Here is a 241889-nt window from a genome sequence, read left to right on the forward strand (position 1 = left end):
CAAAAGAATTTAAATTGCATGAAAACATCAACTTTAATTAAAACATACTTGTTTGTTTGTCGAATTAACAACGTAATAGTTGTTCTTACTTAATTCCATATTCATCTTAATCCACAAATATACGTCTCGAAATAACTTTTGTCATACGATTTTGTATCATCATGTGATAAATTTCACCAAAATAAAAACATACGGTTAGTTTAAATTCATCACATAGAGAATGAGTAAAATAAAAATCAAATTAAATACACTTTTAACTTGGACACAAAATTTATTATGCCTCTGTTTTTACCAATTACCCGAGAGGTAAAATCTTCTCAAACTGGGTCAGGTTAGACCTAAAGATCCGAGTCGGATCTGAAATTAGGGTTGCGCTAAGTTGGTTTACAGCGCTGGGTCAGAATGTGTCGTCAAGATCTTCGTGCGGCCAGAGAGCAAATGTGCAAGGCATGCAGCTAGAAGAGATTCTGGGCATCGGCGCTGGGCTGCGAAGGCGTCGGAGCTCCCGGATGCTTGTACTCCAATCGGAATTGAGACAACGACAACGAGTTTCTATGGTTTCTTAGGCACGCAGGTATGCAACACCCAATGTTATGTTTTCTTCGACGGCGTCCTGCTTTGCCCTTGCTACGATGAGAAAGAAACAAATGGTCGACCTTTGCAGGTTGGAGGAGAAAGGGGACCCAGAAAAGATTGTTGGGTGCCCATAGGGCAAACCGATTTTTTTCGTCTTTTCGGCTAATTTTTTCAGCATAAGGTTTTTTTTTTTGTTAGTCATCTTTTGCCGAATTTTTCATTGCACTAGGATTTTTTTTCAATATTGTCTGATTTTTTAGAATTTAGGGTTCTATCAAGCACATGGCTAGAACTATGTGCTGATAATATATTAAAGGAGAATGTAATACACGTCATAATAGGAAAAAACATCATATTTGATCATTGATAATGAAGCCTTTATATGTGCATTACATCAAGTATCCTGGAGAATCATGGATTATATATCATTTCTTATCTAAACTAACATATACTAATTAAGACAAAATACACCGGATTATGGAGAGTAATTCTCCCAAAACATTTATCGACTTTATATAAGTCCTGCCAACAAATCTCTTTCTTTTTGGAATAGGTTTTATGTGAAACCTAATTTGATAGCAATGTACAAAACCTCAAGGAATTGAAGCGTTAAAGTTTTCAATAAGATTAATTTGATTTGAAACATACCGAACCCAAATTAGGGGCAGTCCAATGATCGATATGTAACCCTAGCTAGTTACGAGAAACAAACCTTGCATATTCCCCGTCTAGTAGATTTTGTCATGAAGAAGAAATTGCCCTCGAGCATCAGCTAGTGCATGCAATAGTTGTGTGTTGGTCTGATGTTTCATTTGACCTGTCAAGATTAGTGGCTAAACAACCGTTTTTTTTAAGAAAAGAACGCTATATTGCACCAGAAAAGATATTACAATTACACCAATAGAGGATCACTCGGTGGTGGAACTAGATTTCCCACACTTATCCCTACCAACAGTGTTAGTCACATGACTATTGCAAAAAACAATAGACATGAGCCAAGAAGACCCAATTCCGAACCAATCTAGTAGTCGATACCAACTCGCCGCCAATCTCAAGAAGAAAACGCTCCAGTAGCATCACATATCAAAATCCTCTGATGCCTAAGTCAGTATATTTTTTAACTCGCCGCCAATCTCAAGAAGAAAACGCTCAAGTAGCATCACATATCAAAATCCTCTGATGCCTAAGTCAATATATTTTTTAACTCGCCGCCAATCTCAAGAAGAAAACGCTCCAGTAGCATCACATATCAAAATCCTTCGATGCCTAAGTCAGTATATTTTTGAACTGTTTAGATTTCTTGTGATCAGATTAGATGATCTTATCTCTTACACAATCGTCTCTTTATATAGTGGAATTTCTCATTCCTCATTAAAGTATATTTACATTCGTTATCATGACGGCATTCATGTGTCCTTATGTCTGTTTTCCATCAATGCTCATTCATTCTGACGGTAGGTTACAACATTCATATCTCTTTCATTGCTATCTTCATTGCCATAACCAATTTACCGTAACAACTTCCTCTATTCAATGTGTCTTTCTTCATTCTCATTATTGGGTAATAATATTTTCTTTCTCCCACAAAACTCGAAAGCATTAAGGATTTGAATTCCTTAAAAAAAAGGATCGATTTTAATTTACGTCTTTCTCTTCTTTGTTGCTACCAAACCCTAATTGAAACTTTTTTTTTTTAAAGGACGGAAGAGCTCCAAACTAGCTGGAGCCTCCATCGCTTAATTGAAACCTATAAATACAAACAGGTGAACAGATAAAGTCATTGATCGACGTACATAAAAACGGCCGGTAGATTTTCTCTTTTCTGCTCATCCAATAAACTCGAGTCGATCCTATCATTCATATTGAATCATCAATAATGGAGAAAAGTTCTAATAGAAGGAACAACTCGTGTGTTCAAACTCGAGCAGATCCTACCATTCGAAGTTGGTCTGATATTCCAGTTGACCTGTCAAGATCGGTGGCTGAACATCTCATATACCCTGATTTTGTTCGCTTTCGTGCCGTATGCAAGAACTGGCAGCGAGCTTTTACCGACGACGCGCAGTATTGCCTTTACTACGGGTCGAATGTTCTTGTCACTACCAATATTGCACCGGAACCCTTACCGTTTGTGCATCACGCTTCTTTGATTTGCTGCCCTCATTACAAGTCTTCCCTATCAGAAACGTGATACAAGTACAAGGGTCCAGAGAGAAGCTCGTTTATCCAAGCTTTTGTTGTTCATACTCCGGTTGGTTGCTGTTGTCAAATTATCCTTCAACTTCTACTAGGGGCCATCAACCGAAAAAATATACATTCTTTGTTCATAGTCCTTTTCGAAACGAGACTCATGAATTGGATCTGCCTACATTGGAACCAGAATGGCGATACCAATACAGAGAGGTAGAGGTAGCAGGCTTCTCGACAACTCCATCTTCTTGGGATTGTGTTATCTTTGTTCTGTGGAAATATCGTAGATACACATATCAGGTCGAGTGGGATGTGTTCTTTATAACTACATACAACAGAAAACATCAAAACCAAAAGCATGGAAGCTGGATGAGAAAAGCCTTTGAACTTCCTCGTTACAATCCTGAAAAGAAGGGGTGGGAGTTCATCAAGGACGTAGCCTATGTGGACGGAAATTTCTATTGTGCTGTGGATATGGAATCGAAGGTTGTATACGGAAGTTTCAATGTAGAACATCAAAAGTGGGATATGATGGACAGATCCTTGAAGCTACCATCTCACCCAGAACAGATGAACTTTGTTAAATCTGATGAAATGCTCCTATTGGCAATTAGTTATCTGGAGCAGGGTGGTGATGGATTTTTCTACCATATTCACCAGTTTGATTTGTCACGAAAAGAATGGACAAGAGTGAAAACTTTGGTAAACCGAGTATTAATGTTGTGTAGCTGTTCGTCGGTTGCGACTGCGGCAATGGGGGTGATCAGTAAATTGGCAAACATGATATTTGTTCGTAACTTATATTCGGACAGGTATCTTGGTTTTACTTGGGAAATGGAAATTGAAGGCGTATGCAGATATCGGGCCAACAATAGGGGATATCGTTTGGTACGTTCAACTAAGAACAGCTCAATGAGAAGAGAGTAACAAGTCAAGTTTTTTTTTTTTTTGAGAAGGTTATAGTATTAAGTTTTTATTTCGTTAACATTAAAAATCTTGCGTGTGCTATCTAGCGATCTCATTGGACTCTTACGATATATTGTATAACACCAATAACATGGTTGATCACTTCTTCTGTATAGGGTCTTTTTCGTTTTTCAATACTGTAAAGTGCTTACTGCTCAGATAAATTATGCTTCCAGCTAATATCAACATCAAATAATAAGAGTGGTATAGAAAAGCAAAGAAAAGTTGGCACCTCTAAATAGATAAACCTGATTGTTCTTGTTTTCCATTCAACTGAATTTTTTTTTCTTTGGTTACAAAAGAGGTCTAAAAGAACCAAAACAAGCAAAAAGACTAAGAACAAGCATGAGCTTCAGAAAACAGCTGCACTGAATTTCCGTTAAACCTGATTTAATTAGTTCTGAATTTCACTCAAATGTTTGTATGGATGGAGAGACCGACAGAGATCAACACAACAGATAATTATTCCAATTCAGTTGGAACTGAGGGTGGAAGCGATGTCATCTCATGATGACAATCTTAACAGACTAAATCCCAGCCTTAAATCCTTAATTTTTTTTTTCATATTGGTGAAATTCGCGTGATGCCACAACAGGAAATGCCAACCAAGAACCATAACATTCTTCTAGTACACTTTCATTGCAAACTCTGGACCCTAGACGTGCTATAAGATTACATAACTAGGCTTGGATGGGTCACGGAGTATTATAAGTTTATAACTCTACTCTACAATTCCGTCATTCCTCTGTTATCTCTATTCTGAATAACACAAAATACAAAACCACAAATGAAAAGATGCTGACCGGAATTAGACTCCGCTAAGCAGTTTGATCAATTCATGCACATGGATGGGCCAGGTTCAAGAATTTTCAATGACATCCCAACGCCAAATAGTCCCATCTTCACAGCAGCTGAGAATGGTGCTGCAATATAAAAAGAGGAAACATTTGCACAATATCAATTGTAATTGTGGTAAAATCATGATATAGATATGGGCAGAATGATTGAATCATGCAAGAATCACCTTCCATCAAAGGACATGGCAGTTTGTCTAATTGGAGATTTTGATTGAGGATGAGACAACCTGCAAAAGGCGCAGGGGATTACTGATGAACATTCAAATTGCAACTCAATTAAGCATGGACTTTTGATAACAGCAAGTCAAACTAACTTTGCAATAAGGACTGGGGGGCTGGATTGTAGTTCCCAAATGAATATCTTTCCTTCTCTATTCCCTGCTCATCAAAATATATCAGACGTTAAGTAGTCTTCCTATAATTTTCCTACAGTTCACCCATGGTTGTTGTTTCAATTATACGACGAACAAACGTGAACTAATATTTGAACATAAATTTAAAATGCACTATTCAGTACCTATAGCAGCTGCATAATAATGAAAATCACAGGAGAACTTGATGAACCAAATATCACACCCTGGAACAGGGTACTTTTGAAGGATGTCAACAGTGCCCTATTGAGAAAGCAGCCAATAATATTTTAGGCCAACAAGATGAGAATTACTGGACTTATACACAAATAAACTAAATGAGATAGATGATAGTGGTGAAGCTGGAAGGGACGATGAATTATTATTATTATTATTATTATTATTATTATTATCAATGAATCTTATAGAATTGTTGTTAAAATTTACGTTTCCTCTCCAACATATTTTCTCTCATCTCTTAAATAAAAGAAGAATAACAATATGAAAAGGGGCCCTTAACACTAAAAAAGAGGGCAGGCATTGCTAACCTCCCCGGGAGACTGCTCCTTCATTTTTGGCTCCCATAGCACTATTTCACTGTCAACACTCTGGAAGATCACAGTATATCATTAGCATGATCATTAGAATTGAAGCAATTCAAGCACTCACACTTGCAACAGATTTTATATCTGGATAAACACCACGGCAAATAATTCAAATAGCGTTCAATTTTTTATTTTTTCCTAGTTTTGGTAAGCTATACAAATGTTGGTACCAACATTATCAGACAGATTTTTTTTTGAAGTCTAAATCCATGCTGATTCAAGTTCACAAATTAGAAAACCAACATATAACTTATCATAAGGTCCAGACTTTCCATCCTAACAATGTGACTTGTCTAAATTCATTATGGATGAAGTCTCAGTTCACCTTTGAGAGCATGAAATCTCCAAGCCACCTATTGCAGTCAACATAATTTGTATGAATGGCGGCTAGGAAAACCTGAAAGATTTGAGCATTCTCAGTTAACAATAAGTACTTACAGGAAAAAGGGCGGAAGAAAACCTAATTCGCAATACATATAACAATAAGTACTTACAGGAAATTGTACGTATTTTGTAGGGAATTTTGATGGAAGATCTGTCCATGTGAAAGATTTCTCTACATATGTCCAGAACTCTGAAAAATAATAATCAATTGTTAGGAAAAAGCAATGCAGATATATTTGAATATAAACACGTGATACCATCCCAACATGTATAGAAAGCAGAACTTTGGAAAAAGAGAGTATTTTGTAGCAGCCTTAGTTGTGCATATAAGTAATAGCATGTCATTAAAAGGTCAATTTTGCACCAGGTATACCCAAGGCGCCACATATAAATGGTAAGATTTGGCTGACACTTGGTGCCAGACAAATGTCTATTGCTCATACAATTGACTTGTTTTACCTCAATTCTTTCATCTTTGTCTATTGTATCAAGTCTAAAACTAGTTAAAAATTACAAGCAAGGAACTAAATTTGATTATTTTTATCGACATAATAAAAATCTGAAAGATGTATACAAAGCTGCAGATAATTATTGCAAAAGTATCCATAAAGGGCTCAAGTGGCTCTGTGTGCTGGTCTGCACTGGATTTCCAGTCTGATGGGTTCATTTTGCCAAATTACTTTGCTAGCAAAATAAAGCAAACTGAAAAAGTGACAATCAAAAATAATTTAGACATTTACTTCCAATCTAGTACAACAAAGAGAGCAGCTTCCAATGTTGTGTCATTAATATTACTCTCCCGTTCTTAAAGATTATAAACATCCACACCCTATTAACACTTTTGCCTGCATTTTTTGTTCAATCTCAAAAATCCAGTCTGGCAGACAGTATATCTTGAAAGGCTAACATAAAATTGCCACTTTTGTATCACATATCATATCAAATAGCAGAACCATGTCTTAACATCAAATATATCGAAACAGTCATGTGGTCAGCACCATAACATCTTACCTTTCATTGACCATATCTTAACTGTGTTGTCCATGCCACAACTTGCAATGCGATAAATGTCAGATGGATGGAAGTCCTATAACAGTGAGCATAGGATCAGTAAAATGAACTTCCAGGACGATTTTTTAATAATGAAACGATGGGATTGTCTTTTGTAAATGAATGGCAGCAGGACATAACTCCTCTAATATACATACCACACTCAAGACTTCATTTCTATGACCACCTGCTCCAGCAAATATCAAAATACATATCCCAGTATGAACATTCCATAGCCGAACCGACTCATCCTGGTTACATGTGGGATTAATCATGCAGTAGATATAACTAATACGAAACCAAAAACAAGAAAAAGTGGTCCTAATACTCACTTTACTTGCTGACACTACAAGTGATGACTTCAACGGCTGAGTCCTGATTTCATTTATCGAATCACCATGGCCAACAAAACTCTGCACAAAGACACGTAATTAGTCCACTACTACTCCACCACCACAAATTCCACGAAACCCCTCAAACCCCAGTACCGAAAAAAGTACCTTATCTATCTTCTCACTCCCACAATCAATGACACGCATCGTGCCATTGAACCCTCCGGCCACAAGCAACGGGGTCCCATCGGCATTACACGCCCAGCTCACCGTGTAGAAAGACTCATCCTTCTGATCTACATTAAAAACACACGAAAAAAAAATCACACATTGACAAACATTTATCCGAAACAGCATTTTCGATACACAACCAGTATACAACAACCAATCCATTGAATCAAAAATAACCGAAAAAAGCCGGGGCTTGGTCTTGACTTACATCTTCATCAATGTAAGACTGCAAAACAGCTATCACTCCTCCTTCGAGACATTCATACACAGTCACCTGCAAGGATCACTAGGGTTTTCAATGACGGTAATAATTTCAATCCTGGTAAATTAAAACCCTACATTACAGATATGAAGGAGCATAATTAATTATACCGTAGAGCAACAGTAAAAAGCGATGAGAGAGAGGGAGACGAACCCGGTTGCCGCCGACAGTAGCGAAGACGTTGAAGTAGCGAGAGTCGATGAAGTTGAAAACGACGGCGTAAATGGGTTTCTTGCCCTCTTGGAGGCGGTTGGTGACTCTGTACTCTCTCTTCTTCGAGGAAGAGAGGGAGCCCACCACCGGTTCCGATCCTAAAGCGAACTTGGCCATCGTCCCCAACCCCCCAAACTATCACACTAATGGCAACTACTAAGCAATAGAGATACACAAACAGACCAATATACTTTCGTTATTTTGACTTCTCGAAATTACCCACAATTTTGGGGTAATTATACACCCAAATTTTTTGTTTGTTTGTAGAAGCCTAGAAGGTATATGATAGGATCGTAATCCATCAGGAATTGAAACAAGAGAATTAAAGGAACATAGAACAAATTAAAACAGGAATTTAAACAAGATTGAAAGAGAAGATAAATGAGCAAGTTTGATATTCATTTCATAGCTTTCTTCTTATAATAGAAGTTGGTTATATAACTCAAGCTCAAAACATACTCTAGAGACCCGACACTAAGAGAACCCGACCCGAGTCCAGTTACCACATAAATGTAAGGCCCAAAATAGGTAACATTAGTAATTACTACTAAAAGATCTTAACATTCCTCCCCCCTTAATTTAAGGCATGTCCTCAGGCCTTCAGCGTAATAGGGAAACGAGACCAGCAGAAGACTTCAATACACTCAACTCTCTTAGATTGAACTTGGAAAGATAGAAATGCAGGCACATGATCCGCTGGAGATAGACAGAGGCATCCTGGAGTATCTGATGCACTAACGTCAGTAACTGGATTGCTGGTATGGCCATAACACACTGCTCTGGCCAAAAGAGCAAGTCAACATCTAGTGGAGTCCCGCCGGATTCCCCATCATGCGTAGCAGTCTTCGTATTTGCTGGAGGAGTATCAAAATCACATTGCAGAAGTAAATCTTGAGCTCTGTCGAGGTATACGGGATTCTTCCTGAAAGCAGTCTCAAAATCAGAAGTACGACCGATGATCATCAGTCGAGTAGCTAGAACAGTGCAAGACCAAGGAAGACAATATAATGAAGTTTTGTCCCATTTAGCACCCAACGACAATGTTAGGCATCCAAAATATGATGTCAAGAGTAGTGGAAAGTCAACCGATAGAATAATAGTGCCACCTGTGTTAACCAACAGAGAGCAGAGTATCTGTGCAACATCACTTAATTTGCAATACAGAACAATCGCAAGGTTAGACAACCAACCGTGAGCAAAAGCAGGTAGCAGCTTCTTCTCATCTCTTGCAGCAACAACTGTAGCAGCCTTGAGGAGCAGATCGTGGCAATAAAACCCCAAGCCAACTTCCCAGGGTCCTTTTGCAAGAGTGTTCTTGCAACTACACATAACTTGAACAAGTCTTGTAGTATCCTCAAACTTTTTCAGGTGATTAGTAACATGTAGGTAACTGGAGAGAAGCGCAAGAATAATTGCAGCAGACCACTTCTCGTGTTCATGTTGAGGCTGGACCAACCATATGGATAGAAATGTGGACAATTGAGCTATTAAAGTGGTGGTGATTCCCTTGGACAAGGCCGTGGTGTCATTGAAGTGCGATAGAATAAAAATACTTGCAACAATGGCCTTGGTCCAACCAAACAGCACGTCAATCTGACAAACATGCTGCACCAACTCCAAACTCAAAATATGAACATGTACACCTAATGTTGGGCCTCCTTTTAAGGTAAGTACATATGATGCAGTAGGTATGAGGAAAAGAACTTCAGCACGGAGCAGAGAGGATGCAAAGAACCTCTTGTCTGCAGTAAAAACTTCACTATTAGGAATAAGCATTGTCGTCGGCGCTTTTCTGACATTTGTGGCCGCTTGAAAATGTGTATTCCCATTAAGTGCACAACTGATATGTTGAATGAGGCACTTAACAACTTTCGGGACGCCAAAATTTGTACCACCACAGATAAGTTCAGGGCCTTGTTTCTGAGACAAAGGCAGCAGCACATTGACAGAAATAATCAGCAAAATTCTACAGTGGGCGTCTTTGCTCAGAATGGTAACCCAAAGAGGTCTGAATAAATAGATACCAGCCATATGTGATAACAAATTCAGGTTCGGAACAAGTGCATGGGATGGTGAACTAAGTGAAGAGGTCATTGCTAAGGAATGTATATCTGCATGAACATGTCTGACCACATATTGAAAAAACGTGTTCATAGTAGTCTGAGATAGTACACCATTATATGATGAAAGTGGGCCATAAGAGTATCTCATAAAGACCAAGTCTGAATTTCTTTTGTCAAAGTCAACAACTTCATCAACTAAAACCCTCCTTGGCTGACATATAGCTGCAGTATGGGAGAGATGAAAGTTACCTGCAGTATCATCTGTGATAAATAATGTTGACTTGTGATCATCACTGTCAGATGTAGATGGTAGGAGAAAGGAAGACATCCAATCACAGTCAAGGCATTGCATAATACTCGTAGTACCAACAATTAAAATTGTAGGAACAAGGCTGGCACAATGCAGTCCATAAGAGAAGCTAGAAATCTTGTGGATAATGACAGAGACTAATCCAAAATAAGAAAACCCCTTCTGAAAATTGAGTTTTTGATCAAGGATAGGAGTTTCATTACTGCCCAACGAAGAGGGAACCCGCTGAGGTGACACTGAAGATGTGGTTTCCATCAGAACAAATAAGTACCAAGGAACCTGAGTCAAGAGAACCGTAAAATACCGATGATACAAGTATCGTTTTCGACTTGAAGCCGAAATTTCCAATCCAATCAACTGGTATAGCAACCTTGATGATAAACTTGTGACTCCTAGAGTTGTCACAAATGTGCTACCAACAAAACAACAAGACATGAACATATCAAATTCGTTCATCATGTGTCTACTGGCAGACGTAGAAGGGTGAAGTAATAATAATTGGAACACTGGTGAGGTAACCAAACTTAGACTGAACAAAGAAGCTATAATTCCAGAACTGAAAACCAGTACCTGAGACCAATTGTCCTCATCTAGCAAAATTTTGTGAAAGTGAAGCATGTCGTCTTCATCATTACGCAACTCAAAGTATCCAAGCACCAATAACATAATGCCATTATCCACCCATGCTTCTACTGAGGAAGCAACTTTGCTTTGATCATGAAAGGGAGAGCAACCTCCATTGTGACAATCCAGGAAGTCTCCAAGAATCGTTGTTTCACAATGACATAATTGGAAGCAATGAAATAGCCATTGCCACATCCTAGCTGCATGCCTACCTCTTAAAAAAATATCACTAGCCTTCATGCAAGTGCAAAAAGAAAAAGAAAGAAACGCGTTTTCAATATAATTTTTAACTACAAAATATATAGAAATATCACTATAGTCATTAAAATATGTTTCGATCGACACTTTGGTTATTTAAATTTTAAAAACTTTACTTTGATCATCAAATTATACCTATGTGTATGTCACATTGGTCATATTTGTCATTCCGATTAGAAAACAATTAAGCTATTGTGTTATAGAAGAAGAAAAAATTGTTGTTTGATTGCTTTAATCTCCGAACTACATTTTGAATTAATAAAGAAAAACGATGAAAATAAACGGAATAACCAATGTGATATACATGTAGTATAGTTGGATGATCAAAATGAAGTTTTAAAAAAATTCAATGACTAAAGTAATATTTCTTCCTAAAAAAAAAGCATGTATCTACTTCTTATACCAGCTAATCCAATTAGAACACGGGAGACACAAAGAGAAGAAAACAATGAAATTATACAGTCGTGTATCCATGACAATGAGCGAAATCCGCTAATAGATCTGTCACAAAATTCAATTCACGGTAAATCTATATGAAAATAATGAAATCAAATCGGGATATCAATAAACGAATATTGTCAACCAATGTCCTGATTTTCCCAGGTCTCCTCTAGCCAAGGAATCAATCAAGAGTTTCGAACCCCCTTCAATAATCACATGTTTAAAAATTTCCAAAGGAGTTGTAGGGTTGTGGGTAAGTCCTTACGTAATGTTCTATCTTCTGTCACAAGAACTCCACAATTCCCTAACAACACATCTAGATTATGTTTCAATTTTACTATCCTGGTCATAATCAAATCTCGATGTAGTTTTTGGTATTTTTAATGCCATGTCACATACCATGAAAGGTTCAATATGCTAGACAACCCCAAAAACATCAGTGTGCATATCTATCTCACCATATGCGTGTTTTTATCATGGCTCCATACACTAGACACATGTAAAAAAGTTGAATCACCCACATTTTCTGTTCTTAATTACTTCATAGCAACTACCCACCCTAGTAGAGAAGGTGAATGGCATCCCAACTATTAGCTAAGTTAGTTTGATCAAATCAAATCAGTGTCAGATTCAACTCAATTAGCCTAACCTCGCTCCCAAACTAGTTTTACACCCAAAATATGTACAAAGGCAAAGTAAGTGACACAACTGAGTTTCAATTTAAAATCGAAGGACAAGTGCATAAGAGGGAAAGGGCGCAGTAGCCAACCCCCAGAATGATATGATCCTCAAGAAGTTCTTCAGCAAAATTTCCCAATATGTTCCTGCTTCCTTCAAACACCCACCCTCCTCCGCCTCCGCCTCCGCCTCCGCCGCCGGATACCTGGTCGTCGCCCCCCGTTCCGGTAATCCTCGCTCTGAACTCTTTCTCTTCGTTTTCGTCACTATTAGTAAGCAATTGAAACCCTAGATAATCGGCTCAGGCTTGTCGACTTCTTCAAATTGAGATGAAATAATGCTTTAGGCTTCTTCTTCTTTTTTTTTACCGTTGGTTGATTCAGTGGCTTTTGTTGTTTCTTATCGTGTGAATTTCATCTTTGAATGCAGAAGATTCGTTTGGGGACATAAGTTCAATACTGCAGCAGGGTAAGTTTGTTTTAGGGAGTGTCGGCATTGGTACTCATAGCGTGCCTATTTGTTTTGTTTACAAAAGCATGGTCACTTTTATCTATGTGCTTCGAAATGTATGTGCCATGAGTCTTTGTATCTTTGTATCAGGTGCTGGTGATCGGCATCCCCATAGAATCGATGAATCTTCGCAGAGAGAAGTGGAGGTACCATGGACTCCAAATCTACCAACGAGTGTGGATGCATCAAATCGCAAAAAGGAAATTGCTCTCTATAGGAGGCAGAGGTTTAATTCCAGCACCCACCAGAATGGTCGCTTTAGTAATCTGATGGAGATGTGTACCAGTAAGCTAGGGGGTGGAACCACTGTGGAAGTGTTTAAAAGATTGGGAAATAAATCTAGTCTCCAAGAGTGTAATGCATTGATACAAAAATGCGTAGATGAGGCTAGGGTGGCTTCTGATGAAGTAGTTGCAGGAAAACATATGCAGATTGCTTTCCAAGTATTTGAGTCACTTAAGGAACGGGGTTTCCCACTCGAAGAGCAGACTTATGGTCCGTATCTTGAATATCTTATCGACATGGGCATGACAGAAGAATTTTCCTCATTCTGCAGGGATATTAAAAAAGAAAACCCTTCATTACTTCCGGCATTAGGTTACTATGAGATGAGGTTATGGATCAGAGTCAATGATAAGGAAAAGATACAAGAGCTATGTAACGGCATTGAGAGTCATGTTGGAGAAAACAAGTCGATGTTACGAGGTAAGTGTGTAGTGTGTACACTTATCCCGCTGTCGATAACTTTTAGCCTAGTTTTATATTCTTAACTTTTGATTGCTTATATGGATCGTCGGTCAGTCATATTAACTATTTTCTCTAGTAATTGCAGTTGTCTCTAACATTCCTTGCCATTTGGTTCACTTAGTCATGCCAAATTCTATAATGCTAGATTGCTCACTGATACAAAGAATATAAATTAAATATCTATTGAATTTAAATGGAGTGAGTGACACTATTGTTTTGGAATAGCTATCTATCCAGCTATATATGGATGCCAATATCAATTTTGATTGATTATTCAGATAACAACTCTTATGTATGTCATGGTTGCAATTTACTATATATCTTGAGTGATGTGTCAAGCATCTAGGTTATCAAATGTATCCACCCTTGTTACGTAGTGCATCTGTAATCTGGATTTGAGAAATGGATAATGGTCTTTTCTAAACCTTACCAAGGTGTTTATCATAACTACACAGCTCTTGCATTTGACATCAATGCAAAGTTAACTGGATTTTAACTTGTGTTGTAGTGAAATATCTGTTAGCACTTTTTGAAAATGACCGGGCGGAGGAGATTGAACAGCTGTTACAAACGATGGACATCACAAAGTTCTCATCAAAAGATTTGGTACGTATCTTTAAATGCCTGGGAAGGCCGCAATTGGAGTCTTTTGCAGAGAAATTCCTTCTGGAAATTAAAGAACGTGGTATGTTCATTATTGATGGTGTTCATTAATTCCATAGTATTTGACATTTACGACCTGAAAGTGCTCAGAGATACCTCTCTCTATTTTCCTTGATGCAGACTGTGCAGCAGAGGAGAAATCGAACTTGATCTATATTTATGTTGTTGGCATTCCAAATTTAGCGGTGAGGATCTTCTCATGAATGATGCTGGTAATGTTCTAAAGTCCACAATTACAGGAGGCTCTTCTGCTTTTCATGCAGTTTGCTTCTTGGTAAAAATTGGGCAGAATTGTCTTATATGAACTGCTGTTAGTAGTAGTATAATCATACATTTTTCTTTGCTATAACCATGATAAAGCCATGGCCAGACCACTGTTTTGACCCAGCCGCTTTTGGAAAACTCTACCAACGAGGTGAACTCCTAATATGTTTTTTTTTTTGAAAACGAACTCCTAATATGTTAATGTGCTAGAGTCATACCCTTTTAGAAAATGGGTGTAAAATTTCATGAATGAGGCATACACCACGATTGTGGCAAAATCCTTTTCCAAACTCTGTGCTGCAGAGATGCCCTGAGCACTCTGTACTGATGTGGACATCTCTTTGAACATGTGAAAGGACTGACTGACTGCACTAGATCTTTCCATGTTTCTGTACTTAAACGTTAAACTTCTCCGGATTCTCAAAAAAGGAAAAAAAATCCATGTGGTTTGAAGGTCATTAATCTAGCTTTATGGGATTTTGGTAAGAAAAGGGGATGTGATTGAGGGCTACTTTTTTTCCTCTAGAGGTAGGAGTTGATGAATAAACGACTTAGGTTAAGATTGATTTTATCAAACTTTGCATTCCTTATGAAGTTCAGAGCGCGAGGAAATTTAAACCAAATATATGTGGAAACAAATGTCTTTTGTGGAAAAATGAATCATAAGTTTCTAAGTTCATGTGTCTCATAATTGAATTAGAGATTGTGTGCTTTTGTTAACATTATGTCTAGCTCCATTCTCATTTGGGTTTATTGTTGTCAGCATGTTATTTTTCTGAGTTTGTCTTGATTAAGTTCATTTCTTCTCAATAAAACAAAAACTAAAAAATGTCGTTGCCTCACTATGAGAAATAAAATACTTGTTCGGACCCTCTAGATCTTGAAGATCTAACCTCTGGAGAAGTATTTTTTTTCCCAACTAGTCAAAGGCCATTTCTTATTTTTTGAATGATACGTATTCTTGGTTATAGATATATAGTATAAAGTTTTACTGTCTGCAAACAGCTGCATGACATACTTTCCACATTAAGTCTGTAATTAAGAATTATAGAGTTAGTAGATGCCTTGATTTGCTTATGTTAATTCAGAATTGGCTTTTATGTATATGATGTATCTCAGAAGAGTTGGGCTTATACAAATCCTGGGTGTTTCAGGTTGAGGATGTCATTTCAAAATTTAGAAACTTGCACACAAAACTTGAGATGATACCTTCATCTGAGTCTTATAAAGAGCTTATCATCCACAGTTGCAATTCACTTAAGGTAAAAAATTAGTTTTTAATATAAAATAATAAGAACAGTAAATTCTATAATTTTTCTCTTTGTTTTCACTTAAAAAAAATTGGCAATCCTGTATATTCTCAAGAAAATTTGTTTAAAGATTTTCTAACATTTTTTCCTTTCCTTTTTTGTTTCCCTCATTTTCATAACCCAGGTGCATGTGGCTCTTGAGCTTGTGGATGAGATGTCTGAATTGGGTTTGGAATTTAAACTGGATGCATTACACCCCATTTTACAAGCTAGTATTACGAGCTGTGACTTTAACCTGGTTAGTTGCAGTATTTGACTTATATATACTGTCCATGATATAGTATGACTTTTGCCAATGTAAAACGTTGCGACAATTTGGTGTAGAACTATACAATGTTGGTGCTATCTACGATGGTTATGGGCACCAGAACTTGGAAATTTTTACAGTAACAGGACCCTCAGATGAATACCTTTTATAGTTATTTGACTCACAGACAAAACCAAGACCCTTGCTTTATTCAGACAGAAAAAGAATATTTTCCATACTGGATTAACATCTTCAACCTTTAGCTTCATTGCCCCTCGTCTCATATAAGTTTCATTAAAAAAATAATTACCCCGAACCTACGCCTTATGTGGCTGTTTTATAATTTTAAGAGTGTAAAACAATCTGGTGTACTCTTTTTTTTGTTTGCTGGTAAACAGCATGGTGTCAGTTTAAAAGTTAGGTTGAGCTGCTAGTTTCACCCTTCATAACCTAACACAATTAATCCAGCCTGTTGATAATCAAGTTTTACATCATGATAATAATTGATTATACCAAATTGCGTACTTGAGTCGTGGTGTTGTTGGAACTCGGAAGAAGGGCAATACTGTGGATAAATTTGATTGGTGGGTTGAGTCTGAGCCTGTAGTGGATGTAGAACATCCTTTTTATGTACTTATCCCCAATTCAGACATACATCTCCCATGTAGGGTACCCAATTCATATACTACAGAGCTCCTAATACTTGTGTTCAACCACCAAGTTTCACCAAAGCTGTAAATTCTTTTCTTCTGTTCAACCCGAAAGGTGGAATGCGCATTTTGATGTAATAATTTGTCACAATATAATTGTTGATTGTTCTCCGAGCTCCAAACTTATTTTAATCATCTTAAATAGAGCTCTTCTACTCCATTAGAGGTCAATTTGAGTAACTTTCGTGGTGTTTTAACACAGGAATGTAATCTCTACCATATTAACTTGATGTTCCATAGCATGCAAACAAATTCAGTGTTTTGTTAAAATTTAAATTCAAAGTTGGAAGAGTTTACTCTTGTTGGTGGATGAATTGGCCTTGAAGGTTAAGATGAAAGACCTCATGATAACATTTTCAGCATCTAAAAGTTTGAAGGTTAATAGGGCCAGACTGGCAGAGTATTAATGCTGTTAGCCTAATGGTATGATTTGGACCATGTGACATATGATGCTTAACAGTCGCTGTATGTTGGACGAGTACTTTAAATGACTTCTAAATGTTGATCGGCTCTAAAATCATAATAGTGACATAAAGATATCCATACCTCTTCTGGCTGTCTTCTGTCTAGTTATTGTGATGTGACTTTTGCCCTTCTTATTTTCAGGTTCACCAAATCTATTTGATAATTAACCGACGCAATTTGTCGCCAACTATTGAAACTTTCAGGATTATGATAAACCTTTGTGTGAGGATGAAGGATGTAAGTCTCTCTTCCTTGTTGCCTTCAGTGAAATATAACTCGACAATTTTGTAATGTGGAAGTTGAACAGTACCATACCTCAGCTTATCATATTTATTTTCTACTGCAGTATGAGGGTGCCTATCGCATGCTGAGTGATTCGAAGGAAATGAATTTGAATCCTACAGCTGCCATGTACAATGCTATAATGGTTGGATATTTCCGAGAGGTAACTGGTTCTTGGTCTAAACTAATGAGATCCATTCTATGCTAATTTATTTGGCTCACATGTTTTTCATATTCTCTCTTTTCTCCAGTTATATAAATATTCTTACTATTTTTAATTTCTTAATTTAGCTGGGCATAATTGACATGATTTAGTTATTATTTAGCATGTTTTCTTATGCTGTTTCCAGTTTCCATGATTATTGTGGTTGACACTTGACACTTCCTTTTTTCCTTCTTTTTCTCGCAATATTTATAGAAGAACATGTCCCGTGTGTCAATGGTTCTTAAACAAATGAAAGAAGCTAAAGTAGAACCGGATTCTCAGACTTTCAGCCTTCTAATAACCAACTGCAACTCTGAAGATGACATAAACATGGTAATCTGAAATTCATATTCAGGCAAAAGTTCCATATCTGATTTTCTGTTGTATCATGCAAAGTTCAACTTAAAATATTGCATTTGACACAAGTGGTTGGTCCAATTAACTTTACGATTGTGATGTCAAAATATACTCATGTGATTGTAGTATTACAAAGAAATGACGCAATCTCGAATTCAAGTTACCAAGCAAGTTTTCATGGCTCTTGTAAATGCATATGCAGCTTGTGGACAGTTTGAAAAAGCAAAACAGGTATACTGCTTCTGGACACTTTGATATACTTTCTGTATTAATCAAGAGTAGCCTGAGTAGGTAACTTAGTGTAATGTAATTTTGATTGGACCTTTGTTCAATAAAAGTACATGTTGCAGATTATATTCTCACATTATTAAATATGACTTTAGATTAGTTTGTGTTCATATATTTTGCTGGCTCCATTTTGGATTGATTCTAAAATTGCTTTTGGACTATGAAAAGCTATTCTGTCTTTCTGACAGTGGTTATTGTGAAAAAAAAAGTAGACTTGTTTTAGGAGACGGAGCACTTTTTGGTGGATTTTTATAAAGCAGTTGATATGTGTTTTGTGTATACTAAAGTGATTTGACACAAAACACTTTTTTTTTTGTGTAGAAAATCTTTATGTGCTGCTAAAAACACCACTTTGTGTGGAAGCTTTGCAACACATGCACATCTAGAGAAATCATCCCAGACGGTTGCTTTCCCTGTGTACTATATGAAAACTCTTTACAAGCTGTATCTATTATTTTATTTTGTTCTTTTATCTTTTTAACTCTCTAAAAGCCATCCCAAACAGTGTTTCCTTCACTGTGTTAAATGTTGGCAGTATGCAGCCATTCATCAAACCTTTTACAGAAATTTGACATAAATCTCATTTCCTGCCAGAGTTGAACAAAACAATATAGTACTCCTCCAAACTTCTTTTTTATATTTTTCCAGTGAAGTAAATTCTTTCCTTCTCCATAATATTCACTAAAGAACTTTTTGTTGGAGGGCAGGAGAGCAAGTAATTTTATATCGTCTCTTTTCTCTTTCGGTAATAATTCTTTAATTCATGTGCTTTAGCATTGTTACCCTTTTTGTAGTGTTATCAGTGCATCCTTCTTATGATTTCGTATTTGCCTATATACGAGGATTTAGTGTTCTCCTCAATCCTTACTAATTATTGATTTTTAACCATAACTTTACGAGATTATTAATTCTGTATAATGTATGGTACATATTCTTACTGATTCTTTCACATGTAGGTACTTTTAGACGGAGGGATTCCAATAAAGAGCTCCAATGAAATTAAAAGCGTGCTCGTCCAAGCACTTGCGTCACATGGGCAGTTGTTTGATGCATTTAGTATATTTGAAGAGATCAAGCAAGATGGATACCGTTTGGAGCCGAAAGCTGTTATAAGTCTCATTGTAAGTCTTTAATGCTTAAAATTTGTGATCTTTTTTTTTTTGCGAAGTTATGCATGAGATTATTGTTGTGGTAAAAAAAAATTTTAATTATACGTCAATTTTCTCTTAGGAGCACCTTCAAGCGGATGAAGATGCATTAAGCAAATTACTCCTTCTACTTGATACAGTAGAAGATCCAAACTATTGGTGCGATGGTTGCTTGAGAACTATCTCATATTGTGTTCGCTACAAACATTTAAGGTCAGTAGTTGTTAATAATTTAACATTTCACACACACTATATATATATAGGGCTCTTCAGGTGCGGACGATTCCGGCGACGGCAGGCCGCAACGGTGCGGCGGACCAGCACAGTTGCACTGCCCACCTCCCGGCGACGGTAGGCCGCAACGGCGCGGCGGACCAGCACAACTGCAGTACCCACCTCTCGGCGATCCCGTCTGTGCCGGTCGGAGCTCCATCGGCAATCTACGGCGGCCGTAATTTGCAAAAATCAAGTTTCTAAGCAGATTCCGGCGATTTTGCGATTACGGCCGCCGTGGGTTGCCGATGGAGCTCCGATCGGCACAGACGGGACCGCTGAGAGGTGGGGAGTGCGGCTGTTGCAGTCTTCCCCGCCGTTGCAGTCTGCCATCGCCGAAATCGGCGAATCCGTACCTTACGTAAGGTACGGACGTCCGCACCTGAAAATTCTCTTATATATATATTATATATGTATAGAGAAATTCTCAGCTGCGGACATCCGCATGGTGTGGATTCGGCGATTTTGGTGCCCGCAACGACGGCGCAGATGGTGACAGCTGTGCTCCCCCCTCCCGACGCTCCTATCTGTGTTGGCCGAAGCTGCAACGCCGGCCCACGGTGGCTGGAATCTCGAAATCTCCGCACGCTGCCTAGAAACTTGAAATTTCGAGATTTCGGCCGGCGTTGTAGCTCCAGCCGGCACAGTCAGGAGCGCTAGGAGGAGAGGAGCACGGCCGGCACCATCCACGCCGTCGTTGCCCATCGCCGGTCCCCGAATCTGCACCGTGCAGACGTCCGCAGCAGAGACGGACTGTATATATATATGTACATTTTTCTCATTTTCTTCCCAACTTAAAAACTGGCCTTTTCATGTTCCATATAGATTTGAATTAAAAAATATTGCAATTTCTGAAATTATGGGCCTTCTGGGTCTCCACCCAAACATTTGGTTTCCTTTTAATGCTCCAAATTCAGTCATTTCAATTCATTTTATTAATTTTTCCTCACCAAATTTTAATGTCTCTCTCTCTCTCTCTCTCTCTGTTATTGATTTAGACCTGCCATCAATTTGATTGAGCAACTCAGGGATCAAGTCTGCACTGACGAATTAACTCTGGAAGTAATTTTTGATAAGGTTTGTTTCTATTTGCTCAGAATTGATGTGTAGATCTTATTGTGGAAGCAATTTTCCGTGATTTAATTAGATTATTCTCTACTTTTGGATGATCACATTTTCAAATTTTGGGTACCTATTTGAGAATCTATATTAATTTCTTATCTATGACCTCTATTTGAACCTTCCGCTTTGATATTCATCAGACACCAACTTTTTTTTTATGATTATGTATCATGTATCTGGCAAATTGTTCTATGTTTACCCCCAAAAGCCCAAGATTCATCAGTCTAGTCATATTGTCTTATTCCAACCCCATTCACCCACAGTGGCCGATCACCTTAATCAGCATCACCAGCTGTCAACAGGCACTAGGAGTCCCCATCAGACGGATGGCAGAAGAAAATAGTCACAATGATGATGAGGATTAGGTGGTAGTCACTGAATCATACTTTTGCATTATTTTCAGTAGCAAATAGGAAGTCATTTGTGAAGTTTGTGGTCTAAAATAACCAAGTAGGAGGTAGAAAAAAAAATGTTTTTGTGCCAACTGAGTGGCTGGACAGACTTTTGAGGCTTTACTGATAGCTAACTGTATGTCAGTATATTTATACATTCAGATGTCCATTTTATGAACGTCTGCATATTTTATACTGACTCTTGACCGTACACGGCTTATGACCATTTTGTAGGTGTTCTACTTCATCGCAGAATCCGAGTCTACATCTTTGCAGTTTGGCCTAGATTTGCTTCATGCTATGAAGAGTGAACTTGACCTCACCCCTTCACGAAAATGTCTTGATTTTCTTCTCCACGCTTGTGTCAGTGCCAAAGATCTGCAGAGTTCCCTATTTGTTTGGAAAGAGTATCAAGCCGCTGGCCTGCCTTATAACATTATAAGTTTCTTGAGGTAATTTTAGATTTGCTTTTGCTCTGGGTTGAAATTTCTGTCCTTGGAGGAAAAATGATTATATACCTTTTGGTCCAATCTTGAACTTTTGCAGGATGTATCAAGCCCTTTTGGCCACAGGCGAGCTAAAGGCTGCTAAGATTTTGGAACGTAAAATACCTAAAGATGATCTTCATGTTCGGTCTATCATTGAAGCATGTCAATCGACTTATTTAAAGAAGACGGACGGAAACAGAGTGACAAAGAAAAAGAAAAAGAAAGAGAAAAACAACATTATGTAGGAATGTATAAATCATCATCTTTTGTATCAGAACCTGAACAAATAAGTCAGATAAGGACCTTCATGTGGGATTAGTCCCATTCATCTAATTTAAATTCTACAAATGCTGGTTCTAGTATCTATATTATTAGTGCCCATTGTTTCAGAGCAAGCTGTATAATTCACTTCTTCCCGGCTTTAAGAATACTCGCTATGACTGTCCTTTTCTAAAATGAACATTGCAGATCACTTTTCAGACAGAAGATTTGAAGCTGCATTCTTCTCCTGTAACTACCATCTGATTTCAGTTTACACATCAGATAAAGTTACTCAACTCTAAGTGAGTGAATATATTTCTCATTCGCAAAATCTGACGAAGTCGGTAAGAGATCGATTTGCGAAAATCTAATGTACAAATCTAAGCTTTTTTCTCTGATTCTTTTCATCATAGGACCAAAACAATTTAATGAAGAAGATTGTTCTTGATTTAGGCTTTAAAACGATAAAGCAACAAGTATAGCTTGCCTGCACCTAGCCTTGGCCTGCTCAAGCCTCTCACTCAATGTCTCATCCTTCACTGCAGCCTTCACCATAACCATGTCCATCTCCATCAGCTTCAGCACCCTAAACAATTCAGTCACCATTCTATCTTCCACCTTGCCTTCATCTCTCAACACTTCTGCTTCCTCTCTTGCTCTCTCAGCCACAATCTCTGCAGCCTTCACCAGCAACTCTCTGGACCCGAATTCTCGCCCCATTAAGCCCTCCAACTTCTCCAGGAAGTCAGCTATGACATACCCTACTGGCTTCTCTAGTGGAATCTTCTTGGTTCTCTTCCAACCAATCTCAAAGTTGGGTGGCTCCGGCATCACCAGGCCAGTTGAGGACTTCCTGTCTCGGGTGATTTCCGATTTTCGACGCTTTTCAATTGGAAATTTATCTGCACTGGTGGTGGTTTCAGAGTTTGGACTTGGGAAGTCAGGTTGAGTAGTGTCTGGTTCAGTGCATTTGGTGATGAACAAGTAGTGTTTTCTGGGTGGTACATGGATGTATTGCTGTGATGGGATTTTGGAGGTTCGGGAGGTGAAGAAATGATTCAGAGAATGAGGGTTGGGATTGGAGAGGAATTGTGGGAATAATGAAGCCATGCCTGGAGCTCAGAAGTGGGAACCAAACTCACGAGGGATTGAAGATAATAGTACGTCACTCCCATTATGTACGGTTGATATATTACCTTTACGTAATTTTTACTAGTGAATTTGACACCTAATTTTAACATTTAACCACTCTACTTCTATGAGTAATTTTTCCATATGAACATAGAATATACACATTACTATTATGTATTTATGATGCAAAGATGGGATTCAGAAAAATGAAACCGTTACGGAAAAAGAAGATAAACATAGACAATCTGCAATGCTCAAAATTAAAACCCAAATTTATTTAACACTGCTCAAAATCTGTAATAGATGATACTTTCATTCATGCCAGCTAGTTATGATATTCTAGATATTACTTAGGCAACTCAAGGTTCCTTGAATTTTTGAATTACATTCAACGGAGTCCCTGCAAGTGCTTGGCAAGTTTGTAGCTGAAATATGCATCAATAGTTGCACACTCATCTGTTCCAGTGTAAGATCTGATCCCATATCACCCCAATTCGTCAATATCAGTCCATAAGGCCTCTGACCATTATTAAAAGCACGATATAAACTCAAATTTGAACCATAACGTGCAAAATCTCCTGCTCCATGCGAAGCAAGTAAGGACACACTGTATGTGCGACAATCACTTAGCTCCACCGCATTTCTAACTTCAAGTCCAAAGTCTTCTTTGAGTTTAATAAGATCCTCTTTGATATGAACTCCGACAAACATGATATCCTTCATAAGCAGAAATGTCCCGAGCGATGGAGAAACCGAAGCAGAGTTAAGGTCTAATCGAATAAGGACGCAGCCAATACACGAGTAGAGTTTGATGAGTACCACCCGAGCTACAACTACGCCAGTAGTAGGCCTGTAAAATGGGCAGGGCAGAACCGGTCCGACCCTAAGATATGAAGACCCACATACTACCCGGTTCATGTCTTTTTCAGCTCTAGGTGTAAAATGGATAGGACAGGGTCGGCTCTATCAAAATATGTGAAACTCGAGCCCGTCCTTTGGGCGGATAAAGTTTGAGCTTAAAAAGCTCGCCCATGGCCCGATTTACATTTGACCCGTGATTTTTAGATAATAAAATATTTTAACTTTCATTTGAACATTTTAATTGAGATAAGAGTTGAACTCATGAACCTATTCTTATAAGAATAATACATTTGCCGATTAAACCAACACAATTTGCTGGTTATATCAATCACTCATAAATTAATAATAAAATTTGACATTGAAAATAGGTCGAGCTACAGGCCGCCTTATGATATACCATATGGGCAGGGCTTTGGGTCGGCCCAGGGCTTTAAAAGTATTATCCATACCTTACTCATTCTAAAACGGGTCGAGTAAAGCCCGCCCATTAGTTTGGACCGAGACAGCCCGCAGCTCAATTTTTTGGCTAAATTTGGGTATACCCGTCAACTCTGAGCTTAATTTATAAGCCTAGCCAGTAGGGTTACGAGAACCATTGCATATGTCCACCATAGACCATTCTATGTCGAAACCGACAACCATGTCTTTCTTCTCACGGATTTTCTTGGTAACGAGATGCAGGCAACGGTTGATTGAGTGGTGATCCGATACAACCTCGGTCACCACCTTGGTTTTATCCTTCATCACATAACTGAATCCTTGCAATGCTTCTTCACTTGGTGCCTCCATTGGTTTGAGAGTGGCTCACTGGCTCACTGGCTCTGTGAGTTTCATAACCATGCAAAAGCCTTCTCTATTTATATGATCAGGGTAACGTTGTATATTAATGACTGCAACTACGTTTATGACCATTTGATTAATCGTTTTGGCTGTACGTTCTTATTCCCTTGGCTTCTGCCTCACCATATATTGTGACTCCTCATTTCACTTGAATTTAATCTCTACACGGGGATGAATCTACTAATAGCTCATAATTAATCAGAATTATATATTCCTATTCAAACTTCTGCATCCGAAATCGATTGCAGTCAACTGAGTCATATATATATATATATATATATATATATATATATATATATATATATATATATATATATATTTCTCAAATAAGAAGGTCAGCACCCATGGTTTTGGTGCACATTTCTATTTTTAAACCATTTTTCGATCGAAATTCTTCATTTCCATCGTCTAGTATCTAGATAATATTGTGTATATCATCTCTGCAAAATTTCTGCCAATTTGGTGATCGCTAAGATCCTCAAAATCGAAAAACAAATGAATTAACTGAATTCTGTCAAACATGAACCGTTCATGTTTTTAACAGAACAACACAATTTTGAGAGTCTTAACAATCACCAAATTGGCTGAAATTTTGCAGAGGTGATCTACACAATATTATCTAGATACTAGAAGAATGGCTATATATATATATATATATATTTACAATGATTTAATGCATATAAGAGAATTACATCCAAGCCACTTTCTGAGGCCTCTGCTCAAGCCCTAGCTTCAACACATCTCTTGCCAGATCCCTTACTTCATAAGCGAAAGCCTCGGCCTTTGAAGCCCATATGCCTGCAACTCACTCAGCTCCACCACATTCATGACCACAACCCCATAATTCTCCTTCAGCAGCCACACGTCCTCCCTGACATGCATACCAACAAACACAATGTCCTTCATCATGAAGAAGTTAACCAGCGAATTGAAGGGCACACACACTACTACACGGAAGCACATCAATGACGTTTGAAAAACGCCATGAAAACCATTCCATGATGTTTTTAGACGCCATCCCTAGACGTCGTAGAAACTGACGCCGTGCTTTTGGAGATTGATCCATAGCGTTTGAAAAACGCCATAGAAAGAATTCAATGACGTTTGTAAAACGCCATAGAAAAAAAATTCAATGACGTTTGTCAAACGCCATGAGTTGTTTTCATGTTTAAAAAAAATATATTATATATAAAATTTCTGATAAATTTCAGAAAATCAATTATCTTATTAGGTACTAATATGTACAATTGAATTACAAAAGCTGAAGACATCCAATATACAGTATTCCATTATAGAAACAAAATTCAACTTAACCTAAGCATTGAGAGACTATCTAAAGCGGTCCTTATCTAAATCAGTAATGTAATGGAGCAAAAGACTTCACTTGTTCGAACTTTCAACCTTTCAAAACTTTCATCTCATCGATCTAAAAACCTGTACAAAAAGCTCATATTAGAAAATTAAAGCATTTGACACAAATTGGGAAGTTTACATAGAAAAGCATGAGAAGATAAATGCCATACCTTTGCCAGTGCATTGAGAAGAGTTGCACTAACTCCAGGATTACTTGCCAGTTTTTGGCCAACTGTTGCCAATACACTACAATAATTCAGAATCAATTTCATTACTAATATGCATTTACACTATAAATAAGTGTATGCACAAACACATTAAAATACACACACATCAACCACACAACAGTTATAAAGTAACTCAGTGCTGCATTATTCCCCTTTTTGCCACCTACATAAGTAATCAAGCAATTAAGGTATCGAGTCAACTATTATTAGTATTATGTAAGCAACAGAGAAATGCAAGCTAACTCTAATTTAGCAGGAGGCCAAAGCCACCTCAATAAGTAGATGCTGACCTCTTTTTAGCAACAAAGCCTTGCGAGATTCTAAGAGCCGTCTCAGGTGTTTATTAGCCACATACGCCTCTTCAGTCTTTCGATGCAAAACCTGATGCATAAGGCCCCAAATGTCAGATTTAAGCTGTAGGTGGTGAATCTCAGGTACAAAACATTTCCTCCAGTACATTATATTTAGCATCTCAATCTCGAAGAACATAATTTCGATTACGTTTGTACCTAAACATTATACACAACAAATGTTACCAGACTTACCACAAAAGAACAAAACTTAACTACATGTTACTATGTTAAAATAATAAGCACCATCGACTAGATAAGTGGACCTTCTGAGCCTTCAATCTTTGCATCTCAAACTGGAATGGCTTTGTTGGCTCATCCCCTCTTCTCCTCTGGACTGAAAGTTGAGATTCTGAGTAATAAATTGCTTTTTCACTCTACTATAACTATCAATTAAAAGTGACATATGAGAATTGCATGTTCTTTTGATTGTTTGACATATCCCACCGATGTTAACCTTAAATAAGAGATAAATAGGTCAATACATTTTAGTGACTTTCGAAGCTTAGCTCTAGTAGTTTCCTCTTCCCTAATTCAAACACATCATAATTCAATTAGAAACAAACATCATCAAACAAGCATAGAAAAATTTCTAGTCCTTACTAGCAAATGTGCATCCTCCTCCTCCATTAATTTCCCAAAATGCTGAAAACAATATCAAACCAAATAAGCTCAAAATCAAATAAAAAATAAATTTCAATTCGTATGGACCAAACCAAAACTAAACGAAGATGAATAATGGTTACCGACGATGCGAGAAGTAGATCTACTCCTCCATAGGGCGGCGCCTGTAGATCTAAACTCTCTGCCACCAGCCTCGTCTTCTCACGACCAGTAGATGTCCAATTAAAGTCGCAAAACCAGATGCCCGATTGGAATTTGATTTGAGTCTCTGAGAATTTGACTCCTACTCCTTCAAACTTGAGCTGTTGCACCAATTTTAACTCTTCTAGTCTACCGTCGCACTCAAGCACTCCCTCACCAAGTCACCTAGGCTTGAAGATGAGGGACGTCAGGGTCGAGGTTTCCAAGACAAGAGAGGGACATAGGAAGAGGGGAGATGATGAGGCTTCAAGAATCGAATAGGATTTTGAGTTTTGAGGAAAGGGAAGAGAGGTCTGCGTTTTAGGTTTTTTGGTTTTGGGTTTTAGTTTTCTGAGTAAAGGGAAGAAATGACCAGCGTATAGGATTTTCTAACTTCTAAGGGAATTAGGTTTTGCTTGGGAGTTGGGAACTTGGGATCGTTTGAAAACGCCATGGATCTTTAAAAATATTTACGGCGTCTAGAAACGCCATAGAAAAAGATACATCCCTATTTTATGGCGTTTTTAAAATGTCATTAGTGTTTCAACAATTTCACCGCATTTCTAAACGCCATCTTCATTTCACATGTACTCAAATTGAAATAATTAATGACGTTTTTTCTTTATAACGCCATTAAAGAAGGTCCTATATAAGAAGGCTGCTTGATCCCCAAACCCTCCATCATTCAGAAATCAAAATTCAGAGGCAAATTCTTCTTCGAAGCTCGTCCAAAGTTGTCTCTCGCTCTCTCTCTCTCTCTCAAGGTTCGTTTATTCTTTTCTTCAAGTCTGATATCTCAATTTCTTGTTTAATTCGTTTAGATCTATCAATATTACTTGTTTGTTTCGCTTAGGTCTATCAATTTTTTTTGTGCGTATTCGTTTAGATCTGTGATGATTCGAATGATACTGATGTTTTATTTTGCCATAGGAATTATTGGATGGGGTTCTTATTTTGCTTTTTGATTTGTGTTTCGATTAAGCCGATTGTGTATGACCATTTTGGTTTGTTCTTGTTTGTAATCTGTGTTCAATAATTTAATTTTTGTTTTGTTTTGATTGAATCGATTTACTGTTTGGATTAAATATTAGGGTTTGGAGATTTATAAAATCGTTGACGCTGAAGATTTAGGTTTTTTTTTTGTTATTGAAAATTCTATGGTGACGTGAGATTGGTTTCGAATAATCTCAAGCTTTTTCATATAGGAGCAAATATTATGTGTATTTGTAAAATCCTAAGTAAGCGTCACAAATTAAGCGTAGTAACGTTGAAGGTGCTTTTACCAGCATCTCCGTGAAGGATGGTCTCATATTCCATTGCCTTGTGTAGCGGCGTTGCTGTCTTTACCATTTGGGACTGGCCATGAGACATACATACATTCATACTCTTTTGTTGTTCACACCCTTAATACCGATTATGTATGTTAATTTTTTCTATTTAATTGTTGATGGATATGTATTCAAGTCCTCACATAGATGATATGTACTGGTCTACTTTGTTTTGCTTCTTGTAGAAAGAACTTTGTTTTTTTTTATTAGTAACTCTGTGCCGTCGTGAATTGTGTATGATTCTGTTTATCCTTCTCAAGTTGAACTGCTTGGAGTGATATTTTGGTTGAATTGATTAAGGTGACTGATATAATTGCTTTTGTCAACAGATGCAGATCTTTGTGAAAACCCTCACAGGCAAGACTATCACCCTCGAGGTGGAAAGCTCTGATACAATTGACAATGTCAAGGCAAAAATCCAAGATAAGGAGGGCATTCCCCCAGATCAGCAGAGGCTGATCTTTGCTGGCAAGCAGCTTGAGGACGGCCGAACACTTGCTGATTACAACATTCAAAAAGAGTCCACTCTCCACCTGGTGCTTCGACTCCGCGGTGGCATGCAAATCTTTGTCAAGACTCTGACAGGGAAGACCATCACCTTGGAGGTTGAGAGCTCTGATACAATTGATAATGTCAAGGCAAAGATCCAGGACAAGGAAGGAATTCCCCCAGATCAGCAGAGGCTCATCTTTGCTGGAAAACAGCTAGAGGATGGCCGCACCCTTGCAGATTACAATATTCAAAAGGAGTCTACTCTTCACCTGGTGCTTCGTCTTCGTGGTGGAATGCAAATCTTTGTGAAGACCCTTACCGGGAAGACAATCACCTTGGAGGTGGAAAGCTCTGATACAATTGATAATGTCAAGGCAAAGATCCAGGACAAAGAAGGTATTCCCCCAGATCAACAGAGGCTCATCTTTGCTGGTAAACAGTTGGAGGATGGAAGAACTCTTGCAGACTACAACATTCAAAAGGAATCGACATTGCATTTGGTTCTCCGTCTGCGTGGTGGAATGCAAATTTTTGTGAAGACTTTGACAGGGAAAACAATTACTTTGGAGGTTGAAAGCTCAGACACAATTGATAATGTCAAAGCGAAGATTCAGGACAAAGAAGGAATTCCCCCAGACCAGCAGAGGCTCATCTTTGCAGGAAAGCAGCTTGAGGACGGTAGGACACTAGCTGATTACAACATTCAAAAGGAGTCAACTCTGCATTTGGTGCTCCGGCTGCGTGGTGGGATGCAGATCTTTGTTAAGACCCTCACTGGAAAGACCATAACCTTGGAGGTGGAGAGTTCTGATACAATTGATAATGTGAAGGCAAAGATCCAGGACAAGGAGGGCATTCCTCCAGACCAGCAGAGGCTTATTTTTGCTGGTAAGCAGCTTGAAGATGGTCGGACTCTAGCGGATTACAACATTCAGAAGGAGTCAACCCTTCACCTTGTCCTTCGCCTCCGTGGTGGTTTCTGAATTTCTGAGTGATCGTGGTGTGCCATCCTGTATGAGCAGTGTGCAGTGTGTTGCTTTAATTCCAGTTTCATTTGGTTATGTGCTTTTTATTCGAACTCTTTAGTTTGTTTGGTCATGTGCCATAATAATCGTACTCTTGAATATTGCCATGGGATGGCTCATCTTATGACTATATTCTATGTTAGTTGTTTTATAAAATAAAAAGGCAAAGACATTTTGTCCATATGTTTTCTCTTTGCATTTGTATAATTTCTATGGGTTTGCATTGCTGTCTGTATTTCGTTTTGTTTGATTCTCATGATTTTAAGAGTGGAGTTATAATATTTAGCCTCCCTGTGTATATTTTTGAGCTGTGTGGCTTCTCTGTGTTTTCGAGCAAGTCTCTGGCCATCTACTCATGCGTCTGTGTTCTGTCGAGGTTCTTTTCTGTTGGTTTTTTGTGGCATAATTAGCAGGAGAATTTTTCAACACGTTTGCATGTGTTCTCCTCAATTAAAACACGCTGGTTTATCAGATTTGTCTTCAGAGGTGTAGTTGTTCTTGCAGCTCGTCGTTATTGTTCTTGTCCCAGGATGCTTGCAGGTTGCTTTGTTTCCATGAGTAAAAATTCACAAAAGAAAATGTGGCTTGACCTAGTTGATTATAATATCACATTACGATTGATATTTTCTTTCGCAATGTATCCTTAAATCTGTGTTGGAGTGGCTTCCTTTTCGAATTGGGATTCGGGGGAAAGCTAATGTTTCTGGTAAAACATTCGATATGCAGGCTTTCTCAATGGATGATCTTAAAAGAGGCCGGCTGGCCAAGGTTTATGAAGCATGTATGCAACGAACCTCACAACCAATTAGCCACAGCATATTTCAACCTCAACATTTGAATTTTGAAGTATGTACAGCAGAATCTCGTTAAATTAATATCTGATTAATTAATAACCTCATTAAAAGTATACGTTCTGATTTCGTTAAAAGTATACGTTCTGATTTCGTTAAAAGTATACGTTCTGATTTCGTTAAAAGTATACGTTCTGATTCATTAATAACCTCGTTAAAAGTATAATTTTTGCCGGTCCTAATTCCGGACTAACGTATTAAATTAATAATTCGTTAAATTTGTAAAATAATAGAAATTTGAAAACATATATAAACCCCATCGAATATATAAATTAATAATTACATAATTTATATAATAAATTTAATATTTTTGAGGTAATCATTGAAGAATTATGTTGATCAATTATTATCAAATAAAAGTAATATAATACCGAACAATATAATATTTTAAATAATGGTATCCGTGATAAGTCAAACAATGTGGTGCATGAACGAAGTAAATTTTTTTTCTTCAAAAAAGTGAGAAAATATTTACTATACATTCATAAATTAATAAGTTATTAATTAATCGATAAATTAATAAATTATTAATTTTTATTGATATATTAATATCTTACTGGACTAATAAATTTTGTCAGTCATATACCTATTAATTTATAGAGGTTAGAATGCATGCATTATTCACTTCCATGTATATGCAATCAATATCTGTATATACACAAATTGCAACATATGGTAATCAAGCTAGCACATTTACACGCATTAATTGTCACAATTATACACGGAAACATTCTGCCTATATATATAGCCTTCTTTTGCCAATATAATCACATATCATACACTATATCAAATCAAATCCCCTCTTCACCATAGTCATAAGAAAATGTCTGGATCAATGTTCTTCTTCATTGTTGGGCTCATACTGTGTGTACCAATGACCACAAGATCAGACTCATCAGAGTCTATTGATTTGTCTCCGGAGATATCTCCAGCTCCGGGAACAGATATATGGGTGCTTGAACCTTTCAAGAAGTATTTTGTGAGAATAGTAAACATACTTCCATCTCATACTCTTCATGTTCGTTGCCGGTCTAAAGACAACACCATTGTTCGTGATGTTCGTTCTGGTTTGTATTTTGAATTCGGATTTAGGGTAAACTTTAGTGGTAGCACGCTATTCTCTTGCGACTTGACGTATTTGACCCACCGTGCTAGTTTTGTTGCATTTGAAACCGAAGTGAAGTTTATTCCACATTGCAGCGGGGTTCATTGCATATGGCAAGCGATGGAAGATGGAATATACTTATTGGATTCCGACCATATTGCTCGGAGGAGATTAGGGTGGGACGCCAAAGCCATTTGAAGGTTGAATTTGGATTTTCGAGATTCTAGCTCCTCAGATTTAATATTTCATATTAATAGATGAAACGAAAATAAATGTATTTCCTTTCGTAGTGCCAAAATAAAGATGATGAATGTTTAGTTTTGCTGGATCAACTCTCTTCTTGTTGATTAAGTTTTGCAAACGTTTATTTTTTGAGAGTTCAATGATAGAACCAAAAGCTATTCATTTTGTGTAGGTTAGAGGTTTGCGACCTTGAGAAATGTCTTGATATTGGATTTAATATGATCAGTTCTCCATCGTTCTAAGTGATCCATCAACACTTTTCATATATTTGATGTTGTGTAGTTCTCCCTCCTTTCACTTATATTTAAGAGAAGCTTAGCGAATCGTGACAATGAATTTTGCTTGGATTTTCATGGAGTATAAGCAAAGGTCTTGTTTTATGTTTTTGGAATGTTTTTATGCTCTGCGGCGGAGCAAAATGGGCTGCCAACAACGTTGTTAACCGAAGGGCGAAGGGCGAGGCAATTCCCGTTTCACTTTGTATATACGGTTCGAATCGTAATCGGAGATTCTAACTACATTATTTTATGACCACTAAATGATTCATTTAAAAAAAAGTAGATTTGTTGTTTAGATGTCGCGTTTAGTGTAGAGTACTATAAACAAATCAAAGATAATGTTTTGTTTGTTTCAGGATGAAATAATTGTGTATTATTGAATGATATGAGGGCCTATATATAGGCATTACAAACCCACAATCCCGTAGGATTCGGAATCCTAATCTATTATGGAGATGTTAATCTATCTCCTAACAGGAAACCTATTAGGCTAAGCCACACACAAGGATGGAATAGTAATTCTCTCGGAACACTCCCCCTTGTGTCGCATGCCTAGGTTGCATGGTGCACACATCGTTGCCTCAGTAAAAACATTGTCAAGCAAAATAAAAACCTCTTGGGTAAAAACAAAATCTTGGTCGAAGGGAAAAAGAGCACAACGCACCGTCTACATTTGATAGCATCATGTGAGGTAGACTCCCCCTGAAGTCTATGAAACAACTCCCCCTGATTAGTGCCATAATCATAGAGTACAAAGAACAACGTATACAACGTTCATTACATGCTTCTCAAACGTAGTTTTGGGCTAATGATTAATCATTAATCTAGCCACACATCCTTATATCATACATGTTATACTTAGCCAAACTTAGATCTTAGGAAACAAGATTGCATAACAACTCATAACAAGAGTTTGTAATGAAAATCAGATTCTCGGATAGAATGACATTCATTCACTTAAACAGCCATAACTTCTTCGTAAAAATAGGTATCAGTGAACCGTAAAATGTTCTTGAAAGTAGACACTCGTGGCTTTCCAATGACATAAAGTTGACAACCTAATCCGATCGGAGCAGTTCACAATGCTCTGTCGAATTTGACTGACTTGCAAATTTCCGGACAGAACTGTCCTACTTTGCTAAAACGGCCATAACTCACTCAATATAATAGCTATAAATAAGTGGTTGGTATCCTGGAAAGTAGACACATAGACCTTTCCAACGGTACCAATTTCACCATATTTCATCGAGCGAGCTGTCTTGTAAGTCTCGTTGAAGTTGACCTACGAAACTGGACAGATTCTGATTTGTCATATTAATTGTGTCTTTCGCAAAAAGAATGGGGAAATGGACCAATGAATGACTGATTTTGGTCCGAAGCGAAACCGTACGTATCCTTTACGCTACCAGTGTCAACTGCTACACCAAGGCGTACGTTGATGTTGCTGAAGCTGCTGGCGGCGTTGGTGTGGATAGGATTTGTGTTGGTTCACTAAGTGTAGAACTAAACCCATGTCAATGGAGCAATGCAAGTCCAACGACAATGCATAGACGCATAGTTAATTACATCATAATGAAAGCAATAGTGTCCCAACAATACTTACATATATGAATCTATAGCTCATTGAATCTCTTCATCATCTTTACTTAGACGGAATAGAGAATCAAGAATTAGCTTTCATATGAACACATATGGGTATGAGTTCTTGCAATCGATTGTACTACGTTCTCTCGAACGTCACAATCTGATTACATAAGCTCTTCGTGGTCTGGAGGCATTTAAAGTCCATCGGGCACTCTCATATCTACGTCAATATCCCTTTACATATATTCTATGACCACTATCATATGCTGCAAATCAGTTTTCATGGACACTACTACTGATCAAGTAGCGGAAAACAATTATGTCCATAACGAGAGAATATAACTCATCGTAGTCAATACTAGGATAATGAGACAATCTTTGCGCCATAAGTTCTGCAAATATTGCATGACTTCATCTTTCTCATTACATTTACGAACAACGACCAACATAACAAGTCTAGTTCAGCATGTATTGATTCTTTCCACTTCGGTCAAGTTGCTCATCGTTGATGCTTTACAACGGAATAAGAACATAAGCGAATACATCATCAATCATGGGAGGTCAATCTATTAAACATGCGTGCGCACTGTATACAATCAATTTGTGAGAATTCTATTCTTCTCTAACATCAACAAAAGGAGTCTGTAGCGTCCCACAGAAACTTAGTTGATACACATGTTTAGAGAATATCTCTTGATGATGGGCGAAATACTTGTGCTTATGCACATCGCTTCTTTCTAGTTTTGATTCCAGAGAATAATGGTCTCCCCCTCATCTAGGTAGGAGCCAAGACCGAAGCTATGACCCTTACTAGTCCATCTTTGTGTTTGCCGCCCTTGTTTTGTGGTGCAATACCACGGGCGCCGACAACACCACAGCGTACGATGGTGCCATCGCCGGCTTCCTTCCCACTGGCAGGGATGGTGCCAACGGTGCTAGGACCAGGTCATATGAAATTCTCTCATATTCTGAGAGTTCCAACCTTACCGGCACATCACATCATTTATGTGCGATCTCGTCACTTTCGCAATATCGGTAAAGTCATTGAGCATCGAATCTTTGACTTTCTGGAGGTCGATAATGCGTTGCACATTTGCTCAATTTGAGTAGTGCGAGATCTTAATGAGACATAGTACCACACCACGTCAATTCCTGGCGTTAAAATCGGAATGGGAGCATTCCATATCTCCCCCTAACGACGGGAAGTATGTCTCATCAAAGTGACCGTCTACTAAAATCGCAGGATAGAGATCAACGGTTGTAGATTGGAAATAGCGGACAAGTGTTGGTGATTCAGAAATCATAACCAACCAAAATACTTAATCGTTTCAAGTAGACCCATTGAGATAACTACAATAGAGGCACATGAACAACTTTAACCAAATAAGCGTTTAGTGAAAAGAACGTTGGGATCGTATCAAGTAACCATATGGTACGCACTAAACGCTTGGCAAGTTGTGGGTCTAAAACGAATAAGTGTCGCTACATGCAACATCATTACATATCTCCATGTAAAAATCGGCAGGTTAGTACCCATAACCAAGTCCGAGCTCTGCTAGATCGTACAGTGAATGAACATAAGGAATACTATGTTCAACGACGATCCCAGTAGACATGCAAAACAAAATCATCAAAGTCGTGGAGGTGAACTCTCCAATGATATCCAATCGAAAAAATTTTAGAGGGTGGGAAAGGTGGTGAGCCATTAGTATGATGATCATAGCTAAAAACTTATCAAATGCAGCATTCCTTGTGGAAAGCAAAGCGACGTGTGACCAACGCGTCGATGCTCTTAACCTATTTCATAAAAATACCGAAAAATGTCCGCATTCGGTTGGATAAGGTTCACTAATGTCACCTTAAATACTTTACAATAATGGAATGTTCTCGGTTGGAGCCTTAGCAAATAAAGACTTCCTTGAAATCTAACAAAAGAACAAGCTTTGCAAAATGAGCGATGGGCATCAGAGATTGCCATGGAGGCATTAGAAAACACGGGAGGCATCACAAGCTCCTGTGAAGGATGGTATGCCGCCACCGATGGCCTAAATGCCATGGAGCCGCTGAGAGGGGCAGGCTCAGCCTCATCGTGCATGGCACGGATAGGCACGGCCTCACCGTGTGGAGCACGGGTGAGCTGGTCCTCCAATCGCTTCGAGGACATGAAAAATAATTGATCATGTAAATTGCAAAGAACTCGAATCATCATATTTCGTTCAAAATGACAAAAAAATGATCATGTCAAAACCGAGAAGACAACAAAACTGAACCCATGATTCAAAGAATCTTAAGTTACATAAAACTACTGCTGTAGGCAAGCAAAGCTATGTCTACAGGCTAACAAAGCTACTGTCTAAGCTTGAAAAAGCTACTGTCAATGAAATCTGACAGATTTATTCCTCTCCATTCTTAACACAAATATCAAGATGAAAATGTATCATTGGCATATATGGCCTTTTAAAACTTAGCAAGACACGAAGATATAAAACACAATCTCCGCACAAGAACCGTAAAATAACTACATGTGTCGTAGGACAGTGTGGGTGGCTACGCAATTAGCAAGACACTCGATTTCACGGCGGGACATTCTCAAAATGAAGATTAAGAGAGTCAACAACGCGGTGAACTTCTCTAGACAATACGCCGTAGGATATTGTAAGAGGGGGGGGATTGAAACAAATGTGCAATCCCATCGAGTGTATCACATGGCAATAGAACTACATTCTTCAACTTAAGAGTTAGAAAAACATGGTATTGGAGCAGTTGAATACCAAACAATTTGGGTGGTAAAAACCATCCAATTGGTGCGGGTGGTCACCAATAATAATAAAATCATTTGAGCTATGAAACGACTTGAAGAAAACCGGAAAATAACCGGAAAACCATGTCAAAATAACTCAAAACCGGGTGAAATTTGGACTAGGAAAACGTGGCAGCAAAGACTGCTGGAAATATGACGAGAAATGACGAATAAATCGTCTGAAAAACTTGCCGGAAAACGGCGGGACCGATCGCTGGAAAACCGGCCGGCGGCGGCCGGAGCTGGCCGGTATGGAGGACGGAACTTTAGGTCCGATAGGGGACGCCGGCAGGAACCGGAGGGCGGTTCTGGAAACGCCGGAAAGTGGCCGGAAGGCGGCGAATACGCCGGCAAAATGTCGGAAATCGTTCCGGAAACGCCGGAACAGTAACCGGGGAAAACGACGTCAATTTTGACGTTCCGAGGTCCGTTTTCCAAATTTTAATGTCCAAATTCACAATGTAGTACTATTGGGGTCCCATGTAACCCAAAAACGGCCAATTTAAAAACCACGTGAGTTGCAAACGTTGACCATGTATGCTAAGCCAAGGCAAATAAAATTCTCACGAGTCCATCTTGTAAACAAGAAATTTTATTGAATATGTTAATATTTAATACAACACAACCAAACTTCTAATTCCAATAGACGACTTAAGCTAAAGTCGAGCAAGAAACATGGCAATGCCAACGTCATACTTGAAAAATAGTAAGCAGAAAACATAGTCAAAATAGATTGACTAATCAAAAGTCTGTAGCAACAAAATCTTGCATATCGGATCGGGCGGAGCCTTAGCCTGAGGCTCAAAATGTTTGCTTACATGAGAATGAAAGAATGTTACTTTTCCATCTCCAAAATTCCCTCAAGAAATAGATACAGGTGCCAAAAATGGCATGCGTTTCTTGGATGTGGAGTATGCATCAAGGTCAACTCTGATAATATAACGTCATAGACGTTCATTAAATCACTTGAAGTATGTCTCATAGAATTCGTTATTTTTTAGATCTTTTGTCAGCAAATAGTGATGGTTCAGAGTAATGAATTTCAACTCAAATAAATGAGTAAGTAGACCTTGAGATTATCGTTTATAGACATGAGTTTAAGAAAATTCAAACATTCAAATAACAGTCGTGATGGCGACGCATCCATAGGAAACGAGGGTTGTATAAGTTTTGAATAATCAAAACTATTCAAGTATGTAACAGGAATTAGAAGGGTTGTGATGTATATGATCACAAAATATTCGATGCATATCGGCGATTCTCATGATCGCACCCAAAACAGCGGTGCACTCAGGCGACCACATGAAATCTATTTCTTCCCTTTAAATAATAACGTGACTCCCCCAGGACTGTCACACGAAAAACGTCGACCAAGAGGGGAATCATATCCCTCTTTGGTCTCATCAGCGTTATAAGAAGGCCGGAAAAGAGACATGAAGAAGGCTAATAGCGCCCGATAATATATATATATATATATATATATATATGTTCAAAAGCAGCAACTTTAAGAAAAACATACTTGTTGGTCTGCCAAATAGACTGCATATAATTAAATTGATCTGCAAATCGATTGTCATGCATGAAGTTGCTTGATGAATTCATTTTCGATCTTCGTCCGATGGCATAAAAATCTTGGGAGGATACGATCGAAATCGTATGTAGATGACAAAAGTATCATCCATCTCGGCATGAATGTCATCACCATAGTACGACGAGCAATGATTTTACCTATACGAGCACGTGAAATATCGTTATAAATAAAAACGTGCCAATGAACATTTAAATAATGAAATAGGAAAAAGGAAAAGAAAATATAGTATGAAGCCCAAAGGGCTATTGTGCTCAACAGGCCATAGGCCCAAAAAGGGTAGAGAAGACGGGAGTAGCTTCTCTTGAGTGAAGAGTTTGCTTGTGCAGTTCGCATTTCTTGCGTAGATATGCGGGAGGAGCAATTTTGAATCCTTTGATGCAGGGTCTTGCAGGGCAAAAAGATGTTTTTGCGGAGCGAATGCGGAAGAGACCCTGCGGGGCTACGGGGCTGCGTGCAGGGGCAGCAGGGGCTACACGGCAGGATCTGCGTGCGGGGCTGGCTGCGTGCAGGGCTGTTGCGGGACTGCGATGCGGGGGCTGCAAGGGTGCGTGCAGGGGCAGCGTGCGGGGGTAGCAGCGGGGGGGGGGGGGGGGGGCTGCAGCGACGACGTGCAGGGGCTACGCCGACGGGAAGATGCCGGAGGCCGAAGACGACGCCGGCCGGTGGAGAAGGGAAAAAATTCTAGGGCTCTAAAAATTCAGGGTTTTAGGGAAAAGTGCGTGATAATGTGTTTCAGGATGAAATAATTGTGTATTATTGAATGATATGTGAGCCTATATATAGGCATTACAAAACCACAATCCCGTAGGATTCGAAATCCTAATCTATTACGGAGATGTTAATCTATCTGCTAACAGGAAACCTATCAGGCTAAGACACACAAAAGGTAGAATAGTAATTCTCCCGAAACATTGTTTATATTTTTGTGACCGTTTAAAATCAAATATTTTAAATAACACCTACTAATGAACTTTTATCGTCTTTGGTTGCTGGATGTATTTATAGATTGAAGGCCTCATCGTATATTAAAGTGACGTGCGTCAATTCAAGAGTCAAGACCAAAATTCTGAAGAATCACCTTATGTTTTCCAAAAAGATTGAAGAAAATCTCTTTTACGTATAGAAAAACAAATTTATTTCTCTAGCAACAAGTACTGTACGAGGATTAAATTTGAGCCCAACAACTCCCGAAAAGTGTAGACTTCGATTTGGTTCTTCTCTCTCTCTCTCTCTCTCTCGTCTTCTCCAACGAAGCCTTCAACCTCTCAACTTCTCCATCTTCTTCTTCAACATAAGAGTGATGAGCATCCTTCATTCCTCCTCCTCCTATCTCTCTCTGGGCTATGGACTCGCTTCTGGTCCTTCTCTCCCTGCTTCTCTGCATGGAAGCATACACATTCTCTCAGGTACAGTTTTCTTTCTCAGCATTATGTTTACCATTTTTAGCTTCCATTGTTTGAGTTGGTGTATCAACCCTTATAGAGTTACTTAGCTATGAATCACTATCTGATTGTTGGTTTTGTATTGCCTAATATGATCATGTCATAAAGTTTGGGAATTTAATCAAACGTTTTGGTATTTATATTCAGATGAATACAATTGGATTCAACTGTTATTATGTTATGGTTGGGGTTTTTTTTTGTTCCTATATTTTGATGGGTAAAAGGAGTTGTATGTACCCTTTGTGTTCAATTGAAGGAGTTTCAGTTCTTGGGGTGAATTGTTGTCTTAAAATTGCTAAAATGTATGAGCTGTTTTATTAAGGAAACAAATAATCTAGTGCAATGCAAACGAAGTTGATTTGTTACCTGGGGGAGCTATTTTAGCCATATCGTAATTATTCAGTATTTTGTTCTGGCTACTGAAACTGACAATAGTAGTCAGTAGGCTTCGGCATTCATGGGTTAAAGCTAGCATGAATCTTGAATAGGAAGGGTGAGAAAAAAAGTATCTCACCCATAACAATGTTATATATGAAATACACAATAGATGCTTTATGGAACTAATACTGAAGAGGATTATATGGCGACAAATGCTACTTGAAATCCCATTAAAGATTATAAACTGCTATACACCATTCCTTTTTTATCTAGATTGTATATCAGCCTACACATTACTGAAACTGTTTTGAGGTAGCTGTTTTAGGCAGTAGAACTAACTTGCATTGTTTTGACGGAGTTCAATGAATTGCAATTTTGATTCGGTAAATACCCAAATAGTAAATATTTAGTATGTCATTAAATATATCAAATTTAATTGGTAAATTTACAACCAGTTGCTGAAAAATCCTCAAAAGTTATGTCATTTCAAGAGTGCGATAAATGTCTAACAAGGCAGCCACTTGTTCCAGTGCATGGAACGCTGCCTGCCAGGTTGCAAAATTGTGCAGATTGATGAGTGTTATAAGTTTCCCATTCATGATTCTTCCTCACACATTCAACTGATTCAAGAAGCATTTTCGAGTCTCCTTCTGTACGCCGACCTCTTGGGTAAAGCATCGGTGAGTTTGGTACTTCTGTATTTCGTTAAATTATCTTTTCAATTGTTAACTGTGTCATGATTTACCCATTTTTTGACTTGATGCGCTAAACATTAACATTAGACAACATGAAGATTGCATCTTGAAAGAGGAAAAAATCAGTAGGGATCTCATTATATGAGATTGCTTAATAGTAATTGGCAAGATGCACTCTCTCACATAACATGAAGATTGCATCTTGAAGGAGGAAATTATCAGTAGGGATCTCATTATATGGCACATAACATGAAGATTGCATTTTGAAAGAGGAAAAAATCAGTAGAAATCTCATTTATGAGATTGCTTTATAGTAATTAGCAAGGTGTACTCCCTCACATAGTTGTTAGAATGAATATTCTTAATCAGTTTTCAGACATTGACCTTTGCAAAACTTGTTGCCCTCGACCCTTCCATGAGAGGGTTGCAATTTGCAAGTATATATGCATTTTTAGCCCAACATGGACATAGACTAATTTTCGAGGTTGCCTTTTCTTGATGTGTACCTGGTCAATTTGATTGGAATTAATAATGTTGGTTTATAACGTTTAAGTGAGACACGAAATGCTTCATCCAAGATGAATATAGTTTCGTAAAGACAAACTCACAGGACATTATTATGTGAACTTTTGATCATATGGACAGGGAACTGTAGTTTTATTTACTAACGAATTTTGAGATTACGCGCTGCATCAAATATATCTTGCGTTTACAAAGTGTATTAATAAGGTTTTGAAAATATAGGGATTAAGTTGAATCATCTCCTTTCCTTTCGATTTTTATACTCTTGAATGCGGTTATCGATACTTTCTTATTCCATAAAGTTGAAACAAACTTTTTTATCCTTTCATAATGCAGTCAGATTTCATTTTCACAGTCCAAGTGGGGCATACTGTGAATTTCTCTTGAAGCAAAACTAGAAAGACAAGTTAAAAATGGTTAATGCTGTCAGTAAATGTACCCGAAGGAAGAATGTTGAGTGGCTGGATTTGGAATCCGAAGGTGTGGTTGATAATATACTTTCAGGGCTTCCTGTGAAGTTCCTTCTAAATGTCAAGGCTGTTTCTAGATTCTTGCGTGATTTAATTCGGAGTCAAGCTTTCATTAGATTGCATTTAAGTCGGTCAAGAGAAAATGCCCAGTACATACTTTTCCCTTTTATGCCAATTGACAGAAACATATATTTCATTGATGCTGATGCGGAAGTCACTGAAACAGTCTCTCTTCCTACTGATGAGTCTCTATCAACTCTTAGTATGGTTTGTTCCTATAATGGTTTGATATGTCTTACAAATTTTCCTGTGACTCTTGACTCAAATAGCTTTGAAGGAGAGACAAGGGAAGACTTGTTAATTCTAATCTGCAATCCCGCCACTCACGAATTTGATCTACTTCCAAAATGCAGCCCATCAAAAGAGGACCTAGGCATTGGTGTTGCCTTTGGGCCAGATATCTGTGAGTATAGAGTATTTCGGTTTTTCCATTCCAAATTGAATCCTGAAATAGTCCGGCCTGTCCAAGAGGTTGTGCAATTTAGGATTTTGGACCCCAATACTAGACCTGAAACAGTCCTTCCTCCAGAATGTGAGATATATTCATCCAGAACAGGAGCCTGGAGTTACATAGGTCATGTTCAGCATCGTCCTATGGGTGCGCATCACATATTCGTTAATGGAAAGGTTTATTGGTTTATTCCTTCAGAAGAAAAACCTGATATCCCTGGTTCCATTCTTTCAGTTGATATGGGGGAGCATTTTGAAGTTATTGGGCTTCCAGAGACACTCACAGAACTCTCCTTCTTAATTGATATTCAAGGTTGCTTATCAGTTGTCACAGTTTCGGATAAAGATGAGCCTGTGGCTATTTGGATTTTAAAGAATGAAAATGAATCTGTTTGGGAGAAGAAATGTGGTGCTGATATTCCTTATGCAGGAATGATGGAGGAACTTCACTCCGTAGCTTCTAGAGAAAGTGAAATTTTTTTCATAACTGCACGCTATTATACTATCTTAGACACAAATGACAGTTCCTGGGACCTTGTTGAGTTCGAAGAGTTTGAATTCAATGCTCACTCTGTTTTTCCATACACAGCAAGCCTCCTCCCTTGTAAGTATTATCATTTCATTTGATAATATATATGTTATTTTCCTAGCAGTTTCATAATTATATCTTCTGTTTTAAGTGAGAAACTCCCATCTTAATCTGAAACGAGTAGGAAAATCTTGACTTATAGAACAGCCATTCTGGTATTGGGTATGAGATGAACCAAGCAGATCCTAAGCATGTGTTTACTTGTGATGAACTTAATCATCTTCTGATATATCCTTGAACATCTCATACAGGTACTGGAGGCTTTAAAGGGGAGGTGAACAATAAAAGAGCAGTGTGATTCTGGTTGTAATTATTTTATTGTCTTCTCTTCCAGGTTCCTGTCCCTTGGATAAGCTTGGTTTTTGTTTGTTCTTACTTGTTAAATCTCAGAAGCTCCATGTTCAGATTTTTCCAAAGGGACCACCACCCTTCGTTTGGACTTAAGAGAAATCGGGAACACTGTTATGATGCCGCCCTAGAAGTCAATTAATCTGAATATTAAACATCTTAAGCAATGAGACTTATTATTTAAAATTCCTGGGAAATTCAGCTTTGGTCATTTCTGTATCTATTTACTTTTACAGTTTGAAGTGGTTTGAAATTGGAGTTATTTATGAGATTTTGTTGAATGTTATATTGATGAGTTCTGGAAAAACTGTTGGCATGTTTTGCTAATCTGCATAGTCTTGGATCATTTGGCCATCAAACTCATTCCATCAGGTATATGTATTTGTTGCTTTTCATCTTGCGCTATATGTTTGATAGGTGCTTATTATTGGCCATATAGCCTGATGGCTCTGCTACATCTTTCAGCTTTTTACTCCTTTCATCTTAGGATGAAAGAGACAGCATTTTATGCTGCAAACTGCCAACAGTAGCACAGCTTGATTCTCAGTTGGGCTGAGAGTTGCATTGCTTATATCCGCAATATCAGGTGAACTGTAATGCGGCTTCTTATAATAAGTCACGTAAATATCACACACAAATTCTGTACCACTGGCATACTATAGAGTTCACAAGCATCTTTACTTTAGTTTGGAGTTTGGACAAAGTGATGAAGACAGGAATCATTTTTATCTAACAGGGTAGTAACAGTCGTATTTAACACTAATTTAGTGGGTTTGACCATTATTTTACATGAACATGAATTAAGCAGCTGTTTAACAATTCTCATATGTTGTCTTGTTTCATTTAGCATTTTGCCACTTACAAACCCATGTGCTAACTACGAAAACTCATGTAAGCATATTGGAGTAAACTAGGTTCTCGTTTGAGTGGTTAAGTCTAAGGGGTGGTAATTGCATTCAAGGATTAATTGCTACAGGATCACATCCAACAATGCCTTAATTGTCTAATTCTATCATCTAAAATCACATTAGTATGGATACAATCTAAGCTTGTTAACTTCGAAACATTGGATTTAGTCTTTTAGCAGAACAGACTAGATTTATGTGCTTTTAAATTACCAACTTTTTCTTTCAAAAATAAAAATAAAAATAAAAATACCAACTTTCTGGTGTAATTGCTGGGGTTACACTAGCAGACAGTGACACATACAGATTCAATATGAACAATGGAGACTAGTTTGACAGAATCAATAGAAACAGTGAATGCTCATTTCCAGCTACATGTGTCCTGAAGAGAGAGCTTATAGTTGGCAACACTCAATGGTCCTAAGAGAATTACACGAGAGAAAAACAATGAAGAAAATGGGATCTGTCTATTTTTTTTTTAATTTTATGCTCTTTGGACTGCACAAACTGAACTATCAACATAACTAAGTATATTTTAGGGCTTGCTTTGCTTTCACCTTATAATAATAGGGGGATTTTTCAATTGAAAACACGTTGAACTGGACTTGGCTTTATATTTGGGAATTAGTGGAAGATTTTTGCAGGCTTCGGCATCTACTGTCGGAGATGAAAACAAGCACATAAATCCTAACGGAGAATGAGACTCCCAAATACAAATTTGGCAGAAAACTACGACTAATGAAAACAAAAGGCCTCTAAATCCTCTCAAATCAGTCCATTTTCAGCTAGTTGTAGTTTGCTACGACATTGCATATGATGCAGATTCTTATTCTCTAAAGATTTTGCGTCCAATGGCAAATACTCCTCTCTTAAATTACGTCAACTTAGTCATCCAATTGTGAAAAACAGCAATGAAGCAAAACATTGTTTCTGCGTAATTGTGAAAATGATTAATAATTATCATAGGCTATACATAATTTCGAACAATGAAGCAATTGGAGAATAATCATGGTCAAGTAGTAGAAAAGCAAGAAGACATAGTTAACAGTAACCAAGTGTTATTGCCTAATTATTAGTTGGAATCATGGTAACAAACATGCATTGCTTGCCAAGGTACAAGATGGGGCAGCCGGCTTATATTATGAATAACTTATGCAAACACTTTCCATTTGCAATAGCCATGGCATCAGCAGAGTGAATATAAAACACAATATAAGATAACAAGCTGCCGATATTCTTTCTTGTTAAATAATGCAGTATCAATCTAAGTTCTGTCTTGTTAAATAGGTGATGAAGTAAGTACTTGTATAAAAGCTTAAACCCCTGAACTAAGTTGTTAATAGACCCGTCCTCCTGGGAGAAATGGGGCTCAGAAACAGTATGTTTCGCTATGCAGACGGCACAGACAAGTTGCTGATGTTTTTTGGGACTCTAGGTAGCATTGGTGATGGGTTACAGAACCCTCTCATGATGTTTGTTCTTAGTCAGGTGATCAACTCCTATGGAGGTTCTGGCCCTTTGAAATATGCTGATGTGGACAAGGTACAGATTGCGGACTCTATTGAAAACATGGCATTGCTTTAGTACAAAGCATCTTTAGTATCATAGCTATTTGTAATTGAATTTGCTGATTCTTCTTTTCATTTTTGCAGTTTGCACTCAGGCTATTCTATGTTGCAATTGGAGTTGGGCTTGCTGCATTTGTTGGTATATATCACCTGTTCTGTATATTTTGGAACTGAATAAATGATGAATACATTAGAACTTGAACTGATACGTTTTCGTGACAACTGCCTCTGCAGAAGGATTATGTTGGACAAGGACCGCAGAGAGGCAGACGTCCAGAATGAGAATGAAGTACCTTAGTTCCGTTCTCAAACAAGAAGTTTCCTACTTTGACACCCAGACTGCTGGTTCTTCAACAACATTCCAAGTTATATCAATAATCACCTCTGATGCCAATGCAGTCCAAGTTGCTTTATGTGAGAAGGTTAGATTTCGTAGTCAGTAATACAAAGATTAAAATCATGCTTAGAAGAACATGACAGATTTGCCAAACTGTACGGATATCATTACCAAAATTATTTATCCATGCATCCATATTCAAATAAGCAGTGTTGATTGTAGCCTGACATTATAAGTTTATATCATACCTTGTTTTTATCTTCTACATAACCTATTCATCTCGTAAGGTATTATATGGCAAGGCATATATGTAGAGGCCAGAAATTTCTCAGGACTTGTCAATAATTTCTTAGATAAAATTTCTTTCATGTATATTACATTATGTTATGTATGTAGGAGCATTAGGCACTCTCCTTATAGAGGATATCTAGGAATCAATGGACATTCCCATCTATTTGGAGGATAACAAATTGCTACCAGTAACTTCTGCAGCACTCTGCACAGGCCACAGCTATTCAGCTAAATGAAGCATATAATAGCATGTGCAGTTTTAGCATGAAACAATTATCATTCGAATTATGAAGCACATAACCTATACTTGACATGTTTGCATTGTCATCTATATGTTCATAACTTTTACACTAAATGAGATTTTTTTTTTCTGAATGTAGATACCTGATTGTTTAGCGTACATGTCAACATTCTTCTTCTGCCATATATTTGCCTTCACACTTTCATGGCGGCTGACGTTGGCTGCGATGCCACTTTCAATAATGTTCATAGCTCCAGGACTTTTCTTTGGCAGTATTATGATGGGCCTTGTAATGAAGGGGATTGGAGCTTATGGAATTGCAGGAGGGATTGCTGAACAAGCAATTTCTTCAATAAGAACTGTATATTCGTATGTCGGAGAAAATCAAACACTAAAGAGGTTTAGCACTGCACTTCAGACTGTCACAAATATTGGAATTAAGGTGGGTCTCGTGAAAGGAATTCTGATGGGGAGCATGGGCATAATTTATGTTGGTTGGGGTTTCCAGGCATGGGTTGGGACTTATTTGGTCACTCAAAAAGGAGAAGATGGAGGAAATGTCTTTGTAGCCGGTTTCAATGTTCTAATGGGAGGCCTGTGAGTTGCTTTTAAAAAAACACTGATCCTTGTTTATTATTTGCCTTCAAACTTGGACTCATAATTTTGCTTTGCAATTGCAGGAGTATTTTAAGTGCACTTCCTAATTTAACTGGCATCACAGAGGCATTAGCAGCTACAACACGAATTCTTGAAATGATTGATCGTGTTCCTAGTATTGAAACTGAAGACAGAAAAGGGAAGGCTTTGTCACATGTGAGAGGAGAAATAGAATTCCAAGACATTCACTTCAGTTACCCATCAAGACCTGATAGCCAAGTCTTACAAGGCTTGAATCTTAAGATTCCAGCTGGTAAGAGTGTAGGTCTAGTAGGAGGCAGTGGCTCTGGAAAGTCGACAATCATTTCATTAATCGAAAGATTTTATGACCCGGTTGAAGGAGAAATACTCTTGGATGGACATGCAATCAGAAGACTTCAGCCGAAATGGTTGAGATCACAAATGGGTTTAGTTAATCAGGAACCTGTTCTGTTTGCAACTTCCATTAGAGAGAACATACTTTTTGGAAAGGAAGGTGCTTCAATGGAAGATATAACAAATGCAGCTAAAGCTGCAAATGCACATGACTTCATTGTCAAGTTACCAGAGGGATATGAAACACAAGTATGTTCTCTTTCAGTGTTCAATTTTGTGTTGGCTTTCTAACTTCTCTTCACCTCAAATATTTGTTTAATGTTTATTCCTAACATGACTTCTTTGGTTTTCCCTACAGGCTGGTCAATTTGGCTTCCAACTGTCTGGTGGGCAAAAGCAGCGAATAGCTATAGCTAGAGCTCTGCTCAGGGATCCCAAAATCTTACTTCTGGATGAAGCAACAAGTGCACTGGATGCACAGTCTGAAAGAGTAGTTCAGGAGGCAATTGATCAAGCATCAAAAGGGAGGACAACGATCATTATAGCTCATCGCCTGTCAACAATCCGGACAGCAAACTTGATTGTGGTTCTTCAAGCGGGGAAGGTAATCGAATCAGGCTCACACAATGAGCTAATGCGAAAGAATGGGGAGCAGGGAGGTGAATACTTTAAGATGGTCCAGTTGCAGCAGATGGCAGTACAAAATGAAGTTCCTGAGGATAGTCAAGTATATGATAAACCTCGTCGTAGGAGAAGTGTTGCACCAAGCCCCATCAGTGCCCGATCCAGTGTTCATAACACTCCAATATACTCTTTCAGTGGTACTGGAATGTCAATCTCTATGGGCACCCCCAGGTCCACCATGGGCACACCTTATTCGTTCTCTGTCCAATATGATCCTGATGATGGAAGTTATGATGAAGACGTAAAGAACTCAACTTATCCTCCTCCTTCTCAGTGGCGCTTGCTGAAAATGAATGCACCAGAATGGGGACAAGCTTTACTTGGATGCTTGGGTGCATTAGGTTCTGGGGCAGTTCAACCTATCAATGCGTTTTGTGTAGGCTCACTTATACAAGTCTACTTCCTCAAGGATAAATCGGAAATGAAGTCTCAATCAAGAGTCTTGTCCTTTGTTTTCATAGCCATTGGTGTTTTCAACTTCTTCAGCAATCTCATCCAACACTATAACTTTGCAGTTATGGGAGAAAAGCTAACCACAAGGGTAAGAGAGCAACTGCTTGCAAAGCTTATGACATTTGAAATCGGGTGGTTTGATGAAGATGAGAACACAAGTGCAGCTATCTGTGCAAGGCTAGCCACTGAAGTAAACATGGTTCGATCTCTTGTTGGTGACAGAATGTCATTGCTAGTCCAAGCAGTTTTTGGGGCTATCTTTGCTTACACAGTAGGACTTGTGCTGACATGGAGACTATCCCTGGTGATGATAGCAGTGCAACCATTAGTCATTGGGAGCTTTTATGCTAGGAGTATCTTGATGAAGAGTATGGGTGTGAAGGCGAGAAAAGCTCAAAAAGAAGGAAGCCAATTGGCAAGTGAAGCTGTTATTAACCACAGAACTATAACAGCCTTCTCTTCACAGAAAAAGATTATGGGACTGTTTGGTGCAACCTTAGCTGGTCCTAAGAAGGAGAGTATCAAGCAATCCTATGTTTCTGGTGCCGGCTTGTTTAGCTCCCAATTCTTTAACACAGCAGCTTCAGCTTTAGCGTACTGGTATGGTGGGAGACTACTGGTGCAAGGATTGATAACCTCCAAGGAACTTTTTCAGGCCTTCTTGATATTGTTGTTTACTGCTTATATCATTGCAGAAGCTGGGAGCATGACTTCTGATATTTCTAAAGGGGCAAGTGCCATTCAAGCAGTTTTTGCAATCTTAGATAGGAAAACTGAGATTGATCCGGATCACAAATGGGGACAGGAGATTAAGAGGAGAATAAAGGGGCGTGTGGAGTTCAAAAATGTTTTCTTTGCGTATCCAACAAGACCTGAGCAGATGATTCTCAAGGGACTGAGCCTCAGAATTGATGCAGGCAAAACAGTGGCACTGGTTGGGCAGAGTGGCTCAGGAAAATCCACCATTATTGGGCTGATTGAGAGATTCTATGATCCCATGAAGGGATCAGTATTTGTAGATGAGCAGGATATTAAGAACTACAACTTGAGAATGCTGAGGGCACATGTAGCCTTGGTTAGTCAGGAGCCAACTTTGTTTGCTGGAACTATCCGTGAAAATATAGCCTATGGTAAAGAAAATTCAAAGGAATCCGAGATAAAGAGGGCTGCAGTACTGGCGAACGCTCATGAATTTATAAGGTATGACATTACAACTTAAATGTTTTATTAAAGCATTACTGTGTTAGCTTCATAGAATCATAGTAAGTAGACGTACTGACAATAAGTTTCTTTTTTCTATTATATTTTCAGTGGAATGAATGATGGTTATAACACATACTGTGGAGAGCGAGGAGTTCAGCTTTCAGGTGGCCAGAAACAAAGAATTGCAATTGCTCGAGCTATTCTGAAGAATCCATCGATCCTCCTCCTGGATGAGGCCACAAGTGCACTTGACAGCGTATCGGAGAAAGCTGTTCAAGAGGCTCTTGAGAAGATGATGGTCAACAGAACATGTATAGTCATTGCTCATCGGCTGTCAACAATTCAGAAGGCTGACTCCATTGCTGTGATCAAGAATGGAAAGGTTGCAGAACAGGGTTCACATAATGATCTGATTTCATTGGGGCGCAATGGAGCATACTACTCGCTGATAAAGCTTCAAACTGGTAGTTCACCTCCAAGGTAGAGATAGTGATCGACTAGAATATAAGATTTGTTGCATAAACTATGGAGATTGTAGTCTTTGAATTGGTTGGATGAAATTTTGTCAATATGAAAAGGAAATTGTATTTAAGTGAAATTTAAGTTGCAGGTGGAAATTGTTAGGTTTGATATAAGATTTCCATATATATACAAATGTCAAAATCATCTTGCTGTGTACATGTCAGTATTTCTCAAATTTTGCCTACCATGGCTTGCAGCATAATAACTCAATAATTTGCAATTCCTTGGGAAACTATTAACTACATTGTGTATCGATATTTTCTCGATCACAATGCTTAAATGCAACAGTAGACGACCCAGTACATCGTTATGTAACTTCCATACACAGTACCGTATGAACTTGGTGTACACAATACATTAATGTGGTAATACACAATGTAAATGCATTCAAGAGTCATGTTGTACAATATGGGAGAAAAAAGTATTATTCAGACTTTGCTTAAATTTCAGCCAATATTAACATAACGAATTTGGTTTCAACTTGAATCATGGAAGTATCTTAAACCTGGCCAGAGTAAGAATCTTGTATTTTAGCTAAGCTGGAAATCAGAAGAACTATGAATGCCCAGATTCTCACAATTCCTACTTGCCGGCAAAGTGGCACTGCCTTCTATCTTCAATTTAGTATAATTCCACTTGCCCAAAAACCAAAAGAGTGGCCGGCTCCACCCTAAGCCTTTATAGTATACAAATGATTCCCAGAACATTGCCAGCTTCATGCGGGATCCACTATACCTCTTGGCAATTATCAACAAAGTTGTGGGCATTTCTTATATTGTGAATATGACCCTTGTCTAAGGATGTGCAAATCACACCCTAACAACTAATTACCTAACCGAAAGTCGCCTGATGAAGTTTTGGACTTTTGGTTAAGTACCGGCTATTATGTCAAAAACTTATCATTTGAAATGAAAACCTCCTTTATTTGAGTGAGTGTCTGTGGTTGTGTTTGTGGTTGTGTGCGTCTATATATATATAGTTAAGAACTGCATCAAAAATTCTTCTAAAGTCGTTCATGCTTAAATGAGATATTGATCCATTAGTTCATACTGAATTCGAGATAAAAAAAATCAAAACTATAAACCAATTACGGACGTGGCATGGGTCGTGGTCTCTCGCTGATGGGTTAGCTAAATATTAAAACCAAATATTGAAGACACCCTATTAATATTTAACACACATGAGTGACATGACTGGGTTTTTTAAATCTGCAATGACGTTTAAATTAAATTAGAAGCATGAGAACTGATGCAATAATACATGCAAAAGATAATACTTGCCAATTTCCATTTCAAGAATCTGCTATTTCACCGGGGAAATTTCGCTGCCTAAAAACAATTAGCAACAGTGTCCTACTGAACTAAAAAGGCAGACAATAACCTCTTCTTCTTCTTTTTTGAATTGAAACAGTAAAAATCGAAGTCGAATATTAATTTATGTTTTTCTTAAAAGAAAAAGTTCACCAAGGATTGAGCAAAACGAAGACCAAGAAATTGAGCAAAACCCAGAGCTGCCGAGAATAAGAAGCAAGCTGGTAATCTGCAGCAGAAAGCTTGATATCCTTCTTGTAGTCTTTGGTCCCAGAAGCGTTGACCACAAAATCCGCCCCAACCTTCAAATTATGCCTCTTGGTCCTCCAGAATATGATCTTGAACCTCACCCTCGTCACCAAATCCACCCGGAAATGACTCCACCCGGTGGCGTTAACGGACCCGGAAACCGCCGTCCAGTTGAGCTTGTCGGATCCCAGATCCACCTTCTTGGTAGCCTTCTTCTTGTGGCCCTGGTAGAACTTGGTCACATTTGCGTTGCCAACTGGCTTAGTGTTGTTGGGGACGCTGAAGGTGAGGTTGACGGTGTCGTAGTAAATCCCCTTGTCCTTGTTGCCGTTATTTAAAATGAGAGAAACGTAGAGAGTTCTGTTTGCGGTGTCGTTTAGGGTTTTGTTGAGAGCAGGGAGGTAGAAGTACTTGATGGAGCAGCTGGGTTTGGAGGTACGGAGGCTGAGCCACATGAAGAGGGCGGTGAGGCCGACGGTGAAGATGAAGCTGAAGCAGCACTGGCAGCAGCCGCCGGAGGATCCGGACATGTTTGGTTTGGACGGTGAGGAGTTTCAGAGAGATCGATGAAGAAGAAGGAGATAAGAGTAGGATAGAGAGAGTGAAAGGGACATCTTGGAGAACTGCCGGGAAATAGTAATAATGGAAATGATGAATATAATAATTGGTCGTGTAGTGATGAGTAATGAGTTGGTGGCTTTTATAAAGAAAAGTCTGGGTAGGGGGTGTTCTGTGTTCTTGCGAGTATTTTGCTTTTAACTGGCAATCTGGGGCCTGCAGAGTGCAGACTGGGGCGTGTTACTCATTGGTGTTTCGCGCGTATTGACTTGACTCTCGATCTGCAGTCTTCTAAGTCATCCATGGTAGATCGGTACAAATTAACACTAAACCAAGGACCGCTATATCAAAACTTTCCCCGATATTTCGGGGAGAAATTCTGCTGCGCGCGGAGGTATAACATGCAACAGCCTAATTTACCACACAAACTCTACGTGCATTTAATGACAGCCCCTCTATCTACCGTCCAATACTTATGTATAGCATGTAGCTACTGCACAGCAGCCGAACCCTGAAATATCCAGATATTTCCAAAATATTACCACATGTCAGCATCTTAGATAAATCGAACTTTTGATCCATACTTCGCAAGCACAAAGGTGTAGCCAACTCTTGTACGCCAATTTTGTTATACTATCTGGCTCTTTTTAATATATATTACACTTCATGTCTCAATATTATCTAAAATTCAAATAAAATCTGACTAATTGTTGAATGGAATCGAACCACATTCACATTCACATCATTACAAACTTAATGACTTAACCAACTCTACTAAGTCAATTTAGTGTTTTATTATTCACTTTATAATATATATTTACTTGCTAATAAATCTTATAAACAAAAAAATTGGTTGTATGTTCAATTCTAACTAATATATATATTTAAAGTAGATTTTTAATAATTATCCACAATTGTTTCACCTCAAATTACTACAATTCATTATAGACTAATTGTTATATAATAATAATTTCTTATGAAATATAGTAGATAATTGATCAAATAAACATCTCTCAAAATTTCATTTATAATTTCCATGTTTTTATATCAATTTCTATAAATTTACTTAATTATTTTTTTAAATCAATATTTTCCCAAAATTTTAGTCAAAATTTTTAATTTTTAGACCCTCGATATTTCTATTCCTGCCGAAATTTTAGTCCTTCCTCTACACTAACTTGATGGGGGAGACTGGGAGAGTGAATTTTACTGGGAAAAAATGACCTAGAGTGACACTAATATAAGAAGACATGACCTAATGGCTGGTTGTATTGTACTTAAGAAATTTCTCCTTTAACATCCTCATTTGAATTTGTAAATTCAGAGCTGAGTGACATGAAATTGTGTTGGCATGTCCATCGATCATCTAATATCTCATAGAGACAAGTATGTGCATCGCGTATTTACCATATCACAAAAAATTTACCATACGAAAAATCATGGTACAATGATACTAACATAATTGAGAATATATATATCTCATGGGTAACATACCTTATTATTTCATGGGTAACATACCTTATTGGTAGATTTAAAAAACTTAAACGAACGAATGATACAGGTAAACACAACAACCTTGAAATTCTCTCGTATGATCTTCAAAAGTCAGAGTTGTGTTTGTATTATAAAAATTTGATAGTAGTTATACATATAATAGAAGTTTTTCTCAAGGAAAATTTGAAATCAAATATTTCAGCAATTTAAAATAATGAAAAATCAATTGAATGATTAAATTAGACATGACTTTAAATGGAAGCGAATATTAAGAAAATGAAAATAACCAAAAGGGTCAAATAAACTTGTTGGAAAAGAATTTAAATGTAGATTGAAAAAATATTTGAGTGTGGATTTTTTTTTAAAATGGGTTATATCGGTTGTCTTCAGATCGTATCTATTAATGAAACCGTAGATAGAATACAAAGGAGGACATTGAGCCTAAACCCCATACTGTAAGAACATCTCTAAATGATATCAAGCGTCTCTACATAACCTATGCATTCTAGGAATCACCATATAGCAAGGAGTGCATTATTGGCAACTTCGTACTCCGTTTGCGCACTTTACAATTTTAGCGACACACCAGAAAAATAATGCTCGTGTAGAGTCATAAATTATAATGTCTATCAACTTTCCCACTATATTACCACTGGAAAATAATATCAGTGATATCAAATTTCATCCTACCACTAAGAGACTGTGACCATTTGATTAAGTAACGAACTCGCATCTTCATTAGGGTTAAAATGGCACACTAAGTGCAACACCTAGGACATTGACCACCTATCCCTGTCAAACTATAACAGGGAATTATTTTAGCAATTATTGAAATACAAAGAACTAACTGTTCCAGAAGAATTATTATTCTACATTTGTGTGTGTCTTAGCCTTATTAGGTTTCATGTTAGAGATAGATTCACATCTCTGTAATAGATTAGGACTCCGAATCCTGCGGGATTCAGGTGATGTAATGCCTATATATAGGCCCCCATATCATTCAATAATACAAAATTATTTCATCATGCATCACGTTATCAGCATGAAGTTCTGACCCTGCGTTCCTATGTCTAGAACCCTAACCCTGAAATTATTTTTCTCCTACAACCTCTTTTCCTTGAATCATAAAAATATTTAGGAATGCCGACAACAAGTTGTCGATAGATAGGAGATAAATTCATCTTCTACTAAGGGCACCCAAAATATTGATCTGGGCACCATGCCATCTTCTCCAATCAACCAATGTCAGCGCTATTGTCTCAGCAATAGAATCTCTAATGGACTTGCTCGATTGTCTCAGACCTACTCCGCCGCCACCGCACACGCAAGAAAGCCCAACGCGCAAGTGTGGTTGACCTTGCCCCCCCCCCCCCCAGACGTGTTTTGACAAAAGTTCGGCGTTCTTCATTCCAAATCGGCAGCAAACCTATCGTTCTGGCTTGCTCGGCCTGGCGGAAAACTATCATGCATGATGCTCTGATTAAAGCTTCGCATGCGGCATGCCCGACTTCGAGCTTCCCAGATCAGAGCCTCGACGCAACCGAGCGCTTTGAACGCCGACGTCCTTCTTCAGAGCCGACGTCAGCTTTTTGCTACCTAGGCCGCCCCGAAGCCCAGAGCTGCGACGTCCTTCCAGCCTAGCATCCCGTCCGGCGCCTCGGTCCGCCGACCACGTGCTGCAGACCAGCCTACGGCGACCCCCACTGCAGCAAGCGTAGTGTTCTCCTCTACCCGGATTTGGATCCGAACCGGTTGCAATAATCAACCCGACCCGACTCGATCAAAGAGGTTTTACCTCTCGGTAAATCGGTAAATAAGGGCATGGTAATTTTACCTTAGGTAAAAAAAAGGTTTTTTTACCCGTCACAGTAATTTTCATTTCAATTTTACTGATTTTCTAATGTGATGAATTAAACTAACCATATGTTTTCATTTTGGTGAAATTTATTACATTACGATACAAAATGCAATGGTTAGTCTCACTTCGTCGTATATTCGTGGAAGTATGGAATCAAGCATGATCGTGGAAATCAAGCAAGAGCAACACATATACATTGTTTATTTGGCAAACAACCAAGAAAAGTGATCACTCGTCGTATTATGGTGATGACATTCATGCCGAGATGGACGATATTTTTGTAATCCACATACGATTTCGATCGTATCCTCACAAGATTTTTATGTCATCAGACGAAGATCGAAAAGGATTTCATCAAGCAACTTCCTGCATGATGATCAATTTGCAGAACAATTTAATTATATGCGGTCTATTTGGCAGATCAACAAGTATGTTTTTCTTAAAATTGCTGCTTTTGAACATATATATATATATATATAAATTATCGGGCGCTATTAGCCTTCTTCATGTCTATTTTCTGGCCTTTCTTATAACGCCGATGTGACCAAAGAGGGATATGATTCCCCTCTTGGTCGACGTTTTTCATGTGACGGTCTTGAGGGAGTCACGTTATTATTTAAAGGGAAGAAATCGATTTCGTGTGGTTGTCTGAGTACACTGCTGTTTTGGGTGCGATCATGAGAATCGCCGATATGCAATGTTCTAAAAATCCCTGCCCGGAGACCCTTGGCCGCCTCAATTTTGGGCCGATTAATCCCCGATTAATCCTCTGGACGCTGGTTTTTAGCTGTCCGCCCGATTAACGCCTAGCGTTTTTTAGAACCTTGCTGATATGTATCGATTATTTTGTGGCCATATATATCACAACCCTTCTAATTCCGATTACATACTTGAATAATTTTGATTATTCGAAACCTATACAACCCTTGTTTCTTATGGATGCGTCATCATCGCGACTGTTAGTTGAATGTTTGAGTTTTCTTAAACTCATGTCTATAAACGATAATCTCAAGGTCTACGTACTCGTTTATTTGAGTTGAAATATATTACTCTGAAGCAGCACTATTTGCTGACAAAAAGATCCCAAAAATAACACATTCTATGGGACAAACTTAAAGTGATTCAATAAACGTCTATGACATTGTAGTACCAGAGTTGACCGTGAAGCATGGTCCACATCCAAGAAACACATGCCATTTTTGGCACTTGTATCTATTTCTTGAGGGAATTTTGGAGATGGAAATGTAACATTCTTTCATTCTCATGTAAGCAAATTTTTGAGCCTCAGACTAAGGCTCTGTCCGATCTGATATGCAAGATTTTGTTGCCCGGACCTTTGATTAGTCAATCTATTTTGACTATGTTTTTTGCTTACTATTTTTCAAGTATGACGTTTGCATTGTCATGTTTCTTGCTCGACTTTAGCTTAAGTCGTCTATTGGAATTGGAAGCTTGTTTATGTTGTATTAAATATTGGCATATTCAATAAAATTTCTCGTATTTCTTGTTTACAAGATGAACTCGTGAGAATTTTATTTGCTTTAAACCTAGCATGAATGATCAACGTTTGTAACTCATGTGGTTTTTAAATTGGCCGCTTTTAGGTTACATGGGACCCCAATAGCACTACATTGTGAATTTGGAACTTGAAATTTGGAAAATGGACCTCGGAACGTCAAAATTGACGTCGTTTTTCCCTGTTACTGTTCCGGCGTTTCCGGAACGTTTTCTGGCATTTTACCGGCATATTGGCCGCCTTCCGGCCACTTGCCGGTGTTTCCGACGCCACCATCCGGTTCCTACCAGTTTCCCTTGTCGGACATGCAGCCCCGGCCTCCGACCGCCGCCGGCCGATTTTCCGGCAATCGTCGTTTCTCGTCATTTTTCCGACATATTACCAGTAGTTTTTACTCCCACATTTTCCCAGTCCAAATTTCACCCGGTTTTGAGTTCTTTTGACATGGTTTTCCGGTTAATTTTCTAGTTTTCTCCAAGTCATTTCATAACTCAAACGATTTTATTATTATTGGTGACAATCCGCACCAATTGGATGGTTTTTACCACCCAAATCGTTTGGTATTCAACTGCTCTAATACTATATTTTTCCAACTTTTAAGTTAAAAAATATAGTTCTATTGCCATGTGATACATTCGATGGGATTGCAAGTTGTTTCAATCCCCCCTCTTACAATATCCTACGGCGTATTGTCTGGAGAAGTTCACTGCGTCGTTGACTCTCTTAATTTTATTTTGAGCATGTCTCGCCGTGAAATCGAGTGTCTTGCTAATTGCGTAACCACCCACACTGTCCTACGGCGCATGTAGTTATTTTACGGATCTCGTGCGGAGATTGTGTTTTATATCTTCGTGCCTTGCAAAGTTTAAAAGGCCATAGTAGTCAATGATACATTTTCATCTTGATATTTGTGTTAAGAATGGAGAGGAATAAATCTGTCAGATTTCATTGACAGTAGCTTTTTCAAGCTTAGATAGTAGCTTTGTTAGTCTGTAGACATAGTTTTGCTTGCCTGCACCAGTAGCTTTATGTAACTCAAGATTCTTTGAATCATGGGTATTTTTCATGTTCACGAAGCGATTGGAGGACCACCTCACCCGTGCTCCACACGGTGAGGCCATTCATATCTGTGCCAAGCACGGTGAGGCCGAGCTTATCCCTCTCGGCGGCTCCATGGCATTTAGGCCGTCAGTGGCGGCACCCCTCTTTCACAGAAGCTTGTGATGCCTCCCGTGTTTTCTAATGCCTCCATGGCAATCTCTGATGCCCATCGCTCATTTTGCAAACCTTGTTATCTTGCTAGATTTCAAGGAAGTCCTTATTTGCTAAGGCTCTAACCGAGAACATTTCATTCTTACAAAGTATTTAAGGTGACATTAGTGGACCCTATCCAACCGAATGCAGAAATTTTTCGGTATTTTTATGGTATAAGTTAAGAGCATCGACGTGTTGGTCACACGTCGCTTTGCTTTCCACATTGAACGTTGCATTTGCTAAATTTTTTAGCCATGATCATCATACTAAGGGCTCACCACCCTTCCTATCCTCTCAAATCTATTTGATTGGATACCGTTGGAGAGTTCACCTCCATGATTTTTGATGATTTCGTTTTTCATGTCTACTGGGATCGTCGTTGAACATATTATTTCTCATGTTCATTCACTACACGATCTAGCAGGGCTCGGACTTGGTTATGGGTACTAACCTGCTGATTTTTGCATGGGGATATGTAATGTTATTGCATGAAGCGACACTTATTCATTTCAGACCTATAACTTGCCAAGCGTTTAGTGCATACCAGATGGTTACTGGATACGATCTCAACGTTATTTTCATTAAACGCCTATTTTGTTAAAGTTGTTTATGTGTCTCTATTGTAGTAATCTCAATGGGAATACTTGAAACGATTAAGTATTTTGGTTGGTTATGATTTATGAATCACCAACACTTGTCCGCTATTTCCAATCTACAACCATGAATCTCTATCTTGCGATTTTAGTAGACGGTCACTTTGTTGAGACATACTTCCCGTCGTTAGGGGGAGATATGGAATGATCTCATTCCGGTTTTAACGCCAGGAATTGACGTGGTATGGTACTATGTCTCATTAAGATTCCGCACTACTCAAAGTGAGCAAAAGTGCAATGCATTATCAACCTCTAGAAAGTCAAAGATTCGATGCTTAATGACTTTACTGATATTGCGAAAGTGACGAGATCGCACATAAATGCTGTGATGTGCCGGTAAGGTTGGAACTCTCATAATATAGGAGAATTTCATATGACCTGGTCCTAGCACCGTTGGCACCATCCCTGATAGTGGGAAGGAAGCCGCCGATGGCACCATCGTACGTTGTGGTGTTGTCAGCGCTCGTGGTATTGCACCAAAAAACAAGGGCGGATAACGCAAAGATGGACTAGTAAGGCTCATAGCTTCAGTCTTGACTCCTGCCTAGATGAGAGGGAAACCATTATTTTCTAGAATCAAAACCAGAAAGAAGCGATGTGCGTAGGCACAAGTATTTCGCCCATCATTAAGAGATATTGTCTAAACATGTGTATCAACTAAATTTTTGTGGGACGCTACAAACTCCTTTTGTTGTTGTTAGAGAAGAAAAGAAATCTCTCAATTGATCGTATAACCGCACGCATGTGTGTAATGGATTGATCTCCCATGATTGATGTTGTATTTGCTTATCCTCTTATTCCATTGTAAAGTATCAACGATGAGCAACTTGACCGAAGTGGAAAGAATCAATATAGGCTGAACTATACTTGTTATGTTGGTCGTTGTTCGTAAGTGTAATAAGAAAGATGAAGTCATGCAATATTTGCAAAACTTTTTACACAAAGACACTACAACACATATGCCTTTTTCCAACAGGCATTTTCTAACAACATCAATATTTTGTCGGAAATAACACTATTTCCAACAAAATAAACATGGTCGTCGAAATTTCGTCAGAAATAGTATATTAGACATACATCATTTCCAACAGTCTTCCAACGAGGTATGTCTCCGTTGGAAACAAACTTGTTATTTCTGACAAGTTACTATTTCGTTGGGAAGTTGTTGGAAAATATGAAGTCATTTCTGATCAGAATTAGTTTCATGGTTAAGTCATCGGAAAATATAGAGCTTAATTCCAATCATACTAACACAGTCGAAAATTAAACATTGTATTCTTGGTAGTTCTCTATCTTTCATAGAATGTTCGGGCTCAAATAATATAAATAATATGAGTGCATTATCATTGACGTATAGCTGATGTCAAAAAGTTGATGTAATATAGAAAATGTTTTCCATTTAAGAGGTTAAAAAAGGGCAAACTCATCGCCCTTATTCAAAATTTTATTTTTAAAAATTAAAGAATAAAATACATAAGCAAATGAGGTTAGACCAAAACTAGTTCCAAGGAATATAAAATAATAAAAATACAACTCAAATTTGTGTCCACACGATTCCTTTAAGGGTTTAGAACCCAGCCTAACTGTGAGACTCAACCTCACGCCCGATTCCATTTATTAAAAAAAAATATAGACCGATAATGCACCCACATTAGAATGCAAAATATAGATCGATCAACCTTTTGTTATCCTATCAGCTACTACCAGGTTTGCCTACTTCAACTCGAATGATCAATACTGCACACAAAACAGTTCATTATTTCATTGACTTACATGTTAAAAATACACACACGACACACATATATATAAATCATCAATAGAGACTTAAAGCAAAATACCTCACTAATCATCATTTTCTTCCTCGTTACGGTTTGCATATGTGTGGCTTGTCTGAGATTCTTCTTGTTGGTACGGTTCCTCATTTTCAGTTGGCATTTTAAAGACGTTTCGGGGTTTAGTCTCCATCACAAAACTCCAAGTATTATTCTTTATGCATTCAATATAATAAACTTGGGTTGCTTGAGATGCTAACACAAATGGCTCCTGGGTATTCAGCTTACCCTTATTGTTAACACTTCGTATGCCGTAACAATCTTCCTTATAACCTTTACCTTTAGTAGCTGTGTCAAACCAATCACACTGAAACAACACAACTTTATTCTGGTTTGTATACCATAGCTCAACAATATCTGTAAGAGTTCCATACCAAGACACACAATCAATGTGGTTCTCTCATTTGACCATAACTCCACTGTTTTGTGTTTGCATAGTTACATCACGTTGTAGGGTATGAAACCTAAATCCATGTATATTATAACTACTATAGTAGACAGCCTGCTTTAGAGGTCCGTCGGCCAAAGAACGCATTTGAGCACCCACAACTCCATCTGCATACAATTGGTCGATCTACATGTGGAAAATAAAGATACATAAAAAATTATATATAATTATTTATATTTTTCTAAAATATAAATGGTTTATACCTTTTTAGAAAACCAGCTCACAAAATATTGTTTGTGTAAATCATCCACCTGATCATCACCATGTTGTGCACGAAGAATGTCCTTATGTTCAATGTACGAAAACAACTTAAATATTAATTATTGTCATATACTATTAGAAAATTAATTACTCATGATATATAAAATTCCTTACTCAATATAAGGCAAACACTCATCACAATTTGTTAGGACATAATGGGCTGCAACATGGTGAAGATTTGTAGTCATTACTTTCAAAACTCCCTTGCCAATAGTTTTACCCGGTAACGAGAAGATAGATATCATAGACTTGCCTTGCAACGGTTGTCCTCCATCATAGTTCCTCTCTACTCGATTAAATTTTGTCTCAACTTGACGTAAATATCTAGAACAAAATGTGACACACTCGTCTGCCAGATATCCTTCTGCAATAGAACCTCTTTTGTCTCACGGTTTATTATTTGTCAAGTTACACTCTTATCCCTCATGAGAATATACCTTCATATAGTGGTGATTAATAAACTCTTGGCAAATTAGGCAACTTAAAAATTTAACCATTTGATTTTTTTTACTTCTCTTCTGGCTTTATTAATATAAGATTTAAATCCAACCACCTTTCAACTAGAAACATCCATCTATATTGTACAGGACCGGCCACTTTTGCTTCCCACGCCAAGTGAATTGACAAATGAACCATGATATCAAAAAATGCAGGAGGGAATATCATTTCTAACTTGCATAGAGTTATGGCAATTTGATCTCCAAGAAGTTCTAAATCAGGGACACTCAGTACTTTAGCACACAACTCTCTAAAGAAGTAAGACAATTCAATCAGTGTTTCACAAGGTTTTTTGGGTAGCAATTCTCACACCACAAGCGGAAGTAGTCTCTCCATGAAAATGTGGCAATCATGGCTTTTCATTCCAGAAATACTGCGCTTTTTACCATTCACCCAACGAGAAACATTTGAACAATAGCCATCAAGAACTTTCAACTTTAATAACCATTCACATATAACTTTGATATCATCGGGTGACAATGCATAAGGTGCTGGATCATAAACTAGCTTCCCATCCTCCTCTCTAGGCCAATACTTTTTCCTTATGCCCATAGCTTTGAGATCAAGTCGAGCATTTAAAGAATCTTTTGATTTTTCTTCAATGTTCATCATTGTGCCCATCACTGCCTTGAAAATATTGGTTTCGATATGCATCACATCATAGATATTGCGCAACATGTTTGTTTTCCAATAAGGCAGTCTGTAAAATATGCTTACTTTTTTCCAATTGTGAGTCTTTCCAAATCCAGGGATTATATGTTTTTTTCCTTCTTTCTGAATTTTCCCGTCTTCAAACCCTGAAGTTCATCCACAATTTCCTGACTAGATCGTCTATTTGGTGAGCATTTATGCTCCCTTGTGTTATCAAAAAGTTTTTTTTTGTACGCCATGGATGACCCACTGCTAAAAACCGACGGTGTCTCATATAACACTGTTTTGAGCCATGTCGCAATCTACGATGCGGAGTCTCTGACCACAACTTGGACATGCCAATTTTCCGGAAGTATTCCAACCCGACATATAACCGTATGCAGGAAAATCATTAATTGTCCACATGACTGCAACTCTCTTCTGAAAGTTTTGCTTTGTAGAAATGTCGTATGTCTCTTTTCCATGGTCCCACATCGATCAAGGGCTCTAGGTAAACATCAATATCTTGACCAGGACTTGTCGGTCCTGGAATGAGTAAGGACAAGAAGGTGTATGGCTCTTTCATGCACATCCATGGAGGAAGGTTGTACGGAAATAGCAAAACTGGCCAAGTACTATGGCTTAAACTCAAATTTCCAAAAGGGTTGAATCCGTCGGTTGCCAAGCCAAGCCTAACGTTCCAGGGCTCGTCCCCGAATGATGGATGAATTTGATCAAATGATTTCCAAGCCTCTGCATCTGATGGATGCCGTAAAACACCATCTTTCACACGATATTCGAAAATGCCACCTCATATCTGGAGATGTCTTACATGACATAAATAGTCGTTGAAGCCTTGGTGTGATAGGAAAATAACGCAAAACTTTCCACGGAATCTTTTTTTGACTTTTCCCCCTTTTTCTTTGTGGTGGTGCTTGGTGTCTTCCACCTTGAAAGTTTGCATGTAGGACATGATTTTGCATCTACAAGATCCCCGTAATATATTACACAATCATTTTTGCATGCGTCAATCCTCTCATAATGAAGTCTGAGCTCTTCAACAATCTTCTTCGCTCTATAGTTTGAAGTCGGTAGTTTGTCACACATTGGGAATGCTTCTTTCAACAACTTCAATAGTTGGTCAAATGCTTTGTTACTCATGTTGCCAGTACTCTTAATGTGCATCAAGTTAATAGTCAAGGATAAGTTGGAATATTTTTCACACCCGGGATATAACGGCACCTCCGACTCGTCCAACAGTTTATAGCACTTTTGTGCATCTATGTTGGGATCTTGTTGGATACACTCTTCTATAAGCTCTTACACATCATCACACTGATCAAAACCCGCAGAAATATCACTGTCATTGTAGTTCTCGCTATCACTTGTTACACTGCTATCACTATCTTCCTTCTCCCCATGTTTGTCCCATACTATATAGTCCTCCATAAAACCTCTGTACAGAAGATGTCGTTGTACTGTTGTTAGAATAAATCTATATGTGTTTTTATCATCTCTACAAGGACACCTTACTTTTCCATCTGAGTCTAGAGCATGACTAATAGCGAATTCCATGAAACTTGCGACTCCATTGAAGTATTTTGGATCTGATAATTTCAATTGCATCCATGATTTATCAATTGACATTTTCTGTAGAAGAAAGAGATTTAAATGTATGAATACATATAGTTGGAAAATGTATTAGGAATTATATTGATCACACAAGTAATTCTAAGTGGTGAACAAAAGTGGAAGTTCGGCCTAAGTATGGTCGTCTAGACCCGAACGCTTCCTTTGTTTCAGAAGGCTGGATAGCCAGATCGAGAAATAAGTGAGAGGCATGACTCATTTTAGTGGTACTACGGAGGCTAGACCCTTATCGGCTATTCCCACACACTAAAATATAAGTGAGTAATCATGCATATATGTTACACACTAAAATATTTACTATATGGAACCAAAAGTACAATGAGATTAATACGTTTAATAATATATATTAATAATATTGGTATTAATTAAAGTGATAGGTCTTCTAAAACTGTCTAACGTATTTTTTTCTTATTTAGCCTCTCCTATATATATTACATTTTTTAAGGTAACCTTTTTTATTTTGAGAAATTGATAAATATTTATAAAAAAATCTTTTGAGAAACTGATAAATATTAAGCTAAACATAATTGAATACTAAAAAGGATAAGACAATAAAAAGTAGTGAGGATAGAGAATTACTTTTCAAAGCACAAATACTTCTCCCAGCCCCCGTTCCTTCACGTCTCCTTCCCCCGTATGAAGTCTCCTTTTATCTTCCTTCTCTCTGATTTTAATAATATTCAGTTAGTCAACATATATGTATATATATGTAATATATCTACCATTTAATACGTATAGTGAGATTATAATACCTTAAATCCTTGGCACGTTAGAAAAAGTTATTCCAGATGGTTACTTAGCCTCAACAAGGTACACAAACCAAATCCTATTGCTTCACTAATCTGAACCAAACATAACATAGATAATTTTAATGCTCAATCTATTTGAAGTCATGCATAGCATCACACTCTAACAGGTACCAACGGATGAAATTATTAAAATTTCAAAGGATAATAAGTAACTAAACCAAAGAACTTCATATAAAGGCTGACACGAAAGAAAATTTTGAGAAACCACTCAATTAATAGACCTATATATGTAGGTAAAGTCATAATCGGGTTTGTTGAACCTGATTTACAGATATAGCTGTTTGATTGGGTTGATGAGCTTCTATGGCATGAACACGGTGATAGAAGGATGATTGTAGCGTGTGTCTCTCGGTAGCGTGGTCCAGGATGGATTTCGATGTCGATGACAATGGTGAGGTTGGACCAAACTTGGCTAGCGGCTAGCAATCTCCTCTGCTCTGGTGGTGAGGCTTGGGCTTGGACCTTTTTGGGTCACGCTTGGGCTAGTTTTTTATTTTTTGTTTGTTTTATGGTTAGTGATGCAAGATGAAATAATTGTGTATTATTGAATTATATGGGGCCTATATATATATGCATTACATCATCTGAATCCCGCATAATTCAGAGTCGTAATTTATTACAGAGATGCGAATCTATCTCTAACAGGAAACCTAATAAGGCTAAGAAACACACAAAGGTAGAATAATATTTCTCCTGGAACACTCCCACTTGTGTCGCATGCCTAGGTTGCGTGGTGCACACATCGTTGCCTCGGTAAAAACCTTGTCAAGCAAAATAAAAACCTCTTGGGTAAAAACAAAAGCTTGATCGAAGGGAAAAAGAGCACAACGCACCGTCTACATTTGATAGCATCATGTGAGGTAGACTCCCCCTGAAGTCTACGAAATAACTCCTCCTGATTAGTGACATAATCATGGAGTACAAAGAACAACGTATACAACGTTCATTACATGCTTCTCAAACATAGTCTTTGGCTAATGATTAATCATTAATCTAGCCACACATCCTTAGATGATAGATACTATACTTAGCCAAACTTAGATCTTAGGAAACAAGATTGCATAACAACTCAAAACAAGAGTTTTCAATGAAAATCAGATTCTCGGGTAGAATGACCTTCACTCACTTAAACGGCCATAACGTCTTCGTCACAATAGGTATCAGCGAACCGTAAAATGTTATGGAAAGTAGACACCCGTGGCTTTCCAATGACATAAAGCTCACAACCTAATTCGATCGGAGCAGTTCACAGTGCTCTGTCGAAGTTGACTTACTTGCAAATTTCCGGATAGAACTGTCCTACATTACTAAAACGGCCATAACTCACTCAATATGATAGCTATGAACAAATGGTTAGTGTCCCTGGAAAGTAGACACATAGACCTTTCCAACGGTACTAATTGCACCATATTTCATTGAGTGAGCTGTCCTATAGGTCTCGTTGAAGTTGACTTACAAAACTGGACAGATTCTTAATTGTCACATTTAATGTGTCTTTCACAAAGGAATGGGGGAATGGACCAATGAAGGACTGATTTTGGTCCGAGATAGAACCGTACGCATCTTTTACGCTATCAGTGTCGACTGCTACACTAAAGCGTACGTTAATGTTGCGGGAGCTGCTGGCGGCGTTGGTGTGGATATGATTTGTATTGGTTCACTAAGTGTAGAACTAAACTCATGTCAAATGAGCAATGTAAGTCCAATAACAATGCATAGGCGCATAGTTAATCACATCATAATGAAAGCAATAGTGTCCTAACAACACTTACATATATGAATCTATTGCTCATTGAATCTCTTCATCATCTTTACTTAGACGGAATAGAGAATCAAGAATTAGCTTTCATATGAACACATATAGGTATGAGTTCTTGCAATCGATTGTACTACGTTCTCTCGAACGTAGCAATCTAATTACATAATCTCTTCGTGGCCTGGAGGCATTTAAAGTCCATCGGGTCCTCTCATATCTGCGTTAAGATCCCTTTACAGATATGCAATGACCATTATCATATGCTGCAAATCAGTTTTCATGGACACTACTACTGATCAAATAGGGGAAAACAATTATGTCCATAACGAGATAATATAACTCATCGTAGTCAATACTAGGATAATGAGACAATCTCAGTACAACACAAAGTTTAATTTTGACAGCGGAATTGGTTGGAAATGATGCCATCTTTGTTGGAAAAAACATTTCCGACGAGAAGTCGTTCGTTGGAAGCCGTCGGAAATACCCCCGTCAGAAATAGTGTATTTCCCACCACCCGTAGTTTTTCATTTCCAACAAGAAAGTTCGTCGTTTTTTTGTTGAAATTAATTATATGTTCCCTCAAATGAACTTGTTGGAACTTCGTGGGAATAGTTTCAATTCCAACGAGGTATTTTCGACCATATTTCGGTCAGAAGTAACATTTTCGACGACTTATTATCGACCAATTGCTTTGTCGGCATACTTTTTACGACAATGCATTCCCGACGACCATTGTTGTTGGAAATATTTTCCGACCACATATTTCTGTCCAAACTAGTCGTTGAAATCAATTTTTGAATAATTTATATTATTTAGAGTGCCTGAAATGCCTTATTTAGATAGGCAAAGCAGCGCGACTGAAAGGAGATATTCCTTATCGACGGAAATGGGGTAACTAGACTAAAAGGAGAGGTCACTCCTCCGTCGGCCTAAGGACTGGTACAGTGGTTTGAAAGCTGCAATTCCAATAGACTTATTGGTGTGGGATACGAACGATATTTCAAGTCTTCTTAACACCCAAGAGTTTTGAATTACCTTCTTACAGTACAACCACTCTTTCTATCACTTAATGAAAAATTACTATTGGGAACCACTATTTAGTACAATGTTGAATTCTAATTTTCTTAGAAATTCACTACTTTTCCAAAACAAAAACTTAACAAATACACAGTGACCGTTCAAACTGAATTCAACTACATAGTCTTAAGGCAAGTAAGAAAGTAATAACATCATCCGTACCTAATAGTAGACTTAATACAAGACAACATTCTAAACAAGAACAAATAGTCTAATTATTTAGAGACTATATTGCTTCAAATAGAAAAGATAAATAGATAGATAGAATATATAGATAAAAGTTTCTTCAAATCTTCATAAGTAGCAGTCACCAACAATAGATCAAGGTGCACGTGCTTCGGTATCTCCATTAGTATCTTTTGTGATCAGTGCAGCTGCAGTTGCAGATAAGATTGGAGAAGTAGACTGTAACACAAAAGTTCATGCTAAGTATTCATACCAAAGACAAATAAGACAATAAGGGATGGACAAAGAATTAACTGTAAACCATGGACAAAGACTTCTCCTTGCATCTGAGATGTACTAGCTAAATAAGGCATACATGTTGAATTAATTGAATAATAGACAAGCTTTTTTATTTCCTTTATCATTATGATAGGCAATATGAAAATTGATGTGTTTAAAAAGTAATCACTTATCAACTAATAAGAAAATTATTATAAAAGCTAGGTGCTAAGCAAGGACCTAAAGGGGAATAAAACAGAAAGATCATATATGCCTAAAGGGGGTCAAGTGCTAAGTATATATGATAGTTTTGTTTGGCCATTGAAATTCCCAGCAAACAATTATCAGTCCAAGATTAAGTTTTACTCAATCATAAGTAACTTCACAAGATCAAACATATTCAAATGAAAAAAAAGATAAAGCAAAGAGCTCAACTCTCTCTTTAATATTAAACTAAATAAACCGGACAATATGAAAGCACTAACGAAAAAGGGGCATAATATGCATTTACTTACCAAAGATGGTGCCACATTAGCAATAAGAGCTTGAACAAGTTGTTTCATATCAGCCAACCCATCCTTAAGAGTTCCGACTTCTTGTTTCAGTTCTCCAATCTCTTTTTCACGTTCCAAGCATGAACCATTAGTGCAAGACTTACTGCTGCTCGAAGCACATAACTCATTCGGTGGTTCCATTGCATCACCTAAGCCACGAATTTTGCCATGTTTAGGCTTTGCAACTATCTCCTTGTATATTCCCCAATCATCCAGCGGTTCTTCTCCATCATCTCTGATCATCTCCTCCAAAAGTCTTTGATCTTCCATTTCTAGCTTCAATTGAAACATATATATTAACCAACATAAACACAGACTATCATGTAGATAGAAATTAGAAAACGAAATACTAGTCTTACATAGAGTTCCTTTGCCTTCCCAGTCGACCATTCTTCGGGCTGATCAGCTTTGGTCTTTGAAACATGAAACATTCTAAACATTTCAATTGGACTTGGTTCAACTCTAGTCCTATCAATCTAGAAGATTAAATGAATAAGGTTACTCATACAAAAAAAAACAGAATAAGCTTAGAGCATAGCAATATGTAATAAGCAAAAACAAAACAGTAGTATGTACCAGCCACCACCTTCTTTCTCAAACATTATGTTTACCTCATCATTTATATATTTGGCCATAGGAACTGAGCCGGCTGTATGAAGCTGTTGCAATTTGTCACGATTGGCTGCATTTCGCCTACTTATGTCCTTTATATTTCATTCCAAAGAAACACACAACGAGAAACACAAGAAATATTAATGAAAAGTCACAAACTAGCTGTAATTACTCTACTGGATAGTGATCAATGGATAACTATTTAGGTAACCTATACTTGATGAATTTTTTTGATAATTTTATGGAAGGTCGTAGACACATTAAACTACATGTACGCAAAACTTCAAGTGAATTAGAGTTGTTTCTATATAGGAATAAAATATCACAAAATAGAGAACAGATTCTTAAGAAAACATGATAAGCTTTTGTGGCTTGAATACATAAAGTTAAATTGAAATGAGGGACACATTCATTAGCATGAAATACACTTAATATATAAAATTAGAAAGCTAAAATGTCTAAATTCAGTTTGTGATCAAATTAAAGACACTTGAATGAAGGAAGCTACTAGAATCTAAAGAAAAAAATTTGCATGAAGTTAATGATCAAATCACCTGCCAATCTCCTTTGAGCCACTCATCAACCATAAGAGTCCATATCTCTGGCTTCAAGAATGAAGGATTGTTGGAGTATCGAGCTGCAGCACTCTTGTGTTTCCGAAAAACACTGTTTCGAATTGCCAACATCCAACCGCCATAGTTTCTCTTGATATGCCCGGTGAACGCATCTTTCAATTTTTCCTCGGAGCAATTAAACTTGAATTTTTTTGTCCTCAACTTTTTGAATAACTTATCCAAATCGTTTTGTGGATATGCTGCCCATGTTGTGTATGGCCAGCTCAACTCTGCCCTGAAGAGGGGCCAAATGCTCCGCAATGCTGTGGGACTTACGAACCTGACCACAACATAAGTTTAGAGAATGTAAAAAAAAAAAGCCTAAGAAAAATCAAATAATGAAAGATGTAGCACAATCTTATAAAGATCATTACCTCTTTCGAAAAACCCGTGCATTCGTACCATAGCCTTTATCTCCTTTTGCAGGGCCTATACCATTCTTTTTTATACCATCAGTATTCAGCTCTTCGACCTCTTCTTCATCATTTGTTTCTTCATTTGGAATGTCTTCAGGTGGAGAAAGTGAAGGAGACTCAGGATGTGAAGTGTCCACTGCCTTATTTTGTTCTTTTCGTTTCCTTGTCATGACTACAATATAATACAATGAAATCAATTGCATTTTCAAAAAACTTAATAATTATAGCTTTCCCCCTAAAGTACCACAACCTTAGACATGAATGACAGACCGAGCTAGCATAATAACTACAGTTCTAGTACTTGCTTGGGGTTTCTTTGCATTCCTCAATTAATTCTGAAGCCATGCCTTCTCATTTTCCCCAACCTACTGAAGCTAGTGTTGTAGTGGTAATTATATATGAAGTTAATACTTAAAGATAATGCTAATGTTTTACATAGTTCATCATACGGATTTATCAATGTGTATATATTTAGTGATTAAGTTTCAATCTGAAAATGTTATTGTGCATGAGTACATTAATTGATGATTAAAAAGTTAAATTAGAAACACTGATCAGTTATCAACTCTTCACCCAAGTCATTGACAAAAAACAAAAAGACTCTTTACTCAAGTATTGTGATAACCAAAATTAAATTCAATCTACATAGGCAACACCAAATAGCTATTACATACTACAATAAATTTTGTAATAAAAGAGTAGAAAATTGAAACCTGTTCTTGGTTGGTTGGCTTCAACGGGAACACATCTGCAAAGATAAGTTGGAATATGATTACAACAAGATACATAATCAGTTGATGAATAACAGAGACGGTGAGAGTGTTTTGATGATCACTTACTTTGGCCGTTTGGTTTTGGGTTGGGCGATCAAGGGTGTGATGTTCAGAGCAACTAATCTTTCCTCGTTTCGACGAATGGTTTCAAGCCTTTTGAGCTCGTAAGGGTTCGCCATGAGAGATCGATTCAAAGTGAAGCCACTTTGAGGGTGAAGCAGTTTACTAGTGAGGTGCGCATGATCTAGCGGAAATCTAGTGAATTGGGCAAAGTAGAGCGGGAATATAAAATTGAGTGGGAATGAAACTTAGCGGGCATAAGAAAATTTTGAGGTAGAGATGGCGCCATTGCAGAAAGAGGATTTAGGGTTAATTGAAAACCCCAAAGTTTTTGCAGAAAAAGGAAGGTGTGAGCATCTCCACCAATTCGTAAGGTATAATTATAGTTTTAGCTTTTTTTTGTTCTCGTAGAGAAACCCATGCTTATATATATAATTATACTATGTCATTATTAGATACTCTGTCATTACCTCCTACCAAATATTCCATATTGTTGTTTTGTACACTACATCAATGACTGATTAAGATGTTAATTATTTTGGATCTCTTGAAAATGCTAGCTCTAGACACCGATGACAAAGATGTTGCTAATATATAGTTAACAGATCCACGATTTTATTGTCTCTAAGTCTCTTCATGATCTTGAGACTAATATATAGAACACATCCCCGTTTAAAAGGGCACCTTATCAATTGAAGCTAAATTGTAATATTCTGTAACATATAACACTAGTCCATTTTTTTTAAAACACTAGTCCATTGACTCAAAAAGCTATGGAACGTATCTCATTATAATGTCATAGAAATATCCAAACTATACTAGTATCAATTATACTAAAGACATGATTACAATCAATTGAAGAAAGTCCAAATAAAAGACTAGCTATAAGATAAGCAAAATTAACTCATACAATTATCGTTACATTCAATAAGACATACCTACGTATATACCTACAATACTGATTACATAAAAATTTACAATAAATATGTTCATTTTTTAGCCAAAATGAAATGAAATAAATCCATGTATATTGCTCTGGTAAATTTGAATGAGCTTATCCTAAACTATTGCACTACATCTAAATTACCAAAAGATAGATTTTGACCAATTCATGAGCAAAATCCCTAGAGAATAGGAAATCTCATACCATCAATCAGTTAGGTGAAATTGATCGTTGGATTTTGTGCTACTATATAAGATCCTCTCACTAAGATCATCTCATATCAGTCATATGTAGTTCTTGTTTTCATCTCAATTCTATTATTCTGTCCTTATTCATGGTTTGCTCCATTCTTAGGAAAAAGACATATTCTCAAGCACGTAGAAGTTCACTGACAAAAAACAATTAAGGTAAAAGCCACGCTCCGCCACCACTACCACGACCACCCCTAATAGCCTCCAACCTAGCGTCACCCAAGAGGCACACCAGCAAGGAACGACCCAAAGCTAGATGGTTGCCGCTCCCCCCCCCCCCCCCCCCCCGCCCCCCTCCTTCCTCTACAAACCGGTCACCGATCTAAACAATATTGTCAATTGAAAAGTCCTCCTCACTCCCAAGCCACATAGGACCAACAAAGCTCATCCGACGACGAGGAGGAGGCACGCCGCCGGACAAGCTAGAAACCTCACTTATTTTCTCCCTAGGGTTTTTTTGCCTTCTCAACAGAAGTCCCACTTGTATCTGACTATTAGGGAAACATACTCTTAGCATAAGTTGAGTGTGAATTTAATTCCAAATGGGGCTCCAATATTGGATCTATGTCTAATTTTCTACTTTTTGTAAGAATATTACGCTCATGCTTAGCTCACTCTTTTTGGCAAATTTTCAATAAGGTCCTCCATAATTTAGTTAGAAAATTCTACCGTACTAGAAAAGTTACACTCCTTATTGTGTTGATGACCAAAAAAAAAATTTCAATAGCTATGATTAATTAAATTATGGAAGATCGAGAAGAAGATCATGAGAGATGGGTGTTTGCGATCACCAAATCGATCTAAAGCATAGTATAAGTTGAGAATTAATTTTGAGTCTATCAGTATCTATACATGTACGGTTAAAGAAGTGGTCGAAGTTGGTTCCAAAAGATTAATTATTTTTCATTTTCAAAACATGTACCTAATCATTTGCAATGTATGTTAAATTTATATTTCCTCCTTCAATCTCCAACTTGTATACCAACCAAAATTGTAGTGATGTAGTGTCTAATTCTTCTTTATAAGAGGATCTTGTTAAACCACTTTATCTCCCATAGACCTAGAACAATTTGGGATTTAAGTGCAATAGTGTGTGCGTGATTTGAACCTTTGATATGGAGGTTCTTGGATCAAGGCTTTTACTAACTCAACCACCCGTGCGCTTGGCAGTTAGATGACAGTAGTTAAATCTGGTGAAATAGGAATTAAATATATTCTACAAAAAATTGGGTGTGTATTGATAAAATAGCTAGGTGTACGTATGTTCAAATTTAGTCTCTACTTTCTGAATTGTCACCAACTCTTTCTGAACTAAAATAAGAAAGGAAGGCCCATACTGCAAAGCCAAGGGTCAAAACCAAACTACCAAAGAAATGAAATATATAAAAATTCAGCCCAAGTAGGCGAGTATAGACTGGTGCGAACATGCTTTGGTTATCAGAACCCAGAAGAAACTTCATCAAAGGAGAAATCTGGAGAGCCCTACTTTTTCCCCAAGTTCGCGAACATCCTTTTCAGTTTGTTGTTTATATTCCCGCAAAGTGAAGCTCTTAAACACAGCTGGTTCAGTAGTACTGCGACTCTGTATCACGGTATCCAGGGAGGGGCAGTAGAAGTATGCCACAGAAAACCTTTCAACTTTTTGATTGGTGATCACCCTGTGCCTGATGCTCTTGTAAACACCGTTGCTCATGGCCTGCTTAGATCAAATAACACACAAGAACACAATTGCACTTGTGAGAAATATAGAATATAAGACGACCGAAGTCCTAGGGACTCATGACGGGTTTAATATATATATAAGATTCCATTTCTACCTCAAAAAGATCACCAATGTTGACAACCAAAGCTTCAGGATTAGGTTTTACTCCGATCCATCTTCCATCTTTAAACAATTGCAAACCTCCAACTTGGTCTTGCTGAACTATTGTTAGAAAAGCGGTATCTGTGTGAGCCAAGAGACCAAAGACTTCGGAAGAAAATGGACAGGGAGCATATCTATTTAGTCGAAGAAAATTAGTTCCTGGTGGACAATGATCTTTAACATAACTGGATTCAACACCCAAACGCTGAGCTAATATTTCAGCTAAGCATTCAGCTAGATGAGACACATTCTTCACGTATGCTTTAATCGTCGACCTGATGAAACGTAGAACGTAGAGGATATTAAATTAATAAAAGGTTAAGAAACTAAAAGGTTAAATATATATGATGAAATATTCTCTTCTTCTTCTTCTTCTTTTTGAATAAAATGATGATATATTACTATGAACATATAGTACGTAGCTAGAAAGATGCCGTTAATTAATCTGGTATATAACTTATATTACATGCATGTTGAGCTTTGAAGCTGGTTATGTAGCTATCAACTAGTAAAATGGATTTAGTGAGCGAGTATCCTGTATTCCTATAGCACATTATAGATGCAGATATCATCAAGTATCAAACCATTTAAACCAATTTTATCTTGAAATTAAATATGCAAAGGATCGAGGAATAAAGGAATTGATCGGGCATTATTGCATGTTGTTGTTACTTTTGTAGATACCACAGGCACAGGATATATATATAGGTACCACGAGTCTGTCGGGCAAGAACATCATCCATTTGCACACGTGATGAAAGAGTCTTGAGCACGTGGTACACCATGCAAAGCCACGAGTTCATCTGTGCCCTATGGCCAGAAGTTCTCTGGTGAGTGATCTTCTTGGCCCTCGCATGACCGAGCTTGTATGCGCAGTACGACATACGCAGGGAGCTAATTAAGGCAGATAGGCTCACAGGACACAGGGCTCCATGTAATGACAATTGCCAAGCAAGATAGCTGTGTTTAATTACTCAAAGGCATATATATATATATATATATCAATGCATTCCAATATCTATATGTGGACATATCCTCCTTCCTGAAAAGGCTCTATTTAGGAACAATGGCTACATGATTCCTACCCTCGACAAGACTTCGACTCAAATCACTGTCTGGCTTTTCTATAGAGAGCAAGACTGTAATGAATCAAACAATTAACAAGTCTTATTGACTAAAACGTTTTGAATCACACATGTCAACAAACGAGTGATTACATCAGCCAATATCATAATATTTATACAGAATTAACCGGATAGTGTCGGTGTAACTGTACGTAATTTTTAACTAATAAATTAAGAATGTCGGTTAAAAAATTAATTAGATAGCTAACTGTAACATATAAGTGAATCAGTTACAGTGTTGGTCAAAATATTAATTATGTCAGTAGAACTATGATATTTTAAAAGATAAATTAGAGAATATCGGTTAAAGAATTAATCCAGAATTATAACATCCTATATATAGAATTAACTAAATAGTACGTGTACATACATATATAGAACTATATATATATATATATTATTTGAAGTTAACGATATAGTATTAGTGTATCACATATGATATTTGAATTTTTTTAGAGTAATAACAGTATGCCTACCCAGCTCGATCCCAACAACTTAGAAAACAAATAAGTGCGCCATTTTCCCTTGAAAAATTAGTATTCCGTACCCGTATTAAAATGTCTGAAAAGTACATACCAGAAATTACACACAGACGACCTAATTAAATATGATGATGATGATCTGTACATTGTTTATGATTCTACTATTAATTTGCAGCTTGTTAATATCACACCCTGATGTAGAATATTATGTAATAATTGTTTGGTTTCTTTATTTTGTTTGTTAAACTATATTCACCGACGAATTGTTTGGTTGTCTTTATAAGCACAAAAATGGAAGTGCAAATTGCATTGTCAGAGTTCATACCTAAGTCTCTTGTGCTGTTCATTCATGCTTGGAATGTCCGCCATAGAAATATGAAAGGCTTCCGACCATGAAAATTGCTGGACACAAGTGGCTTTTGGATTCCCCCAACGATAACTAAGGGGAGATAGATTCAAATATGTTTGTTCTATCTTTTTATCGAAAGGCTGATGAAACAGCTTCTTTTGCTCATCTCGTATGCTGTTCAGAACTTCTGGTGAAATCCCATGATTCACAACAAGGAAGAAACCCCACTGCCTTGCAGCTTCAGCAATCTTGTTCGTACACTTGTCTCTGTTTATGTCATCATAACCCAGATGGCTAAGATCGATCACAGGTAGCTCACATTCCTCAACCTCTGGAAATTTGTTAATTATGGGGGAATTTTGTAAGAAGTTCTTGCAGGCTCCTTGAAATGGAGGTTCGAAATCCATGAGAGATGTGGAGACAAATTTGAAAGGTAGAAGTAATATTCAAGATCTGTACCTACATATATATATGAATATAAAAAATCCGGAATTAATGCAGATCGAAACTGTTGAAATTAAAGCCAGATCAATTCATTTATTTGATTTCTTAAATTTGAGCTTAATTGTTGGAATTTCCATCTGACGACCAATAAATTTAGCAACGAATTGTATAAGCTTTGTATATACCCTTCACGGAAGGGGCGAATGTATCGCCTCTACAACCTTTCTTTCCCTTTCTTCGATTCTTGGAACAATGAATTAGGAATTTTTTGTTTACACTCTACAGTGATATATGAAAGAACAAATTTTATGGAGTCTTTCCATCCAATTATGATGCTAAAAAGGGACATGCAGATGGAGTATAGAATCACTTCTACTTCTCTTGTTGAGCTTAGTTAAATCTTGAATTAGTTATATACACGCAATTGATTGATGATGTAGAAATACCAATTGAAAAAGATAGAATATTAGTAATCATGAACCCTATATATATGCCTAGAATTGCAAAAAATGATTGCACAAAAAAGAAACCTAAAAAGATGCAAAATTAATTTCTTCCCAGAACAATTTGGCTGTTTCGATTCCTCTCTATTAGTACATACCTTGTGTTTTTACACTAATGGTAACAATTCATTACCTAAGAGTTACCCAGAACAACAGATATATAGTTAGACAGCTAGCACAGGGCTTAAAAAGTAAAACACTTCAGTAGCTAATCATTTCTCTACATAATGAAGTCTGATTCTTATGCAAACTGCTAGGTCATATTCACATACTACATTCGATGAATGGTGGTGGATATCAATGAACGAAGTGTCCCATATATGCCAGTTTACCTGTGAAATACCTTTGATATAATAGTGTTCCTCAGAGCTTCAATTGAAAGGTGGATATCAATTAAGTGCCCCATGCCTGTTCTGATCGATCATATTTGTTCCCCGGAGCTTCAGATTATGCCATAAGCTTCCTGATCATCTCCAGCACGTGTGCATGTGGTACATATATGTGTGGTGTAAATACCTTCACAGTAATGTTTAAATTGGTTGAAAATAGTGGGAAGTATATGAAGAGCGATTCGACCTATCTAGCCAGTTAGGGTTACTGGAAATCTGGAAGAAACAATATGAGATCCACGATATATAAAGGGTGAATTCAACAAACAATATTCTAATTATTGGTTATTCTAACTTTTAATACCTCATATTTAGAAACTATCACATTGGTATCTCAATTCTCTATTTCAGTATAATTTTAGTTCATTTCGTTAATTAATATCATTAGTGGTTTCATTTCCCACCAATTTTCAAAAGTATTTTTGTCACTTTATTTTCCTCCGATTTCATCTTTCGTTTCTCTCTAATTTCAATTGAGGCTTAGTGTTATTTTTGGGCTATTGGTTTTTTAATATGTTGCATATTATGTTTAAAGGCAGCTTAAGATTCAAATCCTAATTACGCTATTGATCATAATCACTATGAATTGACTGAGTATGACAATTAACTGATAGGAGAGTATGATGTAAACAAACGCTTAGATGTCAGTTCATTTTGATTAACAAAATGATGCTATCATTCTTTTTTCTCTATATCAGTTATCACTATAAATATGACCCTAAATATGAATTGACAAAGAATATTACAACTGTGAAGACCACATGTCCAAGGATCGACTTGCATCATCACCATTTCTCCAAACAACACCAAAAAGAATATTGCAACTGTGTCAGCCGCCGTAGCATCTTTAACATGCAGAGAGAGAGAGAGAGAGTGTGTGTGTACTTAAGGCTATCCTTCAGTGGTGGCATCAACAGTATATCTGCAGACATCCCTTGTAGATAAGTGTTAGGTCTCCCCCAAAAGTAGAAAGTAGAAACTTTTTAAACTTACTATTTTAAATTGGGTTTATCTGGATTCCATATAGAAGTCGGCAAGCGAGTACATATAGAAGAAGCCGGAATCAGAAATAACTACTTAATTGGAGCACGTGCTTTATTTGCCATTGGTCCGTTTTGATTCTTTTGAAGGTGATGGATGCATAGATGGTCTTTTTGATAGATAAAAATATTTTTGTGATAACGTTACCGGAACAAGTCAGTAAGATATTTTTGATAGATAAAGATAATACGAGTTGATGTGAGGATCGTAAGACATTGTTGTGATAACATTACCGGAACTTTCTTTGAGATTACTTTGGATACAATGTATTTCCATATGTATCATTGCAACACATCAACCAGTGATTTCAAAGAAGTGAGAGCTCAACTGCAAGAATTAATGGGTTGATAACTTAGTTAAGTACGATTGTGACCACCAGAATTTGATTCTGGCCGATACTAAAATTATCCAAGTGTTGGAGAGATTGGGTTGGTACTTGGTAGGACAATCGTGAAATGAATTGTAAGAACAAGATTTATATCAACTAGAAAGAAGATAAACAATAGAAGAAAAATTGAACCAAAAGCAAATGAGGATTGATATGGTTTTGGTTTCAGTTGGCTTAAAACCGATCCGATCTAGATGTATGCGACCATGTTTTAAATGAATAAAGCACGACAATCTTACATGAGGGCATCCACAATAAGATCTAAAGCATTAGCAACCATTCTACATGCTACCATACTATCTTGCCTTGGAGAAAACTTGATACTAACACCATTGTCAAACTGGAAGCAGTTAGAGCTTCGACATGTTTTTAGAGAAGTTAACTTTGTTGCTGATGTTCTAACTTATCTAGGTCATTCCTCGCCGGCTTGTTGAATTGAGAAAGTTCCTAAGGAGGCCTCTAGAACTTTGCTATTTGATATTGTAAACTCTAGTTGCTCTAGGAGTTTCAAGTTTTAATTCAATTTCCTCTTTAAAAAAAAAACTGGAAGCAGTTAGGTATGGTATCAGCATGTGAAGTCTCTGAGGCTCACAATGTCACCATGGAGAGTGATTATTTGGTAATGACAATGATCTTACTTTATGATTCTGAGACTCATAATATCCCCTCTGCACTGCACCTTCAATACCACATCTGCTTACGGTTCCGAGTGCAATGCAGAGGTGACAAAATTCAACCTCCTACCCCTCCGTGCTGAATAGATGGTAGGAGCGCACCATTTGTAGTAGCGACCTGCTGTTAATGACTGTTAGTTGAGTTTCCCACAGTTTATCATTGTTGTCTCTGTCTAACATATAGAGCAAGTCGCTAAGAAATGGGATTTAAACGTACCCACAATATTGATGCAGTTATTTGGGCCAACACAAGTAGATACCGTCTTTTCTAATTACCAACCATAGACAAGAAGGAAAGGCTCAGAATGGATAAATGGAAGGTGTAGTGACTAACAAAATTAAGTTATCTATCTAACGTCGAGCACAAATGTGTACGAAAAAGAGGGAAAAGCTGTAACAATTCAGGGAATTAAGAGGGTGAAAGATCACAACAGTGTACATATGACATGATTTACTCGTCATCTTTGTAGGGGTACTCCTCTGGAACTTGCTTCAGGAGTTTAACTTGCAACTCAAATGCATCATCACCTCTAAGCATATCCCGGATCCAGGTGATTTCAGTTTTCATTGATACCTGAAAATGGACATACGTAGCAGAACAAAATTATAAGAAAAAAAGAAAAAGCAAGATGTGTACTCCCCACCATAACATAACATTTAGCCGTCCACCAGACTCTTAACTTTTTTCTTTTCCAGTTTTCAAAGAACCCCCCATCAGAATTTACCTTCACCATATGTAAATTCCCCCTCAAGCTACAGTTTTAAAGAAAAGGTCCTTTTGAATGCTACAAGGGTTGATAAGAGAATAGAAAGTAGATATTATTCCTCAGCAAATAGGAAAAACTTTCAATCCTTCCAAGTATAAGAAATACTTATTTCTATTATTTGAGACTGGATACCAATTATATGATTCGCAAGTTGAGGCATTGAAGAGTCAGGTGATCTGAATTACAAGATACTACACGTGATAAGAACCCTATTATTTTTTTAATTGGTTTTTGCTTGAAGGAGAAAGTACTCATAGTGGCATCAAAGGCTTGATGGAGAGTTCGGAAAAAAATAATTGAAAATGCCATTGACAAAGACCACAGGTAGATGTCAAGTTCTACGGATGTTAGGTTGGAATTTTACGGAGGTGGTGGATTGAACACGAACTAATAATTCTGGCTGGTGATTACACACCCAATAGTATGCATGACCAGTAGGACATCTGGTGCTCCTGCAATTTACTGAAAACTATTTGCTGAAGCTAAATGATCAATGTGATCAATTTGTGTAAGCAAGAAAACTACTGCAAGATTTTGCTATGTGAGCTAGCTGCTAGTTTCCTTATGCTTGCTACGGACCTATATATATTCATATGATACCAATTGAAACCCAAAGTGATGTCCAATTAACCAATGAGCTACTTACTAGTACAAGGACAGTTTCCTTTGATATAGACATATAACCACTGATTAATAAGCTCAAGGAAGAAATTGATATACAGTGAACATGTGGAAAGTTCAAGCAGTAAATAGGGTTATCAGTACAACTCACCATTTCTAAGGCACCTCTTACAACTCCACTTAAGATGTTGCAATAGTACAATCCTTGACAAGTATCTGGAAGCTCAACAAAGTCAACCAGAGGATTGTCTTCCAGAACAATACTGCAGCATGTTCCATCAGTATCCCAATTTGTAACAGATGCTGTGACCCCCAAGAACATTTTGAAGCCAATCTGAACCAAAGGGTTGAAGGAGTTAAAATGTAATACAGAGGCCTACCCCAAAATATGCATGTAGGCAGTAAAAACATATGACATTAATAAATAATCAAATAAATATGAAGATAATGTATTGGATCTATGAAAGCGATACGGCAAAGACAATGTATTTACTAACACAGGAGATCCAAAATACAGTGAAATTGGAACCAGACACTGCTGCCCATCATAGAAACAAGGAAAGAAAAACTCTGCCATGATCTTATATCAATTTTCCCATCACAACGGAGTATCAAACCTGAACTCCTTCATCAGCACACAGCATTTATCTGTCACTCCGTCAGGTACTAGCATCTTGTAATTGTCAACTCTCCAGGAACTTTCAATCCAACCAAATATCTTTACGTATGATATGTCTAAGAAAGACCTTTCTCACGATATGTAAAGGAATTTGAAGATGGAAAAATATGATACAAACTTTGTAATCAAGCAGTATATTTCAACTTCAGCATCACCTTAGCTTACACATACTACGGCGTGAGAGTTTGTAATATGTAATTAATTATATAGATGAGTGAGCCACAACTCTTTTGGTTAACACGCAAGTGCGAGACCCAAAAGGGTCCTAGAGATCACCATTGGAAGTTGTGCACATCACCTATCACTCTATCAGGAAGTAGGAATCCAAGTGGTCATTCTCATAAAATTTAACCTAGCCCCTAGAGGGCTGATGTGCAGGTTTGTTTCTTCATAAACTTACCAATCTACCTTAACACCATGCTGAAACACTGGATAGAGCAGTTATCAGGAAGGAAAACTGCCAATTATATACTCAAATCAAGACTTCCTCACACAGATTAAATAATGGATTTGGTTCAGATCATAAGGATGTTCTTTCAGAAGTGCTCAGTTCTGAAACATTGTTTTCTGCAACATCTATGCGAGACTCAAAACATGGGGTTAGAAATGAACCCACTTTCCCACCCAGAAAAGATGGTACCAAAAGAGGGTGAGGTAAGAAGAGTATCTGCCAACCATACTTGGTCAGCAAGCTCTTTTCTTATGCCCACTAATATACTTTTATCATTTCACCCCCTAAAATGAGTTCAAAACCCCAATAATTTGCTTTCTTTCACGATTGGTTGACAAAACTGCAGCCCGGTAGCTTGACATGAAAACTAAACTAGCTACGAGGGGAATCGCAAAGCATAACCATTTATTCACTATATCCACACTAGCCCCACTATTCACTAATATCACGGCTGGCAATCTCAAGCAGAGGAACAACACAATGGGTAGTCTAAATAGTGATTAATGTTTAGGGGAAAATGGTGATATCAATTGGTTGACATAACTATGCTTGGCATCTTAGAAATGAAACAGAAGGCACAGGTGATAGACTGGACTTAATGGAGTTAGACTTCTTGTAACAAAAGACAAAGCACAAACAAAAATAGTGACCAATTGAGCATCAGGATATTTTTGCTATCGAAAAAAAACCAGATAGATAGTAAAAGACAAACCTTTGCAATCACTTCAGCAGTCTCTTTGAAGTCGACGCACCTGGAGAGATTAGACTTTGCTAGAAACTCATCGATCAGCCGAATCCCAATGTTATATCCCCTGAAACAATAACTTCATCAGCTGAACAGAACAACAGGCAAAGCTACTTCAACATCAGACAACATTGTACACACAAATCAATCAAGTATCATCAACATAACGGCATTTTCGATTCTAATCAAGCAAATGCAAAAACCAAGCAGCCACTCAAAAAGGGAAATTACATCTGATCAAGCTGCTTGTTAACCTCCTCAACCTCCTCGAGATCAGTGAGCAGCTGCCGCACAACGGCGCCATAGGTCAACGTAAATAGCTCCGCATTCTGCAACCGATTCCAATTTTCAAAGGTCAAAAATGGCGAAAACAAACCCTAAATTCAGCGACGAGAGCAGTCGGCTTACCACGCGCTCGATGTTGGCGAAGATTGCATCGCCGGATCGGGGGCCAACAGGAGGCATGGCGATCCGAGCTCGACGGTGAGAGCTTCACTGGTTTCTGCGTGGAGTGAACAGAATTATCAGTCGTCAATTTTACAGTATTTGAGCTTCAACGGTTTGAAATTAAAGAATTGGTGATCTGAATGAGGGAAGAGATAGTGTTGAGAGAAGAGACATGAAAGGAGTGAGCTCACCGGAGATGGAGGGATCGGAGTTGAGAGGGATCAGTCGGAGAAAGAATGAAAGACTGGGGAGAGAAGCAGTTTAGAGCGAAAGACCTTGTGTGAGAATTGGGATAGGCTGTGTTTTTGCTGCTACCTTGTATTTACTTTGATCCAATCATGTACATCCGTTACAAATCAATACCACTTTTTTCAAAATTATATATATATATTTTTTTTTTTAAAAAAAATAACACCACATTTCGATAACGGAACTAAATTTGTCGTCAACCTCTATCATGCACATCTCTATCATGTCCACCACATACCCACCACTCTAAGTAAATGTCAAGTGTTTTTTTTTTCTCAACAAATTTATAACTATCGTATTATAAAAAACATTTAGCATCTATTTAAAGTTATGGGTATGATAGGGTATGCGACAAATTTATTTACTTCAAGAACTCAGTTGAAACATTAAACCCCCAACACATCCTAATTAATCAAAGCGGGATAGACTTGAGGAAAGCTTTAAAACTTTAACACATCCCAATCTAAGCGAGATATAGTTGAAAGCTTTAAGAGCTGCTGTAGGTAGAGAGTCCAGCCAACATCCTAATCTAAGTCGTTCTTCCTTTCAATCTGGTAGTGATAGTTTAGTAGCTTTATGATAAAAAAATCTTTCCTCAATTAAAAAAAAGGGTAAAAAATATAATAGATGACAGCATAATGAAAATATATAGTTCGAAGTGCGAAACTATAGTGTGGATCAAATGATCGATTCCAAGATTTCTGTAAATTGTTGACACCAATTGTGCTTTTGAAATTTTGATGCGCTCCGAAGTAGTTTGAGTCGTCTGAAGATAGTGCACTGTATCGATAGACCCTGAATTTGACATGAACAAATATATTGATAGACCACTTGAACAGATAAACCCCCGACAAAAAATGACCAACAAAACCGAGAACTCTGTCCTCTTGCTACATGAAGCTGTAACAGAACATATAAAGAGATAGCCCATTAAACCTTCCACCCTCCATTCAAACAAGCACAGAGACAAATAGATCATATGATGTAAACACATCTTTATTAATAATAAAGAGTTAAGCAAAAGCAACTACGTCCAAGCCATCCATAGGCATTTTAAAAAGTGCCAAATCAGAAAAGAGTACATAACCAAATTTAGTTGATATCAGACAAGGATGGTAATAATAGGCATCGTTCAGAATTCAGAAACCGAGAATTCAGAGACCACCACGGAGGCGAAGGACAAGGTGAAGAGTGGACTCCTTCTGAATGTTGTAATCTGCAAGAGTCCTCCCATCCTCTAGCTGCTTTCCTGCGAATATGAGCCTCTGCTGGTCCGGAGGGATTCCCTCCTTGTCCTGAATCTTCGCTTTCACATTGTCAATCGTATCTGAACTCTCAACCTCCAACGTTATGGTCTTCCCTGTAAGAGTTTTGACAAAGATCTGCATACCACCCCGCAGACGAAGCACCAAGTGCAGAGTGGACTCCTTTTGAATATTGTAGTCGGCAAGTGTTCTTCCATCCTCTAGCTGCTTTCCTGCGAATATGAGCCTCTGCTGGTCCGGAGGGATTCCCTCCTTGTCCTGAATCTTCGCTTTCACATTGTCAATCGTATCTGAACTCTCAACCTCCAACGTTATGGTCTTCCCTGTAAGAGTTTTGACAAAGATCTGCATACCACCCCGCAGACGAAGCACCAAGTGCAGAGTGGACTCCTTTTGAATATTGTAGTCGGCAAGTGTTCTTCCATCCTCTAGCTGCTTACCTGCAAAGATGAGCCTCTGCTGGTCTGGAGGAATGCCCTCCTTGTCCTGAATCTTTGCCTTAACATTATCAATTGTATCTGAACTTTCAACCTCCAAGGTGATAGTCTTTCCAGTGAGGGTTTTGACAAAGATTTGCATGCCACCACGCAGACGAAGCACTAAATGAAGGGTGGACTCCTTTTGAATATTGTAATCAGCTAGGGTGCGGCCATCCTCAAGCTGCTTACCAGCAAATATGAGTCTCTGCTGGTCTGGTGGAATACCCTCTTTGTCTTGGATCTTTGCCTTTACGTTATCAATGGTGTCAGAACTCTCAACCTCCAAGGTTATGGTTTTCCCAGTGAGAGTCTTCACAAAGATTTGCATGCCACCGCGGAGTCTGAGCACCAAGTGAAGAGTGGATTCCTTTTGGATATTGTAATCAGCAAGGGTGCGTCCATCCTCAAGCTGTTTGCCAGCAAAAATCAACCTTTGCTGGTCCGGAGGGATGCCTTCCTTGTCTTGGATTTTGGCTTTGACATTGTCAATGGTGTCAGAGCTTTCAACCTCAAGGGTTATGGTCTTGCCAGTAAGAGTCTTAACGAAGATCTGCATCTGTTCTCACAGATAACAAAGAGAGAGAAAAATCAAATGATATTCCAACTAACAAGCTGGAGAACAAAAAAGAGAATTGACAGAATCAAATTTTGTTTCATGCAAGATTGGCAATTCTATATAAAGACAAACCAAACACCAATTCTATACATGAAACACATCTCAGAAACAAAATCACACATAAATTTGAGGACAATAAGCTCAAAGTTCAAAATAGAGAGCGAAATTGACTGTTACTTCTTGGAATTAATGCAAAACATAGAACAAGTGCTAACATCAGCCAAGATCTCAGTGTTTAATCAGATAAATTATCTCAGAACATATATTCACTAACAACCGTAAGGACCTGAATCAGAAAAGACATAAAAGCCAACTGGAGTTGCACATGCATAACACACCCGTACATCAAATTTGTTAGGATGTATTCCAAGCTATAAGACACAACAAAATGGACCGAATAAATCAAAAGCAGCCATTGATAGCTATTATGCTCATACATATAAAAAGATTTGAGTTCCAAAACCCTAATAGGATTAGTAATTTCATACACAATCGATCTATCAAACAAAAACAATTGCAAACTACTTTATACGAACCCTAGATTAAATTTCGGAATTTAATTTCAGAATCAAGCACGAGCAGTCTTGGTGCCCAATCGGAGTATTAAACTAGTTAAATCAGAAAAGTATTCGTATTCATACAGATCGGAAACTATTAACAAACACAATCTAAATACAAAACGAAAAGATCAGAGAGACGAACCTTGATGATCGGAGAGTGTCGTTCTTCCAAGTTGAAGAGCTGCTTTCTATCTGAATTCTGAACGACGAGGCGTCGATTGAGAAGAGGGGAACCTTCATATATATGGCCAGTGGTCCGCTTAATCACGGAACATTAAAGAATGATACCACTGGGCGTTCGCCAAGTGTTATTATTTATTGTTTTTCTTCTTTGTTTTTGAGAATGAAACTAACTAATTGTATTAGATTAGGATTTTATTTATTTATTTGGAAAACAAAAGGAAGAAGATGATAATCAGGATTTATACAATGCAATTTCTAGGGCAAAAGGAGATTCTTGGTAACCAATTAAAGGAAACAATCTCAAGAGAGGACCCTTTGTGGCAAATTGGCAATGCCAATCATGGCATCCATAACCATAATTAAACCCTATCATCACGATTGCAAACACCAAAATTGCGACCTTTTTTTTTGCAAATAAACGGGTGTAAAGTTCCTTCTTTTCTAAATTTATGGTTATACCTTATATATTCACAATATGTGACTACTAATTGAGTTGAGTCGCTACGAAATAGAAAATAGATCAGTGATGATGTAGTTGATAAGGATCTTGAAGTCACATTGACACATTCTTCTGAAAATTTGTTGAAATTATTTCATAAGCATTAGAAAGTCACGGTTCATGAAGACCGAGACTTCACCAAATATTTTGAGCTTGTCAATAAATAACATAGTACAATTGAAGAATATGAACATACGATGACCATTTTGTATTGGATCCATTTTGGTATTTGTGCAAGTTACAAGTAATGACAGTATTTTTAACATTTTGATAAAAGAAATAAAACTGTGGACTGATACATTACCTAGAATTACAATATATGGTCCGTCAAGAACACGACAATGAGCTATTAGTCTATTACTGATGCAAATGATTGAATGACGCGTAAATTAAGTAACAGAATCCTAAATATCGAGATTAGCTTCGTCCTAGACGTATTATTATGGATTCACTTGAGACGAAATTACCACTATTTCCTCGTAAGTTTCTCAAATCATTCATCATCATTACTAATTGTTATGATAAAAGTATATATAAGCGTAAATATTACTCTTGTGTGAGGTGTATAGTTTTTCCTCAGGGCCCGCCCTGAGGGAGGGCAGGTGCACATGTACTGGGCCCATGAAAATTAATTAAAATGTTTGGTGTAAAAATGTCCATTTTTTATAAGAATTTAGTGTAAAATTGCCTATTTTTTTCAGAATCTGGACAATTTACAGGCCCATTTTTTTTCCCGCATTAGGCCTTGAATCTCTCGGAGCCGGCCCTGTTTTTCCTTAATACCGTTTTACAATATCAAAATATTCCAAGCTGACAGAACAACTGGACTGATGGTGCTAGACACCTTCCTCATCCTCAAAGCCATGGATGGTGCTAGTCACTGTTGGAGCATCCTTTCATTTTCAGATTGAGATTGAAACCTTTTTTTCTCCGTGTTATTAGATTCTTCTCCTTTCCATTTTATTCTGACCAAAAATATCTTTGCTCTGGTGTTCTCGGATCCGGGCCCAATTGCGGGTCGGGCAAGTCATACCATACGTATCCGACCCCTGACCTATCCCAAGTATGAAATAATTATTTAATACCCATATAATATCCTTCTCTGGCTAAGTTCCAATTCACTTTCTCTCTTCCAACCTTCCGAAGCGCAGAGACAGACACAGAGAGAAGGTCCTTAGAGTTCACAATCTGATCTTTGGGGTTTGCAAACTCAACTCCGACTCGTCAATTACAAAACCCTTATTATCCGATCAGGTACTTTCAAACCCCCTATCTGATTTCCTCGATCTTCTCTGTTTTATGGCTGGTTTTTTTTGCTCTGAATTTTAGTAGCTTTTTGAATCTTGAATCGTAGTTTCGTTTTTATGAATTTTGATTTATGTGATATTGTATTTTATATCTTCTTGTTTGTTATTTTTAATCTAATAAATCAGTAAAAGAATTATGTTTGATTTGATATGAATTTGACAATTGATGCCTTTTCTTTTGTGTTCTTGGCTGATCTGCGGTTTGGTTAATTATGGCTGTAAATTCATGGCTAGATATCGGATTGAGCTATGAATTTGTGTTTATTTGATCAAAAGTTATCCTCTTGAATTTTCATTTGCTGATTTGAATCTTCTTGATTAATTTGTTCCAGGTCTTGAGCTCTCTGGTTAGCAGTCCCGAACAGCAGCCAATTTTCATGTCTGAGCTCGACGTCCAGATTCCTACTGCCTTTGGTATGTTTTGTGTTGCTCTTGAGTCGCTTTTGTGGTTACGGTCTTGCGAGGATAGTTGCGGTTTTGTATGTGAATTTATTGTTGGATGTTTGCTTCATAGCTTTGGTCGTAGTGTTCTAGTTTAGTCTGAACAATTGGATGGCTAGATGCTTGATGGGGATCAATTTTAGGTGCCATTATATAAGTCTTGCACGAGTCGGTAGATCTCAATTTTGGTCATTTGGGCTTTGAAGACTATCAATGGACACAAATGATATAGAAGATGTACCAACTCGTTCTTGAAAAATGTGATAATTTTGATTGGTTTATTATTGTCATGGATGGCTGCGGCCTCATTTGTTGGAGCATGCAAAAAATGAAATGAATTCAACCTTGAACTAGTATATGGACTTCTTACTGGTCGACCATTTGGTGTCTCAAAATTTAGGCATTTAGGGTATATCTCACCTGGCTATGTTATTGCTCAGCCACTCTGTTACTAGTTTATTAGCGTCACATTATAATTATTAGGCCCATTAGGCTTGGAGCGAATACATAACTTTACCATGTCATAAAATTTGGTAATTACCTGTTTAAATCAGTGGTCGTCATGCTTCCTTTGTTTTTAACCAGGCTCTGTATTTTTCAATCTTAAATTGGCCATGAGGGTTAAAGTAGTCTTCATCTAAACAACTAATTCAAACCTACTGAGGCCAGGACCGGGGTTTGGTTGGTTCACTTGCAACCCCCTTATTCGGTTGGTGTTGGGTACTCTCATATAGGCAAACATAATTAAACCTCTTTAGAGTGTAGACCATACTATCTACTTTCAAATCCTGTTTAATTCATTTGGATTCTTGAGCTGGTTTTAATTGATCTGTTCTCTGAAGTGTACCTGATGTAGGAGCACAGGATGATAGGAACTAGATGTTAGGATAGAAGGAAACTAGATAGAAGATAGAGGATTTAGGAGAGAGGATCTCTTAAGAAGAGAGACCAGAAAGAGAATAGGGAGATGGGAGAACAAGAGAAGAACATAACTCAGAGGCTAAGGAATCAATATTCTCAATATTCAAATCTAGCCTTTAACTCAATACAAAGCTCCTACTTATAAGAACTATAACTAGTGCTAAATCAGATAGGAAAATAACTCCTAATACTACTAAATAACCTATTTAATCAAAGTGAACATTAAATCCTGGAACATAAAACATTCCTAGAATTATCTAGGAATTCTGCATCAGTACCTCTTGGCTTTTGTGTATAACTATTAATCTCTTTTGAACACAAATTGTTAGCATCTATTATTTTTGCCCTTATTTTTGTTCATTGTTTCATGTTCTTCCCCATCAGTGACCGCATGTTTAAAGAAATATTGCAAATGCTACAAGGAATTTTAATGCTACTGGTTCCGGTTACGCTCTAAGAGTGATGGACTTGTTTGTCTCTTATATTGAGAACCTCACATCATTTTCTTTTTCTACATGGGGTTAAATTTCTGGACAACTGAGTTTTAAATGCATAAACTTGTGAAATTTCAGCAGCATCTATTTTGATTTTTAGATTTCTTGATAAATGCAATTATATAGCTGTGCTGGTCTCTTCCATTTTCTTTCGTGGCTTTTATAAATCTAATGGACATCTATATTATGTTCAGATCCCTTTGCTGAGGCAAATGCTGAGGACTCAGGTGCTGGGACAAAAGAGTATGTGCACATCCGTGTACAGCAACGGAACGGAAGAAAAAGCCTGACAACTGTGCAGGGACTGAAGAAGGATTTCAGCTACAACAAGATACTCAAGGACCTCAAGAAGGAGTTTTGCTGCAATGGTACTGTAGTCCAGGACCCCGAACTAGGGCAGGTGTGTGTTCAATGTTAAAAGTTAACAATTTTTTTTTCTTTTATTATTCTCTAGTATTTATGTATATTGTGTTTTCTGTCTACAGGTCATTCAACTTCAAGGTGATCAGCGAAAGAACGTATCTGCCTTCCTAGTCACGGTATGGATGCACTTTCTTTGAATGTGTCAAGGATTTTATATTATTTTTTGGACAAGAAAATGTTTCAAGGAGTTGAACATCTGAGCTCTATCAGGTTGTGTTACATTGCTAATAATTTGGAGGAGTCTTGATTTTTATTCTTAATCTCTTTTTCTACAGGCCGGCATTGTAAAGAAAGACAACATCAAAATTCATGGTTTCTGAGGTCTGCACCAGCAACTGAAGTATCGGAATATTACATCTCCCTGTACCCTCCGGTGCAGGTCATGTTATGTGCTTAGTTATCCGAATAGTATATCATCTGTGAGTCTGCTATGTGTATTGGGTGTGTGGCGATTTGAACTTTGAAGCAACTCTGTTATGTGGACGCATGGAAACAACTTATGTATCTTCATTTCAGCTGCAATTTCAATTACAATAAAGATGTTCTTCTGAGGGTTTGTTGTATTATCATCTCTTATTTCTTTTACTTTTATTTGCATTTTCCTTAATAAAAGTATAAGAGAGGATTGATAGGGGCAGTCAAACTTGTAGTCTGGGCCGAACATGTCGCGTGACTTTCTGCATTGTGCTAGTTCCTGACTTCCCGCTGAGTTCAGTCCTCGCCTGTTTATATTGGCTCTCCGGCTAGCTCATGCCGAGCTCCGTTCTCCCTCGGGCTCTGCTGTGAACGATAAATGTTGACGTCTGAAATTCCTGGATTTGGAATTTTCACTTTTTCGGGTCCGAGCAGAATCGTCGACGCCGATCCTCCCTAGGCGGCGAAGATATTATTTTAAAGTCTGACGGTTTGAGTGATAGTGACAAAAAAGGGGTCTGTAGAAGACGTTATTGCGTGTGGGGCCCTAAGTATGAAAAGATCGGGAACTCGTGACAGTGAAGTACACTCTGTACTGCTTCATGTGTGCCACTTGCTTGCACTTGCAGTAGAGATGGATAACTATTCAAGAAGGCCATCTTATGAAGTCACGTGACCGAGGGCCGTATATACTCCTGGTATATATATTACTTGCGATTTGAAAAAGACTTCAATGACATAACGCTTTAACAAATATTATTCAATTATTGATTGGTGTCATGATATAAGTATTATAACATTATATATAAATATTAAGTAAAAAATGCTTACAAACTAGAAAGTGAAATGCAAATAATTATCGTTGAATTTGAGGCGATAATAGAGCATTGTCTCTCGTGTTTTGAAAGACTTCTTCACCATCGTTATGACACTATTAGACGTGACCACAAATCCAAATCTCCTGTCCCTGATTAAAAGGTACTACTTTCAAATAGTGCTTGAAACCCTTATATATTCTAATCTTGATATGATGTACACCACCTATTTTCATCAAAGATTGATGAAAATATCACTAGTATGATGAAGATGAACACCTAATGAATTCCTTTGATATAGTGCTGCCATACTCACAAAATCAAATGTGGTTCATTTATCTTTTGCCAATAAAATCTACTACACTTGTTGAGATATGAATTTACTCGTATTATTTAAAGTGAGAAAAAGAAAAATATTCCCAAATTTTGCACTCGTCACATAAACCCTATACGGATACACGAAAAGTTTTAATTTTTTATTTTTGTTCATTTTGAGAAAGAAATACGCAGCAACAAATTCTAGATCCTTCATATCCTATCCCCTTCCATTTTACACCTCTCCCCTCCACCATAAATAACACTCCACCTCTCCACTCTCTCCCTCACTCTCATCTCCAAATCCCCTCAAATCTCTCTCTTCTCTACCAAAAATGGCATCCATGGCTTCCACACTCGCCGCCTCCTCCCTCTCCGCCAAGCTCCAGAAGCCATCTCTCCTCGACTCCTCCTCCTCCTTCCACGGCACCCCCCTCGCCCGCGTCCAGCCCCTCAAGGCCGCGTCCTCATCCAACGGCCACCATGCTCTCTCCATCTCCGCCTCCTCCACCAGCGCCTACGATCTCTCCAACTTCAAATTCGAGCCCATCAAGGAGTCCATCGTCTCCCGCGAGATGACCCGCCGTTACATGACTGACATGATCACCTACGCCGAGACCGACGTCGTCGTCGTCGGCGCCGGCTCCGCCGGACTCTCGTGCGCGTACGAGCTCAGCAAGAACCCTGATGTGCAGGTGGCGATCATTGAGCAGTCCGTCAGCCCCGGCGGCGGCGCGTGGCTCGGTGGCCAGCTCTTCTCCGCCATGGTATTGTGACGTTCTCCCTTTTAATATGGAAATCTGGACCTGACACGTGTTTGCATGCCCGTTATTAGTAAATTTCCTTTGAATTTAATTATGCTGATGACATTTTCTGTTTTCTCACACATATTTTTGGATATATTATAAATTAAATTTACATGAATAGCTGGAGAAATAAATGATCGATACGTATTTTTATCAGTATGGAGTAAGTCGTTTGTTTATCTGGAAATTTTGGCCTGACATGCATGCCCGTTATTAATAGTTCAATTATGTCGATGATATTTCCTGTTTTCTTCCTGAAATATATATATATATATATATATAATTAACTTAAGATTAGTAGCTGAGAATTCATGTGATAGATATGTATTTTGATCAGCATGGAGTACAAAAAATCCCCTGCAGATCCATATTCAGAATGTATCCATGCAAAAATCAATCAGCTTGATCGTAAGCTCAAAGTGATTACTTTAATTCTTTGTTTTCCACCAAGAAATGATTAAATGAAGTTGAAAAAAAAAACAAGTTCTTAGTTTGTAATAAAAAAAAGTTCTTAATTTTTGTTTTGACACTATTTCTATACTCCAGAATAACTAGTTGTTTTGCTAGCCGAAAGAATTTGATTTTTATAGATTCATTTTAGACTGAATTAGAGGTTCACTGATGTGTTTTAAACAGGTTGTGAGGAAACCAGCACACCACTTCCTCAACGAGTTGGGCATTGACTACGATGAGAAGGATGACTACGTCGTAATCAAGCATGCTGCCCTATTCACCTCGACTATCATGAGCAAGCTCCTTGCACGCCCCAATGTGAAGCTCTTCAACGCTGTAGCTGCTGAGGATTTGATCATCAAGGGTGGGAGAGTTGGCGGTGTTGTCACCAACTGGGCCTTGGTCTCCATGAACCATGATACACAGTCGTGCATGGACCCTAATGTTATGGAAGCCAAGGTGGTGGTTAGCTCATGCGGTCACGATGGCCCCATGGGAGCCACCGGTGTGAAGAGGTTGAGGAGTGTTGGGATGATTAAAAGTGTGCCTGGGATGACGGCCTTGGACATGAATGCAGCTGAGGATGCCATTGTGAAGCTAACCAGGGAAATCGTGCCTGGGATGATTGTTACTGGCATGGAAGTTGCTGAGATTGATGGATCTCCAAGAATGGTAAACTTCTTTTCATGGTTTTGTTTATCTTACTAATACTCTATATGTTGCACAATGGTGGTTAGTACTAAGCTTATTTGTTACTTTCCCGGATATCCTATAATTGATTTCTGGACTGTTTTTTTTTGCTAAACAAAGTACCATCGTCTTTGATGACTTAGATAACTCTACCAGATTGACTATTTTGGTTATATTCTTTTCCTGTTTTCCTCTTTTACCAAACCATTGGTTCTCCAAGAAACAAATTAGAAGCCAAATTGGAAATGATGAGAGATTTGCATGATTTGTTAGTTTAGGGTCATCGAGGAAGTTGCTAAGCTTAAAAATTTGTTACAAGTTCATATATTTTGGGTTATAGGTGGTTTCAGCAATGCGAAAGGTTCTTTTTGTATGCTACAAGTGTCATACAACTTCCATAGTGTATAATCTTAACTATGTGCACTAATCAAATAAGTGTAAATTCACTAATCAATCAGAGTTAAGCTCCCTGACTGTAGTAAGTACTGTTGTGAGTGCTTTGAGAAAGTGGCAATAATGCTCCATCTTTTTTAGTGGTACGGTGACATTTTATGTCTTTCCAATCACATCCTCAATAATTGAAGCTACAGTCCTAAAACCATTGATATGTTTAGCTATTCTAATCAATTTTATTGTAATCTCTTTGTTGAAGAGAGGACATTTCCCACTTGGTTTTGTTTCCCTTTATGTATTATCACTTAGTTATACTTGATTACAAGACATAGACACAGGAGGCCGGCAATTTCTTTCAGGTCTATTCAAATTTTAGCTTAATGGAATAGTGGTCCAAAAGCTTCGTTTTGGCTTTGCCCTGTTTGTTTTTGAAAGGGTTCCATTACTTTTACTTGATTATGATTGTGGTCCTTTGGTGGGGGTGGGGAGTCACTATGACTGGTACTAATTGCATTTCGGGTATTATTGGTATTGCAGGGACCTACTTTTGGCGCTATGATGATCTCAGGGCAAAAGGCAGCCCACTTGGCACTCAAGGCACTCGGACACCCCAACGCTCTTGATGGATCATACGTTGGAGGTATGCACCCAGAGCTGATCTTAGCTGCTGCAGAATCTGCTTCTGAGATTGCAGATGCTTAATTGTGTCGTTGTAGATGATGATGATGCTTCAATAAAACTGGGGAAACAAATCAAGCAGGAACTAGTAGCGATTAGGAGCTAGTAAATGGTGGCCGGTGATGTTGGTGTGTGGATGTGACTGGTAAATTTTGTTAATAATGTTGCGCTTGACCCGACTCCGTTGGAAATGAAAAATCATGAATCCGTAGCATAGCTTGTATTCTATGCTTCTATCCTGTTTGTTTCTTCTTTGGAGATTTCATTTGCTTACTATTTCCTTTGGTTTAAGATGATGTGATGATATTATTTACCTATGGAGTTACATAGTACGAATATATTCACATCTTGGGGGCAGCTGGTGTTCTATTTTATGTGTGCATTTTGGTGCCCATCATTGTTGCAATGAGTAAGTAGAGTAGGCAACCAAAGCTACAGTGGCTTTGTAATCAACAAATAACTCATGGATTTATGGTTGTCGTTGGTTAAGAAAGATACAAACAAATAAGAAGTGTTGTCACTCGTTAAGTGTGAAGTTAGCTTTTTAAGGATTTGAGTTGATGTGAGGTTAGTATTAACTTGAACACAAAGAAGTATTATAGTTTTGACCCTAAAACTTATGTGTAGATGCAAGGAGCGGGATCAAGATTTTGATGCGTTTGATTCAACTATATCCCCAACTCCGTTATTTTAATGTAAATACATATGAACACTAAGATGTCAGTTTTCCACCCTAAGCATTACTTTTTTTCCGATGTGCTATTTTATGCTTATTTAGTAAGCCAATTTGGTAACACTACTTCCTATAATTTTTTTTTAATTCACTAGTAGTAATTTACCAACTTGAGATTTCAAAAATATAAATGAGTTCATCTTAACTAAAACTCAAAAAGGTTGGCGAAATGACCAACACAAAGAATAGGGTAGAGAATTGGCAAAGAATGAAAAAGGAGGGTATAAATTTGTAAAATAAAATAAAAAATTAATGGAGATGCAAGGAGTCGAACCAAGATCGTTCACAAGAAAGCAAATGCTCTACCAATTGAGCTACATCCCCAATGTAATATTATATACTCGTATTATTTATCTAAATTGCACCAATTTTTTGTTTTCAGAATGGTCTATGGCTCTCCAACCTCTCTTACATATAGGGGGGTACATCTATTCACTAGACCTCCTTTGAAATTTTCAAAATAACGTTAGTTATATTATTCTCATATAATTTGATAAATTACTTATTACACCTCTTATTCACTCACTATACCTCTATTCCTTGACTTTTTTTATTTTCTTTTTTTATACTATGTAAACTTATATTCTTCAATCTTTTATGCTACCAAAATCACTAAACCTTCATTATTTGGTCTATTTATTTAAAATAAAGATTATTTGAATCATATTAATCAACTCATGATCAATTATTTGTCAAAAAATTATATGCAGTAAAATACACCTTCATTCTCTATATTTATTCGTTTTTAAAATACGTTTTGCATCTATATATATATATATATTATTTTAATAGTTAGTAGTTGTAATTATATATTTATACCATGTTATATGCTCTCAAACATGTATATTAATTGTAATTTGTGTCACATAAATGATCTTAGATATAGTTTTAGTTTGAATTCTTATTGAATATATAAATTTAATTATGTAGACATATTAGGAAATAAATATTGATAAAGAAACTTATAAATATGACAATATGTTATTTATTGAATTTAATAAAACCTATAAAACTATATTTTTTATACACATATTGTCCTTAATCGTCATTATGTAAAATGATATATATGTAATTTAATAATTCAAAATACATATGAGAAAATTTGGAGATTTATTTAGTAAGAGCCCATATAAATCAAAAAGAAAAAAGAAAAAGAAGACGACGCCGTTTGATCTCAGTTGTCCCCAGTAGTTAAAATTTTCCTGGAAAGATCAAACCCCTTCCAAGACGATCCTCTGCTCTCTCTCTCTCTGCCCGCTTTTAAGGTACGTTCTTAACCCTAATCCTCCGCCTTTCGATTCTCCCTTCTCTTTCCGCCAAGATTCTCATTTTCACGGCAGGACCTGAGATACCAAACCGATGGAGGAAATGCTCGCCGTCATCATCTCCATGCTCCTCGTCCTGTCCTTAATTCCACTCTACCTCTGGAAACGCCGTCACGATTCCCCCAAAGATCACGACGACGAACCTCAGGTCTGATTTTCTTTTCGAAGACCTAGTTTCTATTGCAAATGCGGTTCGTTTTAGTGTTTATGAATGATTTAGTCGGATTTGAATTCTGATTGTAATTTTTGGCGGTTGTTGAGATTAGGTAGCTCAGAGGGAGGCTGTGGTGCGTCCGGCCGGTGGTAATCGGGGGCGGATGCGTAGGCGGCCGGCTGCTGGAGCTAGCACGTCTGCTGCTGCGGCGGCCGCGCCTGTGGAAGGTTTGTGCCTTTCAGTGTGCCTGTGTACTTTTGTTTTGATTGTTGAGTGGTGAAGAGTGAATGTGTGATGTGAATAACGGACCTTGGACTTGTTTTGACTTAGTATGAAGCTCGGTGTTTCCATAGATATCGTTTTGGAATTCATTGTTTGGTGTTGTTTAAAGTCTGTAGTAGATGAATCCTTGTGTAATAAATGTAAAAAGAGGAGTGACTGGCTTGGCCATTCACAAAGAGACTACAAAACTGAGGCAGTGGGACAATAAAGAGGAAGAAGTTGAGTTGCTAGGTGTTTATTTTGAGAATGTGCGTAGTAGAGGTTCATCTCTATTGCACTGGCAAGTTTTCACTTTAAGGAAAGATCTTTCCTTGTGTACTCTGCAATTGTTGAGTATGTGGTATGTATAATTATCTGCGATTCTAAATACAGAGTTTGCTGATGGAAGTGATGAGGATGGTGCCGAGGATGAGACTTATGAGGCCAGGGCTTCAAGGAAAAAGGAAAAGAAGCGTCAAGAGCGGGAAGCACAGCGCCAAGTATTGTTCATTCTTTTACTTCTTTGTTTAAAATATTACTTTCTCTTCCCTGTCCTGATTATTCTTTGTAGTAATTGTATCTGTGCCATGGAAGCCAATATGAAGATGTGATCATAAAATAGAAAACTAATCATGTACAGTTACTTAGTTGTATACAATTCAGAACAAGTCTGGTTACAACGCCCTTTTGTAATCAGATATAAGTTACTGAAACATGCAACATAATATGTGTGATGATCTCCTTTGGTCCTTGATGTACTATGCATTTTGATTTCTATTTTAATTTTTTAACGAGTATGCTTCTTTTGTTTAAAGGCTGAACAAGCTGCACGGGACTCGAGGCAAACAAAACAAGATCGCTATGCTGAAATGAGGAGAAGGAAAGATGAGGAACGTGAGGCACAAGAACGTCAGCTGGTGTGTTGATTTTTCCTGTGCTGCAAATATGATGTGCCTTTGTTTTGTTGGGCTGCTAGTTGAATATATGGTCATTAATTATAGGAAGAAGAAGCCAAGGCTCAGAAGGCCAGGGAGGAGGAAGCTGCTGCATTAGAGTTTGAGAAGTGGAAAGGAGAATTTTCCATAGATGCTGAAGGTACTACGGAGAATGAAGTGCAAGATGGACACCAAGATTTGCTTTCTGATTTTGTGGATTACATAAAGGTAGATTTTGATACTGTATATGCTAACTCTTTTCAAAATTTCTGATCTCTATAATTGTAGCTAGCTCATGGCATCTCTATTGGGTTCACATGAAAACTAGGGGACAAAATTAGTTAACGAGCTGGAATTGTAGTTCGTCTCAATTGTCCGAGATGGTTGAGACAGGGTCAACCCCGTCTAAAGCTTGATTGCTGATCTTTTGTAGTCCTAGCTCAAATTAGGAGAGCCAAGCTCAGATGAGCCTGCTCATTTTTTTTTATTAAACTCGATTGGAGCATAAGCTGATTATGAATAATGAATTAAGCTAAAGAACATGCATAACCGTAATCGACCGATATTTTCCCCTCATGATAGCTCCACTGTTTGTTGATTGTTCACACTTTCAAATTTTCTTTTGTCATTAAAATGATTAAATTACTATTACGTGACATCCTAATCACATGAAGTGATTAGTTGACAAAGTGAGGCTTTTGGGTGGTTATGATTTCTTAATTGTGGAGAACTCTGTCATCTGCAGAAACATAAATGTGTTCCCTTGGAAGATCTTGCTGCTGAATTTAAGTTACGGACACAGGTAATCTCCCTACTTGTTTTTCTTGAATATCATCCAAAATGAACAGTAGATTACATCAGTAAATTGATTCCTAGGGCTGGTGACACTGTAGTCTCGAAATATAAATTACTAAAAAAAGTCTTATTTTCATAATAAATGTCATGGCGATTAATCTCATTGCTTAAGTTGGAACACTCTGTTCAACTTTATGTACAACACCAATTACCCTCATTTCGGTCTGTGTAAATTATGTTGACATCAAAATGGTCTTTCTCTACATTCCATGTCCTACATCCTGCAGTTGCGGTTGAATTTCACTTTTAGTTTGCATGCTTATAAAATCCCTGAATAAATATGTTCATTAAGAGAAACAGCAATTACTTAGAGGTGGAAAGTGTACTGTTGAACTTTTATCTATGAAATAATTAGTCAAGTAATATTGATTCTCATTTTTTAATCAATTAATCAACTGAGTGTCTCTTCAAAGCAACAAGTTATATAACATGCTCTATTGCACATAAAAATTGCCCTATGTTTTCTGAGTCCCCACTATCATTATTTTTGTCTGGTTTGGCTTCCTAATTTTGCAATATATATGCTTTGTGCAGGAATGCATTAACCGAATTAACTCTCTGGAAAGTATGGGTATGTGCAAACATTTCCTCAGAATAGTTTAACACGATTAAAAGTGATCTCCTTCAGAACTGAAAATTGATTCTTTCTCTCTCATTGGAAAAACTTGTGTATTTGTTTGTATTAGGGCGACTTTCTGGTGTCATGGATGATAGAGGGAAATATATATACATCTCCCAAGAAGAGATGCAAGCCGTGGCAGACTATATTAAGCGTCAAGGGAGGGTTAGCATTGCACATCTTGCTAGCAAGTCTAATCAGTTCATCGACTTAGAGCCAAAAGCCCAGTTCGTCGAAGAAATCAGTATTGTGGAAGAGATTGTGGCCACCTGATCTGTTTGATGTACCGTGTACATGTAAAGTACAATTACAATGTAGTGTAATGGTCATTATGTTCACATGGTTAACGTAACATATAGCACAAAGAGGGCCATGAACGTGAGGAGGTAAGTTTTTAGAAGGGCGTATCTTAGAATTCCTATACTGCAGATTTACTGATCGAAAGGGATAATACTGTTTATGTTTAGAAAACCAGATAGCTGACCGTGATTTCTACATCCGGTTTTCTAGGCCTCAGAATGAACATTAGACATTTGACCATCGTGTTAACGTCATGTAATGCCTTCAGTAGCTGTTCCAATCTAGTGTAATGCAGATAATTTATGGGCGGAAATATTTTCTTTCAAACCTGATTGAAACACTGAGTTTAGTTAGCTGAGGTTCGCTCCTGAGTCCTAACTCTTTGACATCCTTGAACCGGTAGCTTTGTTTTACGACGTTTGCAAAACCGGAAAGATGGTACTCTCCTAGGGCCACATCCTTAATTGGCCTGCTATCCGGAACAATTCCCCAGCCTAATTAAGCCACGTAACCCTCAACTGGAGCCTATAACTGAACAACATCGTTTTTCTTAAAGACGTTTAATATAATGTAATTAAACGAACTCCTAAACCGAGTTTGGAGAAAAAAGTTCTAGCTTGACACAAGTTATCGTTAGGTACACACGAGGCAAAACTAATGACTAGCATTCTTCTTCAGTCATCAATATCTACAGAAACGAATATATTAACCCGATTCCGACAGAATAACCTATAACCTATAAATCAAACCTCATACTTCTCATTTAACAGATATATTGCATGAAATCTTGTCCGATTTCAGGCGGAGTTCAAATTGCATTGAGCTAACAGAATCTAGAAATGACATAACATATGGTAATTACAAGCATGACTTCACTCTTTGTGTTGCTTTTTCGGCTGCTATATGTAGTGAAATGGTTTCTTTATTTTATGATATGCACCATAGCAAAGCGAGGTAGCAGTGGCACCAATGGTTAGAAGCAGCAAGATTTCGTCGTTTTTACTAATTTGCTATGAACAGATTTGCCAGCTCAGACCAGCTGAAGGTGTAACAAAAAAAATCCTTATTTTGTACTCAGCAACAAACTCGTTAACAAACAGTGCAACTCACACACGAATAAGGGTCATCGTTTGATAACAGTCTTTTTCGTCCATGCTATTTACGTCTTGGTATTTCTTACAATGTCTACCATTAATTCACCAACACTGGCTTTAAAACATGGCTCCCAAAATTGCAAGCAAACCGAAGCTCGCGCTAAAACTAGAGGAAGAGAATTGTGCTTGACCCAATCTTCCATTGTCTTTCTCCCTTCAAAAATTTATACCATCCCATCTCTCTCTCCTGTGGGGTTTTACACAGACCTCCCCGGCATACTCACTCGCCGCGTCCTTGCGCGGCTTGTGCTCGCTCCTTGTTTCATTTTCTGATATCAAATTAGCCACAACCCTGAATCAGACTGTTCTTCCAGACACAAAGAAACATCGAGTCGACTTTCCATTACATCTAAAAACAATGGAAACGAGTTCGAGCATGAGGATCCCTTGGAGCTTGTTGTTTCTATTGTTTTTATCGATGTTTGCCACTAGGGTTGAAGTTAGTCACGGACAAAAGGACGACGGCGGCGGCGGTGATGACGGAGGGGACAGCGACAAGCCTGCTGCTCCGCCGGAGCAAGAAGACTGCGATGGCATCTTCTTGACCTACACGTTCATCTCGCGAGAGAAGGAATATCCACGCAAGAAGAACGTGTCGGCGCAGGCCTGGGCGTTCAAGTCTGAGGCGAGCATACTGAACGCTGGGACCGCGACACTAAAGGACTGGAAGATGTACGTAGGGTTTCAGCATCGGGAGATATTGGTGGCGGCCGAGGGAGCTGTGATGGTAGATGGTTCTGATTTTCCTGCTTCCGTGGGGAAAAACGGGACTTACTTTTCGGGGAACCCACAATCGGACTTGAAGAACTCCGTCGATACGGCTGGGGATGTAGAACAGATTCAGGCAAAGATTGCTTTTAAGGGAACCCAGTTCGGCCTCCCGGCTAAGCAAGCACCCATGCCCAAGACCATCCGCCTCGTCAACGATGGATACAAGTGCCCCGCACCTAAAATACGAGGTACATGTGCATGCATGCATACATACATAATAAAACAACTAACACACGATGGATTGAGTTCTATTGCATTTTGATTTTGTATTTCATGATTTATATCATACGTACGTTGATCGAGAGTATTGATGATTAATTAATTTGTATGTTGTGTTTGATGATGATCTGAGCAGGGAAGACAAACATGTTCGTATGTTGTGTACCAGACCCAAAGTTCAAAGTGAAGAAAGACGATAAGGACACCAAATTCTTGCCTAAACGAAATGGTGATCTCTCAATCACATACGATGTATTGGATTCCTATTCAAACAATTACTTGGCTCAGGTCACCATCGATAACCTGCACCCACTTGGCCGTCTAGACCACTGGAACTTGACCTGGGAATGGCAGAAGAATGAGTTCATTCAGACAATGAGAGGGGCCTATACTCACAAGAAGGACCAATCCGACTGCCTCTACGGCCCTGCCGGAAAAATATACAAGGACATGGACTTCTCTAAGGTCATGAACTGTGAAAAGAAGCCAATCATCACAGACCTCCCACCAACTATGAAAGATGACGAGAAGGTCGGAAAGCTGCCCAAGTGCTGTAGAAATGGAACCATCTTACCGATGATCATGAATGAGACCCAATCACAGGCACAGTTCCAGCTCCAAGTCTTCAAGCTTCCCCCTGATGACAACAGAACCGCTCTCACACCACCACAGAAGTGGAGTATCTACGGGCCGGTGAACCCTAATTACGAATGTGGACCTCCAATCAGAGTCGAACCAACTCAGTTTCCCGACCCGAGCGGACTACAGTCTACAACTGCTGCAATTGCAACTTGGCAAGTGGTACGTACGCATATTGAATATATATCACCGAATTTGTTTACAAAAAAACATTATCGTCACACTAATATATGAACTACGAAGCACTTCTAGTTAGGTGATCAGTATGACATGAATTGCAGCATCAGTACATGCATGTCAATTGTCGTTGAAACTTAATGGTGTTTCCAATATTAGGTATGCAACATAACCAAGCCAAAGGTGCCTGCCTGCTGCGTGTCATTTTCTGCCTACTTCAGCGAGTCAGTGGTGCCGTGCAACACTTGCGCTTGTGGCTGTAAAGAAAGTGAGAACCCTCACTGCGACGTAAGAGCCAAAGCAATGCTTCTACCAGCAGAAGCACTCCTTGTGCCTTTTGTCAACAGAACTGAAAAGGCGAAAGCTTGGGCCAAAATCAAACACTATGACATACCCAAAAAGCTTCCATGCGGAGACAACTGTGGAGTTAGTCTCAATTGGCACATAGACTCGGACTACCAGAGTGGATGGACTGCTCGTCTAACTCTCTTCAACTGGGGGAAGGAGCCATTTCAGGATTGGTTCACGGCAGTAGAAATGAACAAGGCTTTTGAAGACTACGAAAATGTGTACTCATTCAATGGAACAAGAATGGAAAATAAGGTCAAAAACACCATCTTGTTTCAGGGTCTGAAAGATTTGAACTACTTGATAGAAATGAAAAATGCCTCCAACACAAGAGACCCTATGGTACCCGGAAAGCAGCAGTCGGTGGTTTCTTTCAAGAAGCACCACTATCATGATATTAATATAAAGGGTGGTGAAGGTTTCCCATCAAGAGTCCTGTTCAACGGAGAAGAGTGCTCACTTCCTAAGCAATTCCCCAATAACGGCGCAGATCATCAGGCCAGTAGTAATATCCTCCTCATCTTGTTTGTTGCAATTGCGAGTTTTGTGTTCATGACAGACCGGTTCCACTGATCGATGGTCGGCAGACGTTCTTGATTCCGGTAATACAATGATAGACATACTCAGCTTATTTGCCAAATTTTGTGATAATGTGTTGTGTCTGTGTGTAAAGCAGCATCTAACTTGTTAGAAATATATGATCGAGGTCCATAATGGATCTAAATTTGAGTAAACACTCCCGCATCGATCATATCATTTGGTAAAAAATATAGTATGTAGCGAGTGCAACAGTGCTCTTAATTTAATTTTGTTGTATATGTATCAATGTATGTAGCTAGCTAGGTAGAAAAATAAATTTTAATTGCACTTAATTGATCATTTTCCTTATACATATGATTTTATCATTTTTATCTCAGTTGCAAGAGGAGAGATGTTTATGCAGTCAGGCAGGAAAAGAATCATATGTGAGTGATGCTTGCTAGCTACCGAGTCGAGTCCCATAAGCCGTTGAGGAGATTGTAATTAGTGTAAACAGACGCTATGAAAAATTGTAAAAACTCTTAGCTACTTGCAGTTACTATATACAAATGAGAGGATTCACTTGGTCCTTTTGTTTTTAGCATTTTCTGGATTTTCGCAGTCTACCTTAATGTTTGTATTTTCAGTTTTAAGTGTGAAGTATCAAGTTAGAGAAAACATTTGGCAAACCAATATCACACTTAAGACAATTTGTTGCTTAGAATTGCCTTTACCATGAATTGTCCCTATTGACATCTCCTAACTGCCTAGTACTGTAGTCTGTAGAAGGCTTATTCAAAGCAATATATATCCTAACAACGCCATTCTAGTCCTACAATCTTGTCGTGAAATTGTTCAAAGAAAAACAAAGTTGGAATAGTGTGATTCTCTTCTTCTTCTTCTTCTTTCTTGTCATCGGAATCTTCGTTTTGAGTTATGTACATGTTGAATCTTCAGCTGGTCTATGAGTAAAGAAACCTCCATATCCCTTTCTTGGACGGTCTTCTGCCTCGGTCATTTAGGCCGTTCTTTGATCATAGCGACTTAACATACTCATCGCAAAAGAAGCATCGCCGTTTGGTCATTAAGTGATGAATCTGGTGACAGACTTCAGCTCGTGCAGTCGTGCTTGAGGTAATGAATAAAATACTGTCTCCTTCAGTTTGGTAAGCGTTTCCTCTTGGAGAAACAAGCTTGTTTGCCCTCAGTGATATCAAAGTGAAGATCGAGGATGCTACTAGTGCAGTTGAAGCACCTCATGTATTGCGTGCCGGTTCTTCAACATTTTGAATGATTCGACCATTTGCCTTTATCTTTGAAATAGTTGCCTTGTTTCTATTATTGACCAATGGTAGATTGAATAGTCTTTTAAAGGATGTTCAGCATTGAGGTTAGTGATGGAGGAGATGAGGCAGAGATGTAAGCATTATCATTTTTCCCTCATAATATCATTTCATACAACATAGTTACACAAAACATAGGGCCTCGTTATGATGTACAAATGATAGGCCTACAAAGAATGTTATAAATTTACAAATAATTCAGATCAATTTAACAAACACTAGCTGTTTTGTGGCAATATTCTGAGGTTGGACCAACATCGCAGCTCTCTAATATCTTATAGCCAACACTGGCACGATATTAATGACCTCTTGACAAAGAATGTAAGGAACATTCCTTCTTGACTAGCCAAATTTTCATGTGGATGCTGATGCTATGTTTTCTGAGCCTGCTGTTTCCAAAAAAAATGATCAGTTTAAGTACTATCACATCGGCTCGTGCTGTCTCGTGCATAACAAATACAGAGATGAAGACATGCATGGACTGTAATGGCATCACTACCACATACAAGTGTTTAAAACAATTCAGTACCTTTTTAAGATATTTCTTGTGAAGTTTCATTGCGCCACTGCAAGCTTTCTTGGCATCTAAATTTCCAGTTATGTCATTTAATATCTGCAAGGGGCCAAAAGACAGGAAAAAGTAAATAAGATAAAGTTAAATTCCAGAATTGACAACTCTAGTTAATTTGATTGGACTAAAACTCTAAAAGCATCAAAATGCTTCACAACTGCTCTGAGAAATTTTGATTGTCTGGCCTTTCTTTATAGGGCTTTAGGAGCATATACATGATCATTCAAAGATGAAACGATAGCATTAAATTATCAGTCATGTTTTTACTACTGCTAATGATATTACTCATACTAGATAGAAGAATGGCTGATTAAGTGACTGCTTAAGAATAGGCTTTTAGCCTGCAACTCCCAGTTGGATAGCAGGACTGAAGGCTATGGGGCTTTCTTACTCATATGCCTCATGTTCTTTGTTCTTTTCAAGATGACTTTAGGATCTGCCATTCAATCTCTAGATTAAGATGGATCCTTAAATGGTGGGTTCACCAGGATGTGACTTGCTGGCCCCTATTTTTCAACTTCATTATCTAATGTCAGTCATATTGAAGGTTCCTAAAGCATTGCAGTTCATCAATTCTGTAATCTAACCTTAACAACATCATCGAGACCCCGAGCTTCTGTCAGTAGTTTTGAGCTCTTATCTTTTAAGACACTGGCAACCAGGAAAACAGATATTGGGAGAGGTGCTTCTGGACCTTTTACTTTCATATTTTCCCTCTCATACTTCCCATAATGACGTTTCGATTGTGATTTCCCTTTCGAAGATCCAGATCCCTCGGTTCTTTCTGCATCAGTGTCAGAATCTTCATACACACTGTACAAGTCAGGGTCAAACTCAAGAGCCCACATCATCTGTCAAAAGTTCAATTGAGATCACTTGTTACTAAAGGAAGTAGAGACACGGGGTTTAAGATGCAGGAAACAGATGCCCACTAGCTCCATAATCATGTATCAACCACGTGCGCATATATATACACATACATATGCATAAATATTACATGTATATAGATAACATGGATATATGATGACAAACACTTTTTTTCTTTTGTATATAATGTAATATTTAAAATGAAGTTTAGCCTCCATTCAAACTTCAACCTGATCCAGTTACTCTTTGATGAAAAAGATAATTTGATCCAGTTATTTCCCATGTTATTGGATTCAACATAAAATCCCAGCAATAACTTGTAGTCTTATATTCTACGCACTTGCCTGTTGAAGTACTAATTTTGTATCTTCAACTTAGGAAAGATTGCCCAATACAAATGATTATCCTGATATTTGAAGTTAATGGAATCTAGAAGTGGAGGGACATCTTGACAATTTGACATCCCTAAATTGCTTCAAGGATTTCCTAAAACCACCTCAAACATATAATAGAAAAATTAATATATTCAAAGACCATCAAAAACAAAAGCTGCTTTTTTAGAATTCCTAGAAAAATATTCTGCATTCCAAAATTAATTTTTATGTTATTCACGCTAAACCATAAGCACAAGTGAAGAGGAGAGAGAGAGTGCTATTAACATGAAAATTGCATTAATATACCATTCAAATGCATTCTCACCTCCCAAAGGTATAACGAATCACAAAAGGAGAATTCCCGACGGAACAAAACCATAAGCATCCGAAAAGCAAATAAATAATCACCTCCACCTAGTGTCTCTGTAATAAAAATTGAGCATTTCTGTTACTATCTTTACTCAAATGCACATAAAAACATATGGTATACACACAAACAAACGATTTTAATAAACATTAGCTTGGGAAGGAAATTAGCTTTATATGCTGAACTATAACAAGGCACAGTACAAAATGTGGAGCAATTTTCAAACAATACCTAAGTGCTGATGAAGTTTTGGATCAATGACTTGAGTGACTGAAGCCAAATTACTTAGTTGTGCCTCCACCCCAACAGAGTTATCAGTACATCTGAAATTTCCTCGCTTTAAATTTAAAATAACACAAGTCATAAGAAACTGGAATCCAGGTGGATGAACAAAAGCAACAGGAAATAGCTTGGAAGGTTGATGGAAAATTATGTAATGTTCAAATTTATAGTTAGTTCTAATCAAACATATTGATTGATTATACCAAACCAGTACCATGGCATCTGATGATTGCCTAACATACTTTCTAATTGAACATTAGATCAAACCATGTAACTTCAAGAAACAATAACCTAGCAGACCCTTTATCACGAGACAAATAGAAAAACAGCATGTGGTACACTTTTACACCCAGGCACATGCCTCCTTAAGTAAAGAGCAGGCCATACTTAATTGACTGAAAGCATGTTAGTAATCACCAGATGCTATGGCAATGGTTTAATATGATACCAAAATGAATGCAAAATCCACATAATCAGCTCAACTATTTACCAGTCTGCGCATCAAACGTTCAAAACACCAAAATGCATCTGCTTCATCATCAAGAAGGATAATCATGGGGGAGCAAAGATCACTCATTCCTGTTCAGCATGGAAATTAAATTCAGCAATTACAACCATTGTTTGGTGGCAAAAATGAAATGAAACTGTTTTCAACTCCAACTGTGCAAGGAGGAGAACAAAAATCAAAACAACCGATATTCTGATCATGATACAGGAGATCCAGTAGCAAGCTAATAATTCATAAGCATTACCTTGACAGTAGCCAACATCTGTATCTATCCAAGCATAAACAGCTAGAATATCCCAAAGCTTTGATAAGTTTTCTTGCTTCTCATAAAACACTAGCGTCCTGTCAGTCCGAACCACGTCAAGCCCTGCGATATATACACAGCCAAATAAGAACTTGTTTAGCAGCTCTGGAAACTGAATTTTGAGAGATCTATAATTCATCAGGTATCACCAGTATGTCACATGTAGGGCGTACATGTAACAACTTGTAAACCAATGCCACAAGTTAAATTAGAAAGCATGTGAAGAAATGTCGAAAACAGCAAATCCAATCAAAGAAAAGTACATTAAATAAATTTTGTAGAAATGGAAGATATAAATAATGTATATATCACTAACCTATTTGATGTAAAGTAAGCAGCCACTGGATTATTTTCTTATCATTCACCGGTTCCAGAGCACTAGCAGGATTCATGGCAAGACCATTGGCTTTACCATTTTCCTGTGAAGATAAATCCTGTCCCTTATTTGGATTTATTTGCATAAGCACTATTGGATCCTGAATGGGCTGACCATCATCAGTAATCACAGGAGCAGTGATGAACCTACCACTTCCAACAACAGGAAACATTTGGCGGCAATCTTCTTTCCACCTAGCATATTCTATCCTGAAAGCAAGACATGCAGAGCACAATGCACATCAAATTATAGCTAATTACTCGAGAGGTGAACAATGCAAATTTTGTATCATAAAAGTTTATCCACATAGGATGCTTAGAAAAGATTCCAAACGTTTGTGAATATCCTAGTGAATGCCACACCGCCATATGAGCCTGTTATATAGTTTAATATTCGGAAACACATACAAATTTTCTGGATCATTGTCAACTGGAAACATTTCTACATCCCCAAAAAGTAATCTAAACGTAGCAAACTGGGTATGATATATGTTGTTTCAATAAAAAAAAACCTGTATCTTTTCAGAAAAAAAAAATCGATAATTTGCGTCTTAAAAAATTACCATACAATCACAAGGCTCTGGATCAGAAAATTTGTAACTATAACTTAAAACAAAAATAACAGGAAATATGTATCTCATTAGTCCTTCCTTACCATTTCCCGTTGTGCTACCCACAAGGTAACTTTACCCGGATTTAAATAAGTATAATATAATTTTATGTAACCCCAAGCATAACAGCCAAGTAGAATATGTAAACATAACTTTACCTTCGGCGTAGACGGAGCTGCTCTCTTTCTTCAAATGTGCTATTTGGGTCATAACAGCCAAGTAGAAATTCCCAAACTTCTCCTCTAATTGATGGATGGATACCCTGTTGGTTGAAATAGTAAGGAAATATTAGCCTCTCAATTGTACATCTTTCAAGAAAACTATACGAAATAAAAATGTATATATCAATTCAAAGGAGAAAGAGAAACTACTACTAGAAAAAGGATTGGGAGGTCAAAAAGGAAGCATTTATGTCATTATGTGCCAAATTTTTGATAAAAAAGTACATAGTTGAACTCACTTATTACTAAAGAATGGTTCAGTCTCAGTTAATTATTACCATTTCTACATATCTGCTTTCATACATGCAGACTAAGAGCTAAACACGGCAGTAAGTAAAGCATATAACAGCTACGTACAAGAATCTATTACAAAAATAAAATAAAAGGATTATTTAATGGCTACATTGGCAAATGTGAATCCTCCCGAGAACAAAAACAAAACATAAGTAGTAGTACTCACCCCGCGATGGATTCGACTCAAAGTCTTGCCTATATCCAGACGACCTTCTGGAGAAAATGCCGCATGCCATTTCCTTGAACTTAGAGTTTTACCTGCCTGCATAAGAAAATATAAGGGCTGAAATTAAAGAAACATATAATGGCATATCGAAATCCAAATTATGAAAAGTAGCTGTTTTTTTAATAGAAAACGTAAGGCATAAGGAGCTGTTTTTAAAGGAAAAAGTAGCTGTTATGATTTCACACATTTCTTCTTATAGCAGTGTAAGCAATGAATAACTAAAATCAATTCAAACTTCCCTCAGAGATACAAGAAAACCTAACTGGGATATAAAATAATTAAACACCCAACACAGTCTATCTCAAGTCATTCAGTCTGTATACTGGTAATAAATTGCTATATTCTGCCAGTTCTAAGAGCTGGTACAAATTATTTGCGTTCATATTTTTCTGACTTTGATGTCCGCTCTAAATTAATAAATAAAAATTGAAGAAAAGCTGGATATGTGTTTTCGAGACGGAATAAGAGATCTAGATCCCCATGTGAGAGAAACAAAAGATATAATATTCTAAATTAGCAACCCATTATATATGAGTGTATACATTTCTGCCCAGGAAGCAGAAGCTCGTACCCATTATTAAAGTTGTCCCCATTGCCTTGAATATATCTCTAGGCATACTGATTCGTAGGAGCGGTTAAGAGTAAATTTGCTCAAATTTGAGGATACTACCGAAGCTACTTCAATATACAACTCAAAAACCATGCTTGCCTAAATCTATAATCAGTCTTCATGCCATACACAAAGGCTGGCAACAAGCAAACCAAGTACTTTTGGTAGTCCGATTCTCTAAATCTTGGAGAATAAAAAAAGGATTAATTTCAGTTTACTACCCTGAACTTTAGGTCTTTTATCAGGTGTGCCCCTTTTCTTTTATTTCAATCACGTGTGCCCCTTAAGTTTTAAAAAACCTTCACAACGGGATAAAATTTTAATGTGTGCCTACAAAAACGTCAAGATCCAAATATGGATGAGAGAATGATGATCCATCGTTCAGTTTATGACATTTATGAAGCACAAAAACATCTTATAGATATCTATCTCATATATTGATACCATAAGTTTGAAGGCAATTTGAAGATTTCTCCAAGTCCGATTGAATTTCAAAAGTACAAGGGCACACATGTTTGAAATAAAAGAAAAGTGACACACTCGATAAATGACCTAAAGTTCAGGGTAGTAAACTGAGATTAATCCATAAAAAAACTACCAAACTTGCCTAAAACCAAATCATCAATATGACGTAAATGTCTCTGCAACTTAGCTGTGATTGTTGATCAAGCAAATAATCACATCACTCCTTCCATTATTCAGCAATGTGCATCAAACATCAATTAACAAGGTCAAAAGCACAATCAGGTTTCAAGCGCATTGTGCAATGCAGATCACTATGTGATCCATACCAACACTAAAGTCATGATCTTTATTTGATCCCACTATCAAATCTCAGGCATTAAGCAATATCCTGGACCCAAATTGGAAACTGATCTATATTAGGATACTAAGCATTAAATAAAAAGAGCCATCTTTTACAGAAATGAATTACTAAAACTCCAAAACACAATATTAAAGAAGAGAAAAAGGAGACACCTTGATCTTAAACCGGCTTTTGGGTACATCAGTACACTCAGAGCGAACCTCATAGAAAGAATCCCCAGGAGTTCCTGAGCTCCCCCACATTCCAATGCCCCAAAGTTTCTATCTTTTTCACCTCTTTTGTGATTCACCCCAAACCCTTTTGGGTTCTGAACCCACCACCCAAAGCAAGATCACCAGAAACCCAGAAAAGCCAAACCTCCTCTGAGCCTTGTGAGCAAGATTCCAATGGCACCCAGATGAGGTGGATGGCCAGACCAAAAGAAACCCAAAATATACAAATAGGAAAGACTCTTCCTTTTTCACTGTGTTTTTGGGTTTCTTTTGTTTTGTTTTTTGTTTTTTTGGATTGGGGGGTTTGATGATGGTGATGTTTAAGACCTTGTTGTTGTCATGAGACGACGACGATCACCAAGGGCACCACACCTGAAAACAACTCCACACAAATATTGGTTTTTTTACTTTTTACTTTCTTTTGAACGTCGTCTTCTCTATTTTTCACTCACTTCAGTGCCTAAATTTTTCTCTCTTCTATTTATTACAGAAAATAAATCACCCTACATTTCCTTAATCCACTCTAATTGTACGGCGAGGGAAACCAAAGCCATTACTTTGGGTTTCCTTTTTTCCCCCATTGTCCTTGGTTTTTTACTGTGTCAGGTAAATTTACTATTTTCTTTTTAGTTTTTGCATTTTGCGTTTTGTTTTAATTCGGCTTGGTTTTGCAGAAAAATTGACTTGAATGGTGGAGATGTTTTGTAGGTGGAACAGAGAAGTAATGGACGTTGGGACTTGGTCAAAGTCAATGCTTTGGGGTGAGGAAGTGTACCTTGGATTTGGTCGCTTTTGGTGGATTTAGAGTTGGTCCAAGTCATCATACAAGAATAAACGTCTTTCCTATCATATTTAGCATTTGAGATACTTTTTATGCAATTGAGCAACTGTCTTCGCAGTATTACTATTCTTTAGGTGAGTCTGACTACTTCAGACATCGGAATAAAAGCTCATACATAAGGACTCGTTTTAGGAAAGGATAGAATGCGGAAATATCATTTCCGAAGATTATTCAGATTAGAGAAGTAAGAAAAACAATCTCGAAAAGTTTTTAGAAAATCTTAATTGATACAAGAAAATGATATACTATGAGTAACAAATGCATATGATACTTAGTTTGTCTTAAGATGGCTAAAAAAACTTTTCAAATTGAGTAGATGTATCTCTTTGAACCTATATTTTGCAAGGCCCACGTGGCATAGTAGGATAGATGGGCTGCGTCTGTGATGATCCCTAGAGTTACCGCAACCATAATATGTTACTGCGGTCATAGCTATTCTGCAATCACATGTACAGAAAGACGATTTGCATTGTCAACTTTGACAATTTGGCCACCTTTATGTTGGATCAATTAGTGCTACCGTTTGTTTTTCTTATTCATTTGTAATTAATCTCAACAATTATTTCTAAGATTTCATTATCTTTCATTTTCTTAGTTTCCGTATAAATAAGGCCTTAGGTTTCATTGTTAAAGGTCCTCGACCAAACGCTCAACGCGGCTACACTATTTTCTTATCAATACAATTCTACAATTCACAACACATCAGTCTCCTTTCAATTTCCAAGTTTACTTCATCATTTTCTTTACCGGTATTTATATTTCTGCACTTTTCTATATTGTCCTTTACTATATTGTTTTTTACATTCTTTCTTTATATTTTCCTGTCTTTTCTTTATATTGCTTACATTAAGTATTAAGAAAATCACAAAGAACCACAATCACCATCACATTCACAACATTCACCCGTACCACACAACACTAAGATCGCGGCTAGCTAGCCGATCCGTGTTAAAGTCCTTGTATCAAGGCATTGAGAACCCCGCGCCCAATAGTGATCATTCATCGGCCCACAGTCGTTTGATTACAAGTTAGATCCGCGCAAACAACAACTTTGAAACCTCGTTTGGCCCCTTGGCAGTGAGTTGGCACGCCTTAGCACACGTCACAAGCCAGAAGAACATGTGGAAGCCAAAGAGGACCCCGGCCTATTGACACGCGGCCGGAACGATTTTTGAGCCAACAATATCTTCATAATTTGAAGAAATGGGACGATAAAACGATGAAAGTAGAAAATTGTACTGTGATAGGCTGATAGCTAAAATCATTACATAACTTAATGATAACTTTTGGGTGAATAAAATATAGTAGCCTTCTCATGATATGAGAATATAGTGTTATCGCGGTATCCCTATTACATTCTCAATCTTTAAAGATTAGTCCATCAAAGTCTGATGAAGAATCGTTCTCTGGAGATGATTCCTTCTTTGGTATTTGAGGGAGAGTGACCACGTCACCCTTGCACTTTGATGTTTCCATATTCATCCCTTGTATTTATGGTGCTGACACTCCTGTCTCACCCTTGTTCTCTAGTGACCAGTATTTGAATTCCCATGTACTTGCTTTTTTTTTTGTTCTTTCTTCATAAGTAGCTTCATGTTGTAAAATTCTTCAAAGCATCCCCAAAAAAAATCTTCTCATAACCAATGACATCATGCCATAGTGCTCCAAGCATAGTCACACCAACAAATTTTAATTTGAGTTTGGTTGAAGGAAGATGAGGTGAGAGTTGTCGCGACTAAGAGACCGGAATCCACGGCCACAACTAAAAACGTTCAACAACCCTTGCCACCCCAAATCACACCCTTTCAATACTCTTACTCCAATTGACCTTCCCTGGACAACGTCACTCCCGAACTGCATATCCTCTCTCTCTCTCTCTCTCCTCAATTCGTTCTCTCCACTTCGTCCCCACACTATGAGTATGACTTCTCTTTAGATGGTTGATGGTTACTTGAAACATCGCAATTGAGCATGTAAGTGATATCCATCGTCATTCCTAATTACTTTTATACTCTTTGAAAGTCGACCATAAGTTTTAATGTTTAAGGGATTTTAGCTCAGTTGTGCTCATAAATAAGTGAGCTGATTGTTATCATGTACTAATACTATAATCTACCTTTTAGGTTAAAAGAACCAGTATCTCATATCCGGTAGCTCTGATTTTATCAGAGAAGATAAGGAAGATGAAACCTACGTTTTGAGTAGAACAAGAGACACCCCCAAGTTTCGGTATGCTTTAGAATGTGCATGATTTCCATTGCATTAGTACCTTGCTCTACTATGGCGAATTTCACCAAAGTAAGGTTGATCCTCTTTTGTTCACTTTTCATTATGGGTCTCACATCATCTTCCACCTTCTTTACGTCGGTGATATTGTTGTCACTCGTAGTAATGACCATCTTGTTCGGAGTTTTATTGACGCTTTCACCATAGTTTTGACATAAATGATCTTGATCTTATATGTAATTTTTTTGGCTTGCAAGTGTCTTTTTCTTATGATAGTTTGATCAACTTAAATATGCTCATGATAATATGATTTTCTTCGTAGTTAACACGTGAACACGCCTTTATTTGCTAATACTTCACTCATGACTACTATTGTGATCTTCTTCCTAATCCTACTTAATTTAGAGAACTTGTTGGCTCTCTATTATATCTCACTATCACTCTGTCTGATATCTCAACATTGACAAAAAGAAGTCTCAATATCCTTATATTTACAAATAATTAAAACAATCTACCACATCAAAAATTATTAAAATATTTTAGAGCTCTGACTCCTCGCTTCACAATTTTGCTTTACGTACTCTAGTGCTTTACTTACAAGATGGGTGCTACAGAAAAGATCTCTCAAGCAATTTAGGAGGTGGTGACACCGTTTATTCAGTCAGGAAAAGCAAAGGACTATGTTTTACTGATCACCAATCTTGGCACATATAAGAGGTGATTTCCTTAAGATTATATATTTGATAGGAGCACTTTGTGCGACGTTTTTAACATGTTTTTACCTCAATTTGTACTTTGCTTAGCCCTTATTGTTGTACTATTGAGTCATTGAGTCGTAGTAAGAGTCTTGAGCGGTATTAGATGCATTTTTGTGCTTACATGAGTTAAAACCCATAATTGGTTTAGAGTTCTAGTTTGACTAGGAATCATTGTTAGGTTTTGAAACTAATTATCTCTTACTTATGATTTTATTTTCTTATTTTCAGATTGGATTGAAGAGATAATTAAAGAAAAAAAGATGGAGCCAAGTCATGCAACAATTAAATAGAAGATGATCATTAAAGGCATAAAACATGGCATGTTTTAGGGATTAAAGCATGGCATGTTTTAGGGAATAAAATTTTCCATGTTTTAGGGATTAAAGCATGGCATTATTATAGGAAGAAAGAAGCAATTTCAAACCCTCCATCTTTTCTCTATATATACATGGCTTCACCTCTCAAATAAAATCACTTCTCATTAGCATTCAAGAGCCAAAACTCTACCAAAACACCACCATAAACTTCCCTCACAAATTAGCCAAGCCGTCCACCCTAAAACCATCATCATCTCCACCGAGTTTCACCATTGAAGACACATCTCAAAGGTTCCTACAACGTGTGATTCTCGCAACTCATCTCCATGGCTTCGTCTATTTGTGTTAATCTACAATTCTTTGTCTATGAAGATTGTAAGTTGTTGTTTATGTGGAAATATTGGTTTTGTATTTGTTTTAAAATTTTCAGATTGTATTTGATATTTTTTTGAGACTATGCCGAATCTATGTTCTTATAATTAATGAGTTTGTATTTCTATTGTTGTGTTCTAATCATCTTTCTCATACTTTTAGATAATTTTCAGATATGTGCATATGAATTTAGTGGTTGGATGCAATCCCTAAGATTGTGTTTGAGTGCTAGATTCATCAACCATATTGACACAAATCGAATCATGCCCTAAGTAGGTTCGGTTTGTGTTGATTAAAAGTGGTAAAAATTCTGGAAATTTGCATGTGAAACCATGGTGGGTGACGCCACACATGAAACATGTCTCCAACAAAGATTTGGTGTTTAAATGTAATCTTGTTTGATATCTACTCTAAGTGTTATTGAATTCGATTGCATGCAAATTTAGATTAGGCCCTAAGTCAATCTAAATGTTAATTGAAATCTTGCATGATTAGATGATCCCCTAAGGCTCTAATTGTATTGGTGTCTAAAAAGTATGTAATTGGTCGAATTAGAATGCATGATAGGTTCGAACTTGTAATTATGTGGTGTAATGGTAAATTTGGTTTAAGTTTGTTAAAGAGAAGTCGATCATGTAAATAGTAATTTAGGTTTTATTTTAGTAGTTAATAATCAATCTCAAAACCCCCCATTATTTGTTAACACTAAAAGTTTAGAGTTCTCTTCAATTCCCCGGAAAGAACGATCCCTGCTTATTCTATACTAACGATGATGTTTTACAGGGTTTATTATAAACGTTTTAACAAAACGCTCTATCATTTTGGCGCCGTTGCCGGGGAATTGAGAAAATCTCAATTCTTTAAAGTGTTAATTTTGTACTATATTGTATATTTGTAAAAATAAATTCATGTGAATAGTACGGTGAATAGTAACATTCAGTAAAAACAATTAGAAGTTTTTTTACATCTAAAAAAAAGTAAATCTCTGTAAAAACATTTTTACTTTTTTTTGTAAAGTGTAAAAATGTAAAAATACTTATAAATTGTAAAAAAAAAAGTAAAAAAAAAATTTATCTTTGTAACAATAAATTTTGTGTACAGTAAATAGTAAATCGAAAAAAATTAAAAAATAAACGTTTGTGAACGAACAGTAATAAATAAAAGTAAAATACGCACAGTAAAAAAATTAAACTTTTTTTTAATATATTTTTTGTGATAAATGTTTTAATTTTTTTGTAGTATGCATATAGGATACTTGTTACACTTAGATAATTTTTAAGGAAACTAAATGTTTATTTATGCTTAGTTTATCGTAAGTTATAAAGTGAACGGAATAGGTAAAGTCCATTTTGTTAATATTAGCTTTAACCCTCCATTTGTACCTTGTTAAGGTCACTTGGAGTTGAGGGCGGCTTTTATTAACACTTTGCGAGCAGTCTAACACACAAATTTATTCCGAGCTGAGTAAGGGGCATGCTATTTTCATTACCCTGGTTCAAGGTTTACAAAATTAGATCTCAGAGGCCCATAGACTGACATACATCTCGGTGATGGAGTCGATAGTGGAAACATCCTTTTGAGGGTGTAGCCTCCGTGGTGTCCAACAAATGAGTCCTGCCTTGCGACTATCTCTGAATCTAGCTATCCAGCCTTCTGAAACAAAAGAATGAGTTTGTGTCTAGACAACATACTTAGGCCGCACGTCCACCTCGCTTTATAACTTAGAAAATAAATTTGTATAAATAGATGTATATATTTTCAAAAGAAAATGATATTCTAACTTTTAAGGTATATCAGATAAAGCATGACCCTTACTTGTGGTTGTTTCAGTCTATTGCACAGTTAGCTCCTCTGCTCCACGTACATTAAATGTTAGGATTGTGTGTGAATAAAATCAGTTAGACTTAGTAATACTTTCACTTATAGATTTCGTAACAATAAAAAAAAAGACTAAAAAATAATGAAGAATAAAAGAAAATAGAAAAAAAAATAAACAAAATGATTAGAGGAAGGAAGTTCCAAGTGGGCCAAAAAGTTCTGTTATTCCATTCGAGGCTTATGTTGTTTCCAGGGAAACTTCGTTCGCGTTGGGTTGACCCATTTGTTGTTACTAACGTGTTTGCTCATGGTGCAGTTGAGATTAAAAGTGATACAACAGGGAAGACATTCAAGGTGAATGGGCATCGACTTAAGCGCCATTTGAGGAGCACACGTATGAGGAGACAATTGTGAGAGATGCGTCTAACGGATAATGAACATGAGAAAGTCTAGGCTGAGAGACTATAAAACTCAAGCGCTGCATGGGAGGCAACCCATTTCAACCGTATCTGTGGAGGTGTCGTCTACGGGAGTTTGAATTTTCTAATCCCTTCACTCTTATAGTTGGTATATGTGTTGATATGTGATCTTATTCTATGCTTGTGAATTACATTCTTACTATTGAGCTTACATTGAGGACAATGTAATTTTCTAAGTGTGGGGTAGGGTTGCACGTTCATTGATTATTTGTGTCATGATATAAAAAAATCTAAAAAAAATAAAAAAATAAAAAAATTATTGCTTTATTGAGTCTTAGGATGCCCCTAAAGTCTAGGATGATTATGTCTCTAAAATACATAGATGATGGTTTTGCATTTCATACGAATTGAATTGTAAGTTTCATTGATGATGTGGATTTGGTATGAACATGTGAGATTTGGATTGATTGATTATGACATACATGTTTTGGTCAGTTTAAAGTCCATAACAACCTGTGAGTTTTTGAGCCTATATGTACTTTTTTTTTCATGAGATGTAATTTGAAATTTCGTGGTTATTCATGAACCTCACTATTCTTTACATATTCAATAACTATGTGTCATACCTTTTAATGGACTCTAGAATTTACTAGAACTCACTTTTGTGATTATTGAAACTTTTAAGTCATAAAATGCTCTGATTTTGAAAATGATTTATGGATCATTTCTAGGAATACCACAACTTTAGCCAAACAATCATATATCCATATATGTGCCATGTTTGAGAACCCTTAGTTGAACCACATTTGAGCCTACATTGAGCATTTTCTTCATCACCTATGTTATCTCCATGCTTAGTATAGTTACCTCTACCTTGTCCTATAGACTGGGCAGAATTCTTATTGAGATGATGTTGTGACGATGCACGAAATAAGTGTAGGGTGGGAGACATTTGAAAAAAAAAATCAATAAGCTTTTAAGTAAGCATTGCCGAAAAAAAAACAAGAAAAAGAAAAAAAAATGATGAACTCGGCAAGAAAAGAAAAAATGTTATGTTGTCTTTCATTTGTGATTTGAAGTTGAGTTGTAATTGAAGGTCTAAAAATTTTTACTTGACCTTTGTCCATGTTCACTTTGTCGTTAGAATGATGATTGTGCCCAACTTGTTATATTCGGCCCCTGATGGTGTGTGGTGTCATAAGGATGATGTTTACTCTGCTAAGTCTATAGGATTACCTTTGTGATTCTTTGATATTCCATGTCTTTAGCTACGCCTAAACATTTACCTTATCTAATGATCCTAATGATTCTTAAAATGAGCAAATCTTGGTTTGTGGAGATGATCACAAGAGTTGAGCATATGGTTTTGGTCCATTTGTGCACTTAGTTGTTAAATGAGGTTTTCCTATGTTATTCACAAAATGCTTTCATTTGTTGAAATATGCAAGTTATTTGATGCCTTAATATCCTTTCTCTTGCATATACTTATGTGTGAATGATAACCATGAATCTGAGTGAAAAGAAGAGAGTATGTCTTGTGAGGAGGATTTGATTGACTAAACAAGTTAAATGCTTATTGTCTCGTATCTGACTAATTCATACTATGAAGCATGTTTATGAAACTTGGAATTTATATGCTTACATTCAAATGCTTAAACTTGAAAACTATGTGTTTTGAGATTCTGAGACAATCATTTAGGGGCAATAGTGTCTCATTTAGTTTTGTTTTGCTAAGGGACTAGCAAAAGCCAAGTGTGGGGTAGTTGATAGGAGCACTTTGTGCGACGTTCTTAACATGTTTTTACCTCAATTTGTACTTTGCTTAGCCCTTATTGTTGTACTATTGAGTCATTGAGTTGTAGTAAGAGTCTTGAGCGGTATTGGATGCATTTTTGTGCTTACATGAGTTAAAATGCATAATTGGTTTAGAGTCCTAGTTTGACTAGGAATCATTGTTAGGTTTTGAAACTAATTATCTCTTACTTATGATTTTATTTTCTTATTTTCAGATTAGATTGAAGAGATAATTAAAGAAAAAAAGATGGAGCCAAGTCATGCAACAATTAAATAGAAGATGATCATTAAAGGCATAAAACATGGCATGTTTTAGGGATTAAAGCATGGCATGTTTTAGGGAATAAAATTTTCCATGTTTTAGGGATTAAAGCATGGCATGTTTTAGGGAATAAAACTTTCCATGATTTAAGGGATTAAAGCATGGCATTATTATAGGAAGAAAGAAGCAATTTCAAACCCTCCATCTTTTCTCTATATATACATGGCTTCACCTCTCAAATAAAATCACTTCTCATTAGCATTCAAGAGCCAAAACTCTACCAAAACACCACCATGAACTTCCCTCACAAATTAGCCAAGCCGTCCACCCTAAAACCATCATCATCTCCACCGAGTTTCACCATTGAAGACACATCTCAAAGGTTCCTACAACGTGTGATTCTCGCAACTCATCTCCATGGCTTCGTCTATTTGTGTTAATCTACAATTCTTTGTCTATGAAGATTGTAAGTTGTTGTTTATGTGGAAATATTGGTTTTGTATTTGTTTTAAAATTTTCAGATTGTATTTGATATTTTTTTGAGACTATGCCGAATCTATGTTCTTATAATTAATGAGTTTGTATTTCTATTGTTGTGTTCTAATCATCTTTCTCATACTTTTAGATAATTTTCAGATATGTGCATATGAATTTAGTGGTTGGATGCAATCCCTAAGATTGTGTTTGAGTGCTAGATTCATCAACCATATTGACACAAATCGAATCATGCCCTAAGTAGGTTCGGTTTGTGTTGATTAAAAGTGGTAAAAATTCTGGAAATTTGCATGTGAAACCATGGTGGGTGACGCCACACATGAAACATGTCTCCAACTAAGATTTGGTGCTTAAATGTAATCTTGTTTGATTTTTACTCTAAGTGTTATTGAATTTGATTGCATGCAAATTTAGATTAGGCCCTAAGTCAATCTAAATGTTAATTGAAATCTTGCATGATTAGATGATCCCCTAAGGCTCTAATTGTATTGGTGTCTAAAAAGTATGTAATTGGTCGAATTAGAATGCATGATAGGTTCGAACTTGTAATTATGTGGTGTAATGGTAAATTTGGTTTAAGTTTGTTAAAGAGAAGTCGATCATGTAAATAGTAATTTAGGTTTTATTTTAGTAGTTAATAATCAATCTCAAAACCCCCCATTATTTGTTAACACTAAAAGTTTAGAGTTCCCTTTAATTCCCCGGAAAGAACGATTCCTGCTTATTCTATACTAACGATGATGTTTTACAGGGTTTATTATAGACGTTTTAACAAAACGCTCTATCAATATTGTACTGAAGAGATGATTACTGGTTCACTTTGGGATGCAATGAATACAATCCAACACAATTTTGAGGTAGTAAATGTCAGTTTTTCTTCTTACTAATGAGTAATCCATGCTCAAACCATTTTGATATAGAACGAATATGATTTATGTTGTAGGTAATGTGGTCCTCGCTATGCTCATCACACATGTTCTAGTTGTTAGACCAATGCTGATAACTTGATATGGATTTGATTCATATGAACTAAGCGATTCCAACTATCTAAAAGTAATATAGATTTTACAACTATTAATCCAATCTTTTCTTATTGCTAAGAGAGTTTTCAAAAACATTATTTTATGCAACCTTCTAACAATGTTAGTTTTGTGCAAAAGTGACCAACATAAAATGCAGTTGTATACTTGTAGTTTTTCAATTAAGTTGACTTAAAGCGAAAATTCCTAGGCGTAACCATGAATATGTGTCTGATTTGGTCTCAGTAGGGAAGAGATGATGTTGATTGATGATTTTGTAGAACGAGAATCTGAAAACAAATAAGAATGCCGACACGTGTACAAATAAAATGTGATTTATTAATAATCAAGCGTGAGGTTACAATCTTTGTGAACTCCTCTTATTCTATCTCCGTATGTAACTTGGCTCAATGGTGACATGCACTTGATCTTGAGAATTTGAGTTTGGATTCGGATTTGATGAAGAATGAGCGATTTGATAGCTCGATGATTCTTCGTGGACTTGAGTTGGAATTTGGACTTGATGAAGAACGAGTGATTTGGTAGCTTAATGATTTTTCGTGGACTTGAGTTTGGATTTGGATTTGATGAAGAACGCGCAATTTGGTAGCTTGATGATTCTTCGTAGACTTAGGAGACTTGGGATTTCTCAAGAGTGATCTTGCTCTCTCTTGTGTTGAAGTCGAAGTAGGGGTCCTTCTCTTGAGCTCTAGTACCTCTTCTCTTGTTCAAGTGATTTTTTCTCTTTTTCTTAAGTCTGTCCCATTCTTTTCATGTTGGAAGGGGTATTTATAGTGTAAATGCTTCTATTTTATAGAATATTTTAATGACACTAAAATAATAATATTTCTTTAATTGTATAATTAAATCAATATGTATTTTCTGATTAATTTAACATTAGTTATTCTCATAACTAAATTAAGCAGAAAATAATTGATTTAATTATAACCGTTAAGGAACTTATTAATTTAATCAAATGTCAAATTACCATTTCGAATCGTCAATGACATTCAATTTTCCGATTTAAGTCAGAATCACGTAGCTTCATTTACGATAATCCATTTATGTGCTGACACGAGTTTTATTCGGATCCGCACTAACTTTGTTAACCTTTGGGCCACGTGTGCAATTTTGTCGGGTTCTTGGTCGATTTAATTATTTAATGAAGATGATTTACTTCATTAAATTTCATGTGTCTACAAATGCCCCAACTTCACATCGTGCTGTAGACATGTCGTCGTCATGTGCCGAAATCGCAACTTGAAGTATGCACTTTGATCTAAAGAATTTGTGGAGCTAGCTTCCGAGGCTCCGCAAATTTTGTAGTAATCTTTCCATCATATAGTTGTCTGATGCTTAAAAGCATACAATATCTTGCTTTGTTTAATTGCATAGAGATTCCACCACCGAAAACATGTTTTGCTTTAAATTGCTTTATGCTTTCTCTTTACTTTCAATTGCGATGCATAACCCGGCTGTGATTCTGCTGATTTCATGTTGGTACATGGTTGGAATCTTTGAGTGGAGGACTGCCAGCTCCTTCTAATCTACCCATTTTGTTGTCTACCATTATATCAACAATCCACTGCATGTTGTGATTTCATGTTGGTACATGGTTAGAATCTTTGAGTGGAGGACTGCCAGCTCCTCATAAATAGCACACAGCCATATAATAGTAACATATTATTGGTATGACAAGCTATACAAGGGCAACCAAGCTTTCTGTAAATAATTACGTTATTGTCATTTTCTACAAGACTAATTACAATGGACCATAAAGATTATTGTCAAGGATGTCCCCCCCCCCCCAAATCTGTCGACTGAAGTATATTCACCATTAGCTATACCGAAATCAATTCAATGATTCTCGAGCTATACTACACATCTCTTTACAACTCCGCTACGACTACTGAAAGATAACACCAACATTTAAAATTTTTTTTGCTCTATTTTCTTTTTTTAGTATCTTTTAATGCTATATGACGGTGATGAAATATATATATATATATTGAAATTAATAATATGAATTAAAAACAATAAAATAATTATGGATGAAATATATTAATTCTGCATTCAAATAGATGTAAAAACCTAAGATTAAGAAAACAATCAAATCTAACTTTTTATATATCAGAAGCGCATATCAGACATTTCTAAAAGGAAGAAAAATTGATAATAAAATATTTTAGGTATAGAATAAAAGAAGAATTGGGTGTGGATGTATCTTAAAGAGGGGGCTTCAATACTGGGCTTATATCTAATTTTCTCCAAAAGGAATTATGAGGTGCACATGCAATTGTATCTCCACTTCTATAATTAGAAGAGTGAGTTTGGTGTCAACAGCTTCACTAATTTTTTGAACTCTCCATATTACTCATGATAGCTAATATTTGACATAAAACAAAACAGATATAACATGGGTACTACCGTAAAACACAAACAAAATGTATAAGGATATAAAACCGGGAGTGTCCAAGAAATAAGGAGGGAGTAAAAGGAACAGAATTACAACCCGTCGCACGAACTCAACACAAAATTCAAAGACTAATGATGACATGGAAGGTTATCGGGTTGGGAGATTGTCAGAGTGCATATAGCACCGAACTTCTTAAAGAATATTTGGTATATTAATCTACTTTTTATTTCATTCAAGTCTTATAATTGTACTAGATTTGAATTGCCAGTTTGCGCTATGGTGGTAATAAGGATATGAGCTTTGTGATTTGGATGGATATGCATTGTTAGATGTTATTAGAAGTCAAATGATATATTTTGGAGTTTCCAACCTCACTGGTTTTTTTTTTCGTTTTCTTTGAATCTTCTAGGTTTATCATGAGTGGTATAGCTCCAGGTAACCTCTATCTTCTCTTCGTTCAACTAATTAGGGTTTCCAATTGCACATCTTTTTTCTATTAATTAGTTATCTTTGTATGTATAATCTCTTTTTTCTTTTAGTTGTTTTGATCTCTGAAAGATTTCTATATATCGTACAAATATATTTTCCTACAAAACGAGCAAATAAGTGAAAATCCTGATTTATGTTGGGGCAGACGCCCATGACCATGTTTCAAGGAAGAAGAAAGGAGTTACGCAAAATTAGTTACTACAGTTCCACGAGACAGTTCCACGTTCTCCTAAGGCCACGTTTGGTTCAAGATTCTTAGGCTGTGTTTGGTGCAGCTGGGCTTATTAGATAAGCTGACTTATACTTATTTTTGAAAATAAGTAGCTAATAATTAAAGTAGCTGAGTGATTGGTAAACTGGCTTTTACAAGTGACTTTTAGTGGCAAAAGCAGTGACAGAACGTTTAGTAAACTCAAGCTGGCTTATACTTTTAATTTGTCAAATGACCAATTTGGACATTTAAGATAATTTCCAATTGATTTTATTGAAAAATAGTGTTTCATATGATTAATATTGGATAGATGTAACTACATAAATGTAAATATTTTCATTCTAAACATGCAACCATCAAACTTTGAGCAATGTTGTTTTTTAATGTCTCCATTTCTTTTACACCATGAGGGTTTTGTTCTTCTACATCATCATCATCTTCTTCTTCCATCGCTCATTTACCACTTTCACTTTTTTCACCTCGAACAAAATGTCTATCACGATGCGCATATTTTCTAATATAATTATAAAGTGTCATAGTAGCAATGACAATCTTGACTTGCTTCTCGAATGAATATCCTTGCATGTCTTTTAAAATCTTCCACTTTTTTTTTTCCAAACTCCAAATGTGCGTTCTATAACACCTCTAAGTGAAGAGTGTGTTTTGTTAAATAATTCTCTTTTATTTCTTGTTCTTGCTTACGATATTGTTGGAGAATGAGGAAAATTCATTTCAGGATTTCGAAGAACCAATTGCATCACTCTTGCAAATCCCTTTTTTGATTCCTTCCTTCATCTGATCATCTTCTTCTTCCCACATTGATGACACGAAAGAGAACCCTTACCTAATGAAATGACTAAACTACCCACCTCGCAGTGTCCCCCCCCCCCCCCCGAAATACCAAAACTAGCTTTCCTGGACAATGTATATTGTGAAAGCCTCTTTAAAATCGATACATTGATTAAGTGGATAGAAACAAAACTCGGCAAAATGACCCCGTAACTTCGGGAGAAGGGGTGCTCTCCTATCATGAGTAGACCCTTCCCAACCAGCACATACAAAGATAAATTGCATATCAAAATTGCATACCGCTATGACATTTTGTGTTGGTATTCCTTTTATATTAATGAATGGTGCTTTTACTTCATCCACTTATTGAAGTGGGAATATGCACTTCATCAATAGCCCCAATACAATCTTGTGAATAATATTGTTATTTGTCAAAACCATAAATAACTATATACTAAAAATAATCGAGTAAACATGACAAATACCTTAAAAATGCGGCATGTATCTTCTATCCCTCATTATCTCTGGTGCAACGCCAATGAAACCAGGATCACCCGGTTTAATTATTTTATTACTTAGCTCACACACAAGATCTAAGGCTTTTCCAATATATCTACAAACGGTTTCATTAGAATGTTGAAATAGTTCTCCTACGGACCTAAGTCCACATCCTTGTCCTAACAAATACAATAACATTGTCACGATCTCCATATGACTAGTTCTATTTGAACCTAACAACTCCTTGTTTATAATTTCCAAATCAGTGCATAAGCGATAAAATACGTGGTTCTGCATTCTAAATCCATTATAACACCGAATTTCATTGCCTCCTAAAATATTCATTATCCACTTATAACATGTTTAAGAAGATGTCATGCAAGGAGTTTTATGGATATACTTATCAAAATAATGTTGAATCAGCAGAGCATTAAGTTGTACAGCTCGCATGAATATCTCCTCATCAACTTCATCATCATCACCTGGATTGTTCATAATTTAGACCTGCAAATTTCAATGGCTAAACATGCAAATCATATAAAGACACAACCAACAATATAATAGAGACACATATTCTCCATATAACTTCAAATCTAAGAATATATAAAGAGTATGACATGATGAAAAAAGGAATGATAAAAAATAGTCTCATGGTCTTGGCCAAAACTTAGGGTATGATATGAAAACTGGAAATAAAAAATAATTCATGAATAACCTAAGCATATTTATCATTCATCTCAAATTGCAACCACCCCAACTTCATGTTAGGATCTTTCATAGTGCAGTACATCTCTCTCTTCTCTACATTTAAAAACAATCGAGTGGCAAAGAACCACAATCTGGTTCCCTACTCAGCTCCAGGCAATGAGGTGACATCCTTCATCACTTCAGTAATACTAGTGCGCGCATTACTGATCATTGAAGATGTTGTACTTCTACTTTCAATTGCAGAACACATTCTACCAATTTCTTTGGCCAACTGTGCAGCACCTCCAACCTTTTTGGGTCTTTTTTCTTTATCTTTCAAAGCTCTCTCACTTTTTTTCCTCTTAGATGAGCGAGTGTAATTAGATACATCTCTCTCATCAGAGTCATCACTACCTTCACGTAGTTAACATTGTCACCTTCCTCCGGGCTATTAGGGATAGGGATTGAAGAAGATGGTGTCCATGCATGCTTTCCAGTAGCTGTAATATTATAAAACAATATATCCAGTTTGGTTTCAAACTCGGGTGATATTCATTTTTTCTTGAACCTTGCATATTCCTTGGTTTTCTGCATAAAAGAATTACATTTATCATAAGATGTTTGACAAAACAGTCCATTAGACATAAATTATCAATATAAAAATACAAATTTACATACCCCAATTATTTGACTCCAGCGCTCTTCGGTCACAACAACAGTGTTGAGCTTGGAATCCCACCCAAGACCAGTATATTTATTCTTTAGATCTTTCCATAGTCTCCACTCACCTTTTATTGCATCCCACTTAATTTTCAGCTGTTTTTTGGTATAATCTTTTCCAGTTTGTTCAACAAAGGAAGTGATTATAGTATTCCATCCTTCTGAAGTAAAATGAGATTGTGGCTTCGAATTTCTATGCACTTCCTTGATACATATGTCAACAAAAACTTCTACTAAGGACTCATTCCAACACGCTTGTTCTTTGGAATTTGCCATCTAGCACATATAAGTCACGAAAACACACAATCAAGTACTCACTAGATAAATGAACTCCCATCCCATATACCAAAATATTACATAACCCCTTCCCCTGCTTTTGTTTTTGTCAATAATCTCTAAGTTGTAAGATATCTTATATTAGTTATTAAGCATGCTGATAATCTTATATTATATATTAGTTTCAATAATCTACACTCTAATGCCCAATCTTAATTAATCAGAGAAGAAGGTTGTAGTTATGAGTTGCCCCCAACTCATTATATATTCTCATGTATATTGATTAGTAAGCATATGAAAACAACATGTGCAGCCACTCAATCAAGAAATCATATATCATTGCAAATTAAATACCTCATCCTCACAAGACTGACCGCAATGAAAACACACATAGAAACATAACATCAAGAAGAAATTTTTAGTTCTGGAAATAAAAATACTGATGCAAAAGGGTATCCAAAATAAAAAACAAGTCCTTAGTTTGGATACAAGAACATGGGAAAAAGGGAGGGTCTCATCACTCTCATGAAGGTTGGTGTTTAATCTACTACTGTATTTGAGTTAAAAGGATTATGGTACAAACATGTTGTACTCACTATGTATGTCAAAATTACAATCTACAAAATTTGAAGTTTCTTTCTATAACTACCAGACTAAAATTAGAGATGCATGGTAAGTTGGTAACTAATACACACTTATTGCTCATGCTATACATGTTACCATAAAGATGATTTCTTTCATTCCATCCAACATTAAATATACTAGATATGAACTCTTGTTCCAAGATAAAATTCAACCCCTCTAGGTCCAGCAAATTATATATGGAGTTAACATTCTAAATTGAGAGTAATCTAAAAATCTTTACTTTATCATTTGAATGTGATGTTAGAATGAATGTGCAATTTAGAACTCAGAAAATGGGGGAAATCCAGTTATTAGAAGTAAAGATCATTGAAAAACACAACATAAAATACATGAAAAATCAACTTGATATATGTTGCATTTGGTATACGAGACAATCAAATCCTGAGTTGACAATTTGGTACGGGTACAAGTTAGGAACCTACAAAGCATGATGGATCCAACAAGCAAGGTCATTTGTCATTTGTCAGCTAAAACAAGAAGAATTGAAATTTGATATCTTATTCTGATCTTGATCGATGTAGTAGGCTAGTATTAAAAACAAGATGCCCATGTATATAATCAAACACAACCAGGTCTGAGATTTGAACCATGATCTGAAACGAATCATAAATTGAATTGGAGCCACCCATAATATATTTGAAACCATATTAACAACAAAATTAGAGAAATCTGAAACTGAAATTGTTAATAGACTTCCCTGAATCAAAGATATGTTGCTTAGTTGCTGATTCTTGGATCCTTGATGTCAGATCGATATTGCTTGATGAACAAAAGGGAGGGGCTGAGATGTTTAGTGAGAAAGAGAGATGGAGGGATTGACGAACAAGTGAGAGCGGCGCTTGGGTGAGAGAGACTTGAAAGGTTTCTATGGCAATTCAATGTAATTTGTTGAAGGAGATGAGGGTACCCATCGAGATTACGAAAGTTTCATTAAACTACAGTTACCTCAGCTACAGTACAAAATCGAGCTTTTGGCTTTTAGAAGGAAGGGAGAACCTACTTCTCTTTTTTGATGGAAAAAGTCATGGCTTCTTCAAGCCGTAGATGATAAGTTGAGTTACCAAACACAAGATTGCAGCTTCACTTATAACCACTGATGTGAAAAGCATTACCAAACACAACTTTAGCCTTGGGAAAAGAAAGTAGTTCTTTTACATTGTTTGGAAACAAATGGAAAGAAGTTGGAAGGGAAAATAGTTCCCAAGGATAAGGAAAATATGAGGGAAAGTGCTCCCACCCATCCACCCTATGGAAAGAGTTTCCCACCCAATATCTTACAATAAATGCAATTTTTTTTTACCAAATTGCCCTGATCAAACTTTCCAGACTAAATTTTATAGGCCTTACCAAACACTAGAATGAAAGATTGTTGGGAGTTGCAAATTCCCATGCCTACGAAAAATCTCCAGAATTGGTTTCATTTCCTTTTCCATGAACCGAAGGTGGCTTAATATCTAAACGGTGTAAAACACGTTCTGCTATATATTAGTTGAGAGGTCTCTGCGCACGATCATACACCTCAACTGACACACACATTCACCAACAGGTAAATCTGGGTATTTGATTTTTTTTTTGTGTGTGTTTATTTTGAATTTTCATGTTTTAGTTAGTTTGTTTTAATCGTAGTAATAGAACAAGGGAGATAACAAACAAGATGATTCTGAATTCTCACTAATATAGCGTAAGTATAAAATAGAGGAGTCTACGACGAGTTGTGTAGTGCCGGATTTTCATCAATCCGTAGTTTCTAAATAGTAAGCTGCTTTGTGTGAGTTGTAATTTTGGCATGGGTTAATGAAATGTTGGTTTGTTTGTCTAGGATTACAAGAAATAATGCATGTAGTGGTGATAATGTATGAAATGGGGAGGAGTTCCTCCGTGGTACACAATGTTTTGATTTCAAATCCTATATTTAAATCTTAATATAGGTGGTACATTAATGTGTACGTTTTATGGTCATAATATGGGCATCTACTATGTTATTGACTCTGGATTCATTACTATTCAGAATGACTCTTTTTTTCTATTGGTATCACCCAAATGACAAGGAATTCGAAAGTTTTCCAATTTACCTTTGCAGGACTCATTGAATTCCGCATATTGAAGGTTGCTGGTGATAGAAAGGTACTGCAAAATGCAAATGGTTTATCGATTTATTTAGTTGTATACCATTCAATTTTTTCTTTCCAACATATTTTCTTTAATGTAGTTTGATTGAGTTTCTTAACTTAATTAGAGAGAGAGAGAGAGAGAGAGAGAGAGAGAGAGAGAGATCAACCACGAATGGTAGCTTAGTGAATGCATGACTGAACATTTCGTTATGTGATTAGCTGTTAACCCTGAGCAGAAGCCATGAATATTCTAAAACTACTCAAGGCAAAGTATAAACCCATGGAACAAGTTACATAAAGTTCAAAAAAGTGCCCAAAACTAGAACAGCCTGATCGAGCTTTGCTATTATCATTTTAAAAGTGCACATATGCTTTGCACTGGAACGAACGCTAAGAACGAATAAGGAAAAGTTGCAATGCTTCACTGACGCAGCTTGTAAAGTTCCCATGCAACTTTGCCTACAAAACCCTGGTCGCCATATCATTCATGTCACCCCAAATTTGCCCCATCCTCGACCATCAGATTTCCACAGTTTCGGAAGATCGAAGTATACAAGCATTCCGGTTGCAATTCCCATTTGTTCAATTTCTTCAATGGGCAACTCCAATGTTCTAAGAGCAGATAACAAAAGGGCTGCATTTCCTATGCTGGGGCTTCTTTGTCTATCGCTGTTACTGCAGAAGAGTGGTGCAAATGAGTTTACGTTAGGCTGGACTGTTCCTGATGCATCAACTCATTTTGATCAATGGGCACAAAACAACAGATTTCAAATCGGTGACTCCATTGGTAAGTTGTTGCTATAGTCTGGTGAAGCAACCCCGCTCAATGACCCAAAATTTATAGCTCTAAATGTAGCTAAATATTCCATGCATGAGCCCATTTCTATATATGGCAATCATATAGATAGTAATTGTGTGCCCTTTCATCATGCAAGTATTTTGCTACTTTTATGATAACAGGCTGTTCAACTTTCTGGTAATGTGACTAACAACTCAACTGTCCAATCTAGAATATAAGAGTATTCTTCCAATTGCTAGAGATGATTAGAGTGCCGCCACAAAATGATGCTCCTTGGTAAGAAAATCTAATATTTGATCTGATCTCACCGGTAACTGCAGTTTTCACCTATTCTCCTGGCCAAGACTCAGTGCTCCGCGTCAGCCAGGATGACTACACGAATTGCAACACTGATGCTGCAGCTGAGAAATTTAGCGATGGCCACTCGGTCTTCAAGTTCAACCAATCTGGGCCATTCTACTTCATCAGTGGGAACAAAGATAACTGTGCCAAAAATGAGAAGCTGATTGTGATTGTTCTGGCAGACAGGAGCCAAACAAGCACTGCAACTCCTCCATCTCCTGCACCTTCTGGCGAAGCGTCTCCACCTCCACCTTCACCAGGGACAGTCCAGAGTAACCCGACTCCCGCTCCGGAAAGTGATCAAATGATCCCTCCTCCACCTCCTAGCGGTGCTTCTTCACTTGTCCTAAGTTTTGTTGGATCCATTGGAGCAGCTGCTGCATATTCGTCATTTTTATTGTTCTAACTTACCTGAGTGCTTGTTTGAGTCGTTTGGACAATGCTCCCTTTTTTCCTGTTTTTGTTATTTTCTTTTCCTTGAGCTCAGTTTATACTTTATACATTCAACTGGCTTTGGATTGCTGTTTCATATGTATTCGTTTCTTGCTGAGAAACAAGCACTGTAAATTATGATTGCATATGCTTGTGGAAACCCAGCATAGTAAATAATAATGTAACTACACAGAAATAAATTGGTTTGTAAACTGTGATGCAAAGATTCTACAAAATTATATGCATTGCTTTCTGATGTGAATTATTAGTAGGGTGTCTGCAAATCATGCTGCATAACTTGAGTCATAATTTCACTTGGAAACAACAGTGAAGGCGTATTTCTTTGTATACCAAGTTCTTGTACAAATAATAATAATAATAATAATAATAATAATAATAATAATATCAATAATATGCACTCAAACTGTCGATTTAAAACCATCGATCTAGAAAAATCTTTGAATGTACGTAGTATATGATAGTCTGACAATTTAATGTGTCACTTGTTTCACTAACATTGACCAAGCATGCACCTCACTTAACCATAATTTTCCTCAACCAAAGTTCTTATGATAGAAATGTATAGACTATAATATATATTCCACGCTTTGAAGGGTTAAGAGGCATAGACATCTATATGAAACTCGTATGGAAACCTTTAACTGAAAAAAATGTGGCAGGTTTCATGCTTTGTAGCACACCTGTTTTAAAATAGTTGTCAACAGTATCCCTCCGCTAATTAGGTGTAGCAAATAAAGAATTTGTTGTACACTAAAGAAATTTGACCTATCTATCAAAAGTTTTTGCCTAGCTCAACCTTTTTCACCAGCCTAAGGGTGTTGTGCAGAATTGAATCCAATATTCCTGCTACCTGGAATCAAAATGCAAGAATAAATTAGTAGCCTGCAGGCAATGTAGAGAATCAAAGAACCCAACAGAGAATATATATACCAACCGTGAAAACGCCTCCAATAATAGCACACACATTTGTGATAAAATGCGAAAAGGCTTTCTCATTTTCTGTTACCAAAACCTGGTTATAGGAGGAGAAAAGAATTAAATGAGAACAAAGAGCATAGCAACTTGTGAACATATACTGAACTTTTTGTCGTCAAACCTGCATCGGGGAGAGCTCAAAATGGAATTTTGCAACAGGGATGTTTAGACTCTGTATCAAACTGCTGTGGGCAGTGTACTCATATTCCTCAATCAATTTATTAGATCTCCCTGTTATGACTTCTGTTTTAACAATCTGAAGATAATGCTCTATCTGCAAATACAAACCAGTGTATTTATGAAGCGCTAGAATTGGACTCCTTAGCAAGACAACGAAACTTTAGTTATACGCTATTTGCTTGAAAATCAATAAACAGGTTGTTCAGGGACTGGCAGATGAAAATTACTATAAATAGGGTAATAAAAATGTACTGTTTTAGTAAAGTAACTCTAGGAGATCAAAATCAATTAAGAATACAAAACACATTTACTGTTTATTTCTTGCAGGTGGATCTATATAATAACATTATAAAATACAATCATTTTAAAAGGGACCGCATTCAAAGTTTTGAAGATAGAGACATAAATGGGATCATTCGAAAAGGCTTTGCCGGGGAAAAATTCCAGCAGATATCATGTGTCCCACTATCATCATGTGCAATTTATAGAAAGACAAAAAGAAAAGAAAACCATGCACACTATACAGATGGTTCCAATGAGTACTCAATGACATGCTTATCAACAAGAACACAACGATATTAGAGAAGCAAAAATAATGCCAAATAGGTAGTACTAAGTTTCAAAATGAACTTACTGTGACATTAGCTCCTACATCACGGTGATTTATAAAAGATCGACCATTCAACCTTTCATGACTTCGACCAAGATAAGGTATCAATCGCTTCACGTCACTCATCACCTTAGGAGCAATCGTCCTACCGAATGAAAGGTGTGATATGTAATGAGACATATTCATTTGAGAAGAATCAAAGGAATGAGTTCCTGAATGAGCTGAAATGACAAGGTTTCCTGGAACCTGCAGAGTCCAGCAAAACTCTTATTAAATCCCAACTGAAGATTGACAGCCAAATCTTGGCCAAAAGATAAAAGAATACATAAAAACACTGACAAGACTTGCAATCAAAGTTCATTTTACAGGTCAAACAATAACCAAAAGTGACAGAAAAAACATACAACAATGAACGAAGTACTTTTTGCTTTTTTGCTTTTAGAAGCCTAAGGAGGTAGTAATTAGTATTTAGTAAATACACAACACTATAGCTTAGATGCCAAATGGCCAATAAGAACCCAGGATCATTTGGGGTGTCGTGATTGCATATGTAGTTACATGCAGGGGACACGTGCGTCAACAGAACATATAACCTAAGTTGCACACTCAACACTGGCCTTTATATATTCTCATACACTACAAATTCCAAGCACGTGAAGCACCAAAAGGAATGCTTGCCAAAGATGCAAATAGAAGTAGTAAAGACTGGCCTTGTGAGTTTCCATTATTTATAGGAATTTCAACAATGTAAGGCCCCTGCAGGAGGCTTCAGGAATTCAAAGGAAAAAAATAGCTCACTTCTGTTCAAATAAATTTTCATACGATTAAGAGCAAACATGTTCAATGTTCTATTGAAATTAATTTCGATTAGAAGGCTACCTTCTTTACACGCACATAACCCTCAATTCTACATCCTCCCGACGACGGTGCTGGTCTTTTTGCATTATCAGTCTCATTGCTACCACCTAACGCCAGTTTTTCAGACTCCAAGGGAATAGGTGCAACCAAAGTTTCCATTGTCTGCAAAAATGCAGACTTCAGATCAATGCATTTGCAAAAATTTGATTGGTTCAGAAGTAAGGCTGATAGAAACTCATGCAGTCTTATACCTTGACCAAGCTATCTGTATCTCGATCTCCATAGTAAGATTCATGCTCATGGTGCCCATGGTCCTCCCTGTGATATAAAATACCCAATATTAATATGTAAAGTGTAGAGTACAGTCATTTGATGGGGTTCTCTTCTATTTAGAATAATAGAACACTCTAAATTGAATGCATAGAAAAACATCAGTTCAAAAAGAAGACGAGCAATAATATGAAGTAATTACCTTAGATCACTTCCTTTTCGAAATATGCGAATTGATGGATATCCTTGGATGTGATTCCTGAACAGTGTAGATATGTATGATAATAACATCAATAGGTAGAAGGGCACTAGATCAAGCAAACTTGAGATGTAAGCAAGAAGAGAAAGTAAAGTTTTATCTGCTAGGCAAAAATTAGATCTGCTACTTGAGATGGCATCCAAGGTTAGCTGGATAGTCAAAACATGGTTCTTTTCGAATGTTTAATAAGCATTACTTAATTGTAGTATACATAAACTAATGGCATCATTGTGAAATTGTTAACCAAGGTTTCACCTTTGATGTTAATCTGCTACCCTACGATTTATTTCAGCGAATTTGCTACCTAGGTTATTTTTAGCCAATTTCACCATAAAAAGGCATAGGACAGAGAATAAAATCGTGTGATCCTCAATGTGCTATAAGTCTATAATCAACTATTAGATTTCTTTCTATAATGAAAGAATCGCTATAGCATTTGCTCTTGATTAAAATTGGAACGACCTATCAAGATTTGATAAGAAATAGAATCCAACTGGAAAATGTCAGAATGACTAGTATATAATATACCTCTTACACAAGTCAATTTCTAGAGTGCAATCCACCTTTGCCATAAGAATACGCCCATCTATTTCTGGATCATATCTGCCAACCAGGTATTTGAGAGAGAGAGAGAGAGAGAGAGCGAGAGAGAGAGAGAGAGAGAGAGAGAGATGATATTAAACTCTGGTTATCATGAACTATGACAGAATATGATACCGCACCATTTCAAAATTTCATATTACTGAAACGAAATTTGCAGAGTGAAGTACCTTTCTCGCATTATTTTGGCAGCCTTCTCCCATGAAGGTTTCTGAAATGAAGGTGATACATTAGACAAGAACAGACAACAGCAAGGAAAAAGCATTTTGGAAACAAGCACGAAATATGAGATAATTACATCAACCAAACAATTACTCAACACACTATATTCCATATATACACAAGTCCATAAAAACCATACATGGACACCCATACTATAACACAAAGATTGGAACTACTCATAAGGTGTGCATGCCCACAAGCACACAGAATATAAGTGGTATTAAATGACCACGAAATCAGATAGCAATTTTTGGGGGCGGACAGCTTTCAAGTTTTAACAAATAAAATAACATCAAAAGCTCTCCACTATAGATGAATCTGACCCTTGGCAGGCTTAATGATTTTAAAATTTGCATTATACCATAACTATAGAAATTTTGTTTCCACACTAGGTATACATAAGCCAACAATTATTGATTCAACTTAATATGGTATATGAGAAACATAAGCTGTTTATTAATTTACCAGACGATTGCTCCAGTAGCACCAGGGAGCATAAAAGTTGACAACCAGAATCGGATGGCTGCAAAAAGAAGTTTTCAATAAAAAATTAAGGAAGACATCACTTTGCAAGGTAACGAGTGATATTTTAAAAATCAGAGGCATGTATTAATGGTTTGTAAGATGAGGCTGGTAAACTTACTGGTGAGAAAACTTATCAAAATTATGAGCGGTTAGTGAAAAAGAACCATCACCAGAATACTCATCACCTTCATCCCCATGCTTAATATTGTGTGAAACAGGACCAGACTGAAACTCAGAGCCGGTGGGTCTCAGATCTGGACCAATAGAGTACTTGCGAATGGTTTTAGTTATATTCAATCTGTTCTGAGAATAAGATGATGCAAATTCAGGCCTGAATGTTACTACAAGAGTATATAGATGACGAACAGAGATCACTAGCATTGGGGGTAAAATTTATAATAAAAACTTAACCAAGTAACACAGTAGAGCATTATTAGAGATAAACTTACTGTTCCCAGCACATCACTGACGTCAAGGGATGCAAATTCACATGACAGTGCAGGAAAACTACATGACAATTGAGCTAAGTTAGTGAAGCTGTCAGGAAGCAAGAAAAAAAGGAGGGGGGGGGGGGGGGGGGGGGGGGGGGAGGGTGGGGTAGAGAAGCATATGTAAGTTGATACTGCCTAAAAACTTATCAGAAGAAACAGGCACAATGCTTCCAAATATGAACCAGAAAGCTAATGTGGCAAAGTATATCATGGTCAATAGAGAACCCCAATATATATTCAGGCTTGTGTAATCCCCTCTTTCAAGCAATTTTGCAATCTTGAGTTCCCAGTAATGCATTCAAGGAATTAGATAAGAGAAACTAATATAGAGAATCCAGTTATCACTTATGACGTTGGACAAGAGAGCAAAGAAATGTAAGACTCCAAAATGCAAATGTTTAAGATTGCAACTTTTGAAAGAAACGGTAGGAAGACTCCTAACTTGGGATGTTTGATATCTTATGCTTACTGGGAGCTCTAGATACTGAAAAAATAAGAAATCCTTCTGAGAGTTCTAGGCACATATGAACCACGAAATGGCCTAAATGTTTTTCAAATACATATAAAACAATAATGCAAGCCAATACCTGATATTAAACTCAATGCGTAAGAAGTCCCCATCAGTACTCTGGTCAACAATAACAGATGTGGAGGTGCTGAAGGTCAAATAATTGTTCAGTTCCTGCAACACGACCATTCTAGATTCTATCAGACTTCAGGGATTATAGACAATGCAATTTCAATTACACTTTATAACAAGCATCCTGCCGGATACTGAAAAAGGAAGAAAAAAAAGAGTAAAAATAATCATAATATATATACGTCAACTACTGGAATATAAAATGGTTAAATATATGAAAAGAAGGAAAAGCTGTCAAAGAGAAAGGAACTCAATAGAAGGAATCATATACATAATGCGATTTAAACATCAATTCAAAGAGGACCACTAAATGCCCATTTAATTGAATTTCAGTACTATGAAGCCTTAAGTAACCAAGTAAAGCGAGAGGAGCAACTTACCATTCCAAAGAGAAACATCATAGCAAGAGCTGCTACGATTGATAATCCTGCACCTGATAATGATGCTTCTGTCAAATCTCTTGGAATTTTCCTGTACAGAGGTCCAGCTTAGCATAAATTATATTTGAAAAGTATGGAGAAATTCAAACATTGAGAAACTAAAATATATCCTAGGTTTATTTATACATGTATTTATTTCTTCTCTTTTCAGCCGAAGCTGATCTCTATTTTTATATACACAAATACATAGTTCATATATCAACTGCTGGTGAAGCATGAAGCAACTCTGACGATTCCTAGCCCATAAAACTTGGAAGTGTTCCAAAACGCACTACGTATGACAGTACATTGTTTTCTATTTTTCCTTCAAGCATTTCCACTTGGATATCGATAATAATTTAGAAAACCTCTTTATAGTTTCCATTCGTCTAGCATTTCTACAGTTGGATCCAACAATAACATAAATGATAGCGACTACGACTCTCTCTGATGCTCCATTCTTATATTGCAAAATCAAAACCAAACTCTAATTCAGTTCACACTGGCAAAGCCTACGCACCGACTCCAACATTCGCAGTGAAAATCACTCGACAATTTCACATCAATCATGATTACGATTATGATCATTCCGTTGATGCATCATTCACCGCCACAGCTCAATTACGACAAAGCCGAATCACAAATCAAAAGGCGAACCAGATTCAGAGCCGAAGCACAGTGAGAATAGGAGAGAAGGGAAATGCGAGAGAGATCTGACCTGTAGAAATCGACGGATTTGATCTTGCCGGAGGAAATCATGGCTGCGATGAAGTTTCCGACGAGCTCAAATCCAGAGCGTTTGGCGTTTGGTTTGTGCTTGGCGGTTTAAAGTGATCTAGTGCGCGACGGTGCAGCCTATTATAGTCTTGTAGAGCGCCTGGGGGACCCGATGTCAGTACTAGAGTGCCACTACCTGATTTTTATAGTCTTAATATTCAATTAAGGCTTGGATTGGCGTAAGCGTACGGCGCGAATAAAGTGTACCTCTTCCCCCTATTCTTGCACTTATTTTGTTTACACGTTTGTTTTGGTTGACTTCTCTTATACAATTGTTCGGCTCTATGTATGAAATCGCCTCATGTCATTTTCTACAAAAATAGTGGCCGATTGAGCTACGGTAGATGTTGTCATACCACACCAACCATTAGGCCACTTCTTGTAATGAGTAGATAATTAATCTTGCCAAAGTATGAAATTTGGGCAAACAAACAACCCTTTAGAGTACATACATGTAGAGAGCCTGATTAGACCACAAAAAAACTTGTTATAACTTCAATCTAATGGGCATCGTACACCTTTTCGCTGTCATATACTATATTGAAATGAAAGTGCACACATGGCTTAGAAATAGATCCATGTATTAAACACATAGTAATAACCTGAATCCATAGCTAAAACTCCAAACGATTTGCTTGAAACTAAAAACAATATCAAAAATCATATTGCCTTTTACATCGTTTTAGATTTAAAAAAGATTTAAAAAAAAAAGAGAGAGAGAAGAGTTGCCTACACGGCTACACTACCGAAACTCCATAATCAGCTCATCACTATCCTCGAAACACAAACTCAGAGAGAGAGAGAGAGAGAGAGAGAGAGAGCCATGGCAACAGGAGCAGCCCTCAGAGCTCTCGGGAGAAAAATCACTCCTTCCTCTTCATCGCGAATATTTGCCTCATCCTTCACTCCCCGATCCGTAAGTCACTACTACACAACAATCAAAATTCCACCCCACAATTTCATTCTCAGCAATTCAACATCTCCAAAATTCAGCTAATCTCATTTTTCTCTCTATGAAATAATCGAACAGATTAGCACGCTGGTATTAGCTGAACACGAAGGTAGCTCTCTCAAAATCCAATCCCTCAGCGCAGTAAAGGCAGCCAAGTCTCTAAGCAAGGACAACTCCATCTCATTGCTCTTGGCGGGCTCCGGCCCCGGCCTCCACGAAGCCGCTGCACAAGCCGCCTCCTGCGACCCTTCAGTTTCTCAGGTTTAAATAATATAATAACCGATTTATTTTAATGAGTTTGGCTTATATATGATATATATGTATTTCTGATATGATCAGTGATTTGCTATCGGAATAATCGAAAATGAAATGTTTAGCTGATTTCTGATGAGTCTTTGTTTGTTGTTACAGGTGCTTGTGGCGGAGTCTGATGAGTTTAGCTATCCTCTGGCGGAGCCTTGGGCTAAACTAGTGCGGTTGGTTCAGCAGAAAGGAGGGTATTCACATGTGATGGCAACTTCGGGTTCGTTTGGGAAGAACATAATGCCCCGGGCAGCTGCACTTTTGGATGTTTCGCCAATCACCGATGTGACTGGCATCTCCGAGCCTCATGTATTTGTCAGGTATTCTTTGTTGTTCAGCTGTTAATGTAGTATTTGGTTATGATATAGGAAAGGTCAAGATTAGTGTCTAGGGGATGCTGTAATGTAGTTCAATGATCGGAACTGTATGTGCTTTACGTATCTTTGCATAAAGTCACAAGATTAGCAAGAATGAATCTTGAAAGAGTACCTAAAAATAGACATTTCGGATTATGCTGATGTCCACTCGAGTACTGAATAGGTAGACACAGATGGATTAAAGCATGGAGTTACTTAAATCAGAAGGAAACATATCATGAAATTCATTTTGGCTATTGTTTCACTTTTGCAACATGTTATAGGGTCAGATTCCGGCTCTTGCTTTGGATCATGTCGGTTGACTCCTTACTGTATATTTGCGTTTATGTGGAGTATCTACAGCAAGAAGTGAAATTAAATTTTCATATCGCAGGCCAATATATGCTGGAAATGCACTTTGTACTGTTCGATACACTGGTGCTGGTCCTTGTCTGTTGACCATTAGAGCGACATCCTTTCCAGTTTCTCCCATCACATCTGATTCAAAATCTAGTGACGCTTCCATCTCCCAGGTTGATCTCTCCATCTTTGGTGAAGGTCCGTTTGTCAGTTCCCAATAAATAAAGTATTAGTGGCTGTTACTTGGAAGTTTATCTCTAATCAATGTGATTGTGCTGCCTCTTAATCTTTCCTTATATCGTTTACTTGTACACTTTTACGGGATTAACAGTCTCTTGGGTATCCTCATCTATTAGCTGCCATCTCTTGACATGGTTTTTTGTTTTTCACTTGCAGATTCTATTGGTAAATCTCGATATGTGAAGCACACAGCTCAGGATTTAGGGCGCCCTGATCTGGGAAGTGCCCGTGTTGTTATTACTGGTGGCCGTGCACTGAAAAGTGCTGAAAACTTCAAAATGATAGAAAAGCTTGCTGAAAAGCTTGGTGCAGCTGGTAATGTTCACTATGAACGAATCCTTAGTTATTTACTACATTTGTAGTGTCTGTTTTTGTTGTTATTCTTGTTGGCTTGTGTTTGTTTATGTTATGTTTGTTTGAGTATGATAACCCACCCTATCCCACTTCCTTACTTATTTAAACATGATATATGCATTTGAGCTCAGATTATACGTTTATTTCACACGTCAGAAGATATCTAAACTTCCTGTGCTTCAATTTATGTTTTATGTCCATGTGCTATCGCTTGAAATATGCATAAGAAAGTCTAACATTTCTTTCTTTTCCTTTAATTTGCTTAGTTGGAGCTACTCGTGCTGCTGTTGATGCAGGATATGTTCCCAATGACCTGCAGGTAATGTGTATAATGGTTGTTTTTAACTGTAAATTATATATTGACTTCAATATATGTAATAGCATGTCATGCTTATTGTTTTCATTTTTCAAGATATATATATATATATATATATTAAGTTTTCTGCTGCTAGTTGACATTCAGCAACGCTCATTGAGAAGTCTGTCACAGCCAGAAAGCTTGCTAAAAATATTTGAGCCCCCGTCTTAGAGCTTAGAGGGTTAAAATAAAAAATAAAATGAATAAAAAAATTTGTGAAACTTATTCATGTTTACACTGCGTTTTGTATATTTGAAAACACACATACAGAATATAGCTGACCATCACATTGAGAAAAGTAAATAGGTCCTATGTAAAGTCATAGGAGCCTCCCAACTTCTTTTTCAGCGAATGTTAAACCTCTCATGCAATAAAATGCCTACCTTCTGTACTTGTCCTACATATCTCTCAATATGAACAGGTACATACATATGTATATAAATTGGTTTCATCAGTACAAACCACTTGCAGTATCTTGATGATCTGAAATGCCTTTGTAAATGTTTACAATGGTTTACGCTGTCTCTATTTGTATGTTCTAATTAGTCTTATGCCTAGGCATTCTTGTTTTTCTTCCCTTGGTTTTCTAATGTCAATGGCTTTTCATCTGTTAGGTTGGCCAAACTGGAAAGATAGTTGCCCCAGAGTTGTACATGGCCTTTGGTGTTTCAGGTGCCATTCAACACCTGGCTGGCATGCGAGATTCCAAGGTTATTGTTGCTGTGAACAAAGATGCAGACGCACCCATATTTCAGGTAATTGTACTGCTCTTTCTATCTCATAATTAGCATTCTTTTCATAGAAGTGCAAGAATTTTGGTCCTTTATGCTTAAATACAAAAACCATTTCAAGCAATTTTGTGGCTCTGCTGCCCAAAAGAAAGAACAGAAGAAAAAACTATTGTTAAAAGTATGAATGTAATGGGCTCTAGGATTTTACACTCTGCAAACCCTGCTCGGCATGTAGTGCTCTGAACTTTTTACAAACAAGTATTGCGGAAAAGATATGACATGCTCAACGGATTTTCTTTCTCTTGGTATTTGCCAGTCTAATAAATTCTTTGCTATGCATTACAGGTTGCTGACTATGGACTTGTAGGTGATATTTTTGATGTGCTACCAGAGTTACTAGAAAAGCTTCCTGAGAGAAAATAAATCTGTGACTTGACTATTTACTGGTCCACAAACTGCTATAAAGCGGTTTAGTTTGTAAATCAGAAACTTCAAATTCAATAAAGGAGAGATTATACCAAAATTTTAGGTTTTTTTTATCAAATTGCAGATAGAGTTGAACACATCATCAAATCGCTGCTTCTGATTAGTTTTATACTCATCTTTTGTGGTTCAGTTCAAAGTTCTGATTACGCTTCTGGAAAACTCTTGTCCGAACTAGTCTTCAGCTGAGGGCTTACCGGACTGATGAGTACTTCTTGTACCAAGAGTTGATGATTCTACTGCTATGTTTGATAACATAGACAAAGCTCGCGACTTGTTTGGAGGGTGACAACATAAACTCGAAGAATTGCGTCTCAAATTAGTAGTTGTGAATGTGTTGAAGGAAGCAAAATACTTTTGCATGGACTTACAATTTGATCACTGTTGCGTGTGTCATTTGCTTTTGTTCCTCCGGATCTCGAAATCCACGTTAATACATCTTAGATCCTACAGTCAGCCTCAATTTTGGGGAGAAGACATTCATATTTTCAAGCCAGAGAGACTCTCAGAAGCATTCTTACCCTTTAGAACGAGACCTCGAAATTGTGAAGGCTTGAACTTTGCAAATATGAAGTGAATGTTACTCACAATCCTACACTACACCACTCTTTTGCCAGTGAATGCTGCACTTCTAAATTTATTGGATATATACTGGATATGCCGCTTGACGAGCCCGAGAATTATTGTCGATCAATTATGCTGATGTCAATCATCTTTTACAAAGAACTCGTTTGAACTTAAGATTAGCTCTGTAAGAAATATTAAATATTTTATTATTAAGCGGCTAACAAGCGCATCTGGTGTAGTGGTATCATAGTACCCTCCCACGGTACTGACCAGGGTTCGATTCCCTGGATGCGCATTTTTTTTCACGATGAAAATATGACGTGTGGCAGTTAGTCCAAAAAAGAATGATTAACTGTGCCTTATATATAAGCGTCAACAGTTGATTGAGATCAACGTCTAGTGTCTGAAGATCATATGTTACTCCAAAGAATGATCAACTGTGCCTTATATATATGGTTGACGCTGGTTGATTCACTTGATTGAGATCAATGTCTAGTGTCTGAAGATCATGGTTCATGGATTCCATTAGGGTAGCAGCCAACCGTCTCTATAAAATTGTGTTAGTTGCTCGCATTTTATATGGGACATATATAGTACAGATTGATGGCCTGCCTTTTGATACTACGCTTGTGTCAATTGAACTACGTACGTGAAAGATGACTCCCCCATACATGAGGAGGTGGAATATACTGATGTGAAAGCTTAATGAGTGGCGTGATAGTATCATCAACTAATATAAGTAGAAACTACCGAACAATATTCATTACGGTTTTTCTTTTTTTTCAAACAAAAAAAAAGAAATGAAGAGGAAGACGAAGAGTGAGGTTGTGTTTGGTACAGCTGAGCTTATTAAAAAGCTGGCTTATACTTATTTTTTAGAATAAGTGGCTGGTAAGTAAAGTAGCTGAGTGTTTGGTAAACTGGCTTTTATAAGTGACTTTTTGTAGCAGAAGTCATGACAATGTGTTTGGTAAACTCAATTTGGCTTATACTTTTAATTTGTCAAATGACCAATTTAGACATTTTAAGATAATTTTGTTATGAATTGTTTGGTAATATAATTTACTCAAGTATATTATTTACGTATCATTTTTTTTTAATTTTCTTAAGGACATTATAATTAATATGCGACATTTGAAAATAAACATATACATATTAGACCAGCAAGTACAAGTAATTGCTAACAATTTATAGTAAAAAAAAAGGCAATGAATAATTTATGATATTAATTCAAAACATCTACTTGAATATAAATAGATGTATACATCTATTCACTATATAATGTAGGATATATACATATTGAATACATCCATTCAATACATTGACCGAAACAACAATTTTGGTTTATCTTTTACCCTCATAGTAATAACATAGTGTAATCATTATGACTATAATCAACGATAGTTATGTAATAACCCTAAATTTCAAACAATATTAGTTTGATTTGAATTCTATAAAATTTCGAATTTTAATTAGAATGAATGTGTTTGGTTGCGATGTTATTAAACGAGAAACGGAAACGTTCTCGGAACGTTTAATTTGAAAAACGTTACATTTCCGTAACGTTTATATCGACTTTTATTCTGTCGAACGTTTGCGAAAACTTCCTTCACGAAAGTTGTAGAGCTCGACGATACGAGTTCGTAAGTATGTGACGCGTTCGAATCGGAAGTCGTACGTAAAAGTTATTAACGATAGAAGTTAGTTTCCGATTTACAAAGGGGTATATAAAGGAAACTTATCACTTTAGGGTTTCCAAAATTGGAAACCCCTTCACTTTCTCTCCCTCTTCAGCCGCGCGCCTCTCTCTCTCTCTCTTTTTCTTCTCTCCCTCCTCGATCTCACTTCTCACCGGCGATCTCGACCTCCGGCCCTGCGTGTCACGCACCGCCTACCCAGGAAGCACCGCACGGCCCTCCTTGGTCGACCCCTAGGTCGACGCACCTCCTCGCGCCGTCGCGAGCCTTCGCGCTTCAACCCGAGGCCGTACTCTGTCGCCACAGTCGATCTCCGCCTCCAGCGACCTCCGGTGGTGCTCTAGCTCGTCGAGGTAAGGGTTTTGCATGGTTGATCGATCTGTGTGGTTGTTTTGTTGATTTGTGAGGCGTTGTTGTGGATCGGAAGGGGAAGGAGCGAAGAGAGAGGGGGGGGGAGACACCGTCGCGATGAGTGGCGCGTGTGGGGGTGTGAAGTAGGCTAGGGGCGGCGTGAGGCCGTGGGGAAGTAGAGGAGGAAGAGAGAAGAAGTTTGGTGGTGGCGGTGGCGTGATACGCACCGTGGTTAGCCTCGGCGCGTGGGCCCCACGCGCTGCCTGCCGGAGGTGGCGCGTGTACCCCACGCGCCGCCACGTGCACGCGCCGCCACGTGCGGTGGTGTGAGAGTGTTTTCTGATAGGAGTATTTTGGTAATTTACTTAAATGTAAATGTAAATTTTATTTACTACGGTAAATGTAATTAAATTTTACCTTCGGTAAATGTAAATATAAATTACTTTCAGTAAATGTAAAAAGTAATTTGTAAAAGGTAATTAGTAAATTTTATTTACTGAGATTGTATTTACATTTAAATAGTACGTATACGTACAAAAAAATACGTATTGATATTTATACGTACAGAAATACGTATATAATATTATATACGTACAGAAATACGTATATAATATTTATACGTACAGAAATACGTATATAATATTTATACGTACAGAAATACGTATATAATATTTATACGTACAGAAAAAACGTATATAATATTTATACGTACAGAAATACGTATATAATATTTATACGTACAGGAATACGTATATAATATTTATACGTACAGAAATACGTATTAATCGTATATTTGTACAGTAACCGTGAATAGTAACAGTGAACAGTAACACTGAACAGTAATTTCGTAAAACCGAAAATTGCTGAACAGTAACCGATTATTACTGTTTCGGCATTTAAAGGTTTACGAAACGATTCTAAATTCTTTTCTTATCTTTTCAAGGTGATCGTTAAATCGAGGAAATGAATTATCATCGGGAATTGTGGAATTACGCTCGAGTCGTTAAGGTGAGTAAAATCTCACGTATTTACGAATCTACCCTCGCGGTGATTCAATATTTTGCAAGGGTATCTAATAATGAATTACGAACATGTATGCAATATAGTGGACTACATATATACTGTATAAATGGTAATAAGTATATATATATATATATAGTTCATTATGTTATGTACTGTTATTAATTCATTAGAAAAGGTCATTTCGATGACGAGAAATTGTGTATTGAGCATGTGTTTGTGAAATATGACATGTATAGGATATAGTAAACTATATATATATTGTATAAATGGTAAATAAGTACGAATATATATAGTTTTCTATATAATATACTGTTATGAGTTTTATTGCGATTATATCGAGCATAATTTTGAAACGTACAATATGATGTGTGATTATTGCACGTGAGTTTAACATTGAGTTTGTTAAAAAGTTAATTTGTCTTTGGACGTGATTTAGTACAATATGATGTGAGATTATTGTACATGTTTGGCAAGTCAGAACCTAGCCTTGGCCGGGCGAAAGTTACGATACAGTTAGAGCTCTAGTCTGTCAGCCATAGTACTTCATGTGAGGTAACGGGTGGTTATCTACTCATGAGTACTCGGATTGTTTTGGATGTTGGGTAGCGGGTGGTTACCCAATATCAGCGTAGTACTGCATGTGAGGTAACGGGTGGTTATCTGCTCATGGGTACTCAAATTGTTTTGGATGTTGGGTAGCGGGTGGTCATCCAATATCAGCGGTGTATTACGAGAGGGGTAACAGATGTGTACCAGCGTTCTTGGTACCCGTATTATAAATGCATTTAGGTAACCAGAAGGGTTACTTAATTTCTCATGAGCGTTTTATTTCATATTTCTTGGGACAACCAGATGGGCCGTCCATTGACTCATGAGGGCATTTATATTGTTGATTGTGATATTTCGTATATATTGATATGCGAACTGTATTGTCATTTTACTCATACGAGCTATAAGCTTACCGGGTTTGTGTTTACAATCCCGGTGCACCAATTCAATGGTGTAGGGGATAATTCCGCAGGTACTGATTAGCGGAGATTGAGTGACGACTCCTGAGATTCGAAGTCGTTCGTATCCTGTTCGTGGTGAGATTTCTGGCGTGGATTTGTGTGAGAATCTGAGTGAATTTATTTATAAGTTTTGTGAGAGTTTGTGAGGATTATTACATTTTCCATCATATTGTAATGTCGAATTATAAATTTGGTTTGTAATAATCGGTTTGACTGAGTTGTATTTGGAACTCAGAGATGATCCGCTGTGCACGTTAAATGATTTCATTTTCTTTGAGATTGTTTTTGGTGTTCTAACGACTTTGAAATTTTGAGTTTTTAGGCTCGAAATTTTAGGGTCGTTACAGTTGGTATCAGAGCCTAAGTGTGTATTTGGCGATTATCAATATCATCCGGGAGCGATGATCCGACTGCAGGCGGGCACCCATCACATGGTCCTCGGTATTGATATGTTGTCGGGTACGCGAGAGTGTTAGGAGCCATAGCTTATGGTTTGGTCATGTAGGGAGTATTGTGATGATACTCCGATGATTCACTTTCTTCTGAAATTTCATGATTGATATCAGTTGGATCTATTTTGTCGAATTCGAGACTTCACATATATGATTGAGTGTTAATTGTTGAATGGTGATGAATTTGGAAAATGGCCGTGGACAGGGCCGAGGACGGACGAGAGGTCGAGGCCGAGTTAGGGCTGCAGGCCGAGTCCGCAATGTGGAGAACCTTTATGAGGAGCCTGCTCCACTGGAAAGACAAGTTGATCTTGTTGCTATCGTTAGAGACGATAGTCGTGTGTTGAGGTTGATCAAGGACATGAGTGAGCTGCTAGTGCTGTCATTTCATGACGCTGGGATCATATGGTAGCGGACCATTGGATCGGAGTATTGGGACTTACTTGGTGATGATTGAGTACTCTGAGTTAGAGAAGAGGATGACAGCCACATTCATTTATTGATAGTTGGCAGTGGAGGGGTTAGGATTGATTCCTACGCCTATGGGAAACTCTTTATGTGTCACTTCGTTTTTGGAGTGTTCCTCGAAATTGGAGACAATGAAAGGCTTGTCCTATTGTGATTGGAAGTAGAGAGTTCTCTGCTTATTTGATAGCGATTTCGGACCACACTATGATGTGATTTGAGGAATTGATTGGTTGAGGCCGCAATACGCGGTGATTGATTGTGTTGACATTATGAGTTCTTTCATAGACCCAGGAAACCAGAGTTTCGTATCTGTGCCTCGAGTCGGATAATGCCATGATAGCTAAAGTCTTGGCAAATGTGGAGTTTGTGGATCTAGAAGTAGCTATCACAGACATTGTTCTACTATTCGAGTATAGTGAGGTGTTTCAGGAGATACTGAGTTACCTTCTTCGAGAGTTGTTGATTTCTTTATTGATGATGTGCTTGGTATAGCATCTGTATCAAAGGCGCCTTATGGGATTGGGAAAGAACGAGTTTAAAGAATTGAAAGAGCAGATAGATGACATATTAGACCTAGGGTTCATCAAACCTAGTGTCTCAGCTTGAGTTGTGCCGGTGTTATTCGTGAATAAGAAAGAAGTCTCATGCGGTTGAGTGTGAATTATAGGGGAATGATTAAGGTGACCATCGAGACTATGTATCATTTACCCAGGATTGATGATGTGTGTGATACGTCCTTAAGGTGGTGATACAATTATTAAACTGAGATTCACATTACGTCGTTGTTGCGTTCCAACTCGTTTTGTTTCGGACATTGACAATTGAAGTTACACATTGTTCTTGGCTGAGCAAGAAATCTAATGTGTTAAAGAAATTTCATTTTGACGTCACGAATTAATTATTTTGCTAGATGAGCATTTAATTGAGAACGCTGATCTTTCAGGATTTAATTATTTTGGTGTTGGGGATTGGAACTTCACAATGCCACAGGTCCAAATGAGACGCAATGGCGGTGAAGTAACTCTATTGAAGGTAAGGTATGAGATGACCTTAGATTAATGATGTTTTAACGATTTGGTCGTGACAAGTACCTTCTAACTGGTAAAGAAATGGTTGAGGACTAAATTTTCTTTTCAAGTGCAAGTGGCGTTAATGTTGGAGACTTAGAGGTTCTTTTCCTCTATGCATCAGATTGTTTATTGTTGGATAAGGAGAAGTTGACTGAAGTGTTCAACAAGGGATAAATTTTACAATAAAGAGTACCCAATTATATTACTGCTTGCAGAGAAGTTATTTTGGCCGAATGCGTTGGCCATGAGAGTTCTTAATGAAAGTAAAGAAACAACTGTTTAGAGTGGTGGTATAGCGATCATTTTGGGTTAGTTTTGAGGAGATGGTGTACCTAATATCGGGTTCTGTTGAAGTAATTACTAAACTTATTAGTACTACAACGGTGGGAGAAACCAATATCTTAGATGATGCACTGGGGCATTTGTGTGGGACCGTATGTCATGCATTTGAGGCATGTATGAACCAGGGGGTAAAGTATATCTCAGTTGTGGTCGTGTTGGATTTTGCGCTATAAAGTTCACCTAATTTTCATGTTCCACCATTGTGAGATAAATACATTCTTTGTCTGAACCCCAAATTGTGGCATACCACTCATGGAAGCAAGAAGTTGTAATTAATTTTCGACGGTAAGTTTTGGTGAGTGTGATGGGATGCGTGATGCGATCACTCTTGTGGTGGCAGTAGAGGTTCTCTACTGCCTTGTGCGTATATTAGTCGATTCTCTGGTGAAATTTTTGAGAGTAATTCTTAATCCAAGGTGGTGTTCTGTGGTGGTTGTGAACTCAATGAGTTAAGATTTCTTTATCGTGTTGCCGATACAAATATGGTACTTGAGTGGGTATCATGCACGACAACTTTTTATGGTTATAATAAGATGATAATGAAAGGAGATTATTTTGTTGATTGGTAGGAATGGTAGGTTCGTTATTCTAGCAACGCATTGTGGTGAAGTCATGAAGGTATTGTCGTGATAAAGCACGTTTATTTGAAAACCACTATGTGTGATGAAAGTAGTAGGCATGTGTTAATCATTGATTTGACTCATGTTAGATGTTGAGAGTTGACCATGCTTAGTGGTAGGAGCTAACTTATGACGTGAGGATAGTCTGTCAAATCGCAAGAGAGTGGTGAACTAGACAAAAGAGGGCGTCGACGCCTCCATGCTGAAAACATCATTATGTTTCGGGAGGATGATTATATTTTGAGTAGCTCACATGCGACTATTATTGTTAGGACTTGTGACAGATTGTCTGATGGAGGAAGTTTGAGGTAACGGAAGATAGGTTGAGAGCTTGTATGCTGGATTTTAAGGTAGCTGTGAAATCATTTGAGATTGATTGAGTTCGCCTATAACGACAGTTACCATTCCAGCATCGGCATGGTACCCTATGAGGCACTTAAGGTAGACCATGTCGATCACCTATCTGTTGGGCCAAAGTTGGGTGTAGTGAGATTTGACAAGAAAGAAAAGTTGGCCGAGGTATGTTGGACCTTTGAGATTCTCGAGAAGGTGGGCGAACTAGCTTATCGACTAGCTTTGCCTACTAGCATGTCGGGCGTTCACAACGTCTTCCACATTTCCATGTTGAGGAAGTATGTACCAGATGAGTCACATGTGATCGATCATGGCACCATTGAAGTGAAGGAAAATGCCACATTTGTGGTTGAGCCGGTTCGAATTCTGGATAGGTCCACAAAGAAGCTTCGGAGGAAAGAAGTGGAGCTAGTCAAGGTATTGTGGAGTCACCACGATGAGGGTGATGCATCTTGGGAGCTAGAGTCAGACATGATGACCAGATATCCAGAGTTGTTTGTAGAGTGAGTTGAATTTCGGGACGAAATTCCTTTAAGGGGGGTGGATTGTAATAACCCTAAATTTCAAACAATATTAGTTTGATTTGAATTCTATAAAATTTCGAATTTTAATTAGAATGAATGTGTTTGGTTGCGATGTTATTAAACGAGAAACGGAAACGTTCTCGGAACGTTTAATTTGAAAAACGTTACATTTCCGTAACGTTTATATCGACTTTTATTCTGTCGAACGTTTGCGAAAACTTCCTTCACGAAAGTTGTAGAGCTCGACGATACGAGTTCGTAAGTATGTGACGCGTTCGAATCGGAGGTCGTACGTAAAAGTTATTAACGATAGAAGTTAGTTTCCGATTTACAAAGGGGTATATAAAGGAAACTTATCACTTTAGGGTTTCCAAAATTGGAAACCCCTTCACTTTCTCTCCCTCTTCAGCCGCGCGCCTCTCTCTCTCTCTTTTTCTTCTCTCCCTCCCCGATCTCACTTCTCACCGGCGATCTCGACCTCCGGCCCTGCGTGTCACGCACCGCCTGCCCAGGAAGCACCGCACGACCCTCCTTGGTCGACCCCTAGGTCGACGCACCTCCTCGCGCCGTCGCGAGCCTTCGCGCTTCAACCCGAGGCCGTACTCTGTCGCCACAGTCGATCTCCGCCTCCAGCGACCTCTGGTGGTGCTCTAGCTCGTCGAGGTAAGGGTTTTGCATGGTTGATCGATCTGTGTGGTTGTTTTGTTGATTTGTGAGGCGTTGTTGTGGATCGGAAGGGGAAGGAGCGAAGAGAGAGGGGAGGGAGACACCATCGCGATGAGTGGCGCGTGTGGGGGTGTGAAGTAGGCTAGGGGCGGCGTGAGGCCATAGAGGAGGAAGAGAGAAGAAGTTTGGTGGTGGCGGTGGCGTGATACGCACCGTGGTTAGCCTCGGCGCGTGGGCCCCACGCGCTGCCTGCCGGAGGTGGCGCGTGTACCCCACGCGCCGCCACGTGCGGCGGTGTGACAGTGTTTTCTGATAGGGGTATTTTAGTAATTTACTTAAATGTAAATGTAAATTTTATTTACTACGGTAAATATAATTAAATTTTACCTTCGGTAAATGTAAATATAAATTACTTTCAGTAAATGTAAAAAGTAATTTGTAAAAGGTAATTAGTAGATTTTATTTACTGAGATTGTATTTACATTTAAATAGTACGTATACGTACAAAAAAATACGTATATAATATTTATACGTACAGAAATACGTATATAATATTTATACGTACAGAAATACGTATATAATATTTATACGTACAGAAAAACGTATTAATATTTATACGTACAGAAATACGTATAGAATATTTATACGTACAGGAATACGTATAGAATATTTATACGTATAGAAATACGTATTAATCGTATATTTGTACAGTAACCGTGAATAGTGACAGTGAACAGTAACACTGAACAGTAATTTCGTAAAACCGAAAATTACTGAACAATAACCGATTATTACTGTTTCGGCATTTAAAGGTTTACGAAACGATTCTAAATTCTTTTCTTATCTTTTCAAGGTGATCGTTAAATCGAGGAAATGAATTATCATCGGGAATTGTGGAATTACGCTCGAGTCGTTAAGGTGAGTAAAATCTCACATATTTACGAATCTACCCTCGCGGTGATTCAATATTTTGCAAGTGTAATAACCCTCGTTTTCAAACAATATTTGAATTGAATTAAATTCTATTAAGTTGTGAAGTTTGTTTTAAACCGAATATGATTGTTTGCAAACGTTACGTTTCCGAACGAATTTATCGACTTTTATTTCGTCGCTCGGTTGTGAAAACTTTCTTCACGGAAGTTGTAGAGCTCGTCGATACGAGTTCGTGGATATGTGACGCGTTCGAATCGGACGTCGAAGGCAAAAGTTATTAACGTCGGAAGTTAGTTTCCGATTTTTGAAACGAGTATAAATAGACATTTTCAGATTAGGGTTTCCATTATTGGAAACCCTTCTCCCTTCCCTTTCGCCGCCTCCCCTCTTCCCTTTCTTCTCTCTCGGCTCTCTCTCTCTCTCTTCTCGAGCTTCTCCCTCTCCCTCTCGACCCCGAGCTCTCTCTCTCTCTCTCGGTTCACTCTCACCCCTATCGTGCCCTCTACCCGAGTCTCTCCCACTCACCGATTCACTTCCTCCCTCTCCCACACACCGATTTACTCACTCGCTCATCCTCTCGGCTCACCTACGATTCGCCGCCCTCCGAGTACGGTGCTCCTCACCGACGACAGCTGTGACTTCACCACCACGACGCGACCACCCCACAAGCAAGGCGCAGTCCCGGCGACACCGTGAAGCTCGGCGTGGCTCTCGGGATCCAAACACAGTCGATCCGATCCAATCAACGATCAAATCGTGTTTTAGGTATGGGTTGGTTAAATTCGATTGTTGGAATTGTTGGTTGTGTAATTGTGAATGTATTGGGAAGGTTTTGAAGTAGATCGGAGGTGGTTAGAAGAGATGGTTACCGCCGCCTAGAGGCGGCGCGTGGGAGGGCGTGGGTTAGTTTAGGAGGGGTCTGTGGTTGTGGGAAGGAAGAGGAGGAGGAGGAGGAGAGAATCGGGGCGGCGGTGACACCACACGCGCTGCCACAGTGAGTGGCGCGTGAGTGCCACGCGCGGCCTGCCGGCGGGTGGCGCGTGTACCCCACGCGCCGCCACGTGCGGCGGTGTGAAAGTGTTTTCCGATAGGGGTATTTTCGTAATTTACTTAAATGTAAATGTAAATTTTATTTACTACGGTAAATGTAATTAAATTTTACCTTCGGTAAATGTAATTATAAATTACTTTCAGTAAATGTAAAAAGTAATTTTGTAAAAGGGTAATTTAGTAAATTTTATTTACTGAATTTGTATTTACATTTAAATAGTACGTATACGTACAAAAATACGTATTAATATTTATACGTACAGAAATACGTATTAATATTTATACGTACAGAAATACGTATATAGTATTTATACGTACAAAAATATGTATATAATATTTATACGTACAGAAATACGTATTAATATTTATACGTACAGAAATACGTATATAATATTTATACGTACAGAAATACGTATTAATCGTGAATAGTAACAGTGAACAGTAACACTGAACAGTAATTTCGTAAAACCAAAAATTGCTGAACAGTAACCGATTATTACTGTTTCGGCATTTAAAGGTTTACGAAACGATTCTAAATTCTTTTCTTATCTTTTCAAGGTGACCGTTAAATCGAGGAAAGGATTTATCATTGGGAATTGTGGAATTACGCTCGAGTTGATAAGGTGAGTAAAATCTCACTGAATTACGAATCTACTCTCATGGTGATTCAACATTTTTGCAAGTGTGTTTATCAAATGAATTACAACATGTATATAATTTAGTGGACTACATATATACAGTATAATGGTAATAAGTACATATATATATATATAGTTCATTCAATTACGTACTGTTATTAATTCATTAAAAATAGTCATTTCGATGACGGAAGTTTGTGAATTGAGCATGTGTGGTGAAATATGACATGTATAAGATATAGTGGACTATATATATATTGTATAAATGGTAAATAAGTACGAATATATATATAGTTTGCTATATATTATACTGTTATGATTTTATTGTGATTATATTGAGCGTGTGAAATGAATTGTACAATATGATGTGAGATTATTGTACGTGATTTTTAACATGGAGATTGTTAAAATGTGAATTGTCTTCGGACCTGATTTTTGGTACAATATGATGTGAGATTATTGTACGTGTTTGGCAAGTCGAAGCTTAGCCTTTGGCCGGGCGAAAGTTACGATACAGTTAGAGCTCTAGTCTGTCTGCCTTAGTACTGCATGTGAGGTAACGGGTGGTTATCTGCTCATGGGTACTCAGTTATTTTGGATGTTGGGTAGCGGGTGGCTATCCAATATCAACGGTGTATTACGAGAGGGGTAACAGATGTGTACCAGCGTTCTTGGTACCCGTATTATAAATTCATTGGGTAACCAGAAGGGTTACTTAATTTCCTCATGAGCGTTTTATTTCATATTTCTTTGGGTCAACCAGATGGGCTGACCATTGACTCATGAGGGCATTTATATTTGTTGTTTTGTGATCTTTCGTGTATTTTGATATGCGAATTATATTTTGATTTTACTCATACGAGCTATAAGCTTACCGGGTTTGTGTTTACAATCCCGGTGCACCAATTCGATGGTGTAGGGGATAATTCCGCAGGTGCTGATTAGTGGAGGTTGAGTGACGACTACAGAGGCTCGAAGTCGTTCGTATCCTACTTGTGGTGAGGTTTTAGCGTGGATTGTGTGTGAGAATTTGTGTAATTTCATTTGTGAGATTTGTGAGTGATTTGTGAGGATTATTACATTTCCATTTTGTGTATGGATTATAAATTTAGGTTGTAATAATTGGTTGTCTGAGTTGCATTGAGAACTCAGAATTGATCCGCTGTTACACTTTAATGATTTCGATTTATTTGAGATTATTTTGTGTTTAACGACTTTAGAATTTTGAGTTTTTAAAGCTCGAAATTTTGGGGTCGTTACAGTTGGTATCAGAGCCTAAGTGCGTATTTGGGGATTATCAATACCATCCGGGAGCGATGATCCGACTGCAGGCGGGCTCCCATCACATGCTCCTCGGTATTGATATGTCGTTGGGTACGCGAGAGTGTTTTAGGAGCCATACCTAATGGTTTGGTCCTCCGAGAAGTATCGTGATGATACTTCGATGATTCATCTTATCCTGAAATTTCATGTTAATACCTATTGAATCTGTTTTAGTTGAATTCGAGATTTCACAAGTATTGACTAAGTGTTTCGTTGTTTGAAGGTGATGAACGCTGATAAGGGCCGAGGACGGGCGAGAGGCCGAGGTCGAGGTAGGACCACAGGCCGAGTCCGCAACGTGGAGAACCTCTATGAGGAGGCTGCTCCGCAGGAGGAGCAGGATGAGCCAGCTCCTGCGGTTAGAGATGACGGTCGAGTGTTGAAGCTGATCAAGGATATTAGTGCACTGTCAGCTCCGACCTTTCATGGGGGACTAGATCATATGGTAGCTGACCATTGGATCGAGGGTATGGAGACTTATTTTGAGATGATGGAGTGCACAGAGATTGAGAAGAGAAAGATAGCTACATTCTTTCTCAAGGGTGATGCTCTAGATTGGTGGAAGAGCATGAGACAGACCGTGGATATGTCTACATTCACATGGGGGGGTTTCACCACCATATTTCGAGAGAAGTATTTTCCAGCCTCAGTACAGGAGGACTTAGAGTTGGAGTTTCTGGCATTGGTACAGGGAGACATGACCATTAGAGAGTATGATACTCGATTCTCGCAGCTGTATCGGTATGTCAGGCCTATGGGTACGGCTGCTTTAGCTCAGAAGTATCTACGTGGGCTGAAACGAGAGTACAAGACCATGATATCAGTCTTTTGCCTGACTTCACGGGAGCAAATATTTGAGAGTGCTATGAGTTTGGAGCAAGCAGAGAAGACTCAAGCAGGTGATGTGGGGAACAGAGATGCAAAGGGGAAAGACAAGGCAGTCTATACAGGCAGCGAGCACTCAGGGCCGAAGGATAGGTCATGGAAGAGGTCAAGACCCCACTATCAGGCCCCGACAAGGGCGCCACCCCTAGCTATCAGAGCAGCACCAGTCAGACCATTAGCAGCAGTGAAGTGTTATAGCTGTAATGAGATGGGACATTACGCCTCAGCATGTCCGAAACCGAAGAGAGCAGGCTGCCACCGGTGCGGGCAAGTGGGACACATAGCTCGAGATTGTACCCGACCACTTCCGGGTAGACAGGAATGGCCGCAGAGAGAGCTACCAGCGGGCCAAGCTAGAGTGTTCACAGTGGGTCAGCGAGACACAGGGGTGGAAGGTACATTATCACTTTTTGACTACCTTGCTAGAGTGTTGTTTGATACGGGAGCATCGCATTCATTCATTGCTAGTTCAGTAGTGGAGATGCTAGGATTGATTCCTACACCTCTCGGGGACGCCTTATGTGTCACTTCACCCCTTGGAGTGTCACTTGAGTTAGAGACAATCTGCAAAGCTTGTCCTATATTGATTGGAAGTAGAGAGTTCTCTGCTTCGTTGATTGTGATTCCGGACCACACTTATGATGTGATCTTGGGGATTGATTGGTTGAGACCACAGCATGCTGTGATTGATTGTTTTGACTTGGTGGTGTCCTTTCATAGACCCGGAGAGCCAGTGTTTCGTTATCGTTGCCTCAAGTCTGATAACGCCATGAGATCAGGAGTTTTGGCACATGTGGAATCAGTGGATCAGAAAGTATCTATCGCAGACATTGTGGTAGTATCTGAGTTTGGTGAAGTGTTCCAAGAGATACCGGGGCTACCTCCTCGAAGAGTGGTAGATTTCTGCATTGATGTAGTACCCGGTACATCACCTGTGTCAAATGCGCCATATAGAATGGGGCAGAATGAACTTAAGGAGCTGAAGGTACAGATTGATGAGCTATTAGACCAAGGGTTCATTAGACCTAGCGTTTCACATTGGGGAGCACCTGTTTTGTTCGTGAAGAAGAAAGATGGTTCTCTGCGGTTATGTGTGGACTACAGAGAACTGAACAAGGTGACCATCAAGAATAGGTATCCCTTACCTAGGATTGATGACTTGTTCGATCAGCTCAAAGGTGCTACGGTGTTCTCTAAGATTGATTTGAGATCCGGTTATCATCAACTCAGAGTGAAGGAAGAAGATATATCGAAGACAGCCTTCAGGACCCGGTATGGACATTATGAGTTTGTCGTCATGCCATTTGGTCTAACGAATGCACCAGCTGTCTTTATGAGTTTGATGAACCAAGTATTTAGCCCGTACTTGGATGAGTTTGTTGTGGTGTTTGTGGATGACATTCTGATATACTCCAAGACACAAGAAGAACATGTGGTGCATCTGAGGACAGTGTTGCAGACCTTGAAGGAGGCGAGACTGTATGCCAAGCTAGAGAAGTGTGAGTTCTGGAAAGAAGAGGTCAAATTCCTTGGTCATGTTGTCTCAAAAGATGGAGTGCTAGTGGACCCGTCCAAGGTGGAGGCAGTAAAGAATTGGAGTCGTCCAAAGAACCCTACAGAGATACGTAGTTTCCTCGGTTTGGCAGGATACTACAGGAGGTTTATTGAGGGGTTTTCTAGTATTGCATCTTCATTGACCAAGTTGACCAAGAAAGATACTCCGTTCGTGTGGACGGATGCATGTGAGGAAGCATTCAGCAAACTAAAGACTAGACTGACCACAGCTCCAGTGTTGACGATTCCTTCTAGTGGTGGTGGTTATGTCATTTACAGTGATGCTTCGCTCCAAGGTTTGGGTTGTGTGTTGATGCAGCATGGAGGAGTTGTTGCATATGGCTCGAGACAGTTGAAGATTCATGAGAAGAATTATCCGACACACGACCTAGAGCTTGCGGCAGTGGTATTTGCCCTGAAGATTTGGAGACATTACTTGTATGGTGAGAAATTTCAACTCTTTTCAGATCATAAGAGTTTGAAGTACTTGTTCTCACAGAAGGAGCTGAATATGAGGCAGAGGAGGTGGATGGAACTCCTCAAGGACTATGACTTCACATTAGAGTACCACCCGGGGAAGGCAAATGTGGTGGCTGATGCCTTGAGCAGAAAACCGAGAGGCGTAGTAGCTTCACTTATGGTCCAGGAATGGTTCATGCTAGAAGCTGCATCAGAGTTCGATTTGGTATCTAATAATGAATTACGAACATGTATGCAATATAGTGGACTACATATATACTGTATAAATGGTAATAAGTATATATATATATATAGTTCATTATGTTATGTACTGTTATTAATTCATTAGAAAAGGTCATTTCGATGACGAGAAATTGTGTATTGAGCATGTGTTTGTGAAGTATGACATGTATAGGATATAGTAAACTATATATATATTGTATAAATGGTAAATAAGTACGAATATATATAGTTTTCTATATAATATACTGTTATGAGTTTTATTGCGATTATATCGAGCATAATTTTGAAACGTACAATATGATGTGTGATTATTGCACGTGAGTTTAACATTGAGTTTGTTAAAAAGTTAATTTGTCTTTGGACGTGATTTAGTACAATATGATGTGAGATTATTGTACATGTTTGGCAAGTCGGAACCTAGCTTTAGCCGGGCGAAAGTTACGATACAGTTAGAGCTCTAGTCTGTCAGCCATAGTACTTCATGTGAGGTAACGGGTGGTTATCTACTCATGAGTACTCGGATTGTTTTGGATGTTGGGTAGCGGGTGGTTACCCAATATCAGCGTAGTACTGCATGTGAGGTAACGGGTGGTTATCTGCTCATGGGTACTCAGATTGTTTTGGATGTTGGGTAGCGGGTGGCTATCCAATATCAGCGGTGTATTACGAGAGGGGTAACAGATGTGTACCATCGTTCTTGGTACCCGTATTATAAATGCATTTAGGTAACCAGAAGGGTTACTTAATTTCTCATGAGCGTTTTATTTCATATTTCTTGGGACAACCAGATGGGCCGTCCATTGACTCATGAGGGCATTTATATTGTTGATTGTGATTTTTCGTATATATTGATATGCGAACTGTATTGTCATTTTACTCATACGAGCTATAAGCTTACTGGGTTTGTGTTTACAATCCCAGTGCACCAATTCAATGGTGTAGGGGATAATTCCGCAGGTACTGATTAGCGGAGATTGAGTGACGACTCCTGAGATTCGAAGTCGTTCGTATCCTGTTCGTGGTGAGATTTCTGGCGTGGATTTGTGTGAGAATCTGAGTGAATTTATTTATAAGCTTTGTGAGAGTTTGTGAGGATTATTACATTTTCCATCATATTGTAATGTCGAATTATAAATTTGGTTTGTAATAATCGGTTTGACTGAGTTGTATTTGGAACTCAGAGATGATCCGCTGTGCACGTTAAATGATTTCATTTTCTTTGAGATTATTTTTGGTGTTCTAACGACTTTGAAATTTTGAGTTTTTAGGCTCGAAATTTTAGGGTCGTTACAAGTTACTTGAGGTTTTAGAACATCTTCAATAAAGATGTTAAAAGTTGTTGTCAATTTAAATTTTGGCATCCGACATGGCACATATAGCATTTTCTATTTTGACTAATCTTGATTTCCAATAGAGATTTCTAATTTTAATATATACCATTCTTTTCTCTCTTTTTTTTTCTTGTATCGTGTTAAATCTATAGTGTGTCATGTCCGAACTGCAGCAACATTGTCGCAAATTTATAACCAATATGACACGAGATACAACAAGATGAAAAACTACTTAAAAATTGTACCAATCCTACTACAATGAAGAGAAACCACCATTCATTTTATATGAACACAAACAAACACATTATGTTCTAAATATTACATTGCCTGGATAACAAAAAGAAACTACATACGTAATTAAAAATTAAACAACAATTAATAATCTTCAAAAGAAAATTGGAGATAGAAATCTTCAACTGTCGCCTTGCAAAATTTTCATTTGCGGTTTGGAATAAGCTTCAAGGAGATGTATCCATAATTTTCATAGATGTATCCATATCCATAATTTTTATCTCAGCTTCCATCTTTAAAAAGGAGGGAGAGGTAGCATATCAAGCTTGAAGGACTCTAATTAAGCACCAAAGAGTTAATCAATTCAGCCTTGTACTTCAAAATTTGTACAACTATACCAATACCAAGCCTTGTACTACAGTCCTATGAAAAAGGGATAAAACTTGTACAAAAGTAACATAGCAAAATACGGCAGCAAGTTTACAGAAACATTGAAAAGAAACAGAACAACAAGAAAAACTAAAATAGAAGCAACAAGGAAAACTAAAATAGAAGCAACAAGGAAAACTAAAATAGAACAACAATAGAAATAGAAGCAATGAAGATGAGTAAGGATATCACAATAATTAGTTCTTGACAAACTGTAAAGAGAAGTTCTTGTCCACCATTCTGGGTGTCCTCATCAATCTCACAACTGGTTTAAATTATTAGTATGAAGTTTCACTAGCATTACAGTTCATATATTGATCCAAATAGTGAAAAAATAAAAGGTAAGATAAAATAGGAAACAAAAGTAACCAAAGAAGCACTAGCTAGTTTTTTTTTGTCTGGAACACTACGTAGATCAATTTCAGCAAATTACAAGTAGCACAATAATTAGTTTCACTTAAGCACTTAGACTTATCTATGATGTCATAAGTAATGAAAATTCACATAAACAAGTTTATGTGCATAACCAATATGATTCCAGCTTAATCATTTATGACACAGAAGAAAACTTCATCAGCTCATTACAAAATTGCAATAAAGAAGTTGCATACCTTCATTAGCTATTACCTTGCCACGGTTTAGGCGTTGAGATAAGATGATCAAGTCACATGCATTAAGAAAGTTGCTACCCTTAATTAAGAGAATCAACCCAATTATAACTTAACCAAAGTCAATTACAAGCAAATGCCTGGAATCAGAAACTGAGGAAACATTTATCAAACACATTCTAATCAGAATCTACAAAACACAGTAAATATATTTCTAACTGATACAACTAACACAATACTTGATGATCGATCAAAATATAATGAAAGTTAAGATAATTACAGTAACACAATATTAGTCAATGTTGATATTACTAAATAATTACAGTAATGTAAATTTCCAGAAGATAATTTATTCAATATTATCAACTGAGTTTGTAGGATTGGTAATGAAAAATTTGTCAATCAATTCAACTATGATGTTTTAATCCAATCAACTGACTTGACTGTTATACAAAATTTTCTCCTGTCTCAAACACAACAAAAAATCCACATTGATCTTTGAATTGATTAATTGCAGAGAGTCAAAAACATTCTTATTATCACTTGATCTCCTTGATATCCTCCTCCTTTAACAATATCAATATCAAGACCTTGTTCCTCTGCAATTAAAAAGATGAAAGATCGTAACCTGGGAGCATTAGCCTTAATACTCTCTCAGTTCTCAGTTTAGATTGCAATGAAGAGACACACAGCTCAAGCATTCGTCCTTTTTTATAAATAGTTTAGCATTTTTCAATGGCAACATATACAAATTTACATCTTTCAATACTTAATCATAATAATCAAAGCTAAACCATAGCAATAGTCCATATGTAAACATCAAAAAAAAAAAGAGCAGCAAGAAATATAGCAGATGAGCGTACCTCTAGAAGATTTAATTGTCATAATCATATACTCTTAAATATAGATAAGTATACCTCTAGAAAATATAATTGTCATGATCACGTACTCTTAGTATGCTAAGGTTCTTTAAATCTCCATCTTACTGCATATGATCACATATCACATACTCTTAGATACAGATTTTTCTAATGCAATATTGGACAATTGGAATTATTTTATGTTGTAATTCAAAAAATTGAATTAGGCCAAGACCATAATCAAATACAATACAATTGATATAATAGATGGAATTAATTCTTAAAAAGGTGAGTATCACAATAGTCATACATAAGATTTTAGTGAAGTATATACTTCATGCTTTGCTAAAATCTAATGTATAAGTTCAACCATTGGGTGATTAATCATGATTTTCCCAGTACCCTGGACAGTCGTACATATGGTACGAATGTAAATCTACCTCCATACTTCTGCCGGCTTCAATGCAGAAGCCTAGTGAGACGAGAATTACTCAAATAATTACATACTTATATGACTCAAACTAACTAGCTAGATTACATGACTCAAACTACACATATATAGCCCTTGAATCTTGTTCGAAATCAAAGATCAATTTATATTATTGCATGGATCTCTACACACAATAGTTTTAACATCAGCACACATAATCCAATATCACCAAAAGAGCAACAAATCCTTATATAACACATCTAAACTGAATGTGCAAAAACTAACTAACACCCAAGAATCTAAATCAAATTCATAACAAAGACAATGGCACAATCATTTGAACATAGAGACTAGCTTTAGAACTTACAATTATGCATTCCACATAGACCACTAACAAGTTTATGTTCCATATGTAGTTAAGAATACAACGATGCCACAACCCTATTCAAGTATCTATCCCATTGTCAACTGGGTACCCTAAATCACAACTTCTGAGCTCATCACGTGATTCCAAAAAATATCAATCACAACATAACGATCGAGATGCTAAATACCAAGTATGTTGAACTTGCACCTACATAATTCCATCACTTCTTTCACACGCACTTACTTTTTATTCAAATTGACCGAGCTTAATGAATTGACAAGGTACAAAATATCACCAATCAGATACTCAATTAGGTGTTGACAAGTATTCATAGAATTGATTGAAAAAGGGAACTAACCAACCAAATATTTTTGGGGTGATTATTGCAGCATCGGTCATTGAGGATGAGCACAAACCCAGAACGAACTGATCTCAAATATTCATCTGATTCAAAAAAATTGAAACTGAAATAGATAAAGAACTAACCCTGAAGCAACTTTTCCAACGAACCCTTGCTTCTCTTCGATTAGGAACCAAGAATCGTAATGAGGTAAATTGTGATGCAGCTTCAGATTAAGAAATTGTGCGTTTGTGATGAGAAGCAGCTATGCTTGTAATTGACGACAAGGGTTTATGGCAAGTGAGTGTAATTGATTTGATAAAGTGAGGATAGAAACCGGTATTATCGAAATTTCATTAAACTATAGTAAGTAGCGCCACAGTAATCTTCAGCGCTTCTGCTTCTAAAAGGAGGGGTGAGGCAGCTTCGGCTTTTAGACGAAAAAAGCCGTTGCTTCTAGAAGCTGCATGCAAGAAGCTGAGTTACCAAACACAATAACAGGCTTAGCTTATAATCACCGGAGCCGATAAGTACTACCAAACACAGCCTAAGAGAGCAACTAGAAGGGTGTGAAAAGAAAGTGTGTCAAGACGCTAGTTATGATCTTTAGTTTCACGCTCTGCAATATTACGAATTAGGTTCATCCGTTCATGTGACCGTCTTCGAAATGGAATATGCTTTTGCTAATTTTGACATATCTGATTAATTCATATAATTACTAATACCGAATCTTATATTAATTAAGATGATGAAAATGTAGCTAGGGCATCATCCAGCTGACAATCACGAATGATGTATGTCTAATTGTCTAGATGGCTAAATGACATAAAAAAAGATTATCCCACAGATGATATATATAGACGATATTGATCGAATTGCTGGTTAATGAAAAGATGACATTATACAACATTGGGTCATTTCGGTGATACTACTAACAATGAGAATTTTTTTATTATACAGTGATGCACACTATACACAGACTGTTTTGTGTGTATGTGCAAAAAAAAAATCAATCAAAAAATTGACCTTAAGATGTCATGAGAACCACAAGATTTTAATAATTTGGATTTAAATAGTAATGATTATGTGCTACATGGTGTGCAGCGCTGCACCATAGACAAATCTCTAACAATGACACTGAATCATGTACTCCAATAACTCCATGATAAGTTTATTCACCAAGTGATTGTTCTGGTTTTTCATTGAGCAACTGGTCGAAGAAATTTCTAAACCAAAACGATGTGAACTGGTAAAACTTTAGTCTGAAACACTTCAACCTGTGAGCAAAAAAACTGATGAACCAGACCAAAATTATCTGATAGCTTTGTTTGAAAATTTTGAATATATAATCAATCTCATAGCCTGTCTACTTCTTTGCCGGAAGTTTTGGGAGCTGTGTTAGATTTGCTCCCATATTCCCCTGTACATGTGTATCTAATTAAACTAGTTGATCGATCGTCATGATCGCCCACGCTTTTGCTCTTCCTTCAAATGCTTACCTATGATTAGAAATTAAATTAGTTACCTCATCTAATCTTGCACCGATTTTCAATATCTTCTGAATCAAAAACTGCTTGTGATGGACACACACACACACACACACACACATATATATATATATATATATATGTATATCAGTCCCTATATATATAAATATCTCCGTTTCCAGGTACACACGTACACAATAAAAATTGTTTCTGTGTTCTTTTATCGAAGATAATATCATATGATGTATATAAAGATCTTACATCACCAGTGTTATCGATCGTAAATATTTATACAGCGCGCATGCATCAAGTACCGATAATTTTCTCCTGTGAATTTTCTTCATCTGAGAGAGAGAGAGAGAGAGAGAGAGAGAGAGAGAGAGAGAGAGAGAGAGGATTGTCCTAACCAGCTGATAAGAACATACATAAATCAACCAAAGTAGTTAGCGACCATAGAAAATGGAACTAAGCAAAGTCCTTTCTTCTTCAGCCCTGCGCAGTCACTTTCCCTCCCATTAAAATCCAATTCAGTAGTAGGACTTGTCCCATCTACATTGCCAGAAGTACTTCCATTCTCCTATATTACATACAAACAACAACAATCAAGTACAAGTCATGAGCAACCATCAGATGAAAAATAAAAACTTACTGTTATAATGACGAGAAAACTCATGGAGAAATAGAATCTGTTTAACCGCTCTATGTACTCTTGTTACCTTAGATACGATGTCTCTGTTATCTCTCTGCAGATGTTGCTTCATATCTGCTAAATGGCGTATCCTCCAAACCTGTTGAAAACAGCAATATACGATATTAAATAATATTTTAAAAGCCTGTGTTATATGCCATTTCTAAATAGGAAAATGCATGAAACTTGAGGTATAATTCGATCCATTATCTCAAGTACTTACCTTGGGACTATTTGCAGGAGAAGTAGCTGTATCCTCCAAGGCATCATCATGAAGCAAAGCTTTTTTCGCTTTTCTTTTGATGATGCTGCTGGGTGATGATCTGTAACTAAACCCTAAGACTGCTTCGTTAGGGATATTACGTACATTTTTGCTGATTATTGAAGCAGCATCAGAGACTATGGAGGTTTCGAACCCGGAGGAGAAAGATGAACTATGCTGTCGATCATCGTGACTGTTTGTCAGGAAATTTTCGTCCAAGTACATGGTCCAACTACTTTCCTCAGGCGACTCAGAAGAGGAACGAGCTTTTTCCATCATAGAGTTCATCGAGTTTTCCATATATATATATATATATATATATATATATATATTTTATCTACAAGATCAGAAATGCAATGCTTGAAACTAAAGTATTCGATCAGGAAGCTAGATTGAAAATGATCGAGTGGGTAGTAAGTACTATTGGGGGAGTTTTCTCAAGTCTGGATGAGAGTAGCTAGCTATATATAGAAGAGAACACAGGAAAGCATGAGAATGAGGATTAGTTTACATGTCTAGCCGCCTTGGATAAAGGAGGGAGTTGGTGGGCCGCAGTCGAGAGAGAGAGAGTTTTGACCTTTTGTGTAAGATTAGTAGATAGATCATAGTCATCATATATACCACCAGATATTTGCCTAGTTCTTCTGGACTTACCTTTCATATTATTAATTTCATTGAATAAGTCACTGGTTTAGTCACCGAAGACTTGGACCAGCGGAAGATCACCACCTATCTCAGCTTTCTCTCTCTCTCTCTCTCTCTCTCTCTCTCTCTCTCTCTCATTTCTGGATAGAAATGTCTTTGAAATACGTACGTACCAAATTTCAACTAGAGATGTGATCTTCCATCGAGCTTGAGCTTTCTAGTCTAGAAAATTAATCAGTACCAAGAGTACGTACTTAATTGCAAATCAATTTCAGTGTGTCTTATATACGAAGGCGTACAGCATGCATGCGAAATCAACCCAAATTAAGCTCATACTGTTGTACGTGCTTCTGCTTGGAAAACAGATGCCCACCCCAATTGCAAGGATTTAGATAACTTGTTGTCGATGTCATTCTATACTCGCTTCCACATGCATCAATTCACAACTTCCTACAAGTTGCAACCTTCGTTAGTTCAATTAAATTATACCGAATAGGAAAATAATTACCATAACTCCATAAGGTAATTCCGTGAAAGGTCAGAGTATACCAATTTCATCTTCTTTTTTCTATACAAACAAAGTTCATCTTTAGATAGATCGATTCATTGTCGAGTATTCAGGTAGGTGGATGATGCCAAGACATTGATAACTTTACAGGTAGCTCGATGGGAAAGCTAGCTAGGAATATGTTTGGTCACCATGTTGATCGATTTGAAGTTCCTAATTTCTAATTTATGCGTTGAATCCTTGATAGGTTAAATAAACCTTCCGTGATTGGATAGACTGATGTATTCGATTGACTTAATAAAGGAACAACATAAGAAATTAATTATTGAATTTTAGTTGTATTTAAGAAAGTAGAAAATTATTAGACGACTAATTTGGCTTTTCTAGCCAATAGGAAAATTTCAAGTATATCTTAATCAGTTGGACTTTTTTTCTATGGTTTGAATTTCATTTTCTTTTCAAGCTTCGTTTGTCACAACATATGTCAGATACCAGTCCTACAGTATTTTATCAACTGACTTATTTAACAACGAACATAGCGAGGATGATCGATCCCTCTGGACTCTGGTTTATAAGAAAAAAAGCATTCAAGAGGTTGGAAAGTAAAGATTAATCTTACTTTAATTAATAAAATTTTATAGAAAAACCGATTCTAAATCTACTTGCTCAGTACCCTATATATACTGGACCTTACTCATACCTGACATGTTTTTTTCGTATAGCCCATGTAAATAATATACTTCCTATTCCCTTCTAACTCTGATATCAAGGTTCAGTACGTTTTACTTTAACTACATTAATACAAATTTATACAAACATATATAGTATCTAATGTTAACTGTGTGAGATTGCGTCACTCGTGATTTGATAATTTAAGCTGAAAATGCAGTTTCTGGATTCTATTAGAACTTAGAAGGATACTCAAGGGAACCTATAGGTCTTATTTCGATCTAATCAACTTTAATATGAATAGTTGTGGAATATGCGCGCGACCATGACCAATGTTTGTTTTTATTTCACATCAATTATTTCTCGCTCAAATTTGCATAATTATCAACTTGAAATTGAGAAAATTCTAATTAATTAATGAGTTAGCTAGTTTCAATTGTTAAAGAGATGAAATGAACCTAAACCCGTTCCCTATTTAAACAGAGGTATTCCAATTAATGTTTCCAGAATAGGAAGAACCTGTACCTGCAACAAAAGATGAGGGCATGTCCACCGGCCATTGTCGCCTGCTGCAAGCATTTTCCCTTATTATTGTTTGCCAACATTTGAACTGTCATTTTGTGATATACTAATTGAAGAACCCCCATGTCGATCTTTTAGCCTCTTTGAGTTTAGCACTCTTCAAGTCCATATCTATAGTTCATTATACATATGTATAATGGTTTGTTAAACTATCATTATTGACTTTGCATCTTCAATAAGACATATATTCTTCGGTTGAAGATTTTATGTAGATTTTCTGCTAATAAAATACACATTTAATACATATATATAATATATTAATTAACTCGATTTCAATCATAACGTGAACATCAAAACGGTCTGAACCTATCTATACTCTTTGAAATTTTTCCAATGCTCTCAAAGAATCATATGACAATGTCAGTGGTCCTCCTCACCTCTTATATTTTGACATATGGATTTATTACACTAAAATTATAATTTTATATATTTTTATTATTTGTGAAATGACATTCATGGGTATTGATAATTTTGAACTAGAATTTCGGGTTTAGAGTTTAGGGTATAGGGTTTTAGAGTTTAGAGTTTAGAGTTTAGGGTTTCGGGTTTTAGAGTTTATAATTAGGGTTTCGGGTTTTAGAGTTTAATGTATTAGAGTGTAGAGTGTATGGTTTTAGAAATAAACTCAAAATAGTATTTGATAAAATAACTAAAATATGATTTTTTTTAAATTAAATCATAAGTGTCAAATGGTAATTGGAAAAGAGGTACCACTGGACATTACCACATGATTCTCTAGAACAACTGAAAAATTCCTCATACTCTCCATATTACAAAGGGTAGTTATTAAGCACCTTTTAATATTCTCCTTCGAAACTTAAACTACGGGGTTTCTCAATCTACATATGCATGAGCTCGATTTGCTTCTTACTATATCAGTTCTAGGACAATCAGAAGAAAATACAAATAACACAATATCTGCGTCCAAACTGCTACTGTGCCAATACTTCATTGTTATATGAAAAATTAAATGAAATTTACAAAAAAACATTTCATCTGGAAACTGATCATAAAAGTTTCTTTTTAGGCCTCACAAGTTTGATCTAAAACAAACTTGACTTATAAATCTAACGTACACCTACCTTCCAAATTCCAAAACATTGTAGTACTACGAATTACAATGCATACAATATTAGAAACAGATATTATTAACTTATAGTGTTTTATTGGTAACAAACAGATCTTATATCTACCTGTATATAAAATAAATGATAGGGTTTCATTACAAATTTGAGGGGGTGATGGGTCACTTTCAAATGACTTGGTGAAGTGAAATAAGGGCACTACTTCGTGGGTCCAAACTAACACATGATTCCTCAAGAGATTGTTCCTAAACTTAGGTCAAATGCTATGTATTATCGTTTTCAAAGTTGTAATCTAATCATGCATTTTATTTTGTAACAATTAGATCGAGGAATGATTCTTTCAGGGTCAATATCACTGTTATAACTTATAAGATAAGCTAATAGAAGCAGATGAATGAAACGGCACATGGGTATTGATGCACGTGTGTCCTACCCAATTGTATGCACATGCCTCCACATGCACGTTTGGTTAGGGCACACAACAAATCAATCATGCCCGTCACTGAGGTGAGGCGAATGAGGCAACAGCCTCAAGCACCAAATGTTAAGGCCTTAATCAAGGGCACCAAAATGACCAAATCATGCAAAATTTCCCCCAAATATGACTAAGTTAGTGATCATATGCCCTAGTGACAGCAAATATGGCTTTTATCAGGGGACTATGCTTAGTTTTGACAAGGCCAGAAACCATCATAGTTTGAACTTAAAAAAAATTATTTAAAAAGAAAACTCTTCATTCATCTTGGTAAGACCCCAATAGATATGTGAAACTGAAAACTCTACTTGCATTAGGGAAAAAGAAGGCTTTTCTCATTGGCATTTTGAAAATATATGTATCATCAAGCTTTTCTCTTCTATTTTGATTTGGTTTTAATATGATGGTATTAGATTAGAAAATGAGGGAGATCACAGGCATTCATATAAGAAATGACAACACAATTGTATAATTGTCATTGAATTTTCATTCTTGTATAATCATTAGAATGCACCACTCTTGGAGCTCGCCTTAAGTCTCTAAATCTCAAGTCCGGCTTTGAGATCAATCACCAAGGAACACCAAAACCACACCTTCATTTTTGTTCAATTTTGTCTATTTAAAGTAAAAAGGCTAGGGTGTTTGAGATAAAAGAGAGAAGAAGGTCTAAATCTATATTTTTATTTTCAAGAAAAATGAATAATCATCTTTGACATGACCAATAAACATCAACTATTGTTTGGTGGGGCAGGAACAAGTTTTGATAACTTGAGCCCAATTATCCACAAAACCCAATCCAACACAAGATCCAGCGGCTTCAATTGAGCCGGTCGTCCTTGAGATATAACTAACGCAACGCAGCAGTCGGAATAAACAATTGCCTTACAACCTAAATCCTAGAGTTAAATATACTTAGCTCCGACAAAGGTGGAGCGACTCAGATTAATTATCAACGTCAAAATCAAAATTTAAAGAGTGCAGAACTAAAATGATGATTTTAATCCTAAAAATATAATCAAAACTAATGAAAAACGAAAATGGTAAATAAATGAGAACCTCAAGTGCCCGAATATCCGTTTTCATACATTAAACATTAAATTATTTAAGTAACCATAGATCAGTCACCACCAACTAGGTTGCGGCTCACCGACAAGGCCATGTCCGTACATATGATTGTTAACTATCATAGTTATTACATGTTAGTTTATTGGGTGATTGAATCATGTTCCTAGCAAATAACCATATCGTACACAATCCACATGCTTCTTGCACAATGACAACGACTAGTTTCTTGGATGCCGATCAAGTTGAAGCATATAAATGCTACAACTAATTATCATTAAAGACTAGCAAAATATTGGTACATTGCCTTCTTGGCAAGTTGGCATGTAAACAAATTTTTTATATCTATGTCATGCATCAATATATATATATATATATATATATATATATATATATATATATATATATATATATATATGTAAGCCTATAGAAGCTACAAATCATGATTACTGAATCATGCATGTTGATACATTGCTTTTGTCGCATGAAACAAAAATTTATTTCATACGTGTAGGCAATGGCTTTGCCCATAAGAAGTACAAGGAGTAGCCTAGATTTTTCGGTCTAGGAAACTACGTAGTTAATTAGGAACATTAAATTATCCCAACAACCGCTTTGTCCTGCTGGCTTTGGCATGGAACTTATACGTGCGTAGCGTGCTACACCAACAGCACAGTAACACATCTACTTAACGGATAAATGTGAAACATTCTTGTTCCGCCAACCTAAAGTTTTGCCATTTATGAAATCAAGATGAGATCGAGTTAAATGGGAAAATACCCCAAATTGAGAGCTAAATGCAATGGCCGTAGAAAGGCCCTAGCTAGCCGAATAGTAATTTCATGAATATGCCTTAGAATTATCAACTACGTGATTGATCATACGTTTTTCATATACTCTCTTATTCATTAGGTTATAGCTCAAATGAACAAAAATATAACTGAACATGCAAAACTGATCGAGCTCTATTTATTTTGAGTCAATTTATACTTTTATAATCCAAAACAAGCTCATCATCAATCAAAATGGGGGAAGGTAACCATTCTCAAAGCAAAAAAAAAAATCGGGAGGGGTAACCTAACTTCATGCGTTTGTATTGTTACACTACTATATATCATTTCCCCAACTTTGGAATTTCTTATTCTTTTCTCTATTAAGTTTACCCGCAGGCCGAAGTATATGCCAAAGTTTCTGGAGGGTAGAATGTCCTCGGTATGTTATTAGTTCTTATATTTGATTATTTCAACAATTAATATACAACGTACACATATTAGTTTTGTACGTACCACCCGATCGAATCCACCAAAACAATTTGCACTTGAATGCAAATTCAGCAAACCCTAACCAATTAAACACACTGGAACACTCCACGTGTACAACTCGTACGTTTTCGCTAGGCAGCTTCTTTCCAATTAACCAGTCCAGCCTATTAACCAATCCCTAAACCCTCTCCATACGAACAGCCGCATCTAAAATTTCAGTGATCTTCATCATCATTTTTCCATCTCTAAGTACATGTCACGTATGATTAAGCCTAAGCTACTCTTCAATTGATTTCAAACTCACAGCGCAAGTATTTTTCTTTTTTCAGATTTCTATATATTCTTATCTACTGTACTTTTGTTCAGATCGATCTAAAATCGTAGGCGCGCTATAGTTTGATAGGGTTTTCCACACACATATATGCATGTCACAGCTCAAATTTGACGGAAGAACTGACCGACAGTAAAATTACGAACCGTGGAGTTAATTATCGGTCACCGGGGAATCATAAATTTTTCTGAAAATTTTGAAGAACGAGAACCTAGTCATGAGGTCCAGAAGTAAGTTCTTAATTACTTCGACTGAGGCAGGAATGATATTACACAAATACTTCTGGCTGTTCCAATTTTTTTTTTTTGAATTGTTACAGTTATATTTATTTCCTTTTTGTTCTTGGTCATTTCTTCAATGCATGTGAGTGTCTGCAGCTTCAAGTAGCGGGATAGGAAATGAGGGCAATCGAGTTTAAACGCCAGACAGGACTTACAGGTAAAATAATATATATTGGGGATAGAGACTCGACGTTGAGATTAGAGTAGGGATTTGATATGACAATATGATATATATCGAATGAGGGGGAATGATACCGAACCTTAAACAATTTTTTAATAGGATGTGATTGATCAAGGTATCGAATTCTAGCTATCTTAATTTAACTAGAACCATAGAACAGGCCAGGTCCATATAGAAACCTTAACCTCTCTTAATTCTTGACCTGTAAAATTTACATGTACGTTTTGTGTATTAAGGTTGTTCTTGTGTTTCATGTATAGACCGAAGGTTGAAATGATCGATCAAACCGATCGAATTTACTATGAACTTAAATCTTTGTACTTTTGGCTAATTTGATATCAGATGGACAACAGTAGTTCAAAAGCTGAGGTGACATGAAGCTACCTGAACTACCACCACCATCTCAGCAAGTCTTCTCGGAGAATATGGGGTCATATGTTCAGGTTGCAAGTAATATTTCCAGAGCCAGTGATCTACTCATGGCGGTAACTTCAAGCGCCGAAGTCAACAGAATGAAAATCATTGATTTAGCTTTGGAAGCAATGGAAGAGCTAAATAAATTGGCCCTAGCTCGAGAACCTCTATGGCAGTATGACACAGAAAGCAATACTGAATTTCTTAGTGATGTCGAGTATATGAGGGAATTTGGACACATAAGTGCTTCACTGAAAGAAATTATTAGAATGGTTGAGGTGGGAGACTCTCAATCCGAGCTCCCAAGATTCAGAAACATTAACGATTCTGAATTTTCAGTGGAAAGTGAGTATGGCCCAATGTCAATAGAAAACCAACCTGAAAAACCAGTTAGTTCGGAAACTTCACGAGCTATTGAATATGTCAACATGAAAGCAGTCCACCTTGTTCATTTGCTAATGGATTTGGTAGGTTGTCTTTTAATTTAACTTAAATATTTTGTTCTCTAACTGACAAGTCTGAATAGTGAAACATGAAATTGATACCGACCAGTTATATTTTGTTCTCTGTTCAGAAGCAATGGCTACTGGTGTTTCCTAATATTGTGTCTAGAGCAAACATAGTGGGAGTATTATCCTCATCAAGATCTGAAGGCAACTATGATGGAACCCTGCAAGTGGTAAACTAAATGGCTTATTTAGGCATCTGTTCCTATCACATATACATAAATAAGGTTATCATCTTATGCAGTTTATCCTCGACTAAGTTTTCGCTACAGATGAATGTATTATCTCTAGTCGATTTTGTTGCTATAAACATGACAATTTCAGTAAATGTTTTGCTATCTGGTTAGGTAAACTAGTAGCACCTTGTACGCAGGCACTAGTCTATAATCCCGTAACCAATCATACTACTCGTAATTTTTTGCTATCTGGTTAGCTAAGCTAGTATCAATGTGATAAAGGGATCTGTTACGTTGGGGGTATATTACACACGAGAACATACAAATCGCTTACAGGAGGACTTACGTACTGAACAATTACTAATTTAAAAGCTTACTCATAATATTCATCATGGCATCATTAAACTGATAGCATTTTGATTTCCAGATGACAGCGGAGTTTCATGCCCCAACACCACTTATTCCAGCTCGAGAAAGTTACTTTGCAAGGTACAGTAAACAACTGGACAGAGATATGTGGGTAGTTGTTGATGTATCCTTGGAAGATTTGTTTCAGTTTCCATCAACTAACTTTCGGAGACAACCATCAGGATGTATAATTCAGCAAATGCCGAATGGATGCTCAAAGGTGACGATTAACTGAGAAATTTATGTGGCTACATGCTTAATTGATTGAGCAAAAGTTAAATTCAATCTTCAATAAATTTGTATTCGTGTATTGTAGGTCATATGGGTGGAGCGTGTGGAAGTGGATAACAGAATGGTTCACAATATGTTTAAGACACTGGTCAGTTCTGGTTTTGCATTTAGCGCAAAGCGCTGGGTTTCCGCTTTAGTTCGACAATGTGAATGGTTGGCAACTCTAAATTCTACAAGCTCCCCTACATCTGATTGTAGTAAGTGATTGTGCAAGTCGTTTAATTGTTCCTTGCATTTTGACTAGAACTTGATGCCATTACATGTAAAAGCTGATAGTTAAATCAAGAATGTTACCAAAAGAAATTCCTTTGCAATTTTCATATATAGTTTCAGTTATCTCAAGTCACAATGATTTTTTTCTATAATTTGCTAAAGGCAAAAATGTTAGGTGAAACACATTTTCGAATATTACCTGGAAACCACCTTATCATGTGGTAGCTCATGTGGCATACAAATTTGCCTGTATAAACTTTCATAGTTTCATTTGATGATGTGCGTTTAGCTCTATGTATGTCATACAAGCTGTCACATAGATACCATTGGCTTGGCATCAAATGTATTTAACAACCCTAACTAACCTATGAGCCTATCAGAAACCTTGGTTACGTGCTAGTTAAGGGCTCAAACAGTACATTTGTAATCGTCTTCACTCTTCATTCTGAAAATTATACTACACTGGATTTTGATTAACTTACACAGTATTAAACTATTACTGGACTTTTTTTTTTCTGGATAAAAAACAGTGTTAATATCGAAAGATGGAAGAAACAGCTTGTTGAAGCTTTCGGAGAGGATGATGAGAAGTTTTGTTGCTGATATTAGTGCTTCTATAGAAAACAAATGGAAGACATTACCTGTGTCTGGAGCCGAAGATGTAAAGGTCACAACTAAAACTAGCTTAAAGGACCCCGGAAAGCCGCCTGGTACCACCTTATTATTTGCTACTTCTGTCCATCTTCCAGTCCCAAGAACTCAAGTATACAATCTGCTTCGCAGTGGTGAAACTCGATTCATGGTAGGTACAATACTTGTACACTTAAATTTGACAATGTGCATTTGAAAACGCATACATAGTAATCCTTGATCAAGTTCGAAAGCATTGGACTTCTTATATGCAAGCCAAATTATGAATAAGAGATGCATGAGTAGATAAGGAGTTTGAATCCTTTGTGACAGGTTTTCTAGTGCAAAGTGGGATCATGTAAAGATATTTTCCAATCTATTCTTCATTACAGCTCGAATCACCATATCAAACAAAACATTAATTTACAGTATTGTCTCTTGTAACTAACAGATCCCATTTTAAAGGAGTAACGAGTACGTAGGTCATGTTTATTTTTGTCTTAAAGATTTGAAATAAATCATATTGCAACACCCTTAATTCTATTATTAATAGAGATGTAAACTTGAGATTCTGTTATCCAAATCCTTTCAAATTTTTCTTTGCCAAAAGGCTGATGGACATCCATTTACATTTGTGTGTTACAGTGGGATATGATGTCGTATGAAAAAGATACAAGAGAAATTGCTTATATCGCAAGCGGTGACCATACGGGGAATCGTGTTTCGATAATTGAAGTAGAAAATGTAAGTTCTTCAGATACCATTTTCCATCAAGAAGGCCAATGGGACTTGACAATTCTCACTTTTCCTTCCTTTTAACTTTGCAGGGTGCAACAAAGGAGATTGAAGTATTCTACTTGCAGGAGAGTTACACAGACTTAAATGGTTCATACGTAGTTTACGCACCCATTGACCAGTTGGCCATGTCGGCTCTTTTGGATGGCGTAAACCCAGACGAGGTTCCTATCCTTGCATCTGGGTTTTCCATCCTGCCCGATAGACCAATGGCCAATATTGATGAATCTGGTGGAAGTCTGTTAACTCTTGCCTTGCACATCACGGAAGGAGGCGCAACGGAGGAATTTATCCCTCCTAGCACAGTTCAAACTATACTCCACATCATTGCTGGAACTGTGATCCAAATCACGCATGTACTCTCAAATGATGGAGAAAATAGTGTCGAACCAGAGCCGTGAGTCCAGCTCCTTTCCTCTGAATTGAAGCTGTTGTGTGATTGAAAATTGAGTATTTGAATGGAAAATGATTTCAGCAGAAATATTATTACTTAACAGTGGAACTAATCAAATTAATTAGTATGTGTGATGATGTGAAATGCTGACATTAACGTATTGTACTCGATCTTCTGCGTTATGCTCAAATTAAAACCGCTTGAAGGGGGTCTTCAGTACGTAGAAATCTCACGATACGAGGGAGTAAAAACCGTAGGGAAGTCGACAAGGAGGGTAAGATGGATCGACTGGCTACCACGTTGCGCAGCTGCTGCATGCATATAAAGGATCGGAACTTATTCCAGGCACCGAGGTTAACTTGAACCGATTGTTATTATGCAATCTCAACTATCTATTTAATCTTGCTGTTTCCAAGGCATTAGCTTGAATACTAACACTGTTAAGTAGTAAAACTAAAAAAAAAACAGTTAATATGGTAATAAATTATTAAATTGAATCGTTAATTCATGGTAAAATCTGGAAGTTGAGCGGCGCCGCCTGGCCATCATTTCACTCCAGCCGGAAAATGAAAGATCAGAGAAGCAATTGGAAACCCCATAACTGAAAATTAAGGTTGAAAAGGAGGAAGATCATTTCAAAATTTCTGGGTTCCTATAAACAAAATCTAGAATTATTGATTAATTATCAAAACCCCATACATGGATAATGGATTGATCATTGATGGCCGAACGAACCAGAAGCAAATGGATTCTTTTTCTTCCATTATATAATTGGGTAATTGGCAATGCAGCTTTAGAGGAGTTGAGGGCTTGTATCTGGAAACCACCAACAATGTTGAAGATCAGTAAAAGAAACTCAATCAAACAAAAAGCAAATCTGGAAATTTAAATTCCAGTTATTGATTGACGAGTTGTTGAAGACAACAATCTTTCCTTCGACGTCGTTTCCTTCTAGAGCTTATTTGATCCATGGATCATGTGGGCTTCTCCATCGCTGGAGATCGATTGTAATAATCGGATTTGAAAGTGAGGGAAATAGGGAAGAAATCAGTGAGAGAGGAAGAAAGAGAAAGTTTGGATTATGCGACGGCGGTGTCGGTGGGGACCTCGCATCCGGTGACGCGCTTGCAACCTTCAACGACCTGGGAGGGTTCGAAGGTTGGTGTCGGCCTTCGGGGAAGATGGAGAGGAGAGGGTGAGGGGAACCCAGTAGTTTTTACCGTCTTTTAAATTTTTTTGTCACTAACGATGTTAACCAAATCTGTTAGGTCATGTGATTTGCACATGGGCGGTGCAAGTGGACCTTAGTGCCTTGAATAAGCTCCCATAAAGGATGGCTTTCTTCATCCAGCCTGCTAGCTGGTTGCATGGTCATGCAAATGGGTCAAATCCAGAGTGAAACGGATGCTCAAAGCTGAGTCGGGCATTAATGTAAATTTTCGAAGGGTTCATTGATGAGAGAAATTGGCTGAGCCAAAAGTAGGTTTCCCAGGTGTTGTTGTTATTCTTAGTAGCCGTTACAGCTTTGAAATAGGTCGCTCCATCACGGATCACTGTGTCATGTATGTGTAAATTCTATTATCACCAACCGTTACATTGCCGTTATCAAAGAGAACTCTCTACTCTCTAGGCCTTCCGCTCTTCGCGTGGGTTTTAATAACGGGAAGGGGCTACATGCGGGCAAACTCATCCTTACATAGTAATATGGCCGCAACTCGGTTGAGTTTGTTCGGCAACGTTTTTGCTTCATGGCTTCATGCGCACGCATGCCTAATAGTTTTAGCCTGAAGTTCATCTCCGGAGACTCTATACTCAGCGTACTATCCCGGATTTCTTACACTCAAATTAACCAAGAATTGAAGCATCATACCTCATACGTTGCATATCATCATAAACAAGATAGTCAATTAATTGCCCCGTGAACATGCGATCACCTTCGGCTGCAGAAGCACGGTCACGTTTACTTCATTATATACCATTACTTGCAGCCTTTAAATTAAAAAAGGGGTTCTTATAAAAATTTCATTTTTCATGCATGAAATTATAAAAAGATCAAATAAGTTTTGAAAATTAGAAAAAAAGTCATTTTTAAAACAGCTTAAAACGTAGCCCCAAATGTTCAGAAAATTTACGGACAATGCCACTCAAATAAACCGCACCTATAACCGCGAAACGCTCTATTTTATTATCTCTCAAAAACCCAAACTCAGACCGCTTTAAAACTCATTGCATTTCTTCAATGATTTTCTCCTCCTGAAGACGACTACAACGGCGACGACGACGGAGAAAACGTTGACGACGACGAAGTTACTAGGAATCCGAATTCGACGCACCGATGCAATCGTTCTCAACGGCTAATTGTGAGTCTCAGGATTTCTCTCTCTCTCTCTCTCTCTCTCTCTCTCTCTCTCTCTCTCTCTCTCTCTCTCTCTCTCTCTCTCTCTCTCTCTCTCTCTCTCTCTCTCTCTCTATCGTTCGATGGGTTTGATTTGGTTGTTGTTGAACTCAATTTGAATTTCTTGATTTATCTGTTATTCAGGACAAAAAATGGCAAAAGGAGGAAGAAACAAGTCCAAAATCCATAATGATGATGATCAAGACTTTGACGAATGGAGGACCAAGCAGAAGCACGACCGCCAGCAAGGTATTAATCCCTGAATTGCAAGCTGTAGGTCTAACAGTAGATAAGCATTGGCTAAAGCTTTGAAATCTTAAGTCATAATGCATTTCAAAAAAAAATTGTGACAGTAGGTGTGATAGTAGATGTCATAGGATGTGTCACAGCTTAAGCTAAAACATAGGAAATCTTAATGCGAAAATGCATTTCAAAAAGGTGTGACAGGAGGTGTGACAGATGTTGTGACAGTAGGTGTGACAGGAGGTGTGACAGGACGTGTGACAGATGTTGTGACAGTAGGTGTGACAGATGTTGTGATAGTAGGTGTGACAGATGTTGTGAAAGATGGTGTGACAGTAGTTCTGGCTGCATTTGTTAGTGGTAAAATGTTACTCAATTTTTCACTATGATTGATTGTATGCAGATTCAAAATGTAAAGTCCCACCAAGCAAGAAAACCACAACTCTCAAAAGGCGGAAAATCAGCAAGGAGGAAGTAAAAAGGAAGAGAAGGAGAGAAGAGTCTGAAGAGAGTGACGATGAAACACAAACAAACAATGAAACAAGTGCAAATGACACTGAGAATGACAGTAAGGATATTCATGATGACAATTCCAACAGTGAAGATGAAAACGAAGACAATAGTGGTTGGAGTGACGATGACAATGACAATGATGACGACGACGATGATGACATTGACGGTGAAGAAGATGATGAGAGCAACAGCAGTAGTAATGAGGAGGAGGAGATTCCTTTGAAGAAAAAAAGTATAAAAATGAAGGGGATGAAGATTAAGGTGAAGGGAAGGGTGAAAGAGAAGATTTCAGCACAAAAGAAATCCAAAACTAACAAGCCAAAAGAGAAAACCAGTAAAACGGCACCGAAAGCGAAAAAGAAGAGCAAAAAAGGTAAATATTGTGCTATGTAGAGTAGCAGTAGTATGTGTGATAGCATGTTTCACAACTTGAGCTAAGCCTTGGCTAAACCTTGAATTTTATTGCCATAATGCATTTTAACGTGTGACAATATGTATAATTGTGACAGTAGGTGTAGTTGTGATAGGTGGTGTGACATGAAGTGTGATAGTAGGTGTGAGGGGATGTGTGCTATTTACAGTAATTGTACTATGGAGTAATTGTGCCTAATATTTCAATTGTTTCTATGCAGACCAAAGCGTAAAGTATAGATCAGCATACCCGGATCCTACTCCTTATAAGAAGAAGATCAAGGCATGCTCCTTGCAAATATTGAGGGAAGGGCCGTTTGGGCAGTTCTTCTCTACAATATATGATGGAGTGATCACAAGGAAAATGATGACGAAGTAGATCAATGGATTAGTGAAAATCCTTGAGAACTATGATAAGGCCAAGAAGTCCTTCATCTTTACTGGCAAGACTTTTAGGATTTCTGATAGCTTCATATCGCAATTGTTTGGTGTGCCACTCATGGGGCAGTTTGTAAATTCCAAGTCAAAGGAGGAAGTTCCGGAGGCAGAACTAATATTTGGAAAACTTTCGACCAACAATATGCTAACGCAGAAGAAAATCACAGACGCATTGCAAAAGACGCTAAATGAATATCCTACGACTGGGGAAGATGAAAAGAGGGACATCAATGTCGCAAGACTTGTATTGTTGGACATGTTAGCCATGTTCTTTGTCCCCAACTCAGGATCGTTCATCGCATGGGAGTATGTTAGGGCGTTGTGGGGAAAAACATCACTGGCAGACTATGCATGGGCAAGGGAAATTGGCCACATCTTTCGGTCTTCGCTCAACGCAAAAATTACACGCTCAAGCCACATACTCTTGGTAAGCATGACTTAATTCTTTATTTCTTTATTTTCTCATATATAGCTTGGTAAGCCATATTAACATCTTATTTTTGAACATTACTGGCAATGTGAGAAGACCATTGTCATACGACTAATTGAAGGTAGAGAAAACAAATATCCTCTGGCACTGCAGTGGGACCTGTCAAAACTGGTGCCGATTCTTGAGAAGTATGACAATAATCACCTTGCGGTATGTATCAATATGATGGTCTTTTATTTTATGTTTGTTGTGACTGGTTGTGTTACAAGATGTGTGACAACATGTGTAATTGTGGTATATCTATATGTGTTTCAGAAATTGTTTCGCAAGGTGAAACAAGAACCTGAGTTTAGCAGCTCTGACAAAGATGAAAACGCTGAGAAAGATGAAAGCCCAATGCTAAAATTTGATGTTGAGGCACTGGAGGCACAAATAGCAGACCTCCAGGAGAAAAATATTGCATTGCAGCAAATCAAGACGAGTCTAGAGGAGAAAGTAGTAAAGCATGAGGAGGAGAACGAAAGGTTGAGACACAACTTGGAGAAATTAAGAGCGAAGACCAAAGAAGATGATGAAAAAATACAAGAATACAGTCGGATGATAAATGCGCTGTCAGCAAGATCTGAAGAGCAAGAATACAAGACTGCTCCGATGGAACAAGAGCAACATGAACATAGCGAAAAGGAGAAAGAGGTGTAGCACGAAGATACTGAGCTGGCTGTGGAGAAAGAGAAGGAGAAAGATATGCACCACAAAGATACTGAGCTGGCTGTGGAGAAAGAGATTGAGAAAGTGGAAAAAAGGCAAAGAGCTACAGCATGAACAAAATGATCATGGTAACTAAATCTCGAAAACTCATGCAAAATGGAGGAGAGGGGGATAAAGTTTTTTACTTGATATGAAAGATAATTTGTTTATATTTAACATCAAACAAAAATATTTCTAAGTTTCTATGAATCATGAATTATGTTTTATACACACCTGTGTTTTTTTTCTCATATGTACTTTGTTGCTTTTACATGTGTCACGACCCCAAAATTTCGAGTATGAAACTCAAATTTCGAAGTCATGAAAAACACTAAAACAATCTCAATGAATCGAAATCATTTTAAATGCCACAGGGGATCATCTCTGAGTTCAAAATACAACTCAGTAAAACTGATTATTACAAACCAAATTATAATTCGACATTATAACAAATGGAAATGTATAAACCTCATAAAAACCTCACAAGAAAGTCACACAAAATCCTCACACAAGCTGGAACTAAATATCTTCAAGTCCTCTGAGCGGTCCGTCAATTCCTGCTAATCCACACCTGCGGAGTCATCCACTACACCATCGAATTGGTACACCGGGATTGTAAACACAAACCCGGTAAGCTTTACAGCTCGTATGAGTAAAAACAACAATAAAACTCGCATATTAATATATACGGAAATCCACAAAAACATCAAATATAAATGCACTCATGAGTCGATGGACGGCCCGTCTGGTTGTCCAAAATATGGAAATGAAAATGCTTATGAGAAATTGGGCAACCCTTCTGGTTAACCAAATGCATTTATAATACGGGTACTAATGAACGCTGGTACACATCTGTTACCCTTCACGTAGTACACCGCCGATATTGGGCAACCTTCTGCTATCCAACATCCAAAAATATGAGTACTCATGAGCCGATAACCCGTTTGATACCTCTCATGCAGTACTCCGGCAGATAGACTAGAGCTCTAACTGTATCGTAACTTTCGCCCGGCCAAAGGCTAGGTTCCGACATGCCAAACACGTCCGAAGACATAAACACGTCTGAAGACAAAACGTTTTAACAAACTCCATTTTAAAACCACATACAATAATCATCACCTCATATTGTACAAATCAAATCACATGCTCGATATATAAATCTCGTCATCAAAATGACATAATCACGATAAATCATAACAGTATATTATATAGCAAATTATATATATGTACTTATTTACCATTTATACAATATATATATATAATTCACTATATCATATACATGTCATATTTTATAACCACGTCCGGAGACAAAAACTCGTCCGAAGACAAAACGTTTTAACAAACTCCATGTTAAAACCACATACAATAATCATTACCTCATATTGTACAAATCAAATCACATGCTCGATATATAAATCTCGTCATCAAAATGACATAATCACGATAAATCATAACAGTATATTATATAGCAAATTATATATATGTACCTATTTACCATTTATACAATATATATATATATATATATATAATCCACTGTATCATATACATGTCATATATCATAACCACGTCCGAAGACAAAAACTCGTCCGAAGACAAAACGTTTTAACAAACTTCATGTTAAAACCACATACAATAATCATCACCTCATATTGTACGAATCAAATCACATACTCGATATATAAATCTCGTCATCAAAATGACATAATCACGATAAAATCATAACAGTATATTATATAGCAAACTATATATATATATATGTACCTATTTACCATTTATACAATATATATATATATAATCCACTATATCATATACATGTCATATTTCATTCTTAAAAATTCTGCAAAATGTTAAATCTCCGCAATGGTAGATTCGTAAATATGTGAGATTTTACTCACCTTATCAACTCGAACGTAATTCCACAATTTCCGAAGATAATTCATTTCCTTGATTTATAGATCACCTTGAAAAGATAAGAAACGAATTTAGAATCGTTACGTAAACCTTTAAATGCCGAAACAGTAATAAAATGTTACTGTTCAGCAATTTCTGGTTTTACGAATTTACTGTTCACATATTCACTATTCACGTATTTCTGTACAAATACACATCAATTACGTATTTTTATACGTGTACATAATGTTTACGTATTCATGTACGTATGAATACTATTCAAATGTAAATACTGTCTCAGTAAATAATAATTACTGATTTACCCTTCCGAAATTACTTTTTACATTTACTGAAAGTAATTTATATTTACATTTACTGCACGTAAAATAAATTTACATTTACCGTACGTAAATCACATTTTTACATTCACCGTTGTAAAATAAATTTTTACAATTTACTGTGTCGAACCACTGTTCATGCGCCGCCGCACGTGGGGTACACCCGCCACCTCCGGCAGGCCGCGCGTGGCGCTCACGCGCCACTCACTGTGACAACGCGTGGGTACACGCGCCGAGCCAATGGCCGGCGCGTAGCACGCCTCCGCCGCCCTAATTCTCTCCTTTTTCTTCCTCCTCCACCCTGCACGGCCCAAGGCCACCCTTACACTACCTCACGCTCTCACACGCGCCACCTGAGGCGGCGGTGTTCACCATTTCATCCTCTCCTCCGATCCTACTCCGATCTCCACAAATCCAACCCAAATTCATCCAAAAATCATCAACAATCACACACAACATCAATCGCATAAATTTCATACCTAGATTTCACGGCGGAGCCCTTGAATCGTCGTTGGAGGTGTGTGAGATGCCGGTGGTGTCGATTGAGCAGAGGTGAGGGTGCGTGGCGAATCGAGGTTCGATCCTTGTCGTGGATGGCCCCAGAGGCGAGGAGGGGTGGAGGCGAGCTTGCCTCGACCACGGCATTGCCGGGGAGCACGGGTAGAAGTCTCTGAGCTTCAATCTGTTGCGTGGGGGGTGGCGGCGACGAGGTAAGGTGTACCGGGCTTGGGGTCGACTGCGGAGGTCCCTGCGGTGCTCTGGAGGTTGGTGGTGAGAGGCGCGGCGGCCTGGAGGCTGAGATCGCCGGCCTGGTTTTTGAGAGTGAGTGAGGGAGGCGATCGGGGAGAGAGAATGAGAAAGGAGGCGCGGGGTGGGTTTCCTGAAATGGAAACCCTAGTTCCATTAATTGTCTATTTATACCCTTTTCCGAAATCGGAAACGAACTTCCGTAGTTAATAACTTTCGCGTCCGACGTCCGATTCGAACGCGTGACGTGTCCACGACCTCGTATCGACGAGCTCTACGACTTTCGTGAAGGAAGTTTTCACAAACGATCGACGGAGTAAAAGTCGATATTCACGTCACGGAAACGTAACATTTTTCTAAATAAACGTTACGATAATGTTTCCGTTGTCGATATACCACTTCGTGAAGCATACAAAATTTGTTTAAATAAATTCCACAAATTTATGAACTTAAAAACAATCCAATATTCGTTCCGAAAAATCGGGTTATTACAACATGTTAACTATAGAAAATTGTTGTATGACTTTTGTCACATTGCCTATCACATGGCCTGTCACAGGAAAAATATTAGTGTGAAAGGTGGTATGATAGAATATGTGACAGCTGATGTGACTGGTCTTTTATGTGAGTTTCTTAGAATCATGAATGATGAATTATGTTTTATACACACTTGTGTTTCTCTCTTTCCCTTATGTACTTTGTTGCTTTTACATGTTTCTATAGACAATTGTTGTATGACTTGTGTCACATTGCCTGTCACATGGCCTGTCACAGACAAATTATTAGTGTGACAGGTGATGTGACAGGACGTGTGACAGGTGATGTGACTGATCTTATATGTCAGTTTCTAAGAATCATGAATCATGATTTATGTTTTGTATACCCTTGTGTTTTTTTCTACCCATATGTAGACTAAACACACCACCTGTCACATGACAAATATTAGTGTGACCGGTAGTGTGACAGATGGTGTAACAGAATATGTGACAGCTCTTGTAGTTGAATACTTTTGATGGGACTTATTATGTGGCTGATACTGTGACTGACTTGTAGCTACCTTTGTGATAGTGAAAACTGGAGCTGATCCTACACAAGCCAAAAAGACTCCATCCACACTGGACTTTGACATGCCGTCCTTCAAACTCATGCCTGGCCTCTCTCCTCTAGTAGATTTTTCATCTCCAACCGCACCGGTAATCAACATTCCACTCGAAAACTTCAAGACACTAGAGGCCAACATTGGCATGGAGGCTGAAGCTGAGAAGAACTTGGTTCCATTTTCTCCGGATGCATATCCATTGAGTTGCCTGCATCCTGATGATAACACATATGATTATGAAAATAGCTTCACCATGAAGATTGATGATGAAAAATCTGGAGAGACTACTTCGACAATGGGAATGTATTCATACATTTCACGCATCAAAACAAGAAAAAGAATGGAAAAGAAAAGGGACGACATCTTTTGGTGGGGGGACGTGAAGAGGAAAAGGATGGAAAAAAAGAAGGACCAAGAGGAAAACCGAAAGAAGAATTTGGAGTGGAATGAAAAGCAAAAAGGGGAAAAGTCAAAGAATGATGCAGCAGAAGAAGAAGAGGAGGCATGAGATTCATATATCATCAAAGATGACGGGGATTTGGTATATGATATACCAGATGATGGCATGCCATCAGCAATTAGCCAAGTTGAGGTTATTGATTGGGATGAATTTGACGTTGTCAAATATATGGATGAGAAGACAATGAGAATATGGACACAGTGTTGGAACAATACAAGCAGCGGGTATGAATTATGTTTTCTACACCATTGTGGTTTTTCTTTTAAAAATGTGATTTGTTTCTTTTACATGTTTCTGTATAAAATTGTTGTATGACTTGTTTCACATTACCTGTCACAGACCCTGTCACAGTCTCTGTCACAAAATCTGTCACAGTCTCTGTCACAAAATCTGTCACAATTCATGTCTCAATAGAAATCTTACTATGATAAGAGGTGTGACAGGTGGTGTGACAGGGTACGTGACAGATGGTGTGTTTGGTCTCGTTAGTGAGTTTCTATGAATTATGTCTTTCACATTTCCTGTCACAATTCTATCACAATACATGTCACAGGACAAAAAATGTTACTGTGACAGATGGTTTCACAGGAGGTGTGGCTGCTTTCGTAAATTAGTTTTCATTTTTTTATTATTTGATCTATTAATGTAGTTGTAACTTGTGATGATGACTTATCGTGTATAATATGTACATTGCAAGACACTATTGTTTGATGGCCCGATTAGAACAGAATTCACCAAAACTGAAAATATGTCATTCTAAGAGCAACTCCAGTGGCCTTGTTATTTGCCAGATGGAGGCCCAACAGCTAAAAAAGACAGCCCAAGCATTCGTCCAACCCGTATGTTATATCTACGTGGATACATCATATATTTGACATTCGCTGAGACACTGTCAAATTTGACAGCCTCCCTATCTCTGTCTTTTGCGTTTCACTTGCTCCTTCACTGAAAATTTCACCCATCTCGCATCCTCACTTTCTCGCCCAAAAATTTCCTGAAAGAAGAACTCATCCACCTCCAATCTCTTTTGCCTATATCAGAAATCCAAGACCCCTTTCACTCTCTACATCTTTTTTTTTTCTTTTAGTGTTGAATATGGAACCTAAATTTTCAGATTCATCATCAGAACCTGCTAATGAGCAATTTTGGAAGCTTGCCGAATCATCTTCAGATGAAGAAGTAAACCAGTTGATACAGATTATTGTAGACGAACAACAAGAGAATGGAAGGAACAAATGTCGGGGCTCGGTTCCTGGTCGCAAGTTTACTGAACGATATCGATTTCAAATTCACCAAATCCTTTTTCGAGATTATTTTGCTGAAAATCCTGTTCATAAAGATGTTAAGTTTCGGAGAAGGTTTCGAATGCATCGACCTCTCTTTCTTCGAATTCTACATGGAGTAGAAACTCATGACTCCTATTTTGTCCAAAAAAGGATTCTGCGGGACGTCTTGGATTATCATCTCTACAAAAGGCAACAGCTGCAATGCGAATGTTAGCATATGGGCATTCGGCAAATTCAGTGAACGATTATGTGAGAATTGGGGAAAGCACTGCAATTGAAGCTCTTAGAAGGTTTGTTCAAGCTATTATTGAGGTGTTTGGATATGGCATTCATATTTTGGATTACCTGGTTCTCATAATGATATAAATGTGTTGGAGTATTCTCCTTTATTTGCTGACCTCCGTAAAGGCCAAGCTCCTCCGATTAATTACAACATAAATAATCATGATTATACTATGGGATATTACCTAGCTGATGGGATATATGCTTCATGGGCCACTTTTGTCAAATCCATTCCTCAACCACAAGGGGAGAAAGCAAAGAATTTTGCTAAAGCTCAAGATGGATGTCGGAAAGATGTAGAACGAGCCTTTGGAGTGCTCTAAGCACGTTTTGCTATTGTTCGTGGTCCTGCTCGGTTTTGGGATCAAGAAACTCTTCAAAAGATTATGAAAGCATGTGTGATAATGCACAACATGATTATAGAAGATGAGCGTGCCAAGAGAATTGCACATGATGATATTGAAACCCTTGCAAGCCAATATATTGTTTCAGATGATGAGGATGAGGAGGAGGAGGCTTTATCTGTTGCACGTAATCAGCCAACACCTTTTGGTGATTTTGTATAAAATCATATGCGAATTCGTGACAGGGAAACACATAATATGCTCAAATCTGATTTAGTTGAGCACTTGTGGGAACATCACTTGGCTAGGAATCAGTAAGTAGATGTTGATTAATGTATTTGTTCATTTTTTTTCAATTGAATTACCAAGACTCTGATGTACTTTGTATTTTATGATTCCTATGTGTGAGATGATCATGTATCTCCATTGTCTTTCCACTATTTTGTATTTTATGATTCCTATGTGTGAGATGATCATGTTACTGGTTTATGGTGTTTGTGATTGCTCTTATCATTGTCATATGGGGAATTATGATTAATAACATCGGGTTCAGTTGTTGAAATTTGTCAACAGAGAAGAGGACTTGAAGAATATGTTGTTTCAGGGTCTGGTAGTTCCTGTATCACGGGTTCATTTTAGTCTTCTGCCAAGAGCGTTTCACATGTATTCATGCATGGTCACAATGTTTTTTTAACATCACCCTTGGCAGCTAGAGGTCATTCTTGCAGTCTCCAGTTGTAATTACTTGATTGCAACTTGTTGTTCTAAAGATGCAATTGTTCTCACTAACAGGTTGCAGACTTTGGGCTTGCAAAGCTAGCATTGGATACAAATACACATGTAACAACACGAGTCATAGGAACATTTGGGTAAATACTTGTACTTTTTGGACCATGATTGTCCCCATTTTCAATCTTTTGAGTTGTTCTGATGGAATTGTCTGCTTGTCCAAATACATGGCTCCAGAATATGCAACAAGTGGAAAGTTAACATATAAGTCTGATGTTTATTCTTATGGTGTTGTACAATTGGAGCTGATTACTACCCCCAGTAAACTTTATTTTTTTGCATCTAAGTTGATTTTTCTCTGTTTTAAGGTGTGTTATGGCCTTTAGAAATACTGTTTTTCAAGTTTAATACCCCTAGTAAATTTTAGTAAAATTTTTACTAATCCCAGTAAACTTTATCATGCTTGGGTTATCTTGAGGCACCAACCAAAATGGATTCAAACAATGCAAGAGGTTGACGCCAAGACAAGTAAGACCAAATCAAAACCTACTACAATTAATACCTCTTCATCTTCAACTACAAACACTCACATAGATATCGATGAAGACATGGACACTTGCTTTGTAGTGCCTAGACCACCAGGAAAGAAGGTTGAAAAACGAAAGTTAAAAGAAACAGATCAACTAGCAAAAGTTCAGAAATTTCAAGTAGAAAAAAAAAGAAAGAGATGAAAAGAAACTAGAAATTATGAAGGAGAAAGTTGAAGTTGATAAAGAAAAATTGCGAGTTAGGAAGTTTGAAGTAGAGATGAGGATTATGTCCATGGATATTTCTGTTATGAATGATGAGGAAATGACATATTATTCCAAGTTGTGAATGAAAATTTTGCACGGCAGCTTATGAAGTTTGTCGATTCTGGTTCACGCGTTGCAGAAACTGTTTTCCTATGTTGGTTTTAGTCTTTGTTCACTTTTATTGTTGATGATGAAAGTTAATTGTGTTGTTTTCTATTTCAAATTATTGTTGTAAGGCTAGTTGTGTTGGTTTTAGTTGTTGTTTCTTGGTTTATTTCATGTTACAGCTTTTGTTCAAGCTTTTGTTTTCTGGCAACTGCTATATTTATGAAGATGGAGGACAATATGTAACATAATAGCAATATAAAACAGCAGCTCATATCTATTCAATTGTTATTTTTACTTATTTACATGTTTTATTGAATGTTTAACTCCATGGTAAATATTTCAAATTTAACATCTCTCTTAGAGATGAGATTTGTTAAATTAACTTCTTGTCATATTTGACATGTCACGTGTCAAAATTCAAAATTAACAACAAAATTTGATCTCTCTATTGGAGTTGCTCTAAGTTTTCATCTACTATATACTCATAAAGTTTACTTGTCACAAACTCTGAATAATATTTCCGATATTTCGACTAAGAAAAAATCGAAAAATGGCACGTAAGCAAAGCAAGTGGGATGATTGGTTAGGAGAACACCGTGAGGCAAAGTACACCTAACCGCATAGGGTCAAGTTTCTACGTACCTTTTAGAAACAGAAACGTAGAGGCGTTGATACCTCCCTGTCAAACTCAAACTCTAGGAAAAGTTGATCAATACTTTAATGCAAAAGATGCGCACACTCACATGACTCTTTTGCCTAAATCTTATTTCTGGACTGAGATTTCAGAGAAGCTAAGCAAAGAAAACCCTTCATTGTATTTTGTTGTAGATTTCAAAGTCGCACAAACACACCCCAAATCCAGCACACCCACCCACCCACCAATCCCAAGCGGCAATTTATATTAACAATCAACAAAGCCCACCCTATTTTCCTCCTATATTAGATTTACCCTGTTTCCATCAGAGTTCTACTCCGATCAGCAATCTGAAAACAGAAAAAATTCGACTTCCCTTTCACCCCTTTTGATATTTTAATCAATACCCTTTGATCTTTACTATATATATTCAGGGTTTTTCAGTTGTTCAGGTCAAACCCAAATTCTACTTTGTCTTCTCTTTGCAGCAGCCGGAATAGTAGTATTGGTTTCTATCTTTTGTCTTTCTGAAGACCAACTCTGACCGGTTGATCGTGTTTCTGGGTTTTTTGTGTGCTCCACAGAAAACCCAACTTGAATTTTCGTACAAAGATTTAACTTCATACACCATGATCTGCTCTGTGAAACAATCTCCGGCGATCACGGCTGGCTGTGATGTGTTTTTGCGGCTGAAAACACGGCAGTCGGTGCAGGGATCTTTGCATTTGCCGTCTCTGCCTTTGAGAAGCTTCCAGAGGTCAGCTACTCTTTCGGTGCAGAAGCCTCTGCACGTGTCTAGCATAGAGAGCTTGGGATCAAGAACACGTTTGATCAAATGTCAGGCGTACGAGGCGGATCAGTCGGAGCCGATCGAGCTTCCGAAGGCGGACACTCGATCAGAGGCAGCCAAGAAGTTGAAGATCGGAGTGTACTTCGCTATGTGGTGGGCTCTGAATGTGGTGTTCAATATTTACAACAAGAAGGTGTTGAATGCGTACCCTTTTCCTTGGTTGACATCGACTCTGTCTTTGGCATGTGGGTCTTTGATCATGATGGTGTCTTGGGCTACCAGGATTGCTGAGGTGCCCAAAGTTGATATGGATTTTTGGAAGGCTCTGTTTCCTGTAAGTTTTTGAAATTGTGGGTTTTGTTTGGTTTTGTGTGAGTTGTGGATGGAGTTACTGAGAAAGTGAGTGTTTTAACTTGTTATGCTTTATGGTCTGTAGATCTTGTTTTGATTTTGAAAGTGAGTTGGGATTTTTCAAGGTTTTTCATTCTCATAATATCAATTTTGTTTGCATGCTGAAAATTGAAAGGAAAAGTTCTGATAGTGAAAATGTAACTCAAACAAAAACAAGCTGGAAATATGAATCGATCGAGTTTAGTTGCTGCCTTTGCTTGAGAGATATCAATGGGCAGACATATTTTTGAACTTTTTATGCTAGCCAAGCATTGACTTGGGATTTTGATGTTTTATGACCATTGGTTTGAAATTTACATTTTTCTCATTGGTTATCGTTTGTAATTGTAGTGTTTGTGAATTCTTTACAGGTTGCTGTGGCACATACAATTGGACATGTAGCTGCAACTGTTAGTATGTCTAAGGTTGCAGTTTCCTTCACCCATATCATCAAGAGTGGAGAGCCTGCTTTTAGTGTATTGGTTTCAAGGTTCATACTGGGCGAGTCCTTCCCTACTTCGGTGTACCTCTCCCTTCTTCCAATTATTGGTGGTTGTGGTCTTGCTGCCTTGACAGAGCTCAACTTCAACATGATTGGTAACCAAACTTTGTCCATGCTGAAATATTTCTGTTGAATTGTTAGATTCTTGATTTCACGACTTGTGTCTTCTTTTTGGGGCAGACATCTCCAGAATCAAGTTAAGTTAGCTGCTATCCCAGAGTAAAACACTTACGTGTATATTCTGTATGACAATTACATTTACATTTTGTAACGGAGATTTTCGTTCTTCATACTGCATATTTAGCTTGTTATATTTTGTTTAGACAACTTCTTTGTTGGTCATGTTTTCCCCAAACACCTGAGTCGCTGCCGATTGCATTGTTTTGTTCTGCTTAATTACGTGACCATTAAAATGAGTTATAGTATAAATATGTATTTATCTGTGATTGGATAATTGTTCGTTTTGCTATTAGGTGAATTAAATCTTTGGTACTTTCTGTTGTTTCAGGATTCATGGGGGCCATGATATCAAACTTGGCATTCGTCTTCCGGAACATATTTTCAAAGAAGGGCATGAAGGGCAAGTCCGTTAGTGGAATGAACTATTATGCATGTCTATCTATTATGTCTCTTATAATTCTCACACCATTTGCAATTGCGGTGGAGGGACCAAAGATGTGGGCAGCTGGGTTTGAAACAGCCATGGCGCAAATTGGTCCCAATTTGATATGGTAATTTCACGTCTATTGTCCTTATTGATTGATCCATATAAGTTATTCTTTTCTGTGTATATGTTTTTTCCATGGCAGTTGTGAACACATAATAAGTAATGTTTTCTGTCTTCTGTACGCCATAACTCTTGTGTGAATATTGTTGGCGTTTAAGAGTTTCTTTGATCCTTTGAATTTTTCACTCAATAGGTGGTCTTCTCTCGAGATATCTTGAAAAAGGTTATCCTAATAGAATGCAGATGATGAAAGAGGACATGCTTTTGCAATGTATTGTGCTAGAAGTTTTCCTAAAAATTGTTACTGATTTGAGCTTTATACATGCAACCAAAGTAGAAAATTATTAACCTTATTGTGAAAGGATCTATGCTATCCATTTTTTTTATTTGATGCTCATGACTACAATACATGGTTTCTATAGTTTTTCTTGTTGATTTAAGGAGTCTTTGGCAGCTATGATTTTACGTTTCCCTATTCTTTACTTCCTGCAGAGTTTGAAATTCTTTGAACCTAGAATCACTACCAGAACAAATTCTTCATGTTCCTTTATATTTGCCTTCTAATACTTATGAGCTGCTCTTGGTTGTGAACAATAGGTGGATGGCAGCCCAGAGTGTATTCTATCATCTCTACAACCAGGTGTCATACATGTCGCTAGATGAGATCTCTCCATTGACATTTAGCATAGGGAACACCATGAAACGTATATCTGTCATAGTATCCTCCATCATCATATTCCACACACCTGTCCAGCCTGTCAATGCTCTTGGAGCTGCTATTGCAATTTTCGGAACCTTCTTGTATTCCCAGGTAAGCCCGTTTTCTCTTTTGAGAATTGAGACTGATTGTTCCTTATTTATGTATGTTTTTTTTTATTTCTCTTGACTTGAAGTATGCAGACATTGATGACAAATTTCTTACGTTACCTCTGTTTGAAAAGTTCAAACTATCAATTTCATACAGACTTTTTTCTGCTACAATAGGTCTTGCTGCATGCATTTGATATTATGATTTGGTGTTTGGAGTTAAAACTTGCCTGCATAGTTAAGCCAATTTTGTTAGGGTCTAAAATGTGGAACTCAAGATCTCCTGATGTAAAATGAGGTTTTGTCGGGTTTTTTCTGAATAGTCCTAGAAATTTGAGTTGCGATGTGCAGAAACTATTGTTGTCATGGGATCCCTTGTTTTTGTAGTATAACAGTTTCTACAATGCAATATGAGTAGTCTCTATATGTAGACAAAGTTTATCTGGCTTTATATGTTTCATACATTTTGGCATTTTGCTTGTACATGCAGACAAATATGATTTGTTTATATATACCTTTTGTCTGCATGTTAAAGATTACAATAGAAAGTTTGTTGATATTTTGTGGGGTGTGGGTTGTATCACGGGTTTATATTAATTAGTATGACATTGTAAACTTACATTTGCTGCCTTCTCTATAAGTATTACTCCAGTTTTCTCTCAAAAATAGCCTGCCTACCTTCCTTTTGTTGCATAAAGAAGATATCATTGTTAGGTAGAGCCTTGCCTTTGGCTCAGAAATGGAGCAACTAGGGAGAGAAGTGTTCGATATAAATACCTAGGAATATCATGTTTTGCTACCGATTGGCAGTTGATTTATTATATGTTATGTGACTTGTCATGATATGTCTGGGCCACCCTAGCCATTGTACTTGTGCTTCTTTGAACATGTATAAACCACTTATTGATCATATTGGTTTTTACCAGGCAAAGCTGTGAGGAGTTTGTGCTGGGGAAGATTTACATATATCGTGTATCATATGACGGGGCGGAAGGGCGACTTGTGGTATAGAAAGAGATGAAAGAAGTGCTGTGAAACTCCATGGTTACTGGTTTTTTGGTTATATGAATGAACCAAGAGTGTGTAATTGTAGATACTAATAATGGTTGAAACGGCACTAGTGTTATAGAAGGAAACTAGGCACTACTTTTTGCTCTTTTTTTTTTTACAATGAGATTGAAGAGAAATATTTCAATAAGCAAGGATATCTGCAACAGTGTATCGGTTGCATTGAGAAAGCATAAATGTCTGCACCCCCTCGACTTAATCGCATTTCTTGTTTTCAAATGACTCTTTGTTTAGAATCTAATTATGATTACTGATTACAGCATATCCGTGGATCAAATGGATGTGCTTTAGATTTGAAAAGGTCAGAGCTTTGTATTCCGGGATATAATAACACATAAGAGCTGGGATTTTCTTGGTGCCTGTCGCCTTTGGTGGCAATGTTCCTTTTCATTTTTGGCTCTTTGAGAACCGAACATCTACTAAAATTTCATTTTCTTTATGAAAATATTCTTCTTCAAGCATCTGTCCAAAGACCTCAGAATTACTATATAGAACACAGCGCATGAATTCGGCCTTGTAGTTGGAAGCTAAAAGATTATCACATTCCAGAATTGAACCATTTCCTCTCAACTCTTTTATGAAGAACAAAGATGCTCATGATATAACCTAGGATTTGCGTCTGCTATGGCTTTTGATCAAAGTCGCCTTGTCTGCAACCCCAGTGGGTTCTCTCCAACTGCTCTCGAGTCCTGACAGCTTGCAATATATCTCTCCTTCGTTTCCTACACCATGGTTGGTAGGCTTGAACAATCTGTACTACCAGAAAATCACCAATATGCATTTGCAAATGGACCCCAATTCCAGGACTGAGAGCTACAGCAGGCTTGTCGAAATTAACCATTTGCTCAGCTGTTGTTTCACAGAGTAGAATCTGTTCAAGATTAGTGACTTCATTGAGATTCACCCTGGCAAGGGACAAAACTTCATCCACAAATGTGAAGGATGAGATTTAGTTTTGTTACGAACTTTTGTGGTTAGCCTAGTGAAGACTGAAGATGCTTAAATTTAGTTTCGTACTAGATTAGATAAGAGATCATGCATAGAACCAAACTTGAAAATTCACTTGCATAAACTAAATTCGATCATCTGGTCTTCTCATGTTAATGAAAGGGAATGTTACCACTCTCCACTGAACTATTCCAGCCGAACTTCATCAAAGTTATATCGAACAAATTGGTAAAGGATTACTAGCTAGTTATCAGCTTAATTCTTTACCCAAGTATCGTGATATCTAATTACATCACTCTAAAAGTAAATATGTCCAGGACTCCAAAACCAACCAACTAGTCACCTTCCAACATAAAATGTTTGGCATATCTTCCTCTTTCAGATACTTTAAAGTAACATTGTACAGAAACCAAAGAGATTTGCAATACAACAACAGTTCAAACCCTTGCAGAAAGATAGCATACAATACTTCTTTCAAAGTCGCAATCAATTGTTCATGGACAGCTGATGCCAAGAGACATCATCAACCAATGAACAACTTGATCTGCTAATTAGCATGGCTCTATGCGACAATTACATAAAGTTACATAAGAAAACATAAACCTGTGGTTCTAACTTTAATTTAATGATTCTGTGTTTATTCCGCACAACATCAAACCTTCAAATGTTTAATGGCCGTATGAACGTCTTTATCACCTCTGCCACTACAGTTGAGCACAACTTTGGCCCCATCCGGAAGAGTAGGGCAAAGCTTCTCCAGGTAAGCCAAGGCATGTGAAGTCTCGAGAGCTGGAATAATTCCCTCCAACCGCGATAATCTTTTAAAGGCTGCAATACAGAAGAATATAATGTTTAGCCAAAGATTCATGCATTACGAGCAATAGCAATGTAGATGTAAAAACATTGTAATAATTCATTAGAATAGGAACTTAGCCAAAGAGATTAATAACAAAGGGAGTATAAGGAAGTTCTATGAGAGAAAATATTGTGGGTCAGTACGAAAACTCTATTTGGTCTCCGGTTTGTAAAGTCAGCCAAAGATTTTCTATTTAGCTTAAATAGAGATGGAACTTTATCTTGAGCAGCAATTGTAAGCACAGAGCATAAAATCAGTAAATTCAAAATTGTAGATCGCATACCCTCCAAAGCTTCTTCATCAGTAATGCTATGGTATTCAGCACGCCCCAAGTCTTTCAGAAAGCTATGTTCCGGTCCAACTCCAGGGTAATCCAGGCTATATAGAAAAAGATAAATTTTAATAATTTGAAAACGCTATAAAGCCATATCACAAATGGTAATCAAACATATTTAAAGAATTTCGTACCCTGCACTAATTGAATGGGGCTCAATGATTTGGCCGTCTTCATCCTGTAACAAGTAACTCATCGCTCCATGCAAAACTCCAACATCTCCTTTGGTCAAGGTTGCTGCATGTTTACCACTGTCTAATCCAAAACCTGCAGCTTCCACCCCAATTAATCTGACATCTTTGTCTTCCACGAACTCATGAAAAAGTCCCATTGCATTCGAACCACCACCAACACAAGCTACTAAAACATCTGGTTTCCCACCCCACTTTTCCAAAGCCTGTTTTCTTGTTTCAATCCCAATTACCTTGTGGAAATCACGAACCATCATAGGGTATGGATGCGGACCAGCAACTGAGCCCAAAATGTAGTGAGTTGTCTCTACGTTAGTAACCCAGTCCCTTATAGCTTCTGAGGTAGCATCCTTCAATGTGGCTGTTCCAGAATGGACTCCTCTAACCTACAGATCGGATAAAGGAATAAGCAATTTAGAAAGGTGTATTGATACAAGCACTGAACTACTTCACAGAAAAGTGAGTCCTTCCATACAATAGTGAAGAAAATGACAAGAAAACGGCAACACTTGAAATCCACTTACTTTCCTATTAGATGCATATCTACTTTCAGTGTTCAAAGAGGAAACATGTACGATGCAATTAGTGGGGCTACCCATCTCATTCAATCATGCCAAAAAGCATGTCATATGTAGTGATTTCCAGAAAGATAAAATTAAACTAGTCTTCAAAGATATATTAAAGTACCAAAGCTTATATCTGAGACAAAGTCCAACAGGCAACAGAGCAATGGCATCACTGGTACCGAATTTAATGATAATGGTACGCAAAATTTTCAATGGAAGAAAAGCGAATTATTTTCTATATGACTCTTTCTTTTGGTCGTCCTGTTCAGGACATACTATTAGTGAAAAACTGAAGAGAGGAAATATGCCTAAATTTGATTCAGTCCAGCTTCATAGACTACTGGATGTTCGCTCGGTAAATACATCATACAATACACTAGAGAAATGTCTCACGCAAAAGAAATGAATTACAGCCCATTACATACCTCAGCACCAAGAAGTTTCATTCTGAAAACATTGAGAGCTTGTCGTTCCATATCCTGAGCACCCATGTAGATAATACACTGCAATCCAAACCGAGCACAGACCGTTGCGGTGGCGACTCCATGCTGACCTGCTCCAGTCTCAGCAATAATACGCTTCTTGCCCAATTTCTTAGCTAGCAGAGCTTGGGCGACAGCATTGTTGATCTTGTGGGCCCCGGTATGGTTAAGATCCTCCCTCTTCAAGTAAATGTGCGGCCCTTCACCATTAGCACGTTTGTAATGCTGAGTTAGCCGCTCTGCAAAATAGAGAGGAGTCTCTCTGCCCACATAATCCTTCAAAATGCCATTCAACTCATTCTGCAATATCACACAATCATCAAACAACCAGGAAACCGCATGAAAGTAAAAGCATCGCAATGCCAGCAAACACTCCAAATGTAACAAACAAGTTAATTTGATGATGTAAATCTTGATTTAACTAATAGGAACCACCACCACCACTAGATAGCCTCAAAGGCTTCATCGAGCTCAATATGCACAATGCTCGAAATTATATTTTCACAGGCCCACAGCTACACACTTGACCTCAGATGTCTCATTATAATCAAATCCCCTACATAAAAACTCCAAGAATTCGGTAACAAAATAACACATTCAAATCCTCCACCCAGTAATGTGCACTAATAAATCAAATAACTAACCTTACAATCAAAACTGAATGCATACTTCTCTACCTCTCAGAATCGTAAAACTCTTCATCAAATTCGAATTACCTGAAACTCTTCATCATCGGCGAGCTTGCGGAACGCGGTCTCGAGCTCGGAGAGCGCATGCATTAGCGTCTCGGGGACATATTTGCCGCCGTATTTCCCGTACCTTCCGAACGAATCGGGTCGGGGCAGCCCAGCCAGCGACCCGTTCTCGGTCTTGCTATCCATCCGGAGACTAGCCGCGGCGTCTCGCGCCACAGTGCAGGAGATGGAGGAAGGCGCGGCGGCACGGGAGGTAAATTTACCGAACTTGAAGGCGAGGTGTGAGGAGTAGGGTTTTGAGAACGGCGCGGTGGAAAGGTTCAGGTGGGTTTTGCAAGCGGTGGCGGAAGTAGAGCCGGTTGAAGCTGCCATGGAGATTTTGAGAAGGAAGAGAAAAGAGTGAATTGAGCTTTGGAATTAGGAGCTTTTTTACGGGCTTTTACAACCGCGTTTGTTTGTTTGTTTATTTGATTTTTTACTGGGGTTGGTGAAAGTAACTGTTTATTTCTAGAGTAAAATATTACCCACAAGAGGAATGGAGGAGCGCAACGTAACGTAGTGAGATTATGTGGCTTAGGTTTGAAATGCGTATCTCTGCATGTCTAGAACAACATCTCTTTGATAATGGATTGATCAGGACCGTATGTACTAGTGGGTCACTGGGTCTCATTGGTAAGTTGTATATATATATATATATATAGACATTAATTAGGTTTCTATAAAAAGGAAGTTATATGAGATTGGAAATTGAATTTTTTGTGAATTTTAGATGTTAAGAAATTTGTGGTTGATGGAATAGAAGGAAAATAAGTGACTAAAAATGTACCGTAATTTGCTCTTTAAATTATTTTATTCAGTGATGATTGACTGTATTCACACAACCAAGTCACTCTCAAAATCCTAATTTCGTAGCGAAGTTTACTAGTTTAGACTATTTGTCCAACTATACACTAAATCACTAAATCATGTATGAACTTTGAATCGCCCTCATAATGTACGTATAGTTTTATAGCATTTGCATATTTTGAGTTTCAAGTTTCCTTACATCATGACCATAATTAAGTTCTCAGGCTTTGTAATACCCCAAATTTTTGGGTTAGCTTCGTATAAATTCTTGTAGGTTATTTAACTTAGAAATTGAATAAAATCGCATTTTTCATTTTTTTGTCGATGTCAATCGAAACAAAACCGATTTTGAAAATTTAATTGAAAAACGTTATGTTTTCTATGACTCGAGAGTCGACTTTTATTTCGTCATTCGTCTCAGAAAACTTCCTTCACAAAAATTATAGAACTCGTCGATACGGGTTCGTGAACACGTCACGCACCTTAATCGGACGTCGTATGTGAAAGTTAGGACCAACAGAAGTTGGTTTCCGAATTTAGAAAATGTATAAAAAGAGGTTTTTGGGAAACCTAGTTTCCAAAAATGGAAACACACACACACACACACACACACACACACTCTCTCTCTCTCTCTCTCTCTCTCTCTCTCTCTCTCTCTCTCTCTCTCTCTCTCTCTCTCTCTCTCTCTCTCTCTCTCTCTCTCTCTCTCTCTCTCTCTCCTCGAACCGACACTCCATCTCAAAATCACCTCCGACAATCTCGCATCACCGGCCGCCGTGGCTCTCACCGCCGGTCCCAAAGCCACCGCACGGACTACAGCTCCGACCCTTAGACGCAACACGCCGCCTTGAAGCTTGATCGGCGATTCCAAGATTCTGCAGATTTCCACCGCCGTCCAAGCTTCACCTTCGGCAACACCGAGAGCACATGGTTAGCTTACCTTCGCCAATCATCACCTCTGGTGCCTCATGCAAGCGTTTTGGGGCTCAAATCGCGCTACCATTTTGTCCTCCGCGAAATCAACTCCGTCGGCATCTCGAGCTTCTCCAGCGACTTCCCAGTGATTCTAGGGTCCAAAATAGGTACGAATATGTCCCTAATCGTGTGATATATATTTTGTGGTGTTGATTGTTTTGTGGTTTGAGGAGTTTCGGAGGGGGAGCGTGAGAGAAATTTGAGTGGTGGAAGGACGACATTAGGCCGTGGAAGGGATGAGGAGAGGAGAGGAGTGAGTTTTTGGTAGTCGTGGGCAAGCCACATGCGCGATTTGAGGTGGCACGTAAGCACCACGCGCATCCAGTTTGAGCGGCGCGTGAGCACCACACGCGGCTGCCGGATAGTGGAGCGTGAACAGTAAATTATGAACATTAATTTTGTAAAAAGTAATTTCTGAGTAGTAAATTGTAAAAGTAATTTCTGAACAGTAAATTTGTGAATAGTAATTATGTGAACAGTAATTGCAACAAACATTGATTTGGTGAACAGTAATTAAGTAAAAACCTTAATTTGTTGAACAGTAATCAGTTGTACTGATTCGACATCTGAGATTTTACATATCGTTTCCAACCACGTTATTAATGCAATTAGGTGACTGAAAAAACGAGTGAGCGAATTGCTCTCGGTATCGTGAAAATTACACTCAAGTAATAAGGTGAGTAAATCTCACTATGACAAGTCTACCATTGACGGTGACTCATACTTACGTTTTCTTAAAAAGATTGAACTATGATATGTATATAATATAGTGGGTTGTGTATGTGTATAAATGAGAAATACGATACATATATATGGGTTGCTATATTATATATTGTTACGTTTTTATTTTCAAATGAGTTTGTACTGTGGCAACTATATTTATATTATTGAGCAAGAGTCACTTGATTGTAGTACAATAAACATGTGTTGATTGTTAAATTGTACGCGGTTTTAACATTGTGTCTTGTTAAAACGTTTTATGGTCTTCGAACGTTGTTGGCAGTAATCAGAACTGAACCTTGGTCGGGTGTCATTTACGATTCAATTAGAGTTCTAGTCTGTTTACAGGAGTACTACATGAGGGGTAACAGATGGGGTGCTTGGGTCTCATGAGTACCCATATTTTGTGTGATATTGGGTAACATATGGGTTGCCCATTATTGGTCGGTGTACTGCATGAGGGGTAACAGATGAGTACATGGGTCTCATGAGTACTCGTATTTTAAATGTAATTGGGTAAACATATGGGTTGCCCAATGTGTCATGAGTACTTATGTTTTCATATGTTAATGGACAACCAGATAGGTCGTCCAATATTTTACGAGTACATTTATTTCTAAATGTCATTGGTATTTTCTTTAGTATGCAATGTGTGTTATACTATTGGTTTACTCATACGAGCTGCAAAGCTTACCGGATTTGTGTTTACAATCCCAGTGCACTTATTCGATGGTGTAATAGATGATTCTGCATGTGTGGTTTAACAGAATTGGAGGGCTTTCTCTGAAGATTGTCGAAGTTTATGTAATTTACTAGTGGTGAGGATTGAGAGGATTTTTACAGTTCATTTGTTATAATACTTGAATTATAAACTGTTTTTGTAATAATCAAATCGACTGAGTCGTACAATGAACTCAGTTTCGATACACTGTAACTATAAGATGATTTCAATACATTTGAGATTGTTTTAGAGTTGTCATGGTTTTGATTTCGAGTTTTATCATTTGGAATTTCGGGATTGTAACAGGCTTGTACCATGAGTAATAAACTATTGTATTTAGATATATAGGAAATTAATCTGGTCTTAATACGCAGGTGAAAAGAACTTGAGCTTATTAGGTAATGGTAATTTGCTGATATATTGTAGCTTGTCTTATTAATGTTTTTTTAATTAATTTGATTGTTAAATAAAAAAAGCACTGCTAGGGCGCCATAATATGGCGCCACATTGGAGCTTGTCTTATTAATGGTCTTTTTTCTAATTAATTTGATTGTTAAATAAAAAAAACACTGCTAGGGTGCCATATTATGGCGCCTATGTGGCATGCCAAATAATATCGTCATGTCAGTAATTAAAATAGTCATAAAATATCTTCTTCTTTTTTAATAAAAAGACAATCTTATCATTGTTTAATTTTTATTCATTATGATTATTAAATTAAGAAATATTTTAATTTGATAAAAAATAAAATATTTTCATGAACATAATTCGGATACCATATTTAGTAAATAGAAATTTAAATTTCAGACGATTTAGTTATCTTATTACATTTATTTGGAAAATTATTTTAGGATATTTGTTCAAAAAGTTACCTTACAAGTGATGAAAACAAGATTATTATCTTATGACAATTTATTAGATTTATGGGACCTGTAAGGTAACAAATTATTTTTATCCATGTATATATTATATATTAAGGCCATATATTAATTAAGATTAATATTGTATGTTACCATGTTTTCATGTTCTGTCATATATTAATTACCTAGGACGAAATAGTTTTATTAAAATATTTTTTGCACACACGTCTATATATATGTATATAAGCATAATTTTGTAAATATGAAAAAATTAATTACATTTTGACAGTATTGTCGTAAAGAAAAAGAATTAAGGATAAAAAAAATATATTTTTATAATAATCTAGAATTTGGTTTAACATGGATAAGATTGTATTTTTATTTAAAATGACATATTATAACAGTAATTAGACGTGACAATATTATGTTGCATGCCATATATGATTGTGGCGCCGAGTCTGATATTATATTGTGGTGCCTAAATATTTTCCTAAAAAAAAAAATTACGACATGAGTATCTAGGAAATCGTCGCTTCAAAGTGAATTTATTTCAGAGTTATATTCTCAGTAATCTTGCGAATGGAGTCGAGGGATCTTTTTCTGGTAGAAAAAAGAAAAGTCTTCCCATGACCTAAACGCAAGACATGTGTGCTAAGTGCTAACTAACGAGAGCACCTTAATGCCATCTGAACTACCATTTCCTGGTAACGTCTCAGTTGAATTGTGAATCGTAATAGCAAAATGTGATTGATCTGATTCTTCAGAAACCACTGGCTCCGCTAGTACTTGTCCTTTATCAGTCTTAAAATCTGCAGCGGATGCTAGTTCATGAAGTGCTTCAGCAATCTTCTCAACACTGGTTACAACTTCAATAAGAAGCAACGCCACCGCAGCTGATGGTACCATTTCGATCACATTCGCATCTTTCCATATGCCTCCTCTCAGCAACGACATGAGACTCTCAGCTGCTGCTTTTGAGACTGTAATGTGGTGGTCAGCTGATGATGATAGAGTCATTTTCTGAAGTGCTGTAGCTAATTCCTTCAAAGCTTTCCCGGTTTCAATGCAAATATTTTTGCATGGTTCCTGAATTTGGTCTCGAATTTCAGCAGGGGCCTGGATATTGTCACTAGCTAGTTAGATTTACAAATCAACAATATGAGTGAGAGAATGGTGTAAAGAAGGTTTTGGTTAGTATATATACCTGAACTTCATTGTTCAGGTAAGTATTAAGAGCCTCAATTTTATAGGCACATTGCCTACTTGCAGCTCCAACATTCAAATACTTTTTCCATGGGTGGCGGAACTTGAACTTCCCGTGACCTGGTTCCCACCATGCCAAGTTAGCCTGCAATATTAAAGCAACTATTGGCTTCACAGTGAACTACCCTCTAACCAGAATGATCGATAGTAATTAAGCTTCAGCACAAGTGTCTTTTGAATTTCTTAATATATCTTCTTGTCTTCTAATTGAATAAATTGGTTTAATTCGATGAAATAATGCTTTCAAGATACACATGCAAGATTTCAATATTCCTCATCTACATTTATACGTAAACTTACCATAAAGTCCTCAGGGCCTTTTGATGTAAGAACACTTATATATTGCTTAAGCAAAGATTTGTTATCACTTAATGGCAACCCATTCTCTTGTCTGTCAAAATATTCAGATCCAAATCCTGTAAATTACGTAAAAGTAGTGCTTAGTCGATTGTCGTAATCATATATAACATATACAGCTGAAGAATGAGGTAGTGTAACAAATTGATGGTAGCATATATACATACCTTCCATAGAATTCCCAAGCTTGTCTATGTTGCTCGCAACCAAATTGTGAAGATCAACTCCAATCCACACAGGACAAATGAATATACAGATCATAATAGAAGTACAGCCTCCTACGGCAACCGTTGATATCCTTATATGTGCCATCTCTAGTATTTCATAGTCGCGGTAGCCGGATACCGAAACCAAGCTGTAGGTCAATATGAATATCACCAGGAAGTAGTCATGCCTTGCCTTTAACAAAGGGAAGAATCTCAGGAAGGTCATTATTGCAGCTGCAAAAGAAACATATCACGTTAGCCACTAATTTTTGTGCTTGTGCTTCAAACTCTCACTTAATTAGAAGTATATGTACGTGCATGCATGGAACACACCTACAACAAAGACGAAAAATCCAATCAATACGGGCTCCGCGACTTCTCCTCCCCAAAGGGTTGTTATGTGATGAGCTCCAACAGCTAGAGGACCAGCTATTATTGTTGCCACCATCCTATTTAAACCCCTTTCTAGGGTTCCTCCTGGGGAATGAAAACAAAAATTATAAGAGGGGTACCGAGACGCAATATAACATATATATATATATATATATATATATATATATATATATAATCGTTCTCAGATGCGGACCAATGATTTTGGTGTGGATTTTCATTTGTGCACCACTTTTGGTCTAAGATTTAGATAATATTGAATAGATTATCTCTGCAAAATTTCAACCGATTTGGTGATCGTTAAGACCCTCAAAATCGAAAAACAAATGGACGGACTGAATTATGTCAAATATGAACCGTTCATGTTTTTAACAAAAAAAAACACAATTTTGAGGGTCTTAACGATCACTAATTTGACTGAAATTTTGCAGAGATGATCTACACAGTATTATCTAGATACTAGACTGTGGAAATAAAGAAATTCGATCTAAAAGTGATGCAAAAATAAAAATCCGCACAAAACATTATTGGTGCGGACCTCCGCAGCCAAGAATGTCTATATGTACTATTTTTTATTGTATATATTCCTCATTTTAGGTAGACCTTGGTAGTCCATCAATTAAGTTATCAATGATCATCACTAGATTATTTCAAACAACTCAAGCACAACCACCTTAAATGATTGACACTATTACATGCATAGGCATTTAATTTCTTTGAACAAATGCCTTTTAATTATGCATGAGGCGGCCTTCTAACATTACAGAGTGCTTACCAACTGTGTACTCAAAGATAAGGGCCACGGTCAGGATCGCCCACATTGCATTGACACCAAAGCCTTCATGAATCGGTCGAAAGTAATAAAACAGAGAAACCAAGGTGAGAGCCAACCCTACTTTGCCGGAATGAACAATCCTTCTCGGATCATCCTTTCCAAGCTTCTTCGCCTTCGTCGCGACCTCCACTACTTTATCCCACAACTTCAGCGGCGCCGCCTTCATCCACCGCAGAACACGGCCGAAAGGCCCTGCACCGGAGCCACCGTTCGCCAAACCATCATTATCTGCATAAGTCATTTCTGTCAAGCAAGCAAAACAGCACAAAGGAGGAGCAGAGAAGAAGTTGAAGAAGAAGATCGAGCAGATCTAGCTAGCTCAAGTAATTAAAGTGGTGCTGTCACTGCTGTGCGTAAAACGATATGCAGGAGAATTTTCCAATATATAGAGGTGACGGGAAGAGCTGCATGATCCAGGGGAGGAAAGAGAGGTTGTTTTATTTTTATTTAAAGAAAACAGAGACGTAACAAAATGGAATCGCCGCACATGCAATCTAATTAAAAGTGGGGGCTGATTCGTACGGTAACGTACCATAAACTAGGATAGTCAAACTATCATACAACATGCAACTTCGGTTATCAAATGACGAAATTAAATTTCAATATGCTCCTGAATAATGTTCTTTTTTCATTTTTAACCCAAACTATCAAAATTTTTCATTTGCGGACCCTAAACCATGTATGTTGATATTTAATTAGGTGACCTAACGGCAGCTCGGCCAACCCAATGAAATTGAAGATTTTTGAACGAATTTTCTGCTAGTCCTTCAATATTGTAATAAAAAAAATTCTTTTCAGTGAACTTTTTATATTTCAGTACGGTCCTCTTTTTTCTTATTCGTATAAGGAGTGGGATCACAAAATGAATTAGAAAGCTCCTGTTGTGTAGAAATGAACTTGAGAAATTATTGAAGACGATTAAATTCTGTTGGAAGTGGTCTCAAGGGAAGAAAAGGATTCATGCTAAAAAAAAGAGAGGAAGAAAATGAGTCTTTAGAAATGTGCAAAGAGTGCGATAGTTATTGGGATCTTTGGATCAACTAAAACGATGAATTATTTCAACAACAAAAAAAAAACACTAAAACGATAAATTTTGTTCCTAAATTCGGTAAACCCCTTGATTATAAGTTTCTGTAATATTAACTCTACACCCTGAGTCTGACTATATGGTATACACGACGTGTATACTTTTGGTTTGGAGAAAAAAACGGAACTATGGATCGGATAACAACTTTGTAGGCATATACCGATGGAACACGTACCTAGAGCCGGAGTTTCCCCGCACCACAACAACATAAATAATCATCCCATCATTCCAATGGCGCAACATATACCCATAAAGCAACTGAATTCGTCGTAAAATGCCAAGTTTGCATTGTAAAATACCGGTGGTAGAGTGGTACCGATCGATAATGGCTGGATGATACAATACCGCTAGTGTGCCTTTAGGTCTGTTATTATCTTAACCAAAAAAAAAGGTCTGTTATTATCATCTGCTATGATATTTACCCGTACTTAAATTTCATTGACTATAATAATTGCGGACGTAGCTTGACGTTTGTTGACGGCAACAACACAGTCCCCATTGAGAGTGATAGCAACTCTAGTTACCTACCATGCACAATGTATATTTTGCGGTCGCGGTCATTTTCGGGTTCGTTTGTTATACAACGTGTGTATGTCATACAGCAAGATCAGACAGTAAATAAAAGGGGAAGAGACTGATGCACGTGAAATGTTGGTGTGAATGTTTGATGAATGTTGTTGTTGTATACCATACAACAGCGCACTATAGTCATTTTCAACCAAAACAATGTTGCAAAATACAAAATATCAATAAGAAAGAGTACTTGACGAAACCCATCCAATCACATTTGTTCATGTAATCTAATATACATACATAACCAACAAAGTCTACAAAGCTAATTAAACTTTGGGAAAACACATCTAAATCACATGCATGCATCTACTCTTCATTGATTCGACCACCACTTGCAGTTGTAAATTAAAGAATTCATGCTACAAGTAAATAAATATAATTAAATTACCTAATGCCAAGTTGCCAACCGACCCTAATTATGAAATCATTGTTTGAAATGTTAAGTATTAAACCAAATTTTAAAAATGGACTTCTTTCCAAGTGCAGAACAATTGGAATTGGGAAGATTGACCCGATGCCATAAGTTCACATTGTTTAGAGATGATGTCCTTATAAGAAAACCAAAGATGCTTTAAAGTACGTCGCACCCCTCCAACTCCACGTTTCAGATTTGCAAAGGCAGGTCTTTCGTTCAAACTTCGCTTACTGTTAGTAGCACTAGCCTTCCGAAAGTCTTCGACAAAGTAAAACCGTTTAATGACTTTAATCAACTTAATTTCTGGAGAGCTGAAAGGAAGAGAAGTAAGGTAGTAGAAGATGAGAGGGAGAGAGAGGGAGAGAGAGAGAGCGGGAGAGACGGATCTTAGTGATGAATAAAGGAATATGCCGCACATGCAAGCAAACAGTACGGATAATGCGGTGGAATAGTCAACCACATAGGGAAGCTCAGTTATCAAATTAGAACCTTACTTATAACAGATAAGTACGTGTACATTTATTAATTGCAACCCACGTCACCTAGTCATGGCTTTCAAATCTGACAGATAGACGAGATAAGTTGACTATCAGAGCCTGGCCATCAACTGTTGAGGACAAAGAGCAGCACCGGAATATTCGTTTAGGAGTGTCAAAAGACTCAAAACAAGGAAGAAGGTTCCTCTTCAACCTTTGCATGTGCCGGCCATTGAAAGAAGACAACAATTTGTTACAAGGAGTGTGGCGAAGGAAACTTGGTACGATACCCATAAATAAATTAGGCCTCATCATTTAGCCCGCGGATCCGAAAAGCCCGCGTAGGCCCGCAAGCCTGACGGGCTTTTATACGGCCCGACCAGTTAGAAAACCCGCCAAAGCCCGCTTCCGTGGGTAGAGGACCGAGCTTAAATTATAGGTGTGAAACCCGGCCCGGCCCGTCAAAAGCCCGCAAGGCCGGTGAGGCCCGGCCCGCCAAATAATAAAATATTATACATACATATTTTATTAGGTTTAGAATAAAACTATTGCATTATGAAGCAACTATATTAAGGAAACTTCTTGGGATCGATCGACACCAATAGATATGATCGGTATATATATTTAGTGACCCTGTAAAAATTTCATCCAATTCAGAACTCATTTGACCGTCAGAATTTCCGATATACCGAAAACAACACTAATATGTCATAAGGGAAGACCCATTACCAAAATGCGAACACCAAAAGTCGTTTGCATATCTGAAATCACCTAATTTTTGTCACCGATTGTGTGTGGTCGCAACAAGGAAACCAATTTGGCAAAACCCCGGTCAAAGAGGATTTTAATATGTCAAAACGTCTTTTTCTTTGTTAACCGTAGGTACGAACGGTCAAACAATATCTAAAATGGACGAAATTTTTACGGGTTCCCTAAATATATATACCGATCACATCTACTGGTGCCGATCGACCATATTTTAAACTATAGTTATTGATCGCCGAAGCGTCAACTAATGTATCATACCCTTTTATATTAGGTTTATAATAAAACTATTACATTATAAAGCGACTATATGAAGGAAACTTCTCGGAATCGATCTACACCATCCGATGTGATAAATATATATATTTAATGATCATTTTAAAATTTCATGCAATTCGGATCTCGTTTAACCGTCGGAATTTCCGGTAAACCAAAAACAACACTAATATGCCCTAAGGGGGGACCAATTACCAAGATGCGAATGTGGAAATTTGTTTACATATTTGAAATCACCTAATTTTTGTTACCTATCGTGCCCGGTCGAATTGAAGAAATCTAGTTGGTAAAGCCCCAGTCAATGAGGTTTAAATATGTCAAAACGCCTCTTTTTTAGTTGACCGTTCGTACGAACGGTCAAACCATGTCCAAAACGGACGAAATTTTTACGGGTTCCCTAAATATATATACCGATCACATCTACTGGTGTCGATCGACCATATTTCGAATTTAAGTTGTCGATCGCCGAAGTGTCCACTAATGTATTATAACCTTATATTAGGTTTATAATAAAACTATCACATTATGAAGCGACTATATGAAAGAAACTTCTCGGAATTGATCGTCACCATCCGATGTGATAAATATATATATTTAATGATCATTTTAAAATTTCATGCAATTCGGACCTCGTTTAACCGTCGGAATTTCCGGTAAACCAAAAACAACACTAATATGCCCTAAGGGGGGACCAATTACCAAGATGCGAATGTGGAAATTTGTTTACATATTTGAAATCACCTAATTTTTTTTACCTATCGTGCGCGGTCGAACTGAAGAAATCTAGTTGGCGAAACCCCAGTCAATGAGGTTTAAATATGTCAAAACACCTCTTTTTTGGTTGACCGTTCGTACGAACGGTCAAACCATGTCCAAAACGGACGAAATTTTTAAGGGTTCCCTAAATATATATACCGATCACACCTACTGATGACGATCGACCATATTTTGAATTTGAGTTGTTGATCGCCGAAGTGTCCACTAATGTATTATAACCTTATATTAGGTTTATAATAAAACTATCACATTATGAAACAACTATATGAAGGAAACTTCTCAGAATCGATCGACACCATCCGATGTGATCAATATATATATTTAATGATCATTTTAAAATTTCATGCAATTCGGACCTCGTTTAACCGTCGGAATTTCCGGTAAACCAAAAACAACACTAATATGCCCTAAGGGGGGACCAATTAATAAGATGCGAATGTGGAAATTTGTTTACATATTTGAAATCATCTAATTTTTGTTACCTATCGTGCGCGGTCAAACTGAATAAATCTAGTAGGCAAAGCCCCGGTCAATGAGGTTTAAATATATTAAAACGCTTCTTTTTTAGTTGACCGTTCGTACGAACGGTCAAACCATGTCCAAAACGGACGAAATTTTTATGGGTTCCCCAAATATATATACCGATCACATCTACTGGTGTCGATCGACCATATTTTGAATTTGAGTTGTTGATCGCCGAAGTGTCCACTAATGTATTCTAACCTTATATTAGGTTTATAATAAAACTATCACATTATGAAGCGACTATATGAAGGAAAGTTCTCGGAATCGATCGACACCATCCTATGTGATCAATATATATATTTAATGATCATTTTAAAATTTCATGCAATTCGGACCTCGTTTAACCGTCGGAATTTCCGGTAAACCAAAAACAACACTTATATGCCCTAAGGGGGGGGACCAATTACCAAGATGCGAATGTGGAAATTTGTTTACATATTTGAAATCACCTAATTTTTGTTACCTATCGTGCGCGGTCGAACTGAAGAAATCTATTTGGCAAAGCCCCGGTCAATGAGGTTTAAATATGTCAAAACGCCTATTTTTTAGTTGACCGTTCGTACGAACGGTCAAACCATGTCCAAAACGGACGAAATTTTTACTGGTTCCCTAAATATATATACCGATCACATCTACTGGTGTCGATTGACCATATTTTGAATTTGAGTTGTCGATCGCCGAAGTGTCCACTAATGTTTTATAATTTTATTTTAGGTTTATAATAAAACTATCACATTATGAAGCGACTATATGAAGGAAACTTCTCGGAATCGATCGACACCATCTGATGTGATCAATATATATATTTAATGATCATTTTAAAATTTCATGCAATTCGGACCTCGTTTAACCGTCGAAATTTCCGGTAAAGCAAAAACAACAGGTATGCCCTAAGGGGGGACCAATTACCAAGATGCGAATGTGGAAATTTGTTTATATATTTGAAATTATCTAATTTTTGTTACCTATCGTGCGCGGTCGAACTGAAGAAATTTATTTGGCAAAACCCCGGTCAATGAGATTTTATTATGTGAAAACGCCTCTTTTTTTTGTTGACTGAAAATTCCGACGGTTAAACGAGGTCCGAATTGGATGAAATTTTTACACGGTCCCTAAATATATATATCGATCACATCTATTGGTGTCGATCGATAATATTTCAAAATTAGAATTTATTTGTGACTTTTGTTTTAGAATGTTTTCTAGCAATTCTTTTATTGTTTCAAACCCTTAAATTAGAGTATTATATTGTTTTTTTAATACAAGCCCATAAGGCCCGGCCCGCAAAAGCCCGCAAGGCCCGCCTTAGGTGGGCGGGCTTGGATCTTCGTATTTTTGAAAATACCCGGCCCGCCACTTATTTAAATTTATTAAGGCCCGGCCCGGACCCGTCACTCATGGGCAGGACCGGGCTCGGCCCGGCCCGTTGATGAGCCCTAAAAAAAAAAAAAATATATATATATATATAATGATTTTTCTTAGGTGCGGAAGTTTTGGTGCGAATTTCCATCTTTACACTACATTTTGATTGAATTTCATCATCTCTATTGTCTAGTATTTAGATAATATTGTATAGATATGTTATGCAAATTTTCAGTCAATTTGGTGATCGTTAAGACCCTTAATTTTTTTTAAAAAAATAGACTGACTGAATTTTGTCAAATACGAACCGTTCATGTTTTAACAGAAAAACACAATTTTAAGGGTCTTAACGATTACCAAATCGGCTAAAACTTTGCATAAATGTTCTACATAATATTACTAGATATTAGATGGTAGAGATGAAGAAATTTGATTGAACAATGGAAATCCACCACCAAAACCATTAGTGTGGATCTCCGCAGCCAAGAAGGCTACATATATATAGGCTTTTCCTATAAGAAGGCCGCTTATATATTCACATGAAGTTTACATATTCCTATAAAAACATATGTCAAAACTATAATTTTTTTATCACTACTTTGATGATATTTGTGAAATATTGTAATTAAAATAATGAAGAGGTTGTTGCAGGATAATGGAACGAGAGTAATAACAACGGAATGAAACATAACCGAACTCTTTATTAATTGATAATGAGACATATATATAGGCATTACATACGGAGTATCCCAATCAATTAAGGATTTATATCTATTACATAAATCATAATTTACTCCAATAAGGAAACCTAAATAGGCTAAGACACACACACACACACACACACACAAGGGTAGAATAATAATTCTCCCGGAACACTCTCCATTCTGTCGCATGCCTAGGTTGCATAGTGCACATAACGTTGCCCCGGTAAAAACCTTGTTAAGCAAAATAAAAACCTCTTGCGTGAAAAATAAAAGCTTGAACGAAGGGAAAAAGAGCACAACGCACCATGTACATTTGATAGCATCATATGACGTAGACTCCTCCTGAAGTCTATGAAATAACTCTCCCTGATTAGTGCCATAATCATGGAGTATAAAGAACAATGTATACAACGTTCATTACATGCTTCTCAAACGTAGTCTTGGGCTAATGATTAATCATTAATCTAGACATATATCCTTAGATCATACGAGCTAGACTTAGCTAAATTTAGATCTTAGGAAACAAGATCGCATAACAACTCAAAACAAGAGTTTACAATGAAAATCAGATTCTCGGGTAGAATGACATTCACTCATTTAAACGGCCATAACCTCTTCGTCATAATAGGTATGAGTGAACCATAAACTGTTCTGGAAAATAGACACTCATAGCTTTGCAGTGACATAAATTTCACAACCTAATTCGACCAGAGCAGTTCACAATGCTCTGTCGAAGTTGACTGACTTGCAAATTCCCTGACAGAACTGTCATATTTTGCTAAAATGGTCATAATTCACTCAATACGATAGCTATGAACAAATGCGTATATCTAGAAAGTAGACACATAGACCTTTCCAACGGTACTAAATTCATCATATTTGATTGAGTGAGCTATCTTCTAGGTCTCATTGAAGTTAACCTACAAAACTTGACAATTTCTGATTTGTCACATTCAATGTGTCTTTCACAATTGAATGAGAGAATGGACCAATGAATGACTGATTTTGGTCCGAGACAGAATCATACGTATCATCTACGCTACCATTATCAACAAAAATACTAACGCGTACGCTAGTGTGTATGAGCTATTGACGGCGTTAGTGTGGGGAGGAATGTATTGATTCACTAAATGTAGAACTATACCCATGTTAATGGAACAATTCAAGTCCAATGACAATGCATAGGCGCATAGTTAATCACATCATAATGAAAGTAATAGTATCCCAACAACATTTACATATATGAATCTATAATTCATTGAAACTCTTCATCATCTTAAGTCTTAACTTACACAGAATAGAAAATCCAAAATTGGCTTTCATATGGACACATATGGGTATAAGTTCTTGCAACTGATTGTATTACGTTCACTCGAACGTCGCAATCTGACTGCATAAGCTCTCTGTAGTCTGGAAGCATTTAATCAAGCAATTAAGGTCATTCTGACACTTTTGTATCTGTGTCAAGATCCCTTTACATATATGCTATGACCACTATCATATGCTACAAATCAGTTTTCATGGACACTACTACTGATCAAGTAGCAGAAAACAATTATGTCCATAACGAGAGAATATAACTCATCGTAGTCAATACTAGGATCATAATACAATCTTTGCGCCATAAGTCATACAAATCGCATGACTTCATCTTTCTCATTACAGTTACGAACAATGACTAACATAACAAGTATAGTTCAGCCTGTATTAATTCTTTCAACTTCAGTCAAGTTGCTCATCGTTGATACTTTACAACGGAATAAGAGCATATGCGAATACATCATCAATCATGGGAGATCAATCCATTAACACACGCTCGCGTTTATGCGATCAATTGAGAGAATTATGTTGTTCTCTGATATCAACAAAAGGAGTCTGTAGCGTCCCACATAAACTTAGTTGATAGACATGTTCAGAGATTATCTCTTGATGATGAGCGAAATAATTGTGCCTACGCAATTCGCTTCTTTCTGGTTTTTAATTCCAAAGAATAATGGTCTCCCCCTCATCTAGGTAGGAGCCAAGACCAAAGCTATGACCCTTACTAGTCCATCTTCGCATTTACCGCCATTGTTTTGTGGTGCAATACCACAGGCGCCGAAAACACCACAGCGTACAATGGTGTCATTGTTGGCTTCCTTCCCACTATCAGAGATGGTGCTAACGGTGCTAGGATCAGGTCATATGAAATTCTCCCAATATGGTGCTAACTGAGAGTTTCAATCTTACTGGCACATCACCGCATTTATGTGCAATCTTATCACTTTCACAATATCAGGTAAAGTCATTGAGCATCAAATCTTTGACTCTCTGGTGGTTGATAATGCGTTGCACTTATGCTCACTTTGAGTAGTAAATCACTAAATCATGTATGAGAACCACTCAATGAAATCAAGTAATCCAGGCCAATATCATGGATTCATGGGCAACCAAAAAGCTTGCCACAAAGTAGAGTGATGCGAAAAGCTTGTGCTCCATTTTAAAACACCCTTTTCCCATCCGTTCTGGGAATGATTGAAAGCAAAAGGTTTTGCAGCCTCACCAGCCGTCAACTCCGTCATCTTTTCACCCTGATGCCTCGTCCATGTGATCGCCATGCCATCTTACTCTTCTTCATCTCTGCTCCTTGCTCCCAGCCAAGTGTAAAACCTCACTAATTTCACCAGAATTTTGATCAACCACTTGACATATTACCACAGTTCTTCTACCCCAACGAAGCGTCCCTTAAAAAGTTAAAAATGAACCTCGGTATGGAAGAAAAGAACAGTGTGCTTCTGGGTTCATTATACACAACCCAACTGTGAGCCTCAAACCAAATGAACCGACAAGATCCTAACTGTGGGTCAGCGCGTGTAAAGTTGTGACTACATCACAAATTTTTTCTACGAGTTCATTGAGGTGATATTGCGAAATTGTATGGATTCCTTCACAAGTTATCAAGTTTATGCAATGAGAATGGAAGACCTGGGATATATAGGCCGACTGCATGAGGATTACGGATCACAGTTTTTTCAAGCATGAAGCATCGAACTCCTATATGTAGTCAATCTACAACAAGTGACAAATATTTCTCGTACTGTACGAAATCAACTTCAGGCAATGTACAGAATCTCATGTTGTGAAGTGTTCAGCGTACTCCAGAATATTCTGCAAAACAGAAGTATTAAAGCTAAAAACGGGAATTGAGTCTCATTTTAGAATGTCAAACGTTAAGAGTAACCTAATGTAGCCAAGGCCTCCTAGTTATCCTTATTCGGGAGCGATAAGAATTAGGACACAGCAAGGAATAAATGACCAAACCTACACCTAACCCAGTTTCACTCCTAATAGAGTAATGGAAAAAAATCACCTTCCTCCTTCATTAGTCTCTTCGATCAATGTGTTCGTCAATGCCAATTGATGCGACTCACTCTAAGTACACGTTTATAACGCAGTTACCCTTAGTTTCCTTTCAACATGCTCGCATCTACAGAAGCATCCGGATCATGTCAAACAGATGAGATACAAAATACCATTATCTTTCCATCATGCAAAGAAACATCTCTGGAATTTATGGCACTCAGGAAATCAAGTAATTTCCATACAACTGATTAAGCCAAAACATACCGAAAATGTGTGCATTATCTCTAATCCCGCACTCCAAACGTCAAGGTGGAAGGCACTTTGAACTGAGCCCAACAGAAGCATCATTAATCCATAGAATTCTCATGCAGTAGCACATACTCGCGGCTGCATAAACCAAAAATCAGAATGTTCCAAATCATGACACACTATGACAGTAAATAAAAAAGTTCTTTAAATATGCGATACTTTTGACCCCTCATGTCAGGGAGGAAATTATGAAATACAACTCCTAGATGGTACATATCAACAAATTGGTATCCATGAGCAAATCTCCATTTGCGGTTCCACTTAGTTTTACCCCATGAAAAAGTTTAGTTAGAACCTACGTGACACTACCCAGACACTAATGAACTCTTACTCTCGAGGGTTTCTAAGACCAATCCAAATAAAGAAACCCTTAACAGCCATACCAAATGAGCTGAAATACTCAAGTTTCATGACAGCAAACAACCAGGGATAGAGCAGAAAGACCAAAAATAATTAATTTTTAAAATTCAAAACCAAAAAAAATCCTTTGCTGTCCTGGAAGACGGCAATCTATGCATCAAAACATCTCAATTTAGATATCCATTCATCAGTGACATACCTACTATTACCGAATTTGATCGTGTCTCTTTCCATAAGTTCATAATATCGCTGAGGTTCAATTGCACTTTCCTGCAAAGCAAAGGAGAAGTAAGTTCCTGCATATAGCACCCAAATCTAGCCTTACTGCAAACAACTGACATCTGTAATGGCAAAAGTATTTACATCAATATGAGCCACTTACATTAACAAAGGTCTTATTTGTGCTTCCAAGGTCCATTACGTAAGGCCTAAAATAGTATATAAAAGAAGTTAAATTTGAAACAATGATTCCTCATTAAAGGAATTAACCATTAAATTATCTCTTACTTTATTTCCTTTGACAATGTACCATCAGGTTGCTCCTTTTCTACTTGCCTGGTGTGATAGGAAATAAAATATTAAATACTGACTCAGAAAATATATAGCAAATTTTAAAGGGCATATTATGGACCCACCGGAATTGTATAACAGCATGTTGTTTGCTGCAGGACGGGTGATCTGTAGGGATATATGCCACCCTCCTTTCCCTCCCAAAAAGGTAACAGCTTTGGCGATGTATCTTAAGGGGTTCTGAAAATTATATGTACAACTTAGAACCAGAACCAAATTCAGCAAAAGATGGTTAATCATAATTGATTAGATCCCAAAAGACATGAATTCAGAAAGGTGAGCAGGAAAATGACTAGCAATGAATATGCGGTAAGACTATTAAAACTCTACGAATCACTGAAAACTAAGTCATTACAAAAGAAGTGAGATAAGTATGGTAGCCAGTAAAATAGTTAGATGCTTACTTAAGAACCTGACTGGTTCAAAAACTGAGCAGATAACCAGATGGTATGTACCAAGGGACGCATCTATATCAATAACGTGAGTTTTAAAAAATAAGTCTTTCTGCGTTAGGCCCATAGGCTTTGCCTACAGTGTAACATCCGCAGATCAATTGCACCTAAATGATCTAATCTCAATATTACTACTTGAATAGCGCGTAGTACGAACTCCAAAAAAACAAACGTGTGAGTTTGCACGGGTGTTTTTTTAAGTCAATAAAAAGACCCTTGACTTGTTTTTTGGTAATGAGGAAATTCATTGAGAGACAACAACCAAGCCAAGGAAAATACAATAAAGCCCCTTGACTTGTAACACCAAAGGCAGATATTTATTAATAAACTCTGTCCCGGTGCATTTCATTCCCAAGTTGTATTATAATCATCAGTCACATCTTGATGTACGTGGACCTACCGTCTTGGTCTTGGAGTTGTTTAGGGGGAGGTGGAGGCTGACATCCTTGTAATTAAGACATCGGTGCCTTCTGAGAAACAGGGGTCTTGATGAGTTGATTACTGGGAAAGCATATGATAACATATCCTGCAAGTGTCTCTGAGCATTACTCTCCATTTTCTTCTTGATAGATTTTCTGTTCCCATGGAATCTTTCCTATTTGATCAGGCATCAATTTCAAGTAATTCTTATTCAGATGATGGTGATCATGAACTCATCAACTCCCATTTCATTCCAACCAACCTGGACCTCCCTAGTGATGGTTGTACCACTTTGAACCCGACCTCAGACGAGTATGCTGGTGACATTTATGACCACAACACTCCTGTTCTCAGGTATGTAAGTGATATTCTTCTTGAAGAGGACATCGAGGATTGGCCTTGTATGTTGCATGACTGTTTGGCCCTCCAAGCTGCTGAGAAATCTTTCTGTGATGTCCTTGATCAAAAGGATTCTACAACACTAGACAAAAACTATGAGAACCTGGATGATTACAAGCAGAGGTTTTTCAGCAATGGTGACGCTATTTATGGCAAGACATATGGGGTTGCTGATGTCCAGTATTCTCTTGTTGAGTGTCAGCCAGATACCTCTTCGGTTTCCAAGTCATTTTCAAAGCTGCAAAGTCTTGGGAATTCTCGAAGGGTGGAGGATGAAAACAACTGGCATGAAAAATTTTAAATCCTTAAGGACGAGAAGTTCTACACAATGCCTCAAGGTCCTCAAACACATATAGGATCAATTTCGGTGTATAAGCAACAAAGTGATGGGTACAGCTCAGAAAATGGATCAGAGACAAAGAAAAATTGTCAAAGACGGGATGATCACTATCTAGAAGAATGGAGGAGCAACAAGCAGTCAGTTCACTCAATTGCACATTCTGCTGACGACTCTGAGCTGCAAGAAATGTTTGAGAAGGCAATGTTCTTTCAAACTGTGAATTATCAATCCGTCGATTGTGGTTCTCATCATGATTCTTCTAATGATGGAAGCAAGCACTCAAAAGGATCTAAGCTAGCGCGTCCAAAGAGACAAAATAAAGAGAAGAAAGTAATAGATCTGCGCACAATGTTAATTCAATGTGCGCAAGCTGTTGCTAGTTATGACCAACGAAATGCTAGTGAACTACTGAAGTAGATCAGGCATCACTCGTCTCCCAACGGTGATGCAACCCAGAGACTAGCTCAATACTTTGCCGATGGCCTCCAGGTACGCTTGGCTGGTACTAGAGCCCCGTCGTTTCCACATATTACAGGTCCGCTAATATCAGCTCGTGAAATCTTCGAAGGGCTTCAAACCTTTGTCAATGCAATCCCTTTCAGGAACCATGCAGAATTCTTTGCCAATATGACAATTATGAAACTAGCAGAAAAAGCAACAAGTCTTCACATTATTGATTTTGGTATTTCTTATGGTTTCCAATGGCCCTCCCTCATTCAAAGGCTTTCAGAGAGACATGGCGGACCTCCTAAGCTTCGTATCACAGCGATTGAGCTTCCACAACCAGGTTTTAGACCCACTGAGAGGGTTGAGGAAGCTGGTAGGCGCTTAGCAAAGTATTCTGCGAGATTTGGTGTGCCATTTGAGTTCCATGTCCTTGCTCAGAAATGGGAAACTATAGGATTTGATGATCTTAAAATAGACAGAAATAAGCTGATTGTGGTGAATTGTTTACACCGGTTGAGGCACGTTCCTGAGGTGACAATGATGGGAAGCAGTCCAAGAGATGATGTCCTAAAATTGATCAGGAAAATCAATCCAGAAATATTCATCCATGGGGTGGCCAATGGGGCACACAATTCATCCTTCTTTCTCACACGTTTCAAACAAGCTATCTCTTACTTCAGTGCATACTTTGATATCACTGAGGCCACGATGCCTTGTGCGGATCGACAACGACGTTCTTTCGAAAGAGCATGTCTCGCTAGAGAGATAATGAATGTAGTGGCGTGTGAGGGATTGGAAATAGTTGAAAGGCCTGAAACATATCAGAAGTGGCAGGCAAGGAATGTGAGGGTTGGATTCAAGCAGCTGCCGTTAGACCAGGAGCTTTTGAAAAAGGTGAGGACAGTGTCAAAATCGATAGGTTATCACAATGATTTTAGTATTGATGAAGATGGCAAGTGGATGCTACAGGGATGGAAAGGAAGAGTCCTCTTGGCCCTTTCCTTCTGGAAAGCTGAGTAGGATTTTCACAATCTCTTGTTTTCATTGTTTTTTTTATTCTCAAATGTTCCTGTAATCTTTTAACATAGGAAATGCTCTTTTATGCTACTGTTTCAAGGTATAATGCATAACTTCATTTTTAATATTCATTTATTCATTACTGCCATATGCAACAGGTATAAGACCAGTCTTTCAGGGTTATACTGAGCTTGTTATCAGAGTATCAGCTTATGGAAAACACTCTTTATTGGCAAGTGTTTTGTTATCTATGATCACTTTAGTAGATAGGTTGTTTCTGTTTTTGTTCCACCATGTTTCAAATGCAAAATTTTCTTTTAATAACTCACTGGTAATTTCCTCACATGTGTACTACATTTGTTTGCTGCTTTTCTATCGCAATTTTGTTATCTAAACTTTCAACTTCTAATGGAACCTGGATACATCTCGTTATTCTTTTGTTCTGAATATAACTTGGGATTAGAGATGGCAATAGATATTGGTGTTGGTAATGTTATCTAAGCTGAAGCATGGAAATTATGGAAGGATGGAAGCAAACAAGTTCCTTGTAAATTCTATTTTTTTTTACGAGGCATTACAGCCCAGAAAAAAAAAACAACCAAAAACTTACATAGCCGAAGCTATGACAATAGTCCTAAGCCTCACTAGGCCATCAATTTCATTCATTAGAACGTGGTTCACAAAGGGAGCTAGCATTTGTGTTCAATCTGTAAACTACTAGATTATTGTCCAAACAATGCTTCGCCAATATATCATACAACATATTTTTCTAGGGTGTAATAAATTCTACATTCATTGACACGGCGACCTACAGATTTCAAGGTCCTCAGACATGCATAGGATCGTATACGGTGTATGAGCAATGTTCAGAGTGATGAGTATACTATGTAGTCTTTTAGTTAAAACATATTTAGGTTCGAGAAATCTGATGCATAAGTGACACGTAATAACAATTATCATTATATTTTCAGTTGGAACAAAAGAAAAAAGAAAGGAACGAAAACAACAAGAAAAGATAGTTCCCACTATCAAATTTCAAGAGACTAACCATTAAGAACTTCACCAGCCTTGAAAACATAAAGCCGCCATCGTACATTAGGTAGCCGTGCTTCCGCTGGCTCGGTGTATAGAAGTGTTATACCTTAAGAATAACAACTAATTTAACATACTTTTTTAATCTACTATTAATTTCACTAAAAAGTAGCAACCCAAAATCTCTACATTGCACATGTACATACTGTTGGATATTGAAAAATGCCACACCAAACTTATTCGCTACTCACCTTTTTCTGTGCTTCCAAAGCGTCCTCAGTAGCCTTCATCACATCTACTGAATCATTCTCATCAATTCTGCTCAAGCAAACAACCAACAGCTTATCAAAGACACATCCTGGCCTAATAAAAGAGTGACCTGAAAAAGTAAAACATAACTGTTTAACCTATTTGTGTGAAACTAGATTATTAACTATAGAGCTCTAGTGCTTAAGGGGAGTGCACCGCTGCACTTGAACCTGCAGACTTGAAAATGTATTATTATTATTTTTGAAGTTGCTCCTGCGACATCTTTGATTAACAACAATTAATTGATAGTTGATACCCAAAAAATTATGCATTTTTTTACGGAGTTTCTTATACAATTTAAGTTCAGAATAGTCTGTACTTATAGGTCCTCTGTCTAATATCATTTGGACAAAATACTAAACAAACAACAAGGCAAAAAAAGGAGAATTTCCAGGCAACCCATAAATTGATCAACTGTATAAATTGTAAACAAAACATTTGAAATATCAACTCACCCATCCTCAGCCTCCCTTGAATCTGGCACCTGAAAAACAGTTATCTACAGTCAGACACTTCAGATGAGAATCAACTTACACCACCACTAGCATCACAGGCGATATTGACCCATATGAATGCAAACATTAAGATTTAATTTTATTTACTGTTTTGTTCCACCCAAGAAAATCCTGAACATTATACATATATATATAATATAAAAATAGAGATAGGACTACCTATGCTACCACCCACTTCTGGATTGAATGTTACTGACTCCAGTATAAAGAAAGAAACAAGAGAATTGAAACCACATACATGTGACATTATGAGCATCTCCTAAACAATAATCAAAGTCAATATAGGTTTAGGACTACTAGTTTTGTCAATGTATACAATTTTCTTCAGTGGATTATAACATATGGAAGTTGTGAAAAATCTACCAAAGAAATTTTTTCAAGCTGCATTAATATGAGAAAAGTTTGCATGCATTCGTCATCAAAATTAAAGCAATAAGTTTGGCATAGGAAGGGGAGTGGATATCACCAGACACCTCATCACGAACTCTGGTATCTGCGGCTTGCTGAGGTGAACGAGTTTGGAGTCTATTCCTGCGGTGTCCATTTGATGGAGAAGTAGATTTATCATGTCTTGATCTTGAAGACCTATGACCAGTGCTGTCCTTCTCTCCACTCTTTCAATCTCATTTTCCCCATCTGAATGTTTCTCCCGATGCATGCTTTTATCACTCCCTCTTCTGTGATTTCTTCCACTGCCCCCGATCACTTTCTCCCCACTTCTTGTATCACCCGCATGTTGAGGTGAACAAGATCTATGCCTACCCCTGTGGTGTCGATCTGATGGAGAAGTACGACGTCCTGATTTTGAAGATTTATCATTACTATTATTCCTTCTGGAAAATTTCTCGTTCCTATCATTCCCAACATCTCTCTCTCTCTCTCTCTCTCTCTGAACCCCCTGCCTGTAAATCCCTACCGGTTCGCCTATCATTGATCCTCTCATGTTCCTTCCCAGGCACTCTTTCAGCTTCAGCTCTTCTCAGCCGTTTTGTCCGGGGAGAAGGAGAGCGGGGAGGAGGAGAGGGTGACCTTGCATGCTTGGGAGACTTGGGGCAACTTGAATGTCTCTCTCTTGGTGGAGAACTGCCTCTGTTGGACTTTGTCTGTTGAGTAGGTGATCTCTCTGTTCGAGATTGACTCTTCCTAGAGGGACTGCTCCTACGAGGAGAACCATGGTCCCGTACTGGAGGTTCAGAATCATGCCTTACTAATGGCCCATCAAGAAACTTGCAAATGCACTAGTGGACTTCTCCTGACCAACATAATTAGAGAGACAAATTACACTTATAACTTCAAGGACTACCGAATAAAGACTTGTCAAAACTCTTAGAAGACAACATATAAATCACAGTCCTACATCTCAAGGTTATCTGTCGATCTGCTACGTATCTATATCCTCACGACGAAATGTTTGTTAATCGCAACACTAATTTGCTAGCATGCTGGCAATATATAAAACCAGGACTGTAATCCAGCTACAACAATCAAAGCAGCTCACCGAAGCAATCGACCAAACCGATTTCACATCTTTACTTTCACTATTTCACATTTTCACACAAGCCAATCCAATAATCCAATAAATCACTTAAGAATATCAACAAATTTCTCTAAATTTTAGTCGTTCGTGAATTCTAAACAGAAAACCCTAAGCTTCGAAGGCTCCTAGCGAACTTCAAATTCACAATTCATTTCTCCTCCAAATCGCATAAACGAAAAAAAGCTTAGGGCACTGAAAGCCTCCCAAATCTCACTGTAAACCTAATTGCAACGAACCCGGAAATTGAAATTTGGGAAAGCCAAAACTGAGAGGGAAAGAGGAATCGATTACCTTACTGCAAATTTGTGCGTGGATTAGAGCTAAGAAGATTTAGAGGCTGAAGTGAGTGTTGTGTAAAACCCTGATTTGGATTTCGCGCGAGGGAGGGTTTTGGGTTGCCCAGTTCTAATATTGCTACCTGGGCCCAAGGTAAGATTTGTGAACATTTTGTATGCATGTGCCAGGTGGCCACTTTTTTCAATTTTATTTTTTCCAAAGAAACTAATCACCATGCTCAATCATGTAAAAAAGACACTTCCGCCAATTGTTTGGTTTAAGCTAAGGACAAATTCTGCCGTGGGACGAACGCACCACATGTCTGGTCCGCCCAACTACTCACATTCTGACACGTGTAAACATTTCCACGTTAATATTACCTGAAGATTGTGTTATTTTCTGATCATCTCTGATTGGACTTCTCCACCTCCACCTCCAAAATTCTCTTTTGGGAAACTCAAATATCATACATCTGTGGATCCAAGCTCCCTATTCCACTCAAGACTCCATGAAATCTGTAGAAGTGTAGAACCACCAAATCCCAAAAAAAAGCCCCAAAATCTTTTTTGAAATCCAAAAAAAATTGCTCAAATGAATACCTTCAAAGACCCAAAATTGATAACAAGATTGTAAATATATGAAAGATATATACCCAGAGAACAAAATGTTGGGGTTCAATTCAAGGGCAAAATTTAGGGGTGAATTCAAGAACAGATTTTTATAAAGTAAAAAAAATGGGGATGATATATGGGTGGGAAACATAATGAATGGCAAGATCTACAATGGGGATAACAAACCAAAGATGGGAATCTTTGGATCTGGGTATGAAGAATATGAACAGTTTGGGTTGGTGTTTTGGTGAAAGATTTGATCCTTACAATATTTTCATTGGTCATATTGGACGGATTGAGATATGGAAAGATTAAGAGAGAAGAGAGGGAGAAAAAATAGATAGGAATGAAGCAATAGGGCAAAAAAATGGCCGAGTTTGGTCTTATTTTGTTTAACAAAAAAATGATTTTTACTTCATAATTTAGTTTAGTTTAAACCATAAGAAGTCGATCAGAGATGATCGGAAAACATCATCAGATTTCCATGTAGTGGCCAATGTGGATCAATTATACACGTGTCAAAGTGTGAGTGGTTGGGCGCATTAGATACGTGGTGCGTTTGGCGCACGGCATAATTTCTCTAAGCTAAGAGTGTTTACAAGTCAAGTTTGAGATACGCTTAGTTGTCATCGTGGGTGGGCACTGAGTAGGGTTATGCCCAATAGTCTAAATATCGTTTATCGGCATCGTATCGGTCGAAAGATAAAATAATAAAAGTACACGAATATGTACCAAATAAACTAAAAAACGGTACTAAGTAAATTAAAGAAAATAAATACTTGATTTTGTGACAATTAAAGTACACGAACGACATCTAATAATAAAAATATGTATTTAAGAATGATTATTTAGACTTAAAATTCATCATATATATGTAAAATATATATAAATTAAAAATATATATAAAAAATGAAAAAAATATATATAAGTTTTTTTTAAAGGAAATAAATATTAAAAATTAAAAAAAATTGAAAAACAAATTCAAAGTTTGACCGATATTTGACCGTTGACCATCATTTCTGCATTGACCGATATGTCCTTATCGTATCGGATTCGAAATATCGGCGATATACCGACCGATATATCTGATATTTCAAACACTGGTTATGCCTAATCAAATAGCCCTTGGGCCCTAACCCGCCTTACCCGGTAGAGCGAAGCCTGGGCCGACCCTCCATTAGGGTGGGCCGGCCTAAGTCTTTCGATCAAGGTAGGGTAAAAGTTGAGCAAATAAAACACCGCCTTACCCTCCGACCCGGCCCGAAAAGCCCGCCCTATTTGGGCCTTTTAGTGCCTTTTAATAATCAATTTTTAAACATATTTCTCATATTTTATATACAATACACATTATCACCTTTTGTAATTGATTTTATAGGCTTTATTTTTTTTATGTATTTTTGTTGTGAGATATAATAATTGATTTTAAGTGATTTAGAGAGTTAATATATAAAAATAACTAATTACATTTACATTTATAAAAGTAGAAAATTGAACATTAATGTAAAATATATATATATATATATATATAAATGAAGAAAAGTCATGTATTTGAGGGCTGGCCCGACCCGCTTTTTTAGTTCTATCGGAATAAGTTTTTATGACGGGTAAAAGTTTGTATATCGAAGACTCAGCCCGACCCTACCCGGTCCTAAAATTAGTTTACCAAAGTCAAGCTCGGCACGACCCTAACCTAATTTCTAGAATTAGGACTACGGCCGGCCCCGCCCGGCCATGATGACCCCTAGGTAGGGTGATGAACCCTCTAGTAGCTCCGGCTCCCACTTGTAAGTCATGTGTGCTTTAGGGCCAACCAAATAGCCATTGCTTAATCTTGTTTCACAATTTGAATAGTTAGAAATTTTTTATGTTGCCTCTTTGTGTTAACTTGACAATCCATCATTGTGATTGCTTAATATTACCCTCAGTTCATGTGTGATTTTCGGCCAAAGGGCCTCACCCCCTTAAAACAAGAAAGATGAGCTCTTGCCGGCCAGTAGTGCAAGTGAGCAAGATAATATACATATATCACGGCGGCACGGCCAACAGGGAGCCAACGCCCAACGTACGGCAAGATAATTGGGAGTCTACGGAAGTTGGAACAATCTTATCTTACAAACATTCAAAAAAAAAATTCATTAACAGGACAAGAAAAGGTACCATGACCAAGATGATGGGAGATAAAGCACATCAATAATAAGCTCTATTAAGTGTATCGATTGAGTAGTAATATTTGTTTCTCTTTGTATATATGCTCTTGTTGTCATAGATAGCATAAGGGCTAAAATGTACAAAAGTAAGATGCAAGTACTGTTAAATATGATGCACGTTATTTGTACATTCTTAATTTCATGCTGAATGTCGGTAACAGATTTAAATCATGCGCGTTCATTTGCTATAAGTAATTTCCCAACTAAATTGAGGTTGTACGCGTGTTACCCCATAAAATTAAAATCAATTCACTCTCACTTGAAGAAGAAAAGAAATCGGAATACTATACACATTTTGTTGTTACAAAACAAAATTGTTGAATCAGTCATGAAATAACTATTCTAAACCATAAATAATTAAAAAGATATAGGTGTGAGCCTAATATTCAGGCCACAAGAAAGAACTGGGGTTATATATTGGGCAATTATTCTTTGGGATATTGAAACTCTTTCTCTTTTTCCTTTGCTTTTTTTTTTCTTCTTCTCAGTTATGTACATATGGAATCATGCGTGAACAGAGAAGTAGAGTAGAGATCAAGTTTTCTAATAATCGATGATGGGCTCGCCAATATTCAAATTTCTCTCTACCTTCCATGGCAAGTTAAATAGCTTGGCCAAGATGAATTTGAAGATCTTGTTCACATTGATGTTGTGGGTTGCACTTGAGAAGAAAAGGGTCGCGTTCATAGCTTTCGCATAAGCTCTCGCCTGCATATAAAAACGATTACAGTTTCATTAGTTGTGTTATTTTCTCCAACTTCTACCGAGCAAGTGGCTCTTATCAATCTCAATATCTCATGCTTTATATCCATATTCACGCGGAGAGAGAAGACGAAGAAGAAGAAGAAGAAGAATGGGTTAGGCATATATTTTTGTCAGCAGACTTGACTCGATCTAGGGTCTTTATATGACTTTGGTCCCCCTAATACAGTAATACTCTATATAGCCTTGTTTTCGATGAGAAAATAATGTCACACCATCTGCCAAAATACAACTAATTAAGTAATAATTTATGAAATTACTAGCACTGTATGTAACTCTTAAAAATAGAGAAGATTTGTAACCTAAGAATTTGCCGGAGATTTGGCATACGACCAAGCGAAACACAGACTAGGCTACTATGTCTTTCAGGATCCAATATTTTTGGGATTTTGTTTTGACATTTTACCGTTTTCCATTCTTTATTTTCCGATTTTTACTCGGGAACTCGTGCGTTTTTAACAAGTAAAAGAATGTAGAAATGAAGTATTAGCACTCTAGCTTGCAAAATAATTTGCAGGAAATGTGTTTACCTGGGTAACAATTGTCCATTGCAGATCTGGAGGTAGTCTCACAAAATCATCAAATTTTGTTCCAATAAGGATGGGAATTGCTGTCTGCAAGTTGAGAAACAGAAAGCAACTGCTCAGTTAAGTTCTATGGGACTAAACTCACTAAAGTGATCAATGCCATTAATAGCAGTGCTTCACTGGGCCAAGCATCAAGTTCACATCAAATTTTTATCATCATTAGCTACTGGAAAATGCTGAGAAATATGATGTAACGATTAGCTCATGTACACGTCGATTGGCAAATAATTCAGTAAATTTTAGTACCTGATTCCATTTCCTTGCTTCACTGTACCATCCAACCACACTGAAATCAACAAAAAGAGCACCAAATAACCCCATCAGTATAATTAACCATGGGAATAATGAACTTGTACATTTTCACTCCAAAAATTATGAACAGACCTATTAAGTGTGCACCGACTAGTCAGATCAAACATGAACAGAATCGCCACCGCATCTTTACAGGCGATCGGAACATGACCAAGCGAACTCCTATCGCCTGCAACCATTGATCGATTCACAGCGTGATGAACAAATTAGTATTCAACAAGTTAAACATTTCGCTAAGTCAGACTGTTTGATATATAAGAGAACATTTTCTTATATATGATCTTGTATATATACCTCCAACGTCCCAAAGGCTAAAGGATATCCGAGCACCTTGAACCATCAACGTTTTATCCATTAAATTCACTCCTGTCATCTCCAAAAATCTTTGTTCCTCTTGCTCATCCCCAACATATTTAATCTTCATTAATAAATGGAAAAGCAATTAATTCAAGTCCATCGATAACAAGCTATAATAACGTACCAAACTAATTGAATCAAGGAATTCACTGCTTACCATAAAGCTGGTCTTCCCAGTCTGGCAATCACCCAACAAGCTGATCTTCAACGTCACCAAATCCTCATCCGTACTCTCATAAACATCAAAACTAGTCGTCGGCAGACACCCTTCTATGGGCTCCGGCGTCGGCGACCGAGACCCTCCTCGTATCAATCTCCGGTACCGGATTCTATGCTTCCCGACCGAACAAACAAGAATTTTATCCCAAATGAACCGGAAAAACTCCCGGATAATCGATACCCTCTCTATAATACTCCACCGGAAGTTTATGTGAACGATTTTCCGGCATACCAGCTGCGTCATCTTTGCTATAGCTTCACGTATACTTCTGGCCATGGAAACTGAGATTAGGCTGCTGTAATATACTCATAGCTTAGCTAGAATGATTTTGTGTTTGGTGTTTGGTTTTAGATACGTGAAGAGGTTTTTAACCAACCCAAATACCCAATGCTAGGAAAGGTCCGAAGGCGACTGAGTAGCTAAGTTTCGCTAGTATGGAGGGAGGGACAGTTGACCGGTATTTTATGTCGGAGATGAGATATCTCACGTCTAAGAAGTGACAAATAAAATAGAAATTATAAGTGGGTGAATAATAATTAATTATATCGAAACATTTTGTGATTAAAACTCAACACCTGTGAGGTGGCTAAGTTGAGACAGTATCGGTACAGTTGGTCTACGGGCCACGCTTATCGCTATTTAACATGGTATCAGAGCGAGTTCCTCTCCAGTCGCGCCTCCAATCTGTCGTGGGCTCGAGTTGAGTGTCACTTTGTCATGGGCCCATGATAAGTGTCATTATCATGTCATCGGAGGGTTTTCCGATTGGATAGTCACCAAGTGTCGTTGGTTACTGAACCTTGGTTTATTTAGTCTCAGTGTGTGGGATGTTAATCTGTCACGTGCAGATCTAAAAATTATGTTGCACGTGAGGGGGCGTGTTGGAGATGAGAGATCTCACATCTAAGAAGTGACAAATAAAATAGGGATTATAAGTGAGTGAATAATAACCAATTGTACCGAGACATTTTGTGATTAAAACCCAACACATGTGAGGTGGCTAAGGTGGGACAATATCGGTACAGTTGGTCCATGGACCACGCTCGTCGCTGTTTAACATTTTATTTTAGGTTGATTCCCAAACAGTCCAAAATGCCGGTTTCTTGAATGCTTCGACGAAATAGGCAGTTTCGTCAATTGCATGGCGTGGCGGGTAGTCGTTTTCGGTGTTTTGGGGGGATTAGGGTTTTAATTATAAACACATTTTTTTAAAGGAATAAAACATGGTGGATCCACAGAGCACCAAAATGAAAGCTGCTTATTGTAATGGGGTGTGTTTTAGATAAGGGAATCGAGAATGTGACCTTTGTTATATAAAATGCAACTATGCGATCTACAAGTGTAGGGTGTAAAACACAGTGCAGAGTACAGAAGTATGATCTGGTACGTACAGTTTGATATTCTTGTTGCCAATAGTACTCGTGAAGTTTTCTTTCTTTCCAAGAGAAAAGCCAAAACGAGACGAAGAACAATGCGACTGTGCCAAGATTTTTTAATATGTTATACCGAAACGATTAGTGAAGGGTATGCTTTCGACAAATGCTATGTGAAGTCGATCTACGATACAACTAACCGAAATTTTACGACTAATGCTTTTCACGTACGTGCGCGTTTGTGTGAATTGGCTTAACTTTCTTAGCGTGAAAAATCTGTAATGCATAAATTAATGCATTGTGTCCCAAGAATTATCTGAAAAAAAATGATGCATGGATTTATCACATGCGAGAAACTATCGACTTGTTGGATAAATAATAGTGAGCATCACAGTAACATTGCCTGGCTATAAGAGCTAACTAGCTTAAATGGTTTTGTCTTTTGTCTGAATTAGCTAATCGATTCCTGACACAAGCAATTAGAAATTGTTGTGCCACTTTCATCGGTAGATCTAGATCAGAGGAATTTCAGCCCTTTTGGAATAAAGGAAAGAAAAAAAAACTCTTGAATCCCGATCACAGTGACTCAAAGATAACCCCGACACTATTTTCTTCTTTCAGTAGTAGCTAGTAACAGAATTTGATAAAATAAGTAAAAGGACTTACTTTCTTTTGGTCATTTGATTGCTTGGTATGATGGTATCGTGCCTTCTCCTCTACTCTACTTTCGGTGATTCATATATATTATAGTCTCAATTTAATTAATAAGGTTAAAAAAATTAATAAGGTTAATGTAATTAATGTTGTAAAATATAATGTTCCACGTGTAAACAGCACTGACTCATGTCAGGAAAAGAAGAAGCTAGGAAGACCAGGTTTTTCCTAGTATTAAGTGTTTTAAATTTCTTGAGAGTTGAGACAATAGTCCATCCCTTTGTATTAGTCTACAAATTTTGCTAGCATTTCACACCTACAATACAGTTTTATAGAAGGGATGTATCTACAACACAGTGTGCAAGCTTGTGAGATTGTTTACTATTAGTTAGAGTAATAGTCTTGATTTTGAGGTTAGGAGTTGATAGGTACATTATGCATATAATTTATATAGAATTGAAATTGATGCTAGACAAATTAGCAATTAATTCCTAACAAAATATATACCAAGATATGTCCTTCGATCAAATCAAGTAGATATAGAGCCTGATCAGATAGCTAGGAAAGGATCATATATATCCTTAATGAATTAGATTTTAGCTAGCTTGATTATGCTGTGGGATTTAGCTCCACAATTAGTTCTACGTGCATACTTATCCGAAAGTTGATTCAAAGAATTGGATTACAGTCCAAGTTAATTAACATGTAATAAGTGAGGATTCACATTACGTATTAATAGAAAATATACAAAGATCGATATATAACACAATTTTATTCGATATTTCGTTAGTTTTGTAACTTTAGTTGTTACAAAATGATGACGATGGCATGGTATCGCTAGTACATTGATATGTAGGTATGTATGAACATTCTAAGGTTTATTATCCGATTCAAGTAAGTTGTATAAAAGAGGTGAGATTTGACTATGCACACCAAACCAAAGAAAATGCATGAAATTTTTGGCTGTTTTTCAAGATGATGCTGAAGGTGGCTGGATTATATATGTGGTCATTGCTCACCGGCCACTCATGCCATTTGTCCAATTCATAGAAGATTAATCAGCATCCATTTGGTGGAGAGAAGTCACTATACACAGAGGTTATATGTGTATGGACCTTTATATACAACCTCCCAACCATAATCAATATTCTACTCTACACTCACCAAACCCTAATTTTTAATCTCTGGAGTTGGAGTATGAAAATCTAACACCAAACCGTCTGGTATAGTTTGGATATTTTTTAAGGATATTGCTAGCAGTAGTTAATGATTCAACATCAACCAAAAATGAAGAGATTTTGAAAGAGAGGGAAAAGGCAAAAGAGATCGAAGAAGCGAAGTATGATTAGGTTGCCGTGGAATTTCCGTGCCAGACAATGATGCTCAACCAAAACACGTGTTGACACATCAAAAGAAAAGGAAAAGGGCTCAGTTTGAATGATGTTGTCAACAAGTTATTAAATTTAGTCATGGAACCTGGAAACTGGTCTCTCATACTCGACCTGAATAGTAGGGATGCAGAAAACTTGAGAAGAAAACGTGAGAGAAGAATGGAGGAAGAGTCCGGACGTCCGATGTAATTTGATATCGGGATAAACTCGTGAGCAAACAATTGTTCTTGCTTTCATTCATCTGCGGTAGTTACATCCGTTAAAATTATCTTGCCCTCGCGTGTTCTATTTGTTTTTTTTTTCCATGCCGAAGAGAACACCATTCGAACAGAAACAAATCTAAGCGAAAATTTTCACATTTTTTCGGTTACTTGTCTATTTCGAAAGATCTATCTCGTAATGGTAGTGACTGTTCGAGGAAAAACAGGTATTTGGCTTGGGTCCAAATGGTGAGGGGAAATTGACAAGGTACAATAAAATGTACTTAAGTTCAAGAACTTAATTGATCGATCCTATATGTACTCATTCTCTTATATAAAGAAAAACAACAAAATTGAAGAACGAAATAAATTCTAAATCCGGTCCAATTTGTCAAGGCCGCAGGTATCATCTTCATCGCTTCATGCGTCCTCACATCGATCATTACAGCCCTAGAAAGTTCGAACTTGTGTTCTCTGTTAAGAATGTAAGGTTAGGTATGCCATTTTAAGCTAATCTCATTCCTATATATATGACCTAATGTACTGTTCTCAAACTATCAGTGAAGTACATGACGTAGTCTCCAATTTTTTCAGTGTTTCTTACTTTCTTTACATATTTATGCTCTTAGTTTCAATAATCCATGGTTTTCCTATCATTCTCCACAATGAAAAGTTTCTTTTGACAACCCCCTTGAAGCAGCCATTTACAATAATGAAAGGAAAGAAACACAATAGCAAGTGGATATTAAACTTCATTATAAATCCAGAACATTCTTTTGTTGGTTACATGTATGAAAAACCACTTTGGGGTGGTAAGGTTCTCGATCGCGAGCGGTCTAAGTTGTCTAGCGTACAAGTTTCAACTCCCAGGTCTCCCAAAAAAAAAACCTCCAACGATCTAATAAAAGGAGAACGATCTAAAAAAAAAACCTCCAACAAACTTCATGAAACCCTGATGTCTAGCATACAAGTTTCAAACCCTGGTCTACTGACCCCTCGTCGTGCGCCTGCGGCATGAGATTAATTTGGTTTTACTAGAATATCTCGTGGATCCGGCCGGTATTATTTGTTGTATTGACATTCGTGAGTGATGAGAAAGTTCTAAGTCCGTCTCACAACAAACAAGCCATAGCTAGTTATCAAAATAATTACTGACTAAATGAGTACTGCTTCAGCAACGTAGCCTAGGGTCTAGGCTGTCAATAGGTTCGTATCGGTCAAAATATTTTACATGTTATAAAATATAAACTCAGCCTATTTAATAATCGTGTCAAATTTAAATTTAAACTACTTATTAAACGGGTTATCTGTTTACGACCCGTTTAACGCATTTAATATATATATATATATATCATGTAATTTTTCAGAAAATAAGTAATCAAAACAAATATTTAAACAAAATAGCAAATTTTTTATATATCTTATTACCTATATTATAGCTCAAAATGAGTAAACACTTATTCAAACCATATTACAGATGATGCTACTTTCTTAAATTAGTCGCCCATATGTTTATTTTATATAAAATTATTTTATATTAATCGTGTCATGTGAGTTCATTTTGTGTTAGCGATTGACCCATAATTGACCCGATTATTAAATGAGTCATGACAAGTTAACCCGCTATTGACCAGCCTTTTAATTGTGCGAGTCTAACCCGTTTTATTTCTCGTGAGTTTCAAATTGTACTATCGGGTCGTGTTGGAATTAACGTGTCTATTTAGGCTAAGGCTGTGTTTGGTAATGCTTTTAACATCAGTGATTATAAGTGAAGCTGCAATCTTGCGTTTGGTAACTCAACTTATCATCTCCGGCTTGAAGAAGCCATGGCTTTTTCCATAAAAAAGGAGAAGTAGGTTCTCCCTTCCTTCTAAAAGCCAGAAGCTCAAGCATTACTGTAGCGGAGGTTACTGTAGTTTAATGAAACTTTCGTAATCCCGATGGGTACCCTCATCTCCTTCAACAAATTACGTTGAATTGCCACAGAAAACCCTTCAAGTCTCTCTCACCCAAGCGCCACTCTCACTTGTTCGTCAATCCCTCTATCTCTCTTTCTCACTGAACATCTCAGCCCCCTCCCTTTTGTTCATCAAGTAATATCGATCTAACATCCAGGATCCAAGAATCAGCAACTAAGCAACATATATTTGATTCTGGGTAAGTATATTAACAATTTCAGTTTCAGATTTCTCTAATTTTGTTGTTAATATGGTTTCAAATATATTCTGGGTGGCTCTAATTTGGTTTATGATTTGTTTCAAATATATGCTTCGTGTTTTGCATGAGATTGAATTGATTTTATATTTCTAGATTTGATTGGGTGTTTGACCTTCTGCAGTTTCTGGGTTTGCATTTATGACTGAATTTGTTTATGTTAATGTTATGGATTGTGTCGAAAATTGCATGGCCGATTCTGATTTTATGTGTTGATGATTTGCCACTGTCAGAAGTGATAAATGGTGTCAAAGAACGACTGTTTTATACTAATAGCTTTGAAATGATGTTCCTGTTTGTTTGTACTCTACAATGAAATAATGAATTTACGTACAGAGTAGGAATTAGAAGAATAAGTTTCAATTATACTAAAACACCAATGTGGTCTGCTTAAAAAGAAACTATATATGGACTTTACAAGATTTCAGGAAGGGACTATGAATTGAAAGACAGTAAGCTAGAACAATATAACCACACTCACAGTTGTTCTAGCAACTAGAGCCTCTTTAAATCATCCCCTTTGATACCAACAAGCATTTATAACGTTTACTGGGGGTAGTAAAATTTTTACTAAAGTTTACTAGAGGGAGTAAACTTCTACTGGGGGTATTAAACTTGAAAAACAGTATTTCTAAAAGGCCATAACACACCTTAAAACGGAGAAAAATCAACTTAGATACAAAAAAATAAAGTTTACTGGGGTTAGTAAAAATTTTACTAAAGTTTACTAGAGGTAGTAAACTTCTACTGGGGGTATTAAACTTGAAAAAAAGTATTTCTAAAGGCCATAACACACCTTAAAACGGAGAAAAATCAACTTAGATGCAAAAAAATAAAGTTTACTGGGGTTGGTAAAATTTTTACTAAAGTTTACTAGAGGTAGTAAACTTCTACTTGGGGTATTAAACTTGAAAAACAGTATTTCTAAAGGCCACAACACACCTTAAAACGGAGAAAAATCAACTTAGATACAAAAAAATAAAGTTTACTGGGGGTAGTAAAATTTTTACTAAAGTTTACTACCTCTAGTAAACTTCTACTTGGGGTATTAAACTTGAAAAACAGTATTTCTAAAGGCCATAACACACCTTAAAACGGAGAAAAATCAACTTAGATGCAAAAAAATAAAGTTTACTGGGGGTAGTAATATTTTTACTAAAATTTACTACCTCTAGTAAACTTCTACTACGGGTATTAAACTTGAAAAACAGTATTTCTAAAGGCCATAACACACCTTAAAACGGAGAAAAATCAACTTAGATGCAAAAAAATAAAGTTTACTGGGGGTAGTAAAATTTTTACTAAAGTTTACTACCTCTAGTAAACTTCTACTGTGGGTATTAAACTTGAAAAACAGTATTTCTAAAGGCCATAACACACCTTAAAACGGAGAAAAATCAACTTAGATGCAAAAACATAAAGTTTACTGGGAGTAGTAAAATTTTTACTAAAGTTTACTACCTCTAGTAAACTTCTACTGGGGGTATTAAACTTGAAAAACAGTATTTCTAAAGGCTATAACACACCTTAAAACGGAGAAAAATCAACTTAGATGCAAAAAAATAAAGTTTACTGGGGGTAGTAAAATTTTTACTAAAGTTTACTACCTCTAGTAAACTTCTATAGGGGGTATTAAACTTGAAAAACAGTATTTCTAAAGGCCATAACACACCTTAAAACGGAGAAAAATCAACTTAGATGCAAAAAAATAAAGTTTACTGGGGGTAGTAATCAGCTCCATGGTCCACTGAATCTGCCGAATGCCCATATGCTAACATTCGCATTGCAGCTGTTGCCTTTTGTAGAGATGATAATCCAAGACGTCCCGCAGAATCCCTTTTTTGTAGAGATGATAATAGCATTGCAGTGTGTATCAGTTACCAACTTACCTTTTAACTCAAATACAGTAGTAGATTAAACACCAACTTTCATGAGTGATGTTGAGTAATATTTTGGTTTATAGGCTAGGAGTTCATTTATCTAGTGTATGGTTCAAGTAAAGTTAAGTACTTGATTGTGTGTTTTCGTTACTTACATGTGCTAGATGACAAATTCCAAAGAACAAGCGTGTTCGAATGAGTCCTTAGTAGAAGTTTTTGTTGACATATGTATCAAGGAAGTGCATATAAATTCGAAGCCACAATCTCATTTTACTTCAGAAGGATGGAATACTATAATCACTTCCTTTGTTGAACAAACTGGAAAAGATTATACCAAAAAACAGTTGAAAAATAAGTGGGATGCCCTAAAAGGTGAGTGGAGACTATGGAAAGATCTGAAGAATAAATATACCGGTCTTGGGTGGGATCCCAAACTCAATACTGTTGTTGCGACCGAAGAGCGCTGGAGTCAAATAATTGGGGTATGTGAATTTGTATTTTTATATTGATAATTTATGTCTAATGGACCTGTTTTGTCAAACATCTTATGATAAATGTAATTTTTTATGCAGAAAACCAAGGAATTTGCAAGGTTCAAGAAAAAAGGAATATCACCCGAGTTTGAAACCAAATTGGATATATTGTTTTCCGATATTACAGCTATTGGAAAGCATGCATGGGCACCATCTTCTTCAATCCCTATCCCTAATAGTTCGGAGGAATGTGACAATGTTAACTACGTTGAAGGTAGTGGTGACTATGATGAGAGAGATGCATCTAATTACACTCGGTCCTCTAAGAGGAAAAGAAATGAGAGAGCTTTGAAAGATAAAGAAAAAGTACTAAAAAAGGTTGGAGGTGCTGCATAGTTGGCCAAAGAAATTGGCAGAATGTGTTATGCAATTGAAAGTAGAAGTACAACATCTTCAATAGTCAGTAATGCGCGCACTAGTATTACTGAAGTGATGAAGGATGTCACCTCATTGCCTGGAGCTGAGCAGGGAACCAGATTGTGGTTCTTTGCCACTCGATTGTTTTTAAGTGCAGAGAAGAGAGAGATGTACTGCACTATGGAAGATCCTAACATGAAATTAGGGTGGTTGCAATTTGAGATGAATGAAAAATAGGCTTAGGTTATTCATGAATTATTTTTAATTTCGTGTTTTTATATCCTACCTTAAGTTTTAGCCAAGACTATGAGACTATTTTTTATTTTTCCTTTTTTCATCATGTCATACTCTTTTCTATATTCTTAAATTTGAAGTTATATGAAGAATATGTGTTTCTATTATATTGTTGGTTGTGCCTTTATATGATTTACATGTTTAGCCATTGAAATCTGCATGTCTAAATTATGAACAATCCAGGTGATGATGATGAAGTTGAGGAGGAGATATTCATGCGAGCTATACAACTTAATGCTCTGCTGATTCAACATTATTATGATAAGTATATCCATAAAACTCCTTGCATGACATCTTCTCAAATGGGTTATAAGTGGATAATGGAAGTTTTAGGAGGCAATAAAATTCGGTGTTATAATGCATTTAGAATGCAGAACTACGTATTTTATCGTTTATGCACTGATTTGGAAATTATAAACAAGGAGTTGTTAGGTTCAAATAGAACTAGTCATATGGAGATCGTGGAAATGTTATTGTATTTGTTAGGACAAGGATGTGGACTTAGGTCCGTAGGAGAACGATTTCAACATTCCAATGAAACCGTTTGTAGATATATTGGAAAAGCCTTAGATTTTGTGTGTGAGCTAAGTAATAAAATAATTAAACCGGACGATCCTGATTTCATTGGCGTTGTACCAAAGATAATGAGGGATAGAAGATACATGCCGCATTTTAAGGTATTTTTCATGTTTACTTGATTGTTTTTTAGTATATAGTTATTTATGGTGTGACAAATAA

The 241889-nt window shown here is 37.4% G+C and overlaps 28 protein-coding genes, 1 non-coding gene and 3 pseudogenes across 34 annotated transcripts; 16 read left to right on the forward strand and 16 right to left on the reverse strand.

The window, feature by feature from the left end:
* Window positions 1-4231: 4231 nt before the first annotated feature.
* Window positions 4232-8175, reverse strand: LOC126786635 (polycomb group protein FIE1). Its single transcript, XM_050512514.1, has 13 exons — window positions 7957-8175; window positions 7750-7815; window positions 7479-7601; window positions 7311-7391; window positions 7137-7229; window positions 6940-7015; window positions 6039-6118; window positions 5870-5941; window positions 5488-5547; window positions 5107-5203; window positions 4904-4967; window positions 4757-4816; window positions 4232-4655 (listed from the first exon to the last, which is right to left on the reverse strand). Exons 1-13 carry the CDS (start codon window positions 8131-8133, stop codon window positions 4592-4594), a joined length of 1113 nt encoding a protein of 370 aa, XP_050368471.1. The 5' UTR covers window positions 8134-8175; the 3' UTR covers window positions 4232-4591.
* A 216-nt stretch (window positions 8176-8391) lies between these two features.
* Window positions 8392-11212, reverse strand: LOC126788138 (uncharacterized). 2 transcript variants are annotated; one of them, XM_050514104.1, is made up of 2 exons: window positions 10960-11212; window positions 8392-10668 (listed from the first exon to the last, which is right to left on the reverse strand). In XM_050514104.1, the coding sequence occupies exons 1-2, from the start codon at window positions 11206-11208 to the stop codon at window positions 8617-8619; spliced, it is 2301 nt and encodes a 766-aa protein (XP_050370061.1). In that variant the 5' UTR covers window positions 11209-11212; the 3' UTR covers window positions 8392-8616. The 2 variants fall into 2 exon arrangements, with proteins under 2 accessions (XP_050370061.1, XP_050370062.1); XM_050514105.1 differs by having other exon boundaries at window positions 8392-10801; window positions 10960-11105.
* A 1219-nt stretch (window positions 11213-12431) lies between these two features.
* On the forward strand, window positions 12432-22347 carry LOC126787904 (pentatricopeptide repeat-containing protein At4g04790, mitochondrial). Of its 2 annotated transcripts, none has more exons than XM_050513820.1 (16): window positions 12432-12617; window positions 12820-12858; window positions 12991-13605; window positions 14156-14332; window positions 14431-14495; window positions 15729-15836; window positions 16009-16122; window positions 17448-17543; window positions 17653-17751; window positions 18007-18126; window positions 18277-18381; window positions 19395-19559; window positions 19669-19799; window positions 20858-20936; window positions 21608-21825; window positions 21920-22347. In XM_050513820.1, exons 1-16 carry the CDS (start codon window positions 12494-12496, stop codon window positions 22104-22106), a joined length of 2442 nt encoding a protein of 813 aa, XP_050369777.1. In that variant the 5' UTR covers window positions 12432-12493; the 3' UTR covers window positions 22107-22347. The 2 variants fall into 2 exon arrangements, with proteins under 2 accessions (XP_050369777.1, XP_050369778.1); XM_050513821.1 differs by having other exon boundaries at window positions 12823-12858.
* Window positions 22348-22495: 148 nt separating this feature from the next.
* On the reverse strand, window positions 22496-23245 carry LOC126787905 (protein CHLORORESPIRATORY REDUCTION 41, chloroplastic). The gene has a single exon (XM_050513822.1). It carries the CDS (start codon window positions 23230-23232, stop codon window positions 22579-22581), a length of 654 nt encoding a protein of 217 aa, XP_050369779.1. The 5' UTR covers window positions 23233-23245; the 3' UTR covers window positions 22496-22578.
* Window positions 23246-29319: 6074 nt separating this feature from the next.
* Window positions 29320-30766, forward strand: LOC126788956 (polyubiquitin). Its single transcript, XM_050514990.1, has one exon. The coding sequence runs from the start codon at window positions 29346-29348 to the stop codon at window positions 30489-30491; it is 1146 nt and encodes a 381-aa protein (XP_050370947.1). The 5' UTR covers window positions 29320-29345; the 3' UTR covers window positions 30492-30766.
* A 9465-nt stretch (window positions 30767-40231) lies between these two features.
* Window positions 40232-44257, forward strand: LOC126788439 (uncharacterized). 2 transcript variants are annotated; one of them, XM_050514433.1, is made up of 4 exons: window positions 40232-40391; window positions 41336-41485; window positions 42359-43606; window positions 43843-44257. In XM_050514433.1, exons 3-4 carry the CDS (start codon window positions 42436-42438, stop codon window positions 43887-43889), a joined length of 1218 nt encoding a protein of 405 aa, XP_050370390.1. In that variant the 5' UTR covers window positions 40232-40391; window positions 41336-41485; window positions 42359-42435; the 3' UTR covers window positions 43890-44257. The 2 variants fall into 2 exon arrangements, with proteins under 2 accessions (XP_050370390.1, XP_050370389.1); XM_050514432.1 differs by lacking the exon at window positions 41336-41485.
* Window positions 44258-46170: 1913 nt separating this feature from the next.
* Window positions 46171-51283, forward strand: LOC126787899 (putative multidrug resistance protein). Its single transcript, XM_050513814.1, has 7 exons — window positions 46171-46386; window positions 46497-46551; window positions 46647-46834; window positions 47421-47878; window positions 47962-48502; window positions 48612-50590; window positions 50702-51283. The coding sequence occupies exons 1-7, from the start codon at window positions 46207-46209 to the stop codon at window positions 51075-51077; spliced, it is 3777 nt and encodes a 1258-aa protein (XP_050369771.1). The 5' UTR covers window positions 46171-46206; the 3' UTR covers window positions 51078-51283.
* A 1089-nt stretch (window positions 51284-52372) lies between these two features.
* LOC126787715 (protein NDR1-like) lies at window positions 52373-53391 on the reverse strand. Its single transcript, XM_050513613.1, has one exon. It carries the CDS (start codon window positions 53202-53204, stop codon window positions 52575-52577), a length of 630 nt encoding a protein of 209 aa, XP_050369570.1. The 5' UTR covers window positions 53205-53391; the 3' UTR covers window positions 52373-52574.
* Window positions 53392-64996: 11605 nt separating this feature from the next.
* Window positions 64997-70518, reverse strand: LOC126787107 (uncharacterized). The gene is made up of 3 exons (XM_050513039.1): window positions 70329-70518; window positions 69931-70245; window positions 64997-65326 (listed from the first exon to the last, which is right to left on the reverse strand). Exons 1-3 carry the CDS (start codon window positions 70407-70409, stop codon window positions 64997-64999), a joined length of 726 nt encoding a protein of 241 aa, XP_050368996.1. The 5' UTR covers window positions 70410-70518.
* Window positions 70519-75001: 4483 nt separating this feature from the next.
* On the reverse strand, window positions 75002-77864 carry LOC126788494 (gibberellin 2-beta-dioxygenase 8-like). Its single transcript, XM_050514489.1, has 3 exons — window positions 77434-77864; window positions 75456-75777; window positions 75002-75334 (listed from the first exon to the last, which is right to left on the reverse strand). Exons 1-3 carry the CDS (start codon window positions 77862-77864, stop codon window positions 75098-75100), a joined length of 990 nt encoding a protein of 329 aa, XP_050370446.1. The 3' UTR covers window positions 75002-75097.
* Window positions 77865-81184: 3320 nt separating this feature from the next.
* On the reverse strand, window positions 81185-84914 carry LOC126788495 (uncharacterized). The gene is made up of 6 exons (XM_050514490.1): window positions 84798-84914; window positions 84568-84661; window positions 84391-84488; window positions 84127-84226; window positions 82436-82618; window positions 81185-81470 (listed from the first exon to the last, which is right to left on the reverse strand). Exons 2-6 carry the CDS (start codon window positions 84622-84624, stop codon window positions 81348-81350), a joined length of 561 nt encoding a protein of 186 aa, XP_050370447.1. The 5' UTR covers window positions 84625-84661; window positions 84798-84914; the 3' UTR covers window positions 81185-81347.
* Window positions 84915-85835: 921 nt separating this feature from the next.
* On the reverse strand, window positions 85836-88049 carry LOC126788492 (polyubiquitin 11-like; annotated as a pseudogene).
* Window positions 88050-89543: 1494 nt separating this feature from the next.
* LOC126788496 (protein translation factor SUI1 homolog) lies at window positions 89544-92606 on the forward strand. Its single transcript, XM_050514492.1, has 5 exons — window positions 89544-89711; window positions 90097-90178; window positions 91815-92020; window positions 92106-92159; window positions 92319-92606. Exons 2-5 carry the CDS (start codon window positions 90142-90144, stop codon window positions 92361-92363), a joined length of 342 nt encoding a protein of 113 aa, XP_050370449.1. The 5' UTR covers window positions 89544-89711; window positions 90097-90141; the 3' UTR covers window positions 92364-92606.
* A 1260-nt stretch (window positions 92607-93866) lies between these two features.
* LOC126788493 (thiamine thiazole synthase, chloroplastic) lies at window positions 93867-96976 on the forward strand. The gene is made up of 3 exons (XM_050514488.1): window positions 93867-94354; window positions 95030-95518; window positions 96467-96976. Exons 1-3 carry the CDS (start codon window positions 93923-93925, stop codon window positions 96629-96631), a joined length of 1086 nt encoding a protein of 361 aa, XP_050370445.1. The 5' UTR covers window positions 93867-93922; the 3' UTR covers window positions 96632-96976.
* Window positions 96977-98550: 1574 nt separating this feature from the next.
* On the forward strand, window positions 98551-102054 carry LOC126787695 (DDRGK domain-containing protein 1). The gene is made up of 9 exons (XM_050513593.1): window positions 98551-98605; window positions 98681-98813; window positions 98932-99046; window positions 99474-99580; window positions 99896-99997; window positions 100082-100243; window positions 100761-100817; window positions 101405-101441; window positions 101557-102054. Exons 2-9 carry the CDS (start codon window positions 98700-98702, stop codon window positions 101760-101762), a joined length of 900 nt encoding a protein of 299 aa, XP_050369550.1. The 5' UTR covers window positions 98551-98605; window positions 98681-98699; the 3' UTR covers window positions 101763-102054.
* Window positions 102055-103301: 1247 nt separating this feature from the next.
* On the forward strand, window positions 103302-105670 carry LOC126788719 (COBRA-like protein 10). Its single transcript, XM_050514735.1, has 3 exons — window positions 103302-103902; window positions 104070-104734; window positions 104909-105670. Exons 1-3 carry the CDS (start codon window positions 103302-103304, stop codon window positions 105668-105670), a joined length of 2028 nt encoding a protein of 675 aa, XP_050370692.1.
* Window positions 105671-107029: 1359 nt separating this feature from the next.
* On the reverse strand, window positions 107030-113864 carry LOC126786202 (GTPase-activating protein gyp7-like). Of its 2 annotated transcripts, none has more exons than XM_050511958.1 (11): window positions 113548-113864; window positions 111900-111995; window positions 111377-111480; window positions 110549-110817; window positions 110173-110295; window positions 109911-109999; window positions 109370-109475; window positions 109097-109194; window positions 108118-108381; window positions 107489-107572; window positions 107030-107345 (listed from the first exon to the last, which is right to left on the reverse strand). In XM_050511958.1, the coding sequence occupies exons 1-11, from the start codon at window positions 113635-113637 to the stop codon at window positions 107331-107333; spliced, it is 1338 nt and encodes a 445-aa protein (XP_050367915.1). In that variant the 5' UTR covers window positions 113638-113864; the 3' UTR covers window positions 107030-107330. The 2 variants fall into 2 exon arrangements, with proteins under 2 accessions (XP_050367915.1, XP_050367914.1); XM_050511957.1 differs by having other exon boundaries at window positions 107030-107348.
* Window positions 113865-129178: 15314 nt separating this feature from the next.
* LOC126787108 (L10-interacting MYB domain-containing protein-like) lies at window positions 129179-130014 on the reverse strand. The gene is made up of 3 exons (XM_050513040.1): window positions 129697-130014; window positions 129587-129606; window positions 129179-129428 (listed from the first exon to the last, which is right to left on the reverse strand). The coding sequence occupies exons 1-3, from the start codon at window positions 130012-130014 to the stop codon at window positions 129179-129181; spliced, it is 588 nt and encodes a 195-aa protein (XP_050368997.1).
* Window positions 130015-133202: 3188 nt separating this feature from the next.
* On the forward strand, window positions 133203-134682 carry LOC126785784 (early nodulin-like protein 1). Its single transcript, XM_050511424.1, has 2 exons — window positions 133203-133557; window positions 133890-134682. Exons 1-2 carry the CDS (start codon window positions 133218-133220, stop codon window positions 134315-134317), a joined length of 768 nt encoding a protein of 255 aa, XP_050367381.1. The 5' UTR covers window positions 133203-133217; the 3' UTR covers window positions 134318-134682.
* A 155-nt stretch (window positions 134683-134837) lies between these two features.
* Window positions 134838-141277, reverse strand: LOC126785783 (protein disulfide-isomerase 5-3-like). Of its 2 annotated transcripts, XM_050511421.1 has the most exons (15): window positions 141132-141277; window positions 140375-140465; window positions 139942-140036; window positions 139313-139370; window positions 138982-139166; window positions 138804-138861; window positions 138287-138327; window positions 138045-138119; window positions 137460-137516; window positions 137239-137305; window positions 137009-137149; window positions 136154-136375; window positions 135461-135613; window positions 135299-135376; window positions 134848-135214 (listed from the first exon to the last, which is right to left on the reverse strand). In XM_050511421.1, exons 1-15 carry the CDS (start codon window positions 141170-141172, stop codon window positions 135137-135139), a joined length of 1440 nt encoding a protein of 479 aa, XP_050367378.1. In that variant the 5' UTR covers window positions 141173-141277; the 3' UTR covers window positions 134848-135136. The 2 variants fall into 2 exon arrangements, with proteins under 2 accessions (XP_050367379.1, XP_050367378.1); XM_050511422.1 differs by lacking the exon at window positions 141132-141277 and having other exon boundaries at window positions 134838-135214; window positions 138982-139161.
* Window positions 141278-141967: 690 nt separating this feature from the next.
* LOC126788002 (electron transfer flavoprotein subunit alpha, mitochondrial) lies at window positions 141968-145367 on the forward strand. The gene is made up of 8 exons (XM_050513946.1): window positions 141968-142106; window positions 142221-142403; window positions 142554-142765; window positions 143196-143359; window positions 143558-143716; window positions 144022-144074; window positions 144728-144868; window positions 145190-145367. The coding sequence occupies exons 1-8, from the start codon at window positions 142014-142016 to the stop codon at window positions 145265-145267; spliced, it is 1083 nt and encodes a 360-aa protein (XP_050369903.1). The 5' UTR covers window positions 141968-142013; the 3' UTR covers window positions 145268-145367.
* A 751-nt stretch (window positions 145368-146118) lies between these two features.
* TRNAG-CCC (transfer RNA glycine (anticodon CCC)) lies at window positions 146119-146189 on the forward strand. Its single transcript has one exon. It is a non-coding gene; the product is annotated as a tRNA-Gly (tRNA).
* A 21369-nt stretch (window positions 146190-167558) lies between these two features.
* Window positions 167559-168986, reverse strand: LOC126788799 (vascular-related unknown protein 4-like). The gene is made up of 4 exons (XM_050514810.1): window positions 168551-168986; window positions 168356-168427; window positions 168047-168216; window positions 167559-167651 (listed from the first exon to the last, which is right to left on the reverse strand). The coding sequence occupies exons 1-3, from the start codon at window positions 168887-168889 to the stop codon at window positions 168070-168072; spliced, it is 558 nt and encodes a 185-aa protein (XP_050370767.1). The 5' UTR covers window positions 168890-168986; the 3' UTR covers window positions 167559-167651; window positions 168047-168069.
* A 7058-nt stretch (window positions 168987-176044) lies between these two features.
* Window positions 176045-183438, forward strand: LOC126787109 (homeobox-leucine zipper protein ROC2-like). Its single transcript, XM_050513041.1, has 13 exons — window positions 176045-176551; window positions 176659-176763; window positions 177194-177394; window positions 177491-177662; window positions 178209-178480; window positions 178954-179052; window positions 179136-179500; window positions 180289-180342; window positions 180537-180655; window positions 182037-182141; window positions 182367-182495; window positions 182539-183021; window positions 183281-183438. The coding sequence occupies exons 1-13, from the start codon at window positions 176045-176047 to the stop codon at window positions 183436-183438; spliced, it is 2769 nt and encodes a 922-aa protein (XP_050368998.1).
* Window positions 183439-190303: 6865 nt separating this feature from the next.
* LOC126787110 (uncharacterized) lies at window positions 190304-191099 on the forward strand. The gene is made up of 3 exons (XM_050513042.1): window positions 190304-190549; window positions 190645-190806; window positions 190872-191099. The coding sequence occupies exons 1-3, from the start codon at window positions 190304-190306 to the stop codon at window positions 191097-191099; spliced, it is 636 nt and encodes a 211-aa protein (XP_050368999.1).
* Window positions 191100-193501: 2402 nt separating this feature from the next.
* On the forward strand, window positions 193502-197842 carry LOC126787767 (glucose-6-phosphate/phosphate translocator 1, chloroplastic-like). Its single transcript, XM_050513667.1, has 5 exons — window positions 193502-194509; window positions 194937-195162; window positions 195576-195798; window positions 196392-196605; window positions 197528-197842. Exons 1-5 carry the CDS (start codon window positions 194015-194017, stop codon window positions 197537-197539), a joined length of 1170 nt encoding a protein of 389 aa, XP_050369624.1. The 5' UTR covers window positions 193502-194014; the 3' UTR covers window positions 197540-197842.
* A 1119-nt stretch (window positions 197843-198961) lies between these two features.
* LOC126786728 (tryptophan synthase beta chain 1) lies at window positions 198962-202140 on the reverse strand. The gene is made up of 5 exons (XM_050512646.1): window positions 201763-202140; window positions 200990-201346; window positions 199942-200384; window positions 199757-199851; window positions 198962-199445 (listed from the first exon to the last, which is right to left on the reverse strand). Exons 1-5 carry the CDS (start codon window positions 202111-202113, stop codon window positions 199270-199272), a joined length of 1422 nt encoding a protein of 473 aa, XP_050368603.1. The 5' UTR covers window positions 202114-202140; the 3' UTR covers window positions 198962-199269.
* A 4374-nt stretch (window positions 202141-206514) lies between these two features.
* Window positions 206515-209240, reverse strand: LOC126787112 (aluminum-activated malate transporter 2-like). The gene is made up of 6 exons (XM_050513044.1): window positions 208855-209240; window positions 208023-208166; window positions 207651-207923; window positions 207427-207542; window positions 207068-207211; window positions 206515-206979 (listed from the first exon to the last, which is right to left on the reverse strand). Exons 1-6 carry the CDS (start codon window positions 209153-209155, stop codon window positions 206515-206517), a joined length of 1443 nt encoding a protein of 480 aa, XP_050369001.1. The 5' UTR covers window positions 209156-209240.
* A 10043-nt stretch (window positions 209241-219283) lies between these two features.
* On the reverse strand, window positions 219284-229603 carry LOC126787113 (FHA domain-containing protein DDL-like; annotated as a pseudogene).
* On the forward strand, window positions 221288-223681 carry LOC126786870 (scarecrow-like protein 30; annotated as a pseudogene).
* Window positions 229604-230250: 647 nt separating the features above from the next.
* On the reverse strand, window positions 230251-232711 carry LOC126786603 (septum-promoting GTP-binding protein 1). Its single transcript, XM_050512460.1, has 6 exons — window positions 232193-232711; window positions 231973-232096; window positions 231751-231847; window positions 231613-231652; window positions 231310-231393; window positions 230251-230725 (listed from the first exon to the last, which is right to left on the reverse strand). The coding sequence occupies exons 1-6, from the start codon at window positions 232529-232531 to the stop codon at window positions 230561-230563; spliced, it is 849 nt and encodes a 282-aa protein (XP_050368417.1). The 5' UTR covers window positions 232532-232711; the 3' UTR covers window positions 230251-230560.
* A 7420-nt stretch (window positions 232712-240131) lies between these two features.
* LOC126787114 (L10-interacting MYB domain-containing protein-like) lies at window positions 240132-240836 on the forward strand. Its single transcript, XM_050513045.1, has 2 exons — window positions 240132-240449; window positions 240540-240836. The coding sequence occupies exons 1-2, from the start codon at window positions 240132-240134 to the stop codon at window positions 240834-240836; spliced, it is 615 nt and encodes a 204-aa protein (XP_050369002.1).
* The last annotated feature ends 1053 nt before the right edge of the window (window positions 240837-241889 follow it).

The sequence above is a fragment of the Argentina anserina genome, chromosome 3 (assembly GCF_933775445.1).
Source record: "Argentina anserina chromosome 3, drPotAnse1.1, whole genome shotgun sequence".
Taxonomy (NCBI): Eukaryota; Viridiplantae; Streptophyta; class Magnoliopsida; order Rosales; family Rosaceae; genus Argentina; species Argentina anserina.

Coding starts and splice junctions, on each gene's coding strand:
- LOC126786635 (XM_050512514.1), bottom strand. CDS start 8,133: ATGGCCAAGTTCGCTTTAGGATCGGAACCGGTGGTGGGCTCCCTCTCT. Junction 7,602..7,749: donor AGTCTTACATTGATGAAGAT/GTAAGTCAAGAC, acceptor AATGTAGATCAG/AAGGATGAGTCTTTCTACAC. Junction 5,204..5,487: donor AGGAGCAGTCTCCCGGGGAG/GTTAGCAATGCC, acceptor CTTTCTCAATAG/GGCACTGTTGACATCCTTCA.
- LOC126788138 (XM_050514104.1), bottom strand. CDS start 11,208: ATGTGGCAATGGCTATTTCATTGCTTCCAATTATGTCATTGTGAAACA. Junction 10,669..10,959: donor ATGAGGACAATTGGTCTCAG/GTACTGGTTTTC, acceptor CTCTTGACTCAG/GTTCCTTGGTACTTATTTGT.
- LOC126787904 (XM_050513820.1), top strand. CDS start 12,494: ATGATCCTCAAGAAGTTCTTCAGCAAAATTTCCCAATATGTTCCTGCT. Junction 12,859..12,990: donor AAGTTCAATACTGCAGCAGG/GTAAGTTTGTTT, acceptor TCTTTGTATCAG/GTGCTGGTGATCGGCATCCC. Junction 17,752..18,006: donor TGGTTGGATATTTCCGAGAG/GTAACTGGTTCT, acceptor CAATATTTATAG/AAGAACATGTCCCGTGTGTC.
- LOC126787905 (XM_050513822.1), bottom strand. CDS start 23,232: ATGGCTTCATTATTCCCACAATTCCTCTCCAATCCCAACCCTCATTCT.
- LOC126788956 (XM_050514990.1), top strand. CDS start 29,346: ATGCAGATCTTTGTGAAAACCCTCACAGGCAAGACTATCACCCTCGAG.
- LOC126788439 (XM_050514433.1), top strand. CDS start 42,436: ATGGTTAATGCTGTCAGTAAATGTACCCGAAGGAAGAATGTTGAGTGG. Junction 43,607..43,842: donor CACAGCAAGCCTCCTCCCTT/GTAAGTATTATC, acceptor CATCTCATACAG/GTACTGGAGGCTTTAAAGGG.
- LOC126787899 (XM_050513814.1), top strand. CDS start 46,207: ATGGGGCTCAGAAACAGTATGTTTCGCTATGCAGACGGCACAGACAAG. Junction 47,879..47,961: donor AATGTTCTAATGGGAGGCCT/GTGAGTTGCTTT, acceptor TTGCAATTGCAG/GAGTATTTTAAGTGCACTTC. Junction 50,591..50,701: donor AACGCTCATGAATTTATAAG/GTATGACATTAC, acceptor TTATATTTTCAG/TGGAATGAATGATGGTTATA.
- LOC126787715 (XM_050513613.1), bottom strand. CDS start 53,204: ATGTCCGGATCCTCCGGCGGCTGCTGCCAGTGCTGCTTCAGCTTCATC.
- LOC126787107 (XM_050513039.1), bottom strand. CDS start 70,409: ATGTTTAGAATGTTTCATGTTTCAAAGACCAAAGCTGATCAGCCCGAA. Junction 70,246..70,328: donor GGAAGGCAAAGGAACTCTAT/GTAAGACTAGTA, acceptor TTTCAATTGAAG/CTAGAAATGGAAGATCAAAG. Junction 65,327..69,930: donor CTAATGTGGCACCATCTTTG/GTAAGTAAATGC, acceptor TTTCTTCTACAG/AAAATGTCAATTGATAAATC.
- LOC126788494 (XM_050514489.1), bottom strand. CDS start 77,864: ATGGATTTCGAACCTCCATTTCAAGGAGCCTGCAAGAACTTCTTACAA. Junction 75,778..77,433: donor GAACAGCACAAGAGACTTAG/GTATGAACTCTG, acceptor ACGTTTCATCAG/GTCGACGATTAAAGCATACG. Junction 75,335..75,455: donor ACATTGGTGATCTTTTTGAG/GTAGAAATGGAA, acceptor TGATCTAAGCAG/GCCATGAGCAACGGTGTTTA.
- LOC126788495 (XM_050514490.1), bottom strand. CDS start 84,624: ATGCCTCCTGTTGGCCCCCGATCCGGCGATGCAATCTTCGCCAACATC. Junction 84,227..84,390: donor AACAAGCAGCTTGATCAGAT/GTAATTTCCCTT, acceptor TTATTGTTTCAG/GGGATATAACATTGGGATTC. Junction 81,471..82,435: donor TAAGAGGTGCCTTAGAAATG/GTGAGTTGTACT, acceptor GTCCATTTTCAG/GTATCAATGAAAACTGAAAT.
- LOC126788496 (XM_050514492.1), top strand. CDS start 90,142: ATGTCTGAGCTCGACGTCCAGATTCCTACTGCCTTTG. Junction 90,179..91,814: donor CCAGATTCCTACTGCCTTTG/GTATGTTTTGTG, acceptor TATTATGTTCAG/ATCCCTTTGCTGAGGCAAAT. Junction 92,160..92,318: donor TATCTGCCTTCCTAGTCACG/GTATGGATGCAC, acceptor CTTTTTCTACAG/GCCGGCATTGTAAAGAAAGA.
- LOC126788493 (XM_050514488.1), top strand. CDS start 93,923: ATGGCATCCATGGCTTCCACACTCGCCGCCTCCTCCCTCTCCGCCAAG. Junction 94,355..95,029: donor GCCAGCTCTTCTCCGCCATG/GTATTGTGACGT, acceptor TGTTTTAAACAG/GTTGTGAGGAAACCAGCACA. Junction 95,519..96,466: donor TTGATGGATCTCCAAGAATG/GTAAACTTCTTT, acceptor TTGGTATTGCAG/GGACCTACTTTTGGCGCTAT.
- LOC126787695 (XM_050513593.1), top strand. CDS start 98,700: ATGGAGGAAATGCTCGCCGTCATCATCTCCATGCTCCTCGTCCTGTCC. Junction 99,047..99,473: donor GGCGGCCGCGCCTGTGGAAG/GTTTGTGCCTTT, acceptor TTCTAAATACAG/AGTTTGCTGATGGAAGTGAT. Junction 99,581..99,895: donor AGCGGGAAGCACAGCGCCAA/GTATTGTTCATT, acceptor TTTTGTTTAAAG/GCTGAACAAGCTGCACGGGA.
- LOC126788719 (XM_050514735.1), top strand. CDS start 103,302: ATGGAAACGAGTTCGAGCATGAGGATCCCTTGGAGCTTGTTGTTTCTA. Junction 103,903..104,069: donor CCCCGCACCTAAAATACGAG/GTACATGTGCAT, acceptor TGATCTGAGCAG/GGAAGACAAACATGTTCGTA. Junction 104,735..104,908: donor CAATTGCAACTTGGCAAGTG/GTACGTACGCAT, acceptor TTCCAATATTAG/GTATGCAACATAACCAAGCC.
- LOC126786202 (XM_050511957.1), bottom strand. CDS start 113,637: ATGTGGGGGAGCTCAGGAACTCCTGGGGATTCTTTCTATGAGGTTCGC. Junction 108,382..109,096: donor ATTCGTTATACCTTTGGGAG/GTGAGAATGCAT, acceptor AACTTTTGACAG/ATGATGTGGGCTCTTGAGTT. Junction 107,573..108,117: donor GTCTCGATGATGTTGTTAAG/GTTAGATTACAG, acceptor GGCCCCTTGCAG/ATATTAAATGACATAACTGG.
- LOC126787108 (XM_050513040.1), bottom strand. CDS start 130,014: ATGGCAAATTCCAAAGAACAAGCGTGTTGGAATGAGTCCTTAGTAGAA. Junction 129,607..129,696: donor GCTGGAGTCAAATAATTGGG/GTATGTAAATTT, acceptor TCTTTTATGCAG/AAAACCAAGGAATATGCAAG. Junction 129,429..129,586: donor AAAACCAAGGAATATGCAAG/GTTCAAGAAAAA, acceptor ACGTGAAGGTAG/TGATGACTCTGATGAGAGAG.
- LOC126785784 (XM_050511424.1), top strand. CDS start 133,218: ATGCAACTTTGCCTACAAAACCCTGGTCGCCATATCATTCATGTCACC. Junction 133,558..133,889: donor TCAAATCGGTGACTCCATTG/GTAAGTTGTTGC, acceptor CGGTAACTGCAG/TTTTCACCTATTCTCCTGGC.
- LOC126785783 (XM_050511421.1), bottom strand. CDS start 141,172: ATGATTTCCTCCGGCAAGATCAAATCCGTCGATTTCTACAG. Junction 137,150..137,238: donor ATACAGATAGCTTGGTCAAG/GTATAAGACTGC, acceptor GCATTTTTGCAG/ACAATGGAAACTTTGGTTGC. Junction 135,377..135,460: donor TTGAGCTCTCCCCGATGCAG/GTTTGACGACAA, acceptor TCCTATAACCAG/GTTTTGGTAACAGAAAATGA.
- LOC126788002 (XM_050513946.1), top strand. CDS start 142,014: ATGGCAACAGGAGCAGCCCTCAGAGCTCTCGGGAGAAAAATCACTCCT. Junction 142,107..142,220: donor CATCCTTCACTCCCCGATCC/GTAAGTCACTAC, acceptor ATAATCGAACAG/ATTAGCACGCTGGTATTAGC. Junction 144,075..144,727: donor ATGTTCCCAATGACCTGCAG/GTAATGTGTATA, acceptor TTCATCTGTTAG/GTTGGCCAAACTGGAAAGAT.
- LOC126788799 (XM_050514810.1), bottom strand. CDS start 168,889: ATGGAAAACTCGATGAACTCTATGATGGAAAAAGCTCGTTCCTCTTCT. Junction 168,428..168,550: donor CTCCTGCAAATAGTCCCAAG/GTAAGTACTTGA, acceptor TGTTTTCAACAG/GTTTGGAGGATACGCCATTT. Junction 168,217..168,355: donor ACAGAGACATCGTATCTAAG/GTAACAAGAGTA, acceptor TATGTAATATAG/GAGAATGGAAGTACTTCTGG.
- LOC126787109 (XM_050513041.1), top strand. CDS start 176,045: ATGAAGCTACCTGAACTACCACCACCATCTCAGCAAGTCTTCTCGGAG. Junction 178,481..178,953: donor GTGGTGAAACTCGATTCATG/GTAGGTACAATA, acceptor TGTGTGTTACAG/TGGGATATGATGTCGTATGA. Junction 180,343..180,536: donor ACCAACAATGTTGAAGATCA/GTAAAAGAAACT, acceptor TGAGGGAAATAG/GGAAGAAATCAGTGAGAGAG.
- LOC126787110 (XM_050513042.1), top strand. CDS start 190,304: ATGGAACCTAAATTTTCAGATTCATCATCAGAACCTGCTAATGAGCAA. Junction 190,550..190,644: donor AAAATCCTGTTCATAAAGAT/GTTAAGTTTCGG, acceptor TGTCCAAAAAAG/GATTCTGCGGGACGTCTTGG. Junction 190,807..190,871: donor TTGTTCAAGCTATTATTGAG/GTGTTTGGATAT, acceptor AATGTGTTGGAG/TATTCTCCTTTATTTGCTGA.
- LOC126787767 (XM_050513667.1), top strand. CDS start 194,015: ATGATCTGCTCTGTGAAACAATCTCCGGCGATCACGGCTGGCTGTGAT. Junction 195,163..195,575: donor GCTCAACTTCAACATGATTG/GTAACCAAACTT, acceptor CTGTTGTTTCAG/GATTCATGGGGGCCATGATA. Junction 195,799..196,391: donor ATTGGTCCCAATTTGATATG/GTAATTTCACGT, acceptor TGTGAACAATAG/GTGGATGGCAGCCCAGAGTG.
- LOC126786728 (XM_050512646.1), bottom strand. CDS start 202,113: ATGGCAGCTTCAACCGGCTCTACTTCCGCCACCGCTTGCAAAACCCAC. Junction 201,347..201,762: donor CCGATGATGAAGAGTTTCAG/GTAATTCGAATT, acceptor GTGATATTGCAG/AATGAGTTGAATGGCATTTT. Junction 199,852..199,941: donor CCCCATTCAATTAGTGCAGG/GTACGAAATTCT, acceptor TTTTCTATATAG/CCTGGATTACCCTGGAGTTG.
- LOC126787112 (XM_050513044.1), bottom strand. CDS start 209,155: ATGACTTATGCAGATAATGATGGTTTGGCGAACGGTGGCTCCGGTGCA. Junction 207,543..207,650: donor GCTTGGGAATTCTATGGAAG/GTATGTATATAT, acceptor CGTAATTTACAG/GATTTGGATCTGAATATTTT. Junction 206,980..207,067: donor ACCTGAACAATGAAGTTCAG/GTATATATACTA, acceptor GACAATATCCAG/GCCCCTGCTGAAATTCGAGA.
- LOC126786603 (XM_050512460.1), bottom strand. CDS start 232,531: ATGGCCAGAAGTATACGTGAAGCTATAGCAAAGATGACGCAGCTGGTA. Junction 232,097..232,192: donor CTGGGAAGACCAGCTTTATG/GTAAGCAGTGAA, acceptor TTATTAATGAAG/ATTAAATATGTTGGGGATGA. Junction 231,848..231,972: donor TAGCCTTTGGGACGTTGGAG/GTATATATACAA, acceptor CAATGGTTGCAG/GCGATAGGAGTTCGCTTGGT.
- LOC126787114 (XM_050513045.1), top strand. CDS start 240,132: ATGACAAATTCCAAAGAACAAGCGTGTTCGAATGAGTCCTTAGTAGAA. Junction 240,450..240,539: donor GCTGGAGTCAAATAATTGGG/GTATGTGAATTT, acceptor TTTTTTATGCAG/AAAACCAAGGAATTTGCAAG.